General features: G+C 42.2%; 3 protein-coding genes across 5 annotated transcripts; 1 reads left to right on the plus strand and 2 right to left on the minus strand.

The window, feature by feature from the left end:
* Nucleotides 1–44,243: 44,243 nt before the first annotated feature.
* FNDC3B (fibronectin type III domain containing 3B) lies at nucleotides 44,244–231,384 on the plus strand. 3 transcript variants are annotated; one of them, XM_083868442.1, is made up of 26 exons: nucleotides 44,244–44,357; nucleotides 81,934–82,072; nucleotides 89,757–89,832; nucleotides 137,203–137,279; nucleotides 144,647–144,890; nucleotides 145,824–146,108; nucleotides 164,957–165,015; nucleotides 171,037–171,194; nucleotides 173,460–173,519; nucleotides 176,326–176,464; nucleotides 176,788–176,841; nucleotides 184,507–184,631; nucleotides 186,828–187,002; nucleotides 187,632–187,718; nucleotides 189,354–189,492; nucleotides 190,021–190,092; nucleotides 190,596–190,714; nucleotides 191,693–191,798; nucleotides 192,777–192,949; nucleotides 194,975–195,088; nucleotides 197,292–197,441; nucleotides 201,158–201,438; nucleotides 208,000–208,212; nucleotides 217,715–217,881; nucleotides 220,617–220,744; nucleotides 227,835–231,384. In XM_083868442.1, exons 2-26 carry the CDS (start codon nucleotides 81,962–81,964, stop codon nucleotides 228,144–228,146), a joined length of 3,624 nt encoding a protein of 1,207 aa, XP_083724568.1. In that variant the 5' UTR covers nucleotides 44,244–44,357; nucleotides 81,934–81,961; the 3' UTR covers nucleotides 228,147–231,384. The 3 variants fall into 3 exon arrangements, with proteins under 3 accessions (XP_083724568.1, XP_083724569.1, XP_083724570.1); XM_083868443.1 differs by lacking the exon at nucleotides 44,244–44,357 and adding an exon at nucleotides 56,251–56,353; XM_083868444.1 differs by lacking the exon at nucleotides 44,244–44,357 and adding an exon at nucleotides 78,275–78,298.
* An 8,044-nt stretch (nucleotides 231,385–239,428) lies between these two features.
* GHSR (growth hormone secretagogue receptor) lies at nucleotides 239,429–245,799 on the minus strand (the record flags this gene model as incomplete). The annotated part of the gene is made up of 2 exons (XM_083869086.1): nucleotides 239,429–241,861; nucleotides 245,046–245,799. 2 exons carry the CDS (start codon nucleotides 245,797–245,799, stop codon nucleotides 241,557–241,559), a joined length of 1,059 nt encoding a protein of 352 aa, XP_083725212.1. The 3' UTR covers nucleotides 239,429–241,556.
* A 4,423-nt stretch (nucleotides 245,800–250,222) lies between these two features.
* Nucleotides 250,223–259,713, minus strand: TNFSF10 (TNF superfamily member 10; the record flags this gene model as incomplete). Its single annotated transcript, XM_083868908.1, has 5 exons — nucleotides 250,223–253,022; nucleotides 253,719–253,835; nucleotides 254,520–254,562; nucleotides 255,916–256,068; nucleotides 259,591–259,713. The coding sequence occupies 5 exons, from the start codon at nucleotides 259,711–259,713 to the stop codon at nucleotides 252,574–252,576; spliced, it is 885 nt and encodes a 294-aa protein (XP_083725034.1). The 3' UTR covers nucleotides 250,223–252,573.
* Between the last annotated feature and the right edge of the window lie 3,384 nt (nucleotides 259,714–263,097).

The following is a 263,097-nucleotide window of genomic DNA, read 5'->3' on the forward strand; positions in this document are numbered from 1 at the left end:
GTCGATGGGCTGTCACATGCAGGAGGCAGGAAGGGAGCAGCAGAGTCAACCTGGATGGTGCATTCAAAAAGAAAACTGCTTTTCTTGTTTGTATTGTGGGTGACATGTGCTGTGCAGGGCTCATTGAGGGTGCACGTTAAATGTCCCACCAGCACAGTCAGTCTCCCACTTCCTACCACATCTTCTGTTTTATAACAAGGATGTTTTTTGTATTCAACCATGCAATTTAAATTTTAAAGGCCACCCATTGTCCTTAAACACTATATGACAAACTGTATACCTGTTCCAACTTATTCTTCTGGTATTCCTAGTAAAATATGGTTTCAATGACTTTGTCTTCCCTGTTAAAAAAAAAAAAAAATCTCCATTTTTCTTCAATAAGTTCATGACATTCGAGCTACTAATTTTCCTTACCATCACATCCTTTTTTTGGACACAGAATAAAGGAGATTAAATATATTTTTTGAAAGAGGGTTTATCCAAGCTGGAAATGAAGAAATACAAAAATACTCTTTAAAGAGGTTTTTTAATTTTTTTCTTTTAAATAAATAATCAGTCAGCAGGTCATAAAAGTGATAAAATGCCTTTGTCTCCGTTTCAGTGGGAAGCCAGTTTTGCCTTTAACATCCTGAGCATCATGGGAGCCTCAGTGCAATTTGCTCCTGCTGTTACTTCCCTGCTCCTTGGCCCATCCTGCTACTGCTCCCTGGTTGGGATCAACCACCTGGGTCCTGCTCCCTTTTCCCTGCACTGGCTTCCCAAACCTCTGCAAACACCCATCATATTATGAGTGGTACCCCCTCACCCTGCAAACTCTGGAGTTTGTAGGGTGTTCTGTGGAGCTTTGGGTTTTGTGAGGAGTTCTGTGAAGCTGCTCCAATTTGCACATTTAAAGATAAGACCCAGTCACACTTGGGAAGGTGGGTTTCCAGGACAGCAGCATGGCTGGGCAAGGACAGGTCTTGGATGCACTCACACTGGGATCAGAAGAACCCCTGAAGCCATGTGGTTCATTCCATTAGATCATTTTATGAACCTTTAATTTGGCCCTTCAGACCCATTACACCTTTTGCCTGCACAGCCTGGGCCTCTGAATTTAAAGGCTTGGCAAAACCTCATGGAAATTATGCAGTTTGCTATTGACATTACAGAAAGCAGAATGTGAAGGGTTTGTCTTTTTGCTCTTCCTTGTGACTGTCAACATTGCTCTGCCAGCAACACCCAGAGCAATCAAAAGCTGCACAGACCTAGATCTGAGATAAACACAGGAACACAGACATCAACAGCAGGAGAGGTGTAAAAACTAACCACCATTCAGCATGTGGTATCTCTGCTCCAGGCAGAGCCTTAGGCAGGAGCACCCTGACAGTGCAGGAGGAAAAAAGGATGAGGCATGGCATTGATTTCCAGCCCTGTCATTCCTCCAGCACCTTGCAGGACTTGCTGTTGGATCACATAAACACAAGTTTTGCTGTGCTGAGGGAAATCTCACCTCCTGTGCCTGCCACCCCTTGGAGGTTTTCCTTCCCTTTAACCTTGGTTTGGAGCCAGTCTGGAAAACCCCCAAAATAACGGTGTTTCCATGACAACAGCCCAGCAGTGGACTCCTCTGGGACACTGAAGAATCAAACCACTGCCAATGCTTTCTCCTGCTCCAGCATCACAGCCTATGGTGCCACAGCCACATCCTCTCCCTCCTCTGGTGCTGCAGTGGGCTGCAAAGTGCTTTGGGCAGAGCTCTGCCTGCTGTGGCACCCCTGTCACAGTGATGATGTGACAAGTCACCCTGCACAAGGGCTGCAGAGGCAGGAATTGCACCACAGAGCCAGCTCATCGGGGAGAAAGGCCAGAAGGGTCTGCAGCCTAAAGGACTGGACAGTTGTTGTATTTTATAATCCCCTAAGCTTATTAATCAGATTCATCATTTTCATGCCCTCCTTGGTGTTTTACAGGGGTTATGAAGGGATCCTTGTTACTCAGTCCCTGCCTTCCTCACAACACACAGCATTTCTCCTGCCTACATTGAGCAAAGCTCTGGAACTGCTGGACCTGATGGTCCTGTCCCAGCAGAGCACCCTGGGACCTCCCCAAGACCCAGAGCATCCCCATCTGCCCCTCCTTGAGCAGGGCAGGGGACCAGCCCTCTGCAGAATCAGCCCTCTGCTTACCCAAATGTTTTCTTCCAGAGACTGATCCAGCTGAGTGCCCCATTGATCCACCACTCCTGAGGCAGTTCCAAACCCTCATCCCTTCCCTGCAGCACTCTGTCTGCCCTCACACCAAGATTTATGAGGCCAATCCATGGATGTGGCTGCGAGAGGAGACCAAAAGCTTTTGCTGCAATGCCACAAGCAGCACAAAACCAGCAAAGTGCTCTTTGCATACCTGATCCTCACTGGAGGGACTGGAGCAGGACCCTTGCCCGGACAGCAGGCTCTGGAGTGGGACCCAAGGAGGCAGAGTGGATGTGTGCCAGCCTGACAATGGGGTTTCATTTAACAAGCACAGATTTAAGTGTGGAAATCAAATGTGAAACAGTCGTGGCCAGCATTGTCTGCATTCTTGGAGGGGCACTGAAGGAGCAGAAGGAAAGGAACCGAGACACTGGCCCAGACATGCTCCAGCTGTCTGTGACTACCTCTGCCCTCCTCCACTGAATGTAACTATTCAGCTTGTTTTCATTTCATTATTAGATGTTTTTTTTGCAACCTGGGAAAAGAATAGAAAAATAGAGGAGTGGGGGAAAAAACATCCTTCAAATGCTTTTGGGTTTATTTTTAAGAACTAGACCATTTCTTTCCTATCAGAGATAAGTACAGACTTTTAAAAGTGCACAGGGCCTGGGGTATTATTAGTTAAGCATTTGTTTCTCAAATAAGATCCTTTATCTCAGAGGCAGCAGCACTTGTGTTGCTGTGGTTATTCATGTAAGTCTCACTCATTTAGTACTGAGCAACGTGCAATTAAATAGCCATATAAACACCCCCAGGCTGAGCAACAGCTGCCTACAGGTAACGTCCAGCTTCATGCACTTACTTGCCAAATGTTTCAGCTCTGGCCCTGAAAATCCTCATCTGCATGTGGGAGCAGGGCAGGCCCTTTCCTGTGGGCATAGCTCAAATCAAGATTTTAATGAGCTGGTTTAAAGCCTGATGCTGCAGATCCCTGTAACACAAGTGCTGCTCATCTCACCACCTTCCCTTCCCTGCCTTCCTCACAAAAAGACAGGTTATCCATCTTCAAGGTTCAAAATCCCACACAAGATCTGATGATAATTTGTTTTCCCTTTTTTTTTTTTTTTTTTTTTCCATCAGTTTTGCTCATGGGGGACATGCCAGCAGACACTGCCCACGCCCCAGCTGGGGACACTCCACCCTCTGAAACCATCAAACAGCCACCAAGAGAAGGGCCAGAGTTATAAATTTTCCCATCGAGGGTAGTGGGAATTCTCAGCTGTGCTGGACTTCTCTGGAAGGATCTTTGCTCTGTTTTGATGCTGACACATTTCAGCACAGCAGTGATGTTCCAAGGGAGAAGTAGGATTCAGAGTGTTTCTTGCCATTTATCTTTCTCCTCAGGACATCCACTAACCCAGGAGCTCCCTCCATTTCAGTTTCTACACTTTACACACTCCTGCAGTATTCCCAGCAGGATAAGGTCAGATTTGCTTCAGAGTGAGATATTGTCTCTCCATACATTGTTTTGCAACATCCAAAGCAGGTCTGTAATTTTAAACCAGGATATTTTAAGCTCCAACAAGGTATTTTGAAATACACATGCAATAACTTCCCACTACACACTCATCATTCCTTCCTAATGAATGGCACTGCTCTAAGGATCTGCATGGAGAAGCTTTAACCTAATTTTTGCCTTATTCCATCTAGTTTTTCATCACAGGAAGAGTTTTATATTTTGTTAATGAAAATTAATTCTCATACTAGAAACAAATTTCCACTCATTAAGGGTAAAAGATGATTTCAAGCAAGGAGTTTCACTTAATCCAGAGACTGTAAACATCTGCTCAACACCAAGCCCAGAGGCAACTTAATTTACCTTAATGTGTGTGCTTATCTCTAAGCAGGTGCTTAAGTGGTTTGTTGGCAAGAGCTGGAGTGCTTGTGCCCTTCCAGGTGACCCTATTTAATAATTATCAGTATTAAAATGCTCAATAACTATATAAACACAAGGAAAAAAACCACCCAGCATGGAATCAGCTCTATGCAGAGCTTTTCCAAACATGATTTCTGCATTAGTCAGGAGGGTCAAACTGTTCCATGCTCAAAGGCTGACCCCAAAAGCCACAGGAATCAGTGGAAGGGTGTTGACCAGTTACACCAGTTTGGGGATGGGATCCCCTGTGAGCAGAAACACCTTTCTGTTTTGGCACTGTGACTAACAAGGACAACAAAGGCTCTGCGCTGACATTAAGAAAATTTGTTCTATGAATTGACATCCTGTCAACCTCCAGCTCCCTCAGAGGAAGCTGTTAATTTAATGGTTGCGTCAGGAAGATACGGCAGTGAAGGAAACCTCACAGCCTGATGTCAGTATTGACACCTGCACAGGGCAGCACTGACTGCAGGGAGCTCTGGACAGAGCAGAAATTGAAATATCCTGCTCTTGACAAGGAGAACATTCTCAAATCTAAGTGATTGTAGCTGATACAGACCCTAGACACAATGAGTGTCCTCCACAGCAAGGCCTCTCCAGACCCTACAGGTTCTTCCAGTTGAATTCAATGCAAAAATTAATGCATTAATCCACTCTCACCCCTTGGAGGTAAGATGCTGCACAAAGAGTCTTATCTCACCCTGATGCTAAGGGTTCTCAGCAGAAAAGTTTATTTTGCTATTTGATATCAATGCAGTTAAATTTGACTATAGGTGGTGTTGGTTTTACTGAGTATCGCACTTATATCATGCAGATATGCAAAGGTAAAAGTGGAAGGTAAGGGTAAGACACTTAAATACACCTAAGTGGTAAAACACCTAAAATGAGATGCTTGGCTTAAAAATAAAGGTATAAAAGCCCTGACTCCAGAAAACACTTCAGCACAGACCTACAGCAGACAGGGGTGATGCTGCTGAGTTCAGCCTGACATGAGTGCTGTAACTAATACGGCAATAATCAGGATTCATTGCAAGTTGGATGGGATCTAAAATGCAACTCTGCGGTAAAACTGTGGGTTTCATCTGGGAATGCCAATACATCACCTGAAGCAATGAAGTTACAGTCTTTTCATTGCCTGCTCAGACACAGGTTTGTATTTACACACCAGAAAACACCTTAATTTACAGCAGCAAGGTAGAAAGACCTTGATTGTTGCATTACTTTCAGGAAGAAAACCTTTATCTCTGGGTGTAAGGCTGGAACTCGCACTCAAGTCCCAGCTCACTGCCTCACACTTTGATGCTTCTACAGATTGGAGCACCACCTTCCAGGCATGAGGTCACAGACTTGTGTCCCTGACTCCTGCAGCTCCAAACATCATTCCTGACCGTGGGTTCCTCCCAGCTCTGACTCACTTTGTGTGAAACAGCCCATCACCTTCATCCATCCTGTCTCCCACACAAACCTCACTGTCCTTTCCCCAAATCTGCACTCTCTGACTCTTCAAGCTGTGGCTCAGGGTCAGCATCACCCTGGAATCCTTTATCCCACTGCTTACATTTTCCATCCACCAGCTCCTAATGAGAAATGCAAAGGAAAGTTCCTTGCAGCTTCAGCCAACCTCACCTCCCAAGGTCTTTTTGCCCAGAGGGACAATAACTACAGCTCAAGCCAAGATACTATCTCGTCCAGACAAGGGAAGTCTGGAAGCCCTGATAGCTAATGACCTACGTAAGCCTGTGTTACAATTTCACTCTCCATAATTCAGTTTCTAAACCCCGTGGAAATGCTGTGTGGTGTTTATGGAAACATTAACGTTGCTTAGATTTTGGAAACAGCGATGCTGCTCTCAGTGGTCTTGGTTAACCACAGTCTTGAGCTGTCAGAATCACTGGATAAATCTTAGATGTGTTGAGAGACATTTCTGCCAAAACAGAAAGGTAGAATTTGTGAGGCATTTCAGGAAACAAAAAAAATAATCCCTGAGTGTGAGTCCTCCTCTAGCAGCAGCCAGTGCAGGTGTCCATCTGCACACAGAGCAGATGGCAGAGCTAAAGCCCAAACCTGTAATCATTAGGCAAAATTACAGCAGGTGATGGTGTGCACAGCTGAGTCCAGGGCTTTATGGCAGGTAATCAGCACACTCCTGCCCCATCACCTCTGCAGTCCCTGGGCTTTTGAGTCAGCAGTTCTGCTCCTGGGGGCAGCAAGCTCACAGAAGCCATTTTCTCTGCAATTGTTATAATTTCCATCTCAGTTCAGCATGCTTCCTTATTGAGCTGTCATTGCCCACAAATGGATTTTCTGGGTAATTAATACCACCAGGGCTCTAATGAAGATGCCACATAAGACTCTGCTTCAGCAGTTCCAGGTGACATGACCAGTCTGCCATCCTTTTCCTGCTCTTCAAGAACATGATGCCTCCTTAGTAGGACAAATCAGAATCTAAATAGTGCTACAGCACTAAGACACAGGCAATTTTGCTTTTTTAAAAAAAACCTTCAGCACTAACTGTGTAATTCTAGACAATAAAATCCTGTTTATCACATCAGGAGGAAATCATTGCAGCAGCTTTCTACAGGATGCTCTGGTGCCTGTGGGTGGTGTTTTCATGAACACCTCACCAACCATGGTCACCTGTGCTGGTAGCAGGACAGTAAAAATGAAGTGCTGGAACATCCTGCTCTGGTCAGAGCAAGAGAAATGGAAGAGGCTTCTAAAATAGCCCAGCCACTGAGTGAATGTAAAAGGCAGAGCAGGAAGGGTGACAAGTGTGAGGGTTTGTGCAGGGAAGGGCTGGAACAAGTTGCCATGGCACGTGTCCAGTGCAGGAGACTGACCTGATACTACTTGCTCCTCACACAGAGAGGTTTGATTCTGATAATACAGCATGTAAACAAACAAAGCCAAATAATCCTTACACAGGAAAAGCACTGGGAAAGCTGTCATCAGCAAACAAGATTTACTGAAGTCTTGGATATATTGGACATATTTTCAAGTGTGTGAAGTGCAGTTGTGTTTCCTTGTGTGCAGGGAGGTTATAGGAGCTCACATTCCCCACCTCTGGCTATGGCTGTGCTGGGGGATGTGTGGGTGTCTCACCACCAGCCCCCACCTGGCTGCTGATGCTTCCATCCAGCCTCAAGCTTTTACACCTGACTCACCTCAGAAAACATCACAGCAGACATTAATCCTACTGTGCAGGTACTAATAAGGAGACAAAACACCACTGAAGCCCCTGTCAACCTTTTCCTCCTTGGGACACCTGATTTATTACTGACAAAGTGCTTCCTGCTTTGTGTTAACATCCGATTCGACTGCAAATGCCCATCAGAGCTTGGGAGCAGTTCATCTCCTCATCTCCTACCTTCGGGGCAGAGTAGGTTAAAGTCAAACCACATGAAAGGAAACAGCGTGTGGCTGATTTTACAGCTCTTAAAAAAAAAAAAAAAAAAAAAAAAAAAAAAAAAAAAAAAAAAAAAAAAAAAAAAAAAAAAGGCCTTTTTGTAATTTTGGATGGAATTTTTTTTATAACTGCCTCTGATAATTAATTGGAAACCAATCGAAGAACAAATAAGTGTGGGTGCCACAAACTGTACATGGGAGAAGGGCTGCAGGAGAAATGCAAGAAAAAGTTTTGCTGGCAAAGATCAAAGAAAAGTAAAGGCATTAGTTATGGCCATATTTTCTTAAAAAAAGAAGCTCTGTCTTTGAAGGCAAGAGCTGATGAATAAGAATCCATAAGATGAGCCAATTCTTATAAAGTTCCTTTGAAACAAGGTACATGTACACACTCAGACAATTATTTCAAAACACTGGCATTATTATATATATATGTTTTAAAAACTATTATAGTAACTTCTCTGTTGTGAAACCTCTGAGGAGAAGGACACACGCCTACTCCACAAACAATCTGATGGCAAAGCTGGCTTAACAAATTTTATTTCCTGAAAGTTGCTAGTTAGGAGATTCAGCTCAACCCTACTGAAGTCTTCTACTTGCCTTCACTGAGCTGATGACTGGCCCATTAATGGAAGCTCAGACCCATCAGAAGACCAACCTAAGTGATGCCTGGCTAATAAGTGTCTGCTTCCCAGGGCGAATTCCCACTCACACCAGTAACACCAAGCTGCTGGACTCTCCATAGGCAGCAGAAGTCATTTACCTTATAGAAAGCCCAAAGCCCCCAGTGCTGAGCCAGCCCACAAGGACAGAAGGATGTTGTCCTGGTTTCAGCCATGGCAGAGTTATTTTCTTCTCAGTAGCTGAGACTCACACAGACTCTTGGTCTGATTCAGAAACTGCATTTTTGGTGCCTGAGCCTTTCCCTCTGTTCTCAGCCCAGCACTTGTCTCTAAGGGTGTCATGGTGTACCTGAGTCACTTGAACCTCTCAGAGTCACCCACTAAGGTTGTGTTGGTCCAAGTCAACTATTCCTACCACTTTCACCTTGCCTGTCTATCCCCTGGGCAAGGTGATTCAGCTCACTAAATCATCCAAACTATTCAGCCCTGTGCTTTTGGAGGGCTCCTGCCCTGCCCATGCTCTGAGCCACAGGGCAGAGCTGTGTGACACAGGCACAGCCAGTGGGCTGCCTCCAAAACAAGCACAGCTTGGCTGGGACTTAGAATATAAAAACCTAGACAAATAATACAGACCTCAAGCACATTTTCCTACCTTTGGGGGATTAAAATTCCTCCCTGTGTGTTGAGTCCTCTGTGGACATGGGAGATCCTCATAAAAAAATGAATGCTCAATTATGAAGGAACTCCTGTCTCTTCCTCCCTCACCTTTATGCTTCTCTTGGGAAGATCATACACCTTCTCTTGCCTTTCCTAAAAATACTTCAGAGAAAAGCCCTTCCTAATTTAAAAATCAGCCTCTCAACCCTTTCATACAAAGGTCAAAAAAGAGCATAAGGCAAGCCTGGCACCCTTAGCTAAACCTCAGGCAGCTTCCAACAGTTTGGTTACTCCACCCAGAGAAATCCCCAAAGTTTAGTGATGTTTTGGTTACCCTGTGCTAGGTGCAGACACTTCTCTTCTCTTTACACTTCTAGGGAGGGCACAGAAAACAGAAAAACACGTCCCAGAACCCAAAAGGAGTTTGAACTTGACATGCCTGCACACACCCCTGTTACTGAGCACTGCCAAGTGAGGCTTCCCAGATTATCACAGGAGGCTCATACTAGGAAACCTACCCCAAAATTGCTTTTATTAGGAATCATCATCCTTCCAAAGTGGAAGTTTGCACTTGGTGGGAATGTGCTAAGTCTCACACATATTGTTGTTATTGTGTGGCTTTCCCTTCCTCTCACAGCTGCTAAGCCTTACATTCAGGTAATAAATATTGTGGAATGACTGCAGTCAGCTACAGCAGGGTATTAGAAAAGCCTCAGATAAACCTCCAGTGTCAGACATTTGTACTCACTGAAGGCCATTGAGAAAGACAGGCTTGGAAAAAGTGAGCAGGAAAGATGAATATGCTGGATTTTATTAGTCTACACATACCAGGAAAGCACCAAAACACTGATTTCATGAGACTGTCTAAAAACAGACATGCAGGAATAGCTCTGTGCTGAAGGATTCCCACAGATAGCTAGACAAATACCTTATAAAAATACCAGCAATAAAACACAAGTGAAATGTCTGTGTTGATACACAGAGCACACATCATTAAGTAACAGTGGTATGAGGTTAGTGGTAAAGTGATTCTCTTGTTTAAATCTAACCTGGAAGATGTCTTTCCAATTTTAAAAAGCCTGAAGGACTCCTGGGGAGACTCAGATACCAGCAGCTCACTAGAAATGTCACCACTAATTCTTTGCTGTGCTCGAGGCTCTGACAATATTGTTAAAGGATCAAAGATGACATTCATCCAGGTCACTTCTGTGGTTAACTCATGGGTTTAGCAGTCAATATTCAGATTTCAATTTCTGATGAATTTGAAAGCTTTTGATTTTGAGGTAATATTTATGTTAGGGCTGGGAACAACTAAAACATGAATTATAACCTCAAAGTCCATTCCCATTCTGCCTTTCCATGCCAGTGCTGTCGAGGTTACAGCTACACATGGACTTAAGAGAAAACTCAAAAGGAGAGTGCTTTCTTCATCTCACCTCTAGAAACTTCAAAGAGCAGAGGTGACTTTGTGTTGTACAGTGATTAACCACCAAACCTTCCCTGGGTGATTCAGCAGGGTGACAGATGGGTGACAGGGCAGCTGCCTCAGCTCTGGGGACACCAGGAGCATCTTTTCTGCAGCTGAGCAGCAGCACAGTCCCCACATCAGAGGGGAAGAGCTCATCTGGGGTGCCCACAAAACCACATCAGGCTGTGCCTCACACCTCACACCAAGGTGACTGTGCTGGAGGCTCCCACTTTGGCTCCCAAACATTCAATTCCACTTTTCCTAAATGCGCTGAAGTTTAAGAAATTAATGGAACCAGTAGTGCTGAAAGAAGTTCAGCTTCCCAGCTGAATAGTGACAGATACATAAATTCCTGTGATAATTAAAAAAGTGAATCTCAGAACACAGCAAGCACCAGGAGCTTCCATTAATGTGCTGAGATTCTCTCTTCTTCATTCCCCATTTGCACAGATTGGAGCCAAAGGACTGAGGGACAGCATCCTCCAGACTCCTGGAAATTGGCCTGGTGTTCACAAGACCAGAGACTTATCCCATCTCATAGTAATATTACAACAGTGGAATGTTCACAAGCCTGCAGAGACACAGTTACTCTGAATTTCACATCCTCTGCAGGGCTGTTGTATCCCACCTGGTGGGTTTGCTAAAGCCCTGGCAGCCCTGCCACATGCTGCTCTCTGCAGAGCTCCTGAGGTGAAAATTCCTATTTGGCTGTTGGATCAACCACTGGCTACCAATATTTGGAAACACATCATGCTGCCACAAGCCCAACATTGCCCACAGCATGGATTGAGGGGGATCCCTGCTCCCAGCTGGAGCAAAGAGCTCTCAAGCTGAGGGGTCTGGCTGGTGGGATCATCTATGGCACAGCAAAGCCCCACAGCAGCACTTGCTTGCACAGTAGTCTCTGAGCACAGCTAAAATGTGAGCTGTGTTTTGCTGGGGATTACTGTGTTGTTACTGCTTCCCCTGATAGCATCAACTCCAAAGCATGGATATGGCCATGGGGAATGCTTAAAGAATCCAGATGCAGTCCTCAGCCTTAATGTGTTTTCCTTTCCTCAAAACACTTGTACACTTTGTCTGCAGTGACAGCCACGACTCAGATACCTCAGCAGGAAAGAGGAAGAGGCATTTATTTGGTGCATGCTTGCAACTGAACCCCAAAACCACGAGTAGAACAATTGGCCCTCACCACACCTTTTATTGGGAATTATTTTAATATACTGATGGTACTCAGCAGCCTCTTGGCATCAAGGAGGCAACTTTTCTCAATATTTAAGGAATATTAAGCAGAACAATATACATATTGCCCTGCTGAAGAGCTTTACAGAACACCATGATAAAGTTTGCTACAAGAGGTAATTCTCAGTTAGTTCTGACAATCTTACATCTCTCCTTTAAAATCCAAAATGATCTTCCACATGGACACAGGGGTGTCATAGGAAAAACAAACAGACTAGGAGGCATTTATATGAAAAGCGCTTAAATAATCTAATATCTGTAGCTAATTTAAGAACTCCTAGGGAAAGAGAAGGTAGAGATGAGGAATCTTAATGAGGCCAGGCCAAAAATCAACACATGAGCAGCAATCAAATGCTTGCTGACTGCTGTCTGTTCATTATACGTGATGAGTTTGACAGTTTTCTCAAGAGGAGAGACCATTACAAAAATAGTAAAGACATTCCACTAAAAAACCCACTGAGCCACTATTAAAGACTTAGTCAACAGCAAAAGCCTCATAAAGCATTGTTAGTCACTGCTGAAGTATTGCTAAGCAACCCTTTATCCTCCTTCGGACTGGATTAGTTTCATCACGGCAGCAACCAACAGCCTCCATCCTCACTCACAGCTCCCAGTCTGAAGTGCCATGCAATTTTCTTTGAAACTCAAGTGAGAGTTGCCACTCCAGCTCCTGTTGAAGAGTGAGGGGGTTGCACATCAGCAGGGGAGCCTGTCTGCAGCTCCAGGGGCTTCAGGAGCCAGGCTGCAGCACACCAGTTAATTCATTTTAAGAAACGAACAATATTTATTCACTCTCACACTTTAATTCTTTGCTGATTGCAGTAGCAGCTGATATCCTTCTCAGCACTGATTTCAAAAAGGCCAGCCTTTACCAAAGCCAGACCAGCTGCCATGAGGATTTCCACTGAAACTCTATTTAACTGTAGTTAGAAACTGAAACCAGGAAAATCCCAGGCACAGACCTTGCTAGATTATTGCTCCCAGGTAACAGCTTTCTGCCAGACATTGCCTCTATCTTCATCCTATTTTCCACACCATTTGTATTATCTCAGCAGCACCTCTAAGAAGTCCCTTCCATGGATATTAGTAATAATTCACTTATCAGAGCAAATTCATCTGGGTATTAACTCACCTAGTCCAGCCTCTCAGCAGTTTCCAAAGGAAGATGAGAATGATAAATAAGGGACGTCACCTGCCTCAGCATGATCTGAAACTCAACACAATGATGGGTCAGCTAGACACAGAACCAATAAAAGAGACTTCAGAAAAGCCAAGGAGCCCAAGAAAAACAAATCAGATGGACCTCATCTAATGCTGCCACCCCTGTAGTCCCAGGTGTTGGAAAAACAGCATCTAGCAACCATCCACTTTCCCAGACTATACCCAGGAAGAGGTAGAAGTTCCCAGACACCTCCTCATCCTTTCTGTCTCCCATTCCCCTCTCAGAGTGGCATAAATACACCCACAATAGTTCTCCTCAGCCTGCATGGGGCTTTAGCACAGCTACAGCCACTTTTTTAGCCTGACAGATGTGGTTTGTCACCAGCCAGACCCACAGCTAAGAGTCACTCAGAGATTTGTGCTTCAGTGGGGAAGATGAGGACTTTCCCATGAACTAGAATTATTTGTTCACTCCAGAATTTAAAGTCCATGTCTACAAAAGCATTGTTTCCTAACAGTAAATTTTATAACATCAAAAAAACCCCACATAGATGGTTAGAAATGTCACTTGTCATTGAAAGCAGGGTGACAGTCAGAGAAATGTGTTCAGAGACCCTGCCTGTGCCAGAACGACCCTCCCAGAGCAGGGATGAAGAGCCACCTAACCCAGATTTCATTATCTACAATTTTTGGTTCACAATTAGCTCAAAAAAAGTTATGCCCTTTCACAGAACTACTTACAACAACAGCATCCAAACTGCAGCACAACTCAGACACAGGAAAGTGGCCTGGGATGAGCTTAAATAGGGCCCAAGGCCAAGTGGGGCTGAGGTCCCAGGTGAGGCTGCTCAGAACATGAGTTCTCATGAAGTCCTGACAAATAAACCTGATGATGATGATGATTTTAAACACCATGCATGAAGCCAAACTAATTTATTCCTGTGTGAGACCAAAGGCAGACAACAGCCACATATCAGGCCCTCTCCCAAAATGATCCCATGATAAAGTCCCATGGCTCTGCTGTACCACTGGGCTTTGGTGGCAACTCCCTCCCAGATTACTGGGGATTATCAGCCACTCTGCTGATGGAAGTGCTCAGCTGGCAACAGACAATAGGAGTGTGGTCAAATTTAGTGATTCTTTAACAAGTTCCCAAATTTTCCAGGTTAATGTCATCCTAGAAAAAGCACATCACTCCTTTTAAAACCTGAGACTGTTTCAGTTGGTTTGATTTCCTCACATACCAGTTCCCCTGGGGCACAGCTCAGAGGAAAAGAAATGCCTGGCTTTAGGCAGTCAGATTTTAATAAGTGCACAATAAATTTATTTCTCCTAAAACCCAGCATGTATAGACAGTGTAGCCCACCCTTCCTTCCACATCTTCCCAGTCTGGGGCTGAGCTTTCCTCCTTATCTTCAGCCAGCAGCTCTGACATTCTCCAGATACGCTCATGAGGTCAGACAGAGACTTTTTGCCTCAGTACCCTCCTTATCCACGATGTTTGCACGTAAAGGAGGCTGGGGACATCTTCCCATACTTGAACCAAAGGAGAGTTTTATCTCTGTGGGAGCCCCAAAGACACAATACAAGTGTTTGCCTTGTGCTGCTCTGCTCCTTTACAAGGCCCTCATGGCTTTCAAGGGAATAGATTGCAGGGCTGTGCCAAAACTGGCAGCTTCCTGCAGAATTTGCAGGAGAGAGCTTGAAACAGGTTGAAGGTGAAGAAGACACCCAGGGAACCAAGAGCTGCAGTGAAGTGGAATGCTAAAACACAGGACTGGGAAAAAACTGTGTGCTAAAGAGATGGTTTTCAAACAACACTGATTGCTAATTAAACTGCTCCTACTCTTTGTCTTTTCTTTTTTACAAACTTGCTTCTCTCTGGTATAGAGACAATAAAGAACAAAGCAAAAAGCCGATGTGCCAAATTGTGATCTCAGTGAAACTGGTGGAAAAGCACATAAAACATTCCCTTAGGGGACTGGGAATTGTGGGGTTCGGAAAAGAGCCCTGGTCACACAAATGGAGTTTCATTATTTGGTATGTGAGTTCATTATAAGTGGGTTCAATTATATTTCATCAGTGAGGAGAAAATGGCCTTTTCATCCAATGTATCGAGTTGAGTTGAATGCTGAGCACATCTGACGCAGTTTTTGGGAAAAAAACCAAAACAAAACAAGAACAGTAGCCATGTGAAAAAAAAAAAAAAAACAAACAAAATGACTAAGGCATCTCGGCGCCTCGGCGAGCCCTGTTTCTCACGGAGCCATGGGATAAAGAAGTGAATGAAGTACAGTAGCTTAACATGCACCACATGAGTGTGTGCGGTGCCACATTCGCTGATTTACTAACTCGTTTTGTTTGAGGGGGCACTTGAAAGGCTTTGACATTTACAGCTCTGTAGGCAAATGTGAAAGGAAAGAATGGATGCTGTATCTCCGAGCTCCCAGCTGCTGGTAAATGTCTGCTCACAGCACCAGCAAATCCACACAAAATCAGGAGCGCTCTGCGCCCCTCGAGATTCCCAAGTTCGTCTGTGAACGCTGTTAGAGCAAATATGGCAACAGTCAGCGGGGTTAAAAATGTAAATGGGCCTCTCTGCAAGATGTGAAGTCTCTCAATGGAAAGTTGTGATGGTTTTCCCAAGTTTTCTATTGGAGCGCTGGGCAGGCTGGATGCACAGAGCATCCCAGTGCCTGCTATGGATCAGTTACTGAGCGCGCACCAGCCATGCTGAGATACCGAAGTCAAAGGGATTTAGGATGCTTTCCTGGGTTTTAATTGCAAGAATGGCTTTGTTTCTATGTGAGTCACTCACTATACAAATGTTTATCCTGCCCTGTGCCTCCTGCTTCACACGGGGCCTCGCTGTTTTCAGGGAGGTAACACACACAGAGCACCAGGGCCAGCGGAGCCTTGGGAAGTTCCAAACGCTGCGCTCAGCCTTGTCGCTTCTCACGGATGTCGCTTTGCAATTTTATTTGTCAAGCCTGAAAGCTTTTTTGCCTTTCTGAATCATTGAGTGGGACCCCTTTGATAGCGTGGGTGTTTTGAAGCTCTTCAGTTCAGCCTTGGCAGCCTTGGCTGGGATTCATGGGTTTAGCATCGTTTTCTTACTCTGCCATGCGATGCAGCCCCTGTTTCCCTGCCACTCACTGACAGGCAGAGCTGTGACAGCATCAAGTTGTCTGTACATCCAGTTATCCTCTGCCAGTTCCTCCTGCCTATTTGGCAACATCCTGCCTATTTCATCAGGATTTTTCACCCATCTGAGGAGTAAAGACTGAGGGAAGTCAGGGAAGCAAGGGAAGGAGCAGGGTGGAGCAGGAGGGGAAATGAGATGGGGAAGAGGAAAAAGCAGAGATAACAATGGAGTAGGGAAGCAGTGGAAAGACCCAAGGGGAGAAGGCAATGATTAGCACCAGCAGGGAGGGACAGAGAGATGATGACATCTGCTTTCACGATAGGGATGAGGTGTGGTGCTCTTTCTGGTAATGTGGAGACTGTGTGTGAAATACTCCTTAAAGATTTCACGTGGGGTCTTGTTCAGCTGGAAACCTGCATGGGGAGTACTTTCCTGCCTTTCTTTTCTGTGGAGATTTGAGCACAGAGAAGAGAGTAGAAAGCTGCTTGAATGAACCCATAATTGGAAAGCACTACTGGCCCTGTAGTTTGGGCAGAGTCTGTCTTAAATCCACTCACAGGGACAAGGAATGGAAGGCAGCCCTATCTTCTGCCCAGCTAATTTGGAGACTTAATCTGAAAGCTGGTTTAAAGACACTTTCAGAGGTCACTAATAGTATCCATTCTTCCAGTTACACTTTGTCCTCTCCATCATCTCAGAAGCTCCTGTGGAAGACAAACCCCTAATGAAAGTATAGGTCAATTTGCACTTCTGTTCCTCCAGGAAAGGCTCAGTGAAAACCACTCAACTACAAAACTCATTCAGCTTCCCATGGACAAGGCATTATTAAGATTCATTACTTTCTACAGAGTCACAATCACTACAAAATCAGTGTCAGAGGGATGCCACAGGGCATATAGGCATGTGTCTATTGTCCTTGGATTTTTTCCCCTGATTTTTCTTTCTCAACCTCACAATTTGGTCTCTGGTCCCTGCCCTTCCTATGTGCAGTGGCCCTGCAGAAGAAAAGTCATCTTAATTGTTAACTTTTGGGGAGGAGGCATCAAGGGGGAATTAATTCTCTCCCTCAACACTGCTGAAAAAATCCCCCATTTCTCACCCTATTGCAGATGAATAGGCTCTAGCAGTGGTAGGTGCAGTATGGTCAGTTGTAACAAGGAAAAATGTTACAGATTTCATTTCTATTTCTATTTAGATAGTAATTTTTAAAAAATGAAGACAAATTCCCCAGAACTGTTTGCTGAACCACAACTCACACTTAGCTTGGATGATGATTAAAATATTCACTTTACCTCTCTCCTTAGAGGCTCACATCTCACTCCCAAAATATTTTTAATTAAGGAACAATGCTGTCACCGTGTCCTTTTGCAGATTGACATGACACAGTGGAAGGAAGGCTGCTTTTCCCTTGCAGACAAATGGCTAATGCTGAGGATGCCTTTTGAAGCACACAGCTGACCACTGCCACCCACTATGCACAGATCAGTTTTGATTCCCCCCATGCAAAGATCAATCCTTAGGCTTTATGTTTCCTGGAAATCTGTGTGACGTCTTTAGATTGCAGAGAAGGTCACCACTGCATTTCTTGCCTCAGATGATGAGTTTCTAGGCTTGATCCATGTTGACTTCTATTAAAAGGGAATATAAAATAGAATTGTAACTGGCCTGATAGGAAGAAAAAAAAATAAATTAAGTAAAACAAATCATTCTTTTCTTCTGCTCCGACGCTGGCAATAAACATCACTGTAGCTGTGAAATGCAAATGAGTCAGGGCTTTCACTCCCTGACAGCAGACATCACATCACCAGAGAGATGGCCTTGAGATCCCTGCCAGTCGCAGGCACAAGGCATCCCTATGGCAACTAAAGCAGAGTAACACTGGGAAAAGGCTTGTTTAATATGCTCCAGCAGCTGAAAATCAGAGAAAAGTCAGCACCACAGGAGCAGCCTGCCTTCTGCAGATCACATCAAGGGCTTTGTCCCCCACTGGCAAGGAGGGCTGCTGCTACCAGGTGACGACTCAGCTGAGCTGTGGGGATACACCTCTGGATGTCCCGTGGTCTTGGACCTTGATTATTCTGCCCCAAAATCTGATTACACCACTCAGTGACCTGAATCTGGCCCAGACATACAAATTTCCTTCCCATGGAAAGGAAAATACGGAGAAAAGCCTGGAATTTGGGCACTGAGCTGACAACACACCCAGGCTGAGGAGCTGTCTGAATGTTTTGAAACACTTATTCCTCCTTCCAGGCATAAAACTGCTCCCAACACGTCCTTTTACAGTCTGCTTTCCACCCCATTGATACAGGCCTTTGCAGAACAATGATCAAAAGCTGAAATGCTTCAGAATCTCAAAATTTATTCCTGAGCTGGAAAAGAGCATATATGGGGTCAAGCAGAGCAGCCAAAATCTGTCCTGGATCTCATGTTGGCAGAGGTTGCTGTCAAGAGAACTGGAAGAGTGGTCCCACCGTGTGATGCCACCACTCTTCAGAGAATAAAGGTTTGATTTTTTTCTTCATGCTCCCACAGCCAGTAATTTCCCTATGGGTTGCTTTTCCCATACCTCTATTTGAATATTGAACAACAGGTACCTATAAGGAGCCATCGTTTTTTCAACATCCTCTCTTGATTTTCCCATTGTTCATTACCAATGATTGTAAGAAACGTGAACTTCTTGAAAGGTAGAAGTAAGATAGCAAAGCTGGTGTGTAAGAAGGAAAAATGATGGACAAGAATTAATTAAACTCCCATAGGAAAACTGATATTTGCTCTTGATATTCTAAATGGCGGCTTCAATAAGGCAGGGGCTTAAATTTGCCATTGTGTTTCAGTGTTTATAGTTACATAAATTATACAGTTAAACAGTTATATTATTATTAAATAATTATAATACGTATCACACCATAATGAATATAGCTTTAATTAATATGCTTTATTATAATATAAAACAACATAGTAAACATTAGCAGGGAATTAGCTGTATAGAAGACAAATTCAATTAGGAGAAAAAGCTCCTAAAGAAGAAAAAGAAGGAAGAAAAGAGAGGGGAAACAAAAAAGAAAAAAAGAAGAAAAAAAAAGAAAAAAAAAGAAGAAAAAAGAAGAAGAAAAGAAAAAGAAAAAATTCCTTCCAGCTGAAGTATTTGTAGCAGTTTAAAATAAAGCAGTGAGATGTGATCACCAGGGCAGTCCTGGAGCCTCCTCCCTGCCCCCAGCTCAGCTCCACTCTCTGCAAGCAGCAAGAAATCCCACAGAAATTGTGACTGGCCAATGACAAGAGTGGTGGAGAGGGAAGGAGTGAGTTAGGTAAGGAGTCCAGACACATTCCAAAAGGAAGTGGAGAACCAGTGTAAGGAATCTGCAGTGAATCACCAGCCAGAGCCACCTTGGAAAATGAGTTTATCTGATAGCTGCAAGACCTGGGGAAGGACTGGATCACCAGAGGACATCTGCACAGTGTTTTCATCAGCCTCATTGTGCCAACATTAACATCAGCCAACAGGAACTGAGCTCAGTGCACTGAATAAATTTGCCAGTATTAACCTGTTAAAACTCTGGTTGCTCAGTGGAGCCAAGTCCTCCCTCAGCACACCTGGAGCAGCATATGGCACCAGCCACCAGATTAATCCTCCTAATCCATACACTGTGGCAACTGCTGGGGAGATACAGAGTTTTCCACTCTTTCTCATTCACCCCTTGGCAGTAATGGTTTTCTGTCCTTGCTGCCTCATGGAAAGCCTTCCTGAAATTATTCCAGGGACTCTTGTGACTTCATTTCCTCTCAGACTGGAGGTTACCAGTGGCAATGGTGGCGCAGCATCCAAGGCTGAGTGTCCCCAGAGGTGACAGTGGCTCTGCAGCCTGTGGGCTCCAGGTCAGCTCACCAACACAGGGCACTAGCAGATGAAACTCCAGAGATTTTTCCCAGCACTGAGTCCAGTGAGCTCTTATTTCTCCTGGGAGAGACGTGCACCTCTCTTTTTCATGTGCATCCTTTGCCATGGTCTGCCAATACTCCTCTCGTTTCAGTGAGCAGAGCAGATGTGCTCACAGGGAACAGAGAATGGAATTAGCCTTCCCTGGGAGTGTGGTTTTTCCTTTTTATCTCTAATTGTTTGTTTGTAATAAAGATAAAAGAGGTCTTTCTTACCAATGGCAGACGACAGAGCTCTGCTGTAGAGGGAAGAAGAAAATGGAGCTTCTCTGGAGTAATTATTCATGCCATGTGCCATGTATACCTGTTAAAGTTCAGTTCTGTGAGCCACACACCACTCAGAGCTTTGGTCTGAGGACCAAGTGAATCAAATTTGCTGTCTGAGACTGACTTTGTTGTCAGGGACACTAAGCAGAGAAGGAAAATGACAAGGAGGAGAAGTAAATATTTAATCTGACTTCACTGTCCTTCCCAGAGAAACAGCCTTCTCCTCTGTGGCCAGGACTGGCACAGGCGACTTCCTCCCTCAGTCTTGGTTTTCTTGGCAAAAGCTGTTTATTCGATTGCGTCATTTTTCTCCCAACAGGCCCAATCCCTGACTTGTTTCAAAAGTATTTGGCAATCTCTTCCTCATCACCCTTTTGGTTGCCTCTGTGCTCTGTGGCTGCTCGTGGGGTGATGCATTTCTGCTGGGGGACATTTGCAGACACATTACTGTAAGGAACAGGGAGCCACATGATTTCCTGAGGTGAAACTCCCTGCTAATCTCTGTGTCTGTGTTGCCACTTATTTTTCTTTGCCTTTCATGTGATGTCCAAGCTGTCCCAAATTACATCACCGTCACCCTGATATAAATTCCAGTTATTCCTGCTCCAGACAGCCCTGCTGCTCATATCTCAGGGCTGGGGCTGTGGAGTTTCTAATAGTCCTGCCCCAGATTTGAGTACTTGATTCAAGCCCGTGGTCTCCTAAAAATCAAGGGTTATCTCTGAAGATAATTTTGTCAAACAGGAAGAATACAGAAGCAGCAGCATCTGCAGGTGACAAATTTCACAGTTTATTTAATCTCTTTAAATAAGGCTTCAAGATCTTTTGATTTTCCTTGCAAAAAAGTTCCTGTAAAGGACATCTTTTATTCCTAATTTGACTAGGGCTGTGGTGAAACAAGGGTGGTGCTGTGGGAGACTGAGATCATGTAACAATGGGCAAAAGCAAAGATTTTTTTACATTGTGTGGTGTTCAGCAAAATGCAGAGGAAGTCAAGTGATGGATGAACCATGTGAACAGTGCTGCTGAGCTGATGAGCAATCCTGGAGCTGCCTTCCAGAGCAGCTAACCTAGAAAAAGACTTTAAATTGGATGAAAGATTCCATTCCCAGCAGAAAATAAGAGGTTCCTTTCTCAGGGCTTGATTCATTGAATGTATCTATATTTAAATGATAAATCAAGAAGACAGTATCTTATATTTATGTATACCATATATTAGATGTGTAATTTATAAAAATCTAAATATGGGGAAAATTGGTAAAAACAATGACATTTTATTTTTTGATGTTTACAGTTTACCAAGCTGATAAAACTCAGTATCCAGTGCTCTGCCACTTTGCCCCAGATCTCTGCCCATTTGACCCCCTTAGTCCCCACAAAACCCTACATTAATCCCCATGAAACTCCTTTGCTCAGCCATAAACCTGAGGAGCCCCTGAGGCTCATTCCAAGACCCAGATTAAATCACACACATATCAGAAGTCACCTCCTTGATGAATTATCTAGCTGAGACATTCATGCAATTAAGACAAATTCTATTAGTAAAGCCAGAAAAGGGTCAATTTTGAAGGGCCAGAATGGAGATGTCCTTGGTTTATGTTGTTTGATCACAGTATGGCTGCAGAGATTTGAATGTCTATGAAACTGCTAAATATTAAAGAAAACACTGAGCTGGTGGCTGAAAGTGGTGGAGGAAAAATGGAATAGAAGTGATACTTTTTTTTTTTTTTTTTTTTTTTTTATCACAAGTGTGTAAAACTATTGCCAGAAAACATATTGACAGTATTGACTAAACTGAAGAATACTGAATTACTGGTGGACAGAAAGAGTAAAATTGGATGTGATGTAAGGTACAACATGGTGTGTATGGAAATTATTTTCATAGTCTAATTTTTAATGTGCAGACAGTTTGGCCCAGAATTAGGAAAGTAAGTTGAGATGTTCTAGAATTAAGAAAGTAAGTTGAGATGTTCTAGATGATATTTAAGGTCCCTTCCAACCCAAACTGTTCTATGACACTATGTTTGAGTCTGCCAGAGTGAGCTGGTAGTAATGTGATGAGGGATGAAAACTGCCTTGGTTAAAAATATAAGCTGCATTTCACTGTATTATTCCAGGAGCCAAGGCAGGCTGGGGAAAAAGCTGCAATGATCAAGTGCAAGCTAACAAGAAGCTGTTGAATGGGAGCTGATCCATGGCCATGCTCATTTATAAATATAATTTCATGGTTTTTATTTTCTGTAGAGGTACAATGATTTTTCTATGGGAAGAACACATCAGCCTGGAACCAAGAGCCCAGAGAACAGCAAACACTGAGGTGACAGCACTGACTGTTCCAAATACAAACTACATTTTCTCTTTGATTGCAGATCAAATTGCAAGTAGTAGCTCAGGTCATTTCTCTTTATGTCTGGATGAGTCTTCCATCTCTGGCCAGCTCTTGGCCTTGCCATTTCCATGAAGAGTTGCTAAGGCAAGACTGTCTCCTGCAGCACATTTTGGGCTTGCTGTCACTGCTGCCCCTGCAGTGTGTCACTTGCAGTCCATTGCTCCCATTTTTCCCTTCCTCATTCTGAGAGTCTTTTTCTAGCGGAGATGAAGTGCTGGATTTGATAAGCCAAATCCATTTTCTTACAGACACCAATGTCATGACTGTTATCCACTTCTGCTGAGTTTTATGGAAACCCAGGCATTTCTTTAAATGCTCAGTCCTCAGACCTTTCAATGCACTTTGTTTATCCCAGTTAATAACAAAACAAAAGTCTCAACCCCTCATCTGCCATTTTGGCAATGGCACTTTTATTTAAGGAAAAAAAACCAAAAAAAATACTTGTTTTCTTAATTGTATACAATTAAGATTTTTGGGGATTTGGACATGAATTTAAGCCAATGAACTTTCCTTTTTTTTTTTTTTTTTTTCAAGCAGAACTTGCAACACTTACCCTCTATGATTCTTCTGAATAGAAATATCATACAGGTAATATTCAAAATAATGATGTTACCAAAAAAGCATGAAGCGAGTGTAGATTTTTGTTAATGCTCTTAATTAGAGCCATAAAATTTCAGAGTAGAAAATTTCCATTTGAATGACTCATGTTATTAAGTACAGGACTGTATGTTCCCATGGCTCAGCAACCTTAGTAAATATATCATTAGTGGTCCACAGAGATAGAATGGATAGTTTGGTGCTGGTGTTCTTATTTTCAGCAGCTTAATTCTCCAACAATACAACTGCCATTATTTTCCCATAAGTGTTGTTGTTGTCCCTGCCAGACAAATGTTTTGTGATCAGAGATGCAAGGGGAAGGGATTCACATGATTGTCCATGATTCCAGAAAGACTGGCTTTCCACAGTCTGTTAAAATCCAAGCCACATCATGGAAGGCTGAAAACAATTCATACAACACGTGTAAACCTTTAGCATCCAGTGTCCTGTAGCAAGGAGTTCTGTACATGGTGTGAAAATATCTTATTTGACTTACACCTCATATCTGGTCCCTCTGTGTCACCCCCATTGCTTCTTAAAGTGATATAATATGAACAATTGGGTTTTATTTTCCTCCTGTGTGTCACTTTACACTGTAAACCTCGACTGTACTCCTTAGTCATCTCTCTTGGGGGCTTAAGAGTCATAGTTTACTTAATTATTATTAATTATTATTATAATATTTACATCAGAAAAGGATGCAGGCACAAGCATATGTGCACACACTCTTCTGCTTATTAGTATTGCAATTAATTGGGAGTTGAAGGATGCCTGAGAACTTGTCCCTCTGTGGCTGTTGTAATTTGGTATCCAAAAGCATGTGTTCATTGCTGTGGGTTTAAACTCCTGCAAACTCTCTTATGCACAGCAGACTGAGAAAAATGCACAGCATCACTTATTTACATCTGCCTTGGCAGCCCTGAGAGCAGCATTTGGGGAAGCACCAGCTTCTCCCCACTCAGTAGGGGCTGCTCCCCTGTGGGATGTGTGTTCCCTCCTGCTGTTACTATGTAAGTGAAAATTTGGAGGAGGAATAATGCAAAGTTTTTAAACATTAGTAATTAATGTGTAAAATGTAGAGTCGTTATTTTTGTTAGGAGTTGGTTTCTGGGCTCTATAGAGTCTTCTCTACGTGAGGAACACACTGAAATCAAATTTAAAAGGGGTATAGACTGAATGTGGCAAATCAAGCTCAAGTACAGCTGCTCCATTATGTTTCCATATATATATATATAAGTTTTTAATATATATATATATATTTGGTTTTGGCGAATGCAACACAGACCAGACTTTGAAGTTGGATACTGAATTGGTTGGAAAAATACTGTACTTGGAACTGCTGTATGCTCAGCTCTAAAGGATTAATGAAGACAGTGCAATCTGCCCCAGCTGTTCCATGTGAGCACACACACCTTGGGAAGGAGGTGATGGGCAGTGGGTCAGCATCAGCCCTGTGCTCCTGGTGGGGACAAGCACCACTGCTCTTTTCCTGCTGGCACAGGACTAGGAAAAGCAGTGCAGAGCTCTGTCAGCCTGTGTGCCATAGTAAATATCCACTAATTCCCATTCCAATGGAAAAATAAAGCCTTCCTGACTTAGGAAAGAACTTGTTGGCAGCTGTAAATTTGGTTTCATGACTGAGCTGTGTCACAGCAGCTCAACAGATCTTGCAGCCTGAGGCTGATCAAAGGCCCCTTTTCCCCAGTTACCTTATAACTGTGTAAGTTAAAATAACTGCTTCCTATTCCTGTCAAGGATGACCCAAGGCTCCTAAAACGAGTGGGACCTCTTGCTCTGCTCCACTCCAGTGACTGCTGCTGCCAAGCTCAGACTGTTAGTCTGTCTTCTCTAATGAGACACTTCAGGGGAAGGAGAAGAACACAAAGCAGCTGCTGGCATGAAATAACTTTGCAATAGCTGCTTCCTGACCCCGGTGAGCATAGCTGGGTCCGGCAGAAAATTTTGTAGACCTGGAAGAACTACTGCTTCTGCATCATCTGACATCCATCCATCTTTTAGCAAAAGTAAAATTCTCTGTGTTGTGCCCCACTACAGCTACTGGCAGTACCTGGAGGTCAGAGCCGTGGTACAAGGCTGAAGGTGAACTCTTGTTTCATGGTATTTAATAGTGCTAATAATGAGGAAAAAACAATACTATAAACAAACCAGCATCCATGGCAACACAGCCATTCACTCTTGAACTTTTCAAAACAGGAATAATTAATTTAACCTTTTTCTTTGTGGTTTTGTTTTTTGCTTTTTGGGTGGTTTTTTGGGTGTTTTTTTTGATTTTTTTTTATATTATAAAAGCTTACACAAGCAGATGTGGGTGTGTTCTGGCAATTAGTAATCAGCTGAGTCAGAGTTCTTCAAGGAAGCTTGTAATGGATCTACCTCTTTTACATTTAAGTTCTTGTATCCAGAGTGCAATCTGAATTGCTCAGCACAGCAGCTTTGGCTTTAGGTGGCAAACAGTTCCATGCAATTGTTTCGAAGGAAATGCTTTTCCTATTGCCTTTGACAGTTAAAGATGAGGCAGTGGAGTGTTCATTTGCTGGAGTATCTGAGTGTGGAAGTCATTCAAGTCTGATCTGGTGACACTTTTCCCCAGGGAAGATGTTTCCTGTCTGTTGATATGGTCCCTACAACTCGACCTGCTCAATGCATTTGTCCTGATTAACAAATGAGCACAAAGATTAACCAGCTCATGCTGGGAGTAGGAAGTGAATATCTACGGATGGGTCATAGACTAATTCCCAAAACTGGATCCCTCTATCAAAGTTCTTAGGTGGGCTCCTTGGCTGCAAACCAGACAGAAACATGAAAGGGAAGGTTTTGTTGCAAATGCTTCACTTCTGTGGCATTTTATCAGGAAAATAAGGGTAAAAGGCTCTTCAAATGAGGGTTTTATTCCAGGAGACCTGTATTTGGGGCTCATGATGTGGATTCACACTTCCAAATGCACTAATAACCACAATAACTCATAGTGCTAGCAAAGCTAATGACAATACTGCAGGTATCTGAGACTAATTTTAGGAATCCACGTTATTGTTTTGGGGGTAAAAGATCTGCATCCCTGCTGAGGGTTATGGAAATACACAGATTAAATCTGGGCTCAAGATTTGAATCTTGCTCTGCACTTCACTGACCTGAATAAGGTAAAAGACAATGTGATCAAGTTCATCACTTGGTTCAAAGAGCTTGCACAGTTCCTTACAGCCTTTATCATCCAGGCCTCCTTATCTTGCTCCATCTGCTCCATTCCAGTGATATTTTTAGCATGCATTCACTGTACAGTTTTTCCAGCCTGGCTGCCTGACCCTTTGGTTTCCTCACAATGCAACTGCAATGGAAGTGGTGCATGAGCAAAGGTTGCCACTGAAGTGGGATTTTTTCCAGCTCCCAGAATAACTCCCAAATTTGACCAATCCTCTCACCTTGGAGCTGTTTTTAACGAGTCAAGCTGGGAGGTTTTTTTTTCTGTAAGGTTCTGTTAACCTAGAAATGGCTTCAGCTCTGCTTTGAAGTTAACACTTCATTAAGATTAATTGGGGAAGTTCACACCTCTGCTGGGAGTTTGTCTCGCAGACTGTGAGACAGGAGCGGGCTGATTTACACGCCGATGCCTGGCTTTGTAGCTGTAAAAGGGAGGGCAGTCACTGGCTCCAAGAACAGTGCAAGAACTGAAAAATGACCCTGCTTCCACAGCTGGGCTCCTCCTGCTCCTGAACTTACCACAGGGAATGGATGCTGAGCACAGCTGCCTTGAACTTGCAGTTCACTTTCAGGTGCCAACCTCAGGACACAAATGGCAGGGGATTTATGATTAAACCTTACATTACTGCTGGTGGATAAACACCACCACAAAGAGGTAAATTTTTCCATTTGTCTAGTGCTGCCTGGTATGAGCTGGGGATTATTCACCACAAGGAGGAGAAGGGAAATGGGGCTGGCTCCTGCTGACACATGGGCTGAGTCCAGTGCTCTGTGTCCATGCAGAGGTCTCCAGGAGGATGTGGGGGTAGGAGAGCTCTGTGAATCTGTCTCTTCCCTTTGTGTCAGGCCACATGATGGGAAGAAAGAACCCTGCAACATGTCAGATCCATCAGAACCAGGAAAGCTGATGTCCTTTTAGCATTTTGGATTTGCCTGGATTAGGTTTAGAGGTGGAGTCAATGATTTTAGAATCATTTAGGCTGGAAAAGACCTTTATGAGTCTGAGTCTGGTGAGCTGCCAGCCCCAGCAAGAAGGTGGCACAGGTTCTTTTGTTTTCTTAGCTCTGTCTTCTTTCTCCTTGTGAAGATTCTCTTGGATAATCATCACAATATAAATCATCAATGGTTGTTCCAGGTCACATGGTGACTTCTTGATGATTTCTAGGAGACAATTGAAGTTGGGCTGATCCCAAGCAAAATAGCCTCAAACAAATGGATGCTTCATCTATATGTTATCTCATGTGCAGGGAGTTCACACAATCCGAGGATATGCTGTTGAGTTGGAAGGGACACACAGGGATCATCAAGTCCAGCTCCTGGCCCTGCACATCACCATCCCAGAGAGTCACACCATGTGCTCAAGATCATTGTCCAAACTCTTCTTGGACAGCTGTGACCAGTAATGTCTTAAATCCACCAGTGTATCCATCAGATCCCTCTGGTAGAACAGCACAGTGTTAATGATGTTGGGGAAAGCTGTGTGATGGAACTTTTTCCCTGGCCAGAGTGTGGACAAACAGTACATCAAAAGCCATGGCAATGTTACTTATGGCATAGTAAATAAGTCAGACCTTGCAGTCTGTCAAGGCCCATATTCAGGATAGTTTGTGCCCTTAATCAGTTTTCATTCTGAAGATCAGATGAGCTGCAGTGTCCTGAAGTGGTTGGGGTGAGTTCTCTCTTTACCTTCCGCAGTTCCGACTCCCCAGAGGATCCGCTCAGTGTTTTGAAGGGGCTGTGATGAGCTGTGATGTGACAAAATAAACAATGGAGTGTGGTGTTTGCACAACAGCTCTCGTACATACTGCTTTGTGCAAGATAATCCTGCGGCCTGAAGCCTGGAGAAACCTCCCTTGTAGCTCAGTCAACTTCTTTGATACAGCTTTTATCTTACCCTTTACTGTGTTTATTGCTGGCAGAAAACAAGAGTAAATGTATAGATAAACTTCGGGGTCTTATCATCTTGGCTAGAAGGGTAATCCTGGCTCCATTCATGTAAACAGCTAAATTCTTTCTGATTTCATTTGTACCAGGGTTTCATCTCTTTGAGTACTTTTTCTCTCCCTGTATTTGCAGTCCTTGAAGCAATCACAGACTGCTGTCTACCACCTGCATTCCACCAGGCACAGGGATTGCAGCTGAAGGCTCAGCACAAGGGGAAAAACCCTCCTTGGAAACTTTCAGATCTTTAGACATTTCTGGGACAGGGAGCAAGGTGGGAATTCATGGACCAGGGGCTGAAAACCCATCAGGTACTGGAGGGAACAGCTGGGGGAAAGGGGCAAGGCTGGCTGCAAACTCCCCCTCTGATGCAGCTGCTGAAATAGGCACCATTCCCTGCATTGCTACCAGAGCACAAAGGCTAAAATCTAATATTAGAGAGACTGTGATGAGCATTACCTCTTGAGGTTTTAGTGTTTTAATGTTGTTTCTGTGCTACCAGTACCTGGAATCTTCAGAAAAATAAAATAGAATTTAATGATAACAACCAGAGAGTCACTGCCCTACTTCTATATATAGAAGCCCTCTGCTGTAATATCATGATCTCAAATCTGATAAGGGTGCTTTCAGTTCCATGAAATTATTTTTGCTGCCTATGGCTCATACAGGTGGAAAAACAACACGTACATTCATAATTTATTTTCGGAAATAAGCATTCTGCTTTACTGGACAAATAGAGGTGAAGGTTCACCTGTATTGGCTGTCCTAGAACTTCAGATCTCCTGTTTGTTATAGGATAGATCTGACATTTACAGCACAAACCACCCTAGCATTGATCTAAACAACCAACCATGATCCAATCCAATGGAATCTGGGCTAATACAAGTCACTATAAATTTGCCATAGGAGTCCAGAAGCACTGGAGACCACATAGTTTTATCTATGTCTCCATCACTTGGAAATTGAAATGCAGCTTATTTTAGAAACAAGTTGCTGCTGCAGGACATTGGTTAAGATAAACAAAAAGTAATGTCCTATGTGAAATATAATTGGAAATGGAGGTTCAGCTGCCCAAGTTTGAGTTCATGAGAGACATCCGGCTCTTGAATAACTTCAGTCATAACTGCTTGAAGGTGAACCTGTGGGATTCACTAGTCCAGACTGGGCTAATCTAATGGAAAGGTCTTTCCTGACCTGGAGGAGAAGACTTTGTGATTTAGGAAGAAGTGTCCTGTGCTACACATTCTATCAGAAAGTTGCCCAAACATAATACCCCTGGTAGCAATAATAGGAGAACATCTTGGGTTTAGGCTGTGGTGAAGAGTCTCTAGGGTTACTTACAGGTGTTCCTCTCAGGGCAACAAAAGATGCATTTCTCCTTAACTTACTTGAAAAGTCTCTTTCTGTGCCTTCTGACCAGTGGGCAGCAACATGTTCCACTCCAAAAAAATATTTCCATTTATGAGGCTGCAGCAGAACTCAGAAATACCGCAGACAGTTGTTTAACTGCTCTTGAAGATCAGACAGGAGGGAAAAGTATTCCCTAACTGACATGATAGGTTGTCCCAACAGAGTCTTTATTCTAAAATAGTTTCATATTTCCAAATGTAAAAATCTAAAACAGTGGTGAAGGAGGCTAGGGTTTCTTTTTTGGCTCAGCCAACTAACCTGGAAAGGTATATCTGTGCAGTCAGTCAGGAAAGTAGTGAAATTCCTGGTTGTAGCTCTTGGAAATCATTGCAGAGGCAAAGCCAGGTTATTTTAATAGAGGTTGTGTTATCATCAGAAACAGTCTGGAAAGAGCACGTTAAGATGTGGCTTTGATTTATTCTAGGACCCAGGGTTCAAGTTCAAATCCAAACCAGGATTAAAAAAGACTAGAGTATTCAGCAGGAGATTTTGGCTTCAAATGATAGAAACAGTGAGGGATCTTGCTGGCTTTGGTGATAGGTCAGGTTTTTAAATTACCTTGATTTTTGCACACCTCCTCTTACAGATAATTGAAACCATATTGTGTTACATACATGCAACATGAATTTCCATTGGTAACATGTCTTTATCTTGAGAAATTACTTCTTTTTTCTCCTGTAACTGAGACAAAGAAGCTCCTTTTCTCTATCCCTGTCATCTTCCAGCTCCTGTTGAACAATCTGGGCCTAATTTGAATTCCAGTGATGAGGAATAACCTGATATTTTGCTTACCTTCGTGAATGAAAGGTTAATTCTGTACATCCAAGATTTATACTGCATGCTAGTTTAAGGGCATTTTACCACACAGCTGGTAAGGGATTTTCACAAATACAAGAGAGGACTGTATGTTATTTAACTTTTTCTTTCAACTCTCTTTTTTTTTCATTAAGTTCCCAGCTGACTGCATACTCTTGAATGCAGCAATCTGTTTAATCTAGTTTTAGCCTTCCTTTTCCTGTTTTGCTGTTTACTTTTCTTCCCATGCCAGTAGCGATTGAGGCAACACTGTGGGTCCATTATTTGTTTCAGGCATCTTGGAATATGTGTGTTGGCTTTGCTCTGTGTGTGCATGCATGAGAGAAAGGGAATAAACATACATGTGGCCAATTAGTTAGTACACTTAAATTAATGAAGAGCAATCTATGAATCTCATTTTTCTGAGGATTTGGAAATGCTGGGAATGTTTGCCATGTAGCTTTCAAAAACTTCAAAAGCAGCTATAAGGTCACAGTCTAATACTCCCTTCTGTATACTCATGTCTTTTCTAAAAATATTTCCCAACTTAATCTTCAGTGTGTGGAACAGGAGGGCAGAGGGGGAATGGCAGTGTTTACGACCAAAGTGCAAAGATGAGGAAGAAAATTAAATCCACAGAAAAAGAGAATCTTTTGATCTCTGCTTCATTTTCCTCATTACCAACTTAACAGTACCAGCAGTTATGTTTTAACTAAACACTGAGTTTATGGACCCATGTCTCTGTCTACAGATAAGGGAAGGTCAAGAGGAACTAAGCCAATGCTGTCTTTGCTTTTGCACATTTTCCTTGAATTGGGACACCCAAACAAGTCAGTGGGAGTCCAAACACCACCAATGATCTGGGTGTGTTGCTTCTTGTAGTGGGTAAAATACAATCAAAGACGTCTACACTGGATAGACACAATCCTGAGAAGAAAGAGTCTCAGTAATATCACAGGTGAAGAGGCCTCAAGGGTCCATGAAACTTGAAAGAAAATACCACAGTAAACTGAACAGCAGCAAAATTAACCCAGCTACAAGAGTTTGGAAGGAAGTGTTAAAAACCCAGGCTTTATGTCCCAGTCTCCTCCCCGTCCGTCCCCCCCTGCTTTTTCTTTTTTTTTCTCTTTGGTTCTTGTATTGAAAGAAACCCTCAGGGGTCAGAAAAGCTCCAAATGAGAGGAGAGCGAGGTGTATGGAGGATGTCTGTGTTCTATAGGAAATCTCTATCAAACCACCCTCTGGAACAGTGAGAAGAACTCCTGTTTCCAGCAATGTTTCTGCCTCTCATTTCATGAAATAAAACCAAAGGAGACACTCAGTTTCACCCCATCTCTTTACCTTCAAGGCTAACCTTTCTGACTCCTGCCCACCAAAGGAGTTCCTTGTCAGATTGATAAACACGTCCATTGTTTGAGAACTCTACAAATGATCACATCCTCTTCATCATTGTCGCTGTCCTGGCTTCACTCCTGCTTTGTCTGTACCTGTAGAGATGGTAAACTGAGCTTGCACAGAGTGTCTGACAGCCACAAAGGATGCCTTGAATTGTCCCTCCAAAACACTGACCTGTTACAATTCATCCTCCAGCTGGGATGACTGATGTCCTCAGAAAACCCATGTGCACCAGGAAGGAGTTTAGGTGTGCAATGAAGAAGTCAAAGAAAATCCATGAGTCCCAAAGAAGAAAATATGTTCTAGTCAGCAACTAGAACCAGCACCATCTGAGGAAAATAAAAACCTTTTTCTTTCTATGCTTTCTTCCAAGGTACAGAAAAATTATGTAGCCAGATTCTACCCTCCTAAAACTACTGAAACACATAAACAAGTAACTTGGTATTGGACATTAAGGAAAACTTACATCAGGGCAATTCCCAGATGAAACAGCTCCAACAGGTGTGTGCATTGGAGAAATAAGGTATGTCCCTTATTACTGCTATCATTTATAACTTTAGGTCTGAGTACACAGCTGATTCTGAAGTAGTTCCAAAAACAAAAGACAAGAAAAGAATAATGGTTCCTGAGAAGGCAGTATGCTGGCTCTGACTGCTGCTGGCTGCAAACATGAATCTGGAGTTTAAACACAGACAGGTCATTTCAAACTGTCCTGCAGCAAAGTAACATTTCACCCCAGGGAAGTCTCCCTTCCAAACACTTTCACTGTTCCACACAGCCTTCCTTTCAATGTTGTTGTCTGTTCTCAGTTGGTTTTTTCATCTTCACTCTTTCTGAAGATTTTGGGGTATTCAGAGAAGCTGCTGTATTCATTTTTTCAGATGTTTTGAGTTCTAAAAGTCTTAACCTGCAGAGGATTTATCCTGATAAGGCATTTAACTCCAGCTTTAAAGAAAGAGAACTGTACACAAAGTGGAGAGTGCTTGGTTGTTTCTTAAACACCAACATGAGGAATTCTGAATGGAGATCTGTTCAGGTGTTCTGGACATTTGCATGTCAGCATGCAGAAAAAGCAAGCAAATGCAAATGAATGTTCCTGAAACAGCAGTGGAAAGAAAATATTTTTTTACATACCCTAAAAAGACCTTGTTGTAAGGATCATGATAGCAAGAGCCCAATAGCAAGACACGGCAGTGCTAAACAGAACAGGAGATGAGAACTGGCTGGCTGACAGCAATGGTAACTGGGTCCCTTCTCTTCTACACCACCATAGACTTCACTGAGACCCTTAGCTCAGCGTTTTATTAAACATCCAGAAGCACTTAAGCCCTAGAAAACTCCTGTAAGGTGTACTTAGGGCTGCATAGCTCTGAATGCAGGAAGCCTTCCTGAAGGCCACAGAGTGTGGTTTGTGCACACATGGATGTGAGTGCACAAATGTGCTCATCAGGGAAGCAAAAAGGAGAACTGAGGCAGCAGACACATGACTCAGGGTGTGTGGGGATTGGTAATATAACCCTGGTTATTGCAGCAAGTTTGGATCTTCATTCTGCAGCACCTGGGCTTCCTCCCAACAGAAAATGCTGCAGGCTACATTTATGCTTAGCAGTTAATTATCCATGGGAGCAGGTAAGGGATTAGTGACCAGGTAGAGTTTCACACCTGTCAATGAGGTGAACACTGTAGCTGCTCAAATGTATTTGGCAAGAGAGGAAATAGTACAGCTTTTCCTATGCTAAACCATAAGTCCCTTCCACATGAACTGAAGGGGAATTGTCTCCTCTTGGTGGAATTTGGTATGTGATGTGCCTGGACAGAGATATGGTTCAAAGTCATGTTGGTGCATGTGCCTGGTAGTAATGCTGGCTTAACAAATATCTGTCCTCCTCTTACATCCATGCCTACCTCTGTACTGCAGCCCACACCCCTGCCTTTGGTGCTGCTGGAAACCAGCCATGGAGATACCTGGTTTGAACAGCAAAAAAAAAAACCCCAAACCTTTTTAGGAATGCTGGCTCACAGCCAAATCAATATCTTGACCTGCTTGGCAGCACTGATGCAAACTCCAGGAAGGCCAGCAGGATCCAGAGGGCAGAGCACAGAGGTACCAGCCAGTAGCCAGGGGCAGCAATAGCTCAAGCCTAAATTCCTACCAAAAGGTTTGCATCATGACCCTGGAGCTGGAGCCACAGTTTGGGGAGCAAAGCTAAAGCCTAATCCAGTCTCTGTTCTGAACAATGCAGTGATACCACAGGTTTAACCCAGCTTTTGCCTTTGCCTTTGAATTAAGCAGAATGAATTTAGGTTTGCATCTTACATCCAAAGAAATCTTATTGAGCAGCTTGTTTCTGCCAAGATAATCAGGATCACTTTGCTTCATCCCAGATTTCAAACCCCATTTGTTTACTCTTCCCTGACATGTCAAGGTTTTCCCACAAGCTGTGTGTTCTGGGCATCATATGGTCTCTTATTTTTAGCTGTAGGTGATTGCAACACAGAGCCTTCAAAGAAATCCCACTGACACTGTCTGTTGGTATTCAAAAGTTATCAGGTGTTAATAAGCTTATACAAAAGTTTACTGATATAATTTTTTTTCTGCTCTCACTTGCTCAGCTTTCATTCTCATAACCTGTGTTACAAATGAAAAGACACCTGCTCACTGGATTGACCTATCACAAAACCAAAGAAAAAGTTCTTGTTTTCCCCTTCTTTAGCAATCTTTTCGCTATTGAAAATGTAGCACTTGTATCAGCTCACTCTGTGTTTTCTCCATTCCCTGATTAACACATCTAAGTTTAAGTGTTGGTTGCATAATTTACAGATTGCAAGAATTTACTCTTTTTAGATTCAGTAAATGATGTTTAAAGTACTCATGTTTCATTTTTTTTTATTACTAAGATGGAGTCACAGTCAATTGCTGAATGGAAGTGAGCAGTTTCCAGGATCAAGTTCAAGCTTGTAAAAGGAGATGAGTTACTAAAAAATTCTCTGAACTCGAATCTTTCCCTAACAAGAATAGAATCACAGCACTCTTTCTCTCTTTCCATATGTAGTATTATACAAGAAATGCAAAGTAAGATATGGGCATCTCTTGAGCATTTGTTGAAATTAGCATTCTGGTCATCACTGGATGTTCTTTGTGCCAGACAGAACTATGCTTTTTCCAAATAACTCCATCTTGGCCCCTGATAGTGCATGTGCTTACTTGATTATTCTGAATACTTCAGAGTACTTTTATAACTCTCTCATAATGAACTGCCAAGTCTGTTTTGAATATGTTAATCTCAGGATTAAGTTAAATATAAATACATGCCCCTAGCACTCTGGGGGATTGATGCATTTTCAGTTTAATCTCTGAGGATTTTAGTACCATTCAGAAGAAATCTTCAATATCAATTCAGCATTGCTTCCAAGTAGGTGCACACTTTCATGAGGAATTTATATGAATCCCATTAGAGATATGCTGGGATCCCTATTTTATAGTTACAGAAGAACCAAAACCAAAGGATGAAGGGAGTGGTGTGACAACAGAATACATTTATTTTTTGGACAGGACAGGATTAAAAAGTGCTGCCATATGAGATCAAGTATTTACGTGGTCTAAACTCTCTGACAGTTCCAGTTTATTTTAAAAATGCTGCTGGATTAACTCTGAACAGCCAAGCTTTATGCCAGATCAGACCCTGTGCCTCACTTCCACTCCAGCTATACGTTGAATCCCAGGGCAGATGTGGAGTGAGCACAAAGCTGTCGTGGTGGCACAAACTGCACCATGAACTCTGACCAGCTCAACAGACACTTCTGATCCAGGATAAATGTACTGAGAACAAATTTGGAACTACACAGATCCAGGTTTTTTGCTCATGTAACCATGGCCTTACAACTTGGACTGAGAAGAGTTGTGGTCTGGCCAGGGAGACCACGGCTCCTGGGGCATCTGTCCCTTTCCCATCCTCATCCCAGCAAGCAGAGCTGAGACAGACCAGGGAAGTCACAAAAATCATGGACAGACTGCAAGACCCTGAGGATATTTGTGAATTTGGGACAGTGAAATAGTGTTGTGAGTAAAAATGGACCCAGTGAACAGCAAGTGGATTGCTGAAGGCATTCCAAGAGTCTGAAACCCAGGTGTTGTGGTGCTGCCTGGCTGCATCAAGGACCAGAGCTTGGCTGGGGCTGACAGCTCCAGAATGGGGGTCAGGGATGGGAGGGGGACTGCTGTGCCCTGATCCAAATCTAGACTGGCTGTGGGCATTGGGAATCAGCCTTGCAAATCTTACAGAGAGTTTAACTCAGAAACAGAACTGCATGCTCTGTGGTGAGGAGTTGGTGAATCCTGATTTTGGGACTCCATTTTTAAAGCTGAAATAGTGTAGGGGGAGACGAATAAGAAACATCTGAAATATGTGCATGAGAACTTTGCCAATTCTTCTAAAATGTCCATTATATTTATCTTTATTGTATATGGCATAAGATTTTTATTATAACTGGCATTTTTATGGCACCTTTCCTCAATAACCTTTCTCTTTCAGAAATCACAAAGCATATTTACAAATGCCCATCAATTAAGCCTCACATAGTAATTGTATGAGTAATGGAAATAATTCTATTTGCTTTCCCATCCCTTCTAGATTTGTTTAAATCACATGAATCTTCAAGAATTAAGAAAAACAGCAGCAGAAACCTATGAAGAACCCTCTGTTTAGGTTTTTTTAATCTTGTTTTTTGTTTTTCCTTGTTTTAACCGGCTACAATCATTCCTCCATTTCTGTATCAGCTCTGTGGTCAGCGTTCAAGTGAGATTTAAGGGCGTGTTTGACGTCTCAGCCATGGAATGACTCGGGACTGATGCAGACACCACTTCACATCACTGTGTATCACAGCTGTGACCTGCTGGGGTGCACACAGGAAGGCAGGAGCTGACACAGCACACTGCTTATATTGCCTTCATTGTTGCAGTTGCTCCTCCCTTAATAAAAAAATAATTCCAGATTTCGTTTATTTTTTAGGGCATGTTGCTAGATCTTAAAAATGTTATAAAAAAAAAAAGGTGAAAAGTGTGTAGAATTTAGGTGTGATAGTGTATGTGACAAGGCATGATAGAGAGGGTAAGCCTGGCTATTTATTGTAGATAAAAAAGTAATAGAATTGTAAAATATGCATTATTTTTTAAATCATTCTAGCCTGAGGCAAGGTTAGCTGAAGAGGTTTTTCCAAGGCCGTAACAAAAACATTTATATTCCAGACTCAATAATGTATCTATTTCATGATGATAAACAATCTCAGGCATCACCTTTGAAGTCTGGAAAAGTTAGTAGCTTGGTAAATAATTTTCAAAACGTGACTGCTTTTCAAAGTAACACTTGATGTATTTCCATGCAGTTTTGGGGAAGCTGCATTGGGGAAAGCTGATGTATTTCTATGCAGCTCTTGGAAAAGTCATTGATGGAAAGGAATCTGATGTGAAACTCTTAAATCATTCAGTGCTTTTTTTTTTTTTTTTTTTCAGATAATACACTTGAGGTTGGTGATAGGAGCCTTACACCTGGTAGAAAGATCCTCAGTTTATTGAAGATATATGGAGCTTTTGAGGAATCTGTCTCACTTCCATGATGTTTTGGAAGAGGACTTGTACATGGGCATGACTGAGCATCTCCATTCAAAATCACTGAGCCTTCTGCTTCCACACTGTCAGTCAGGGACTTGGAGATGCTCCTTGATGGCTAGACAGGAAAAAAAGGCATTTTTAGGTTTATTTTTACTCCTTTTATGACTAAAAACACACTTAGCAAAAATCTGAAAGGAGGAGGAAACCACAAATGCATACAACGTGGCCAAGGCTCTCTTGGATAAGAAGAGTTGGGAGAAAGGCTGGGCTGGCTCTTCCCTCTCCTCTCACTGGGATTTATGCTCATCCCATGATCTAGGGGCTGGAACTGCCAGCACCAGAGGGGCTTATGGCTTTTGTTGTTTTAAAGTTATTTGTGTATTCACATTATGAAATTGCTATGGGTTTTTTTATCTCTGAAGAGCCAGACTTCTGAGCCACCGGCGTAGCTTCCTAATCACAGGCGTGGAAACTCCTGGACTTTAACTAGAAGTGTTATCTGAGTAGTTTTCTTTCAAGTTACTTTGGGGAAAAATCAGTAATCGTGATTGTTTAAAAAGCTTATATTGAATGCTTTGCTATTGCAGAGCAAACCTGCTGAGTCACTGGTAACAGTTTAATTCCAAAGTTGGCAACATTTCTCATGGATTGCCTTGTACACAAAAATCTCCATACTGCATATGTGTGTAGTTAGTATATAAGGCTGTTGGATTTAAAAGACACATTGTTGTGTCTGGAATATAAATGCTCTGTTATGGCCTTGCAAAAACCTCTTCAGCTCTGAAAAGAAGAAAAATCCTTCAAGTTGTACCTTGAGTGATTTAAAATGAAGATGAATTTTTGACAAAACACCATTTATAGCATACAGTATGAAAATTCCCAGTGTGTGGCAAAATGCTTTCATGATACCACTACAGAAATCAAAATAAAGAGCAGAAACTACTTAGGAATTCACTAGAAACCTTGGTGGGAGCTAGGAATAAAGACCCCATGTCTAGTGCTTCCACTCAACAAGAAAAATAAATGTTTACTTATTAAAGCGTTTATTTCTAAATTGTCAGGTGTGGCTGCCCTTTACAGGAAAGTGAGTGCATGACTGGCAAGAGAAAAAAAAAAATTAGCTGGAAAAATAAATACTGTGAAGAGGAAGGAGATACAGCACAGAGGAAAACTACTGTGATAGAAAAGGGCAGTGGATCAGCAGAAGTTTGCTGGTATGTGCAGAAATGACAACATCTGATTTATTCTTTTTTTACAGGGAGAAGAAGCTATTAAGCATATTTCAAGTCATTCCTGCTTGTATTTTCTCCCCCTCTTCTTTCTTTGTAGTTGTGGGTTTTGTTGTTGGTTTGGTTTTTGTTGTTTTTTTTCAATGACAAGAAGATAAACTGCTGGTTGTAAAGAGTGCTGCAGGGGAAACACTGGGGGTATAACCACCTAATTATGAATTTCCTGAATGTGCAACATGACCAGGAGCAACTGGACAGGATTAGTGCTGTATGTTTCATCTCCAGCTGTTTCATGAATGCCAATCTCCAAACTTGTCCAAGAAGAACATTTTTTTTTCCATGGCCCTACTTTTGGCTTTAACAATGCGAGCAATACTGCTTTGTTTTCTTTAGAGCCTGAACTGAAACAAGAGCTTTCAACAAAACAAACCCCAAGCAAACCTAATGAGCCAAAAAGCTGCACAGTGTTAAGGAGATTTAGCTGAAATATTTGTAAAATATCAAAAGGAATATCCTTCTCGTTGGCAAAACTGGAACTAACACTGCAGAGATGCATGATTACAAGGCAATAAATGAGAGTATTTTCTTCTGGTGCAGTGGTCAGAAGTTATTGTTTTGAATAAGCACCACTGGTTTGTAATCTTCACGGCGAGCTTCTCGGATTGGTGAAGTGCCAACGAGCTCTTTGGAAGCTCTTAGCAGACAGGAACTTATTTAAACTTATAAAACCAACGTAGACGAAAAAATGTAAAAAATGCCCTGTGTAAGGCCTCAGCTTGCAAAGAGACAAATTGTGAAGACAATGGTGCTTCTCATGGAAGAGAGGGCAGCAGGAACCCTTTTTTTTCCCATGATGCCTTTGTAAAGATTAAGAAACAGCTAACAGAATAAAATCCCTGACTAACAATAACTGCTGGGGTGTCAGAAATCATGTCTTGTGTACAGTAGTGGCATGGGTGTTTAGAGCCTCTTCTAGCTGGTGGTGAAACTCTCTGGTCCTTTGTGAATTCTACTAGAGTTTGACTGTACATATTTGTTACTTAGTAGTATTTATTGCTTGGTAAAATCTCTGTGATATTCAAAGACCAAATTAGACTTGTCCATTAAATGTAATAAAATGATGTCCAATAAGTAATTGGTTTTATCACATTGATATGCAATACAATGTTACCATGCACTGCACTGACAGAAGAGGCAGAGAAATTTTATTCCAGAATCACACAGAGGTTACTCCTTTGATCTTATCCCAACAATAAGATTTTTGGGGCTTAATTGCTTCACATGTTATTGAACATGAGAAATCCTGAAGTGTGTTATCCTAAAAAGGGAAAAATCTGCTAATTAATATGATGAGTACAAACTTGGTCAGTTCATGAATGCAAACCTGTGAATATATGCTGAGTGAATAACTGGCATTCATTTCCTCTAAATAGAGAGGTACAGACAGAAATCCTGGTCCGTGCTAATGTTTACATGCCCTACTTATTTAGAAAGACTGTCCTGCAGAATTTTGGATTCCCTGCAGTAAAAGCGACCATTATAAATTACATACACTTACCCAGATTTTCTTGCATGTGTCAGACTCCACAGGCACTATCTTGAAAATAAAGCATTGTAAGGATTCAAGGAAATTATCGTGTTTTAATCTGTACAATCTAATTTGCCTTTAGCTTTTTTTGGTTTGGTTTTTTTTTTTTTTTTTTTTTTTTTTTTTTTTTTTTGGGTCACATAAAAGAGTGAGCAAAAACTACCATGACCAGATTGTACTGTATGATTTTGAGTACTCAATTGTTTAAGTTGCACTAACTTTATCGGTTTGTGAGGCATTTTATAACAAGAAAAGTACAGATTATATTTATCTTTATTCTGTGGAAGGTGTAAGCAATGTTATCACAAGGAGGGGAAGGGAGGAGAGGTGAGACATCATTTTTTTTTCTGGATATTTTTGTGAGTAGATCATCCACATTTGCTTTGAGCATCCTGCCCATCCCACCTCTCAAGTGGCAGGGTGAGGTCCAAGTAAGGGATGTTTCAGGGCCATGCTCTCAGCCTGAGGGATCACCAAAGGCAATTTTGCTGAGTACTTCTGTCTTTCTTCGTTCAAGTTGCTACTGGCAAAAAAATTAAAAAAGTGCGAACCTGGAGCTCTTGCTATGGATGAATATAAACTGTTAGGACACTGAGTCCCGAGTCCTCACCCCACAACTGCTCAGAGGTGTGATAATGCACATGGAGAGTAAAATCCTACAGCCAGAGTCCATCCAGTGTTTGAGTGGAAACATCCACCCTCTATGCTGGTGCTATGCAGGGTTAAAACTGACTGAGGGCGGTATATCCCAGGTAAAAACCAACACAGTGTTCAGCAAATAAATCAATCAAAGCATGCTCTGTATGCTGTCAAACAGCACCAATGCCAAGATCTCTGCCTGCCTGCCTTTCAGAATACAGAAGATGCAGCTTGTGGGAATAGCAACAGTTTAACCCGAATCCCATCAGAAATGTGAGGGGAAGTACCCTGAGAGAATAAAGACTGTCTTCACAGCTTTGGCAATGATGTCTGACCTCCAAGGCCACATCCTGATTGTGCAGAGACATGGGCCCCTCTTTGGGTTTTGCCACCGAATAGGAGGGGATGGCTGATGGAGATGATGGCAGAATACAGGATTTAGAACTGGTTTGGATCCAGCCTCAGTCAACAGTGCCAAAATCGTTACTGTGTGATGGCTAAACAATTCCAGCTTGAAAGGAGTTGGGGGTTCTGTCTGGTCCTGCTGCATCTGCGGCTTCAGAGTGACTGTCATGGAGACAGGGATCCAACAGAAAGACCAAAGAAGGATAGAGCACAGCCCCTTCATCCTGTTCCTCTGCAGCAGCACACGTGGGAAGGGAGATGGAAGAGACGCGCTATCGTGTTTCTGACGCCACTCGCTTCCTGAATAAACAGAAAGATCTCACTGTGATAAAAGATAAATATGCATGTTATTAAAAATAAAAAAGGCCCAGACTCATCAAAACAGAAAAATTAGTTCATAGCTTTGGTCTGTATTTATTTGGATGATAGTTTTGGTCAGTCATTTTCTCCAGTGTGACTTGTCCGTCGCTGCTGTGTCATCACTTAACCTAATCCTTTTCCTTTTTCAGTGGCAAGAGATGTTTCCTCTCAGTCTGATTAATGTTCTTCCTAGATGAGCTGGCTCAGGGACTAAGCTGTTGGAGAAATAATTTTATCTGTTATTTATGTAGGAACTCCCTGATGGAAAGCAATCCTTGCTTCACACTCCCCTGCCCTGTCCCTTGGTTCCTGAGCCATGCCCAGGCTCCATTCAATCAGTTTATTGCTGTTAACCATCTGCTCTTCCAGTTCATCAGGGCTGTAGGGATGAATAAAAGGAACTCCAAGGAGAAGGCAGTGTTTGCTCTAGGTCCAGGCTGACCTTGCTCTAGTTTTTGTGAGCCTGTCCTTCTGCAGTGTCAGGTGAGACTGGAAATGTCCCTATGCCTGGGGCCCCTGTTCTGACTTCCCGGATGAGGACCGGACTTTTGGCCCATCAGATAGAAAAGCTACAAATCAGACATGGTTTGAAAAAAGAAATGGTTCCATTTCGTCTTCTTTCTTTCTCTTAATTTTGCTTTCTCCAGGTTTGAGTTTATTTACTCTTCGATTTTATCTTTTTTCATCATTTTCCAACTCGTGTCAGTGATCTTTCCCTATTAAACCAATGCCTTCACTGTCCCTTCTCTCTTTTTTTTTTTTTTTTCTTTTTTTTTTTCCACAAAACAGTCTATGAGACCAAGTAAAGTCTTTACAACCCTAGTGAATAATTAATCTCATCTGGTCTGTAACTCTATCCAGGACCATCAAAAAGTTTGCATGTTTTGGGTCAATAATAAAACAAAACATTTTTCTCCTTTTAGATTTTGTGCATTACAAAAGTTTTTGCAATTAGCAATGAACAATACTTACTGCTGGCTGACCATTCCACACTGAAAACTCTTTCCCATGGGAAAATTGCCTATTTGTTGTTTTTGTAGGAATTATCTATTTCAGATAACTTTATTTTCATTTTTCTGGGTTTTGGTCATGTACAAAAAAGCCCCAAAACCCAGCCTATTTGGGCACGATGCTTTTACTCAGCTTTGATGCCAAACTGATTTTTCTTTAGTGTGTGTTTCAGCAAGAAGCAGAACATCAAGGAGTCCTATGGGAAAAATGGTTTTGTTGATATTTTAATGGAAGCTGAAGAAAATACACCTGGGCTGCCTCAGACTCCAGAGGGTTTTCCAGTTTTTGAAAGGAAACCTTGCTCTGGTGGATAGAATGGATCAATCATTGATAAAAACTGTTGGGAAAAGTAACACTGAGGAATACAGTGATGGAGAGAAGGCAGAGCACAGGACGTGTGGGCGATGAGCTCCTGCAGAGGAAGGTTGGCTTCCCCAAGGACCAAGGCTAAATCAAAAGACCCTTCATAGCACGGCTGCAATCTGTGGTGGGGGTAAGGCCAAGTCCTATTTTAAGCTTTTCCTGTAACCAGATTAAAGCTGCAGTCATGATTCCCCCATGGCTTGGATGCAGTGCTGAGAGGTGAATGACCACCACGGCCCCTCCCTGGGGCTCTCTTCCAGAGCCAGGGGATAAACTTCTCTTCTTTAGGGCTGCACTGTTTAATAAGTCAGAACATTTCTTTAGCCCTGAAAAACATTGTCTGGAGCTTTTCCTCCTCACTCCCAACTCATGGAAATGCAGGAATGACCCCACTGATGGGAGCAGGGGCTTTGCCTTTGCAGTAACCCACAGAGGATGCCAAGGGGAGGACACGGATGGGGACATGCACTGACCTCAGCCTGGAAGTGCTTGGGCAAAGGGCTGCCCTGTCAGAAATGGCATTTTGGTGGCAACTTTCCAACATCCATCACAACCACACACCCCTGTGTGGACAGGGGGAGACACAGTGTGTGATGTGTGCTCCAGGGCTGATATCTGGAAATAAGTGAAGGGTCTACAAAATATATCTTATGAGGAACAGCAGTGGGAGGGTTTGTTCAGCCTGGAGAAGGAGGATGATCAGGTGAGACCTCATCCCTCTCCACAAGTCCCTGAAGGGAGGTTTTATCCAGCTGAGGGGATGCTCTTTTCTCCCACACCTGCAGCGAGAGAACTAGAGCGAAACAGCCTTAAATTGAGACAGGGGAGCTTCAGACAAGAGATTAGAAACAAATATTTTACTTATAGGGTCAAATATTTTACTTATAGGGTGGTCTGGCATTGGAAACGGCCGGCCGTGGAGTCACCGCCCCTGGAGCTGTTAAAGAGGCGCCCGGACCTTGCACTGGGCAATGCGGTTCAGGGGTTGGTTATATCGGTGCTGCCGGGTGGGCGATGGGACTGGACCATCCCGAACCTCGTTGATTCCCTATTTCTATTATCTGGCGGTTTTAAGTAACCCTGAGGGGACCGCGGGCGGGGCGAGGCGAGGCGAGGCGGAGGGGCCGGGCCGGGCCGGGCCGGGCGCCATCCCCGCCCCTCACGGAGGCCCCGCCCGGCGCGGGGGGCGGGACGGCAGCGGGGCTGGCCCGCGTCCCACGCCCGCCTCGGCCGCCCTTTTTCGGCGGGAGCCGCTACTCCAGAGTGCGCGGTAGCGTGGGCCGGCCGGGGCCCCCATGTGGTGCCGACATCACTGACATGGCGGAATCCCCGCCGAGCCCTCCCGGCACTCGCTCCAGCTAACCGGGACTGGCAGCCCCGCACCGCCCTCCCCGCAGGTAAGGACAGGGCGGCGCTGCGGGGGAAGCGGCTGCCGGGCGGGGGGAGCCCCGCGGCTCCGCTGCGCTCCGGGCACCAGCCGCGTCCCCCTCCCCGCCCGCCCCGCGGCGCCTCTGCCGGTCCCGGCTCTTTTGTTCGGCGGCGGGACGCGGCCGCACTCGGTGGAAAGTTTTTCTCCCCCTTCGCTGTGGTCCGGGCGGGGAGCGGCCGCGCTCGGGGGCTGGCGGCGGGACGGGAGCTCCGGCAGCACCGCCCGGCTGTCCCTGTCACTGCCACCGCCCTCCCCGCCCGCTGCGGCTCCCGGGGGAGAAGTGCGGGAGCGGCCGGTGCTGGCGGGGCCCGCGGGGTGTGCGGGGTGTCCCCCCGAGCCGCGCCCCGCTCTGCAGCCCTGCAGCCCCGGGACTGCGGGCAGGTGGAGAACCCGGGGCTCCTCCGCCTCCAGAACCTCGGGATCCAGAGGGTATGTTGGAGAAAAAGCTGGAGAAAGGCGCGACCGTGTCTTCTCTCGGCCCCGTTTTCTCCCCGCCCGGCTCCTGGCAGAGGCGGCTTGGGGAAGGAAAGCCCTGGAAACTTTTTATTTTTTGCTTGCCAGACACCTTTTTAAAATGGCATGCGACCAGCAGACGGAATGAAAAAAAAATGAACAACTCTTTTTAAAAGCTTAACCTCTCTTAGGTTAAGACCACAGCTGCATCCCCCCCTTGCCCGGTTCTCAGAAATGTTCTATTTAAATAAGGTTTTGGCGGAGGTAGTGCGGCTTGGAGTTAAATGTAACGAGCCATTTATCCCATCTATATTTGTAGAAGAGAAGGCGCGGGGCAAGCCTGCCTCTTCTCTCTCTCCATATTAGTAATTTTGTATTTCATTTGCATTTCTTTGTGTCCTTTGAGTGTATAAAAGTGCTGGCCTTAAAGGGGTAGTTACCCCATCACGGGAGGGGGGAACTGAGATACGGAGAGATTGGAGAGCCTTATTGGCTTTTTTTTTTTTTTTTTTTTTTTTAATTTTGGAATTTTTTTTATTTGTTATTTGCACTCCTCGCTGGATGTGTGAGAACAGGATTCAGGTATCCCCAGCTGCCTGTGCCCTAACCACAGCTGCTGCATCCCTTAACCGCTTACCCTGCAGAACACAGGGCTCAGCCCGGTACGTTCCTGAAAGGTGCCAAACCAGTCTAACTCGAGTTTAACAATGTGCTAGCTAATGGCATTTCAAACTTCCACAGAATTTTTTTTTTAAGCGCAGAACACTATTTCTCAACTTTTCCTTTTTTTTTTTTTTTTTTTTTTTTTTTTTTTTTTTTTTTTTTTGCAGTAGGGCTTGCTTAAAAAAAAAAGGTTGAGAGTGCCAGGCCTGGCAGTGCCTCGGTGCCTGTGCTGGGTCTGCGCTTTGTTCTGATGGGGAGCGGCTGGTCTGGACACGGATGACACAATGTGTGCTTGGCTGGAAGTCCAGATAAAGGCATGGCTTCCATAAACCTCAGGAATGGGCCAAGGGCTGCCTGCTGAGTGGGAGCATCTCTCTCCTCTCGCCCTGTTCCCCGCTGGTCTGGCCCACCTACGGCCCCTGTGTCTGTCTCAGCAGTCAGAGAATACACTGCCGGTGCTACCAGTAAGAAAATGATTCTTGGCCGTATTCCCGGGGTCATTTCGGGTCTCGCACAGAAGCGGTCTGTTAGTGCTTTTTCTCTTAATCTTCAGCGCTTCTGTGGTTCCCTCTCGTTAGTTTCAGAGCAGTTGTGATTTGTGGTTGTGTTGGGACCCTGCTGTGGCAGAAACGTCTGCTGCCCCAGAAGTGTCGTGTATTGTTCTTCCCAGTTCTGTGTCTTTTAGCTACTTTGTGCTTGTAATGTAGCTCAGAGATGAGTCTGTGTGGAAGGTGATATATTTTAATTTTTTTTCCTTTTTTTTTTTTTTTTTAAATTTTGTGCATTTGGGACCCATCTGGTTTGGGTTTAAGGTCACTGCTGGGACAGCAATGAGAGGGTTTTTTCATGCTGTTAGCCTATAGTTGGCCAAAGGATAAGAAATGAAGGTAGTTAGCAGCCAAAATAAGCTGATATTCTGCTATGGCCAAGAAGCTCAGAGCTGTAACTCCATACTGCAAGTATTTTATCTTTAGTCTCAGAAAAGTTTGTAACTTCCAATCTGAAATGTGTTTATCCTGGCAGGGTGGTTTTTTTTCCTGTGTGTAGTATTTAGGGAACTGAAAGACATTTTCTCCATCATACCTCTTTCTTAGCAGAGAATTAGGTTTTTTTTCTCCTCACTTTATAGTTTCCTCTATGTCCTCTGAGAAAGAGAAGCAGTTAAGGGCAGTCAAACTTCTGCAGTTCATAAATCTGTGCAAGAAAATATATACAGGCCACGCAGCAAACTTCTGCATGTGTGTGGTTGTATTCATGAACTTTCTAATAAGTATAACTGACTTTTTCCCTCAAAAATGTAGGTTGTCAGAACCGACATTTACAGTATGAATAAATGTTTGTAGTGTGAGGATAAATGCCTGCTAAATACGTGTAATTAAATAAAAGGCCCAGAGCCTAAACACACCTGAATCAAACAAATTACTCTCCACAGTGCCATTCATTGCAGCCTGCCACTTCTCTCCAAAGAAAAGACACGAGTGAAGATGGAGTGGCCTCTTTGGAACACCTGGAGGGGCAGTTTGGGACACACTTGGAGAGCATCCTGTCACTCCACCAAGGATGTGGCTGTTGGGTTTAAAATCTGGAAATAGCGTCCCCAGTGTGCTGAAATTGTTTTGAGCAACATGCCACAAGTTATTGGAATCCCATTTGTTTGCTGTAGCCTTTAGTGTGCAGCAAATAAAATAAATAGCAGGAGAAGCCAGCAGAGCCCTGTGTAAATCTCAGCTGTGCAAAAACACTGGTGAGGCAAAGAGTTTGTCAAGCGTTGCCCAGAGGATTTGTGCCTCAGTGATTGTCTCTGTGCCACCGAGTGGTGGAGGATCCTTTGGAAGCAGCAGTATCAAAACTCGTGTTGTTTACGGCCAAGGTTTAGTGTCCCTGTGTGATCTGTCCCTGGAGATGGGAGGTATGTGGGAAGAGGGAAGTTCTTCAAACAAGGCAGTGGAAATAGGAGCCGCTGGGTACACAGCCATCTACAGGCAGGAATGCTGGTGTGTCAGCGAGCAGATAACTCCAAACAGCTTCCAGTGGGGACGTGGTGCTTGGCGTTTTTATCAGTTTATTCTAAGCACCTCTTTGCAAAATTTAAGTTGGAAGCTTGCTCGCCGTTGGATTCCAGACAGCCGGGGGGAAAAAAAAAGCGCACAAACTAATTAAATGTGATTTATTGTGGAATTTGCAACAGTGTTGGAGAGATGAGTTGCCTTTCAGAAATGCTGCTCTGGATGTTAAATCTGTGCTTTGCTCTAGATGAAAAATGACGGTGCTGTTGAGCAAGTACACAAGAAAAACGTTGTCTGTGTTAAAGTGTGTTCTTGAGCAGGAATATTCCCTGGAGGTCCCAGATAGTGCAGCTATGAGCAAATCTTTGTGGTGCTTTTAATTGGGAAAAGGATGGGTTTCCTTGAGCTTAGAGGTTAAAATGTAAGGCTTCTCCAGTGACATGCTTTCTGCGTTTCATCTGAGGAATCCTTTGTTTACAAGTAAATTGTGGTGTTTGTTAGCAGATAACAGTCAAAAAGCCAACAGCATAAAAAACATTCTCTATTTGTTTTTCTAGTGGTGACAGTTTATAATGGTGATATACTGAAAATTGCCATGTGGATGCTCTGCTTAGTAAACTGCAGCTATGTATAGTGTTAGTTTTGTAATGTGAAGCAACAAACAATTCCTAAGTAATTAAATGCATATTTTATAATTTGAGAGGACGAAACTGCAGCTAATACTGATATGTGGCATTTGCTTGTTCTGGCATCTGCTCTTCATTCTAGGAGGTACTCGGTGCAATGACAAGATGGATTCAGGAGAGGAGTTTCTGCTGTTGTGTGTTGGTTTATCTTGTTATTTGTTAGCTTTAGAATAACTGAAAGCAAACACTTGAATTCTCTGGAGATGAAGCTGATTTTTCTGTGCTGAGTTAGTGTATGACAATTCTGTGGCAGCAATGCAAATACCTTAAAACATCCTGGTCTCTTATCATTGCCTCATATATAATTATGGACACTTCTATTATTAGATCCTTGCAAAGGACTCTAATAATAGAACGTGTGTATACATGTATTTAAACATCTACTTCACACTTCCAGGAATGTTTCATATGGAATGCTTTGAAAGGAGAGAAAGAAATTCCTTTCAAGAGGTTAATAAAAACTTCAATAAACAACAATTTTAGATGACTCTTGCCACCCTCAGAGATGCTTGGGATGTTGTGGACAGATTTGCCCATGCTTATAATCTAAACTAGCAAAATCAATCTGCTCTGCTTAGTTTGTAGGTTCTCTGGGTCTCTGTGCAGCTGTGTCAATTTTACATGGTTGTTCTGTTTTCCACTCATCCACTAATAAAATGCCAATGTTTATAACCTAAATCCCAGTGTTATCTTTTGCCCCAAATATTTCTGCACAATTCTTTAGTCAAGCCTAAAACTGTAGTGAAGTAAGATGGAGTGATTATTTTGGACCTCGGTAGCAGAAAACAGCGTGGGAGTAGAAAGTTGTCCTGATTTGTTTCAGGATGACCTTACCATTTTCCTTTAGTGTATGGTTAGTTAGCTGAAAGAATTCATTCCACTTTATAACTTGCCTTTGTTGTAGAAGTGTGTCCCTATTCAATGACAATTCATGTAACATAAGTGACTTATTCTTGTGAACACTTGAACAGATCTGGGTATGTTACTTAGTATTACACATTGCTCTGCTCCTTATTTATTGATGTGGAATAATGCAGCAGAGGAAAAAAAAGATGAAAGCATTTGTGGATAATGAGCACTGGGTAGGTTTCCTTCTGGTCAGCCTGTGTTTTTTGTGGACTCATGTGATGTCAACTCACAGAAAGGAAAAAAATTGCCTTCAGTGTCTTGTTACTAGCAAATATATGGCAACCAGAAGCATCACTTCGTTAGAATGAATTAACAGAGCAGAAGAGACCCCGTGAGAACTGCAGAGCTTGTGGAATTTTTTGGGGTCTATAATGCCCCAATAGTGGGAGGTTTTTTTGTCTGTTAGTACTGATAGAAATGGTGAGTTTGAAAAGTAAAGGCACAGCTTTGGCTTGACTGACTCCATGAAGAGTGTTGCTTTATTGGTATTTTGTCTTTCATATGATGTTAAAGTATCAGGAATAATGGCTTAGGTTGAAGTGGAAAAAAAATCTTCCTTTTGTGACAGGATAAGGCAAATTGGAATATACCATGTACATGACTCTTCTAGATGTGTTTGAAGTGGATGCAAGTTTGGGACTTCATTGTATATGTGCTTGTGTGTGTTCTTCTGCTCTTGTAGCAGAGCAGATGGCAATTGGTGTTTGGCTTTGAGGGGTGTGTTTGGTGGGCTTGAACAATTATGTTTGTCTTGTTTTTACCAGTTCTTACTTCACTTTGCTTAGAACATGCAAATATCCTATTCTTTTGTGCTGCTCTAAAGCTCTGAGGAAATGATTTTATAGTCTTGTTAGGAGATATATTTTTATTTAACTGTATTAAAAATTGAAAAAGAGTTAAAAATAAGCTATAGATTTTCCCCAGAACATTTTAGTGTTCCTCTATTACACAGTCCTGTGTTGAACTGTGGCTACCTTGGAAGGCATGACTTTTAAGGTGAGGAATTTGTTCCTATTTGGTTGCATTATCTGAAGGATGGTTTCTTGAGGGCTGATTTCCACTGAGTCATCCCCTGAGCAGGGCAGAGGGACATTCAACTGCTATCACATCTTCTGCTTTGGCAGGTTAACTAGGAAATTTGTTTTCAAAGCCTGCCTTGGGGAGCAGAGAGCAACAAGTCTTTATTTTTGAATGCTGGAAAGTGTTAGAAGCTGTGGCAGCTCAGAGAAAAACAAATGAAAGAAAACAACTGTTTCTCACTCTGGATTTTTATGGAATTGGCTTCTGCTTTAGCAAGTTTTTTTTTTTTTTTTTTTTTTTTTAATTAATTTTTTTTTATTCCAAGGTCTGCTTTTCTCAATGTCTTACTTCCCTGTCCTTTCTTTAACACACTTATTCATTAGCCACCCATGTTTTCTGATACTACAGTTGTTACCCCATGTCTTTAGAGGGGCAACACGTTGTGACGTGGGAGTGGACCTTGACAGAGGACAGCAGGCAGCAGCTTGGTGAAACATGGAAAGCTCTTTATTATCTGACTCCAAAGGCTTATATACATTTTGTACAGAGGGCCAAGATTGGCCCAAGGAGGTTACAACCTCCTGACTCCATTGGTCAATATGACCATCAGTCAAGTTCTCTCTCAGAGAACAAGAATGCAAAACATAGATATAATTTCTAAGAATATATTATTGTTTACATGAAGCAGCGTGAGAAGGTGCTGCAAAGACTCAAACACTTTGAAACCAAGAAATTCAGGGACGACATACAGTAGGGTTTTCCTTTGAGTTATCTCTCTATATGATTTATATTTTGTTGGTTGCACAGTTTTTAAAGGTGATCCTCAACCAGGCAGGGAGCTTCTTCTGCCCTTGTGTCCAGGCTGGGGGCTTGGGGTGCAGCATTTGGTCACAGGAGCTGTGTCCCTTCTGAGTAACCCATCTGACAATCCATGTGTCTGGGGAGCCGAGCAGCCAGAGACACAATACTTAATACAAAATACAGTGTTTGCTCTTAGCTGGCTTTTCTTGAATGCTTCAGATGTGGGTGAGGGAGGGGCAGCAGATCTGTGTGTGTGGAACGCTGCATTCCCTTCTGTCCTCTTCCCTTTGGCTTCATGCTTTTGTTCACATGCTGGTGTGGCCTTTGCATGACTAAAAGTGCTGGTGTGTGGATGTGAGGCTGCTGGGGGGAGAAACGTGTCCTTCCACATGTGCAGTGTGGTGTGGCCAGCACTGCAGCCCAGGTGTCTTGGCCCCAAGGTGGGTACAGATGACCCAAGAAGGCTGTGGTCCTCATGTGCTCCTGAGGAATTGGAGTGGCCTGATCTGAGAGGACCACAGATGATGCTTTTTGGATCATGAGTTGAGGCGTTGTTGATGGTACGGGTCCAGCTAGCTATACAAGGAGGGAAAATCCATCCTCAAAAGCTGAGGAATGGGTCAGAAGTTTCCTAGCTTGGTTGGCAAGGGTTTTTTTTATAAGGAAGGAGATGACAGATTGGTGGTGAGGTGGCTTCATGTTTTGGCTGTTGTGTGCAAGTGGTGGCAGCGTTGGAAGGAGTTAAACTGTGCATGGTCTGTGGAGAACTAAGGCTTGGAGAGTAACCCAGAAGCAGGACAAGCTGCAGAGGGATGGTGGTGTTATGGAAAACAGAAAGGGATGGCAAAAACTAAATCTAAATTCTGTATAAATCATAGTTAAGTGGTGCTTCACTATGTCTGTGTTGATGTCTGAACGTGCACATATGTTGTCTCCTCTTAAATGAGTGACCTTATGTGGCTTGGAGGAGCAGAGAAAAATGTCACAGTGTCACAAATAATCCCTCATAGAAATTGTGGAGTGAAACAACACTTAAGATTCTGGATCAGTTCAAAATGACTTGATAGCCAAAAGACTGACCCCCTGCTCTCTTTGTGCACTGTGACCCTGCAGGCTGTCAGCTCTGCTCTGAAGTGTTCAACCTCCTTTTGTACTTGTGAGAAATGTATGTTGGATGTTCTGAGGATAAAGGGTTAATTTTTGGCATTTCAGGGTATAAGTTCATATATTCATAAGTCAGTTTGTTTGACAGTCAATTTCTCACTGTTCTCTAATCAGAAGTTTGTTATTTAGGCTGCTGTAGGTCCTTTACTGGTCTCTGATAATACTCATAAAACACCCAGAATAAGCAGAAGTGAAACCTGGTTTTCTGAAATTTCTGTGTTTTGCTTGCACTCAAGCAGGTAGGTAGTTCATTCCCACCCTGTCTCCTCATGTAACTTTCTACTTGTATGGTGTCCTTTTTGGTTTATTTCTCATAAACTAAGTTACATTTCAGACCAGCAGGACTTCAAAACAACAACATAAGTCAACAAACAGAAACCTTATAGGGCCAAACCAAAAAGACTTTGTATTTCCCATAGTGGTTAACTTAGATGTTGGTGAGGTAATATTGTCATGTTCAGAAGTACGAAATATCCTATGGATTTCACCAAAGACCCAGAAAATGCCTTGTTGAATGACTGTTGTAGAGTACTGGGCAGCACTCAGCTGTTCCTACCATACCCAGAAGTGAAAATGCCATAAATAGGAAACAGCATAAGGTTCATGGAGAATTTTAGTACTAGATCATAGGCACCAGTTTTGCTTCATGAAGGTCCAGGGTCACACTCTTACTTGGTATTGAACATGCAGGTTACATTATTCTTAGCTCACCATAACCAATGCACAAGAAATCTTATGGCCAAAGATGAATTCTGAGATTTTTTCCACAAAGCAAAAGTTCTGCAGAGTTTGACATTAAAGTGGAGAATAGTGACTGAAAGGATGAATTTAGCTTAGATATTAGGAAGAAATTTTTTACTGTGAGGGTGGTGAGACTGGGACAGGTTGCCCAGAGGAGCTGTGGCTGCCCCATCCCTGGAAGTGTCCAAGGCCAATTGAACAGGGTTTAGAGCAACCTGGGATAGTGGAAGGTGTCCCTACCCATGACAGGGAGGTTGGAATGAGATGATCTTTAAGGCCCCTTCCAACCCAAAGCATTTCATGAGTCTATGATCCGAGCCTTGTTTCTTGTGTGTCAGCTGGTGGTGAAATTAACTTGCTTCATTCTGCTCTGCACATGTTTATTTTTTCAACTCCATATGCTGCTGTAACAGATCTTTATTATTGCTTGTTAAGTTCAGCGGTGCTTTTAGTGACTGCACAAAACATAAACATCCTCTGTGACTTCGTTAGACGTACAGTGCAAACTTTTTGTTGACTTGAAGGCTGTTCCTCGGGTCAGTGAGCACTGCAAGCAGCAGTCAGGGCACTCTACGCCCACGACTGCGAGGATATGAGGAACAGAAAGGAATTGTCTTGTTACCTAATTTAAGTGTCTTCTCTCTACAAGCTCTCGTGTGTGTGGTGTTTTATCTTTACCCTTTCCCCTCTCGGTTAACAGGGCTGGATGTGCTTGTCCAGCTGTTCCAGCTGCCTTGTTCAGTGGGCAGGAAATGGTGATGTGGTGGAAATTAGGCAATTCTGCCGAGTGCAACCAAAAGGATCTCTGATCTCTTCCACAGCAGCTACTTCTGGCTTCTGGATAAACTGTAAGAGTCGAGTCATTCAGATACTTCTATAACCACAATCTGTGTAAGGAACAAGGTGGCTACACTTGAATTTTTATGTGCCTCTGAATAGGTTGCTTCAGTGGATGTGTGAGAGCTGCTATGTTACTGTAAAGGCAATATTTGTGGATCTAAAACTCTGAAGTTAGACATCAACGGTTTTACTTCCTTTTGGTATTTTGCGATCGTGCAGTCAAACAGGATGATATTATGCTCTAAAATGTGAAAAATTTTCAGTTTCTCAGACCTTCCACGCTTTTCCAGTCCTGCCCTTCCTAGCACATCTGAGTCCTCTCTTGTCTGTCTTAATGAATCCTTATTTCTCTATTCCCTTTTTTCTTTGTTAGATTTTTCTGGATACAGTGTATTGATTTCAGTGTATCCTCAGTTGTTGGGTTAGTGCAAGGGGGAGGAAGGCGAGTGAAATGTGAGATTTGGGACAGAGAAAATACAGATCTGTAATACATGGAAAACAGTATTGACTGGATTAGTTTGCAAGTAGACAGAGTGTATTATTATTATTGGCCCTGCTATAATTTAAGGTTCCGTGACGTTCTCTCACAATGAAACACAAGCAATACAATAATACACTCTTGCGTGGTGGAGTTCACTTGGACAGTGATAAGAGCACCTTTGAGCACATTTGCTGCAGGCTGGTCAGCAGCAGTGACGTGGTGCTGGAGCTGTGGGCAGTGCTGGGTGGGGGCGAGGTGCTGCTCGCTGGCTCCGCGTGAGCGACGTGGCAGCGGGAGATCTGTCCTTTCACTTCGAGAGGGAAAAGCAAAGCCTTGGCCTGCTGCCTGGACTAACCTCACATGGCAGGCGCAGGATTTCTCTTCCAGTTAGAAAGTATATGGGGATGGCAGATTGGATCTGTCAGCTCTCCTCCTCTTCTGTCATCAGAAGAGTTATTTTCCATTCATTATGGATATGTAAATTTTTTTTTAAGTGTCCTGGCTCTGTTGGAGCAAGTGAGGTGTAACTGTGGTGTGCTCAGGACTGGATCCCTAGGCAGCACAGAGTCTGCAAAAATGAAAGCTAAAGCTTAAGGGCATCATTTCCCTGAAGGGTTCCTCCAGTATGGCTGGCTGGGCAGGAGGTTTCTGTTTGTGCAGAGGTGCAGTGAGGTCCTGCCTGTGCTCACTGCCAGGACTGTTCCTCCTCCTGCTCCTATTGCCTGGCAAGTGCAGGACAATTTGATGGAGCTGTATGCTAAGTGTAGGTGATTCAAATGAAGAAAACTTTTCCTTAAAAATTTTGAAGAAGATTTGACTGATTCTTCAGTGAGTATTTTATGTTGTCTACATACTGTGTAAAGTATCACTGATTTAGTATTTTTGCATATCCCTGCTTTTCTCAGAAAATGTTTTGCAATATTCAACTTGTTCATTTATGAAAGGATTTGGCAGATGGGAAGGGGAAGCAACAACTCTTCTCTCATCGTACGCAAAATACACAGTTGGAAGGAAGAAACAGATAAATACCATTTTTATCTATTCTAGTATATTAGACAAAGGTTTTCTTTGTTTTTCTGCCAACATCAGCTCTTCCTGACCTTTGTGATCAATATTAGCACTGAAGTTTCTTCAAGCAGATATGGAGACTTTGTTGTGCAACTGCTCAGCCAGAGTGTGAATGTGGTGTGATAGCTGTTCATATACAGCCATGAAGAAAGGTACCCACCCAAAGGGGGAATCTTATTTTGCTTTTAATAGAGATGGGAAGGGAGATTAACACTATTTTGCAAGTCCTCCTGGGATTTGTTTTGGAAAGTGTATGCATTCTGATCACCTATGTTAGTGAAAGATGGGTAAATTTGAAGTGGTAGAGTTACAGGCAAGGGTTACAGGCATGACTGGAAGTGTGGAAAGCTTTTCTCGTAAGATGAGATGGAGAAATAGCTAACAGGAAAGAGGCTCCAATGAACTTTACTATCTCTAAATCCATCAGAGAGGTAAACACTGAAGGCATACAGGACTGTTTAAGTCAAAAGCCAGTGCTGGCAGACGAATGTGCGGATGCGAGATGTCAATAAATAAAAACTTCTTTATAATTTGATCAAGCAGCTTAGTCCAAACCCAGCCCAGCTATCTAAACAGGAGCCAACTTATGGCATGCAGAAAGACTTAAGCACTTTTAATGTACGGGGCTTAATGCAAGGTTGTTAAAGAATATGTGGATGTGAGACTCCCATACATATATGAATATATGATACTCCCATATATATGAATATATATAGATACTCCCATATATATGAATAAGGAGCGTACAAGTGGCAGATGGATTTCAAGAAAGTGGGAGAACAGAGAAGCTGGGATATAGTCTGATGAAAGTACTGTGGGCATTCATTGCAGCTGCAAAATTCATAAATCTAATCATTATTTTTAATGAACTGGCATTCAGCTTCAACTTTTTTTCAAGTCTGCTTGCACCTGAAGTTCTGCATGTGCAGGGCTGTACAGTACTGGTGGTGCAACTTCAGTATGGCTGCAATCCTGGTGGAATTTCACTTTCATGTCCTGTTACTTTTATTGGTAGGTCCTGATGTAACAGTTCCAGGAAAAGGAGATGGGCAGCTTTCAAAGAGCTTTGAACATCAAGTCAAACAATAAAGGTGCTTTCCAAAAGTGGTGGATCACTTATCAAAGTGGAGAGGTTTGTATCCAAAACTTTAGCAATGATAATCTCTAGGAAAGAGTATGTTAATTCTTCAGATAATCGCAGGCTTCAAAGCAAAATCAGAATGCAAGATAAACTTTTGTTTACACTTTGTCTTAGGAGGGGAGAAAAAAAGTAACGAGGTCAGGCTTATACAAATGCGAATTTAAATATTTAAAAATCAAAATGCCTGAATTTGCTGTTAGAAGATGGAAGCTATACTGAAATACAAGGTAAAAGTTTTTTAAAAAAGTGAAATCAGTGAACAAATGTGCAATGCCAGAGTAGAAATACTATCAGTGATAAGGAAAGGAAAATTTAAATTTGGTCATTTGCATCCTTCAGAAGTGCCTGTAAACCCAGCAAATTGCTAGTTCTGCCTGCACTAGGATTCTGGAAAAGGAAAAAAATCAGCATGTAGAGAAGGTATTATCCAGCTAATTGTTTGGTAGCTACACTGAAGTTGCTTTGATACTGACTGACCTGTGGTGTTCCCCTTTCCCAGCAGAAGTGTTTTTGTGTCAGGCAGAAATTAATGTTTCTTTGGAGAGAGGAGGATGCATTGAGTCCTGCAGACTTTAATCTGAGCCTTTTCCTCTGCAACAGGAGTCACAGGGACTTGTTGACAAAGCTGTTTTCTGTGACACAACTGAGATTTTGGTTTGGGGCGGATTAATTCTTGTTTTAGAGAGTCAGGTTTTACTTAAATGTGTTATCAACACTCTCACTTAGATTTGTGATGTGCTTTTTCCCGAGCTCCTTGGGGGGTCAAAGTTGTTTTAATTGTCTTTATGCTAATACAGAAGAACAGGGAGCTTGTTTCCATCCATCAGCACTGGAAACTGAAACAAAAGCCAAGCAAACTTGCAGATGGTTGCAGATCCTGGATCCCAGCCACTGCCCCATGCCTCTGTCATTTGCTGCTTACAGAACACTGTGTTGGGCGTGTGAGTGTGGACTTTGCCTTCCCTGTGCAGGGCTGGGAGGGTGGACTTTGCCTTTGTCAGCAGCAGGAGGAGGAGGAAGGTGAAGCCCTGAACGTTCCCCGTGGGGTCCCCAGCCTTTGGCCAGGGCTCCTTGCCAGCGACGTAAGGATTGGCTTGGGAGTTCTCCAGGGTTATAAAACACCCAGCTGTTGAACTTTTAAAAAAGTTGTGTGACTGGGCAGCTGGGAACTCGGATGGGCTGGAGGATGAGCTGTGTTTGACGGAGGAACAATGGTTTCACAAGCGCACACACGTACTCCCCTCACCCCCCCTTCTGGGGCCATGGGTGTGCACTATCTGGAATCCTGGTGCTAATTAAAAATCACAATAAGCCAGTGCACTTAAAGCTGGGGTTTGTTGGTTTGGATTTTTTTTTTTCTTTTTTTTTGGATTTAAAGCGGCTCTGACTGGGAAGTTAATGAAACCACTGGGAACAGCATTGTGGCCACTTGCTCAGTCGTGGCTGAGTTGGTGCAAAGTATGTTGGAGTGGATTTTTTCTTGTTCCAATGGGATTTCAGCCTGCTATAGCAAGGGGAAAGTTAACATGGGCAACAAGAGCTAACTCAGCTTCCAGGGGTAAAAGTGCTGGTGGGTGTCCAGGAGCTGACTGGAAGAGGCTGGCTAGGAATGGGGCAGAGGGAGCATCTCTGAGCAGGTTGGCAGAGCCAGGAGCACAGCAGAAGTGATCAGTGGGGCTTTATTTAAAGCTGGCTGGGTAGTATGGTTTAGTTTCAGTCTCACCCACAAACTGCTAAGCATTTCCTGATTTAGGAAAGTCAATATGAAAAAACTTGCAGTGTAAAGCTGTAGTTTTTAATGTGGACAGTCAAACAGATCCCGTGAAGTGATAATTAGTGTTACTGGCCAGGGCAGGCTGTCAATTTTAGTAGGAAATCATTAAATAAACACTGGTGAATAACCAGTATGCTGATTCTTCTTCCCTTGGAAGAGACCAGAGCACTAACAGAAGTGATGTGTTTCATTATCCCCATTTTGCAGCTGAGAAAACAAGACACAGAGGCAAAAATACTGGAGATACTTTGGGGCTTGTTTCAGTTGAGGCTGAACTAGAAATCTTATTAGTGGCCCATACATGTGTGGGGCTTTCCCTCCCCAGCACAGCTCTTGACAAGTGCCTATATGCAGTTCCTACCTCTGAAAGCCTCTCCTGGAGGAGGTTTTATTGCAAGAGGGCAATAACTACTTGCCTTCTGCCCAGGATATTGTATTGTGTCTGTAGGGAGCCTTTGTGCAAGGTTTGACTTGCTGTGGGTAGGGGGGCAAGAACGGTTCCCTTACAAATGCCAGCTAGATCTTGGCAAACTAATAAAATTGTCAGTAGGCAGTACAGCACACGCCTGATTTAGTAATGTTATAGTTCTTATTTAGAAAGGATAAAGCTATCCTGGGTTACTTGTAATTTATATTTCTGGTGAGCATGTGAAGTCGTATTTCCAAAAGAGGAGGAAATACTGCTTACTTCCCCTGGATGATTCCATCTACTTCAGTAGCTAATCTTTGGATTTTCATATCCAATGTTGTGCCCAGCTCTGGTTTGCCTGGCTTCTGCCTCTGCTCACTTATTCTTACTGTTCTTTAATGTCCATCCTTGTTGGCCCTGGGCCCATATAAAAATAGCAGCCTTTTGAGAGGGCTGCTGTGCCACGTGTTGGGCAGTGGGGCACGTCTGCACCCGCTGGCTGATTCACACACTGTGTTATCAGCTCACAGATTAATCTGTGGTCAGTTGGCTGGCCAGCTCTTAATACACTGTGGAGATATTTCCTTTTGATTGTGCAGTGTGAACTCTTTCTATCAGTGTTGCGTGGCACCAAGTCAGACTCTGGCTAAGGAACACACATGAGCTAACACAGCTATCTCTCCAACCAAAGGTGTAATCTCAGCTGAGAACGCACTTGGATTTGTTTGACAGGACCTGCTTTATACAGAACTGCAATGCTGATTATGTTCCAGTCTTTGCATTCCTTATCAATGGAATCCTTCATTGACTTTTGATTGTTTTATCTGGAAGCTGTGTCTTACTAATGGGATCTAATTGCACTGGGCAACCTGCTTACCTCTCAGCTGCTGGGTTAACACAGTCTCTCTCTGCTCCATCCCTCTGCATCAGTGTGTCCTGCTGTTTGCGGTAGGTTGGGCATTTCTTTAAAGGCTAGAATCAATACTTAATTGAAAGATTTTGGGGCTGGATAAGTCAACAAGTACATTTTGTGGCTCTTCCAAATACCAAAAGGAAGAATTTGTTAAATTTTTTTCCCCCTGCATAATTGACCCTATTTTCACTTCTGTTTTGCAGTGGGGTTATGCCACCGTTAGAGTTCAATCCTCCTTAGTTTGTTTTAGAATGCAGCTCATTTTCTGTTTTCTTGCAAGTCATGGTTATTTTTCTTTGTCTGACTTGTCCTGACTTTAGCCTTGGTTTCGCTTACCAAATTTCTGTACTGCTTTCACTGTCTATTCTTAGTGTCCCTCTTTTACCCCTTTTTAGGCTGCATTACATTTTTATTGTCTTTTTACCACGGTATCAGGATAAGATTTTAATTCAAGTTTCCCTTTTTCTCAAACAAGGAAATCATAATTTTTTCGAGTCGTCTTTTCTGGAAAAAAAGAGTTTATAATTGTAGATAAATTTTTTCAAGTCAATTTTCCTCCTCAGTTCTCATCAGTTTTGGGAAGTTAGCATTTGTTGTTCTAAAGCTAAACTGCATGTATGGATTCCAATTAATCTCCCTCTAATAACATTTGATTGCTGTGGCGACTCAGAAGTTCTCATGGGATGATTCTGACTGTCTCTGTGAAGGTGAAACTTGCAGCTGTTGGGTATTGAGTGCACAAAAGTCACAAGGACAATAAAGCACTGAGGTTTTTTCACACATCTTATATAGGTTGAGTGTGTATGGTGCAGGAAGTTTTGTTTGCTCTTGAGCTATGTTTGAATTCCCTTTGTGGTGTAAATCAAATAATTCTCTAAGTACGTTGTTGTCAGTGGGGGAAGGAAATGGTTTCACAAGTGTTTGCTGTACAGAACTTGGCGGAGTGGTTCAAGTAGTTAAACATAATGATATTAAAAAAGGAGCTGCTGAGATCCGACTCCATGTGCATATCAGTAGATAAAATACTACTAATGGACATCAGAGTGTGAGTTCATGGCCTGATGACACAGCCTTGAGTTGGTGCTGCTACTGAAAGGTCAGTCCTGCCTCCCGCTCCCTTTATTCTTGTTTTGGCTCAGTGAGTCAAACTCCCTGGGCTGCTCTGGAAGTCAACCTTGAATATCTGTCTCTCCTTGCTGCTGGCTGAGGGCCATCCTGGCACAGGCACTGAGGGTCCAGTCGGGATCCTGCTGTACCTGTGAGGGGCACATTGTGTCCTGGGGCACGTTCTGTGCCTGCTGCCCCAGTGTGCTCCCCAGCAGGCAGGGATGCTCCTGCTGGGGTGGACTGCAGAGAGGAGCCATCCTTGTTAAATGGACAAAAAGTGTATTGTGCTTTGCCTTTAGTCTTTTAGTCCTTGTGCTGTTTGAAATCAGTGTCAGTGGTGGTTCTCCCTGAGCACCACCTCCCACACTAAAGGAGAAGGGTTAAGAGGAGGTAAGTGCAGAAGTGCTACAGGTGCAGTCTCTTGGTCTCCTCAGTGCTCTGCTGTGTGTGTGGGGGGCAGCTTTCTCTGAATTGTGTAGTACTCCTTAGCAGGTGATGTGCCAGTTAAAAGAACCAGCTCAACTACCTGGTTTTCATTTAAATTACATGTTCTCCTTCACTGTCCATTTTAGCTACCTGTCCCCATAACTAATTTTCCCTTTTTTGAAGCTGTCTGCTCTTGTTTCCCATGTTTGAAGATGCGGGCTTGCACATTCCCTGTATAAAAGGGCATCAAGAAAGATCTTCCCTTTCTCCTCTCAACAGCTCGAGGCAGAGATCTGTCTTTCTTTATGTTTACTCACTGCAAAGCAGGTTGCACTGGGTAGCAGCCACCCAGCCTGGCTGTAGCAGCAAGAGCACATGGAGCCAGGCTGTGTAAAAAGGCTCTGCCATGGGCAGGGGTCCATCTTGGCTTCTCCCATGGACAGGGCAGCCCTGGCAGCCCCCATGACCTGCTTTGTTTGAATTCTGCCTTAACTCTGTGTGGCAAAGATATCTCTTAATTACTCACTGCTAAAACTTGGAGTTTAATAGCTACTTAGAGGCAGAACTTGGATGGGAAGAAAGGGTTTATAGACAAAAGTTGGTCATTGCTTGTTAATTAAAGTCTGTCTTTTCTCAGGGATAATTAGTGCAGCACTGGCAAGAGAGAAACAAAAGTTCAGACAGAACACAGCTGAGCTGTAATCTGCTTATGTTAGAGCCTGAAATAGCAAAGGGTGTGTTTGACTTGAAGTGCTTGTCCACAGATCTTTTACTCCTGTCCTTATGGGGGAAGGGATAGCAAGCTTTGAACTGCAGGCACAACTCTAACGCTGGAATACCAAGGTATGAATGGATAACAGAAAGGTAATAGGTACCTTAGAGGCAGAGGTGTGTGTTGGATTCCAGGTGGTGGAAAGAACTACTAGATTATTAACATCTCCTTTAATATGCTGGTTGGAAATCTCAGCTACTGGGACGCATCCAGAAAAAAAGAAAAAAAAAAAAAAAAAGCGTGCTGAGATACAGAGCAACAATTAATGAGATCTGTTTGGTTTTTCCACCCGAGAATGTAGCCCTGGGGTCATGTTTCCCTCTGTGTGTGTGTGTGGAGGTCTGCCCTTACAGCAGTGGGCTCAGCTGGGTTCAGCTGAGGTACCCACGGTCACCTACACCGGGGCTGCTGTGCCCTCACTGTTCCTCACTCCTGTCCTGGGAGACGCTCTGGCAGGAGCCTTTGTCTGCCCAGGGCTGGCTGAAGGATTTCAGTGTAGGCATGAGAGAGAGCTGGGATGCCAGACTGCAGATGGGAAGGTCTGTGTAATGCAGAAGGAATTCCAAGCATCTTTTTGGTTAATTCTGTTTTTTAGAGGACTGTTAATGTGGCTTGATGGGAACTTGCGTGTTGAGTGCAGCTTAAGGCTCCTTGAGTATTTCTAAAAATGGTTTTCTGAAGTTTTCCTTAAAATGTCTTTAAATTGACAATTATTGTACTTAAGACAACTCAAAAAAAACCCCAGTCTTTTTACCTTTATTATTTTCACGAAACTATTGATAATACTTTGGCAAATACTCTGACATTTAATCTGTTTTACACCTAATGAGAAAGAGCCCCAAGTCCATCTGATTCAATTAAGTTCAGGCATTCCTACTCAAGGACTGAATTTTACTGAACTTAGTATACTGTACTGAAAATACTTTGTTTTTTTAACAAGTGCTTTGATTTTGTAAGGGAATACTTATTTCCATTGTATTTTCAAATGCTACAACACTTCTCTGCAGAAAATGCTGGTGCTATTTCCAGGACACCTGGAAGGATTTGGGATAGTAGGTGTTACTGAAGTAGTGATGGTGACATATAATTAAAAAGAAAACTACTAAAGCCAGCTTGCCAGAAACTTCAGAAATGTTCATTGTATTTGGCGCTTAGTGTCTATGAAACTGAATTTGGAAAAATATCTGAAGGCACTTTATATCCTCTGAAATGTTCCATTACCTTTTTTTTGTTTTTCTCACCTTCCTACAGATGCTTGTTTTCTGTAGTGGTTGTTCAGGTTAGAACAAAAATGGGAATTTGACAAGCATGTAGGTGGCCTTCTCTGTGATACATATCAGCAGAGCTTCATTGTTTTCAAGACACTTATCCCTAAAACACTTAAATTTTTAAGCTGTTAAAAATGTCAGTGATCTGATCAGCTTCGGTGGCTGATGGCTCGTGGTCAGATTGTACATTCATGACTGAGAATGTCATTGTTGGAGTGTGAGTGGCAAAGAAATGCAGTAATTGGCACGAAGGTTTTTGAAAGAAATTGTCCCCTGATGAATTATTACCTGTCCAATTTCTCAAGAGGCTTAATGACTTTGCAGATTGAGAAATACTGCTGAGAATAAGTGCTGAGTATACAGGAAAATAAACAATTTCTATGGATACTGGAGAAAACCTCAAAAAACCTCATTTTTTTGATATTATGTCTTCAAATGAATTGTGTTGCATAAAATTATCTTGAAGGAGGCTTTGAATCTTGTGAATTTGGTTCAAGTTTATTTGACTTCAATGGACTAAAAAGATTTCAGTGAAACTCACTGGAAAGACTTTAACCATTTTGTTACTTTCTTAACTTTTTCTCTTCAGTTTTATTCAGCAGTGGTGTTTAGTTGGATTGTTTAGATTAAATTAGCAAGTGGTATGTTTTTTTTTTATAGGTCTGTAGTGTTGTGCAGTTGAACTGTAGATATATATAATTAGACACTTCATTTTGCTTCCATTCTACATCTTTTAGCTAATTAGTTATTTGGGTTGCTTTATTTTGCATTACCTTGTTTTCATTTGATTAAGAACACTTCTCTAAGGGTACAGAATTAAGAACATACTAATTGCACAACAATTTTGGCACGTGTAGATTGCCTCAGTGTCACCTAAGGACAGAGATTTCTCTGCTTACATTGTTGGCTCCATTCTCTTCATGCCCCGTGGGCAGATGTGTCAGAGCAGACACTGTGCTCTCCAAAATCTCTTCCTCGCTCTTGCAGTCTAGTCAGAGCTTGTTGGCAGTGTCTAATGTACCTACTCGCCCTTGGAAATGTCTTGATTTCAGCTTTTAAATGTTCAGACCCACTAGTTTGGTGAAGTTTGATGGGTTTGGAGGGTTGGTGATGGGATAGAAAGGTGACCTCAGAGCAGAGACCCCAAAGGTATTGTGAATCCAACACTGTGAGTTATGCTTGGAGAAACCAGCAAGTTTCAGCTGGGAACTGTCATGAGGTGGATGGGTAGCTGTGATGTTCTCTGCTGCCTGGGAGTAAATTTTGATTGTGGGCATTGCTGGGAGTATAAAATATTTGAGAACAATATTTCTAGGAGCAAGTTTCCCCCAGGCACTGAGTGTTCTGGAATAAACATGACTTTATTATAAAAGTGCCTGCTCTGCTCTGTGAGCAGATCAAGACATCCTTTTTTTTTGCATTTTACTTTGAACATCAGTTATTGATGTGAGGCACCGAGTAGACTCTAACCTGTGCCAGCTAACAAGGGGAAGCCAATAGAAATGAGAAATACTACAATAAACTTTTGTTGCTGCAGTGCTGACTGAAGCCTGAGTGTGTCCAAGCATGTGGTGTTCAGACAAGATACATATTTCTCTCTGTGGAACTGCTTTTCAAAGGGAATACTTGCTCTTACAAAAACTGTGGCCATAGTACAGTAAATATCTTTAGGTGTGCTCTGCCATGAGAAGAGGTGCCGGTGATATCTCTTCTGAAAGTCATGATATCTCTCTTCTACCCCACGCAGCTGTTTAAAACTTTAAGTGTATGTTTTTATTTGGTCTCAGTTAATCAAACCCCCTTGAATATACTTAAACCTGTGTCAAGGTTCATGTCCAGGTACTTAGTGGGCAGCGTTGCTGGATGTTGTGATGGTCTTTGGGCGTGGAGTTGGATGTTGCCCAAAGACAAAGTTAGGAGAGTCAGTACCTCCATGTCCATGTGCTGACACAAGGGCCAGTGCACAGGGACCTTCCCTTGGAATGGGTCTCCTACCATGAACTTGTCAGATGTTGCAAGTGTAATTAATTGGAATGAGAATATCCTTTGGCTAAGGCTGTCTTACAACACTCCAAGAAGCACCATCATTTTTTGGCATACTAAAAATGGGAGCTGGTTTTATTTTGAGGTCTCCTGCAGGAGCATTAGCTCCTTGTTGTCTCCAGTAAAACCACAGTGATCTGGTGTTCCTGTAAAGAAAAGATACTTAAATAGAGATTAGTGAAGATGTAAAGGGTAAGCATTTTTATTACGGAGGTTAGATTTGGATGCCTGTTAAAAGAATAAGCGGCACTTAAAAATCTTTAGAGAAATTTATTTTAAAAAGGTCCAAATGTCACGGCTGTGGTTTTGTGCTGTCAGAATTAGTGCTTTTATTTCTTGAAATGCTTTCTTTATTTCTCTGTGGAAGAGATGCCCTCCTTCCAGAGGTGGCAGCCTTGGCTCTACCTCAACAGCTTCTTTGCATTTAGCTTTGGATGTTGCCTGTTCTCCTCATAGGAGGAGACAGAAAGCTACTGAAGTGTCAGAGCGCCTTAAAGGGATTGAATTCTGGTTTTAATGGGCAAGATTTGTCTGCCTTTGGTTAAGAAACCTAAGCTACTGACTACTGCAAAAAAGTTAGATGTGAATTGTCAATCTTGATACTGTTCCATGGCACTTGAAGCTTGTCAAGCAGGAAAGAGTTCCTCAGCAGGTGATGGTGTGACTATCCCCAGTATCCCCAGTTGTGTAATTTAGGTGACTTCATTCAAAGTTTGAGATTTCTGTACTGTTGCTGTTGCCTGCAGAAGTCCAATTAACAATGTGTTTATGGGGACCCCAGTTTAGGGGTGGGACAGGCCCAAGGGCTGCTTGAAAAGCTGTCAGGCTTTCTTTTACAACAACCTGTCCATTATGATAACTTCTGGCCCATTTCAGGGGGTGAACTGGCTCAGTAAGAGGACAGCTGGTGGAGCTCCCCAGCATGAACTGGCTCTGTGCTGCTCCTCCCTGCTCCCCTAGTGCCTGTGCTGCTGGCAGCTGCCTGCCACCACTGGGATCTGGCTCTGGAAGTGGGACAGGATGTTTGCTTTTGTGGAGTGCAGTTGTTGAGGAAATTAAACGAAGGGATCTCTGAAAGGGCAAGGCACCTACATCAGATTAGGCCATTAAGATGAGGGTTGTGGGCATACTTTAAAGCACCTTATCAGGAGGCCTTGGGGAGGATGTGCTCCTGATAGCCAGCGGAGCTCAGAACGTCTCCTTGGACCATGGAGGTGGCTGGGGCTGAGTACACAGAAAAGGGAAATTGAAGAAACCTGAAGGAGCTGGTTTATCCAAAGCTGCAGGGCTGGAATCCTGGGGGGATGTGCAGGGGGAGGCCCTTCCTGGCCACCCCAAGGCATTGCACAGGCTCTCGCATGCCGGCAGCTGGGCCGTGCAGTGATAGATAGGGAGGAATGCGCAACATTTTAAGTGCCATAAAGCTGGATATCCTTTGCTCAGGATGTTTCCTGTCCTCAGGAATTTTTCAACAATATTATTGGGAGAAAAATCCACAAAATGGAAGTGGGGGAGGGAAACTTGTGCATTGCAGAAGATGAGCTAATTTTCCCATCTTAAGTGAAGAGAGAAGCTTTGGAAGACAGAAAAATACACACCCCTTATGTAGCAGTAAACCACCAGCATGCCCAGTTGCACATTGAATGTTTAGTAATTTGTATTTATTGCTGTCAACAATGTACAGGAATTAACCACTAGTTTCTTATAAAAATGAGACTTTGGAACACTGTTGTTTAAAATGCTATTTAATCCCAAAGAGGGCTGAGCCTTGGGACAGGGATAGCCAGAGCAAATCTCTCCTGACTGACTTCCACCAGGCTCTGTTGCATGTTTTGCCTTTGCATTCATTAATGAATAAAAGCCTAAATCATAAAGCGGGATTTAATTGGTGATTTGTGATCTGGTTAATCCCACAGTGAAAGTAAAGTGTGCTTAGCACTGCTGCCACTGCTCCTCCATTGACGGCGGGGCCGCCGCCGCCAGGGCAGCAGAGAAGTGCTTGTAGCTTCCTGCTAGGAAAATACCTTTGTGAGGCTGTTTGTATATGCTTCCTTCTGTAAACTTCAGATAGAATTCATAGATCCCATGAATGTGGCTGCGTGTTCTGGGGTAGCTGTTGTGAACAAAGACCTTCAGCTATTAAATACAATGAGAATTTATTGTTTACCGTCTATTTTCCTGTTTGTGTGTGTGTTTCTAGCAACAAGTATTTTCATAAAGGATTCATTTTCCTGTAAGTTTCTCAAACTTAGCAACATGTACTTGGCAATTCAGTAAAACCTGTGGGAGAAAGGCAATGTAATGAAGACGTGAGGCTTTAGTGAAGTACCCTGTTCCTATCTTCCCTGTGCTAATAAAAAGTGAAAAGAATTTGGTAGGTGTGTGGCATTCTTAAGGTTTATAGCTAGAATTTGTTTTTTCGAAACATGAAGATTATGCTGTGTGTTAAATTCAACCCATTTTCCTTGCACCCCCAACACCCAAGAGAAGGTTCAGTGAAAAGGACACTTGAAACTCACCATGCTGAGATTGCGCTTTTTGAGGCCGGAGTAACGTGTTATAACAGAAATCCAAGTTGATGAGAACATTTTAGTCGTGATGCAAAAATGATCTGGAATCTCTGGTATGCGCCAGTGGCAGGAGCTGTGCTCCCCGGAACGTGTGTGAGGCTCTGGCATGGGGTGTGCTGGGAGTCAGGGCTTAAGGACACTCTGTCAGCCCTCACAGGGTTTGGTGGCAGGTCAAATCCAGGAAAAAAAGAGAGAGGGAGAATTTGAGATTTTTCTCTTGACCATTTTAGTAGTTCTTTGAACTTGCTTATTTCTGAGCGGTGCTTAAAGCATTCCAAGGGTTTTAGGATAAATGAAGGTATTTATACCCGTTATGTAGATGAATGTGTGTATATATATATGTGTGTGTGTATATATACATGCCTTGTGACTTGTGAGATGATAGCAAAACTCTGTGATTAGATATGGGAAGAGTAGGACCCTGAATGAAGCCCACAGGAGATAAAATTGCCAAGGGAAGCTACAATTTATTGTACTGATATAGAGTGGCCTGACACTGTTGTACTGAACAGAATCCACCTTGTTTTTGGTTTTGGGACACTGGTATGTGTTGAGATACTGCAGTTTGGAACCAGCAGTGACTCCTATGCATCTGTTCTGCATGTTCATATCTTCTTGCCACTGATTAGGTTTCTTGAATTAATGTTTTAAAAAATCTTTGTGACCTCTACCTTGTGTTTGACTGATTTTAACATAATGTGCTATACTGATTTTAACATAAGCGCCTAAAATAAAGACTTTATCCTTTGTCTGGCATAGCTGTTTGTATTTGGGATGGCGAGCTCACTTGCTGTAGTTCTACATTTCAGTTTGCCAGTGACTGAGTAACTTGATGACAAATGTAGATCCCTGTTACAGTATCAGTTACAGGTCTGACAGCTGGTGTATAATGTTTTACTGCACTACATTTCTTTTCCTATACTGATTCTTCCTAGAGGGAATGGTGACTTCTGAGAGTGAATTGCCCTTCTGTTAGCTGGTTGGAAAATCCTAAGTGTCTGTGATGTTAGATAGTTCCACATTTCTGCATTTTTTAAAATCAGCTTTCTGTTACTCTTCAGGAATTCTTAATCCTTTTAAAGCCTCGATGGTGCTTCAGTATTAATGCTGTAAGCACAATGCAGTCAGGGATTGTACAACTGCTTTTTGTTTATTATTAGCCCAAGTACTGTATCTACAGGTGGGAGGTTCAACCCATACTGTTTGTCATAAGTAGTAAATTACTAGTAACAGAATGACTTTCCTTAATTTGATCAATTCAAGAAGTGTTCAAAAAAAGTCTTAAAGAGTAATGTACCATGACATGTTCTTAATAATAAACGTGTTGTAATCTGCTCAATTTAGGTGAATATGGATAGCTCATCTGTTAGTTCAGACCAAGTACTCTTTTGAGATTTCTGTACCACTAATGTATATCCATCAGAAGGGGGAAAATCAGAGCAGCTCTTCAGCTTCAGATATAAAGACAAAAGTTGTAACAAGTTGAGGTTCTGATGGAAATAGTGGTGAATCTTGTTCTGTACTTCCTTGAACAGAGAGGATGCTGAGGGTAAAGCAGCTGGTAGTTATGCTGAATTTCAAATTACTAACTTGTGAGTATTTAAAACTGTGGTGGACAGTGATGACTTTCTGCAGAGCTGTAGCACTGACATAGATGTGTTGTGCTCCAACAAGCTGTGTGAGCTCTAAGGTATCTCTGGCACCTGTGGGATGGTGAGGGGCAATCTGTGATTTAGATTATTCATAGCAGGGCTTGGTGAGGCCACACCTGGGAACACAGAGCAAGATTAGAGAAAAACCTTATGGTTGAAGTTTTATCTGGGGTAATGGAAAAAAACCAGTCCAAATTCATTAAGGATGAGGGAATTTCCTCAGTGAGCACCAGGAGGAGGATGAGGTGCTGAACAGGTGTTTGGTATTGTGGGGATTCTCTGCAGCATGCACCACTGCTCATGTTCTCATCAGCAGGTTAAACCTCCCCTGAACACCCTTGCTGTTTTTTTTGTACCAACCTGGAGTTATGATTAGGAACTAGAGAGACAAAAATGGGAGGAGGAATATGTTCACATGAGAGAGAGTGGGAGTGTGGGTTGTTTTCTACATGGGTCTATTACTTTTGGGAGTCTTTATAAGAATTGTTGCATGGACATGTCATCTTCCTCCCCTGCCCCAGGAGTAATATGCCATGGTGTAGGTGGATAATAATATCAGTTTAACTTATTTTTTAGACCAGATATTAACATGTCAAATGATGACAAAGTGTCCTCCCCTTAGAAACTGGGGAATAAATGCAATCTGCTGGAATCTCTGGGACCTGTGAAGGCTTTAGCTGGGAGAACAGCTGGTGTTAAAGGGTAGGTGTTTGTCATTGATTAACTGTGTACTGTATTGTTAAGGTGGGTATCTGTGTGGGCTCTATGCTGCCAAAATGTGACCAAACTGGGTCAGAATGTAAATAGTAAAGAATTGAGATTGTGCTGTACTTTTGGTGATAACACCTGGGTGTTCCAGCTTATTCACACAAACTGAGTGTGCCTCGATAGAGCTCCCCTGAGAGTAAAATCTGGTCAGGCCATGTGTCACTTATATCGTTCAGGTAAAATTGAGCACAACTAAATTTGTCGGGGAAGCTTTTTTCTTGCTCAAGTCCAGTGCTAATGCAGTCAGAACCCTGCAGGCAGACTCCTGCATTTGCTGATATTCTGATGTTTCTGCCTCCACTGTCAAAGAATTGCTGCTGTCAAGCCACATTGAATTTTTGAAATTTATTTATATACATATATACTATATTTGTATATTTGACCTCGACTCAGTGGAATGTTCTTTGCTTCCTCAGGATTTCTGTGAATTTTTCTTGCAGTAGGCAAAGTGAGATGCATGTCCAGGAAAAGCTGAAGGCTGTCAGGGCATGTGGTGGTTAAATGGTTTATATTTATGAAAGATACTGTAGAAAAAAAAAAACTCCAGAGAATTAGCCTTTCTTGTAGTTTGTCTTTTTATCACTTGGCTTTTTTCCACTTGAGTTATGAGATGGGTTTTCTTATATTTGAAGTACTTGTACATTTGGTTCTCACCTGTTTATTGAAATTCTATGTGTGAATTGTATATTTGTACTTTTTCCCCAACCCCCCCAGAACTCCTTACTGTTAAGGTAATTTTCCCCACTTCCATATAACAAGCCCATTTCTTGAAATTCAGATTTACATATTTTAGAATGCAAGGCTAATTTTTTCTGTGCCTCTCTGAAATACTTTAAGTTTTGAATTCTAGCTAGAATTATTAAAAAAAAAAAAAAAAAATCGGAGAAAATGGTAGGGTTTTCTTAAAAATTTCTTTCCAGAAAGCTGTGGATAGCTGTTGCTTGCTAAAGATTGTTACAGTCAAAAAGATTTTGTCTAACAAAACTCAAAGATAAGCTCTGCTTTCTTAATGCTGAGTTTATTGCTGCTGATCTGCTCTGGGCTTGTACACTGGATCTCTCCCATGTTGTTAAGTGGCAAACAGGATGTTTGTGCCAGCCTGGGAAACAGATGAAGGTGGAATGGTGTGATCTATCTGTGGGACTGGGGATGCTGTTACAGAGGCAGGGAAAGGGAAGGATGAACTCTGGTATCTCACAGAGCAGTAATAAAAGTGTATCTTAGTAAGTCAGAAACTTTTTTTGCCTCATGACAAAGCCCCACTGATGCTTAGTAAGACCAACTTCTACAGAGAACAACTTGGAACAGGCAGCCCAGGGACATGGTGGAGTCACCAGCCCTGCAGGAATTGAAAAGGTGTGTAAATGTGGCATGTAAGGACATGGTTTAGTGGGAGAAATGGCACTGCTGGGTTAACAGTAGAATCCAGTGGTCTTAATGGTCTGTTCCAGCCTGAATAATTCTAATTCTTCCTTTCTGTGTGTTCCTTATCTGTATTTGAATATATTCTAGACTCCTCTACCTCTGAAGTTTGGTAAGTGGTTATAGAAATTAATTTCTCTAGGTGTAACAAGGGAAAATGAAACTTCAGGTACATGTTACATGAAGCTTGAAAGTTGGTTTGTTTTATGCTGCTTGCCTGTTTAAGTTTTTTTTGCTTGACTGGAATATTGTCATCTAAAGGATGTGGAAAGTTCACTTGAGCTTCAAGGGTTTAATGAGCTTCATTGGAGCTGTGTGTGCTTGTATCAATAGGGAAATATAAAGGAGTATGACTGTCCCCTTTTTAATTAAATACAAACTTTGCAGTAAAAAAAATATAATTTCAGTTTGCAGGAATGTACTTTCCTTTATTTAGCTCATCCTGGTTCTTATTATTGGCTTGTATGTATTTCCACATCTTTCTTTGGAGGCCCTTAGTAACACCGCTCACACCTGAAAGCTGTAGTATCAAAGTCAATAGGTGAAATATTAGGTAACTTTAATTAACAAAAACTTGTAACCTATTAATGAGTAACTCTTGTAACTGGTAGGATTGGGATTGCTGTCTTTGACTTCACCCAGGGTGGGAAGAGCATCTGCCCTGCTGGCACCATGCCTTGAGCCTGCCTTTCAACCAACACTTCTGGGTTTGGTGTAGTTTTAAGTGCTGTTGGTTTCTCAATTCATAAAACAAGCTGTTTGGTACTTAATTGTATTTATTGTTATCACAGACTAATACAATTTATTGAGAATAATTTTCATCTTGCCATTGCCTGAATGGTTTGGCAGTATGAGGATGAGCTTAGAAGGGTGGGGATTCAGAATTAAATTGGGTACAGACTACCTGAGTGCTGGGTGACCTCACCAGATTGTCTTTGCTGTATAAACAGAACTTTGTTTCACCTTCAGGCTGTGTTACAAACTGAGCCCCACTTCAGACAGGCAGCAAACCCCAAAGGTTTTCTCTTTTAAACCATTTAATTGATAATCTGAGCTTTCTAGCTATAGCAGGTGGGACATTCAGCACAGCATTTTCTGTTTAGGTAGAGACACTTTGTCTTCCCACCTTAAAGGAAACAAACCCCCCCTAGTACAGTGCGTTTAAAGATTTGGGGTTTTTTAAAATTCATTGATGCTTTATTATCATTGGAGATAAAAATCAGATACCTGGAGTAGGAGAGGCTCTTTTCTTGTAAGGTCCTGGATGCCAAAATTACTCATTCAAAAATGGAACAACGTCTTGACTTTGTGGTTTCTTTTCTGCTGGTGAGCTTCAGATCTTTGTTTATTGTAAATTCCTGTCTATCTCCAATTAGGAGAAGCCTACCTAGATAGCATACTGTCTTCATTTTCATGAAGCAGTTCAGAAAAGTAAAGAAATTCTGAAAAATGTACTCAATGCTCTGTGAAAGTAAGGGATGGTATAAGACAACTTTAACTTTTTCTCCTGATGCTGAAAAGTCATGGACTGATGGGGTTTGGGTGCTGGGTTTTGGGTTGGTTTTCTTGTTCACTGATGTGGTTTAAACACTTGGATTTTGTGAGCAGGATGATAATAACGGGCTCAACTTTCCTCCTGCATGAGAAACCTCCCCGGCAGCCCTCCAGAGGTGCTCCCTTGCGGTGGCTGCCCCATGTGAATGCCTGGTCTTGAATCCCAGGGTGGAATGGGAGATCTCAGTGGAGTGCTTTCCCACAATAACACAATGAGCCACTTTGTCAGCACGGCAGCGTCAGCCCGGAGTCAGGTTAGCGGGGAATGGCGACAGCAGCTGAGTTTGTGTTGCACAAAGGTGTGCTGAGACCTTGTTGGAAATGGGATTTGGTATGCAGGCTTTTCAAGAGCTGCAGATTGATATGATAGATAGCCTTTTTATTTTTTTTTTCCCTCTGCTTCGTAGTTTAATTAGGGGTAAAAAAAAAATAAATAATCCCCACCCCATTGATTCCAGTAGATTCCCCATTGCACGGGAGCTCCAGGAGAGATAACCAAGGTCTTTGTGGTATTATTGTAGAGAGATTATTATTTGAGAGAGCAGAGTTGAAGGGGAGGGTATTTATCGACAAATGCTGTGCTTATCAAGCTGTAACCATGATTAATACTTTGGCTATTAAATGGAGGAAGAAAGCAAATAGATGAAGCATACCTGCATACCTGTGCCTTATCTGACTTTCACCTTTGTGCAAGGAAGTCTCTTTGCATAGAGGTTCTGCCCGTGTCCCTGGGCACGTTCTTGGGCTTGCAGCCCTCATCTGAGGGAGTTCAGTACTTATGAAAGTATTGAATGTGTAAAGATGTACTCTAGTGCAAATGTTTGCAGGACCAGGGCCCAATTTGTAGACAAGGGTAGGTCTGGACTGAAGGGAATTGTTCCTCCTCACACAAATTGCTTCAAGCAAATAACAGGTTATTCCAATTGTGGTTAAACTTACTGAATATCCTGCTAGCCCATGTGACTTTTACTTGCAGATTACTTTTGTCAGAGGCAATGCAGAGTGCAGAGAAACTGAAAAGGGTGATCATTTAGTTAGAAAGTGTGCAGTCTTGTCTGTGTTGTGTAGAATGGCACTTAGGGGACCAATCTGTGCTCTAGGTGGAGGAAGGGCTGTTGGGTTACTGTCATCCTCCTCTCCTTGCCCTGGTGATGGGGGACCACAGCTGGAAGAGCTCTGTGCTTTCCTGCTGACCTGTGGAGAGGCAGATGTCATCAGAGAATCACAGAGTGGTTTGGATTGGAAGGAATCTTAAAGCTTCTCATTCCACCCCCTGCTATGGGCAGGGACACCTTCCACTATCCCAGGCTGCTCCAAGCTTCATCCAGCCTGACCTTGAACACTTCCAGGGATCCAGGAGTAGCCACAGCTTCTCTGGGCAACCTGTGCCAGGGCCTGAGCACCCTCACAGGGAAGAATTTCTTCCTAATTACATAATCTAAGTCTACTCCTGCTTTGTTCCCATCCTGTTTCAAGTGACTTTTTGTCTTCTGGAAAAGCACAGAGATGCTGAGTGCAGTTGGGATGGGAGTGTGTTGAACAGCTGGCAATTAAACAGCACTCAGAACTCTCTTAACTCAAATGTCTCTGAGGATGGACAAGCAGCAACAAATGAGTTTGAAGTGTTAATTGCTGCTTGTATTTTTGGAAGTGCATAAAATAATTTCCCTTGAAAAGAGAAAAAAGTTTGAAGTAGATGTTATTTTAAAGCCAAGTTGTGCCAAAAACAACAACACTAAAAATTATGGGGGGAAAAAAGCAATTGGCCACTCTTGTGCAAGAAGAATTAAACTCAGCCTATGGCTGCTTCGAAGAATTACTGTGAAATTGTGTGAGAATTGTGGGCTTGAAAACTTCTCTATTTTTGCAGCTCCATCCCTCGAGAGTCCCTTCATCCATTTCGGAGGAAGGTGAGGAAAGAAAGGTGTGAGAACAAAGAAGGAAAGGAATATAAATAGCAAAAATGACTAACTTAATTTTCAGATTTGAAGAAAAAGCACAGAAAAACCCACATAGTGAGGGTGGGTTGTATACAGGTTGTCTCTGCAGCTTGCTCTTCTGCCAGCAGTGCAGGCTGTAGCCGTGGTGCGTTTGAGTGTTTTGGAATTGATTTTTGAGCAGCAGATGAATTTGCTGTTCTAATACTATTTGCGGAAGCGAGAATGCTGTGGAACCATTGGCTTAACTTGTCTGCCTGTGGCTTTCTGCTCAGCCATAGCTAATACAAGCCTAATAAAAATTTTGAAGGTCTGTTTCACCCCGGTGTATTTTATTCTCTTAAATCTAGTTCCACTAGGTTTGCACATGAATGTGATGGCCTTCAGGCATTGCACACCCTAGGCGTGGGTGGTGTTGGGAGGGGAGGGCAAGCTCACTTTTCCTACATCAGTTTTCACAAGATTTCCCCCTGGAAAACCAAAGGGAAAAACCCCTTGTGGGGTGAAGGTTTTTATTGGTAAAAGACTCCTTTGTGTGCCAGGTAACTTTATTCCAATATTTCATGAGAGCTATTACCTGCTGAGTAGTTGTACTTGCCTTGTGAAATAAGACACTCCAGCATGATGCAGTTTGACCTGATACCCCATTCCTGATGCTCATTTCTGGTACATGTTTGAAGTTATTTGGTTATTCCATTTCTTCCCAAGGTTAAGCTAGCAACCAATTTTCAGTAGTCTTTCTGTTCCTGAATGACAAACATTTCCTATGAGGGGTGTGCAGCTGGTTACAGCACAAATTTGTTGTTCTTTAAGATAATGGAGTTTCAAGCCTGGAAAATTTGAGGTCAAATTTTGGGTCTAAATAAATGCAAACTACTGAAAATCTTCATATCATTACCCTCTGGATTGCTGCCTTGGGAATCTAACACCACTGTGGGGGAAAAACAATGTTAACTTTCCTTGATCCTGCGTAGAATTGAATACTGCTGATAATTCCATCTTCAGAGATGGAATGTACCCCGCACATTGAAATGTGTTGTTGTTTAAAATAAACTAGAGGGGAATAAACCCACTGATTAATTACAGTGGTTAAGTTTTGAGAGGATGTTTATGCTTTTCAGCTTGCTGGAGATAGGATCCAGCTACTGTGGCCTTGTGTCTGTGAAAATGACACAGAGAGCAAGCAGCAGGCATTTCACTACCTCTTCATAAAATGCCAGTGGATTGTGTGTATGTATTCCCTCTAATCTGTTTTCTTTTGTCATAAGAGATGTTTAGAATTGCTTGTATTTCTTCAAAATCGTTATGAAGAAGCCCGTCCGTTTGGATGCTTCCAAATTAATCTACCGTGTTTGTAATTAAACAGAGAAAGAATGTGTTCAGGTTTCAGTGGCGCTTCAGACGGATGTGATTTAACTAAACTAATGAAGGCACATCAGACAAGACAAATTCCAGACTGTTTGTGCCTTGACCAACCATCTGTGCACATACCTCCAGGTACTGCTCATGTCTCAAGAGGCTTTTCTACATGAACAATTATTACCACTCCTCTTTGGAGTGGCAAGCCATGGCAGGAGTCTCTTGATAGCAGCTATATTTACCACTCTGCTTTTCGGTGAAAATATAATTGTATTATGTATGTTTTAATTAATCCCAAATTTCAACGTGTATTATACAAAATACAGTAGGGAAACGAGGGCAGTGTGAGAGTTCCCTCATCTCTTGCACATAAATTCCAGCATCAGGAGGAATGTGCAGAAGGAGCACTCCTCATTCAGAGCCTTCCCAGTGGGTAATAGACCCATTTTAAACTCTTCATGTCTGAGAATGTGTGTGTACAAATAAGACTGTGTGTACATATTCACCTTGTGTATACTAGCAATTTTTTTCCCAGTTGTTTTTCCTTATTCAAAAGATTATTCAAAACTACTCTGGAAAACCACCCATTTCTTCAACTATATAATAACCAGCAGTAACATGATTTGACATGCCAGACTTTGATAGGGTTCTTCAATTGCACATATAACATCCTGAAAAATAACAAATAATTACAGGACTATTTCTCTTTATGGAAGAAGAATAAGATATGCTGCAGGTAATGGCTTTTGTGAATACTCATTTTTTTTTTTTTAATTCTCATTGTATTTTACCATATATCTTTTCCAAAGTAAGTTTTGGTCTAGAAATACTTGAGTCTTCCCTATTTTCAGGGCCAGTGTTTCTAAAGACGTTTGACCTCTCAGTGTGCCAGATGGAACTCCCTGTGACATGAACCTATGATTCCATATGTATTTTTTAACCATGGCAAAGCTCTTTTAAGCAATTCCTCCTTCCTCTTGTACTGATTGTAACAACACAAGTGTTTGAGGGTTGGTGCAGTGGATGGGGAAACCCTCCTGTGTTCACATTAGATGTCCAGGTGATACTGGAGGTTTTGGGCTGGCCATGCTGTTAGGATGTGTTTTGGAGGATGCAGATCAGATATCAAAAATCCTTTCCTTTCTGGGTCAGAGAACTGCCGATTTCTTAACATCCTCACTGCAGAACCTGGTCTGGCTGGGAGGAGAAGCAGTTGCCTTGTGACTGGTGGTCAGCAGGGCACTTATCAACAGACTCTGGCTTTTGATAACACCAGAACTGGCTTTGCCCATGGCTGTAAAGTGCTAAGGAAGCTCCTGCTGGGTTGGATTATTTCTCTGGCCAGTGCAACAGGCTCTGTGCAAGAGGAGCTGACCCAGCCTGTACAGCATGGAAAAAGAGGGGTTCCTGTGGTACATGTATTAATGTAATGTTAGACTATGTAACCCTGTGTGTGTACCATCTGTGTGTGAACTTTGTCATAGGGAAGTGATACGGGGTGTATTTTTAGGCTGGAAAGAGAAAGTTCTTCCATTTTAAGTTTATACTGTGTGTGTTTCAAGGTTCTTTTTATCAAGGCGAGGTAACTTCTTATTCTTTCTGCAGTGCATTCTCTTCTATTCAGGCAGAATACCCTTAAATATGCACTGCAGGAGTAGAATGTGCGTTTAGCACTGAATTTTAGTTGTATATTAAATAAACCCGGGTACGTGGCTCTACTTGGTCTTGAAAACTCTCTGTCCTTGTTGTAGTACAACTTCTGTAATTCCAGATGATTGTGATAAAAAAGCAGAACACTTTGTTCAGGAGCTTTTAATGGTCTGCTGCAAGGAAATAAAAATCAAGTCTTTGGAAAGAGCAGTCACAGGACTCAATATTCACAACTCCTCTTGCTTCTGCCAGGTTCTCTGCATTTGTCTGCCATAGCTGGAAGAGGTTCTTTGGCTTTGTAAAAGACAGAAGGTAGGAAGAAAATCACAGAAAGAAAAATGTCCTTGGCTTCCAGCCCTATAAATAGCATGAGTGAAACCTTCTAGGAAAAGTAGAATTGGGTATCTTGATGTGGTTCACTCTGCTTTTGGAATTTCAGGAAAACTGACGTAACCTGTTGGGTCATGTTATTTGACCATACATGGACATTGGGTTTTAGATAGTTACTCTTTATTCTTCTGTGTGTTTTAATTTTCTCTCCAGTGCCATGTGCAACTAATTTATGTATTACTAATTCACATATTGAATTAATTTAAGGAAATGGAGTCATCTCAGGGATCAGTAGAAGGCTGCAGTGCTGAATTGAAAATCAAGTTTGCAACAGTAATGTGCGGACATCAAAAGATTTGGAAGTTTTGTTTGGGGACAGAGACATCAAACTTGGATGGTTGTTTCTTCCTTGATCTACAGCAAAGTGGAAAGCTGTGATTTCCATATTCCTGGAGGAAACTAGACAGGGAGATGCAGCCTCTCACTCCATGTTGGCGTTGTTGTGACCTGTCCCAGCCAAACCTAGGGAATGTAGACGCACAGGAAATATCTTCTTAAAATTTAAATATAGTCAGCTTTCTAGACAAAACCCCAAATTTGAGTTAGTACCTGAAAAAAAGGCTGTGGGTTAGTATTTGGCAGTTCATATTTTAGCTAAGGAAGAATTCTCATATCCTGGAATGTGACCTGGCTCTTTGAGTCGTGTCTGGTGTTCTCTTCCATGATGTTCCCAATTTGCAGGAAAAAGGAACTGTTTATGTTCAGCCCTCACTTTCTTTGTATTAATCAGCTTTGCATCCCCTGAGGGAGGAGGAACACTAGGCTTTAGGAGGGGTGTGAAAGCACGTCTAATAAATCTATTTTAAGTAGGATGGGTGAACAAATAAGCTCGAAAAGTGTGTGAGACCTGTTTCCAAAGGGTTTGGCTTTGCAGTGAAGTCTGCCAGTCTCATGGTGGATATTTTAACTCTGCCTGGAGTACATCTTTGTGAAATACTGCCAAAAATTCCTGCCAGTGGCTGTGCCTTGTAGCCAGTACTGCTGCTGGTATCATCTCTGATCGGGTCATACCAGATCTGACAAATAGAGGAAGCCCTTTTTATTTATGTTTTCTTATTTTTTTTGTCTTTCTCCTTTCAAGTGAGTCTAGTGTAGACACGGCTGTAGTGACAAACCATTAATAAAGCAAAAGGAATGTAGCTGCAACACTTTAAATAATGACACGTAGCAAATAAATGTCAACATATCCGTTGTTGTGCCTGGAATGGAAATATTACTAGGAAAATATGTCACTTTAAGCTATAGCATGAGGGTTTTTTTCCTCAAAATACTATTAGAGTGATGCTTAAACTGTTAAAGCTTGACTTTCAGATTCACACTAAATGAATGTGTCATTTGTTTGGAGATTGGGGTTTTGTTTTGTATGGGTTTAAAATTAGTTTCTATGAATGTTTTGTTCTTTATAAATAAGCTTTAAATGTGAATATATACATTTGCATACACACAGACCATAGATACATAAATAACTGCATGTATAGCCAGAGTACTTGGAGGTACAACTGGCTGTTGACTAAATCACTGTGTTTCCATTGAAACTGTTCATTCATGTGTTCTCTGGTGTTCATTATTGGGCTCTTTCAGTCCATTTCTTAATCCCAAGCAGTGAGGAAATGGTTCAAAACTTCACGTATTCTCTTCTTCCTTTTTAAACAAACAGAACCTCCAGAAAGTGAAGTCTCACTGCCCCACTCCTCCTCCTCCTCCACCCCCAAATCCCAACACCTTTGAATATTGTTGTTGGGCTTGGATCTTTCTTGAAGGGAAACCCTGAAACTGTGAATTTATGAGAAGCAAAAGCTTTAGGATGTACCATCCTAACATCAACTGTATCTCAGGCTTCTTGAGAGCTTCTCTTCAATAATTGAGTCTTGAATAAAAAGAGGGATTTAATTTAAAGGCGGATGAAAATAGATTGCCTCTGTTTATATCTTGGTGAAGTGATGATTAGAAAAGAGGTGTTTTCTCACAGATGAGAACAGTGGAAAGAGCTGTGAGAGTTGTGCTAGATTTGGTACTGAGTTAAATTAAAATGCTGGTGGCTGGAGTTCACATTGCCAGGTTTGCATATCTTCTCAAAAACAAATGTACTTTCAGTTTACTGGTTCTGCTTAGATGTGAAGGAGTCTGTTTGATGACAGTGAAAAGATAGATGTGATTCAGTCTGTGTGGGCACTGCTATCACTTCTAAATCACACAAGTGCTCCTCCTCAGGAGCTGGAGGAGCGGCTCTTGGTCAGGCTGATGTTTCTGATCAGGAGGCTGTGCAGGTGATGAGATTGCAATGAGCTCTGGACAAGGCTGATGAAAATGAAGACAGTGTATTTCAACGAAATGCATAATTTAGTTGTTGAACTAAAAAAACAACAAAAAAAATTGAAGTCTAGCAGCATTTGGGGCTGAGGGGATTTAAGATTTGCAGCATCCATGGAACGGGATCCTCTGACCCTGGTGGGGCTTAGTCCTTAATCCCCACTGGAGCAGCTGAATTAAACGTCTGCTTTACGGCTCTCTAGTTGTGTCCCATGCTCTTTGCCAAAAATTCCCTTTTCTGTACTCTGGTGTACTCTGATCATCTTGTGCTCACTGATCACCTATGCTGCCACCTAAGTCACAGCATGTTTTTTTTCTAACTTGAATTTGAGATGTATATGAAAATATTCAGGATGACTTTGGGATTCTCTAGCATGAGGGGTACTAAGGAGATTGTTCACCACTGGGCACGTGAGGTTGTTTTGCTTAGCAGTTGTTGTGCAGAAGTCTAGATAAGATGTGATGAGATCATCTGTTTTATTCCCTAGAGCTGGTTTACTGCCTCATAAACCAGCACAATGATACCCTTAACACTGAATTAAGACTTGTTTTTACAAGGCAGCTCCTCATGGTTTTACTGATGCTCATGTATCTCATCAGTTCGCTGTGAAAGGGGGGAGGGTGTCCTGGAAGTGATGTGTGATTTTTCACAAGTCCTTACATGATGTCATCATTTTCTGTTGCCCTTCCTAGGACGGGGTGTTCAGAACATTGAGGATGTGCTGTCCTTTCTGCTCCAGCAGAAGCCTTAATCCTTTTGGGTCGTGATTAAATGGAAATCAGGTGTCTGATCTTTGTTTTGTAGTGGCAGTTCACACTGTTTACAGGGCCCTAGAAAGAAAATAAAGGTGTTTGGCTTTGAAGTGTGGCTATTGAGTGAAACTGCTGTAACATCTTGACCATGCAGGTGATGTAGTTCCAAGAGCTGTGGCAGCAAGCAGGATGGTGATTTAAGAGCAAAACTCTTAAGTGTCTCAGAACCTGAATATTTCAGCAGTGAGGGCTGAGGTTTATAATTGTGGGAAACAGTGGAAATCTGGCTAGCTGGTTTTTGGAATTCTTGCATGGAAACTTGACTTTCCACGCTCTCGATCTAACAGTTAAAACTTTGTTCAGAGCCTTGAGCTCCCGTACGCCTCCTGTTACAAAAACAGGGCTCCTGCTTAGGCTCCTGAATTGGCAGAACAACCTTCTGAAGGTACAGCAGGGTTTTTTGCAGGGTCCTTAACTGATGTCTTCTCTTGCAGGAAGTCTGTTGAGGAAAATTCTCCATGAATGTACGTCACAATGATGATGACCGACCAAATCCCGCTGGAGCTGCCGCCGTTGCTGAACGGGGAGGTGGCCATGATGCCTCACATCGTGAATGGCGATGGATCACAGCAGGTCAGAAATGGGCTGCCTCAAATAAACTGTTTCTGGGTCAACAAGATGTTTTCAAGATGTGGAAAACAATTTTCCGTAGTGCTAGGGAGTGCAGAGTATTTCCTGGGATTACGCCTGCCTTTACACTGAAAAGACATTAAAAACAATGATTAAAGTAAATTAAATTGAATGTATTTGTTTGCACGTGTGTTCATTGAAGTAAAAATAGTGGAATTGAAACAATGGGTATAAATGCTGCACGTTTGAGGGCTTTACAGAAAGTTAGTCTTATGATTTGCTTGGGCTCACCCTTGTCCAGCCATCTTAGTAGCATTTGTGGTGAGATTTTAAGGTTTTAAAAATGCTGAGATGAGAAAAAAATGGAAGTAAGGAAAGAAATGGAGAATAGCAGTGATGTCTGCTATTATTTGCTTACGTCACTATACCTTTCCCAGTAGGCCTGTGTACTTACCCTGTGCTTTATTACAAGAAGCAGATGTGAATTTTGAGTCGGTTTTTGAACAGAGGCAAGATCGAAGTTGCTTTTATTTTTTTTTTGGGGGGAGATACTCTCCAATAACCTTAATCAGAAGTTGGTGGAATGATCATAAGACCACAGTGATGCCTTCATGTCATAATACACTCTGGAGGTTCAAGCTGGTGGGTGGTGAGTTCCCAGAAATGTCATCTGGGGTCAAGGTGTCTCTTTGGAGAACGTCTACCCTGGCAGTATTTTTGTTTTGCTCAATTTGGTTCTCTCCTCACATGAGAAATTTCAGCAAAGTATTGTAATGAGGGTAGAAGTAAGCTGTCCTTGAATCAGTATAAAAGGTCATTCTGTTACTTCTCGTTCCCTGGATCATTTGTTCCTCCTTCCAAGATGTGTTTTGAGTTAGACAAACCTAAAGAGGAAGAATAATTTCTGCTTTCCTGGTGAGGTTCTAAGTCTTTTTGGTTATCTGAAATCTCATTATGACGTAGATTTTCACTATTGGGATTAGTTGTTTGGCTTTTTAAAGTAATTTTTGCGAAGTGTGCTTTGACATGAAAAAATAGAAAAAAATGCTTTTAGTGGCTATATTTACTAAGTCCAATATTAGTACACTTAGATGAAGGAACAGTCTTATTCATACTGGAAAGGATAATTGTTCTTGAAGTGCACACTTTCTTCTTTGCTGGAAACCACTTACCAGGTCACGCTGTCCTGTCAGTGGGTCCTTCTGTATTACAGAAAGAATAAGTGAATGTTCTGAATTGCCCTCCTTTGAGATGGTGCTCTAAGCCCAATATTTCAATTTCCCCATCTTTGATGATTCAGCAGCCTGGCTTGGCAGATGCCTCTGTTGCCTTTAAAGTAGTTTCTCAGCTAATGTTTTGCATTAAAAAGATTTGCAGGTGCACTGGAAGCACATTGCTTCTTGCTTTTGCTGTTTTATGCAAGCACAGCTCAGTAGAACAGTTCTGGGCCAGGTCCCCCTTCTGTGTGTTTGCTGGATGATGCTTTTAGGTGTCATCTCATTATCTCTTGAAGTACCTGTAGCTGAAATACCAGTTTTCCATGGGACTTTTCTGGCCTCTAGTCTGGATTGTACCCTTATCTGTTGCAAAGCTTAACTACCTCTGTGCTTTATTGTTTTCATCCTATTCCTGAAGCTTTAGGTGATGTCTTTGTTTTTATAAGTACAGTTGTAAAAACGGAATGAAATCGGAATAAATGCTTTGTTTGATCTTTGCAAATGAACTATGGTAATTGCTCTTAACATGGTTTGTTGTCATGTGGAAACAAATGTTAAGTGTTTGTTGAAAGAGATTTATTTTAGTTACTTGTAAGGTGGGAAGAGCCTTCAGGATAGATTCGCATAGGAATGACTTCCTTAAGAAAGGTGGTTTATATGACTCCATAAATAGGTTCTAGCTTTAGGAGGACACACATTTATTTACAGGGTGTAATTACAGTCTCCATTAGAAGCTGGTGGTGAGAAAGCATCCTAGCAGAGCTGGTGGAGGATGAGGTGTGTGGAGTTTTCCAGGCTGCAGTGCCTCGAGCTTTGGGGCTGACAGAATGGAGGTTCTGATGGGCTGCTCTGGGCACTCTGGCTGTTGCTCACCCTTATGTGTTACTGGATTTGTGAAGCCTTAGCTGTGCCAGCAGCAGAGAGCTGCATTAGGAGCTGTGCCTGGAAATGCTGAGCTCCAGGGAAAAGCCCTTCCTCAAGAGACCCGTTCTTATACACGTAGAATAAAGCAGACTGGAGCTGGTGAAGCGCCTTGGCCTTGCCAGCAGCCAGCTGGAGAGTGATGCAAAAGGCAAATTTGCCAGTGAACAGGCCTGCAGTCTAAGGCAATTGCATGGGAACATTCACTTGCTTTATCTTCCTGAGAGTAAGGGCTGCACAAGGCAGGACAAGGAATGTCTCTGCCTGCTTGACAGTAATCCCTCTCCTCTGGACTACCCAAAATGGCATTTCTAGCACTTGACTTGTTTTTTTTTTTAGTTTCCCACACTTTATTTCCACTACTGCTGACTGTGTTTAATGCTTTCATGTTGCTTCCAGAGCTGTTTCTGCTTCTAATCCACTTGTAACTCCTTAGGGGGTTCAGGGAGCAATAATTAACCTTTTGGTCTGAGAATTTCAGTGGTTTCCTATAGGTACTCCACTGCAAGCTCTAAAAAGCTTGGAGTATAAAGTGGAGGGGCAATCTAGCTGTGCTACAGCACATCTGTACAGAATGTTGGGCTAATTAGTCAGGGAAGTTTTATTTCAGCTTGGTTCACTCATTGCACCTGCAGAGGTGCAGCAGGTTTTCTGCTTGCCTGCTCTTTGGAAAGCTGTGTTTACCCAGTCCTGTGGTTTCAGCACTTGGCTTAAGCTTAGGCACTGCACATAGTGCTGTGTGTGCTTGTTCTAGTCTTTTAGGGTCACAGGCTTTAAATGAGGGAGACAAGAGTACAGCTGAATGAGGAACAAGATTTGGTACTTCCCTGTAGCATAACAAGTCTGCTGTGCACCTTGCAAACAACTGAAAGCACTTCAGCTGGGTTTTATATTGAGCCACAGCATCTGAGCCGAGTGAATGAACTTTCTGCCAAAATTTAGTTATTATTTTTTTATGCTTTCTCAATTTATTAATTTATTTTATTTTTACTGCTTCTTTGACATGTGTGTTTTAAGGTTTGATAAATTAAGAGGTTCAGGATCTGCCACTTGTGGGTTTTGCCCTACAGAGCACTTGTGGTAAACTGACTGAATTGCTTCATGCCTCTATTAATACCTCCATTTTTTGTCCAGTCAAAAAAAAAAAAAAAAAAAAAAAAAAAAAAAAGTTTAAGCCAAGACACTATTTTGGAAGTATTTATTTTTAAAAAGTCAGTTTTATTGTTTAAGATGTTGCATATTCCCTGATTTTTCTTACTGAAGAGATGCTGAAAGTGTTCAGCCTGCCTGCTCTGTGTGACTGAGGGATGTGTTCCTGAGAAGAGTATTGCACACAGAATGGTGCAAGTTCCCTGGTCATTCCTATGGGATGCACCTGGAAATTCATTGGGATCTGTGGTACAATCTTTTAAAGTAGATAACAGAATGGATACAAGTGATTGTTTTGTTGTTTATTTTCTTTTCCCAAAAGATGGAATGCATTTCGTAAGTCATGTGCCATAGAAATTGTAAATGCAGTAAATTTTAATGGTTTAAAGCATTTGTGAGGAACCTGTGGCTGGAACTCGGGTGTTGCCTATGATGTTGTGCTCCCCAGCTGTATGAAGCATGATATATCTCATGGAAGGGAAAATTCACCACACTGGAAAATGTTTAATGTGGAGTTTTAATAGGCCTGAGCCCTGCAAGTGGCTCTTTGACCTTAGTGAGAAATATGTTCTCATAAGGGGGAAATACTTCAGGTGAGCTCTGGGACTGAATTGCACCACATGGGTTCAGGTGAATGTCATCCTACTCACTGCTCTGAGAGGCCACAGAGCAGGTGGGGAATGATGGCCTGTCTTGAATGGGAATTTCCTTCTGTGGACTAAAACTCTTGCATAAATAAACCAGTAGAGTACAAAAGTGATAAAAGTGTATGCCCTTGGTCCTTAGCAGGTGGCATTTCTGCCTTTGTATGAAAGTGTTTCCCCATAGTATATATCATTTTATATAATTGAGTGGTTTGGATTGGAAGGGACATTAAAGCCCATCTCTTTCCACCCCCTGCCATGGGCAGGGACACCTTCCACCAGACCAGGCTGCTCCAAGCCCTGTCCAACCTGGCCTTGGACATTCCCAGGGATCCAGCAGCATCCACAGCTTCTCTGGGCCACCTCTGCCAGGGCCTCACAGTAAAGAAAATTTTCCTAATATCCAATCCAAAACTTCCCAGAGTCACATTATTTATTTCTGAACCTGACCTTATGCCTGCATTAAATTTGTGGGCACTTCGTTAGTCTCTTCCCCTGGCCATGAGACTTGGACAGTGGGAGCAAGGGAGGCACGAGTGACACGTGCTTGGCTCGTCATGAAAACTTATTCTGGATATACTCTCTGGGATTATAAATATTTATAGTAGCTATGCAACTTAGTAACATTCATCACTCAACAAACATGACTTTCAGTAAAACAGAATGACATTCTTAAATGCAAAGTAAATGCAAAAAGAGCATTATGGAGATAACAAGCTTTCTCTGAGGATGCAGCAGGTATGGCTGGGCTTCAGCACTGAGTGGATTAAACTGCTAAATTAAACATCCAAGTACTTTTCAGGGAAAAGTTGTGTTGGTGTTGTGCTGCTGCTGCTCCTAGCTGTCACATGCTCCAGCTTTTTGGATGGGAGGAGGCCAAGGACTGAAAGTGGTCTGGGGTGATCTCGGACATGAGACCACACCCTTGAGATGCTGCCAGCCAGCACTGAGGGCTCCAAGTGACCCTTCAAGTTCTTCTCCCCTGTTGCCATCTCATAACTGTGTGTACTTGTTATGATGAATATTGGAAGAGGCATAGCACAACTAAAGATCGTCTGGATTTGTTTTCATTAAAATAGAGACGTTATCTTAACACTTTTTTATTGCTTTCCTCAGATTTTTTAATTAAAAGCTTTAGAAATGAGGCGTTCTCATGAAGATCCCTTGTGTGAAAGGAAAGAGGGAAGCTGCATTCCAGGCTGCAGAATATGGTTTTGTTGTTTATGGGGACGTGGGGAAAATAAATCATGGAATTAGCTTTAGATACTTAGTGTGTATGTAAACAAAAGAAGTTGCAGTGTGCCTTGACGTTATTTGTCCCAGGCAACTGGGACAAGTCAGGGGTGTTGGCTGGAAGGTGCCCCATATATAACACTCAGTGTGTGCTTGCTTTAATGGTTTGGCCTCAGCTCTGCATGTCTTTGAGTGCCTTTGCAGTTGTGAGCTCTGGGGAGTTGTGTGCAGCATGGAGGGACTGGATTGTGGGATGGATTATTGGGAACACCCCAGTTACTCCAGTTTTGGGGAGGGAGGGGCTGGGGCTGGGTTGCAGCCTCTGGAAGGCTCCTACCTGAGGAGTCTGGTTGCTGCTCCTGGGTCTGAGGCTGCTTTGGTTTCATGTCCTCCCTTTGTGCCCAGCCCTTGCTCCACTGTTGACCCACATCAGTCACACCTTGGCTATTCCTGTTTGCTCTTGATATTGCTGTCTTCCCCCAGCAACAGCCTGTAAATGTTTTTGTCTGCACCAAAGGTGGCTGATTGGAGCATCTGTCAATAAGGAGTTATTTCCATATGTGTAACATTTTAATAGAAGCTATTGTAGATAAGTCCCAGGCTGTGCCCACAGGCTCATGATGGGGGGACAAAGCTGTGTGGCTGCTGCTCTACAGGAAACAAATCTGTTGCTGGAGCAGTTTGTCTTTAAACCCTATGTGGTTGGGCAAGGATGATGCTGCTTCATTTTGACCATCACAAGCAACAGCTGTGATTGGGGATATCACCTTTTCTTAATGCAGAACCCCAGGGAATTATTTTTAAGAGACAACTGCAGGTGTGCTAATGTGGATACTTGTGCTGATGATGGATTCCTGGGACAGGAATTTGTAAATCTTCCAACTCTGGGGTCATCAGTCTTAGTTAGGGTCTCTATTTGGAGGAGCTGGACCAAGTTTTTCCAAAGCTGTAAAGGTGTGCAAGGGCTTCTGATTTAAGTTAATCAAATTTGTTAGTAAATAACCAACTTTAGGGCTGTTGGTTTAGACACGTAATGCAAATTAGCTGATGAAATATTTCTATAATTCTTGGCCTCTGTGTTCTGGTTTCTTGTTTGTTTTGGATTTTTTTTTATTAAGCTGGATGACACTGCATTGCTCTGCGCTTCTTTTGACCTGCTGCCCATGTCCCGTGGTGGATAATTCACGCCTATTCATAGCAGAAGAGCACTTAAATGCTGTCACTTAAATGTTGATTGTTCGGAGATTAGGGATGGAATGGCTTTGTGCCTTTTATCTTTTCTGAACCATTTATTGTGCTCTGTATGCTGGATCAGGTCCACCCTGATCAGTGCTCCCTGAGAAGTGATTGTTGCAGACAACATAATGGCTTTCATATGTCATTTTCTGATTTTCCAGCTTGTGCTTTAAAAATGTTGGTGGAATAATGGGTTTCTGTAGGATTACTGTAATTCAAAAGGTCATCTAGGTAATAATTATCTTATGCATTTGGCTTAAGGAATTCAGAAACACAACATGAATTCAGATTGTCTCCTTCCAGATTGAATGATTAAATTCTGCATGCAGATGTCCCAGAATATAAAGACCAGACCTAAATGTAAAGAGAGCTTTCACAAAAAAAGATGTAGATTAATCTTGGTGCAAATTGAAAATTTAATTTATATCTTGATTGAACTTCTGACAAAGCAGTTAGCAGGAGTGTGTTTAAAGTATTTTAGTGAAAGTTTCACGAGCAGCAAGGTGGGATAAATGGTCTCTAGTTCCCAGTGAAACTGTCCATTTAAGAAAGGATTCTAAATCAGAGGTTTTAAACCCATTGTTTCAGACACCTGAAAATTAATAAAGATGATACAACATACCATGAACTGGGACATTTTGGTGCTTCCTGGTCCGTGTGTGATCCCATCATCTGCAGGATTCAGCAATGGGAGTCTGGGTGATCGTTTTATTATTTTTAAAAATATTACATTTGTTAATAAATAGTTTATTACTGATTCTGTGTTCAGCTCTTGAACTCTGTGTACCTACAGGTTTTGCATAACTGAGATCTGTTATGTGCAAGACTGAAATAGAAATTTTTGAAAACATAACGGATCAACTCCCCACAGCAAAAAACTTTTTGTCCTGTGAACTTGAAACCCCGTTATGGGTTGGTGCTGCATGTTGGAGTTTATGTACTCTCTGTTCTCATGTGCCATTGGTCTGAAGATTTATGTCCTTAGCTACCAGCATTTGGCCAAGTTAAACACACCCTCAAGGTTTTGGTGTGGAACTCAAAGCCATAATTCTCACCTGTGTGCAATTCAGTTACATCTTTATTTCAGCTCTTAAAATGTAGATGAGTTGGTGGGTTTCAGATCTCTGCCTGCTCCTGGAGCCTGGGACCCACAGGTGTAATATGCCAGTCTGTTCCCTCCCTGCCTCCCCTCCTCTTCCAGAAAAGGGATAGCACAGTTGCCGTTTTGGGAAAATTTAAATTTTTGGAGATGGCAATGAAACAAATGTTTATTTTTTCTCTCTGCAGGTCTTTTTGGTTCAAGTGAATCCAGGTGAAACCTTTACAATAAGGGCTGAGGATGGAACCCTCCAGTGCATCCAAGGTAAGAAGATACACAAACACCTGGATGAGCATTGCTGTGCTGTGTGGGATACCTGTTCTGTCCTCTCTCCAAAAACCTGATGTGCAGCTCTGAAAATGCACTGAGGCACTGGGGAGTGAGAACTTGCAGACGTGGCTGCTCTCTGTATTCTAGGAGTTCAATATCTCAGAATGAGTCATGCATTTCTTGGAAGTCCAGGAGGATTTCTCTCTTCTGTTATTTATCAGTCCCATCTTGCAGCCTCTTTGCATCTTTTCTTTGACACCCCCTCCATTTAAACAGTGGAGGAGTGGGTGGTTCTTGCTCAAAGTTCCATCCCCATGGAAATGATGAATTAATAGTTGGTTGAGATAGACATTACAGAAGCTTCCCCTGAACACCATCCAGGGTTATTTGGTCTTGATGAGCAATAATAACAGCAATTTAAAGCTGCTTGTTGAGATTTATAGCCAACGTGCTGTGTGGTAAGAAATTGGTCCATGTGGCAATTAACAGAGGAATAAAGCTGGCTACTCCTTTTATTTGAAAAGAATGCTTTATTCTGGCTGAGTACATGAAAGATTTCCATTACAAATATAATTATGACCCTATTTATTTATAATTTTGTTCATGCTCAAAGTGGTGTTCAGACAGTGTATTTAAATGAATGCAACTTGAAACCTCTTGGTTCTGTGTTCCCAGTAATTTAACGTGTTTGTGCCAATGGGACTTGTTTGGTACTCATCAGCAGGCTTTCATAAAATTGATTTAGAATTTCTAGCATAAGATTGTCTCCTTTTATTTGGTATAGCTGCAGCATTGACTGCCAAGGCTCATGTTTATTTGTATACACCCTTTCAGTTTGGCCTGAAAATTCTTGATATTCTTTTCAAGCTAAAGCTTCTGATCCTATTTTATTGTAAAATATTTTTATTGCTGAATTAAGTACACGTTTCAAACACAGGAAAACACCTGACTGTGTTGCTGTGTTGATGTTGTGGTGTTGTGGTTTTTTTTTTTTTTTTCCTTTTGGTAAAGCTGCTCTTACCATGCAGTTGTGGAACTTAGTGATCTATTGCAGAAGATCTGTTGTAATCAGCCTGCAAATATACTAAGATTTGGATTCATGACAGTTCTGGTTTTGCGCTCTGAGGTGATTATAGAAGAGAGGTTTATTTTGTGTGCAGTGTTTTTGGAAATTACATACCCCCTTGCTCCACCAATCTTAGTGTCTTTTTTTTTTTCCTCCCGTGATAGAGTTTTTGATATGTTTAAAGGTTATAGAGTGTTTGGGATGTTTAAAGGTGAATGTATTCCCTATACATAGGGCAGCACTCAGACAATAATGATGCATTTTCCAATGCTCCCACATGGCACTATGATTAGCAGGGTAAGGAATAATTTTAGCACTGTGTTAAGGCAGCATGAAAGTCTCTGTCTGGGCAGTGCCTCTCGGCTGGTAGCTCCCTGTGGAACAGATGATACTTGCTTTTTCCTTACTGCCACGTACTCAGGGCTATGACATAAGATGTGCTGCTGAATATTCAGAGTGGGAAGGACTGCTTTATTAGAAATTGGGTGATTCTCCTGAGTTCAGGGAGTGGACGCTGTTAATAAAAACTTGAGATGTCAGGCTTGGTAACACTAAATTCTTCAGGATATACGAAAGCTCTTCCCTTTGGCATGTGACCGTTCTGCAGGGACAGCTAACTTTGCTTATGTGGAATAATTTATTTATTTTATTTTACTTTTTTTGCCTATGACTTTTTGAGCAGTATGAAATCTTCAGGTTGTGCTCCTTGAGTCAGTTCTGGAAGTCCTGTTATCCCCACTCTGTGTCTAGAACCCTGTTTGGCTCCACAGCTGTGGTGTGTCTGGTGATGATGTGCTTTAGAGAACAGAGGCAAAAACAACAGAGAAGAAAATGACTTAGTGAATCCTCATTTGTCTTATCAAGGTTGGAAGAAAGACACTTGCTTCAGTAAAACCTCTGTTGTGGAATATCCTCTGTTTTAAACACGCTGAAGTATAATTGGCCACTAATTGAGTGGCTAATTTTTAAGTTTTGAGCCAGAAAGAAGAGATGCACATTTGAATGTTTCTGATGTTTTGGAGTGGTGGAGAAGTCTCAAATAGAAAAGCTTTTTTCTAGTTTCTTGGGGTTGCAGCAGTAAGGTAATAATTGAAAAATTTAATATAAATAATAACCCCTAAATAATGAAAAAGGAATAAATACGTATTTCTAACTGAGGATGCAAGGTGCTCTCTTCATTCCTGTTTTTTTTGGGTTTTTTTATGTATAGTTGAAGATAGCTTGTTTAAAACAATGATTTATAAGCTCTGTAGATCATGATGTGGGCCTGGATTAGGCAGCCTTTGGAAATGATGGTGGCTGGGAGAAGTTCAGTTGGTCAGTGGGCATGGAGAGTGTCTGGCTTCCCTGAGGAGAGAGAGATTTAAAGAGAAAATAAATACCCCCCCCCCCCCCCCCCCAATAAATCTGATCTTCTGGAGAAATCTAGCCCTTGAGTGCACAGTCCATGTGGTGAGTTGTTTAGGGAAGCATCTAAATAGTTCCAGGTGCTCTCAGCAGGAATTGTGTTGTTGTCTGACTTCCTCAGGATTTGCCTTCTCCATCCCATGTGATAGAGGAGATGCTGTGGTTATGTGACTTTTGTAGCCTTTTTAACAACAGCCAAATAAAGGAATAAAGGAAAGGGATGTTGGGGATTAATTGAGATTAATTTTTTAATAGTTGCTGGAAGCTGAATGAAGTTGGAAGCCTGTGACCTGAGGCTGCCTGTGTGGATGGGAGGCACATGGTGCTGCCCAGCTGGGCTCTTAAACACCCCAGGGCTTGCTGAGTGTTGGGGCTGGCCACCTGGCCTGTGGTATGAAGTGGAAACATAAAGCACATCCTTTATTCATGTGTGATTATATGGCCAGTCTTTGTTCCTTTTAATCCATGTGGGTGTTAATGACAAATTATTGGTGTGCTTCCTTTGGGGTTTCCCTGCTCACCAAACCCAGAATGAGCTTGGGGCTCTGACTGCAAAGCTGCCCCTCTGACTGATTTAGGGTCTTCATTCAGTGTCTTGGGAAGGTGGAACATGTGGATGTGCTCTATCATCAGTATTTTAGGAGCTGCTCTTTTATATAAAGTTTGACAGATATTAAATGCTTCATAAATTATAAATGTGTCAATACTTTAAATGCTTCATTTCCTTTTCACATATTCCCATTTTATTTGTCAAAAACTCAGGACTTGACTCTAGCTCTGCAAGAAAAGGACAAGGGCAGGGCATATCCTCTGCCATTTCTTTACTCAGCTATTAACTATGGACCTTGTATTTCCTTTGTATGAAAGATTGCTTCTAGCTAGTGCTTTGTGGTAACCACAGTAAATGAAATATGGAGTAGAGTGAGAGCCTGGATCTGGTAACTACAGAATGGAATTTAAACAGACCCCTGAATTAAAAAAAAAATCTGCTTTCTAAATTTCAGAATAAATAGATGTCATGTAAAACTCACATTTTCAGGAAACTCACGTTCCCTAGTGGCTGATTAAAGATGAGGGGTTTTTTTAACCAACATCTTAAGATCTTTGGTAGAAACTTTTTGATGCTTCATGAGAGTTTTGTCATTCACACTTTTGCATAGTTTGGGGCAGTGAAGCTGTACTTGAGAGTCTGTTCAGAGCTTTTCCCTCCTGGAAGGCAGTAATGCCAAGCTGTCACACCCGCTGTGGTAGGAACAACATGGACAGAATGATTATTCTGGTGCCACTTGACCTTACTTGTCACCCACATGTTGAAAATATGTGTGTACAGAGAATGCAGGCTGCATAAAGCTTTTTTCTATCCATTGATCAGAATTGCCCAATTATTGCTAAATGTTCTTTTTATTGCCATCCATGTAAATGGTTCTCAAGCTGGATCTCATTTTCTGCCACAAACCAAACTGAATTTTCTGCATGCATGTAAAGCTGCAAAAAGCCTGTAATAAGGTAGAAGGGCAGGCAGCAGAAAAGGAGCTGATGGAATAAAAATTGGAATTCCTGGTAATTTCTGCCTAATCCATGCTGCTGAAAATACTTTCTTGAAAGTCACTTCTACAAGTGACAGCACAAGGTTTGGAATAGTGAAGAAGAAAATTTGCCTGAAAATAAAACAAATATGCTAAAGGATAAAAAATTATGCTTTAATCTGGCCTGGAACAGGGGGAATTCACCTTTGCATATGGTGAGCAAGGCTCTGCATCAAACTGGTTTTGTGATTTATTCAAGGACAAGGTGCAGTGGCATAGAGGGTTTGTAGTTATGTTGGAGCATAAATCTGTGTTGCAGACAAGGACCTAAATTTCTTTTGGGTGGTTACATTTTGAAATGAAAACAGGATAAAAACATAGACAGTTTACTAATACTGATACTTGTTTTAAGTGATGTTTTCAAGCGTTTTGCCATTGAGGCTGAACTTGAAGTCTTTGCTTCTTCTTATCCTGTAAAACAAAGAATGCAAGAATTAAATTTCAGTGCTGCTTTTTCTGTGGCTCTAAGAGCGAGTAACTCAAGAAAAAGACCAGAAGTATGCAAAAAATTTAGCAGTGGTTTCTCAAATGAAAGATTTCCTGGAATTATTATTCCCCTAATTTGGTGGATGGGTGTGGTTTGGTGTGGTAGTGCAAAGGCATGGATAATATTAAAGGCTTAACAGCTGTATATTTGTATAGGAAGAGTGTGTGTGTCAGTGAAATAAGGCAGTCAGTACAAGTTAAACAAAGTGTGTATATTTTTTTCCTCCATGGTATGAGGTTGGAAATGAGGAAGTGAGTCAGTTTCTTGCAGGGGAGGAAAGAGTTGGAAATAGATGGGACACAGTGTGAGCAAATGAGTGGTACCTGTGGAGTGTTACTGGGTGGGGACAAAGGCACCAGGATGAGAGTGGTGATGGGCGCATACAAGGGAACAGATGGATCACAGAATCCCAGAATGGTTTGGGTTGGAAGGGGCCTTAAAGATGAGCTCATTCCAACCCCTCTGCCTTGGGCAGGGACACCTTCCACTATCCCAGGTTCTTCCAAGCCCTGCCCAGCCTTGCCTTGGACACTTCCAGAGATGGAGCAGCCACAGCTTCTCTGAACAACCTGATTTAGTGTATTCACACCTTCACAGTAAAGAATTTCTTCTTCTTACCTAATGGAAACATGCCTTCTTTTTGAGTAGAGCCTTGACCTGTAACTCCATAACCTTGTCCAAATTCCAGTTCTTTTTGAGCCCCTTTAGGCACTGCCAGGGGTTCTGAGGTCTCCTCAGGGCCTTCTCCAGGCTGATGAGCTCCATTCTCAGCCTGTCTCCCTAGAAGCCTTATGATCATCTTCCTGACCTCCTCTGGGCTCTATCCAACAGTTCCACCTACTTTTCCTGTTGAGGATCTCAGAGTTGGGTGCAGTACTCTAGGTGAGGTGTCAGGAGAGCAGAGTGGAGGGGGAGAATCACCTCCCTTGACCTGCTGATCCCAATTCTTTTGGATGTTGCATCAGAGGTTGGGGAGGAAAGAAGCCTAAGGAGACAGAACAGAAAGATCCAGGCTCAGGTAGCTGGCTGTGTTTCTAGTGCTGTGAGTTCACCTGGTGCCTCAGGAGCTGGGAGCACCTGCTCCATCTCTCTGCAGGTGCAGAGACACATGTTGGGTTGTTCATCAGTGGACCTGGTGTGGTTTCACTCTGAGATGAAAGAACAGCACCTGAAATGTTGCTTTGGAGAGGCTTGCAGAAGGCTGAAGATACACTTTAATAAAAAGCAACTGGTGGAAGGTTCTTTGGGCCTCCAGGGCAGGCACTGCCTCTGTGCTGGTGAGATCCAAAGGCTGGAGTCCCTTTGGTTCAGTATCTGCTTCTGTCCAAAGAAACACTTGAATTAACAGAATCTGGCCCTTGGTTACATTTAAGAAAAAAAGTTTGTGACTGTATTCAAAGTGTGCTGCAAAGCACTGCATTGATCAGAACATTAAATTTGTCCAAGCAGGAAGAAACATTGTCCTTTCTCACCTGTATCTGCTGGTGGTTGGGAGCTGCACACTGCTGGGGAAGGCTCTGGGGACACATCTGGTGGGTGCATGGCAGCAGGACAGGATGGACGTGCTTGACTGTGTCAGGGAAGGGAGGGATGAAATTCAGGGTGAGCTCTGATTTTGTTTCTCCTTGTTTCTGCAAAGTGTTTCAGCTCTTTCCACCTACGTGCTCGTGGGCAGGCTGGTTACACGGCATGGAAAACTCTCTGTAGGAAATGCAGTTTCACTTCAGACTGTTTTGGTCATTAGGGCTTGGAGTAGAACAGTCTGTGTGGTGGTGTTTTACAGCACAGCTCTTGGTATTAAATAGCTTTTGTTTACGCTTTGCTTATTCAGTTTTGGCTCGGTTTCTTTCTGTTTACCAGCAAGGGCCCTTTTCACCCTATTAAGTTCTAAAACAAAACTCTTACTCTTCATTTACATCACCTTACTTTGACTTCTGGTACTTGGTGTCTAGATTTAGTGTTTGATGGAAAAGCCAGGCCTGGAATACCCATTGGTCTCCTGTAGCACAAATAAGTTTTTGATGTATTAAAGTTCTTTCTATTAATGGACAAGTGAGGAAATATCTGCATAAGTATCCTCCAGAACAAAGCTGTGGTTGAGAATAACTGGGAAGAATCCCATGTCAGTGTCTGACCAGCCTTTGTTGTACTGACCAAAATATCTTTATATATATATATATATATATATAAAGTCAATATCATCCTTTAGAGGCATTGTCACCATCTCCTGGGTTTGGTCACTTCAGTGTTTCAGCAAACTCAGCTCAGGCATGTCCCCAGGCCTGGGATCAGCTGTGCCTTTCCTGTTGGGATGTTATCTGTGGTACACTCCGTAGCTATAAACCACCAGTTGTTAATCATATCATAACAGACACTGTTATTTTATTTTCACATTGTTGCCCAGCTAGAAAATACCAGAATTTGCAGAGCAACCTTTCATCCTCTGTGTTATTCCTGATGTTTTTGGTGCCTCTCTGTATGGCAGAAATAGGCTCTTTGCCCTTTTTGTGTTTGGTCACCTTAGAAAACTGTGATCCTGGTGATGTGTATCCTTTATTCCTTTCATGTGCAACAAACAGCTTTCAGGCTTTCATATCCTTGTGAACCTTGTGTTGAAATCTAAGAGAGAGCAAAGAGCTGTTAACCTGGAGTAGGTTTTCCCCATGTTATTGTCAGTGAGATCACACCACCATTCCCTGTTCATCTCATGGTTTTATTCTTTTAGCACACCACAATTGAGTATAGGAAGCCATGTAAGAAGCCAAGAGTAAACAATGGGATGCTTTGTTTACTGTGTGAATAATATTAGCTTCTCCATTTTAAATCCGATAATGCTAAGAATAATTATGGAAATTTATTTTGCATGTGTGTGATTAAATCTCGAACCAGATGCACCTGCACTTGTAGCTTTGCTGGGTGGAATATCTGGTTCTTTACAGTTGGTAGCTGTTATTTGTTATAGCTCCCCTGACACAAGACAAAAGGAAAAAGAATCTTGGCATGTAATTAAATTTTAATTTGGCTTAATCTTTCCAAATCCTAAATTGTGACTGTTTTGTAGTACACACTGAGAAGAAAAGGAGAGCGATACAGGTAAGGCTGGAAATATTTTGGAAATTCTATGAAATATGGAAACCAAGGATTTCTTGAGAGCCTTGCTGATGGCCTGTGAACTCTGGAGGAATGGCCAGAGCCTCTCCTGACCCTGCAGCCTGGTCCCTGGGGAAGGTACTGCCCTGGCCAGGCTGGGATGGGACTTGGCAGCCAGTGCTGTGTCCTGCTGACGTGGCCTCGGGGCACAGGAGCCTTGCTGGAGGAGCAGGGCAGGGGCTGAGCCCATCAGCAGACTGAGAAATAAATTAATGGTTTGGACATATGTAAAAACCAATCATCCTGCTTCCCAGCAGAACAGCACCCAGATGAGCAGAGAAGCAGTTCTTGAAGGTTGTCCTTTGCTAAAATGGAGATATTTTTGTATATGTTGTGGAATGCCCACGAATCTGCTGCTGGGAAATGTGTTGATCTCTAGAATTAGGACAGCAGACTTTAAAAGACAAATGTTAGAACATACGGTCTGGGCTATAATTTCAGACTTTTTTTCGGGTTTGTAAATATGCAGGACTCGTATTTGGGGTTTGTGTCTGTCCTTATTGTGCTTGTGTGAGTATATATATTTGTCTGACAGAATCAGGAATTGTGGTACATCCAAGGGCCCTTGGGAAGGCTGTCTTGTACCAGCATACTCTCAATTTTTAAGTGTCTCAGTACCTCTGGATCTCTACCCAAAACACAGGGAAGCTCTGTGAGTGTGTGGGTCTCTGCAGGAATGCCGGAGTTGTGTCAGCCCTGCTCAAATTCAGCTAATCCTTCTGGTGTGGACCCAGTGCATTCCAGTCAAAGGTGGCAGGATTTTCAAGTCCAAGATCCACATTCTTTACTCAGGCTACAGACATTGCAAACCCATTAGTCAGTGCTTTTAGTCTTTTTACAGTGTATTAGTGCAGCTATAGTTCTGAATTAGTAAGGCAGTTGTAGTCAATTTTCTTAATCTGCAGTAATTATATTTGTTGGCCAGAAGAATCATGAAATGATTCCATTATCCTTATTAAATTCCTTTACTCCTCATCACAGGCAAATATTAGTTTCCCATGCTTGTTATTCTTTAATGTCTGTGATTCTGGCTCATGTTTGTTGTTCATGTAGGAGATGTGGATTAGGGGTGGGGATGAAGCACATCGTAACTTAGAATCTTAGCAGGGCTTTTATTATTATGCTTCTCATTTTTAATTTTGAAACAAATCTCTACTTGGATATGTGATAATAATGAATTGACTTTAAATGGTGAAGAATGTAAATTGGGTTGTTGGTTTTGCTAACGCTGAAATTGTACTTATTCCCACCATAGAAAAAATAATTGTGTAGTGGTTGTTGAAAGCTGTATTAAGTCAGCTGTTGATTCTGCTGTTATCAGGTTTCTGGGTAGTTTTCACTTTGACAGTCCAACCCCTTCTATATTTAGATACAATTTGTGTGATCATATCTTTAAGAGTCTTGTTTGTTCCTTCTGTTTTCTTGTGGTCACTGCCGTAGGGTGGATTCTGTGCCTGTGACATCAACAGCTCATTTGGTGTGTTGTGAATATTTTCATTATTAGAGGTTTGAAGAATAGATAATATTAACAGAAATAAATTGCTGAGTCAGCTCTGTAATGAAAGCATCACTGGCTTCAAAACAAAAAGGAAAAAGCCCACTCAACCACATTAACCAGTGTGAAATTGCGTAACTGTGGACAACCTCAAAGTGTGTAGACTGCCTTCCAGTTGTATCAGTAATAGTTGTTTAACAGTAAATCTAGAATCTGACTTAATATTCCAAATTATTTAGGACAAATATCCTAGAAACAAATAAACCTACACTGTGATTTACTCATTTAAACACCACAAGACTTAATTTTGATTTTCCCTTTCCCTGTGGGTCAGATAGCTACAAATACTACTTAAAAATCAAACTACTCCTGGAGCGGGAGTTTTGTTGGGGTTTTTTTTTTTTTTTCAATGTTTAACAAAAGACAAAGTTCTGTCATAATTTGTGCAATTTAGTTTTTTATTAGTGTACCCCATGTGTTATAATGTAAAGCTGCAGGGTTCTACACATGCTTTGTTTATAAGCTGGGCTTGATTACTGCTTATGACTTTCTGCCTTCTTGATTATATTATGAACTACAGTTTTAATGGTGTGTTTTGGTTTGTTTGTTTTTTTTTTTTTCCTTGCTCCTGTGTTTTTTTAAGTTTATTCCTCTTATTTCTGTTGGAATGAGATAGGGGAACATTTGAATGTAGATGGGTTGTCACAAGCAGTGCCTTCCTCTCCAGCTTGCTGTTAATTTTCTGTCAATATGCCCCATATAGGAGATCTCAAAAAATATTTGGTAGCACAGAACCACATTAACTCCATGTGTATGGGAAGGATGGTAAATTTCTCATCAGCAAGGTTTATTTTTGCTTCTGGCAAGTGAAAGGCTCGTGACCCTGCAGGTATGGAAGAAGGAACCTATGCAGAAACCTTGGTGTAAGGCTTTGTCACCAAAGTATGTTCTAATTGTTATGTTATGGGAAGGCTTTGGTATTGCCCGCACTGACAAACAAGAGTTGCAATTTTTTTTTTTTTTTTCCTCAAAATACTTGGGTTTTTTTGTTTTGTTTTGGGGTTTTTTTTGACCATACAGCTTTCAAGCAGAGTTTTATAAGCGACCATTTGGCTTGTAACTATCTATATACTATTTATCCAAGCTTCACCTTTTAAGCGGTGTGTACGTATTAAGCGAGGCCTATACTGTGTTATTTATAAAAATCCAGCCTACAATTCCTAGAAACTCATGGAGTTTTGGTTACCCTGCCTGCTGCTGCTGCCGAGGGTGAGGCTCTTCAAATGCCGTCTCGACGAGGTCGCTCCAGATGACCTCGGCGTAACGTGATAAAAGACTATTTTTGTCTCAGCAGACGATATTATCTCACCATAACATTTTTGAACATTTCTGGCTGGATTGTTCTGAATGTTGGAGCTGTGCCTGGAGAGGGGACTGAAACACAATGCCTGCCATTCTCAATTGTGTGAGCACTTGGGTTTGATGATGGGGCTGTGGTGAGCAGGGTGGGAGTGGGGCATTAATTAAGCCCCTCCAGTTCCAGTTCCCAGCACCTGTAGCCTTGAGATTTACACTAGCTCAAAATGTTTGTTTTCTAAACCAGGTATTTGTATATGTCTGTATATGTGTATATATATGTAGATATATGTATATATCTTTTATATGTATATATACTTTTATATATATACTGTCTGTATATATATACTTTATATATATACTGTGTATAGATACACCTTTATATAAAAGTTGTACTGTATACAACTGTAAAAATATACATACATATATATATATATATATTTGTATTTATAGATGGTCATTTATCACCTTAAGATGGTTACTCAGCTCTCCAAAGCCCTTCTAGCCATGGCTCTCCTTTGAGTGGAAGTTTTCTCCAATCCTTGGTGCAAGCATCATGGAAATGACAAGCAAGTGCCATTGGGTGATCTGCCCACAGGATTTTCACTGAGGCTTCATTAAGGTTGCTTAAGTTAGAAGTAATTTGCCTCCCTCGAGGGGAAAATTCTGATATTTGGAATGTTTATCAGTCATCTGCAAAACGAAATGAACATAATTGGTGGCTAATTGTTTGCAAGAACTGTGAAATACAATTACGAAGAGTTAAGCTGAAACCAATTGTGTTTATGAAATCTAGCATAAGAAGCGCTGTATTAATCCTGCCTCAATACCAGGAAACGCAATTAGTGTAATTAAGACTATCATATTGTAATTTTCTTGGCGACTTGGTGCCTTGGCAGCCGCTTTGCCCTGCCAGGGCTGGAGCGCGGAGCGCGTTCCTGTTGGCGGCTCCTCCTGCCAGGGGAGCTCTGGAATTACTTTGTTTACCCTCTGTTTGTGGTGGGATGATGCTGCTGCTGGCTGGAAAAAATGCTCCAAAAACTCCTGCGTTTGGGTGGCCGGGCTGTAGGCATGGTGTCGTTTCTGTGCTGGCTGCAGCTGCATCCCCGCCTGTGAGCAGAAGGTTTGGGATCCTCACTGGAGCTCCTCCAGCTGGGATTTCACCCTTGGGCTGTGTGTTCTGCCAGTCCTGCCCTGACAAGCTCTGCCTCCATCCTGTGCCACCCTGGGGGTCCTGAGCCCTGTGTAGGAGGGGACAGTGCAGGAGTAAGAGGCTGCAATTAGGGCAGAGTAAACAGAGAGATGAGAACTGCAATTAATGCTCTCATTAGCGTTGCGTGCTATATCACGACAAGCACATAAATAAATAGCTTTGTCTGTCTGTATTGAAATAAACTTGGGCATGTTTAACTTGGTGTTAGGAGCAGCAATCATAGATATCTCCGTGCTGGTAACAATGTGGAGTCTTAAGGCAGTTTGAATATACACGGCTGATGGATTTGTTGTAGAATGTGCCCAGGTCAGGAAAAATTGAGTATGGTAACATAGTTGTTATTGTTGCAGTTTGTCTGTCACTGCTGTGAATGCACATAATTAAGGGGTAATCAGCATAATGCCTACTTTGAGCTCTTCTTAATGGTTTAATTGCTTCTCTGAGTTAAATAAACACTTTATGCTTATTTTACAAATTTTTCCCTGGGGAGCCTGTCACGTGGAAGCATACGTGCATATATTTATTTTTTTAAACATAAAGAATAATTGGTTATTTAATTAAGCTTCTACTGAAGTTCTCTTTTGGGATATTCTGTGTTCTTACGAGCTGCTCTGATAACTAATGTGTCAGAATAGGCTGGGTAAGAGAGGTAATGAGTTTGTCAGTGGGAAAGTGAACGTGCGTGTTGATGTAATTATTCCAGAGTCATCTCCGTGCCCATCCTTTGTGGACACAAGTGCCTGTGTACATTGTTCTGCACTTTGTGAAATGCTTTAACAGTTTCAAGGGGCTGTGATGGCTGCAGAGGGTGGCTGAGGACTGTCCTCAGGTAAAGTGAAGTACAAACTGGTTTGAAGCCTGAGCTAATGCAGATTTGAGGTCTCCCTAGAGATTCCTCTTCTCTAGGCTACACAAGAAACTGTCTAATTTTATTGATCCTTTTTTCATATTAATTTTCATTCTGTTCATTTGTCTTTTTGAATTCACTTTATTTCACTGCATGCCACGTATCCCATATCCATTGGAACTGCCTGAAGTCTGCAGAAAATTTTACCTGCCTCTTCCTTCTACAGTGTAAAAGTCTTTATGTCTTTTTAAAAGATCACCTATCCCAGAACACTTACAAGGGACATTCAGTGAGTTTTCTTATTAGCTGCATTTCTAGCTCCTGTCTGCTCAGCCAGGGTACAGCTCACTTGAAGTATTATTGGAATTTGCTCCTTACAAAAGGCCAGAGCAGTGTGCAGCCTGGCTAGCAGGCTCCTCGGTGAGCTGGTGACCCTGTTCAACAGTGACATTATTTAGCACAGGAATTGAATGTTTTCCTGGTAAGTTTTTCAGCCAAGGAGTCTTGGTTTACAAAATACAGGTACAGTGCAATTACTAAAGGTCATCTTCCTTTCCTTCATACAGGGGAATTTAATACATTTCCTTGAAATGGTTTGAACTGCTGGACTAATTAATACGCTAAGTTAAGACCTTGTTCAAACAATGCTGTTGTAACTGTCTTCTCACTTCCCTGGTAGTGCAGGGCTAGGCTGTGGTCCCTGCTCCATGATGGTGTTATAAAAACCACACAACACAGCCCTACCTCACTCTATTTTGAAGCCCGTTGTGTTGATAAACACCAGGGTAAATCTCTCTAACGAGGCTGTGAATGTTTGTGTGTGGGTGGTGGTGCTGTGCACATCAGGGGTGTTTTTGTTTATGACCAGAAGGGTGTGAGGACAAACTTCATACCCTGCTGGGTCTTGGAGCAGTGGGTGGCTTTGGATGGGCATGTGAGCAATGACAGAACTTTTAGTTGAGTTTTTCTCCTGTTCACTCCAACAGCTTCTCTGCAAGTGAGGCTTAACTCTGCAGAAAGGTGGAGGTGTGTTCAAAGGCCTCTCAATTTATTGATGCCTTGTTTTTACTTGAACTATGGCCTTTTATGTGTTCAAATAACAGGAGGTTATGTTTTCCTCAGGATGTATCTAAGACTGAAACTGTGTTGTTGACAAGCAGAGCAAATTGAATGAATTTCAGTTTTAAGGCCAATGCAGATACCTGAGCATCAAATTTGGGTGCTCTGCTTTGAAGTACATTATATGCACAAAAGAAATAGAAGTCTGCAAGCTGATAAATGGTATTTATCAACTTCTGCTTATTCAGTTACTTCCATTCTATATGTAGCCAGAAAAAATTATGCACAAGGTGGGATTAAGTGAATTAGGTAGTTAGTAGAGCCAACTGCTATGTCAGAAGTAGAACTGTAGCTATTCTCTAAGCCCAGACTGTATAGTTGTGATATTACTTCAATACTACTATCTTTCCTCTGCTTGCAACTTCTTAAACCCCTTGTTTGATCATTTTAGGAGCTGTATGGCAAGGACCATTTTGAATATCCAATTTGGAGCATTATTTTTCTTGCTTTATTCTTATTGTGTCGATAGATGTGCCAGGTAAGCATAGTGTTTAGTCTTATCTGCCTGGGTTTAGTGAGTTGCTGAAAGCAGTTTGTGCAAATGTCTGGGCAATTTTATATTGAACTTTTTATAATTAAAAACGTAATGAGACTCATTAGAGCAGCAGTGATTCTGTTCCAAGTACAAATGCAGTTAGAGGCTGAAAAATTGCCTTTCAAACCAGATAGCCCTTAAAAGCTGGCAGCATGCAGCGCTGCTGATAAGGAACATGGGGCTCTTTCTAAGCCCTGCACGCTTCCACATGGGTTTTGCTGGTGTTTTCAACAGTTTGGAGCTGTCTCTGCAGATTTCCCACCCCCCTCAGTAAAAAGTGACTCTTGTACATGTGTGTGGTGGAGCTGACTGACATTTTGACTCCCTCTGCAGACAGCTGATGCTTCCCCCCTGTGAGACATGCCTGGGAAATGTGGTCAGAAGAGTTGTGTGCTCAGTGGGGTGAGAGCACTGCTTGCCTTCCAGGGGACCAGACACCCTCCAAATTCCTCAACAGCCAGTGGAACAAATTTTCCCCCTTCAGGAGTTGTTTCAGAGCACAGAAGTGAACTGCATGCTCTGATTAATTGTCTTTTTGAGGAGTATTTTTGAGTAAAAGAGGGGAACTACATGCTGCAAATCTGAGTGTTGGCCAAAGTAACATCCTCCAAACATGAGGGGCTGTAGAGAATCATGCTCAAAATTTTAGTTGTATTTTTCTGGACAGAGATAAAGTGAAAATAGTATCTTATTCCCAAGTGTCATTTTATTTGGCATCCACCAGTGCTGTTTCATTGTGCACAAGGAACTCTTTTTTGCCCCTTTCTGATTTCTTTCTCGTGTACTTTACCTGTGAATTACTACATCTTCCAGTATGTGTAACCTACATTCAAACCTTTATTTTAATTGTGTCTCAGAAGCTGGATAATGGTTCTTCAGCCTTGCTGTGGATGTGCTGCTACTTGTAGAGCTTTGAAGTGCTTCTCTTCCTTGTGATTTTTGTGTATTAGTAGAAGACAGTTTGTACTGGTAAAAACAGCAGTTGTTTTTGACTTTGAAAAACTTGTGGTTTGATACAAGTGACCTGATCTGATGGAGAGCTGCTGCTGAAAGACATGACCTCATGGATGTCCTCTCCACCCTTTGCATCATTTCCCACTGTTTCCTTTGCCTGGTGCTGGCATTTGCCTGACCCATTAGCCTGGTCAGGAAGGAAAAACTGATCTTCTGCCATTTAGTCTCAGCTCCCACAGTTCAGGAGCAAAAAAGAAGAGGGGGAGGTCAGGAGGAGGAAGAAATGAGAGTGATACTTCCACTTTAGTGGCATTAGCTCACAAACCTATTTATCCAGTCACTAATTATGTACCCTGGTAGGAAAATGATGAACTAATGTGAGTTAGGAACATGAGCTGCATATTACAAGGGTTTGAATACAAGAAAGCACTTGTTAAATTATTTTGTTCAGTTTACAGATGATTTTAAGTGCCTGCTTTGCACTGCTTGTCGGATGTGTGTGCCACAGGCTTTGGGGTGACTGTGAGGCATCATCACATGGGCACCCCAGAAGAGAGTCTGGGACCCTCTTTTCTGTAAGAACCATTTTATTGTTTCTTCTGCATATTCTTTTGCTGTGGGGCTTTTGAAACCCAGCCCATAAAGAAACCATCTATTATACTTGTGTCACCTCAGGCTTCTCTCTGCTGTGAACTAGAACTGATCATCTGCTGAACTGCCCAGAAAGAAATGGAAAATGAAGATGCCTGAGGGGCACTTGAGCTGAGGACGTGCTGGGCAGTCAGATGTCACTTCAGTCCTGTGGAGATCTACTGGCAGGACTGTGCCTTTTCTTTGAGTTATCTGGGAACCATTTAATTTATTTTCAAGGAAAATTGCAGACACTTGTTGGCGATCAGTAAATTGTGAAGGGTGCACAAAGGGATTATCCTTGGAGTCCTTGCTCCTTCCCGGCTCTTTCACTAAAGGATGCTGTGTGGAGAGCAAATCTCCCCCTGATTTCAGAGTAATATAAATTCTTCAGTTCAGAAACAGCAGCCTCTCTTTCTGTTGTTTGTCTCATTCTTCTGTCCAAATACCAGGGGAATCACAGCATCTTTTTGACTTTAGAGAGCTTTTGGCACATCTTATTTTAAATCAGATGAGGAATGCCAGTTTGTCCTGCTCTAGATCTTCCTGCCTTGCTTGCAACTTGATCTGCATGTTTTGTACTTTGCTGTGTCAGTGCATCTCTTTTACAGGAAACACTTGTGGCTTCTATACCTGCAGCATTTTCCACACTACAAGTCAGCTTTGCCACCTTGGCAGCTGTAACTGAGAGTGCGCAGCTTGGGCTAAAGCCTTGAGGTGGATGCTGTGATAAGCATCCTGCAGCTTCACAGGCTGAGCACAGCTGAGCGTCTGGTCACCAGAAAAATGCCTTTTTCTTGGTCTGTGCATGAGGCAGAGAAGAAACAAAAAAGAACTAAATTTGTGCTTAAATATAAACACATGTACTGTTTGTGCAGGTACTGGGTTTTACCCAAGAGCTTTATCAAAGTGCAAATTTGGGATTTTCCAGTTTGGGAAACCCAAGTGGGAATTTCTTCCACTGGATGTTTCTATTTGCCCTTAAATGAGAGCATCTCACAAATGCACATCCAAATAGGTTTGCATATCTGGGAATTAATTATTCTTTCCACCTTGCTGTTTCCCTTCTTCTTTTTGAAATTTTTGCTGTGGCCTGAAAACTGAAAGTCTTGTTGGCCTCCAAGTGTCTTCTTGAAACCGGGGTGGGGTTTTTTGTGTTTTTTTCTCAGTGTCAAATATCCCCATCAGCTTCATTTCATCAGTGCACATGCTTTCCTATCCTGTTAACCATTGTGCTGTATCTGCTGGAAGCGGAGGGTTTTGTTACCTGTAGACAAAGAGAGGCTCCTTCGAGGTGTCTGCCAGCAGCAGGACCCAGCTCCCCACCTGGCCTTGCACACAAAGGGCCACTGTCCTCAGGGTTTGTCTGTAGCTGCACAAAGTCTGAAAGCTGAGCTCTGGGGGGAAAACTGACAAAAATTCCACGTTAGCATTGCAAGCTGGCGGTTTCAAAGGTGCTGCACCTGTAGCCTGGTTTAAGGCATTATTGTAATAGTTACTGTCTCAGTAGACTTAAGGCTTAGTATTTTGTATTTGAAATGACTTTGTAAGAGGGAATGTATTTGGTCTAACATCAGCCTCAGATGTGACAGGAGGGGGTGGTAAGCAGAAACTGTAACCTCAAGCACTGTTCCTTTGACTTTCAGTTAGTCTGTGAGCAGTGATAATTGTTTACTTCTTTCCATTCAGGGATTTATCAAGGGGAGGAGGATGATCATATTTTCCTTCACTTAAGCCTTAAGTTGAAGCCTGGGGTGGTGATAACTTCTTAGGCTGTCGTGTGTTTATGCTAAAACCTTGGTCAGCACTACCCTTGCTCTCAGCCAAGGCTGAAGAGACACTTGGCACATCTCTGTGTTACCAGTGGGCAGTTGCCCTAATGCCAGAATACATTGTGATTTCCAGTGAAAAATTCATACATGGCAGGGAGAAATGATTTATTTTGACATTCCTTGAAGCACAAACAGCTGCGCTCAACCTTTTTATTTATTTTTTTTTTTTTTTTTTTAATTTTAAAAGCACAGTGGCATCTCCCTGGATAATCAGAATTACAGCTGAGCGTGAACAGCGGGGCATAGTTCTGCACCGAGTCACTTAGCGAAGTGTTGCAACACAGATTATCCGATGTGAAACAGCTGTATTCATTACTAATAGAGCAATTTGACAAAACACCAACATGGCTTTTTCCCACAATAACAGATGTGTGGAGCAGGCTGCCACCCCCTCCCCAGATTGCCAGCATCTGTGCGTCATGTCATGCTCCGAGGTGTGGCGTGGCCGCGGCGCCTGCCAGAGTGGATGCGTTTGTTTCATCCGTATGATGAAATAGTTATGTTGTGACTAATCGGGATCCATCGGCTGGAAAATTTTAACGGCTTGGAAGAAAAAAAAAATCTTTCTGCCTTGTTATTGCTTATTACTTAATAATAGTGTTGTGTGGATGCGAGTGTGTTGTAGCTTCCCAACGCGCGCCAAGCACATCTGAACTTCCTCCTTTTATTTCTTGCTGTCGGCTGCTAAACAGGCACTAAAGGATTTGTGGTCCATTATACACCTCTCAGGTTCTCCCTGAGAACAGTGGAGCTGTTGCTTAGCTTGCAGATGGGAAAATACATGTTACAGCCAAATAACTGGAGGTTGTAGACAGTGAGGGTCCATTTCCCTTCCTTCTCCGCCTACATAAGTCAATTTATTTATTCCATGTTTCAGTTCTCAGTAGAAGCACCTGTGATTACAATAAGTTGTTTACAATTGAACTACTATATTGTAGGGACCACCTAAACATACTAAATAGAATCAGAAAGCTTTTACTGCCTTTGGGAGGTCATTGGCTTCTGGAGTAAGAGGAAGGGAGGAGGGAAAGCAGCAGGGACTGTGTGGGGAGCTGAGGAAGACACGTGGCTTCAGACAGTTCAGAACTAGAGCTTTGATTTATTTCTGTTATTTGTTAAAAATATCAAACAGTCCTCCTTGTTGAAATGCAAGATATTGAATAGCAGAATGTCATCAGAGTTGATTTTTTTAGAATTTAGGATACTTTTCTCTGCTCATCAAAGCACAGAGATGACAATTCTATTTCCCATGTCCCTGCAGTAATGTTTTTTGGTTTTTTTCATCTGACTGACTTTCTGAGAGTTGGTCAATTTCTCACATTTTTGAGTCCAGGAGAGATTTCTCAGATATTCAGTTTCCATGTCTTAGAAGCAAATAATTTCAAACTCTTGTTTTTGTATTAGCCTACCAATACAATACAATACAGTAAGTATTTCACTGGAAAGAAATGAAGAGAACAGAAGGTGAGAAATCCGAAGAATATGAGAAATCCCATGGAAGCTGAAAATGAAATAACCGTAAGACAGTTTTCTTCAGGTACACTTGTTAGTCTGAGTGTGATCAAAGATTTTCAGTGTTTCATGTAACTCCAGACAAGTCCCTGGAGGTGGATCCAACACCTTGGTTCCCTCCAAAACAGGAAGAGCATCCCAAAGAGTGTGTTGGACAGTGGAAGACAAGGACAAAGGTGTTGATGGGCACCTCAGCATCTGAAGATTTGGTGGGATGGATCTGGATCAAGGCCTTTAGAAGGAATTGGTTTGTGTGAAGCGGGTGGGGATGCTCAGTCCTTGCTCTTTTGGCACAAACTGGGGAGCACAGCCAGGAAGAGGTGTAGTCACTGCTCTAGACACAGGCACTTCATTTTCCAGAGAGGTCTGGATGTGCTTGTCATACTCCATCAATTAAACCCAATACAGTTAAGGTGTAAAGCAAGTTCCTTTCACATGCTGATAATTTTGGTAGCGTGTGGTTTTACAAAAAAAAGTCCCTTCTTAGTTACTTGTAAAAAAAAATAAAATCTTGAGAGTGCAAAGAGCTTTCCAACATGAACTTTTTGGGCAGCCCAGCTCTTGCTGAAACACACATTTTGTGTACAAAGGCAGCAGTTTTAGGCAATCTCAGCACATGGGGACGGTGCTGGTGGGATGCTGGGGAATGCCAGGAGTAAATGCTCCTGTGGCTCTGGGAGATGGGCAGGACAATACCCAGGCAGAGCCCCCAGCAGATCAAACACGGTCCCTGCTTTCATCACAGCAGCCCAGATCACTATCCTTAGCCAGACATGCTCTTGGCACAGGAATGCAAAAAACCCTTGTCACAAGGGAGGCTGAAAGAAACTGTCTTTCAGCATGGTCATTTTTCCTTCACCTTGAGCTTTTTCAGCAGATGTTAATAAAGCTGTAATAAAGCAAATATTTGTTAATAAAAAAAATCCTTAACTTGATACTTGGAAGCAAAATTATGTGAAAATATTTTTCTGGTTATTCCTGCTTACAGGTTTTATAATGCAAATTATTTTTTAGCGTTCAGGTTGCCAGGATTGCTTGCCACATTCCTTCAGTAATGTGGCAAAAATGTGTCCTTCAAACTTGTTAACCAACCCTAGGCTTCACAAAGACCACTGAGGAGACAAAAATATGTTGTTTTGAAACAGAACAATATCAAACAATCCATTCATTTTAAAGTTAGCCAGAGAAAGTAGGGAATGCCTGCAGGTGGTCTTTCATGTTTTGGTCTAGAGACCTGTTTTCAAAAAGGAATATGAGTCAGCTGGACCAGCCATCATGGCAAATCCGTACTCCAGGTCCACTGACATGCTGAGATTAACCCATTTCTGTTAGAGCTCCCTCCTTCACAGCGTTGTCTGCATTTTGAATGTATACAAAGTTTTAATGGGAGGGTATGTGCAGCTGGAAAGCAACATCTGTGATGCTCTAGTGTTTTCTTCTGATGTCCAGCTGATGCAAACAAATGCATGGCTATGGTTGTCTTACTGTTGACTTATTATCCACAGGAGTCCTCGGGAGCTGAAGGCTTTATTTTTCTTCAAAAGTGTAGCTGTTTCTTGCATATGCTTTTTTAAACTTTGTTTAGGGTTTTGTCTACTGCCCGTGTTTTGTTTCAGCCTTCTAATAAGATTATTTAAATTTGACATCCTAACTGTTCTAGGACGATGTTCTTAGAATAAACCCTAAAAAGTTTAACATATACAGATGTGAACCAGAAAATCTATATTTTCCTTTATTATTCTGCCAAATGTTATGTGTGTTTCCTTTTAAAGTATAAGAATTCAAACAGTAACAGTTGCTTGACTTGGAGCGTAAGCTGGTAATGAGATTGTTAATGACACAATGATATGAAAAGTAAGGAAGTTAGACTGCAGCAATTAACTCCTTTTATTACTTGTCTGGTGTTTTCTTGTTTTAAGGACATGGGGTTCCTTAAATAAACCTCTGAAACTACTTTCTGCTTTCAAAGTGAGGTTGATTTCTACAAACTTCTTCTCATCACGTTGAGTCTGTAAGCTGCTAATGGATCATGATCTGTATCTCTGATTGGTTCAAAATACAAAGTAGAAGATTGAAATGCACACTTATAGATTCATGCAAATATTAAAAATCAAGGCCTGTGGTTTGCATTGAAGGAAAAATTCATCTGTTAAGTCCAACATCAGAATACCAGACATTCACTTAACATTTGTGGGTTTATTTACACCTTTGATTTTCTTTTTCCTTCAGCAGCTTGTTATAACCTTAGAAAAATGAATTTTTTTATAACCATGTGCCAACAAATACTTTGTTAGAGACTGGCCTAAATCATTAGACCAAAGGAGGAGAAAATGAACTTGTTGGCAGAGCTCCTCAGTTTGTCTTGTTGGTTCAAGATTTCTTGTGTTTTGTGAGGGAAAGCTGAATGAAGAGGATGTATCAACACTTGTAATGTTCTACATGCGGTATGTGGGGGTGGATGAGCCTGCCACAAGGTTGGTTACATACTATATGTAGTATAAAAGTATAAAAAATCTTTTAATTGTACTGAACCAGTCTGTGTAACAGCCTTGTAAGAGATCGTGGGCTGAGAGCTCCGTTTCTCTTTAATGGTGCAATAAATGGATGTTGTGTTAAGGTCCTGGAATGGTTTTGGGTTGGAAGGGACCTTAAGGATCATCTCCTTCCACCCCCTGCCATGGGCAGGGACCCCTTCCACCAGACCAGGGTGCTCCAAGCCCTGTCCAACCTGGCCATGGACACTTCCAGGGATCCAGGGGCATCCACAGCTTCTCTGGGCTGTTGCAGTGCCTCACCACCCAGTAAAGGTACTGTGTAATGTATAAGCCAAGAGAGAGATATTTTTCTATTGTACAATTTTATTTATTTACCTTAACAGATTATGTATTATGCTAATAGTGATTTCAGTGTCATAGACCCTACTCACTGCATCTAAAAAACATGACTTGTTTGCTTAGACTGGTGTCAAATTATTTTGATACCTGTGGGTGTTCACCTTCCTGGTGAAAGGAGAAGAGTGAATTTTTGTATCCTTTACTTGTGAAAGTACACATTAGTTGTGTATGAAACAATTCTGTCTTCAGCAATCGGTTCACTTAAATGAGAAGTTGATTCATGTGCAAGCTCTTTGATAATCAGTAATAATATTCATCCTTCTATAAAAATTTAGAAATAGTACTAAACATGTTAAGGCTTCTTCTCAATTTCCTTTGTGTGTTAATGTTGTTAATTTTCAGTTTTCAAATCTGCTTCCAGCCTCAGGCTGGTGGTTGAGTTTTGTGACAGCGCTGTGTAGAATTGTGTTCTCACTTTCCAATTTCTTTGGGTGAGTAGTGCAAATTAAGTATATCAGTTCATCTGTGTGGGGAGATTGTTTATAAAATTCTTAGAAATGTTTTATGTCTGCTTAGGGTGACTCCAAAAATAGCACATCCTGCCTGTGTGCCAGTGGACCCACTTGCCTGTCTGTGCCCTGGCAGTGTAGGAGATGCTGCAGACTGCTTGAAATTGGTCTTGTAGCTCCTCTTTTGTGAACTTATGAAATCAAACATAAAACTGTGCCTTAGCTGCACCTGTTTCACTGGGTGTGTTATCTGGGATGACATATTGCAAAGGTATCTTAGCAGGCGGGTTCACATTACCTGAAATCTGAGCTGATTATTAGATACTGCAAGACAAGCCAGGTTAAAGTATAATTTTAGCTGCTGCTGTAATAGTGAGTGACCCAGAAAGACTTTCTAAAATCTCAACCTATTGATGCTTTTGCATGTTGTCTTTGTAATCCTGTGTGTAGCATTGTCTGTTTAGCTTTCATTTCTCGTCATGGTTTTGATTTTGGGTCAGTGCTTTTAATTTTTTTCAATCTGCACCTAGTATGGAATATATAGCTTGCCATGAAAATAATGTCGTGTTAATTACAACAAGAGAGCTTGAATACCTATTGAACTCAGGTTTCTGAGACTTCAGGTTTTTCTCTTCCACTAAACACCTCTCCTTGTAAGTAATAATGTGCAAAATATAATGTATTGTGCCTTAGAACAGCTTGACTATCTGGATTATTTTGGTAAACCTCACTTGCAGACAGTTCATACCAAATCCAAACTGGGACCAGTCTATTTCCATTGCTCTCCAGTTAGACATCACACTCACTGCTGCTTCAGTTGAGAATGCAGAGCACAGTGAGCTGTACTGGTTGTGGTGAGAGAATTGATCAGTTTCTGCTTCTCCACGAGACTATGCCCACATGTCCCCAGAGCAGCCCCTCTTTTAATTTCTGTATTATAATTTTCTCTGTATCTCACAGATCTGTTGAAAATATTTTAGATACAGAAGTTGTCTTGCCTGATATGATATTTGGGCGCTGATGTCAAGGTGAAGGCTTGTGTGCAACATGGGCAAGAGGTGATGGGGCTCTTGGTCCCTCCTGGCACAGAGGGGGCTTCAAATGTTTCACTTCCCAAGGGTACAATCAAATAACTTTAGAAAAAGGGTGCTGGTACCACCTTCTTCCTGCCTGGGAGCAGTTCTGTAGTGACTGAGCCAACTTTATTCAAGACTACAGGTGAAATTGGTACAGCTGGTGGCTGATCAGAGAGAATGCTCTGCCCTATCAAGAAAGTCAATGGCACAAAAATTGTTCCTGGTTTCCATTTCCAGTCAGGTCATTGGTCACAGTGGAAACCACGACACGTGGAGTCTTTTCCCCCAGTTAATAGCAATTGTGAGAATTAGTGCACAGTCAAGCTTTTATTAATAGGGCAGACCTTTCCACTTAGTGTGCTCTGTTATTTTGCTGTGCACTGGAATCTGTTGATTTCAAAACCTTTCAGACCATCCTTATTTCACAATGTTTTATCTACATGGCCTCATATCAATATTCTTGCAGTTACTTTTGCCCTGATGCTGAAATGATAGTGCTCAAGCATCCAAGGAATTCTAAACATGGAGTGGGGACAGTTCCTAGGCAAAGCGCTCTTGCCATGGTTTTCTGTAAAAGCAAAAATTCCTTAGATATTTACATAATTGTCATAATAATTTGCATAAAATCTCTTCTGAATTCTGAAATTAGCTTTTAAAATAAATGCAGAAATACCCTTTTATTTACCAAAGAGATGAGGTGTTTGGTAACCAATCTGCAATTATAAAAGGGCACTGAAGTGAGGCTGCTGAATATTTAATTTGCTTAATGTACAACTGCCACTGTTAATAGCTTTGACACAACTAAAAGCTTTGCTCATTCAAAAGGCAACAATTAATAAACAAGATTAATTTTAAAATTAATTATTTATTTACCAGAGGAAAAGCCTTTTGTTCTTTTAAAAAAAATAGGTAGACAATTCTACTTAGTTGGGTATATGCAGGAGTAAGTGGGCGTCTTCAAAAGGTGTTTGCATACTTATTTCCATTTTTATTAAGTAAAAGTGATTTAATAGAAACAGAATTTAGGGGGGAATAATTTAGTTTTAAATTATTTTCCTATATGAAAACACATTTATGCATTCTTTGGTTCCACTTGCAGGAAGAGTACGGCTGAGGATGAGAGAACTGGAAATTCAGCTAGGGTGGTTGTTTTGGGGTTTGTTTTGTTTGTTTGGAGTTTTTTGGGGTTTTTTTTATGGTGGGGGGATGTTTTTTATTGTTAAAAAAAAGCATCATCACTTAAGTACTTTTTGTGGCCAGCTCCTTGGGTGATTTTATTGTTTGTTTGCATTTCTCCTCCTCTAAAGATGCCTTTCCCAGGGGGCTTTGGCAGGATGGAGGCATCCCACAAAGATGCCATAAAACAGCACCTGGGGGATTTTTGGCCCCGGTGTTTTGCCCTTTGCAGGCAGCTTTATCACAGGGATGACTCTGACATCCAGCAGCTTCTGGGGTTTGCCTGTCATGCTTTTACCAGGTGGCTTTGAAATCTTCCTGCTGCTGCATGTGCAGGATTTTTGCAAATCACTCGCTCTGTCCCGTGTCTCAGGAAGAAGAGGAAACCTAACAGAAGAGTTTTGTAATATAAAATTGAATATTTTTGACACACATTAAATATTCTTGCTGAGCACAGTAACTGTCCTTTATGGGGCTCTCCCAGTTGGAATAGAGATGGACATGGATATCACAGGTTAGTGTTAACCCAGGATAGACAACTGTTGGTAACTTCAGACAATTTATGATTAAAAGATACAGCATTACCTTTTAAAATAGCACTCTGATGGAACTTCTGCTTAACAAAACCAAAAATCATTTTCATATGCCTTAGTCAGAGACACAAACCAGGAGAATCTTGAACTTGGAGAAACTGCTGATCAAAGACTCATTTCCAAATCCGTTAGAGCTGCGCTTGTCTCGTGACACTTGAGAAGGGGGTTGGTTTGTTGGAGTGACTGGAAGTCTGAATGCCTGGTTTATTTAGTAACCACTGACCCAGCAAACATTCCCAGTGGTCAGATGAGGCAGATGCCTCTTCTGATTCAGCCTGTGTGTGCAGGGGGAACTTCGTACCACTGGGATGGGAACGTTTTCTTTGGGGTAGGAGATGCCTCAGTGCAGTCAGAACACTTGGCAGGTCTGGAGGATTTTAAATACTGCCATGACTTAGAGCACCTCTTCTCCCTGAAGTTAAGAGTCCTCACAGAATTATGATGGAAGTAAATTTTCAAAAGTTTAAGTTAAGGGTTATTTTATGCATTAGTTCCACTGCTTGTGTTGGAAACACTTCCAAGCATTAAGAAACTTGGGTATAGAAAAATGCATTTTTATATAGAGAAGTAATTGAACAAATGTTACTGGGGTCAGTCTCAAGGTGGCTGGTTTTTCACATATTTATTGCCTTTAAAACTCTTTTAAACCCTCTTGGTCTTCTTAGTCTGATCTCTACCCCATCCTGTGAAATCTCGTATTATAGTATATAACATTTATGTGCAACATTCATGTTGTAGTACAGACTTTTTTGATTGATCCAGTTGTGGAGTGAAGTATTTCTGGGGAATGAGAAATATTTGTGTGATGGTGATGGAGAAAATCCTCTTTCTTTAGTGGTTGTAGAAGAGAATCTTAGCAAAGCCCACTCCTCCCCAGCCCTGCAGGGTGGTTTCTCCAGCTGTTTCCTGAGCTGTGAGTGCTCCAGTGATGCTCAGGCAGAAGAGGATGGATGGACAGGGCTCCTGGATGGAGGTTTTCAGCCTGTGCCACAGGGGTTCCACTTCCTGGTGGTGTTCTCCTGCCACCTGCAAACTGTTCCTGGCTATCAGCTGTTATTTGTTAAGAGCTTTTTTTATCATTTCAACCCTACTTGTTGCTCAAATTGGTACATGGCAAAACATGGCCTGTAAGATTAGTTTAGATAATTTTATAATACAAATTCCTTCAACATCTATAGAGTTGTGCCTGATTTACTGCACTGTGGTCAGTCCCCAGATGGTAGAGCATGGTTCCCTAAAGCTCTGAAATTATCTGATTATAATGATTTTAATGCTGATCATGAGTAGCAGTGGTACAAAGTATCCAGCTATGCTTTTGAGAGCTTAAAAAGATCTTTTTTAATAGGCTTTCTTACCAGCAGTCTTAAAATCAAATAAAGCAAAAACAATTTCACTGTTCAAAAATGAATGCAGGCTGGGTAATTTTTTTATCCAGTGGACTTCATTAAATAACTGTGTGCTGTTTGATCATATCAAGAGTGACCTGCCAGGTTTAGGAGCTCTTGCTAATAGCAGGAGTATTAAGAAGCAATGTTTCCAAGGGAAAAGTTGCTTTGTCCACACTGTTTACCCTACATCAGAGGAAGACTGAGAAAGTAGCAGGATTAAAGTTACAAAAATGAAATGTCTCAAAGATTCTTAGACTTTCCTTGGTACTCTGGTGCATTCCTGTCGTTTTGTATAAATAATTCACACAGTATTAGTAAGTGTTGAAACAAATTGTGGCAGAAGAAATTTCCAGGTGTTTTCTACCTGATATTCCTCACATTATTTTCATGCCCAGTGGGTTCATAAGAAACTGGCTGCCATGGAGTAATTAACAGACCGTAACTCACTTAACAGACATGAGTAGCAACCTTGTATTGTGTAAACTTTCCTCATTATTATGGGACATTTCATGCTGTTTGCCTGTCTTTGTTTTTTAATTCTTGTATTTTTAAGAAGCCTTTGTAGGCAGCACTCTTGAGGCTTATGTGCAGCATTAACATTTTTTCCTGCAGAATTAAATAATAGATTTATTTAGGTTAGATGGATCTCCAAAGCCAAACAGAGCAGGTGCTCAGGGACTTTTCCAGCTGAGTCTTGAACATCTCCAAGGATGGGGATTCCACAGCCTCTTTGGGCAACCTATCATTGATCACACTCATGGTGAGTGAATTTAAAAAAAAAACACCAGAAAAAAGTCTTCATTATATGTGATTGCAATTTCATGTGCTTGAGTGTCTCTTGCCTCTCATCACAGTGCTGTGCACTTTGGAAAAGAGTCTGACTCCATCTACTCCATATCCTCGGTAGTAATGGGTTTTCCTTTAGTTACAAAAGCTATTTTCTCCATCTGGACAAAAGCAGAATTGGTAGTTAAACCCCGGGCTGTATTTCCTTGAAGACCTTTCTGAAGTTATACATCACAAATTCCCAGCTTGATGTTTTGAAGGTGGGGGTTGGAATGTGGGTGGATTTCCATTCCAGTTACAGCTGATCTGCTTCTGTCCATAAATATTCAACAATTCCATTCAATAATATTTTTAAAACGCTTTCCACTTTTGCAGGATTGTGCATTTTGTGTTCTCAAACTTATAATTTGGCAAGTCAGGTTCAGACACCTACCCAGAATTGTCTGCAAGGCTGCAGGTTAAATTAAGGTGTAATGAGCTGGCAGAAGCTCCTGCTGTGTTCTGCTGGGGCATCTGCCCAGTGCCAGTTGCATTTGGTAACTAGTGGGTTCTCTGTGTTGTTCTGCCCCATAGAGACTGGGATTCTGTGTTGTTAAAACTGGAAGGTGAATTGGAGGAAGGTTTCCAAAAGTTCACCAAAAGATTATGTGCTTTTCAGGAGTGTGCTGTTCTTTTGACCAAACGAAGTTTGTTTATGGTTTACACTGCAAAGATGGGGTGGAATTCAGCCCCATGTGCCACCTGACAACACTGGAATGATAAAATTAATAAATAAAAACTTGAATGGATGCTTCAGTGTCCCTGTGCATAGGAAGCATGTGGACTTCCCCATTTAGTGCAGTATTTCTACCACTCTGTATTTTTAAGCTACACACAGTACATGTAATTCCATACTTGTGAGATACTTGTGTGCCTTTGTGGGTCGGTCAGGTTTCTAAAGTCTGAGAATTACATGTGTTCAGGATCTTGCTGGATCAAACTAATTGTATGTATTTATATAAGTGATTGACAGGCTCACTTAGCGTGCTAAAAATAATGAGGCTCCCTCAATTTATTCAGCAGGAAACTTGATATTCCTTTTCAAAAGAAGGGCAATGCTGTTGTTTAAAAAAGAAATGTGATGGCATGTTATTACTTGTGGATATGTTGTTGTAAGTCTGAGTCGTGAGGCTTGCAACAGCTCTCAGCAGATCACGTACCTCCTCGTGCCTGAATAAAGGATAGATGTGCTTTGCCTTGGGTTTTGCCTTGGAATTCCCCCAAGCAGATTTCATCTCGTAATTTCAAACAATTTGTGGTGTCTTCTTTGAATATTGTATTCCATTGTTCATCGTTAAACCGTTCCTGCCAGGCTCTCAAACCCTGAGCCTGTTTCATCTCAGTGGCAGATTGTCACCTCTGTGTGCCCGGGCCACACATCCTTTGGTGGCTGTGCTCCTATGATAAAGGAGATGGTTTCCTTCCCTACCCTCTCTCTTCTTTGGGGGAACATTGTATATTTTGGGTTTCTGAGCAGTTTTTGAGATGGGGAAGAAGATAATTGATTTTAGTGCACATGGTTTCTAGTCTTCAAAAATGAAAACCAGGCAGAGTTGAACCCTGTACTGAAATAAGGCTTCAGGTCTAATAACCATGGCCAAAAAATGATCACTTGGTGCTCAGACCTGTCTTCTTTCATGTGCAGCTTATTTCCTAGCTAAAGTGCAGTAGCATCTAAATGCAGAGGATGGGTAATTTAGGTGTTTGCATGTGTGTCTAAATGCCTGGATTTGCCCTGGAGTAAATTCTCAGTGTTCAGGTGTGTTAATCGAGGCTCAGTGCCTGGCCTAATTTAACATTTGAGGAAGAGGGGAGTAAAATGGGCTGGAAAAATGTAACAGGAAGAGAGGAACTGGGTAACCTTGCCTCTGAGGCAGGCTATTCATGTGGAATAATCTGGATTTTTATTTTTTTTCCCCCACCTTTCCCCTATTTCTGTGTAGTAGCCTGATGATAAAGGGCTTTTCCCAGAGTTATTTTCTGTTTGAGTTTAATGTCAGTGTGGAGATTAAAGATGTTTGTTTTCCATTGGCTTAGTAAGTCTAAATCCAGCCTTTGAAGTCAGGTCATTTGAGATTCTTTAGATGAAAAATCAACTCTTTATTTGGTAATCTACCCAACACCCTCAGATTTCAAGCTTAAATAAAATGCTGCCTTTGCTGCAAATGATGTCAGTATTGCCTGAGGTTTGTTTAAGCAGAAAGCTGAAGTCAGCTTGAACAAAACTTGGCAAAAGTGGGATGTTTTATTCATGTGGATGATTTGAATAATGTCCCAGAGTTTCCATGGTATAATTTTGTTGCACTTAGTGTTTAAAGAGACCCCCATCCCCTTCATTTAGGGAAAGCCCTTTGGTTGGGATTCATGTTTAGGCTTATGGTGAGTGGTGTATTATTGCTGTGTAAATACAGACTTTTTCCATATGTACAAGCTCTCCTAACATTTATGGATCTCTGCTGAGGGCTGCAGGGCAGTACCTGAGAGACGTGGTGCTGCCAGCAGGGCAGCCTTGGGAGCTGGGAGGCAAATGAAAGAAATATCCCATGAGTTTCAGGGTTCCCACTTGCCCTTTTCCTCCTGCTCTGCACAATGCCTTTTGAAGCTTTGGAGAAGGAATTTACCCCTCTTCAATGAACCCGTGTCAAGGAGCTCATGGAAAGTTTATTCTCAAACTGGGATGTATCAGAGTAGAAAACTGTTCCTGCTTTCACTCCCCTCCTAAAATCCCAACAATAGGCAAACCAAAAAACCCACCTCTAGCCCAGTTACTGACTGAAATGGGGTCAAGCATCAGATTGAGAAGAGGACATGGGATTGTGCTGATGCAAGGACTGTGGCCCTTTGTAGCATCAGGGTGTTCAAGCAGGGCTTTTCTCATGGATTTTTGTAGTTTTGAGGTTTTTTTCTCAGAATCTGCCACTCCATGAATCTGTTTGAAGCAGGACATTTGATTAAGGATGTAGAAGTTGCGGGTCTCTCCGTTAGGGCTGAGTTAATGAATTCCACAAGTTCAAAATAGCAATAGTTAAGATGGAGCACACGTCGGGCAGAGAAAAGCTAATTACTTCCATTGATTGCTTGGAGGCCTGGTGCCGTGTGTCAGAGTCTGTATTGCAGAGACTTCTCAGCTTCCTGCAGCAGGAGCTGATGGTATAACCACAGATGAGGATGAAGCCCTGGCCCGTTCCTGCAGGGATGCAGAGTGGAGGGAGTGCAGACATGGACCAGCAATTCCCCTGCCACAGTGGGTGCCAGGAGGCTGCCGGGGTGTGTGGGCATCTCTGTGCCCACCTGAGAGGCAGATGTGCTCAGGAGAGGCAGAATCTCTCCCCGCATTTCTAGGGAAGGCTCCCACTGCTGGCTGCTGATACTGCTGGATAAAAGCTGCAGTTTGCTGTTCCTTGGCCCAAGGGTGTGTTTTGGTTTTAATACCCACTGCTAACTTGCAGCCTGTTTGTCACTTGGCGATTGTGATTAATTGCTTTAGAAACACTCAAAAAGCCACAGCATTAGGAACCAGATAAGCATCCAAAGTCAGATTTGTAATATTGTCCAGAAGTTAAAGCTCCTACAGACACCAGCAGAATTATATTTAAGAGCATTTCCTCCCCGTCTCGCAGCTTCAGAATATTTTTTTGGATCCCAACCTAACACTGAGCGGAGGGAGACAGCTTTTTTTTTTTTTAATTTTTTTTTTTCCTTGTGAAGCCCGTTGAATTGTGAGCGGGGCACAAAGGGGTGTTTGTTCTGGAGTCTGGAGCTGATGGGCTGCGAGAGCCCCGACAAGGGCCCGCAGTGCTCCCCGCGCCGCGTCCCAGGAATGCTGGTGTTTGCCGAGGGGATGGCTGGGCTCACTGTCCAAACAGATCTCTGCTTGCCAACTGGGAACATATTGCAGTCTCTGTGAGGCACTCCATCACGGCTTGAATAGCTCCTCTTGTGCTCTGAATGCGAGAGAGAGAGAGAGAGAAATATTCCTTTCAGCCTTCTGCAATGTCAAAAAAAACCTTTAGTGACTGTATGAGAGCGCTGCCTTAATGCAGGGGTTCAGAAAGGGAAGGAAGTTAAGAAGAAGGGATGGCACTTTCACCATTTGTTGCTGTATTTATAGATTTAAACTTTTCTTCACATTAAAATGTTGCTGTATCTGCTGTTTCTTGGGGGGGAAAAAAAAAGTAAATGCACATTTTTAACATACCACTCTGTTTATTTTGAAAAAAATGTTTGCTGTCACTAGCGAGTTCATCCCAGCTCTTTTCTAGGAGACTAATATAGAGCTTGTAAAATAATTCTTTTCATCTTCTAAGCCTTCAGCTGTAGTTTGTAAACATACTTGTGTTTTGGAAAATTACCATAGTAAGGCCTGATTCCACAACAGCATGTGCATTAATTGATCCATTACCTGTGCAAGCTTATGAAGTCAAAGGATTTTTTACAAGCTTTAATTCTGTGCTTGGGATATTTGGTTGTAGATAACTTGGTATGGTTTTGGTGAATTGATCTGACAATTTTAATACATAGTGAAGTAACTTGAGGCTCTTTGCAGCCTAAGCAAAATTTCACCCTTGCTCCCATCCCTCCCCCAAGCAGCATTCTCCCATTCCTGAACTATATTTGTATCTAACTTAAATAAACATGGATTATAATTCCTTTAAGTGCAGTGCTCATCTATTTTTGTTTTCAGAATGCTTCACAAGCAATTTTGCAATTCCAAAGTAGGGGAGCTTTTTACATAGAAGGAAAGACTGTTGTGAAGACTGGAAATAAAAAAAATGCGCTTTAAAACCAAGTGAAAAATCCTGAGTTTTGCTCAGGACTTGACAGTGTGCACAGATTATCTGAGAAATAACAGGAATGTGTTTGTTCCGGGACTTTTGTGTGCAGGAGAGGGAGGAAGGACTTCACTGCTGTCACTGTTTCTATAGTGACAGCTCATTCTCCAGGCAGTATTGGCATAAACTATAGTCAATCATTTATAGAGAGAAAACGTAAAGAAAAAAAAAATTAACCACCTAAGAGTGTTTGAAAGCTCTTCATGGTATATTATGAATTGTATGTGGAAGTTATTCACCCTCTGAGGTTTGTGTAGTTTGCTGTACTATGAGATACTGATAAAATATCCGGATGTGGTGCACATTTTTATGAAATACCTGTAAATGGCTCTGGCTAATGGATTCAGTATGGTGTACTGCCTTGTAAAATATCTGTGAGTGCATGATGGTCAGAAATTTATCTTAAAGCAGGCAAAGTTAAATCGCAACAGCAATTTTTACCAGATGTTCCCTTATCTTTTATCGTATATGGCTCGATAGTCAGAAGCCAAATTCTAAAGCAGAGCAACCTATAAGGAAGTGTTTAGTTATGGCCACATCCCACCAGGATCTCATTTGGACCTGGCCTTTGTAGGAGGAATGGGCTAAGCTTGAAACCTGAGCATGGTAGTGCAGGAATCATCCCCAGAGACGTTGCACCACCAGCAAACTCAGGATCAGCCTGGTGGCTCCAGCTGTGGCTGCCTTGCCTGGCTGTGGCTCCAGCTGTAAAGATGGTACCACATACTGTGCCCAGCTGTGAGGTTCTCTGTCTGACATACAAAAGCATAATGTATTTTTATCAGAAGATTTGAATCTAGGGCAGTTGGCCACAGGTTTGCTCTAGTAGGTGCAGGAGGATGCTGAAAGCTTGTCAGGTCTTTTTGAATTCCTGGTGGAAAGTGGGGGAGATTCCAGGGCAGCTACTGAATGTCACTTGAAAAGCCTGCCCAGTTCTCATCAGAGTGGCACTGGAGTTTTCCATGAAATATAGTTTAATTTTGGCAAATTTGTGTTTTCTGTAGGAAAAGCTTGGTTGGGGAATGATTTCAGCTTGCTTGAAAGTTGCTGCATACTGATTTGGCATAGTGGTATATCCTTGGGTTTGGATGAATATTGGAAAAGTCAATGTTTTGCTGTGCATCCATTCACTGTAAACATTTTTGTAAGTGGATCATTGTGGGGCATTTTGCATTCTCTGGGATTTCAGTTAGGAATGGGATAGATGGAAATTATCTATGTCCACAAATGTATGGGTTAAAATGTCACTGTTCTTAATTTTTTCAGACTTATTACATGTATGACAGCATAAATGCTTTCTATAAATTTGACTGTAATTTTCAGAATTAGTTCATGTATGACAACTTTAACTGTGCAGAGACATCTAGAAATTAGAGAAAGAAAGGAGGGGAATATCTAAAACAGGTGGTGAGGAACAGTATTTCTATTGCACTGACACAGCAAAGTTTTTAGAAAAGATATTTTCCCTAATGCAAACGATATTGATTTAATGTAACTCAGATGCAGGGCAAAATGTGAAGTGACAAACCACATTTTTCAGAGAATTTTTTGTTGTTTTCTTTGTGGCTCTGAGTTGTTATATGACTTATTGAATCTTAGGTATTGAGGGAGAGTGATTTAGTAGTTAGAGAGCTGAGCATCACTACAATTTATTTATTTCCCTAATTCTTTCTCTTGCTGTCTGATAGTTTCTCTTTGCTGTGCTCTCCTATAAAGGGAGTATTAGAGCTTACAAGGTGATGTGTGATGGGGTTTAGAGGTGCTTTAACGCTGTTTTGTGCAAGGAGTGATTTTTGATGCTCAGCCTTCTCTTGGCAAGTAAATGAGACTGTGATTCTGTTGTGCCAGGCTGTTCTGCCAGCTCCTGTCTGGGGTTCAGCAGAAAATATTTAATGTCTTATGTTAAATTCTCTGGTGGACAGTGTAGTTGCCTACAAACCAAAGGCTCATTTGCCTTCCAAGGCTGGGGTAACCTGGACAGAAAATGCAGTGTCAGGAGTGTGATAGAGAGATTGTGCACAGAAAGAAGCAGAAAGAAAGAGATGAGAAGCTCATGGCCAAAACTTGCTTTGGAAAAAAATCACCCTATTAGGTCTTTAGGGATGCTGCAAATAAAGACAAGAAGCTTGTTGGAGAAATACATGTCCATGGCATGAAGTAGTTTTTTCTGCATGCATCATCTGTCTTGGCCAGCACCCCATTTCTAGGTCTGAAATAGACTTAAGCGGACTTAAAAATTTGATAGAAGTTGAGTAAAACTGCTGAGTTTAACATCATGAAATGAACCTGTTCAGCACTCCCAGCAAATAAAGCAGTGGGTGCATTAGGTGTGTTTCTCCAAAATGCTTTTTTTCTGATATTTTCCAACTCAGTTGATGGCCATCATTTTGATCTTAAAATCAGAAAGGCTTGTGGTAAACAAGGCAGTCTTTAACCAGAAAGGTTGGTGAGTTTTGATTTTTGAACTTCCAAAGAAATATAGTGAGTTTTTTTTATATTTTCCAGTGATACTAATTTCTCTAGATTATTTTCTTCTTAGCCAAACCTTATGATGGATGCAGATTTCAGTAACTTCTTGATGGGCAACTGCATGAGCAAATACAGGGGAAAACAGTTGAGTCACGAGCCTGAGCCCCATGAGAATAGATCAGAAGCCAGCATGATGCAGTGTTACAGAAACAGGGCTTTCTTCGAGCCATGGAGACTCTGAGTCACCAGGACAAATTGTTTTTGTTATTTTATTTTTTTAAATTGTGTGCTGGGAGGGCTAATGCACAAACTCCTGTGACCCAGTGAGTTGTTTTGCTCCCTGTTAGATACTTTTGGATGTGCAGCAGCTCTGACTCCAGGTATTCCTGTGCCTTCATCAGTGCTGCCTGGTCACTGAAATGGTTTAGAAGCAAATAAATGCTGTTCACTGCTTGAGTGGAAGTGAGGAGGAAGAAAAAGAAGAGCACACCTGTGGAATCTTCCTCTTTTGAGAATGAAGCACTTTGGTTGTGGGTAGAATGCTCAAGTTGCACAGTTACACCTGTATGAAGTTTTGGGGACTTAGAAACACCATTCAAACTCAAGAGGTTTTGAACAGAATTTATGGTTTCTGCCTACATCAAAGGTGGATGGTTGTTTAGGTGCAGAAATGCAAAGAAGAAGGATTTTCTTTCTTTTCATTGCTTAAAAATAAATTAAATGAAACAAGGTGGGTGAGATTTGTATTTTAATCAGTCAGTTTATCTCAACTCTGGAAGTGTTCTAGGCCAGGCTGGACGAGACTTGGAGCAATCTGGTCTAGTGGAAGCTGGGGCAGGGGGTGGGACTGAATGAGCTTTAAAGGTGCCATCCATCCCAAACCATTCTGTGATTCTAAGATGAAACTAAGACTGCTATCCTCCCCATTTCTGTCAGGGCACACGCAGTCCCTCCACTTCTTTGTAGGTGCAAGCCACGTTTTAGAATTTTACCTTTTGAAAATTGCAGGATTTTTTTGTTTTAAATAACACACTACCCATGTTTTCTTAGCTGCCACTTCCCCTCCCTTCCCATTGGACTCTCCTCTTCCTTTACTAACTGAGATGTTAGATCCCAACAATAGAGCTGAAGCAGAAAATCAAATAATTCAGAGGACAGTTTTTCAACCTGAGGTTGTTAAGAGGAAATCAAGAGCATTCCTGGAATAGTTGTGAAGTGGCTAAATCCCTTCTCCCCCAGCCCCCCTGCTCCTTTCTGCAAATTCCAGGCCCTGCGGGTGGAGTTGTCATGGCGGGACTCCTGTGCTGGGTGGGTAAATCCCTCTGCGAACCTCCTCAGCCTGGGAAGGGCCCCAAAAATGGGATTATTCCAACACAACTGTGCCCATGGAGCCTCCTGAGCACAGGCAGCCCCCAGCGAGGCGCGACTCTCCTTCCTCTGCCGGGACAGAGACGCCGAAGACTTGGGAATGATGAAAGAAAAACCTTTCACTCCTGTGTTTGAAAACTTTTTAATAAGCTCTGAAGAGTGATGGCCAGTTGAAATGCTCACTCCCTGGAGGAAAGGGGGCTTTTAATCTCCGTCAAGCTGCACGATGAATGTTTTGGGTAGTAAATTAGTTTCGCAGTTGTTATAGCCGACAAGAAAGTCCCTTTAATGCACCTGAGAACTCAGGGTGTTTCAAATTTGCTGTGAAGAAACTATCCTAGAACTTTTCTGGCTAGAAGTGTTATTTGAATAATTGGAATAATTTAGTTAATTACATGATATTTGCCTCTCATTGGCAGTTAATTTATTTAGAAAGGGCAGAATCTTGCTCTCCCACTACATCCCGCTCTGTGCTAGGATTTTTTTATCTGGGAACATGGGAAATAAGAATTTATGACTTATTTTTTGAAGGATGCAATGCTGTCAGTAGCCCAGAGGCATGTTTTAAACACAAGTCAACCAGCATGCTCCGTGCAAAAGCTCAGCTTAGAAATATGAGAGATGAAGTGAAAACGAGGGGAGGGTGACGGGGCCCTTCAAGTGCAACCTGGTGACTCACAGCCTTCCTCCTCACCTTGAATGTTTATAAATGAGAGCAGGATGTGAAAAAGTGAGTTAGTGCCTTTCTGGGACAGCCACTGTGCAGCTGAGGAAGAGTCTGCTGGAGTTGAAGCCGTGAGGAGGAACCAGAACCAGCATAACCAGCTTCCCGTGCCTGGCTGGGGTTCAGGTGGCTCTCAGGTGGGGTTTGAGCACCTTCCTTTAGGCCTGGCATGACTGCAAAATGTTCAGAGAGCAGCAGCCAGGAGAATTGGAGCTCTGTGAACACAAGCTGCGAGAAAAGCTTGGAAAATGGGTTTTGTTTGGGCTATGGAAGGGCAGGTTTGAAGGTGATGGGGCGGGGAGGGATTTCAGGAAATGCTGTTGGAATGGAAATAGCAGAATGCTCCTCTGTTATGAGGGGAGAGGGAAGAAGCAAAAGTGTTAATGGGATAAAGTGCAAGTTCATTTCAGTGCAAAGGCAGGTAGGCAATGGAAGGCACAGGTGGGGATTTCATGGAGCTTCAGTCACTGGAGATGCTGAAGAAGCAGCATCAGTCAGGAGAGGCTCAGGTAGAGCTGGTGCTCCAGCAGCTCCCTGATTCAGGGAAATACTTGACTGCTGCACTCTGATCCAGGAGAAAAATGCTCTGGTTGAGACTTCTTCACTTAAAATGCAGCTTTTAGCTTTTTATTTCTTAATGGAAATGAAATTGTGAAACCCCTGTGAAGGAAGGAGATGGCTCTGCCTCTGGTGAGTTGAGCTGGGAAAGCCCTGGGCTCACCAACAGCATCTCCAAGCCCTGTGCTGAATGTCATACTTTACATTTCAGCTTGCATTTTTTCCTGTGTTAGTTCTGGTGTAAGTGCAGTACTGTAATAAAACTCCCAACAGAAGGACAGAGTATATTAATATATAGAGAAATTTGGTTTGAATACTTACCGAATATATATATATATATGCATGAATGAAAAATAGGTATATCTTATGTGTATATGAAATGTGCTTTTACTCCACCACATCCTCATAAAATAGCCCAAAATGTACCTGAGAACCACCAGTGTTGATGACTCTCATTCCCTCACCACCCTCGCACAATCAAGAGTTCTTGTTTGTGACAGGTGGATAGTAATTGCTGTGTTTTTGATGAGCACATTCAAACAGAGACTTTGAGATGATTCACTGAAGTTCAAGATCCAAACATGTCACAAATAAAACTCGTCAGCCCTGTGATGGTGACGGGTGGCACTGTGGCAGTGCTGGCTGGGGAGGGAGGGCTGGAGGGTTGGTTTAGATCTGTTTTCACTGCCTGGCTGATATTTCTCCCTGTGGGTGGACAGGTGAAGAATAGCCATCACCTAATTGCTGCCTTGTTTGGGGCAGGTGGGAGAGAATGTTCTGTGTAACTTCATTGTTGGCCAGGTTTGGGTCTGTTGCTGATTGTACAGTCCTTCTGGTGTTGCCATGGGAATGAAATAATTACGTTGTGAATAATTGGAGCATTTTCTTCTACTGTTGCAGGAAAGTGGTGTTGTATAATTATTGCTGGCTTTGGTGGAGATTGTGCTCAGAGCTGAATGTTCAGTATTTGTATAAACCTGTTGCAGAGAATGAAACTTTCTGGAAGTGAATGTCCTTTTATAAATATGGCTGAAAGCTGGCACATGCACACATGCACTTCCCAAAAAGCATTTCTATCACTAGAATATGTAGAAGAGCTTTTTCAAAATTTAAAAGGGAAAACCAACATTTTTAGTGACGTTCTCATGGTTTGTTGTCTGTTTTTCAGGCAAATAATGTCATATTGTATGCAAATAGAAATGCTGTTGATAACTGCTGCAGAAGTAAAAAAAACTCCCATTTCAGAACATCTGTTTCCCTTGAGACTAAACTCTGGTTAAAAGTTAGTCCACTGGTTATATAGGTGGTGTGGTGAGAAGCTGATCTGGAGGATCCTAATCCTCCTTTAGCTGTTCATAGCTTTACCAGTGTAAAAACTTAATAAATTCAATTTTTTAATGCAAAAGTGAAGCCTGGTGCTGACAGAGATCAGCCATCATTTGTGAGGCTTGGCAGTAGCTACGTGATGGGTTTTCCCCATTCCTGAATTCAGCTTTGTGGTCTCCTTTTCTCTCTTGCAGTCTCATGCAGGGGCTGGGCTGCAGTTTTCTGTACAAAGTCTCTTCTCTCTCACATTTCTTGGTAGTGCTGCTCTCTCTGTTCATCCACGAACATTCTGACATATTTCTGTCATAAAGCAAAGGGTTATGCAAAGGAAAAAGAAGATAGCAGATATGAGGAAGACTTACTTTTTTCCCCCCAAATACAGTATTTTTTTCTGCAATACCCTACAATTTTTTTTGCAGTCTGAAGTTTTAGTCAGGCTTAAGTATTGCTTTATGACCTAAATCCTATTCTGGGTTTGCGTCCAGTTGCGTTCCCACAAACTTCCTGTGTGACCCTGCATCAGGCATTTCATTCCTTTGTCCCACAGTTTCACTTGTGAAGCGAGGGGAATAACAACCCTGCTCCAGCCAGATGTTCTGGGGATGGATTCGTGAGTCCTTGTGGGGTAACGTGGTGCTGGGTCACAGAAACGCTTTTGTGCTCCTGCCTCAGATGGCAGGATGTCATCTTGGGCTAATATTCCTCACGAAACGAATGTCTCTCCAGTTTCAGGTTATTGTGTTGTGGCTTGTGTGCTAATGGATTAATTTCAGATGTTTTCAAGTAGTTGGTTGTTCTCTTTGTTTCCAAAGTAGTCCTAATTTATTTAACAGTATTTGCCATTCAAGTCAACTGATTTTAGACAGATGTTTGTCTCTTGTGTTTCAGTCTAGACATTTATGATTTACAATCTGTAGCACATCTGGTGAATTGCCATGGGAATATGCTTATTTTCAATGCTTGAAGTATTGCAACATACTCTTTGCAAGTGTTTTTGCAGTAGCGGCTGGTGAGCCAACCATCAGAAAGAGTTTATTTTAGCAAAAGACTCCAACTTGTTTGTTCAGATTAGGACAGGAAAATACTCCATTTCTGTTCAAAGCAACAAAATCAAAATATGTTCTATTCCAAAATTTTGCCTGTAAATTGAAACTCTAGAGTGATAGATGTATTAGTCTAGTTTAAAAAAGGAACAAAACCCACCTGGGAATGTTGAAAGAATCCCTCTTGTCCAGCTCCATTCTCTGTGGCTGAACAAGGTTTACTTGCCTGACCTTTTGGAAAAGACTTTGGTGAACTTTAGATTGTCCAAGTTTCTCATGATGTGTAAATTTAAATATCTTCACTGCAGAGTGTGGTCACTGGTGTTTTGTCACTGGTGTAGGGTAGCCGTTTGCTCTGGGACAGGGTCCCTGTCCCCAGGTGCTTTCTCCTTCCCTTCCAGCCCCTCAGCAGGAGGAGCAGCTGTGGATTCACCAGGAGAGGATGTGCCAGGCTGCTAAACAGCCTGTTGATCTTGTCTGGACTCTTCTCTACTTGTTAAATTAGTGAAGTGTGGTGAACCCCAAAACCAAGGTGCAGGATGGCAGGTGAGGAGCGGGACAGCTCTTCCTGCTCTCGGGATGAGTATCTCCAAATTCAAACCACTTCATGTTTGAAACAGCAAATGTTTGATGATTGAAAAGTTATTAATTCATAGTTCTGTGATGGACAAAAGTGAGTATTTAACCTGACTTCCTCTCAGAATTCAGCTGAAATAGTGCTGCTGTGTGACTGCTGTGGTAGCTTTGGACAGGGGATGTTTGGGGCAACTGATGGCTTTTAGTTAATTTCCTGTTTTTACAGGTTACTGCATTATTTCTAGAACACGCCCCAGACCAGAATGCAACATCTGGGAGACACACACTGCAAAACCAGCACGCTGCTGAGTAGGAATCTGGTGGTTCTGACATGAAAAGTGCAGGGGTGCTGTTGTTTAACTGCAGGTTGGACACGCTCAGCCTCCCGCTGTGTGCAGCAGGTCGAGCAGCAAACGCCGGTAACGCAAACGCCTTTCAAGAGGCTCCAGTGTAAACAGCAAAGGTGCCGTCGTGTAAATAAGCCAGAAACTGCTCCAGGAGCTGTCTGCTGGATGCGTTTGGCACGGGTTTCTGAGCAGTTTGATTGGATGTTTGGTTGAGTGAGTTTGTCTGCACATGTTGAAAGCATCAGTCAAACCCAGACTGGAGCGTGGCTGGTCCTGTCGGGTCTGTGGCTGCAGAGTCCAGGGGCTGAACGTGTCATTCGAGCGTTTGGGGTTTGCAGTTTGGGTTTAATAACAATTGTGCGCTGAAACTCCAAGACACCAGAGTGTTTTTTATAACTTGCATCGGTTTGGCATCTTACTTTTAATTATATTTACAGCAAATCGACTTGACAGTCTGTGAGAGTGAGTAAAGAACTGTTGTATTTGTGGTCCTGGGATTTAGAAAAGACATGAAGTGGTCACAGAAGTCACAAGGAGTTTAAGAAGTGTGTGCTACCTACATCAAAAGTGCTGCAGTCTCCACTGAAGCAAACCCTGTGTTTGCATGTTCAAAGGTGACTGTGCTCAGTGGTTAAGCCATGCACCTGCAGGATTTCTCAGGCTGATTTTTTTTTTTTCCTTTTAGCTGTTCCATTTGCATTTAAATAGTCATTTATTGCGGGATCCTAAGATAATTTGAAATTCATGGAGCCATTTCTGTTAGACTTGGGAGTTTTGGTAATGTTTTTGTACTCTTCAGAGGTGAAGGAATCACTTCATACTACTAAAGTGTGATCTGAATAGAAATAAGCAGTTGAGGTGCCAGAATGTGAATGGGCATGTGGCAGGCATCCTTTTATTCACATCTTGGTGTGCAGATGAGATAGTCTCAAAAATATTGACAAATCTGTAGGGATAAGCAGGGTAAAACTCTGCCTGCTGCCTATTTCAGGCATGAGCTGGTGCTGTGGGGATGGCCAAGTGCTGGACATGTTTCTTAGCATTTATCAAAGCACAGGTAACATTATTTTAGCACCTTTCACTACCCTGCCATTGGCAGGTTGAATGCAGCATGAGTGGGACTTTTTTTTGCCATTTCAGACTTCTCCAAAGGTATTTTTTTAAGCTGTCAAGCCTTCAAGCATTTCATATTGTTAAAGCTACTCCTTTTCTCTCTAACGTGAAGCTGCTTTAATCTACAAATTCACACTGATGTAAGGACAAAGTATTTAGATCTTGATCAGCAGATTTAAGACTCTATGTCCTGGGAACTTGAATGGACACCTGGCAGTTGACTCTGCCTTGTACTGGATGTGAACAGAGTTAAGTTAGTGGCTGAATTAGCACTTGTCTAGGAGGGAGTGCAGTTCAAAACTGGGGTGATACTGGCATGTGAAAGCTCTGTACATCCTGATTTAAAGGTTTTTATGAAATGCTGTGATAGGCTCATGTTTGCTTGTGCTAACAAAGAGTTCTAGTCGGTGGCCAAAAGGCTGGGAAGAATGCTCACCACAGCTCTGCTGTGGAGGAAAGAAGATGAATGGAAGGATCCAGGTTTTTTTTTTTTCTTGTCATCACCTTGTTTAGTCCATAAGCTGCTTTGAGAATAACCAAGTGGAGGGAGAAGACACGTGTGCCTGACAGGGAGCCTGTTTGTGCTTGTTTCATTGAGGAAATTGTTCCGGAACAGCTGCTCATCCATGTGAAAATGCAAACCCTTGGGTCCCAGCCAAGGTCAGCAAGCCCTGGGTCATTTGTTTTAGCAAAGCAGACCAATTTGCCCTTTAATTATCTCTCCTTTTCATTCTGTCACACCTCTTGCTCCATAGATTTACTTCCTGAGAACGCCACATGTGCAAGATGTGATACCAATTTTGTAGTGGATCAGGGAGAGGCAGAATAATTTTTCATGGGTTAATTTTAACTGTTAAGCTTTGTAAAACTTAATGCATTTACCTCTCTGGATTTAATTTTTCACTTAGCTAGTTCAGTAGGTTCTTGTTATTAAAATGTACAGGATTTTTAACTTTCAAACTCAAATTGCAAAATCACTAAATTTCATATTGTTTCTCTACTAGTGCAGGTATTGTGGTGTGAAATGGTAAATTGGTACGTGTTTGCTGGAAACAGGGCTGGGAAATTCCTGAACTTCAGGAAATTTCCAGTAATTGCTCTCAGAATGGGAACTTAGTAATGAAGCCCTGGTAGACTTTGGTCACTGCAAAACAGTCACTAGAAACTCTGTGTAGAACATATGCCCATGTGCTGGAGCTGGATGTGAAAAATACTCTACAGGGGACATAATAAAGAAAAGCAATGCTCTCTAAGCACTCATGAAAATGGTACAGTAAAATGACTTCTTTGCCCTGTAACATTATGTGGAAAGGAGGGAAATAGGAAAGAAGTGTTGCTGTAGCTGGAGGAACTGAAATGCCAGATTCTGGCTTCTATAATTTAAGGAAAGAAAACTGATTAAAGTGATCTTTAATCACTTTAATGCATACATTAAAGGTCACTAGGGAACAAGAAAAAAAGCATACTTATTCCAAAACTGGTTCTGTAGAAGAATTTTGAAAGTGTCATGGGTTGCAACTCGGGCTATAATTAGCCTTGAAAATCTTAAGACAGAAGTTTCTCAAGTACATTGTGACATTATTCCAGAAGGAATAAAGTGACCAGAACTGTCAATCTCTGCTTGACAGAAACATCCTCTTGGCAGAGAAAGTGGGAGACAGAAGTGGAAGGGAGCCCTGTTTTGATGTGCAATAAAATCACTCAATAAAACATGGCACAAGAAGGAATAGAATGGTTGTTGTAATTTTTGTGGTTTTTTTAGAGGCAATAGATTTGCAAAGCCTTGTTGGTTATCTGAAATGGTTAAAATAATCAGCTTTAATGCCATCAGAGGGGTGACAGAGCAGCACAAGGGAATAGGTGTTTGGGAAGAGGAGGAAAGGCTCAGACTGGGGTGTCAAGGTGTTAATTAGTTCTGCCACTATATGAGACTGAGTTGCTTCTTTTACTTATTCAAAGTTTTACTCTGTTAAATATTAATGTATTAGAAATAGGAAAACTGTGCTCTGCCAGCTGGGTACAAGTGGGGTCTGTCCCCTGCCTGGGGAGATGGACATTGGTGCCTCCAGCCTGGTGGCTCCAGCTTTTCTCTTCTTTCAGAGGAGGGGGAATAATTTCCTTGCACCTGCGTTTTGGACAGGGCAGCCCTCCAGGAGCCAGAGGAGCTGTGCTGTATTCCTGGGAAAGGAGCTCGGGGTGGAATTTGGCCACTGGCTTTGTCAGCAGAGGTGGCCAAGCGCTGCTGGCTCAGTTTCATTAGGAACTCAGCAGACAATCTGCATTTGTTAACAGGTTTGAAAAGTGCTCCAGTGAGCTCACTTCAGCGTGCAGCATCTCTGATAGAATGGATGGACGTTTTCTCACTTAAAGTAAACTTCATGCTGAACCACCGGCTTCAATTAAAACTTGCAAAGTTGTAGTTCCCAAGAGTGTGCATTACTTACATCCACCCTGTGAATACAAGCAGCTGAGGAACATCCTCCTCTGAAGTTCTGCGTTTTAACAGGTCAAAACTATTTGAAACAACCAAAAATACTCCAAAAAGCCCAACCCCACAACCAAACAAACAAAACTCAAGCCAAACAAAAGGTATAGTTTTGTTTTAGTCTTAATTAGGAAATATGATTAGACAACAAGAAGAATGTTTAATAATTCCTGGAATCATTGAGCTGTGGAGGTGGGGGTCTTTATTTTACTACCTCTTGAAGTTGTTTTGATACTGTTGATGAGAGGAATGCAATAATGTGTGCTAAAGTCATTTGGCTAACCCTGAAATCAAAGCAGTGGAAACAAAATCTAGCTGCAAATCACCAGGCTGTCAGTCTTTTCAAACCTGTTATCCAAATGACTTTAACAGTTTGTGGGTCATATGCAAGGTTAAGACTCATCTTGCACGGCGCACGTTTTGATGATAAAACACAATATTACTTTTTTTTTTATTGGAGTGGAAGTGTTATAGTCAACAGTATCAGTGTAGGAGTTTGATTTCTTCCTGCAAGTAGATCACTACTCCATATGAGTAGTTGGCACAAGGTTTGGAAGGACAGATATGAGGCATGTTGTGCTGCTTATTTGTTGTATACATCTGCTCTCTATGTAGAAACTCCAAAATTGTTCCATTTTTAAGTTTATTTCCGAGTCAGAGTAGCTATTTTTGAGAATGACTGGCCAGTAGAACTATAAGAAGTTTTAGTGAGGGGTTGAAGCAGGTTATGCATAAAGCTTCATTCTACTGAGCAACATTTCTGGGAAGTATTTAAATTATTGTCTATTTAGATGGTGAACTCAGGATTCTTTTATTTGTATCAACAGTTTCTCTTACAGTTTTTTGAGTTTGAGATGTCACTGATAAGGAATGTGTCACATAGCTGTTAACTATTCGTTTTACATATTTTCAAGTGTGTTCTGTCCTGAAAAACTGAACAGCTCTTGATAACCCAGTGTGGATTAAATCCCAAAAAAAGCATCATTACAGTGTTCACAATATCAGCCTTTACCTTTTATGTACTGTCCATCTTACTGTGGAGCAAAAGTTAGCAGTGTGTACAGACTAAAATGGATTCAGAGAGAAATAAAAAACTCAAAAGAAGTTTGCAAAGATTTTTTTTTTCATTGGGAAAACACATTTATTCAAACAATATTTCTGTTTTGAACCAATTGTCACTTCATATTTTTGATGGATTTAAATAAAGCCATTTACATGGCAGCTCCTTCCCAATAATCACTTGCTGCTGAGGCTGAATTTTTTTCCATTGACACTAAAATTGTTGGCTGTCTGTGGAGACAAATGCTGTTGTGAGGGCCATAGGGTAAGAGAGAAAACCATATGAGCTGAATAATAAGTAATAATGTTTTTTTCCTCTTACTGGGCCTGTAGTGTAGGTAAAGTTCCCCACATAGTTAAGTGTAGGAAAGTATGAAGTCCAGCAAAACCTGATCCAAAATATTTAAATTTAAGCTTTGGAATTCCCATTTGCCTTATACACTTGATGGTTTACCATATTTCACATCTAGATCAAATCTAGAGTAGTAAAAGCTGTTAGACTGTAAATAACTGGATAGAGAAAACAAACCAAGATAAGAGGGGATAAAAATAACTTGAATGGATTCCTGTGTGTAACTTGGATTTTGGGAGGTGAGAAGTTCTGCTGATAGTACCAAAAGCAGCAGGAGTATAAAAATGCAGATGGATAGGGAATGACTGCTAATTTAATGTGGACTGGTTTTGCTGATATCAGATAACAGACTGTGACTCAGTTTGTTGTGTGAGATTTCATTAGATTAGTCTAAATTTTAGGAGCAGTCACTCCTACAGGCCATTGCATCCCATCTGTGCCTGAAGTGCTTCATATGTTTTAGTGTTCAGCTTCCTTCCCTAGAATGTGATATGGTTTGGAGATGTTGGATGGCTTCTCAATCAGAGAAAGTAATGGAGTTACCTTTTGTGTTGTCAGTCAAAGCTGAAAATTCAGTTTGCAGTGACAAAAAGCAGAGTCCTGCTGAGCTCCTCTCAAGAGTTTGACCATGGGGGCAAATGGACTAATTAACAGTCTAGTGTCAGATTTTAATATGTAATAAGGAAGGAATGAAATTAATTTTTCTTTTCCAAGCAGTAAACTCTGATTGCAAACATCTGTCTGATGTTTGGGGGGTTGGTTTTACTGACTGCTCCATGTGATGTTCCTGAAGTTAATGGGTGAATCAATGAGCAGTTGAGAGAACTATTTCCATTTTATCTAGACACTTTCTTTTAGCTGTGAGGCTCCATTTCCAGAAGCACAGTGGTTATGGCACTTGCTTTGTTGTACTTGTACTCAGTGCCTCAAAATGGAACTTGCATGTTCAGGGCTGGATTTCAGAGTGGAAACCATAAGCTTCTTGCTTGTATAACCACATTCCAAGGTTAGTCTGAATAGCTGAGATAATGAATTTGGTCTTTGTGCATTCTTAAATAGATAGATAGTTTTTCACATATGTGACTTTTTTTTTTTCCCGCTACAATTGGACGCTTTCCTTGGGAGCTGCCTAATTCCAGGCTGCACAGTTTCTGCTTTGTTCCCTGCTCCTGTGCCTTCGACAAGAATAACTTAACCAGAGTTCAATATAGGAATTGTGGGCTGCTAAAGGACATATTGTGTTACTCCTTAATGCTGTATAAGTTGATCAGTGGGTAATATAAAGTCTATGTTCTAGCTGGTTTATGATGAAAATATTATTTCAGCAGAATATATGGTAAAGTCATTGAACAATGATCTTATTCTCAGAATGATGGCACAAGGCATTTTCCATATACCAGAAATTAGTGGAGCTGCTCATTTTGTTATTGCAGGCTTCAAAAATAAAGCTATTTTTAACCTTTTCTAAGCAATTACGGTATTTTTTTAAAAAACTGATATCTTATTTCTCTTTTTTTATTAGGACCAGCAGAGGTTCCCATGATGTCACCCAATGGATCCATTCCCCCTATTCATGTGCCTCCTGGTTATATCTCACAGGTATGCTTCTTGAAGAATTAAAACTTCTATGATTAAAATAATAACAACTTTAAAATGCAAAAGCAAAAGCATTGATCCACAAAGAGGAGTCTACTTGGTTGAAGTTTAATTTAGGAGTTTTAATGAAAATGGTAATACACTTTTTCATGCTTGTGCTCTTTGCTGATAGTACACCCACATTTGCACAAGTGACCAGGGATGTGCACCTTCACACCCTGGTGCTTGTGGTAGATTTGCGATTTGAGCACCAGCAAAAGCTCTGCACACAGACTGAGCCTATAAATGCAGCTTGTATTGTTTGTGGGAGGGGGAGAATCCTGCATGCTGGGTAATGCTTCAAGTTCTTGTGTGACAGTCAGAAGGGGTAGGAGATCATGGAAGTGAGAGAAGGAGCCACTCTAGCTATAAAATATGCTGTTGATCCTCAGTATCTTCGCAGCAGGAATCCTGGAGCATACCAAGAGCTGGGGGTTTTGGTGTGTTTACAAGAATAAATGTGATTTAACTATCTATTTATGAAAAAATGGAAAAGGTTTCGCAAAGCTGTTGGGTTTTGGAACTCTTGAACAGCTACTGCTCTTCTGTGTAAATAACCCCAGATTACCAGTCTGTTCCTTCCATCTTCTGCAAAGCTTTGACTCTTTCTGAGGTAAGGGAATAAAAAAAACCAAACCAAAAGATTGATATAAGGCATAACAGCTGTGAACAATACAGTAAATCCAATAATTTCACCGTTTTCATTGAGACCTGGACCAAAAGCTTCCTTAAAAGTACACAAAGTATTTCAGATATCCTTGATGAATAGCATAAGAACTTTTGATAGATATAGTTTGGCATCTTGTTAAGCAGAAAATAGATGATGTCCTGGAGCCTCTTCCCCTCCCCAGGAAACATGTGAGCTTGTGTAATTCTGAAAAATTGTGGATGGCGTCATACTTAAATCCCACAAAATACTGCAATCACTCTGTGGTATTTTGACTTCTGAACAGAGTGAAAACACACTTCAAGTAAGGGGGAATTTGTTAGCCAGCCTAGGAGAGAGAGGGCAGGATGTCAGGGTGGTCCTCCTGCTCCTCAGTCCTCCCAAGGGGAGTGGTTGGAGTCTTGAGCATTTGCTGCTTAATGCTCCTCATGGTTTTACCTAATTTAATAAACTAGCCCATATCATGCAGAGGTTTATCTAAAGATTTATTCTTCCTTTGAAATAATTTTAACACCTTTTTAATATTAAAATGTTTATACTTCTCCACCTCTGTGCTGAGATAAATGGTTGGGTATAATTGGAATGCTTTCCAAACCAGAGGGATGAAAGCCTTCCAGCTCTATCTCTGTCTGAGCCCAGTTCTTCTGCAAAGCTTTTTGTGGGGCACCGTAATAATTCCACTTAAGGAGCCTTTAAGTAGTTTCTTAACCAGAAAAAATCCAACCAAAAACCCTCTTCTGAAGCAGTTTTTCCAGGGAGCTGGAAATACGTTGTAAAGTTTTAGGGGGAAACTCTGTATTCGGCACTTTTCTGCAGTGGAATGTGTGTTCTGTTCTGTGGTGAGTGAGCCTCTTGCCTTTCAGACTGCTTCACATTAAATAGTACTTGGAAGTCTGTAGTAATGAAATTAGCTCTTTGTTGTAATAAACGTCTCTGCCTTATTTGCTCTTGCTTTTGTCTATTGCTTGATAGTTAAACTAGGTCTTTTATGATAAACAATTAGAACACAGCTTAAATTTAACACGTCAAGGGAAAGGCCATAAAGCAGATTAAAGCACTCTGGGTTATGAATCAAAATATATTTGATTTTTTGTTTGATTTGTCCCCAAAGTGTGTATCTAAGAGTCAGGCAGAAGGCAATACCCCTGCAGAGAAGCAACAGTGCCTATTAAAAAAAGGGGCATGAAATCTTATTTCCATTTTGTTGTGCCAAGCCTGTGTGAGCTGCGTTAGTCCTGAATATTACATGAGTTATCGAATGATTGCAACCCTGGATTAACGTGGTGCTTCATCACCTCTTTGGAAAAATTGGCAGGAGGGTGTGAGCCTTGCAAGGTCAGCTCCTCTGGAAGCAGCACAAACACAGACTCTTTCTAGACTTCAAGGACCATGTTAATAATTGTGACTAGAAGCTGGTTTTGTTGATGTTAAGGAGATGTTCCCAATGATGAGGCTTAGCCAGGGCAGGAAATGGTCCAGGAAAATAATAGAAAACAAATACACACCACCAGTTCAAATCTTTCATGCTATGGTTTTGCTCTCAAAAGACCAGCTCTTCAAAGAACCAGTGTTTTCCATTATCTTTTCAGCAGACAAACCTCTGTGCACCTCTGGCAGATACGAGCTATCAGATCAGGGTTCATGTCCCTGCAATTCTTTGTGGGCTAAGGGTTAGTTAAATATAAATGAGAGAAGTTCCTTGCTGTGCTCTTGGTGGACAATATCTCTGCTGTAAAAGTTGCTTATGGAAGGTGACATGGCAGAGAAATCTGCATTGAATGTGTGTGATGTCAATTCTTTTGGCTTCAACTGTTAAGTGAGATGAAGGATTTGGAGGCTAAGGTGTTAAATTTGGGGACATCCTCATGGGTTGTTATTCCTGCTTTTCATTATACGTCTGGGAGGAGAGAAGGAGGGGATGAATCAGGGTTGTAATCAGGAGAACTAGAAAAATGAAAATGTCAAAAAGCAGGATCATTAACTTGTTTGTTTAGTGCTACTGGCTGAGGACTGCTCTCTGAAATAAATCTAGAGCAATTCCACTTGAATTTGAGAAGTTGTCTGTAGTTGGACATAGACATTTGTCATGAAACTCCACTTTTGATTTTATTTACAGATTTGTTAACATAAGCTCTCTGCCACAGATATTTTAAGATTAAAGGACAAATTTACTTGTTGGACCATGAGGTGCCCATGTGTTGAAAAGCCTCCTTTTGCCATGGGATTTCTTTGGTCTGAAGTGTTCAATTTGAGCCATGGTCCTGCAATTCAATATTCCTGCACCAAGCACATGGCATTTGACAGAACTAAAGCAAAACTTCTGGAAAAAGAAATGTCTTTAAATAAAATTTAAAATGGTAGAAAATTTCTCCCATCCTTGAAAAATCAGGATTTTGGTCCTGGGTACATCCTGTCCCCTAAGAGAGGTGTTCTTCTCCAAAAGCATGTTTGGCTAGCATTAGGTTTCAGTGACAATTTCCTTGTTTTTGAGTGGCTTACTGCTCACAGAGCTGCTCTGGGTTGTTTTGTAGACTGCAGTCCATCAAGGCATCCTTAAACAGGATGATCCTCATTAAAGCTTTGAACACAAGGAAGGTTGTGCAGATCTCATATGGAACAAGCCATGGAGTGCTGATCCTTTTGAGTTCATGGGCACTGGTCCTGAAGAACTGTATTCTAGATTTAAAGTACCCCAACATGCTTGCCAGCATTCTAGATATTTATCTGTCTATTTTCCACATCGAAGGTTTAGATTTAATTTGGTGTTTGATTTAATACTGATGGATTCTAAAGATAGTGATGTAAACTTGCCACGACTGGTGTGAACTTGGATTGGCATCTTTAAGAAATTAAATGAATAAATAAAATGTTGACATCCAAGTGCCTCGTGGATGAGCTCATTCTGTACTGGTTTTGGGTACAGATTGATTTATGAATGAAGTTTCAAATTAGTTTATGAAATTCGTGAAGTATTGATTGTGGTCCACCCAGTGGCCATGCTCCAGATGTCCTTGCTGAATCTAACACATTAAATTTAAGTGAAATAAGGTTGTTTGAGGGTTTTGTTTGAAAGTAAGTGGAAATTACTTGCGTATTACTATACAAACTCATACAGTAAAGGTGTTACACAGAATGAGGATGGTTGTTTGTTTAACTGGATCTCACAAAATACAGGTACAATTTACCTGTGCACAATTAATGTGCCTTTTTCCGTAGAGTGTAATAATAAATTTCAGTGGAGAAAAATGAGACAACATGGAGCAGTGTGATGTAGTTTGAATACATGAATTATCTCCAGTTACTACAGTGATATCTGCACTGGAAAACAAATAACATTTAAAATGGCATTTCCAAAATGTGGCAACCAATGGGGGAGGCAGTTTTATTGTGTATGAGTAATGTTAACCCAGACTGCCCTGAAAGATCATTACCTACCTCACATAGCAATTAAACTCCCTAAAATATGGGAAAAAACCCACACAGAACTATGCTATAATGGTATTGTTATTGAGGTGGCATGCCAGTTATACCAGCAAGCACAAAAAATACCAGCAAAAGACAATTTACCTACTAACTGTTTGAAAAAAACCCCCATAAAATAATGAAAGTTTATCTCTAGGTGCCAATATACCAGAGATACTTGTTTTCTCTAAATATAAAGTGCTAAAATTAGTAATAGGAATTACTTTTCATATTCCAGTTGCATCTAGAGACCTCAACAGGGATTAGGATTTTGTTGATTCTTGGCACTGAAGTACAGACTGTTTAGCAGTGTTTCCAGATGATTTTATGATGTTTGTGACAAATGGTTTTAAGCAGATACAAAAAATTGCAGATTTCTCCTTAAAATAGCCAAGTTGAACCTCTCTGCTGAGTTATGTTTTTTTCATTAATCGATCAAAACTGATTTTATCTATCTTGGATGAACTGAGTGTTGTCTCCTAGAATGGCAGTACTACAACCTGCTCACTGCAGGTTTTACAGATCAAGGGGTATCTCCAGTCTTTGTAGTTACCTAATGCATAAGAACACATAAATCAGATTACCAGCTTTAGTTTGTTAAGGACAGAATAGTGTGTTTAAAGATTGCATGCACAGCTTCAGAATTGTACATATATCAATAATTCCTAGTTTAGACAGAAAATGCCCTGTAGGATTGAGAAATAAAGTGGGTTTTGTAAGGTCCCCTGTGTTTTTGTGTTCATTTGTAATGTATGCACATGGAATAACAAGAATGCTGTCAGCATTCATAGCCTGGGAGGAAACAAATAGAAGATATTAGTGTCTTGGCTTTTCAACTAAAGTAATTTGGAAGGCTGGCTCATACTTTGAGTTGGACTAGTTGGTGTTTGTAGGTTCCTCCCCAGCTGAAATATGCTATTCTATCTCCTCATCTCTGGCTTCTTTCAGTCCTGTTGATATTTTATAGCTTCATCTAGCAGGGTAATTTCATCAGAAAGGTCTTTGACAGGGCTCTGAGCCTTCCTCCCTGCTTTATAGATGATAGTTCAGGAAGCTGAATCCTAATAATTTTAAATATGGTTTACATTATGAGCTGCTCAGTGCACAAGATCTCTGTCTAAATCTGTTCCTTAATATATTCATCTTTCACCAGAGCACAGAAGGCACATGTATCTGGTCTAGATGAAGAGATAAGAGCTTAGAGTTGGCTTTGAGGCTTGGACTAGTTAAAGCCACAATGAAAACCTCTCGCATCAGGATGTAGGAACTTGCTCTCTCAGTTAAATTGCAGTATAATCCGAGTCTGAGAGTTAAATCCAGCATTTCTGTGCACAGTCCTAGATAAGTAGTTCTGTTTTTCAAATATGTGCTAAACGGAAAAGGATTTCACTCTTTTCCAGGTTTCAGAGTGCAGGTTTGAGACCTGGCAGCAGGATAAGAGATGCTGTGGAGCAGAACCAGTAGCAGAGATGGGAAACCTGAAAATGCAGCAGTTGAAAGGATGTGATAGTCTAAATCTCTGAGGTTCAGCTGTCTTTTGAGGACTCTGTAAAGTCTTTGAAATTTAAAGCTGGCAGCTGACAAATTGCTAGTGGAAGTCGTAAATTTTGAGGGTAGAATCAAGCATGTTAAGCCAAGCAATTACTATTTTGGTTACTCAGCAAGTAACACATTTTTAATGTGAAATTTTACGAGTGAATGAATTAACTTTCTATAGAAAATTGTCTTCTGTAGAGGCCAGCCAAGCCACAGAAACTGTGTGTCCGTGGTCACATCCCACAGCCAACAGGTGGAAATGCACAAACCCGAGGGCACACATGGCCTGGGGGAGGAATTGGGTCAGCTCCTCCCAGGTGAATTTTCCCCTGTGATCCCTTGCTCAGCTGATGCCTGAGGCAGGAGCTGGTATTTGCTGGAGCAGCTCTGCTCAGGGCTGGCTGTGGGCATTGCCCCTGGGCAGGGCTGGTCCTGTGCAGCACAAACAGCCACCTGCCTGTGCCATTCCACTGCTGCAGGGTACAGATTTTCTGTTTTAAAGACAGTGGTCTGTGATGAGAGCCACTGGAGTGTGGGCAATCCACACCAGAGTCTCTTTTGCTGCTGGGGGGTGGATAACTCCAGCTGATGGTGTGATAATCAGCTGAGAGTGGCAGCAGTCTTGCAGCAGGTGCCTTTTTGGTGCACGTTCACTTATCTCATACAACATATTCATGACAGATACTGCTCCATCTGTGTGCCATCAGTCAGTTTAGAGAAAATGGAGTTTTTAACAACCTGTTTGTTGTATGGAATTAAATTATGCTTCCTTCATGCATTTCTACCTTGTGCATGCCAGCATACAGAGGCAAAGGGATAGTAATCCTTCTTACATGGTTGTATTTTTTAATTTAAGGAATGACAGAAGTTTTTTGAATGAGCTTCAAGAAAAGCTTGGTTACTAAGTCTGGATTGAAATTTGGCTGGTTGACTGTTCTCCAGTAATACAACTCTGGAAAAATTATAACCTGAAAAACGTTTTTCAGCCTAAGCACATTTCCACCTTCCTACATCTGTTTTTACATGCTTTGACTATGGCGTTAGGGGCCAAGTTATGCATATCCCAGAGCATATTTGTGTGGCTGTATAGACAGCTCTGTAACAGAAACAAACCCTCTGCCCTATGATTTGTCCTGAGCAGCTACCTGTTATGAATAGAGCAGCTCCTGTGCAAATGTAGGCCAGCACAGCAGGTTCCTGCAGAGTACGTCTATGTGCACACACACAGCCTCTCCACAATTGCAGTGCCAGCTGCTTTCCAGAGTGTTGATAACTCTGTTCTCAGGGCACTGTCACAATCGGTGCTAGAAATTTTATGGGCAGAATGTAAGGTCAGTCCCAATGAGTAGGCTTATTTTGGTGCTTTGTGTTCCCTTCTCAGTTGTTTTCCTCCCTAAATGCAGGTTTATTCATTCTGTCCCTTAACCCACATAGTTAGCTCTAGCAGCAGTACAGCTCCCAGTGATTAGTGTGGATATCTGAGTCTCCAGGAAAAGCCACATCACCACCACGGTCATTTCTGCTGATATTAATTTTAGCATTGTGTTTATTCATGAAGCTAAACCCAAGGACCAGCTGTTTCCCAGTGGGAGGACAAGCTGTAAACAGGGCTGTTCTAGAGGTGTGCCTGGTTCAGATGTTCCCTAACGTTCTCCTTTCTCTGCAGGTGATAGAAGACAACACGGGCGTCCGGAGGGTGGTAGTGACGCCGCAGTCCCCGGAGTGTTTCCCTCCCAGCTACCCCTCAGCCATCTCGCCAACCCATCACCTGCCCCCCTACCTGACACACCATCCCCACTTCATCCACAACTCCCACACAGCGTTTTACCCTCCTGTTACTGGACCTGGGGACATGCCACCACAGTTTTTCCCACAGCATCATCTTCCCCCAACAATATATGGAGAACAAGGTGAGCTGGGAGGAAGGGACTGGGATTGGCCTTTCACAGCTGTGTTCACCAAGGTTTCAGCTGGGGGAACCAAGAGTAGGAAAGGAGAACTTGAGTGGCTTTGTTACATGGGTGGAGCCTCCTCTAATATCCTTAGTTGGGGGCTGTAGCTATCTGGAGTATCCATTTTTATTTTGCCAACAAAGAAAAAGCTGTTTTAGGCGTGATATTTTCAAGGTTTGTGTGAACACACACAAAAAGGACGATTGAATTATAGAAAAAAATCAAGAAATACTGTGATCCCTGCACCTGACCTGCCTTAGGTTAAGAAAGACTCATCCTTGGAGGGGGAAGTGGGGATTGTATTTAATGAAGTGTATCTGCAGAGTGTATATAATATTTATGATAATTCTCAAACTTTTTTTTAGATAGTTTTAATTCCCAAAGCTTCTACTTCATGTTGCATTTCTCTCCTTAGGCAGCACAACTGACACAATTGTAAAGTCTATTTATACTGGGAAATTAAATTGCATGTAATCAGGGTTGGCAGCTTGAAACCAGCACATCTCAGCTTGTTCTGTCCAGTCCGGCCCTGAGGAACAAAATGCTAAATTGCTCTGAACTTATGAAGGCTTTTACCAAAAGATCAGTTCTGTCTGCATTTTTGCTTGAAATCCGTGTCCCTGAAACACAAAGGCTGAAAAGGAAAGGAAAAACATCACCCTAATAGCAGTGTTTTACACACTCATCCAAAGTAAAATTCTGTCATCAAAGGAGCGTAGTTCATACAAAATAATTTCAAAAAGGGTTTTCTTTAAAATATCTCCAGGAATAGCTGGAGTAATTTCATTTGGAGATGGCCAGGAATTTGGTTTTCTGGGGGAAAAAAAAACCCCAAAACCCTCAGTGATTTTTGTTGTTGCAACTTAACACAGGCGAACCATTCCCTTTCAGAAATCATACCACTATATGGCATGTCCAGCTACATCACCAGGGAAGACCAGTACAGCAAACCACAGCACAAAAAACTCAAAGACAGGCAGATTGACCGGCAGAACCGCCTGAACAGCCCTCCCTCCTCCATCTACAAGAGCCACATAGGCAGCTGTGCCACGGTGTACAACGGTTATGCCAAGAGCCACAACGGGGCCAGCAGTGGCGGCGGGGGAGCCCCGGCCCTGAAGAAACCGGAGCGCAGAGCAAGGAGCAGCCCAAAGTCAAATGAACAAGACCCACATGGTAAAAAAAAAAAAAAAAAAAAGAAGGCTTTATTTATTTTTAATTCCTTTTTATTGCACCTTTCCGGCTTGTGACCTCCTCTGTATGGATCCAGTGGCTGTGCCAAGAAACACTCCCACCCACGCGTTAATACGGTGTGAACTTAAGTATGAACGCTGGGGTTTGCTAGGCTGTATTTGTTTTGTAAGGTGAGCCCAGTGCCTCCCCATCTTTCATGACTGCTCCCTTGGTAGATGCAGCATCAGTTCTCTTTTTATCTTGTTGGAAGCAGAAATGCGTTTTGCGGGCGAGGTCTTGGTTTTATGTTGCTTTTTGGAGAGATGTCTTGGCACTTCACAAAAATCTTCATGGGCAATTAAGCTATAACCAAAACCTGACTACTAGGAGCCACTATTTTGCATATCCTAGGTTAACCTGGTAAAGTTATTAGAAAGTTTAGAGGTGATGACTGGAAAACCAAGGGGATTTTTAATGTGAAAATTCAGTGAAAGTAAGATCAGTTGAAAACAAAGCTGAGATGAAATTTCATAGAGTTAGCCATTGGAAATGGTGGTCAAATAAGTCTGGCTACTTTTGAAATAATTTTCTTCAGCATTTTCAGGGACTTGCCATTTAAAAATTGAAAACTTTAGATGAACAACCCAATGCTTTACTGTGATCAAATCTCACTGATCACAAGGCATTCTGCACACAGCCGCTTCTACCTAAATTTAGTTTAGTAACCTGCTATAACCCCTTGTACCTACCTGGCTTTCTCCTCTCTGCTTGTCTCTTCGCTGACTGCTACAGCAGCAGCTGCCTGAAAGAACTTGGATGTAGTAACCAAAGCAGCATGTCCAGGATATTCATAATGTAGCACACTCTGAAATATCTTGAGTTAATTTATGTATAAACCCAAGGTTTTTCCATTATCTATCTATAGTGTGTATTTATATGGCTCTGTACTTCTAGAGATGTGAGATGTAACTGAAATAGTTATGAAAATTAACTGTATCAATAGCCAAAGAGGGAGGAAAAATGCTGCTGGCATAGTAAAGAATGGGGATTTGCAGACGTGCTTCAGGGTCTTTAGAATTAGCAAGGAGCTGTATTTGGGAATGCTGTAATCCAAGAAAATGAGTCACTGCATTAGACTTTCTAGTTATTTCTTGCCAATCAGCTTATGTGGATTCAGGATTCTTATTTATGTTTAGGTGTTTATTTGAGGTGGAATACATGAGGTGTTTGAAGCACGTGTGTGAAAGACCTGGAAAAACATTATCGTCTTACAACATCAGTTCAGTGGGTACTGAGTCAGCCTGGCAGATCACTTCTGAAATAATCTAGAAATAATTTAAAAGCATCTTGTCTAAGTGTTTCCTGCCACCCTTGTGTTTGTCTAATTCATTGCCTTGGACTGTTCTGCTGTGCAGCAGCCGAAGAGCACGAGCGCTTTTAAAATGCCAAGAAAATCAGTGGAGTCAAGGCTACAGCACGTCCAGTCCTGTCAGCCAGAGAGTGCCTCCAAACTGGGAACAGCAAGGGATGGAGTCCTCTCCCAGCTGTGGAGAAGTCCCTAACAGGACTTATGTTCAAATAAGGATCCTTTGTCCCCACCCTCCTGCCTTTTAAAATTAGGTTCTGCAATTTGCACACAGAAGTGGCATCAAGTGCTCTGCAGCAAGTCCATGGCCAAAGCAGGAACAGGAGAATTTTTTTCATATTTTAAAAGAAAAAAACCACAACATACTGTGGGCTCAAATGTGAGATTTTTGACATCAGTGTATTATAGTCATATATGTAAATTTACATGCAATTTTCTGAAGAAAGGTCACTGAGGTTTCTTAAAGGTTCTCATCGAGCAGCTCCCTAAAATAAGTTCTCACTTGATATTTCCAAGCTTCTAATCATACCTGTAGCTTTATATTTACCTTTCCTGTTTCTTCTTTAATTATTTGGGGGTTTATTGATGAATACCTGAGTAATAATACATACAGGTAATTAGGGTGAGAGCTAACAGCAGTCTGGGCACAATTCCTAATTTGATTTATGCTGCTAAGATGACAGATTTTAGAATAGCCAGATAAAAAGAATGTGTCAGAAGCAACAAGTAGCAAAGGGGTTTAAACTTACAGGTTTTGTGGATGTGTATCTGTTCAAGCCTGCTAATAATTAAAAATTTGATAGTGTTGTGTGGCTGCTTCCAAAATTGCAGAATAGCCTGGAAAACCTATTTTTAGATATATAAATATATAAAAATGTGTATATATACATATAAAACGTGTGGAGAGGTCTTTATTTAGAAAACCACTTAACCAAAGAACTCTTTAGGAGAGAAGTAGGAAGGTATTGAATTTACAGTAAAACTTGGAGTAAAGTGAAGGAGAGCTGGAGCTGAGGGCTTTGTTTGTGTGGATTCTTTAATTGGGATTGTGATGTGCTTCACAGCCTATCATTTCCTAGCTGGCCGTGGGGTGTGTGTGCTCCTGCAGTGGAACTGGCTTCTTTTGGGTGTTTGGATGGTGGAGCAGTCCCAGGATCCAGCTGCTGGCGAGGGAAGGGGCTTTAGGAGCCCCGGACACAGCTGGAGCAGGCACTTGCACAGCCTCAGCTCTGATTGCTGCAGAGAACAGCCCGTGTCAGTACACAGTGCTACAGCCTGACAGTGATTGCTGTCCTCGGGGATTGGGCTGGCTCAGGCAAAGTTTGGGAGCTGCCTCAGTGCTGGGAGTGTGGGTGGGAGCTCGCCAGGGGCACCTCTCCCAGCAGTCCCAGCTGCTCCTGAGCTGATGCTCAGAGAAGCAATTGGAGTGTCTGCTTTAATCAGCAGAGAAAGATGATCCACACAGGGACACATTGTGGCAGGGAAGATGGTAGTTTCTGTTCTTGGATCTGCTGCCCCTGTGCTTACGGTGATGCTTGTCCTGCTCCTTGTTTCTTGTTAGTGATTTCTTTGAGGGGTGTGTTGCTCCTTCCTTAGCACACCCACTCTGCTGAGGCTGAGGTTGTTGCAGTGCTGCAGGAACAATAAGGGGACTGGAACATGTTCCCTGTCAGCACAGACTGTGAGAGGATTGAGCCTGGAGAAGGGAGGAGACCTTAGAGCCCCTAGAGAGGTTATAAGAGAGCTGGAGAGGGGCTTTGACAAGGGCATGGGGTGACAGGACAGGGCAAATGGCTTTAAACTGAAAGAGGACAGATTTAGATGGGATATTGGGAGGAAATTCTTCCCTGTGAGGGTGGGGAGGCCCCTGGCACAGGTATTCCAGAGAAGCTGTGGCTGCCTCATCCCTGGGAATGTCCAAAGCCAGGTCGGATGGGGCTGGAGCAGTCTGGGATAGTGGAAAGGTGTCCCTGTCCATGGGAGGGGGTGGAATGAGAGGATCTTTAAGGTCCAACTCAAACCATTCTGGGATCATATGAATAATACTGTAGAAAATGTCCAGCATACAACACAAGGAAACTCAACCCTTTTCCCTGAAAAATCACAGTATGTGTGATATCTAACCTAAAAATTGAGTTTTCCATCCAAATCTGTTCTCATTTCACGTATTATGCCCATGAAATTTGAGTGAGTGCTCAAGGAAAATTCTGCCATGTATCAATAACTTCCAGCTTCCTAACAACATTAAAAGAAGGAAAAGTTCCCCAAAAATCTGCTTTATCAGTGGTAGAAGAAATGGTGTTATAGATCATCAGTTCTGAATGTGATCAGTACTGAAATTAAGTAAATTACTCTGGAGTCCTTTTTGTTCAGTCACATCTCCAGTTATGGGTCCAGCCTGTGCACCTCTCTGCTCTGTACAGCATGATGGTACATTAAAAATAAGTTGATGCTTCTGTAATGCACCCTTATCCCAGAGTGGTTCTATAACATAGCAACATCCCCTCTTTACTAGGAAATTTCTGCTTTCAGATTGGGGATATAAATGCAGTTCTGACCTTTTCCATTGACTGCATCATGCTGTGTTGGGTGGTGCACTTGTAAATAAAGATTTCTAGTTATGTTGGAAATAGGCTGTTTTAAGGCAAAAAAAAAGGAAGCTGATTTTTTATAATTGCCTGGAATTTAGCAGTTCTGCTTGTTTCTGGTAGGATGATGGATGGTGTCTTAGACCAGTAGAAGGCTTGGAGGTATGATACTAGGATTCTGATTTAAAATCCATATTGGAGCTTTTTCCACAGAGCTGCTTTAAAAACTGAATGGGAGAGGAGGGAGCAGGGTTGGGGTTTTTGTGGGTTGGGTTTTTTTTGTAAAGGAGCCTTGCCATGTAAAAGGAGCTGTAAGAGGAAATCCTGTCCCATTCATGCTGTCCTTTATGAATTTCAGTCTGACTCACTTCCTTCTCATGCACTCAGTGGCTCCCTTCTTGGTCATCTGGTAGTTCAAGAAGTTCTGTGTGTGGCTGCAAGTTCTGTGGGAAAATAAGCAGTTTTCAGCATTCTGACAATGCTTTTGCCTATTTCCTTATAAAACATCTCTTTTTTTTTCTTTTTTGTCTCTTCAAATGCGATAAAACATTTTCTTTTTTTCTTCTTCTTTTATTTTAATCCTTACTGAAGCTCGAAGAGCTTAAGACAGCCAAAACTAAAACGCTTCAAATGGGCCAAAGTGGGAAGTGGGCACTGGATTGTTGTGTGCATCCTGTGCAGGAGCTGTGGGAGCTAGGAGACAGAACAAACAGAGCCAGCCTGGGCAGGGAGGTGGCTCCAGGCTGGTCGTGTGCGCCTTTGTGAAAACATTCCTAAAGAAGTTTCTGTCCTCACTGGAGAAGATCTGGCTTCAGATCAGGAGCCTTTCTAGCCCAGGAGTGTGGTGATGATGATGCTGAGGAGCAGCCTGCAGGCCTGAACACATCCCTCCAACAGCATCCAGACCTGCCAGGCAGCAGAGAGGGCAGAGTCCTTTGGGTGCCCACTCACTGACCTTTGTCTGTGAGCTCATCTAACTCAGTGTTGAAAAGCACATTTGCTTTCCCAGTGAGGAGCACTGACTTTGGTGGGCACTTCACTGCTCCGAGCAGCTGCTTTCTTACACATGGCATTGATGTGCTTTACACGTGGAGAAGGGAGGAAGGAACATTAGAAACAATTAATAGTTCAAAGAGTTGTTGTAGACTGTTGAGAGATCGTAAACTTCCATTGTCATATGTGTACAAGCCTCAGAGGTGTTGCCTTCATATTGTGGAGGATTTGTAAATCTGATTTTGTGCACTGAAGCAGCCTCCAGCTGCTCTGAAAGGTGAAAAACCATGGCACCAAATTCTGCTGAATTTGAAGTTTCTCAGGAGATGTGGGTAGCTCTGTGTGCTCATTTCTTTGAGGACAATGGATTGGGAATACACAGAAAGTGGACTTGGCAAGAGCAGTTCCTGACAATGGTGGTTTTAATTTGAAAACATTTTAAAATAAGTAGTTAATTTGGCAAAGCAGAAGTTCTGAGGTGAAGCGGTACCCTCAGGTATCCCTGAGTGGGGTGGGATGTGCTCTGCAAGAACATCACAAATGTTCATCACAAAAGTGATGCAGAGTGGGTGACGTATGATAAACCAGAGCTGAGGCGTTCTTGGTACAGCCCCATCCTGTTCTCTCTGGATCTTCTGTGTAACATTTAAACACACTTAGGAAAATGTGGGGTTTTTTTCTATTTTTGTTTAACTGTATCAAGTTGTTGTTTTAATCCAGAGCCTGTGAATTAAAGGGAAATTGTAGGAGCTGTGATTCAGTGCAGACAGGAACCAGGCGAAGTTCCTCTTCTTAGTCATTCTAGATCCTGTCAATTCTTTTCTATTTTGGTCTTGAGTCCATTTTGCTTATTGAGTCATACATTTATCTGCGCCTGTATATCCTATAGATTTAAAAGCTTAGAAGAGTAGGTTCATGACTTTTGGTCCATGTAAGCAAAGAGAAGTGAGAAACACTGGCAATACATGTAAATTTTTATGTTCTTTTAGCCAGGAACTGATGATTTGGTACATGCTAATAAACATTTGCTATACCAGTGTAGAAATGTTCTGCATACAAAATTGGTCATAAATGTTTTATATGCTGCCATACAAAATATCCCTCTGTTAAGTGCAGCTTCTCTGGTGTCCCTAAATGTATTTGCTTCTATAAAACAAGGAGTTTCAATAAGATTGTCTCCTGAAAACAACCTGTCAAAACTGACACAGTGATTTTATTAATAACATTGAAAAAAACACATGGAAGAGTAAAATACATCTGTCAGGTTAAGTGAATTTTAGTATTACACCAAATAATGCAACATGAAACATAATATTTAGTGAAACCTGAGACGTGTTGAATCTTGAGAGCACAGATCAGCATCATACATGAAATCTAAATGCTGTTACTGTTCCTGCTGCATTTTTTAATAGTTTTAGCCATTAATACTACTTGTCTGAATTCTTCAGACTTACATCTCATTAGAAATAGACTTTGTGTGCTCTGTGCTATTTTCCTGTAAGTTTTAAGGCATGAGAGGAAATAGGATGCATTAATTAGGGCACAGTCTGAACTTGAGAAGCCAGTGTTCATTTGCAACACCCAGAATTTCCAGTGTGATATTCTCGTGCCTTGACCTTATCTCCCACATCATGACTGAGCTTGTGTTTTTGTTTGTTTCTATTTCGAAATTCGCCTGCTTCTTCAACCGTTTTTAGCTCTGGTATTTTCTCTAAAATAATAGGCTGTGAATTGCTCATTCAGGCAGTAAACAAAGTGGTTATGAGTGTCAGGTACACCTTTGTGTACCAGCTTGAGCTCCATTAGCTGGGCCACACAGATTCCCACCAAATAATATTTTTTGCCTAATAGTCACGTAAAGTAACCACTTAAGTGAGCTTTATATAGACTGATGGCTGTATTAGAAACATATTGCAGGGTTCAGGTAGGGTACATTCCCAAGTTCGTGTCAGTCTGTGTGCCTGCAAGAGTTTATCCAGATCAGGCTTAATCTGTGACTTTTCCTCAGCAAGAAGAATGGCTAAAATGTTTATCCAGCATCACTGAAATACACTGTGGAGGGAGGGAAACAAATGTTTCCTCTGCTGTCTTGAAGCTTAACTTATATCATGGGGCCTTTGATGGAGAAAGGTAAAAACTAAATATCGCAAATGGTTCTGGACAGCAGGTCCATGTCCAGTGCACTCCCTGCCCCTGCTATAGCTTTACCCAGTTCCACGCCCAGCAGTGTTTTGCTTTGAGCTGCCCGTGGGTACTTCCTTCTCAGGCATCTTTGACCAACTCTTTCCCAGAAGTTGCCTGTGTGCAGATAATTTCCAGGGATTTGTAAGCCTGTGAAATCTTGTCTCCGTGTGACCTGTCACAAGCAGGGATGTAGTCTCCTGCTCTATCCATGCTGCAGGAACAGACCCAAAGTTTATGAGAAGCCTGAGTGCCATGGCAGTCCCACCTTCTTTCACACCACACTGCTTTGTTGGCACGGAGTTCTATAAGCTGGGAAGGGCTGACACAGGGAGAGAGGAGATACTCTCTATTTTTATGCACTTATCTTGAAAGACTAAAGAACCAGCTTCATAACTTCAGCACCAGAAGTTGTAGATAAGAGATTCTCTTCCTGAGCTAAGTGGGAGCATCTCCTAATTTAATTGCACAATAGTCTCCCATCTTCAATGTCAGCTGTTTTTAAAGGCAAATGGAAATGCCTCAGAATTGGTTTTGTTCAGACATTTTGTACCTGAAAATGCAAAGAGAACACAGGGCAGTGTGGATACAAATGATTCAGTGTGGTTATGAGGTGATCTAAGAACTGAATGGTGGTCTGGGCATCCGTGGCTCTGAGCCATCCCTGGGGCAGAAAGGGTCACCACAGTTCTGGTTATGTTTTTCAGCCTCATCACAGCAGCTGTGCCAAAATAAATCTCATTAGAAGCTCCCTAATCTTCCTCACTACAGGAAAACGTGGCTCAAAGTCCACCGAGGAACATGTAGGGGGGATATCTAGTGGGGGGATATCAGAGGGGGAACTATGGCTCCAGGGCTCGGGTTTGACCTTATTAGGGCTTATAAACCCTTTTGACAGTGGTGGTGTTGTACCCCAAAGCTGTTTTTCCCAATCCTGATCAGTTTCTGTAGGCTTTCATATTTTTATTCCTGTCTGCTTTATCCCTCCCATGCCTCATTTTGCCAGCAGGATCTCCTTGGCAGGGCAGGCTGGATAAGCTGTCTGCTCCATCATTTATCAGGAAGTCAGTGCTAAATGACGTAAGGCACAACCTCTTCCCCCAGAGGATCTTCATATTATCTCAAGAATTTGCAGCTTCTGCTGCAACTGACAGTCAAGTCCAGAAGACTGAAATCTGAACCTTTTTCCTGGGAGTTTACATAATTTATGGATACCCACCCAACAGGAAAAAAAAAAAATAATTGTACAAAGTACGTTTTCATCCTGCTTAAATGCTCACTGATTAAATGCCTGTGACGAGGGGAAGAGTTACACCAAGATCTCAGAACTTCAGAGCAAGATAAGCAGTGTATTCTCACCAGTTAGGAGGAGATAACATGGACCACCAACTAAGGAAGGGAACTGTGTTTGCCTTATTTGGCAATATCTGGGACATTGAGCCAAAAGGGAGAGGATATTTATAGGGAAGAGGTAGAACATTTCCTCCCTCCAGACTATAAAAAATAAAACGGGTTTAAGTCTAATGATTTAATGAGCAACACTTATTTGTATAGCCAGATGTCCTGAACAATGTCTGTCTGTATTTCCAGCTGGATTTGCAAAGGTGGTGAAATGAAATTTCATGTCCCTCCTGAAGTTAATGGGATTTGTTTACTAAACTCACTTAGGCTGTGCTTCAAATCCCATCGGTTACTCTTCCTTTTCTGAGGAAGGGTGGAATTTGATTTCTAAAGTTTTTATGACCTTCAGTATATTTGTTTTTAAGGGCAAGAGGAATCTTAATGCAGGGTGATGCTTTGAGTGTTGCAGTTAACAGAAAGGATAAACACTGTTCTAAAATGAAGCAGCCATTTCAGTTTTCTCCAAGGTTCATTATAAAAGATTTTGTCCTGAAGCTTGGGTTTGTTTTTTGTGTTGGGGTTTTTTTTTTCTTTGTTTTTTTTTCCCCCTCTAAGGAGCTGTGCTTAGAAGCAGCTGCTTTGATTTACTGCGATTCGTGTGACTTGTGCCTGAATTTCATCTCAGCAATAAAATCCAGAATGAGCTGAAATTCCTGTAGCTTTGTTGAATCCTTCCCAGCAAGCAGTAATCAGGTGGATATTTCTGTGAAATATTTAAAATATTTGGAAGGGTTCTTAGTGGTGAAACTGGTTGGGCCAATATTCAAGATCACATTTTGCCCTTGTCCCTTATAGGACTGCTAATTGCCCATGCATTTCTTTCTGCTCACTAGTAGGAAGTTGGTACAGACATTATAAATGAGGTTTTTTAAACATTCTTGAGCTCATTCTTCCCATCTCAGGCATGAGAGGGCACAGAGAAGATTACATCAGCCTTTTTGACTTCTGCATTTTAGAAATTTAGCCTCCAGTCTTTATTAAATGTTCTGTTTAATATCCTTCTAGCTTATATAGTCATAGTTCATCCTTCAGACATGACTGCAAAACAATTTAGGCTGGGATTGCTTGAGTCAGTTGATTGTCATCTGTCATGAGGAAGATAATTTATTTCTGTTCTGCTGTCAATCTGTAGGTGTTTGGGTTGATTTAAAGAAGGGAGGGGAAGCTCTTCACCTTCCCCCATTCTCTGAGCTGTGGTGCCTGGGCTGAGTGGAAAGAGAAAAATGTTATTTGGTTTCTGGGATTACTGTGATCTCCTCCACCACTCATTGCAATTTCATTGTATCGTACTTTTCATCTGGAAAAATAGGTCAGTAATTTGCATTGGTAACAGAAGAGCTTAGGTTGGGGTTCATGCAAAGAAAGTTGTAACTGCAGCCCCTCACTAGGTTGCCATTGAAAAACCCCAGTGCAAAGCCCAAACTTTTTTTCCTGTGGAATCCAACATCTTTTAAAGACGTGCAAATAGTGTAAGTAGCGCACAAAAATAAAATTTATGTTTTAATGTAAATAGTTGGACAAAAATCAAAAACAATGAAAAGATGACACATTTTCTACTTTTATCCTGTTTTAGGGTAAGTTTTCCCTGCTTACTTTTTCATAGAGGATGAATATCTTACTTTGCTCTGACTCTGTTCTTGAGACTGAAATAGTAGTTATTGCTAAAACCCAGCATTGTAAAGCACTTTGCATTGCCCACCATGAAATCTAAAGAAGGCATTTCTTATTTGATTCCAGCAAGGCTGAGGAGTTGTGACTGAGTGCAAAATTTGGCCTGCAGTTATTTTCTTTAATTTTTTTTTTTAGTTCATGATGGGTTCTTCTGTGCCTCTGCACTGGGGAAGTGCTCTGCTGCCTTCCTATTGTTGTAGCAAACTCGGTGGCTTTATGAGGTTCACTGCCAAGGAAGTTGTTAATTTTGGCTGAGGTGCTCTGTTTAATCCCCAGCAAGTTTGGAACTCCTATGGAGTCTGTTTTGGCTGTGCTATGTGATTGTTTTTCTGTGCAAATATGCAGTTCTGCAGGTTATTTTGCTAGTTTTGTATTTGATCAGGAAAATGCTCTTATTGTGTAATAGGCAGATTAGCAAAGGGTTTTATGGCTAGAGTTGCCTGTGGTCATATTTTCTGAACATCAAGAAGAAGTAAGTTTTATTTTGTTCAATACTGGTGCCATTGTCCTCCTACACAGGGCATGGTATTTCAGAGAAAAATATTTCCTCATTGGCATGGGGCAGCAGACACAGGATTTTAAAGGCCAGACTGGTACACTGGAGATTTGTCCCTCTGTGTTCATTAGGAACTGTGCTTTCCACCTCAGTTCTTGGAGAGTGCAGGGCTCCCCTCTGCCCCAGCAGGACTTGGTGTGGCTGTCCCAGCAGGGACACTCAAAGAGTGCCAGAGACAGAGCCACACCTGTGGTGGGATGCAGTGGAGCTGTCAGTGACCCAGATGGGAAGACTAATCCTTGGTGCTGTCAAACTTGTGCTTTTTGTCAGTGCAAGGAGGAGCTGTGAGCCTCCTCTCATGTGTGTTCATGATGCTCAGGCTCCTGCTTTGCCTGGCTGTGACAATCAGGTACCAGGACTGAAAGGAACCTCTTCTTTTGAAGAGGAAATCTCTCTGTAAATGACAGATGGTGTCATTTCACGGCTGGTGTCTGATATCCTTTTGAGCCATTTTCACATTTGAAGAAGCATGGGTATCTCAGCCATGCTGCTGACCATCCCCTGCTCCTGCTTTGAGCTGGGGAAGCCTGTGGAGTTTTTATGGCCATGTCACCTGGGGCACCCTGGAATGCTGGTGACTGTAAGGTGAAGCTCTGCAGAAGTTACATCCCCTCCTGAATAACCACTGAGTTCCTCAGCCTGGAGAATGACCCTTGACATGGCAAAGGCTGGACAGGCAGTCACAGGGAATGAGGAGAAATGACAGGGAGAAAGCATGAAGCAGCAGGGAAATAAATGGAAGGAATTAAGTGTAAGGAAATTCCAAGCATCCCAACTGTTTCACGAAATTCCAAGGAGTGTGAAGAGAGCATCACTGTTCCTAGGAAAAGGTGTTTGTTGGCAAAGTTTGTAGTGAGAACAAAATGTCAGCCTTCTACCTGGAAAGTGTGAGTCAGGAGCTCCAGGAAGGTTTTAGGAGGCACTTTCAGTCTCCTTGAGCAAAAGACACCTTGACCAAAAGACAAACCAAGACCACTTGGTTTATCTGCAAAACTTTTATTGTCTTTCCAACCCCACATAGCGTGTGAGCTGCTGTAACAGAATAGCAAAAGGGAAGCTGCTGAAAATAAAAAGAAAAAATATTTTGACTCAGAATAAACTAAAGCAGTTCGAAATGATGAAAAGAGAGCGCTCCAAGAGGAGGTCCTGTGTGTAAGTGGTTTGTTGTTCCAGCAGATTCAGCTTGGGCTTCCTCTGTTTCTGTGGGTTATGTCATTGTTTGATTTGGTGTTCCTTCAAACCCAGCCAGCTGCAGCCATCCACAGTGCACTGCCTCTGTTATCTGCTTTGGGACGTGTACAAAGCGCTCGCTCAGGATGTCAGATGTGTGTGATGGAGATGGGGGGTTGCTGTATTTTATTAAGAAAGCCCTTTTCTGCCTTCTAATGGACCAACTGCGTGTTCACAGTAGGAATTCGCTCAGATCTCCAGCCAGTAAAGTAGGAGTTGTTTTTGCTGTCTTCCAGCAGTAGCAGCGAAGAAGCAGAGAAAAACAAACCCAACATGTCACTTACCCTCCATTTGTCCCTTGCATCCAGCCTTTTATTTCCCTTGCTGGTTGTTACTGATCTTATTTTCCTTCCTTCCATCCCAGTGAAAGACATCGATCCAAACAATAATGGGGAGCAGGGAGGATTGGACACCCTTACATTTATTTTTAAAACACTTTTTAGCTCAGGTACATTCATTATGTACATCTGAATGCTTCCACATATGATCCTGATCCATGTGATAGCAAGTGCCTTCATTTAAAGAAGGATGAGCTGGGAATTTGCACTCCAGATATTTTGGAGTGTCCTGTCCCATGGACAATAGAATACTCAAGCAGTCAAGGTGAAACAAGCAGGTCAATAGGTGTGGACTGTGGGCAGGACATATCTGAGGTGTGGGATTAAATTCATGCCTAAATCACTGTGGTGTTGAGGCAAAGCATTTCAGTTATTGTTTGCTTTATGGTCTCAGTGAATCAGGATGACTAGAGTTTTGGGTTTTCTGATTTTAGATCTGAAAATGTGCCTTTCTGGATTTTATACAGGGATTTTGTTCTATTTTCCTTCAGTTATTCAGGGAGTAAGTTGGGTGGAATTTTTGTTTGCTTTGTTGTTTTTTTTTTTTTTTCCTATCTATATATGGCTTGGTCCTGAAGGATAAATAATGAAGGATAAGCTCCTAGACATTAATTGAGGTATGTTAGCAGGAGAAATCAGATAGCAACACTGGGAAGGCACTTAGAAATTGAAAAATTGTGATACACTCATGCACAGCAATTTTTAAAGAATCAGAACATGTTTTAGCAATTGCATCCAAAGTTGGATAACATCAATCTTTCTACCTTTGTCAGGGGAGCCATAGTTGTGTTTTATCATTGATGGTTTTTATTAGCTTTCATGTAATGAACAGAAATCTGAAATATTTAACATTTAGAAATCTACTCCAGGCCTAATTAATAATATTCCTTGGATTGCATTGGTGTGATTGACTGTTTTGAATATGAATTTTTTATTTTTTCATAACTTTTTTATTCTGAGGGCTCCTTGTTCTGCCCAGCGTGGAAGTGGTGCTGGGAAGAGTTTTTTAAAGCCCTGTGTGTTCAGTGTGTGTTCAGTGGATTTGCCCTTGCCAGTGTCACAGCTGTCAGGCAGCAGCAGCCTGGCGGTTTATCCCTGACCCTGCCCTGTCCTGGGCTGCCTCCCTGACAGACTGGAGAGCTGCATCAAACTGGATTAGGCAGGAATTTGTCCTAGGTCTAATTTTATTCAATATTTTCATTAAGGGCTTGAAGGATGGAATAAGGATTGAGGCTTATTAAATTATAGTCCATATCAGGCTCTGATAGGGTTGAGAGTGCTTGATGGGTCAGGGAAGGAGGACAAGACAGGAGGAGAGCTCTGTAATGGCCTTCAGAGAAGAAGTTTGATCAAGGCAAGGGCCACGTACTGCACTGCAGCTAATTGTTCTCAAACCTGCTGGTTTTTAAATTACATGCTAGTTCAGGGAGGAATAAGAGATTACAAACCCTAAGAGTCAAGTTATTCTGTAGACAAAGAGAAGAGGAGACTTCTAAGCAAGCTTTGTAAATGTGTCCTTAGTTTTGGTGCTGCCAGGACCTCAGCTGGCCCATGGTGGTCAGGGCTGTGCCACATCTTCAGAAGGATGGAGACCAATTTAAAAATGTGGCAGAGGACAGCAGCAGGTGGATTCTCTTAAAGACAGGTATGGAGAAATGAGCTTGTTTTGTTAAAGGAAGAAATTCCTGCAAGTATGTGAAAGATGGCTACAAAGACAGGGGTGATGAACTCGCCTGGGGCAAATGTACAGGAAAGAAGGAATAAGTTTCAGATGCAGCAGGGAGAGTTGAGATCATCTTCCCTGTGATGAGGAGTTAGAGGCTGTGCTGTTTGAGAAGTTTGGAGATTACCGTGATCACGGGGCAGGAGGTCATTTATTTAATTGTCATTTATTTTGAAGAAACGGGCTAGGGAGCCGTCTCAGAGAAATGGTTTGGGGATAGATGTTCATGTTTCAGTGTAGGAGGATGGACTCGGTGGCTGTGTCACATCCCCTCTGGTCCTGTGACTCAGCTGCTGCGTGACATCTGCAGCTTTAGGTTTGTTCTTATACAAGGAGCTTATTAACTTACATTTCTGCAATGCCCTGAAAGTCTGTATGTGTTCTTCTTGGTGCCTTAAGCTTTGACATCGGCAGGCAGCTCACAAAGGAGCTGGGCTGTGTTTTGAGGAGTTCATTTTCTCGGGGGCTGTAGGTTGTGCTGTACGTGACTGATGAAAGATCTTTCCCAGCACTAAAGGCGGTCACAGCCCCGATAAATCTGGAACAAATTCTGAGAAAGCATGTCATGTTATGACTGGCATATCTGTGAGCATGGAGCTCTGCTTGAGAATTAGAGACTCAGGGTTTGCAAAGTGCTAGTGCTGATGTCATCCCCTTGGAATGGAAAGGCTGTTGAAACAGTAAATACTTTCTGTGGCCAGCAGCTAAGTCTTGAGCTGGACCTTTTCCTCTCTTCGAAGGAAAGAATGCAGAACAAACCTAAAATGTGTATTTGCAATGGGAAAATCTTAATTAGTTTAGAGCTTTTAGCTATTTGAAACCATTTACATACACAGCTGCTGTTCATGCAAACATGTAAACTATTGATGGAAACTTCAAACTTACCTTGAGCTGACATTTTTTTCCGTTTTTTTTTAAAGCTGTGCTTGGTGTTTAAAAGTATGGTTGGAAAGGTCTGAAAATGATATTTGTGCTGTACGTGCAGAAAGGAACATAGACACAGGCTAACAGAAGCATAGAATAAAAGGCTTTAGTTCAGCAAGACTTGACACTGAAACCCTGTTAGCACCAAACAGCTGCTGAGAAAGTGTTCAGTTTTTAGGGCCATTTTACTCCTGATTGTATCTATAGAGTTTTGTTTATGATTCAAAACTCTGAAAAAAGAGAGGACTCAATGTGGTCCAGGTCTTTCAGCTGGCTTTTCTGCAGTAAAAGCTTAGTCTGATACATTGGATCCAAAGAACCCTCAGCCTGGGAATTAGAACCTAATGCTGTAGCTTGGGAGTGCTGTAATATCTCTCACACAGTGAGATTAGCAGGGTAACTCAGATTTTTGTACTGTCCCTCAGAGGACCCCACTGAGCATTCACAAGGAATTCGTCCCCACCCCCAGCTTCCTCCTAGGAGGAAGAGTTTTGCCATGACAGATGTGGGGAACAGATGTTGAGAGGAAAAGTTAAAATGGGACAATGACCTGAAGTGTTAGTTGGGCTCTTCCTTGACGTGTCTGAGCTTCTGTTCCCGATGGCCAGGGAGGAAAGCAGCTCCTGCTGCCAGCCCCAGTGTTTGGGGGCTTTGACATACAGAGATTTTCTGTCTTCCTGTCACATACTCAACCCTCAGTCAGCTGAGGGAGAGGAAGAGACAAAGATTGAAATGCAAATCAACTATCTGTTATTCAGGAACAATTAGTCCCAGGTGAGTGAAACATGCTCAGCCACCCACCACCCTTCCTGAGCAGTTCTAGGTGGGTTTTTTGAACCTGAATTGCCTGTTTTACATCAAGACTTGCCCGTTTTTTGCTGCTGTTCTTGCCCACTTTTCCACCACTGCATCTGTGATGTCCAGCAGATGCTCCCTGTCCCTAAATGCTCCAGTGAGCTAATCTAGAGTATAGTCCTTGGTGGCTGCTGAGTAACAACAGAGAGACAGGAGGAAAGACCTTCCAGTAGCTCTGTGTTATCAGATAGAGCTTATCAGATGGTTTCTCTATGTCTTCTGTTTCAGAAGGCTTTCTCCTCTTTGTTGGCTTGGAATGAAGATGTTGAGCTTGATACTCAGATTGCAGGTCAGAGAAACTTCCCTGCTGAGGGAGGGATTTGGGACAGGACTCGTTCTCCTTAGCTTAGTCTAGTTCAGGAGACTGTGAATAATCATGTTTATTACAGAAAGGAAGTCAGCCATCCATAGAAGCCTGAGATTTTTTTTTTTATGGCTCTTGAAATGGGAAACTAAGTATTTGAAATACTGTAAATACTGTAGTTCTTGATAACCACTGCTGAGGTCCCCTTTCAACCTGTGGTGTGTTCTCTGATGCTGTTACAGACACTGCTTGTGGATATTTATTGCTTTCTGCCTTTAGTATCTGCTTTATTTTCACAGGGCATTATTTATTATATGTATCCCATTCCCTCTCTCCCTCTCCCCAAAGTCTTTGAAGAAGACTTGTCTTCTTCCACCTTCAGCTTATCTGTATGAACACTTCGTGACATAAATGTCCATACTGACCACATAAATGTCCATATTGACCTCATAAATGGCCACATGTCTGTAATAACCCAAAGCTTCTGTATCTGGTACCCAGAGCCTTCTGTGTGAACAAGATACATAGTTGGGACACTAATGTAAAAAAATTCCCTGAGTAGGACACTTCATTGAGAAGTTTGATTGAAGTAACTAAATTATTTATTTGCTGGGCATAGCCACCTCCCTTAAGTCTTGGAGTCAGTTCCTGTGCCTGGAGCAGTTTGAACCCTCAGCCTTGACCTGCAGAGGGTGGGAGGACTCAGTTACTGTACAAAGCAATCACCTTTCATGGGAGAGGGAAATGAGATTTCTTTGGGCTTCAGGGTTTGTTTTCCTCTCCTGCTCAGTGTGACAGAGCATCCTTGCTAGAAAGCAGAGAGAGGGAAGAAAATTCAGTCCACATGTTTGGGATTTAAGGTTGAGAGTGATTCACTCTCAGCTTCTGGGGGTTGTAATTAGGGGTGACATAATAACCATAAACTTTCGATAAAATAGTAGCAGCTTTTTTGTTACACTCAGAGCTGCAGAAGCTGCTTCTGATTAGCATCCCTTCGAGATAAGCCTGCAGGATCTCCACAGTGTGCAGATCTGGCTCCAGGCTTTTGTGGCACAGTTCAGCTTCTTTACTGATGCAGAAAGGAACCCTGCAGTCTGAAACCCCCCCAAATTTTGACATTTTCACTTGGATCATCATCTCACCGTTCTCCTTAGCCATTTTAGTCCATGTGTGTAATTTTGAAATGAGTATTATCATATTCTGGCTCAATCCTGCTGGTTTATGCTCTTTAAAATACACTGTGAGGGTTATCTGCTATGGAAAAAACCCCCAATCTTGCTACCCTCAACTTCTTCTGAAATATTACTGCTCTTTTCTTTTCCAAGTGGCTGAGACTGAAAGAAATCCAGGAATGTGTGCAGCAGGAGATCTGTCATTCCCAGTCCACACCAAGGTGCATTCTTTTAGGCAGAGATGGGCATTTACACTGGAATTCTGCCATCAGTATTCAGCCAATTCTATTTTTTGGCAGTCGAGCACATGGAATTTTTAAAAAGAAGATCTACTTTTTTAAAGCAGGTCACAGACAAAAATAAAGACACATTCTTGGGCTACGAGAACTAGGTCAGGTTTTGGGGGAATCATTAGTGAAAGCTGTTGATCTGATCCCACCTGCTTATTAATGTTTTTTGCTCCCTATGCCAAGTACATCTGGCTCACTGTGCTTTAGGTGAGATATGTTCTTCTGCTTTGGTGAGCAAACTCTTTGCATTAACATTTTAAAGAAGAAAAATCCAAAAAACAGGAAAATATGTTCCTAGTTTTCCATTAGAGAATACTGTAGTGGAAAGTGAGGCCTCTCTGTGCTGTGGTCCAAAAAGAATAAAGCTGCTTTGTGTCACCTCATTACTCTAAGCTGATGTTTTACCTCAAGATTGTTTGGGGGGGGGGTGGGATGAGGGAAAGGCTGATTCCACTGCTCAGAGGATGGCCTCTGCAGCACCTTCTGCACAGTTATCCCTCTAATTTAGGGGGGAGCATTTCACAGCCTGTTGGTGCCTCTGTGTAGCCCCTGCAGGAGCTGCTGTACCAGGCACAAGGCTCAGGCAGGGAGGATGGATTGCTGCTGGTCAGACTTTGGGATTTGCCTGGCATCACTTCATTGCCTCCACAGTTGGAAGGTGGCTGTAAAAGAGCTTGGGGCATTACTCAGTTTAAGGGCAGATGGCAGCAGGGGGGGTGGGTGCTGGGGCTCAGGGCAGGCACCTTGTGTGGCTCCCCTGGGTTTTCTCTGCATGGGACAAGGACACTTGTCCTCTCCAGAGCCCTGGTGGGCAGGGGGACAGCCCAGTCTGCAGCTACTGAAGCAAAGGTGGCTCTGGTGAACAAACCAGGGTCAGGTTCAGCAGGAACTGAGAAACTCCTGGGCTTCTGTCACAGCTGAGTTCTGGAAACTGGGTGGTTTTACTCTCTGTATGCAGCTCACAGTTAATAGCATTGGTTGTGGAGGACACCTCTACAAATAGTCTCACCTTTCTGGATATCCGCAATTATTGGAAGTTTCGTTCCCTCCTTTTTCTCTTTTAATGTTTTGTGATATTAATCCATGTAACTGCATGCCTTAAATTCACAAAGCAGCTGATGCTCATATGCAGGTAATGTCTGTCTGTCTGTCTCCTTCCTCTATTTGGAAATTATGACAGAATTGTTGATGTAACTGAATTTTTTGTTTAATTTTGGTAATTTATTTCTCTTCATCTTCCCACATTCTCTATTTTACAGAATTTGATTCAGAAGCAAAAAGGGTTCAAGACATTCTTTCTGGAATGGAGAAACCACAGGTATGTGATCCCAAATGGCCACACAAATGTACAATAGCAAATGTGAAAAGTGGATTGTGTAACAACATACTGGTGATTTCACAGGGGAGCACCTCTGATTTTTTCCCTTAGTAGATTGTTGCCACTGACTCATTTTACTGGGATATAAATCTGGAGAATCTTTTGTGCTCATGGGTATTTGAGGGCTCTGCCCACTCCAGGAATTGCACCAGTTGTCTGTTTGCAGAGGACAATTCCCAGTATTCATACTGTACTGGGGAACTCAATGCACTGGGGTGACTTGCATAGCTCTTACTCCCTCTCCTCTGGGTTTAATTTTGTCATGAGCAATTTATGCCTTTAATCATGATTAAATTAAGCTAATTCTATTATTCAATGGCAAATTACTATAGTCTGTTTGTCTGAGCCATAAAAGCCCGTAAATTATGATGGAATTGAATCACTCTGTAAGTAACCCTAATGCTGAGTGTGACTGCAGTCAGGTGAGGTTATTAATAAATCTGGTTGTAAGCCCTTTTCTAGTTTGGTGTGTCAAATGAGAGCCAGAAGAGCACTGTGGGTCTGTATGAATAGTCCAAGCCAGCACTGGAAGAAGCAGTCATGGGGCAGAGGGAGACAGAAATCCCAAAGTACAGCCTATCTCCTTTACTCTCCAGACTTTTCTCTGTCCAGCTGGAGAGATAGGGCACAAATAAGCAAATAAATAAAAAACAATGGTGGAAAGCTCATGGGAAGACTTGGTGCAGCTGTTAGAGGCTGATACAGAGATATTCTGCAGTGGGAGCCTTGGCTGCAGAAGTGGCAGAGCTCAGGGAGGGCCAGACATGAGCACAGACTGAGTTTTATTTTTTGGACTCTGTTCCGATGGGTGCTTTTGTTCTGAATAAATACAAAAGGTGTTTGGTCTTAAATTGCTCCATCAGTAGGTGCTGGTGTCCTGGCATGGGCAGGAGCTGGTTCAAAGCCAGGCCTGCAGAGATGATAAACATCAGCCTGAGCTCCTGTTCACAAGAGAGAAGTCACTTCACTGTGTGTGGAAACAAGTGACAATACTGAGCTGAAGACTTAAAAGAAGTATTTAAGTGGGCTCAGAAGAGAAGAAAGTGCACTTAGCACAGAATTAGGCTCGTTTGTTGTACAGAGGGAGTCAATATTTTTGTACCAGGGACCACCTGAATGTTACTGATTTGGTCAATAGCCACAGCCAGGTGCTTTTACAAAGATCCAGAGAGCTGACAAGAAAAATGTGTTGTTTCCTACTTTTATCTTTCAAGGTAAGAAGAGAAGCTGTTAGAGCAATTTGCAGGATTCTGAGATTTGTACAATTAAATTTATGGTAACCAGTGCCTTTAAAGTGGAAAGAAGCAAAAAAACCCCCAAAAATAAGACAAAAATAGTCTTCCTTTAATCATACCAAAAATAGGATATTTTATTTTTTTAATCTAACCCATGGCAAATGCTGGTTCAATAATAATGACATTTACTGAGGTGATGTTGGGGATTATCTATTATTCTCTCTCTGCAACTTTGACATTTGTGAGTAATTAAACTCACAGGACTCTCACAAATCATTAATTGCTGTGAATGATTCTGTGTGTGTGTAGTCAGTATTACATCTGATAGAAATATATCATATTATGCATAAATAATCATCTTGGGTCATGTTTCTTGGCAAACTTTACACATATACAAGTTAAAAATAAAACAATGTATAGGAAAACAACAGTGAAGGAAGAAATTATGCAAATCAAAAGAGCAGAGTGGCGAGTCAGTGACAAGTGGGTGATGCTGTATCTGCAGCACAAGGATTTGGTTTGTCCAAGTGGGCAGCTTCTTCCATCCCAAGGGATTGGCTTTGTGAGCAGCTCCTGCAGGACAGCTATCACTGGGAGGTGTCTGGATCACACAGGTACCTCTCTGAGTACAAAATACACACACTTTAAAAATTATTACTTCATGAAAGGTCTGTTTTCAATAATAGATACTGTTACCTGTTTGAGAGATGTGCAGCTGAGCTGTAAATTTAATCAGAGCTTTGTCCCTTTAACAACCAGAATTTTACGAGGCACCTTTTTGCTTTTAACCCCCCATGGTTTTGTGTCAACTGAAATAAGTTTTTAATTCACATTATCACAGACAAAGTAAGCATTCTCTGAAACAAATACCTCGGTGAGGGGAGGGAAACCTCACTCTGGGTATCTGAAATGGCTGCATCCCACAGCCAAGGGGCTTGGGGGGGGACATCACCCCCCGTGGGGAATCACCAGGGCTCTGTCAAACCACAGCTCAAACATCAGCCTGGCTTTCCAAAAGGCAGCCTGCTCCCGCTGACTCGCTCTGCAGCGAAACTCATATTTAATCACTGGGGTTTTTTTTGCCTAAAATTGCAGGATTAGAGACATAATTTAAAAGCAGAATCTCAACCCAGTAATAACTGTGAATTCATTTGACCCCCAAGCCTTTCAAACTGTGCCCTCGAGGGAGTAAATGAATGTTGCTTGCAGTGTAGTTCTCACACATACAATGAGCCCCTGAACCACACGATGCCTGTGAATGCTAACCCGGAATCTGGAAGATAATGAAAGTTGTACAGAAACATTTTTCATTACCTGAAAGACGGGAAGGGCCGATACTCATCAGTCTTGTACCCTTATTGAAGTGGTGCAGGAGTTGGATTCTTTCCCAGGGGCTTTTATGGAATAATTATTTACACCACTGAGTTTTGATAGAGCAGAAAGGAGGCATTTACTGTGTAAACTGAGAAGTTTTCAGAAACTAATTAACTGTGCTTTTCACCAGACCTACAGAACTCCTTGTGGGAGAATCTTTTGTTAGGTCTCAGCTAAAAGGCCAAGCCAGCCCTCTTCAAAGCAAGCACAGGGATTTTGGGGACAGATGAAGCAGGCTGGGAGAACTCGGAAGCAGCATAAAGATTTACCTGCCCAGCCTGGGAAGAGATGCTCTGGCTGCTTATATTTTGTCAGATGGAATTAGTGCACTGTTAATGAACAATAGGCTGGCTTTTACTGATGGTGAAGTGTTTTTCTGTCTGCAAGTTCACAAGGGGCATTAAGCCCACCATTGTGGTGGTAGCTGGGCTGTTCTCACAGCATGGAGAGGACTGGTCCAGGTCTGTACCTTTGGAAAGGTGTTTGTGTAAATTAGAAAAGTTGGAGGTAAAGATACTGAACTGTTTTACAAGTGCCTGCTTCTTATTTTCACCATATCATAACCCCATTTATTTAACTTAGCTTTTTTCACAGCAAAGCTAGTGTTTCCTGCTCCAGGTAGGAGTTCCTGGGCATACTAAGTGGTGGCTTTGGCCATGAAAGGAGATATTGGCAGGTAACTGTGATAGAGTATCAGCCTGTTGGTCAGGGAGCAGCAGATAGGGTTATCTCCAGCCACACAAATAAATCCATTCCCAGCTGACGTGCTCAGCCCAGGGAGGGAGTAGATTTGCCTTTTCTGACTTATCTCGCAGACAGTGACCCCTCACTTGCTTTCCTACACTTGCTGTGTGTGCTCAGTGCAGCTAAAGCTGGTATTCAACAATTTCTGGTGTTTATTTTTAAACCTCCAGCAGCAGTTGCTGTGTACCCACGAGCTCCAAGGCAGCCACTCTGGGTGCTCCTTCCTCTGAAATTCATGTGTAGCTGGAGCAGCTTAGCAACTGCCTCTGGACTTTCATCCTCTGCTTGCTGGCTTCAGAGTTTCTAGCAGTTAGCCCACAAGATACTTTCTCTTATTTTGAGAAAACCAAGACCTAACTTTTTGCAGATTGCTGCAGTTCATGGAGGGCCAGAGTTTTGCCGTATGTGGAATATATACGTGTGTCCTCGGGAGTAGTCATAGAGAAAAACATTTCAATAGAACATTGGCAGGATATCATGCCTCCAGCTCCAAGTCTGTCTGAATTTATGAAAAACAATTATGCAAGCATATTTCCATAATAAAAGGAACTGCATGTTGATGGGCTGAGCTGGCATAGTAGTAATGCCTGTTAAAAAAAACCCCTAAAATCTATTTGGATCTAGTTAATCAGATTTTTGATCAAAATATTATTTTAAATGCAGATTTTTAGCTCTTTAAGTATCTTTGCTACCATTTCATTTGCATGCATGTGTGTGTATATCTCAAAGAAATTAACTTACTTGTTTACTTGACTCATTCAAGATTCTTATAAGGTATCTTACCCAGTATCAGAGTTAACTGCTCCAAGATTTTAAAATCAACATTGATTTCATAGCATCAGAAAAATACGATAAGAAAACGCTGTGAAAGCAAGAATTTTAAAATAAAATAATTTGCTTGTCCATGTTTTTTACAAAGAAAACTTGATGCTACTTAATCCTTCTTACCTTAAAACTTACTTTTCACATTAGGTTGAACAAGTTTTCTTTTTTTTTTTTTTTTTGGCAAGGCTTAAATGTGCTGCTATAAATTAAAATCTCTAACTTTTGAGATCATGGTGTTTATGATGAGACATTTCATGGTGTCACCTGCTTGTCAGCCTGTTAAAAATGGATTTATGACTTGCTCAGAAAGAATCTGGTTGATATCTGGGTATCAGACACAATAGTTGCAGTGCTCATCAGCTGGAAGCAATGTGTTTCCATGTGAGAAGGTAAATACTCTCCATTATATAAAGATATCTGGTATCCAGAAACTGGATTTGTAAACAAACAGTCCCTAAAAGCTGGTTGCTAATGCTTCATTCCCAAGTAATTTGTGGGTAAGGGGTTTCACATATCTCAACAAAAGTTAGAAAATGTGTAACTGAGCACCTGCAGTATTCATGTTACACCTTCTGAAATAACAACATCTTGCTCTTTGTGTTGCAAAAATCTGTCAAAATTATACATGCAGTGAAATTTGTTGCTTATGAAAAATAAAGAAAATAAACCCTCAGAATTTGATTCCTCCATATGGAGGCTAACTAAAGAATATTCTTTATATATTCACTACAGTTAAGAAGGAAAAACACCATTATTTTCATGATGGAAAGTGGAGAGTTGGTGGCAGAGCATTTGAGACTTAGAAGCTTCCCTGGAATACATCAGCAAGCTTGTGTGAAAATGTGCTGCCTTTCCCAGATAACCAGTGCAGCTACTGCTTTTTATTTAGTTTTCTTTGAGACAGTGGCAGGGGGGATTTTTTATTCTTCTTTCTTAGCCTCATAAGAGTAGGCTCCTCTCTGGGAAGTTGCTATGTGCAGCTGATGTGCCAGTGGCTCTGCTGGTGAGCAAGGTGATGCTGGTTCTGTAAGCTGTGTGAACCTGCCTCTCCAGAAGGATACAGTGGCACTGGTGGGGTGATAAAATTGGTTTCGTGCAGGAATTTGAGGTACTTTTTCCATGTTTTATTAGAAGAGTCCTCACCCCTCTGCCACAGAGTTCTTGCGCTCAGTGGTGACTGCAGATCACACACAGTCCTTCTATCAAGGCAGAAAGTAATTGATTTGCAGTGTAGTTTTTAATTGACAAGTTGGACTTCCATTATGATTTTCCCTTGTGCTTTTGAGCCAGCATAACTTTTCAGGTTGAATTGGGTTTTTCTACCTATTTGCTGTTGAGTAATTGTGGTTTCAAGTGGCAAGAAAGAACAGGATGGCTGAAAAAGCCATCAGAGTTTCATTGAAAAGGCTCCCCAGCAAAAGCTTTAGGATAATAATGGTGTATAAAACAAACTATAGGTTAAAGTCTTTGTTCCACTTAGTTCCAGCTCCCTTCTGGGAATGGCTACCAGGTACCTCCAGAGGCATCCTTTGCTGGATGCTCAGACAGTGATGAGCCAGTTCACTGGGAACCTCTCTCTATATTCCTCATCTGTTAGAGATCACTTTTTGCCACGAATCTTTGTTTGTGTTGTTGATAATTTCTGACCCTTTACTGTTCAACTCTAGCTCCGAAATTTCCATTTTGCAGGAAACTGATCGCGAAGGTGCAAGCAAGAAAAGCAAATGCTTACAGAATAGTGGTTTTTCCTTGGATTTCAGATTAACTGATGTTTCTTTTACAGGTTACAAATATTCAAGCAAGAACGGTTTTGCTTTCTTGGTCACCTCCCACTGGCCTTCTCAATGCAGATAGACACAACAATGGTTTGCCTTACACCTGTACCTACGAGGTTGCCTTATCAGATAAAGGGAGGGATGGAAAATACAAGATCATTTACAGGTAAAAACCATCAGTTTTAGACTTTTTTGTTTCATTAGGAGTAAATTCTCTGAGCTGTTCAGGGTGTATCCTGGCTTGGCCATCAGTCACAGAGGTAAGGCACATTGGAGCATCCTGTTTTTTCTGGTTTTATTAGGAGTAAATTCTCTGAGCTTTTCAGGGTGTATGCTGGCATGGCCATCAGTCACAGACTAAAGGGCCATTTGACCATCCTGTTTCCTCACCAGAGGAGCTTGCAGGGAGCTGGTGGAGTGCATGCCACAAGGTCCCTAATTGTCACCCTGTCCCACCCCCCTGGCACGTGGCAGATCCTGCCTGCAATGCCGTCACTCCCATTGCCAGTGAAAAGGTTACTTTTTCTTTTATGCTAAATGTCAAAACCTTTCGTGTACACCATTGCAGGCAGGAGAGCTGCCTTCCTAATGGGCTAGCTTTGTGTGGACTTGCAGAATTTAGAACAGTAAAATCTTGTTATTTTCAGCTAACAAGAAAAATGCGAGGGCTCTGCTGCTTTGTAGTGTCTTAGATGAGCAGAGGAGGGAGTACAGCAGTCAGTAGGTTACAGAGGCTCCCCAGAAAAACCCAAATACTTGGCTCTCAGAGGCTTCAGTAAAAGTTCTGAGGGATTTCTCTGTGTCTCCTTGCAGTGATCCTCTGAGCTCACTCTGTGATCAAGTACATATGGTGTTATGCCTTTCTCTTTCCCCCGCTAATGACGTCTAGGAAAGAGAATTTGGAGATGTGACCTTGGCTATTGTGAAATAGCTAATCCTTCCCAAATCTCATTAAATAAAGTCCAGGTGATAGAGCATTTAAGGAATTACCTCTTGACACCCAGTCATCTCCTTTCTTAAGATGTTCTGTGAATTAGGGTATTCCTCTTGGTATGCTGGAGGCAGGTCTTGGATAACACAAAAAGGGTGAATTAACCAGGGAAAGGCTGCCTGATTTTACTCTTTTTTTTCTGGCATTTGCAGCAGCTGTTTGTGAGCCAGTGTGAGCATCTCCCTAGTCAAGTGTGTGCTGCTGAGCTTTTAAAGTGGGGAGGACACTTTCTAGTACTTCTTGTGCTTGATGGCTGCACATTTTCCCCTGGTTATGAAATGTTGTGCATCTGTTTTAAAGCTGCTGATGGTGATGTGTCTCCTGCTGCTGGCCAGAGTGCAGCCTTTAGCTTGATGTGGTATGTTCCATCAGGAGCAGCAGTAATTGTTATTACTACAGGCAAAAGAGACTCTGCAATATGTTGAATGCATTGTCTTTGGGAGGAGGTGCACTCATTTCAGAGGTGGAAAACTGAATTTGCAGAGCATTGTATTGTATGAAATAAAAAATAGAAGCCTTTCTGGTGGATTTCTGGCAACTCAGCAGGCATGTGCTTTCTGGTGGATTTTGTTCTATTGATTTTGAGCCATCTCCCTGTATTTGTCCAGCTAGCTATGAAATATTTCTTTATGCTAAATTGTGAGCTTTCTTGTTTCCCATATTTTATTAAAATCATGAATAAGCCAAGCTCTTACATGAGATGGCTATTACTTATTAAGCACTGACCCGTACCTTAATCTTCACAGATTTGGCAACACATGACTGAGCCCAGTGTTCATTTACCAGCAAACAAGCCAGAAGGAAAAAGAATAGCCCTAACTATGTTGGCTGCTTTTGAAATTAATAGATTGTGTGCTGGTTTTTTTTCTTAAAATGTCTAAAACACTTTGCGTTAAGTTGTCTTGGTATTGAAAGAGAGCTGAGTCCAGCTGTTTGGGTGTTAATTAAATGTCTCCTTGCTGTGGTCCTCACAGGGAGCATGGTGCTGGAGGAGAAAGCAATAAGTGAAACAGTTGTATAAGAAACTCTGCTTCTTCCTCTGAAGTTCAATGGGTCACTTTATACAAAGTATTTTGAATAGGGAATATGCAGAAACTGCAACAATAATGTTTGGGTTTCGCTCTTTTCAGCTCTGGGAGAGTTGAAAACCACAATGAGCTTTATACAAATATCAGCAGAATGTAAGACACAATAAACCCATATATTTAGTTTACTGAATAAATTGGTGTGATAAATTCTGTACATATGGAGCTTTATGAAGTTTTCCAGAAAAGTGAAGTGTGTTGACAAATTGTTGGTGCGTGGTTTGCTACTGTCTCTCTTCGGAGGGATTATTTTTCTTCTTTCAAGTTGTATCACTAGAAAATCATTAGCTGTGCTAAGTGTGACGCTGCTTTTCGTAATTTATTGATTGGTTGGGTTTGAATTTCTTTCCTACAGTGGAGAAGAATTAGAATATCACCTGAAGGACCTTAGGCCAGCAACAGATTATCACGTCAGGTGAGTTACCATGATTTGAATGCCACTTAAATATAAATTCTTCAATTCTGTGAGAATACATGGGAAAGATTTTAAAGTAAATATACAGTGTAGTTCAAGAATTTCATGGTAACCTCTGTAGGTGTATTTTCCAGTGGTTTCTAAATATTTTATCATAGATTTTATCTTGGACTATGAGAGTGCTTTTTGAACGATATCATGTTGTTGTCATTGCTGTAGTAAGAGACAAAAAGAATTTTGGTATTTCTGTATGGAAAACAGGCCTGGAAGTGCTTGTGTATGAAAGGAGGATATCTGAGTCATTTAAAAATTTGATTCAAGCAATGGGTGTTTCTTAGTTCCTGTAACATGAACACTGAAAGTGCTCCACGCTTTTTTTTCTTAAGTAGGCCATGCTTTGGGAAGTAAATCTGCTGAATACGGATCCATCTGACCATAGTCAGATGGATTTATTCCAATTATTTATTTATTCAGCATTTATTCCAAGAAAAAATGGACTTACACTGAACTGTGTTGGTGTTTTCATAACATATTTCTCTTTGATTCTGAAAGTGTGTTTTGCACGTTTATTAACACATTCTAGTTTTGCTCTCTGATGATTTTAACACTGTGTTACCTGCTCATGTTGTTTTTTTTTAAGACTTTATTTATGAACAAAGGCTTTGAGTTTACATCCTGTTCACTTATACTCTATGTCCTTTAAAAAAAAACATCCTTTCACTCCTGTCAATTGTTCCCTTCTGTTTTTCCAGACAAGGGCTAGGTTTGGCACACTGTTTCACATCAAGGTTGCTCCTGTTTGTAAAACTTTGAAGAACAAACACCTTGCTGCTGACCTCTAAAAAAAGAAAAAAAAAAATCCAGCACCAAAATGTGTCCATCTAGTTCTGATACTATAGATTCTTTATTTTTAAGGATTGTTTCTAGTGGAGTCCTAAAGTGAACTTTTCAAGTAGGAGTCCAAGACTAGAAGGAACTTTTCACAAATGAGGAAAAGATGCAGCTCCTGAGTGGGGCAAGAGTCTTGGCCTTAGCAGCAAAGGGATGGTAACAAGGAGAAGGTTGTAAAGCACTGTTGAGCTTCCTTCTGGGCATTGAACATCTCTTTTGAAGCCAACTTCAAACATCAGAGAGGTCACCATGCACAGCTGGGCTGAGGTCTCGGTCAGTTTTAGGGATGTTGTGGGTATTTGCCCCAGGTCCTGGCTTATTTCTTCCTCCCTGCCTACAGTTCCCTCCACCTCCTTGCAGGTTTGCCAAAATACAGGTCATTTGTGAAAAGTTAACAATAGCTTCTGTTTAAAAAGGAGTGACTAAATACCAAAGTCAGACTTTAAAAGCAGCAGCACCGTTTGTAGTGGAGCGAGCTGACACTGAAACAGCACCTGTTTGCTTTCCACTATCGTTTTTTGGTTGGTTTTGTTTTTTTTTTTCCTTCACTGAAACTGCATTATGTATTAATGACTGTGAAGAAATAAATCTGCTGAGTAAAGAAATTTATGGGGCCAGCAGTTACTGGGCAGATCGCCTTGGGTCTCCTTGACCTTGGCAGCATCTCTCAGGGCTTTGTCTCTACTGGAAAAGGTGCTTGTGCTCATTGCTGCCCTGCTGGGCCCTGGGACAACCTGGAACAACCTGGTTTGCTCTCAACTACCACCTGCTTCCCCTCAGGTGTATTGTTTTGGTGCCCTCAGAGCTGGCTGTGCTCAGTGTTTCAGTGGCTTGCAGAAGATGCCCCTTGAGCTCGTTTTCACAAGGTTTTATTTCCCTTGTGGTGTGTGTTGGATGCCAGGGCCAAGCTCATTTCCAGCACACACATGTGCCACTTGCCAGATGCAGACTCCATTAATTAATTGCATTTCTTGTTGTTCCTGCCTGCTTAACAGGTGATGTGTAAAGCACCATCAGAGCAGTTCTTGTCTGCCTCCCCGAGAAGGTTTGATTCTACGTAGGTGGCCATTGTACATAAATTACTCTTATCTACTGAAAACAAATTTAGAAATTGCCCTTTCTTTAGCTCTGCATTCAAGCACACAATAGCTGCAGCCAGCTCAGAGGTCATTGTCTGGTCATGGCCTGAACTTTTTTTTTGAGTAGAAGACTTCCAATTTGCACTTTTCTTTTGCTGCATGGAAAATGTGAAGGGAAAAAAATAACATCATTACTTTTTCAGAGAAAAGCACCTCATGAGGAAGTGCTCAACTGTATCTTATTTGCTTTTCAATATTATTTGGTATTGCATGTTCTATGCTGACATGTAGAGGATTTGCCTGAGATCAAATTTGCTTTGAAGATTTTCTGTTTATCACAGCAATGTTGCTGACCTGTGTTAGTTCTAGTCCATGGAGGTCCACTAAATGTGGATGCCTGAGTTATGTAGGAGAAAATTGTACCCATGGAAGGAGATACCCAGCAGATACCTGCACTCAACATGGTACATGGGGATCAAGTGTAAACCAGGCATTAAAGTTGATACCTTTTTTCCTGTTGTATTTCAAGGAGGATTTTACTACAGTGTGTGGAAGCCTGGCAGTAGGCAAGGAAATACTGGTGGAAAGGAAGGATAATGAAGATAACTCAATAGTCTGTGGGAATATTTGCACAAAACACTGTTCCTCTTCTGCTGTAATTTTTTTTTTTTTTGCATTCTTGTGTAAGTGAAGTAAAGTAAGGATGGGCACTGGTCTGTGACAAGCCTGTCATTAGAGGATGGTATCGTGGGTGCTTTGGTAGTCAAATACTGTGGCCAAGGCAGTGCCACTGGGACTGTCAGCACATTTATAACCCATTTGAATACTGTTTCCAGGGTATATGCAATGTACAACTCAGTAAAGGGATCCTGCTCAGAGCCAGTAAGCTTCACCACTCACAGCTCAGCACCAGAGTGTCCCTTCCCACCCAAACCCTCGCACAGGACCAAAAGCTCCTTAACCTTACAGTGGAAGGTAGGTAACACTTGGGTCGGGCAAAAGCAGGGAAAAAGTACTGACCGTGAGCATAAATGTTGGAAATAATGCAAAGCTGAGACAGTCATTTTTCAGTAAGGGACTTGAACTTGCTGTACTCTGACAAATCCCTTCCTGTGCACCAACCTGACTTTTAAAATGTATGTGTTTCATTATGTCCAGCTTCTTTCCGGCATCGTTAAGAGGTTGCCAAGCCATGTGCAAAGCTTTGGTTTCACTTGAAACTCTAGTCATTTGCCTGGGGGAGGTGAAGCTGTTTTCTCTTATTTCCCAAATCACCTTTTGTTTATTTTTGTTCGTAGGCACCCATTGATAATGGTTCAAAAATCACCAGCTACCTTCTGGAGTGGGATGAGGTAAGTAGTAACTAGTTGAAATAAATACACAAATAAATGGCACTCAGATTTTACAAGGATTTGCTGAGTAAAGAAAAGTAATTAAATACAGGAGAAAGTAGAAATGGGAAAATGAAATCCTGATGGCATTAGGTAAAGAGTTGGAAAGGTGAAAGAGGCAGCGAGGGAAAAACTTTCCATTCAGTGTATTTTATATGGAGACAGTGTTCTGTTTTTGTACCCCTGAAATCTTTTCTCACTCATTTGGTGTACTTTATTTGCTAATTCACGTCACTTACTATTTAATTACTTGTGATGTATCTTAGAGTTCTGTTCGTGATCTCTTTCTTCCGCTGCTGAGTGCAGAATAAACACTTGTTCCTGCCTTAGAGGAGAAGAGCCATGATCTTGCAGATCTGTCTGCAGAGAATGTACTCAGGGTCAAAATACGTGTCCTTTGTATAGTGGCAATTAGCCCCCTTCCAGACACAAAAGGAAAGACGTTTTCTCCTAAATATCTTCCATGGTTAGTGAGCTCTGGGCTGTTGGGAGAGTGCCCTGACAGATGATGGGGCAGGATTTGTTGGAGGTGTGTTGTTGTGAGTCCTCCCTCTGTCCCCTAATTTCTGTCCCCTTTCCTTTGTGCAAGCCATATTACTGCAGAAAGCATGAGTCAGGGAGTGTTATCTCTGAAGGAAAAGAATAAATATTGGGTGACAGAAAGGGCTTGGACAACATGTAAATAAAAGTCATGAGTCGGGAAATGAAGAGTGTGAAAGGGTGTTTGGTTGTAAAGTCTGAGAAACATCTTTTGAGGTCTTTTGTAGCCTAAAAATACTTTAAAGAGAGTATTCTGTTATGAATAGTTTTCCACCATGGCATTAGTAACACATTCCCTGCTTTTTCTGCTACATGTTGGGTGTTTGGAACTGCTCAAACTGTGCAAACATTTATTCTATGCAGTGTCACAGCCGGAGGGGTCTGCATGATGGGAAACCCTCAGAACCTGAACTAAAGTTGAACAATAACTTCAGAATGACTTGCTGTCCCTCTGCACATAATGGAAAGCCAAAGGTCACTGAAGAAGGAAAAAAGGGGAGTTTGAAGTCTGGGAAAGGAGATAAAGATGAGATTTCTCCAAAAGGATGGGCCAGGATGATCCTGTTAGACCCATGACACCTTGATTGTGCACTTATGATTTCTTCCAAAGCTTTCAGTAACCTGGAGCTGAAGGAACAGAGCAGCCCAGAGCAGTGGAAACATGGATGATTCCAGCCTGCAAGGGAAAGGGAAGCTACAGAAGGTCTTGTCAGAACAAGGACCATCAGCAGATAATTATTACAGTGCAAATACTGTAATATTAATTTTGACTACATGGAGCATAGGTGTAATTTTAGAGATATACAGGGCAATTCTAAAATCCTTCTGTCCTTCAAACTCTTTAATAAGTGTTTTGTCTTCAGAAAGAATGGTTATGACAGCCATTTTTCACAGAACAAAAGCAGTTTGGTTTAGGGTAGTTCACCTACCAATGGGAAAAAATTAAGGTATCCAGATTCCCTTATTCTACCTGTTTTAATTACCTTGTTTTCTCAGTAACAGCCCTGAAATCTGAGATTATAATGGATAGCTGGCCAGCACAGATGAAAGAATAATGGCCCTGCACAAATTAATTTGGTACATCTCCAATGGTTTGACAGGACTCTTGGCTGAAATGTAGCTGTCAGGTTCTGAGACAGTTAATACCACAGGTGTAGCTTCTCTAAGATTTTTTTTCCTCTGATAAGAGACAGAAATGCAACTTTAAGCCACTGAAATTAAAGCCTGCTATTAAAGCTTGTGAAGGGGACAGTCTGAAGATACAGGCTGGCTGTGCCTGGGTTTGCAGGAGCCTCATCCCATGCAGTGTTGGGCTGGCAGGCTGCTGCACTCACTTTTCCCTGTCCCATGGCAGGTTATGCCTCTGACGTGAAGTGCATTTAGCTCCTGGAATTATGGCACCCAGGTACAAAAGAGAATTCACTGGCAGTGCCCCGTAGCCTCGCTCTTGGTTGTGTAAACTCCACGTAAGCAAAAGCACTGCCTTCCCCACAAGGCCACACTGTGTCCTGGTGAAATCAAGGAATACATACATCAAGGCACAGGAGAAGGCTTGCCAGACAGCACTGAACATGCTGCCAGATCTCAGCTAGAGCAGCATTCATTAGCTGTGAGGCACAGGATAAAATACAAACACGGGAAAATTAGCGATCAGAAGGAAATTAAATCGTGGCTACAAAGCAGAGAGGGCTTTGCAAGAGCAGAGAGCAAGAAATCTGTCAGATGATAAAGGTGGAAAAACACCCTAAAGTGGCAGCCTGCCTAGGAAATTGAGTCCCTTCCTAGGAAAGAATGGTGTGGAAAGCCCTCACCACACTCACAGCAGACAGGTCCTGGAAGGCTCTTGTGCAAAGGCTGCAGATCAGATTCTGGAAACAAAGCTGGCATCAGGCATGGGAGGTGTGGAGAGGGGTGGAGGCATCCAGGCAAACTCTTCCAGTTGTGTCCCAGTCACACCAGTGTGTTCTCCCAGCCCAAGCAGAGTTACCTTTCCAAGGGAGGGGCTCCTGCAGCCCCTTTGTGCTCCCAGCTGGGGGGTCATGGGTGTCTGTCTGTCTCTGGGACAGCTCAGATCTCAGAGTGAGCCAGATGCTCAGCAGTATCTCAACTGGTTCCTCCTGTTTTTAGGGGGCAGAGGCACAATTTGTAGCATCCAAAGTGCCCCCAGGAGTGTAGGTGGCATCACTTGCACGTGCAGAAAGCGAATTGTGGCTGGAAAGTGGCAGCAGAAGTGCCCAGGATTAGGTGAGGTGGGAAATTCTAGAAGGTTATACTGCTTAATATGTTGCTGTGGCAGCCCTACCCAGCTGCTGCCTCAGTTTAGTTCTGAGCTTTGGGGCTTTTCCTGACCTGCAGACTAAAAGATTGTCAGTACATTTTCAGTATCTATTTCCATTACTATTTCAGTACTGAAAGATTGTCAGTACTGTTCCAGTTATCCTACGTTTTTCTATCTTAGTTTGGATTAAATGGTTCGTAATGTAACTGGTGCTACATGTTTAGTTAGAAAACACAAATGCTTTCCCTTTACTGACCCAAGTCTTTGAATTAGAATTGTAATACCTTGCTAGCAAACTGTTATCTCTTAAAATGCCCGAAGAGCTATGAAAGATACTTAATTCTTTAATAGGAGAGTAAAAGATCAGTTCACCAAATTGTCACTCAGCTCTGCTGGATGCACCTTAGGAAAATTTCAAGTTACTGTAAAGAAGAAAGGATCAGGCCCTGTCTCAAGTATTCTGGATTTCACTGGGATTGGAACATGCTTGCACCACAGATGCATTAGTTGTCTGGCAATAAAATCAGTTAAAATTAGTAATTAATGAAAACTTCATCCTCTGGCTCTTTTGCTCTGAACTTTGAACTTACAAACCTGAACTAATCAATTGATGACTTGGTGCCAGGATTGATTGTTCAGGGTAAGCAAAAAGCTAATAGGGGAAAAAATAGCATTAAAAATATACCAAACAGAAAACATTACTGTAAAGGAGGTGATGCTTTCCCTGATGCCAGCACTCATCAAAATCAGTAAACTGTAACTGCACTGAAAAATGCTGCTGGCACTGCTGTAAGAACCAGCCCTTTGTTATTAATTAGATGTGAAATGCTTGTTGTGTGATTAAGTGGTAGTAAATAAATGTTTCTCTTGTGTATATGGATAGCAAGAGTATCCTATTCATTCTGGATGGGAAAGGGCAGGAATGTTCCTGAGCCAGAGACAAGGACATCCCTCTCATGCAGTGTGTGTCCCTGTTCTGTGTAGAACTCAAAGCAGCTTTAATTTTTACCCAGTAAACAGCTCATTTTCATTTACTCAAGAGAGAGACTGATACAATACCACACTATTTAATGATTTGATGATGGATAGTTAATGATGAAGTTTACATAGAGATAAATGGGAATAATTTTGTTCTACCACAAAGTTTCAAACTCCTCGAGGTAGCAGAGATGTGCTTGTTTATTCCAGCTGATAATCTGAGCCAGGCATCATCTCAGTGTTGATCCAGCAGAGTTGGATACAGAGAGCTCCATGTTTGTGTTTGTTCACTTACCTGGGCTCTGAGTTTGTTCTCTGGCTGTGCCACTCCTTTGAGACATGCAACAGGAGAGCCTTGGCTAAAATTGGGGTTTGTGTGTAATTTAGGGATGTTTTGTAGGTCCTTTGCTGCCTTCTAAGTGTTTGTGTATAGAGGAGATTCAGTTACTTGCATAACTGGCACAGTGAATGCTTTGCAGAGATCTGAGGGTGTGTTACACTAATTGTTGACAGTTTGCTCCACAGCTCTGTGTCAGATTGAATTTCAGTCTGTTCCTTTTTATTGCCAACATGGCCCAAACACAGAAGCCAATGCTGGTGTGGCCACAGCAGATGTCAGTCCTGCATCCTGGTCACAGATGTGGAGCTGAGCTTTGCTTCATTCCTTGTGCAGGACTGTGCTCCATTCCTGTATCGCCGTACCCTTCCTCCTTTTGTGTTTATTTACTGGGTCTGCTGCAAGGAAACCCAGTCTACAAAACCCATTTCAAACCTCAGATCCTTTCTTCAATAAATACAGTCTCCAAAGACAATCAAGCACCCTGTGTTAAGTGAGTGTGCAGCTTGAAATATTGCTGAAATAGCAGGCAGAGCTCTTAATTGTGTTTAAACAGTGTGTTGGAGCATTGTGCAATTCAGAATGGCTTTGTGGAGCTGAATTGTCTTGTTTCCTCAGATAGGCACTGATGGTCCATCACAGGGTGGGCTGTCCTGGAGAAGAAAAGGGAACCCAGGCCTGGAGAAGACAGAAGACTTCTCCAGGCTGGGGGGAAGTCCCACAGCGCTGTCCCTCTGAAATCTGGGGATTACAAATCCTTGCAGAAATGATACAGTGTATTTTAAGCAACTTACGAAACATTATTTGAAGGATTAAAAACTTGGATGCCGAGTGTACAAAGAATGGGAGAAGGATTCTGGGAAAGCTGTAAGACTCTTGGGTGGCAGCCAGTACCAGCCTGCCAGTTGTTCCTGTCTATAATTATGCCAGCATTAGTGCTTTCATAAATCTTGGGAGAGAAGGAGCGGAGAGGCTATTTCCAGGCTATTAATGCCAGGATAATTAGAAATATCGGCCAGCCTCTCCAATTAGTGCCAATAGAATCCAAAATACCAGCCAGTCTGAGTAATCTGAATACCAGTTGGTCTCTGAGTGAGTCTGGGGAATGTACAATACCAGTTCTAGAAGAGAAATATATACAATATCAGGGTTTGTACTATTATAAAGTTAAGGATACCTTAAATGTTTGGCAATCTTGGCAAAGTTTTGACCAACCAGGCTGACAAAAGAGAGTTTGCTTGGCCTATTGCTCTCAGCTCAGGCATTGTGCTATAGGTGAGATTTTCCATGATTTCCCTTTTTAGCCAGCATCATTTTATTGGCCACATGCTTAGCAATTGGTCACTTTGTTCTCTTGGAAAAAAAAGCATAGGAAAATGATTTTTTTAAGGCATTTTTAAACAGAAATCCAAAATAAATTCAATGTTTTCAATTATTTATAAGCAGTGAAGTCATTAAAGAGTGGAGGAAAAATTAATTTAAGGCAACTCAACCTGTAAAAGAGAGTTTGCGTAGGGGAAAAAATCTATTTTTAGTAGTGCTGCACTGATGAATGGATATTTTACTGAAACATAAGGTTTCTAATTAGGTTTTGTATAGTCTGCATTTTAAATACATTATTGCTGAGCTGAGAAGTATGCTCACCTGTTAATTTTGTCCTAAAGAAATTCTATTATAGAACTCTCCAACCAGGAATTCTATCATAGCCCTCTATGGCTAGGGTTTTTAGATCTGAAAAGATTTTCCTCATTTACAAATTGTTTTTGCTTTGAGTTTCATGATTCTTTTCCAATTCCACTGATTAATTTTCTTGAGCTGAGCAGTAATGCCACATCTGAAGCAGGTGGGTGAAGTTGGAGGAGATGGTGTGTAAAGGAGTTCTAGAACATGAACAAGTGTAGACTCCCACTGTAAATAAAACTTCTGGCTGTTTGCCTGTGTGCTCAATGTCCCTTCAGTGCCTCCACATTGTTGTGCTGTGCTGGAGGTCTGTGTGGTTGTTTCTGAGTTGATAAACACATTCTTAGAGATTCACTACAAACCTTTCAGGGAGTTTTTCCTTCTGTGTCACAGTCTGAGGGAGAAGCAGCGGAAATTGGCAGGGGCTGGAGAACAGGCCAGTGAAAAATGCATGTCCCACTCAGGCATTTTTGAGATCTTTAGTGGTGAAGTTCTGAGCATGGAGGAGAATGGTGTGTGAGAGGGCAGAGTGAGCCCAAGGAGGCACAGCAGGTGAGGCTGTTGGCCTCGGAGGGGGATGCCCCTGTAGATAGTAAAATAAAAATTAAAAATTGTATAAACACTTGCCAAAACTGGTAAATGGATCAGCAGAGCTTTTCAGTCAGAAGAAGTTGCAGAGATGGGCATAAATAACTCTGTCTTCTGCACATTCTAGAGCCCATGGATGTGCTTTGTCAAGCTTCAATTCTGGTGTGCTTAATGTAACTGTCCAATAACTTTGTAAATGAGTGTTGCAATTAAAACTCCTTTCAACTGCTTCAGTTCTGGTAGTTATTACTTACGAGGAGCTGAGCAGTCCATGCCCTTTCTCCTGAAAGTTTTCCATATGTGGCATAGAATGAGTCCAGATACTCCCTGTTACTTTAAGGTCTCTGCCCTGCAAACAGCTGGGCTTTATTTCTGCCCCAGGATGTACCAAGCTGGGATGGATTGATAAGGGTTTGGTTTTGTTTTAAATGGGGTGGGGGAGAGAACTTGTGAGTGTGCTTGTGCTGAGGTACAGAGCAATACCTGAGGCAGTATTTGGGAGCTGGAGAAGTGTCTCTGCCCCTCTGGGCTGCTGGCTGGTGTTGTCTTTGCCAGGATGGATCATTGCTCCAGGTCACAGTGATGTGAAGCTCCCATAAACCATCCTCCTGGCAAGCAACTCCCTTAACGAAGTTACAAACCCTCTTCACTCATCACATGCCCTGTGCTCCGGGCACTGGGGTGGGTGCAGAACCCGGCACCTGGAATATTCTGCTAGGATGAGGAAATTTTGCCCCGGGGAGCACAGGGAAGGTCACACCCAGCTTGTCCCGCTGGCTCTGGCTGTGCTGGTCCGTGGGGAGCGAGAGCCCTCTTGTGGGATAGGGAATTCCTGAAACAATCTCAGCCAGGGATGCACGGTGCTTGCAGAGAAGTGTTGGCTGCCCGTGCTCCTGTGACCAAGTAGATTCAGAGATTCATTTCACTCGAAATTTTCCCACCTTTTTGTTTGTGATTGGGATAAATTTCCTGGGATAAAGCTCCTTCAAGCTGGAGCTGTAGACACATCTCACAACTACAAGAAGGAAGAGAAGGAGAGGATGTGACAGCAGGCAGACTGTGCTGATCTGTGTGATTTTCAGGGCACAGCAGTGCTGTCAGTGCTCGCCCAGCTTCCTTTATGAAAACACAGAATTCCGATACCATTTAACAGCTCCTTTTAAAATGAGCCTGGCATGGTTTTGTTTCATAGCGATCCGATGACAGATTCCTCCTCTCTTTCTAGGGAAAGAGGAACAGTGGTTTCAGAGAATGTTACTTTGGGAGCCAGAAGCATTGCAAGCTGACCAAGCTGTGCCCGGCTTTGGGTTACACCTTCCGGCTGGCGGCCCAGAACGACATCGGTACTAGGTGAGTTCCTCAGGAAAACACACTTTCTACAGAAAAAGTGGTACTTGAAAAGTTCACCTATCAATGCCAGAATAAAGAGGAATTTCTGGGGGATTTTTGTTTCTTTTCTCTTCATGGTTTTGAGGTAAATATCTGACATTTGCTCTGTTATTAATGCTTCAAGGTAAGTGACGCTTTCCTTGGTGATATCCTTCACCTCCCCAGGGAATTGCTGTGTATCTTCAGCATGATGAGATCAGCCTCAGCAGATAGGCTCCTTTTGAGGTGTTAAATGGTGTCTTGTGGTCTGTTCCTAATACAAAAAGAATACATCTGTTATGTAAAATTCCCACTAGGGACCTCTGTGAACCAAGAAAAACAAGCAAGGGGAAGTTGAGTTACAGATTTTGAAAGGAATCTTGATATATTTATTTTTCTGGTTTAAAGCAAAGCCCTTCTGTCTCTTTTCAGCAGTACAGTCCCTTCCTTCTTCAGCACTGGCAGGGCTGGCTGATGGAGTGGGAAAGAAGGGAGAGACAGGCAGGACTGAGAAAGGACAGGCACTGAAAGATGAAGTTTAACTTCTGCTTTTCCTTGCACATGAACTGATGCACCCACATGAAGATGGGTGAGAAATCAGACTGAGTTCAATGCTCTGGGAGCTGCTGGGGAGCACTGGGATGAAATGTTCTGCAGCTGAGGGGTAGAGTGTGCCCAGAGAGACATTGTGCTGTGTGCTTCTGTGCTCAGGCAAGCAGAGCAGGCCAGGAAAGGTTTAGCTGTGAAGAAGCCAAACATTCAGTGCCCTTGTGTACTCCTTTATTGTCCTGCTTAGCTAAACAGGATCTAATCATTATTACAAGGACACAAAAGAAACACCAGTGGTATATAACAATGTGTTTTCTGGAGGGAGACTCCTGCATTGTTCTCTCTTCTGAAACACAAGACTCTCAGTAATTTATAGCTTTAGAAAACTTCTTTATTCATGTTCCTGTGTTTTCCCTGACATGGAATGAGACCACTCATGTGTGCACAGAGTCCCTTTTCCCAACTTCTCCCAAGATTAATTCCCTTCTCATTGAAATAATACTCAATGTGGAGAGAGAGGGGGGCTGAGCTGGAGCTGCTGAGTGTAACTGGAAGGGAACTGGGTTTGTGCAGAGTTCCCAGTTCTGGCATCTCTTTTCTTTGCCAGATTGCAGATTTTTAAAATACCTTAGTGCATGTTTCAACACTCCTCCCCCTTCCCCCCCACCAACTTTTTTTTTTTTTTGTTCTTTCTCCCTTTTTTCTCTCCCCTCAGGGTATTGAGGAAGGAGTGAGCTAAAAACTATTTATGGTCAGCTGCTCTGTGCTAATCTGTGAGATAAGCACCAGCAACATGTGCTTTACTTTTATAGACAGCACTCAAAATGAAGGCATGATAATGTCATCTAACACTTCATGTCACGAGATGGCTTTGGTTTGTTGTAATGCTTGTGGACTCACCATGTGTGATGATTTTTGTCTTGATAGGGTTTTAGTTATAGGTGGTTTATTTAAATACAAGTGTATTGCAACAAATAGGTTATTTTTGAGAAAGATGATTTGGAATAAGGAGATCTGGCTTTTTCTCTGTGTTAAGTTCATGGTGTGAGTTGAAGGCACAAAGTTGTTTTGTACTTTGGAAACAGATCTGAAAATTGGAAAAATGTCACCTTCCATTGAGAGCTTGATCAGAGTTTATAGAATTTGTAATCTGCACATCTCAGGTTCAACATCCAAAAGTTGAACACTTGAGGCTTTATATCTTATACTTTAGTTCCCCTTTGCTAAATGAGATTTTCCTCCACAGTTAATACCAAGTTAGTATTTTTAGGCATTCAAATATTTTTTCCAGTGCTATTGTGGTGAGATCTGTAAAAATGACTGTGAGGACACGTTATCCTGCATTTTTTTTCTATTCTTAGTTTTGGCATTTCCTAACTCTGTGTTCATCTTTTCCACCTGAGAAATTTGAACTTTGTCCAGATCTTTGGAAAATGTGAAATACTTCTTTAAGTACATTGAGGTTTAGGTTTCCTTTAGCTTTGTGTTTTTGTGGTGCGGTTTTTTGTGTGGTTTTTGTTTGTTTATATTGGGTTTTTTGATTTTGTTTGCTTTGTTTATTTGGGGGGTGTTTGGAGGTTTGCTTATTTGTTTTTAATATTCCTCTCTCTCTGCTCTGTCTCTGAGCAGTGGGTACAGCCAGGAGGTGGTTTGCTACACTGCAGGCAATATTCCTCAGACCCCTTCTGCACCACGGCTCATTCGGGCTGGTGTGACGTGGATCTCATTGCAGTGGAATAAAGTAGAGGGATGCACACCAGAGGAAGTGATTTCCTACACCCTGGAAATTCAGGAAGAAGATAATGTAAGTGCTGTGTGGCTATAAAGTGCAGGGCTTAAACTGAGTTTAGATTTATTAATTGGAGATCACTGGGAAGAAGCATGGAGTGCTGCTTTGGAGGGCCTTCCAGGAGTACTGGGTACTTGGCAGGATGGAGCTGTGTGATTTGCTCTGCTGCACAGCAGAATTAGGAATCCTTAGCTAAAATCTCTGCTGTCATCTATGATTACTAACAAAGGCACACAGGATTCTGAGAGATACAGGGCAGCTTGTCCTCAGCTGGGTCAGTCTGCCATGTCCTCCTGGCTGCTCCTCGGTGGGTTTGTGTTCTGTCATCTGTCACTTCCAGTTCTGTAGCAGGTTCAACTGCCACAATTGGTTTTGTGTTTATTTTGCAGCAAAATTACATTATTTAGGCAGCTGCAACATGTTTCTTCTAAAGAAAAGGTATTATGGCCTTGCAATTTAAAAGTAGTAATAATAATCAATGTTAATATATATATTATATATTTTGGTTTTTTTGTTTTTATTTTTAAAAAGCACTCAGCTATAAAGCCCCTTTGTTATAATGTCTTGTAGGTACAGGCTAACACAAGGAACACTTTCTCAGACTCCTCAGTTATGGGAATTTGTTTGGTTTTGTATTTTTTTAGGATAGCGTGTTTCACCCAAAGTACACTGGAGAGGAGCAAGCCTGTACTGTGAAGAATCTCAGAAGAAGCACACAGTATAAATTCAGGGTAAAGTCTTTTTCCTCTTATTTTGTAGTGTTTTCTGTTTTGGGTTTTTTCCAGGCACTACAAGGGATCCTTTAGTGCTCCCTCCAAAACTGAGTCATCAAATACAATTTTGCTTTATACTGTGACTTAATATATTAAACTGTTAGTTGTATTTCTGCTTTTATCACACAGGAGATACTGTTGCTCAGACTTTGGGGAACAATCACAGTTCTCAGTACCATGTGGGAGGATGTTATAAAAGTGTATCTCAGGGTGTTGTGGTGGCCATATTCAGCTGCACTGCTCCCAAAAACCTGGTCCCTGGTGACAAATCCCATCTCACTTGCAGAGAATGCAGCCAACACTGTCAGGTGCCCAGCCAGCACAGAGGCCTATGTTCCCCTGGCAGCCACAGACTGAAGCTTTTCTCTCTCACATGTCAATGTGGCTGGTTCTGGAGCTGGTTTTTAGCAGGTCTTGATGCTCATAAATGCAGAGCCCCTGAGAGATACTCTGGAGGCTTCCTGCAAACACCAAGTTCAGTCATTTTCCTCTCTGATGACAGCACAGTGCTGGGTGCTGCTGTTGAGGAGAAGGCAGTGGGGTTTAACCAGGATCAACTGTGGTGCCATTGTCCATCCATCTCTGACTGTTCCCTGCAATGTCTCCACAAGATGTGCCACCCCGAGTGTGATGTCCCTCTGGAGATGGCCAGAAGCTGTGTGAGAGGCCAACACCTGGCTTCTCTAGGTCTTGCTGTATTCAGGAGCAACAAAAAGAAAAAATCATAGAGTCATAGAATGGTTTGAGTTGGAAAATCACCTGATTCCAACCCTCCTGCTGCAGACAGGGACACCTTCCACTACCCCAGGGTGCTCCAAGCCCTGTCCAGCCTGGCCTTGAACACTTCTGTCCATGGAGCATTCACACCTTTTCTGAGCAGCCTGTGCCAGGGCCTCACCACCCTCACAGGGAACACTCTTTTCCTGCCCTCTGGGACAGAAAACCTTGTGAAGCTGCCTGAACTACCCAAAGAATTGGGAAGTTTTTGAGTTGTCACTCTGAAATGATGCCTTTTAGCTTAGTGTTGTAAAGGCTGCTGTGGCTGCTCAGAGAAGAGAGCCCTTAGTGCTTCTTTGCAGCCCTGCTTTCAAATTAAACATGGATTTTATAAAACTGCATTGATATCAGAACAAATTTGTAGCCTGTTGTCACTGGCTATAGGCACAACTTTGATCTGACTTGTAATTTTGTGATTACTGATACTCTGAATTACTTTGTTGTAAATAGCAGTTAGAAATACCTCCAAAACAAAAACAGCAAAGTTATTGTTACAGTTCTCTTATTTTTCTTTTATGAGAAAAATACTGCAAATTGGCACAGTTATTTTAAGAACTTTTTCTTCAAATGGGAAACCAGCACTGCTTTTTTCTTAAACATGTCATGATCTATTGCTGATGGAGGGAGGGGAAGAAATCACTGTTATTTGTAAAGAAACATCATGACAATTTAATATCTGTTATTACTACCCCACGCAGGGTAGTATGGGATGTGACATACTTTCTATTTGTTCAATTAATGAAGGAGGGCTGATGCAGAACTGCCAGAAAAGCAGTTGCAGTGAACAAGGGCAAACTTGTCGTGGTTTTGTTTCAGCTGTTTGCTTCCAACGTGGAAGGGAAGAGTTCTCCCAGCGAAGTGTTGGTCTGCACAACCAGCCCAGACAGGCCAGGACCTCCAACCAGACCTGTGATCAAGGGGCCAATAACATCTCATGGCTTCAGTGTGAAGTGGGGTAAGCCAGCTCAGATTGCTGTAGCAGAGCTTTTTAGGGTCGTAAGAAATTTAAATAAAGTGGTGTAAATATGTGCGAGAACTTAGATTTTTCATGTTACTTCTCAGTCCAAAGTTGAATGTGTTTGGGGAACTTGACAGCTTAATTTTTTAATATTCTAAAAGGTGTGTACAGGCTCTTGTGTGTTCAGAAGGAAAAAGTTTTTGGTTTTGATTAACTCGCACTCAAGCTCATCTTCAGGTTTTTCACTCTCCATTTCATGTCCAATTCCAGCTGCTTCCTTTATTAATGGGGCAAACCTCCACACAGCTTCTCTTGCAGTGCTTTTTCCATAGATTTTGTTTGGATCATTATTATCCAGCAGCCTTATTCTGATTCAGGCTGAAAACAAATGTCTGTCACCCACTTTTGCTGCACATTACCTGGTGTAGTTAATGTGGAGAAGTTTCTGGAGAAGGAGCTGGATCAGAAACAGGTTTGGTAATTGTTTTGTTATCTTTCACTCCTATTCTTTCTTATTTTTTTCAGATCCTCCACAGGATAATGGTGGTTCAGAAATCCTAAAGTATCTGCTGGAGATTTCTCAAGGAAGTCCAGAAGGTAAACTTGACACAAGTTATCTCAATTTCAAAGCACTGTGGCTACTAGGTGGAAGTCCTGACTCTTAAGTTTATTATTGTTATTATCATTAATGCCCTAATAATGTGATTGGAACAGAGTTAGGTACTTTGCAGGATTCCTGGGTGAGCTGGGGTTGGATTTTGGGAAGGTGTTGTAGTTGGGTTTTTAGGTATCCTCTTTTTACTAATAATGACAGAATTTTAGGTTGTGTGTCTAAATCCAGAAATATTTTTATTTGTGTGCATATACTTGCACATTTATACACTATATATAATACTCATATTTATTTATATTTGTAAGTATATATATTTTCATATATGTCTCTGTGTTATGTCTTCAAGTGGGAAATAGCATTCACAGCAATACGAATGATTCTCCCGAAATACATTACTTGTGGAACATTTGAAGATTTTCCTTTCTCTTAGACACTCCTAAATGTGTTGCTTTGCACTTCTTTAAACTTGGATGTATCTTATTTTTAGCAAATCAGTGGGAAGTGGCCTACAGTGGCTCAGCTACAGAATACACCTGTACTCACTTGAAACCAGGCACTTTGTATAAACTCCGGGCGTGCTGTATCAGCACTGGTGGACACAGTCAGGTGGGTATTACCTAACAGTAAGGACTATTGGGTTTATGTTTTTTAGAAATTTATCTGCTAATTTTGGTAAAATACTTCTGCTTTCAAAAGAAAGGGAATGTTTTCCCTGTAGTACAGTAAAACTACACTGATTGCAGTTAATCTCATGCTGCAAGTTGCTGAATTTTGGATTTCTGTGTGTACATAATTTTCTTTTCAGCAAGCTGCAATTTAGTGAGATTTGATTTCCTAAAAAACAATCTATAGTTGTTTATATTTACATTAGAAAAGACCATCATATTTATCTGATGTGACCACTTGCTTGAAAAAGGTCACAGACTTTATGTGCTTGACCCTGTATTGACTGGAGATGCAGAAAGAGATAGTTTGTTGTAACAATTATCTTTCACATGGCTGAATCCTTTAAGTTCCTTTTTTCAGACCCTGATTCCTGTAATTCCCCTCTTTGATTTAAATTCATTTCAGTACCTATACACTTATTCCTCATGCTTTGATACGTTGTTTTCTCATTTAAGATTGAGTACTTTAGGCCTTGACATTATTTTAAAACCAAGGAAGATTAAAACAGAGAGCCCAGTATTGAGAATGCTAATGAAGGAACTCTATTAATTGTGTTTGTACTGACATGCTTGATAGCATCTCCTCTCCTTTACTGTTTATATAAATTTCCATAAAATGGTAGGTGTAGAAGACAATTTTTTTGTGCTGCTCTTTCCCTGTGGCTCACTTTGAAGGTGGTGGTTGTGCCAGAGGGGTCATAACTGTGCTGTGATCATGTCAGAGGGGTAACTGTGCTGTGATCATGTCAGAGGGGTAAAACTGGGCTGTGCTCCTTCAGAGGGGTGACTGAGTTGTGATCATGTCAGAGGGGTAACTGAGTTGTGATCATGTCACAGCGGTGACTGAGTTGTGATCATGTCACAGGGGTGACTGAGCTGTGCTCATGCAAAGGGGTAACTGAGCTGTGTTCTCCCCCAGTGCTCCGAGAGTTTACCTGTCCGCACGCTGAGCGTGGCGCCGGGGCCCTGCCGCCCGCCCCGGCTCCTGGGCAAGCCGAGGCACAGGGAGGTTCAGCTGCAGTGGGGTAAGCCAGTGCAGCATCCTGCTGTTCCAAAAGCTTTGGTTCTGCTCCTTAGCTGCTGACCTTGAGCCTTTGTTTCTCCTGCTTGTGTCCTGTTCACTGGGAAATGCACAGCAAAGTCCAGTGGAGTCTGAGCTAGTCAGAAGTGCAATTTCTCATCAGGTGTGGTTGCTCAGTGTTGGATTTCTGAGCTCTGCTGTCCTTTAGCTCTTACACTCTGCTCCCATTTTATTTTTTTTAGCCCTGTCCCTCTCAGGGCTATTAAGCAGCAGCTTCATTAGAATATCTATCTTTTTATTTCAAAAACACAGCGTGATTCAAAATCTTTTTTTCATTCCTTTGCAGTATTGGCTTGGCAGAAGCATTTTGGTATTTCCAATGTATAACTTCTTTCAAAAACTTGAGTTGGAACACATTGAGGGGTTTGGGTGGCATTTAAATCCTGATCCACAGTATATCACACATAATCTATTGGACTCCTGTTGCTTTGCAAAGATGTTGGATGACAATCATGGCACTAAATTGCCACTTGCCAGTCTCCAACAGAGTGTTTTCTTTACAGTGATAATCTTGCATCATACAGGTATTTTTGTGGCATCATTTGTTAAGCCAAATTCTGGATAAGTAAAATTTCTAACTGTCAGATATATTTCAACTCAAGTATAAAAAATTCACCCAAATGCTTCCTTGGAAACATTTTGCTGGCTGCTGTTTTTCTGATCCCCAGGCAGTTTGATTCTGTGGTACTGGCTTGTAACGTAACATGCAGGTACTCATGTCAAATATGTATGTATTTGATGTATATCAAATACATCATTTTCATGGGCAAAAACAAAGGTGCCCACAAAAATAGAGAGATATCTTTATGTGTGTATTTATACACAGAAACAGAAATATACATTTCTGTGGTGTATGAAGTAAAAAACAGCTCTTCCTGGCACACGCCCTAAAGTTATCAACAAACTACTTGATTTCTTTCAGATGTCCCTCAGTCAGAAAGCGGCTGCCCTGTCTCTGAGTACAGTGTGGAGATGACAGCCCCTGAAGAAGTGGTTTCTGAGGTGTACCACGGGCCTGAGCTGGAGTGCACCGTGGGCAGCCTCCTCCCCGGGGCCACGTACAGGTTCCGCGTGCGGGCGCTGAACGACGGCGGGGTACGTGTGCTGTCCTGGCCCCTCTGGGCTGGCTGCTCTCAATGCTGCTCATCAGCAGGGTCAGGCAAAAGAAAAACCAAGTGATAAATACTTGAAAGTAACTTGGGAAGATGAGCTGCAGTTTTAGACCCGGGTCTCTTTTAAAAGGAGATTTCGGGTGTTGATACGATTTCACTGGCCGGAATCAGCTGCTCCCAAGTGTGCAAAATCCCTGCTAAGAGTCATAGCTGCTGGCAGGGAGGATTCTCTTCATCCTCATTCTGCTGCATTTCCTTCTTTTTGTTTTAAATCTGAAGTGTGTAAAAAATGAGAACTGCAGTTTCACCCAGGTGGTATGTTTGAAGGAAATTCACATTCCTATTTTTTGTTTTAATTTAAAACGTGTACTTTATAGATTCAATGAGATTTTTTTTTTTATTAAATGATTTCCTTGGAAGAAATGTCTTCCCAATTACATCAGAAATTCTGTCTGATGTGCATGGAGATCTGCAGAAAGATCTTTTTCATTGAGGTTTGGGTTGATTATGCTTGCCTTTGTGTCATTCCACTGGTGTTATATAAAGTCCCAACTAAGCTACATGCATTGATGTGTTTCTCCCCAGGAAATCTTGATGACGAACATAACACAAAAGTTTAAAGTTATTCTCTTACAGGGAGAAATTCTGTTAAAATTTAGCTTGGATATAAGAGAAATCTGCAGGAGTGTTAAACTTTTTGTATCTAAAATACCCACTGTTTTGTTTATGTGAAAAATTAATTAAATGCACATGGAAAGACTAGGTTTGCTTGCTGGAGTGAAAGCTACTGCCTGCGTGGTAGCTTTGAATATATGATGCCTTGCCTTTTTTTTTTTAGCAGGACAATTGCAAAGCATGTCTGGTTTCACTCTTTGTTAAATGAGAGGGGCTGGTTCTGGTTTGGCTGGGTTTTTCTACCAGGTGCAAAATAGGGGAGGATGTCCTTTACCAGATTCTTCCTCAAAAATCGCAAAAGTCAATAAATGACTTTTTTTTGACATGTGTATACTTTGTAAGACAAAGCAATCAGTGTTGGCCTTTCTTTAATAGCAGATACTGACATATCTGCTGAGAAATTTTCTGGGGTTCATTTCTGTGTCGTTTTGCCTTTTTGTAATGGCTCTTTTTTGTCGTGCTCACTAACACTGCATTACAAAATAAGTAAATATCAGTGTTTTTCCTCTAATTTCTTCCAAGTGAAGCTGCTTTGTTCTGGAGAACGATTTCTAATTAACTCGAGGATGTACTGAGCAAACTTCACTCTTCCACTCAGGAGGCCTCAGAAAGGCTGTTTCAGTGCTATCTCCTGTCCTCGCACTGCTAGCTGAAGCTGAGTTCCCAGACTGTTGAAAATTGGCTTTTTCTTTTGCTAATCTGCATTTAAATTATTCTCCTACCACGGGCTCAGAAGTTGCCTGAGCTGAGCTGCCCGTGGAGCGGAGCGTCCACAGCGTGTCCCTGCACGTTGTGCCAGGCTGGGGCTCCAGCACATCCTGTCCTTTTACAAGGAACTTGGGGCAGGTGTTTTGTGTAAAAGAAGCTGGAAATGGAGTCCAATGTGTGTTTTGTTTTTCTGTGCTCCTCTTTGTATCCACGAGAAGCCCCGTTATGATACATGAACACAGTGTGCTAAGGTAAGGCAGAGGGACACAAACTGTTCCTCAGTTACTGTGTGCTCATTCTCACTTTTGGGCAAATTGGAGGTGGTTTCTGCTTTCATCAGCCCTTGCTGCCACACAGGAGGATGCACAAAAGGATGTACACACACTCTACTTGTTACTGAGCTCACCTCACACTTCAGCTCTGAGTCATTTGTGTGGTCTCATCCTGAGCTCTGTTTTGGTGCCAGGTGGTGGAAGCCCAGTCTGTCTTTGAGGAAGTTTAATGTGCTGAGAAAGGTCATGTGCTGTTCTTGGGAAGCCCTTGGGGGCTTTGAGATGGGTGTACGCCTGTATAATAATAATAGTAATAGTAATAATAATAATAATGCTGCCTTGTTCCCCTCTAGTACGGGCCATATTCAGAGGCGACAGAGGTGACCACAGCAGCAGGACCACCAGGCCAGTGCAGAGCCCCTTCCCTGTCCTTCCTGTCTGACACACGAGTCCTGGTCAGCTGGGAGGTAAGTCAAGTGTCCTGCTTGCTTGATTCTGCCTCGCTTACCCAAAGCAGTACACTCAGCACAGAACTCAAAAATAAGCTTGAGCAGTTTACTGATCTGGAGATATCTTTTTTATACAAGGAAACCTTATGTAGAAACTATTCTGTTGGAGAAAGTCATCTCCTCTACATTTGTCTGAAGAATTACACAAAGTTGGTCACAAATCTTCTAGACCAGGCCTCAGGCATCAGATGATAGAAGTGCTCTCTGCAAGCTTTTAGAACATCAGCATGTTCTCAGTTGGAATTACAGAAACAAATATTTGATTTTGGCTGAAACTGGAGTCTCTGATATTAAATGAATTCTCCATAAATGCTTACAATATAGGGCCTTTTCCCCCTCAAAAATTGTTTGCCTCTTCCCCAAATATTTACTTTTCTTTTAGTTTGTGTGCATTCCACCTCTGTTCTCCAGCATCTTCAGCATTGGGCTCAAGATAAATGTTAGCTGAAGTGCTTTGGGGATGATTGGTGCCATTAAAGAAAAAATGTTGTGTAATTAAGGCAGAAAAGAAAGGATGTTACCATAAATAATATTGTGATGTTGGAGGTTCAGTGGGGCTGTAGTTCTGCCACAGACTTTCAGTGAAAATCCAGCAGCCATTCCATTCCTGCTTCTCTTGGGCTCCTCCCCAAAACAATGCTCCTTTTCAGAAAGAAGTCACTGACATTCACAAGGTGCTCCAATAAATTGTGCTAACAACATATCTAGATACAAACATAATCTGCGTTTAATTTTATAACAAACAGGTGTATTTGATGCAATTTTGAGCTATTAATATTTTTTGCAACTACAAATTGCATTGAGCTTTCAAATGTTATCTTTTAATGGTCAGGGATTTGCTCTCCCCAGCCATGAAGCTGGTAGGTTCTCTACTTATTTGAAGGATATATTTGTTTATTCTAGCTAAAAATGAAGCTGTGGTTTGCAATGGTTGTGTTTTCTTAGAGTGTCACCTTTTGGCTGATACGAATAAGAAGGAAAAACAGTGAAGCACAGAGAGCACACTGTGATGCCTATTATGATGCCTTTTTTTTTTTTACACATTGTTCGGAAATCTGATTTAGGAGCTCTGAATGTTCCTACTCAAACAGCTGGAAGCTCTGAGGCAGAGCCCTGTGCCTGTGCAGGGTGGTTGCTGTGATGTGCAGCAAAGCTCTGGATCCTTGCACTGGAAATTACATCTTGCCTGTCAAAATCACAAAGTCCTCATGGGCCACACATGTGCAGGCAGAGCAGTGCTTCCCTGAGCTGCTTCAGGCCACACAGTACAGCTCTAGGTATTTCTGTTAAGAACACTAAATATTTTGGTTTGGGAACTCTGCTGTTTTGTCTCCAGCACATTCAGGCACTGAATTTGTGTTCCCCTAAATAAAGGGGTTGCTGGGGATATGTACAGGGGACAAATTTAGGTTAGATGTTGTGAAGATGATCTGTCTTGTGAAGGTGGTGAGACCCTAAAACAGTTTGTCCAGAGAAGCTGTGGCTGCCCCATCCATGGAAATGTTCAAGGCCAGGTTGGATGGGGCTTGGAGCAACCTGGTCTGGCACCATGGCAGGGGGTGGAATGAGGTGATCTTGAAGGTCCCTTTCACCCCAAACCATTTGATGATTCTGCGATCTCATGGGAATCTCACTATGGATGTGCCAGGATCCACACTCCAGGTCCCATTCTGGGACTGATGAGTGACTCCATGGAGAACCTCAGGCCAGCTCCTCCCTTGCTGAGGTGGTTCTTTTCTCAGCACATGAGTGACTGCTTCAGGCTCCAAGGCCAGGGCTTCCAGAGCTGTGTTTTGATCTCTCATTTGGGCTGCACTAGATTGATGCTTTTTTTATGTTCTCCATGGTTGAGCTTCTGCCAAGCCAGTGGAGAGACAATTTATTCCTGAGTGTCCTGATGGAAAGCAAAGTAGCTGCGTACACTCACTCATTTCTCTGAATTTCAATCAGGTAATTTTTGTGCAGAATTGTCCTGTTTCAGTAACCTCTTAGGGAACATTAACTCAGTACATTTCCATTTGCAGCAGTAATGGTGTATTAATTTAAAAATAAGGGTGGTTATTGGGGCTTCTTTTCCATGTGCTTTATTCCTTCCCCAGTGAAACACAGCGACCCGAAGTGCTCATTTCTGAATTGAACCACGTAAATATTTGTGTTTCAGAGTCCTGAATGTTCTGGTACTGACATCTCTGAATACAGATTAGAGTGGGGAGAAGAGGAGGAATCTCTACAGCTTGCATATAGTGGCACAGAAACCTGCTTTGAAATCGGCGACTTGTCGGCAGCAGCGCATTACTGCTGCAGGCTACAGGTATGGCAGGGCTGTGTGCATTGTCCTCTGAGATCCAGACAGAGTTCCCTTCCACTGCTGTTCTTATTTTTTATCATTAGTCCTCTCTGAAGTTCTGTGCTCTGTAAGGCAGGAGGAATGCACATTTATTTTCAGCAATACAGACTGATGTGCTGCTTAAAAATTGCTCTTGTGTTTTATCACTTTCAGTGACTAACACTTGTAACAGCTGCCTTGCCCTCTGACACCAAAGCAAAGTGGTAATGGTTTAGAAAATTTAAAAGAAAGAAAAAAATCATTTTCTTTGTGGTAAGGAGAGGTAAATCTCTAGGTATAATAGTATCTACCTCCTGACTGGACATTGAAGTTTTCCCTGGCTTAAATAATGAATTCCAGCATCTGCTTAATTTATCAAGTAAGGCAAAGCAGCTGAGTAAATTCCTGCGTGTACAGGGGATGGTACCTGCCAGAAAGTGAGTTCCCATCTTCGCCATTTTGTCTCTCAGATTTGTGAGATTGAGTCTCTAAATGATTTCTTTTTTACATATATTTTTTTCTTTTTTACATGTATTTTTTACATATAGAGTCTCTACATGATTTCTTTCGCTTTGATCTCTTTATCCCTTATTATTTTCAGTAAAAAGCAGCAGTTAAAATACATTTTGTATATCTGTATGGAAGTAAAAAACCCAGAACTTTGCATCCTTTATATCTACTGATAAATAAATGGAAGGTAAAGCAACTGGGAGTGAAGTAAAAATATTTTACCTAAGATACTCTTCTTCCACAAGATGTATTTGTATGTGAAGACAGAACACCACCACTAATCCAACCCAAATACCCACCCAGCTGGTAACATGTGGACCACCCAGGGTAATTTCTTTGATCAAGGACAACAAGCTTCTGTCGAGTGTTTCCTTCTTATAGTTTTTCTTTAAACAGGATATTGAACTTTTTTTCATTTTTTGGGGGGAAGAAGGTTTGGAGGAGCTGGCCAGCAGCCCAAGAGCTCAGGCCCCACAGCTCCAAGTGCTCTCAAATGTATTTTGTGTCTTGGCCAGAGCTGGTCTGTACCTTGCTCTGGCACTGTGGGGGAAGGAGAAGGAGGGAATGTGTGAGTGGCTGGGAGGTGTGAGCCAGAAAGTGCCTCTTGTTTTCTGCAAGAGGGAGAGCATTCAGCATCTGCTGGGCAGGGAGGAGACTCTGAGACCACTGCTGTGGGGAGCCCAGGGAAAATTTGGTGTTAAAAATGGAAACAGCCAGCTGTATGGCATCTTTGATTTCCAGTGGGTGCTTATTTCAAACTACCTGCCACAAAAATGTTGCATAAATCCACTCAGTTTTTGATGCAGCCAGTATAATTTAATCCATAGGCAGAAGTTACAGGAAAGGCACAACAGCAAGACGATATTTTATTGAAGTCCATCAGTGACTCAGGTATTACTTTATAGAGAGCTTCATCCTCTGGATCTGATCCTCTTTATTATGTGGAGAAGAATTTTCTTACAAGGTACATGTAATCTTCAAACACACAAAAATCTCCCCACAAAGTAGATGTAACAGACAAAGGAAGGAAGTTAAATAGTGTCTGAAATTTTAGTTTATTTTCTCTGTTACCAACTTTAACAGAAAAATTACCTTTTTAAAAATAAAGATCCCCCAACCACATTTATTCAGCCTTCTAATAAACACACAGTATTGCTATCTCAATCTAATGTAACTCAATAAAAAAGAGAATTGAGGAATCAGGCATATCTAACTGCAGAGCAGACAATTGCCTTTACCATTGCTTTACCTTTTTTTTTTTTTTTTTTCCTGTAATGAATATTCCTGAAAACAATAGTGGCTTCTGCAAAGGGAAATATTGTGTCATTTGGGGGTGGCAGGGGAAAGCAGCTAGGCAGCAAAACCCCATCAGTTATGGTGATGAGATTGTCCAATAAAGCAGTTAAAAAACACCACTGACAATAAATTGCTTGGAGCAAGATACAAATGGCCAAACGCTGGTTTAGAGGCAAGACAAATCATCATTGGCAGAGCACAAACCAGGGCTCCCTTCTAACAGCTCCAGGAGCTCTCCACTAAATAGAAGATTTCCCTGGAGCAGGATTTGTTTTGAAGGGCTTTTTAAAGGCTGACAAATGTAACTTTATTATCTCTTTCTTCAATTGAACAAAACGTCTCCTGGAAAAACAGAACATGGCTTTGTGTTTGTATTATGCAGAGCAGAAATAAGTTATGCACTGCAGTTAAGCATAGATTAGAAATCAAACAATTGTTTGATGTGTCCTGTCATTGCCATCGGAGTCCTGCTGGCAACATTGTAAGCCTGGATTTTTTTAATTAATTGTAACCTACTGGGAGCCTCTGGGCTACCTTTTCCAAATGTAAAGGAAATGTGGGGGGTGCTGGGCAGCTTCAAAGCTGTTTCTGGAGGTCTGTGCCTTCTGGACTCCTGTAGTTTCTCCTGTACTATGTTCTGTTAGCTCTCCCTGTACCTTGTCTGCAGGCAGGATGCTGGGCTGTGTCAGGAGGAGCCCAGACAGCACATCCAGGGAAGGTGGGTATTGCCCATTACATTCCTGACAACCTGGAATGCTTCATCCAGTGTTGCTCCAGGCTGAAATAGGGATGTTCAGATGAGATATAAAGGGAAAAAATATCACTGTGCAGGCAATTAAAGATCTAACAGTGGTCCAGAGGAGGTGTGCAATGGACATACATGGATTTTTTCAAGATCCAACTGGAAAAAAAGCCTGAGCAACCTGGTCTGCATTGTCTGACTCTGGCTGGAGGAGCAAGTTGGACAAGATGAGTCCCACAGTCCCTTCCAGCCTGCGTGGTTCTGTGATTGAGTTTATAATAATCCTGAGGAGGTAACATCAGTCATTCCCTAGGCAATTCCAGTGCAATGGGTACAGCTTTTGCCACTGGCTGAGCATCAGCTGATAAAACCCCAGGCCTGTACAACTGTGCAATGTTTGGGTTTGCAAAGACAACAGCCTCTAATTAATGAGGAGAAAAGGGGCCAGATTTTGAAACTTGGTTTCCACTGGGATTCAGGATCTGTGACTTAGGATGAGAAGCTTTATAAATTATTGCTCTCCTCTCTTGTGGGAGATACTGAGCTGTGTGGTTGGGTTGTGGTTTGATAGTGAATTATGACTTTTCCAACTTCAATAATTCTGTGATTCTGGGGAGATGTTGAGTCATAAGCTTAACGCCATGCTGAGGTCCTATATTCTTATATCAGAAGCTTTTTGACATGAAATTAATGGTCCATTTTCCAAATTAGGAAATTTTAACAAGCCAAATATCCCTTATCTCTAGGGATATTTTGCTTGCATAAAGCATCTGTTGGGCCCTGTAGTATACTGAGGACTTGGTACTGGGTGGCTCAGTAATTTTGGGTGGCCGGTTTGTTGATGTCACCTGTCACTGTGAGATTTTCCCTTACTAACCAAAGCTTGCCACTGATAAAAAAGTTATTAAATATCTATCAGGTAAAAGAGAAATAATCTCCAGTTTTTTTGAGACATTCCTGAGTGACAAAAGAAGATACTAATTCCCTAGGATAGCAGGGCTGTGAGTCACGCTTTAGAGAGACAGCCAGCAGTGCACATCCCCTGAAGAATTCATGCAGCTCTTCCAGGCTCCACTTCCAGTTCATCATTATGAATTTGATACACATCTGAAGGGGAGAACATTGGTAAACATTTTTTTATTTTCACCCCTAGGCCATTAACCAGGCTGGAGCTGGGCCCTACAGTGAGCTGGTGACCTGCAGAATCCCCGCGTCCGTGCCTGATGCCGTCTCCACCCTGTGCGTGCTGGAGGATGAGCACGTGGGTGCCTGCCAGCCCTCACCCTCTGTGTGCCTTGTACTGAGCTGGGAAGAGCCCAGCAATAACGGGGCTGAGATCACAGCCTACAACATCGACCTGGGAGATGTCAGCATCCCCGTGGGGAACGTGACCAGTCACGTCATTGAGGGTTTGCTGCCCGAGACCTCGTACCGGTGAGTTGGGGATGGGGCATAGGGATCACACAGCTCAGCTTCACACAGGAAATGCTTATGGGCATGGAGAGAGGCTTAAAAGGCAAACCAACAACCCAAACAAGCAGCCAAGGAGCACAGGAATCTGTAGTCATTCCTTGATGGAATGGGTTGTGGTGGTTTGTGTTCAAATATTGTTTTCTCCTGCCTTTTTTTCCTCTTTTCTGCTCTCCTTGCATTATCTCTGACCTCTCCTCCTTTTTGAGTTGCTTTGCTAAGGTAAAGTTTCACTGGTAATAATAAACTTATAAATAAATTTTTAAAATAAAAAATAATTCAAGTCACAATGTTACATCTCATGTTTTTTCAGCTACTTAGAAGTCCTGTTCCAAGGGATTAAGTTATTAAGTTATTGATCCCTGAGCAGGGTTAGCAATTTTCACACAATGAACTTTCATTTGTACAGCTGCAGCTATTTTTTGTCTCTGATATATGGAGATGAATGAAAAAATGATCTGAATTTAAAACAAATTTATATTGCTTCAGAGTCTAAATTGCTAAGTGGCATTGCCAAAATTTTATTAGTTTAATGTTCAGGCTTATATGTTTTCTCCCTAATTGCCAATTAAGAAAGAAAAATGGTTCCATGCAGGCAATGAACAGCAATACAACAGAGTATGTGACAAAAGAAATTCTATTTTAAGTACTGTTCTAATAAAGACTGAAATTTGATCACAGAGTTGTAAAATTAGATATGTCACAGACTTGCTGTAACATTTTTCTTTTCTTTTTACTTTGTATTCAAGGTCACAATCCTACAGGTCTTGTAAATAATAAGTTAATAATTCGAATTTTATCCTGTACCCAAGAAAGGAGAACTTGTTGTAGCTATGATACAAATACATGCACCAGAAGTTATTTAAAGTGAGGAGCACACATTGCTTGCTCACAGATCATTCATATAAAGTTGAAGAGTTTGTCTGTGGATTGGTCACCCAGCTGTGGAAATGCATCAACTTTGGGCAATCTCATATTCCTTGGTTTTTCTTCAAATGTTTGTTCAACCAAGACCCAGAAAAGCTGAAAAGGGAACTTTGAGCAACTCACTCAAGAGAGAAAGTGCCATTTAAATTCTTCACCAAAGTCTTACTTCAGTCTCTTTCTTAGCTGGCTCTTGATTGTCTACAGCTTCTTTAAGGGAAATGTTTTCTTCAAAGCTTGGAAATGGAGATTGGAATGATGTCGGGTTTTTTTGCATTCTTATTTAATTATTTTGTAAAAAGCACCATATTAAATCACATAGTTTTAGTAAAGGATTCATCCTGTCTCTGGTCCAAATGAAACAGCCAAAGCCACGAGCATTAACTGTTCTAAATATTGTTGTAAGACTAAATTCTTACCAAAACAGCCCCACTTGTAGAGCACAGACCAGTGGATGGCTGATCAGAAGTAATAATGTAGGAAAGCTCTTTTGCTGAATAAAATCAGAGAAAGAAACGCCAAATCTTACATCTCATTTGTGTAAGGGAAGACAAGTGACTGCAGTTGGGTTGCAAATGCACCTCGTCTATAGTTTGAAGTATTATTTTACTAATCAGAAATAGATTTGTCAAAGTGTTTTGATTGTTAATTTTTTCACTGATATTTCTTTTTCAAGCATATCTTGACACCTGTCTTTGATCAGGGAATGTCTGCCTTGATTAACAAATCCTTGAGGAACAGGATTATCAGGCTGTGTGCCAAATGTTGGTGCATTTTCTGCCCTCCCTGGCTGAATCAGAAGAATGTTTGAAAACATCACTGATCTCATTCTCTACATTTCTCCACTGATGAGTCTTCTTTTCCTGTCAGTTTTGTTTAACACAACTTACTCTTCTCCCTCTCAAGTGTTTATTCCCTGCTGTGTTTAAAAACAGTGAACATATTTTTCCTAGACTAAACAAGCCAAGTACTACTGGGTTTGAAGCTCTGAACTCCCTTGCCAAAGTTTCAGCAGAATTTGAAGTAAATCAGCAAAAGGTTTATGTGTTTCAGTTGAGTTGGAATTCCACTGTCTATGTTTTTGGTTGTTGGAAACCAGAATTGAAAGCAAATCTTGGTTATTGTGAATCCAGTGAGTCCAAAGTTGGAAATTGAAATGGTTTTGGATAGGGGGTGATTGTGAAAGCCTGTCCATGTGGGTCCACCCTGCTGGAGCTGCTGGCTTGGGTCTGGCATTGCTTTGCTTCCAGCTTCTCTGTGGGAATGGCCATAACAGGATCAGCCCAAGAACACACACAAACTCCAGGCTCTCTGCAGAGATGGGCTCCAAGCTGACAAGTTGGATGCTCTGTGTCTTAGCAGCAAAGCCAACCAACCATGAGAAGGATTTACATCCCAAAATGCAAACTGGAGGATGCCTCTGTCACCCTATAAGTGGCCATGGTAGGGCTGAGCCAAGAGGATTGCAGCTCAGGCACAGCCCAGCTCTGCTGCTGCAGAAAGCAGATGCCTCCCCAAGCACTGTGTAAACATCCTGGCTGGTGAGCAGCTGCAGGAGTTATGTCTGAGTTCTGCAGTCTCTGCTTTATTGACATAGCCATGAAGCTCTGGAAACTCAGATTATAGGGTAGTATACTTGGCCTGGTTTTCTGTGAACTGATGTAACTGGGAGTGAGTTAATAAATATTCTACAATAAATAAGTATTCAACAGTCAGAGAAACACCAATTTTCTATTACTCTCTGTTCCCAAGCTTCACTTAACACATTCCATAGATAATTGTGTTCTGCTGTTGAGATAATTCACTGCAAAAAAACTTCGATTTTTTGAGAATGCTTCTCTTCCTCTGAAGTTACACAGTGTACAGAAATATATATAGTAGCATTATGAAATTTTAATAGCAACACTTAATTTGGTTTAGGAATAAAAATTCTATAAATATTTTACATTTTTAAATCAAGTAAAAGATCATCCAAGATGGAGAGAAAAATTCATATGGATGCTCAAATTAGCAACATTTAAGCAGGCTATAAAACAGTTTTACACTCTGAAATATATTTTAAGTCTTCTTCCAGGAGTCTTGAGTGGGGATTTGTGGGGCAGCGTGTGTTTGCTGTTCATCATGTCCAGGCTGCTGCTGATGGTGGAGGATGCTGCTTCCCCTCCCCTTTGGAAGTCCATGGCATTTTAACTCCCACAGGTTTCCACAAGCACATGGATTGCAACTGGTGGCATTCCTCTTATGGGAACGAGGGAATCAAAGTCTTCTCATGTCAGACTCTAAAATTAATTCAAAAGTTGATTTTCCAGTCTGTTGGAATACTATACAAAGGATTTTGTGACCAATCTGAAAATAGCATCCTGTTTACTGTGTTTATTTCCCTGGGTCAAGAATCTTTTAAGAGAGAATGGTCTGTTAAAGATCATTTTGTGGTTTCTAAATTTGCCTAGTCTGATTTATGCTTTTTCTTTCTAAATGTTTAAAAATTGAAGTGGGAAAATGTGAGAATGAATACAAATATTATTGGTCCAGGGTCTGCAGAATTAGGCACTATTCTTAAATTGAGTCTTTACAGTTTCAAAAAACTTGTTGTAAAATTGTGATTGTCAGATTGTTAAACCATCTTTCTTTCCAAGAGGATGTTTGGGGCATTTTCACTTAGAAACCATTAGTGGAAAAGTTGAAAGGAATTCAGGAAGTGCTTTTACTGCAAGTATTTCTACTTGTCTGTACTATACTTCTGCATGAAAATAAAGAGCTGATTTTTCCCAGCACCAGTTCTGTAAACAGTAATTGGTTTCCACTTAATTGTGGATGTTTTCTTGCCCACCCTGGCTGTGCCACCCAGCTGGAAAAGCTCAATGTCACAGGCTGGGGCAGGGACACTAAACAGCGCCTGAGCTGGAGCAGAGATAGTGCAGTACAAGGTGCTCTCCTGTCACCCTCCTTCTCCACATGGTCCTTTCTCCCTTTTCTGTTTCCCTTCTTCCTTCTCCCCTTCCCTTTGGGCTTCCCAAGGCCTGGTACCCACTGAGCAGGCACTGCTGGTGTTCAGAGGGAGGTGACACCTGGGTTTGGGTTGCACTGCCACGTGCACAGGAAATGCAGAATTAGTTGTTTTTGTGTGTCTGATGAAGCTCAGGCCCTGGGAATGATAGTGGCAATTTACAGAGCTTTATGGTGGTGCAATCAGCACAAAAGAGTGGCCACATCAGCCGTGTTGGAGTCGGATAAATCAATTCCTGCTTTCCCAGTGCCATCGTTCATTTGTAAAGATGCCTGTCTCTATTTTGAGGCTCAAGAGTTTCCATCAGTCTTACTGGGCTCCAGAGTCAGAAGGGGAGTGTGTGTGTATGCACATATTTGTGTGTGTCAGAAGGGGGGAGCAAGAACTCTGTGCTGCAACAGAGGAGAGCAAGAGAAAAAATGAGTGAAGAGACACATTTTTACCTTGTGCAAATACCTGGCAAAAGCAAGACAAGGAAGCACAGGTTTCTGTGCATGTTATATATCTAAAAAGTGTGATGTTGGAGAGAGTTTAATTTCACTCCTTGTTTTCAGGTGTGGTAGCTGCCAGTTGGAAACCTGCTGAAGTTACAGTGCTCCAGGAGAGGAGAGGCTTTGTTGTTACTGGGACTTTAAATAATACCAAACAAAACAAAAGGAGATGTACTCTAGAGCATGCTGCTGTAATCTACTAAAGCAATAGTAGTATTTTGTAATATAGCTGTTACTGTGTATGTGCACATGCTAATGTATAGCTTGCTAAAATCCAGGCAGGCTTTGCTTTTTTATTGGAAATACCATTAAATATTGGTGTAATGATTCTTCAATCTAAAGCAAACCAGTAACATAATATGGAGTAAGATGAATGCTTATATTCATTACATTTCTTCAGATCCTAGAAAAGCCTTTTGCTCTTTCTATCTGAAAGGCTGGCAAGCAGCAGTTGAAGAGGAGGCTCCCACTAGATCTTTGTGCCATCCACCCTTAGGGAGGAAGAGGAGTGTTATAAGGTGGTCAGGATGCATTTCCTGAAGCCACAAGGAAGGTTAAAGGGAAAATGCAACCCCACACCCAGCAATAAATTGCCCCTTTTAACGGCTGGGTCAATAAGCAAAGTTTTAAGCACACATTTGCATGTGACTGTGTACACACTGCATTCTCAGTGTGCAGTGGCTTTAGCTGACTAATCAGTGATCAAACTTCATTATTTTGCAATATGTTTATTAACAATGTAGCCTTTATGTTTTTGAAAAGCAGAAAATACAGTTCTGGGGTTTTTTTCCAATAGGGAATACTCTCTGGAGAGCTTTTTTCCCTATCCCTTTAACACATTCTTTTCCTGATGGTAGAGCTGAAAATCTGCTCTTCAAGGCAAAGAAACTTTTCATATGTTGTTTGTGTGAACTTGCATCATTTTATGTTCTTCAGTCAAAATAAGTAGCTTTGCCAAGCAAATCCAGTTCTTATAAAGAACTGAGAAAATACAAGGCTGCTGTGCACAGGATTTCCAAAGTAAATGGCATCTCTCCAGCTAAACTAGGCTGAACTATCATAAACTTAATTAGTTTTCTCCATCCTGATTTTACATATTTATTCTTTGATTTAACAAACTTTTGAAACCTTTCAGGCTCATCTGTACCAATATTTCTATTTACACAGCCCTCAAAACTATTTGGAAATGCAAATTTCCCACTTTTGTATGGTGCTGTTGATGTTACCATAGTCAGAGACTCTGCTACTCCTCACTCACCTCAGTGTTAAACTAAGGTGCAGAGAGGTAAGAGAAAATTAACAAAGTAGAAAGCAGGAGTCATTATCTTAAGAAAGAAATAGAATTTAGAAGACTGGCTCGATCCTAAGAACACTGCTAAATTCAAGCTGCTGTGACCAGGCAGGTGGTCTGCTTTTCTTCTTGCTGGCCTCAAATGGCTTTTGTGCATCTTGTGAGAGTGACTTGGGTCCAGCATTTATTTGATCTAATGAGTAGTTCACTAGCAGTTAACATTTCTGCAGTTTGTGGCAGAGTGTAGGAGGTTTGTGGATTTAACCTTCTCTGTTAGTTCCTCTCAGCAGAATTTCCTGTGCTTAAATAGTGCACTTTGTGAGACACTGAGAGAACCCTGCTCTGGGTCTTCAGGGTGTTTGTCAGCATGGGAATGGATTTCATGGCAGTGCTGTCCCTGCATGATTTCACCTCAATTAGTCCATGATCTCTTTTAGACAACCAGAACACACTTGTTCTTTTTTTATTTACTGATGGTTGGGCACTTTACATTTCCCAGACTGTGTTTGTCCTGTGCTGATGTCCCTTGTCCCTGTGGCTGGAGGGGCTGTCACTGGGTCCTGAGACCCAAACCTTCCTCTCTGCCTTGCTGCATTCCTGACACCTTCACTGCAGCTCTTACAGTCTCAGCAGGATGATCCTTGTTGTGTTAATAGTTTTACCACAAAAAGCCCTGGGAGCTGGGCTGGGGCACTGTGGCAGGGATGGAGCAGTCAGCCCCAAAGGCTCTCTTGTCCCTTGGGATGTGTTTATATCAAGAACCTTGTGAAAACGCTTCATTTAACATTTCATCTTTTTGCTGTTCATTTTAGGATCAGGATCCAGGCTGTCAATGAAATTGGAGCTGGACCTTTTAGCCACTTTATTAAAGCAAAAACCAGGCCATTACCACCCTTACCTCCACGGCTGGAGTGTGCTGCAGCCGGGCCTCAGAGCCTGAAGCTGAAATGGGGAGACAGCAGCTCCAAGCTTCACTCTGCTGATGACATGGTCTATATCTTGCAGATAGAGGACAGAAATAAAAGGTAAGAGAGATGAGTTTTTTTCCTTGTGCTAATGAAAAAGAATTCTGGTTCATCATAATGCAGTTGTAAGCAAAAGAAAAATTCTATTTTCCTGACTGCTTTGTGCCTATCAATATGTACAAAATACTGTTTTAAGAGGCATTCTGTGCCTGTAGTCTGAGAAAGTTATGCAGCAAAGCTGTAAGTGATACAGAGTCATGGAATCATTAAGGTTGGGAAAAACCTGTAAATCACTGAGTCCAACCATAAACCAACCACTGCCAGGTCTAACAGAAATCAATCCTGTACTGGTGAAATTTCAGCAAAACTCTCTCCTCTCTGCCAGTAAATTTAAAATCAAGTTTCATGGCCACAGTTCCTTTTACCTTTTGGAATATAGGAAACAAAGATACTGCACCCAGCTTGCCGTGTGTATTGATAAAGCCAAGGCTTACAAATCAGAGGTCTAGGTAAGGTAAAACTGAGCAGAACAATGTTTTTTGGGCAACATGGTGATCTTGATTTTATAGCTGTAATTTTTTACAGCATTGGAAAATATGAGCTTGGCATCAGCTTGGCAGCTCCACAATAACTTCAAAGTAAGGTGTTCAAGAAACAAAAAAATCTGTGTTTAAATTAAACAGTCAGTGCTAAGCAAAAACTATCTTCCCATATGAACTTTGTATGGGAAGATTTGCTGATGTAGCTCCAAAGTTTTGATGAGATACATTCAATTAAAAAAGGGAAGGAAAGAAAGACAATATGCAAGTAGTGCCTAACAGTCTGAGCTCTTCAATGAATAAATATCATAGATGGTTCATAATTTACTAAGAAACACTCTCAACTACTTCAATTAGCTAAAATAAGTGACTTATCTAGTATATAATCCTTAGAGACCTTCAGCACAGATCATAATTTGCTGTAAATTAGCACAATTCCTTTAATTTAAATAGAGCTATGCTGAGTTTATGCCAGATAAAGATCTGGCCCAAAAGCTCTAATTTTAAGTAATAAACCCACCATGAATAATGCCTTAATGCCTCCCAGCATCTCAACTGTACTGATGCAGAGAGGGTACACGTTCCCCTGTATTAATCCTGAGAGGTGTCCAATGAATTTAAATCCCCATTTGAAAGTCTGACTGGTAAAAACAGTTCCCTCAGAGTGCAGTGATGCTTGGCAGGAGCCCATCACCTGCAGCACCCTGGGATTCAGTCAGCTCTAAAGACACATCCAGCAGGCTGCTTTGCTTTGCTTTCATGTAGCACTGCAGGTAGGATGGGGAGGAACTGTAAATTGTTTTTACCCTGTCTTTATATTGGGGGAAATATTAAGTTTCCTTGTGAGAATAAAATGCTGCCTCGCAGCAGCCAAGGAAGGGTTTTTTCTCCTTTGCTTTGGCACAGAGCTCTAGCATGATCCTTTGCACAAGCTTTTTCCACTGCAAATGGTCTTTTAGCAGCTTTTAATTGGGAGCCATTTGAACTTGATACTCTGCTGGAGCTTCTTAGCTGTGAGTTTGACTTAGAGTCCACAGGAGCTCCCGGAGATGCAAAGAAACTGCTCCTTTCATTGTGCTGCTTCCTCCTGCTTGAACTGAGCCATCCCATGAAATGCCTCCCTTTGGTGGTTGGGTTTGGAGCAATTAGCCCAGATAATTCCTGAAATGAACCAGAGCTGGGGCTGAAGTGGGATGGATGCATTGTTGTGTTTGAGAGCAGCTGGAGCTGGCAGGTCGTGGCAGTAAGATCTGTTTATTTGTTCCCTGTCTGGCAGTGTCTTTTTGCTTTCCATTGTGTGCATTGATCACAGTGAGAGATGCCCCTGCAAGGCACAGCTCTGTATATGCAGCAAAAGCTCCCTGATGAGCAGGAAGGGACAGCTCACGCAGGAGCAGCAGGTGGTTAACAGGGATAGGAATCCTCTTTGAGATCATTCCCATTGAATAAACCTTCTTGGGACTGAGGAGTTGCTCACCACTGTGTGTGCTTGTGGAAAATACTGGAATACAGCTCTTGGAGCATCACTTCAGTTGCACAGTAAACTGTGCACGTGTGAAGGAGCAATTACGTAGAGTATTTTAGCTGGGAGGGACCTGCAGTCATGCAGGGTGAGTGCCTGACCAGTTCAGTGCTGGCCAAGTTAGTGTTGTTAAGGGCATTGTCCAAATGCCTCTGAATCACTGACAGGCCTGGGACTGACCACCCCTCTAGGAAGCCAATCTCTGGTGAAAAAAGACAGAGAATAAATTATCTAGAAGGATGTCTTGGAGTATTTTGTTTGAAAGAGTTGTAGGAAGGTGCCATGGTGTCCCCTCTGTTGGGTGAAGAGATAATAAATGATTCAGGGAAAGAGGTTGTGGTTTAAAACATGGATAACTGAAAAGTGACCTCTGTCCTATCCCTGGTCTTTCAGAGAACATTGTTATTGTATTCCCTGAGACATCTGAAATTACTGAGAACACCTTTATACTGAAACCCCTCAATTCAGTATTACAATTGTCGCTTCTTTGGTTTAAAGTAGAAATTACCTTTAAAATGTTGTTGAAGCATTTTCGCAGGCAGAAATATAAAGATGGGTGAGTTCTTTTCGGAAAAGGAAATAATCAGTAAATCCCATCCTGACCCAATAGCTATAATGGCCTTTTGGTAAAGACTCAGCTCTGGTTTTATGTAATGACAGTCAGTCAGTGCTCTCCAGTGTGTCCTGGTCATTAAGGATTGTTTTCAACTTTTCCTCTCTGTAATGAGGTGTAACAGGCCAGTTGTTGGAGACCAAATGTTTCATTGATTTCAAGACCTGTGAAGCAAAATACTTGGAAATCTTCTGGCACTGATTAGTGTAAGGGCTTGAGGAGGTGTGCACATCAGAGATGTTCCTGCGTTAGCTCCCATTAGCTCTTCGGGGTGTGACATTTAGGCAGATGAAATTAGCATCACTTGTCCTTTCAATTATGGGTAGCACTGAGTGGAAATGAAGAAAAATCTGTTTCTGGAAAGCTCAGTACATAGAAACGTTAGTTGAGAGTAAGTGACCTTTATGTAAGAAGGCCTATGAAATTCCTTTCTTTTTTAAATAAACTATCAGTTGTGACTTCATTTTCTAATCATGGTAATGTCAAGAAATTTATGTTAATCAAATTGCACTACTTTCCAGAATACTGTGGATTTTATCCTCTGTGGAAGAAATGAACCTCATTAATCGGGTTTATTTTTTTCCTGCTGTACTGGTAATTAATCTTTGGTTGTTCCCACTACTAATTACACCTCTTAGTGTCTTAAAATGCTCACAATATCCAGTCTGAAAGGGAGAATTAGCAAGTAAATTAGCAGTGGGTCATTTATCAGTTGCTTGTGGTTATTTTGGATGACTGTATGTTGCAGTTGAGGTAAATTATGTGATTTTTATGTGTGTACAGAATCACAATCAATATATGCACATGTAATTACATTTTAAGAAGGAATCATTGGTAAGGTTGAACTAAGAAAGACCCTAAACATATTCTTTAAAAATAAAATGTAAGGATCATTGACAATTGTCCCACACTTCTGTTGCCTTCAGCTGGTGGTAGCAGGGAGTGGTTGAACATGAGCCTCAACATGGGGTGTTTGTTCTGCTTTAACTTGAAGGTGGAATAGAAACACAGAGGGATGAGTTGCTGAATGAGCTGCCCTTGCCTGATGACTTTAGCATAATCATTCCCTGGCTACTGCAAGTTTCAAGCAGTCTAATTAAAAAATTGTTTACACTCCTGATTTGATCAAGATAATTTACACCCATTTTAACAGCAATTACTGTTATGTATCAGTCCTACTGGCTTGTGAAATTCTATTAAAATACAAAATCAGATAAGTTAACGTATCCTTGCAAAAAACCTGCAGGAAAAAATCATTTTCATATTGGGTAAAACAGTGATAAAAGGAAATTAAGCATGAGCACCAAGACAGATGGCATACTACAATTTCCACTGCAAGCCTGGCTAGATAGCAAGTTAATGTTCAGGAAAGTTTTCAAGCCAACTTTTGATCATATTGCTGCTTTGTGTAGGTGAGTATTGCTATTAATATTAGTGATATTTATATTAGCAGCATTCTGATCAGATAGCTGGGGCTTTGCAAATGAAAAAGAAGAGGGAGAACTGTTCCCAGGTGTGAGAGAGTTAACTTGTTCATGTATTTCATCTTTCTTCCTGGAAGCAGGAGTAAACCAACATTCACAGTAGGTGTGAGTTAACTCTATGTGTGTCATTATTTGACACAAAGTGAGGCTTGACAAAACCACATTAAATGTGTGAGATGAGGTGTTTCAGCTGTTAGGAAGCTGACAAGACAAAAGAGTAAGATGCTACTCTGTAAGTGTATTCAAAAAATCCCTGCTTTGGTATGAAATAAAATTTTCTCCTTTATTTTGATCTGTGCACATCTGCAGGTGCTTCAGACTTCATGGGTAACCGAATATTCCACACAGCAGATTATAAATAAGAGCAGCATCTTGACCCAAGATTGTCACTGTAATAAAAATTATTTTCTGCACATCTGTAACAACTTTATGAGAAAAATAATGCCTTGATGGGAGTAATGACTCTAATATTTAATCTCTGAAGTATAATGGAGGCCCAGCTTAGTGCAGCAGGATCACATTGGCCAGTTTTCCAAGGGCACATTTTTAGATCCCAGCCTCACTTTGCTGACATTGTTGGAGCAGAGGCTGAGCTTGGCTCCCTTCTCCTGCTCTGCCCAGGTTCCTGGGGCTGTTACAGCAGCAGCCTGGACACAATGTGCTCAGTGAGCATCATTGGAAGGGCCATAAACACTGTTTGGTTGCTGCCACACTGGGAAAGTGGCTCTAATGCTGCACAGGGAAGATAAACACGTGTAGGGCTGTAAGAATATTGGCTTGCTGCTCTGAACTGTGTTTGTTCTCTTTTGGTTTTAGCTTTAAGTTCACTCTTATTTATATCTACTGTTAGTTATTGACAGGGTGTTGTAGCTGCCTCATCATCTATTTTTTCCTGACTGTATAATTTCAAGAAGCCATTGGATGTTCTCCCCAATTTCTCCCACATCTTCCATTAAAATGCTGTTAATTCCCATTTAAGCTCAGTATTACCCTCCCTGCCTGTTCCTTGCCCTCCAGATATGGCTACACAAAGCACTTTGCTGCTCTGTCTTCCATTCCTTCTGAATGTGCCCAGATGCTCTTTCCAAAAAAAGCTATTTTTCTTGCTCTGGAGGAGCTTCTGTAGGCTGAAATATTTCAACTCTCAATAATTCCAGACATCTGACAAGTGGCTTTCCCTTGTAAATACGAGTTACAAACTCAAATTCAGCAGCAGATAAAAGATAATCTAGTAGAAACAGGCTAAAAATCGATTTTTGGCAGCAGGTATCCTTTGTCTTGCCTGCAGATGTGCTGGATAATTCAGGGGAGAAAACCAGACTCTTCCCATCTGACTGTTACTTCTCTTCCTGCCTTTTTCTGTTCTTTGCTTAGTTTTGCTTTTCGAAGTAGAAGGAAAGAAATATTTCCTTCACTGGGCCCTGTTGTTACTACTATTATTATTCATAAAAATAAAAATAATATTGGCAGTGGTGAGCATATATTATAATACAGGTAATACATGTAATATGTATTATAGATAAAACTTTCCAAAAGGAATCTTCCAGAAAACAGATCTTCAGGTCAGAGGGGCCTGTGCATCCCACCTGTTTGGTCCACACCTTATTTTAGGACTGGAAGCCAGAGCTGGGAGAGGTGGTGGGAGCACAAAACTCCTTTGGAGAACTCTTGTTTTATGTTTACTTTCCCTCAGCACCTGCCTGCAAAAGGAGATCCCAAAGAATGGCTTGGAAAAGTGCCCCAAAGCTGATAAGATTGGGTCACCCTGGTACTGGTTATAGGTAAAGTGATGGATGTGGGGATGAGAGATGCTGCAGATGTGAAACTTCTTTGAGTAGAATGTTTTAAAAATACAGCAGAAATGAAAAAACTTGTGTGTTGACTTCACTCCTCTGTCTCTGAATTAGATGAATTTGTTTTGAAGCTTTGCTTTCCTTGTTGCCACCCACAGTACAGAGAGCTGCTGGTGGAGAGAGAAAATCTCATAAATCAGTGAGTGGTTGATAAGGTTCTGCAACCAAATTAGAGGAGCAGTCTAAGAAAGTAGGTGAGGGCAATAAATGTGTAGATAACGAGATGTAGCATTAATAATATTAAAAGAGCTGTTGGTTTGTGAAATTCTTGTACTTCAGTTCCTAATTAGGCAGTTGCCTTTGTGTGCTGAAGTGAAGCCTCAGGCCACCAGGTCAGACCGGTGCTGTATTAATGATTGCTCTCCAGCCAAAATCCTGACATCTGACCACCTATTTTGAGAGGCAGCAACAGAATCATTCAGGTGGCTCTTTCAGCCTTTGTGCCTCCCCCCAAGATTTCCATCTTACTTAGGGCTGTACAGTAGAATTTCTTTCAAATTAAATTCCTGTAAGAACCAACAGGTTACCAAAACATAAACAAAAACCTGAGAGTTTGAAAGGGAACTTGCTGCTCAAAATGTGCTGGGAATTAATGAGCAGAGGTAGAGCAAGTACATTCATATTCTTCTGCTCCACTGGAAGTAACTGAAGTGGAGGAAACAAAATAGCTGCAGCATGCAAAATACTTCCAAGGAGATCTTCACTGGGAATAAAAGGGTATTGATGAAAAACTAACAGCAGTGGTGTCTCCCTAACAATTGCTCTAGGACATGATGTTCTCTCTCCTCTGCTGAGTGCAGGTAAATGAATAATCCGTGACTGCTGTGAGAATGTCTGGGAAGGGAGAATTGGGATCACTCCATGAGATGAGGGAGAAGTAACTCCATCCCTGGAGAAAGTTGCTTTCTTTTTGGTATCTACTGTTAATTTAATAGAGAGGAGAGGCAGCACTGCAGCATGGGAAAACTAGAATAAATCAGGTTTAATTGTGGATGGTGCAAACTTTTTTAAAAAAAGAGATACAGCTGTATTAAGAATGCCAGTAACCACAGAGGCTGAATGTTTTCAAAGGCAGGGTGCCAGTTGAGGTATGTAGCCTATTGTCTTTTGATTTCAACTGGGCAAACCTCTGAGATTTGAAAATGTCTTGTTTTGAAGAGGGTGAGAGGGCAATAGAGGACAGGGAAGGTTTCCATACACAAATTAAGTCAACTTTTCAATGCATAAGATATTAAGTCCTTGCAAACAAGCTCAGAGCTGACTTGTTCTTGAGGCAGTGTGTGGAATGAGGCCTGGATGAAGCACAGTGAGCAATAACAGGCTTGCCAAGAAGGCAAAGGTACATAGAGCTTATGTCAAATGTGCTTTTTAAACTAGATTTAGATTTTAAAAATGAAAATGCAACAATACAAACATGTTACTTTAATTAAGGTAATTTTTTAACACGTGCCTATTTCACAGCAGCAATGTGCAGCTGCACTGATTGACTCAACTTTAAGTTCATTGTGGCCCTCCAGCAGAAAGCCCAGGAGAGTGAAAAGACTGCTCCATATCTATAGCCACCTACATCAATTAACTACAATATTTTTTAAAATAACAGAAATAATCCTGGAGCATTATGAAATGCCTGCTTTACACATGAGGAATATACTACCTTACCAAAAAATCACAAGTATTTTGAAGTTAGTCTTTCACCTTCATTACATGCCTGACATCATGATCTGCATCTTGAAACACAATTACAAAGCATTAGTGTCACAATAAAGCCCAACAGCAACTGAATTTGATTGAAAGGCCATCAGCCTTTCTTCTTTCAAAATTGGGAGCCCTCTTTCTTCAAAGGTGGTCAAATCTCAGAAGTTTTAAGTGTGTTTCCATTACAGTCCTGTGGTACAAGCTTCTCTGTAACAGTTCTTGCTTTCCTTACAGATGTTTTTTGAGACAGAGAAGTAGAAAGGAGTGGAGATGGGAAGAGGATGGGAGTATTGGGATTAACTGAACTGGGAGTATTAGTCCAGTTCCCACATGACAGAAGGAGCTCAAATGTTTTCCAGATCACTTCCTCAGTGTTGGGAAGTGTTAGTGACCTTAGTCATATCCAAAAGGTGAAAATGTCATTTGAGTCATTGGTATTTGCCATATGAATGCCTGGAAATGTACCTCAAGCCCACCTGGAGTTGGGAAGATACATTTATCCTCCCTTGCTCACCTAACTCTGCAAATGATTGCGAAGAGGTCATTAGTCTAAAATAGGCATTGGATCTTTTTTGCTCTCTGTTGCCCTTGGATCAGGGTCAGAGACAAATCTCTGTGAGTACTGCAGTGGTTTCTGAGCCAGCTGCCTGATTGAGCTGCAAGAAGTGCAGAGGGAGAGAGCATCTTGTCTCTTGAGTCTTAATGTTGTCCTGAGTGTGTGTTCTTTGCTCATCACATGGTAAATCTCAAGAAATTTTATCCCATGATCACAAGTTTGTGTCAGTCTTTTGAAATGTGCTGTGGCTGCTTACATGAGCCTCAGAAATGTGAGATAGCAGGGAGTTCTTAAACTGGGTAAACATAAGGTTAAGAAAACAATTCTTCTTTTGGAAGTTGGCTCTAAACTCTCCTCTTAAAAAATTGTGGGCACAGATCTTTAGTTTCCTATCAAGGTGTGGGTCTCACTAAAACTCAGTGGGGGTAGCAAGTCCCATTAGTCCTCAGAGTACATTTCCAGTAATTTGAATTACCTGAATATTTCCTTTTATTACAGATGATTCTTGATCTCTGTTTGTACTTACGTGGATTGCAATCATAACGTAATACAAATTGATTTTTCTCTCTGAGAGCTAATGACAGACCCAGTTTCTTTGAAATGCTCAAATTGGTTGTACTCTGTATTTTATGCAAAGGCAAAGCATAAAGCTAGCACCTAGATAGGGAGGTCAGAGAAAAATATCTCTTGGCTTCCTGTTGATTTAAAACCTTCTGAAATGGTTAAGACACTTGAATAAGGGTACTAAATAATCAAAAAATAGTACATGATCCTACGCAGCAAATTTTCTGTTCTCCAAGGCCAGTTGCGTGCAAGGTGTTGTTCCCTGGTGGAGGCCAAGTGGATGATGCAGTCTGGGTGCTTCCTCTTTATTTGCTTTCATCCCCACTGTGCTCCGCTCCTGGGGTCAGAGGCTTAGCCAGAAATTGCTGACTGACATACAGCTGTTAGTGAAAAGCATTTATCTGAGCAGAGGGATAGAAGATAAAAAGTCAGATTCTCTTTAGCAGCTGTATACTTGTTTTTTTAAGTGACATTGATTTTGTTCAGTATTACATTGTTGGACAAGTTTGCAAGGTAATAGTAGTTTCAAAAGGGCCAATAAACTTCTGCTGTCCCTGACCTCCTCCTCATCATCATCAGTTATTAATGTGACATGTTTAAATGTGTGTTTAACAGCCCTGCAGGGCAAGTGGTGCCAGTTTTCTTTAGATGGATACTTTGAGCTGCTGAGTGCAATAGCCAAAAATGTCAGTGGCACTCTGGTGTAACTGCATACTGTCATTTTTTATTGTTACAGGTTTATCCCAATTTATAGGGGACCAAGTCACACGTACAAGATTCAGAGGCTGACGGAATCCACCTGTTACTCCTTCAGAATACAGGCAGTCAATGATGCTGGGGAGGGACCTTTCTCAGAAATCTGTACCTTCTGCACAACTAAGTCAGTCCCACCTGCAATCAAAGGTATGTAACAGGTTTTTTTACATGTAAATATTTATGTGATTGGTAAGTATGAGGGGAGGTTATAAGGGTTACCATAAATAAGTAATAACAAATGTGAAGAACCAGTTTGTGCTGACTGTAGGTTTCTCTTGAGTTGTGAAGTTACTTAATGGTGGGGAGCTAAATTACCATCCAAAACAATCACACAAGCAACATAAAGGTTATGTCACCCACTGTTGTAATAAAAAGCTGTTAAAATACTGCTGCTATCAGTGTTTACCATGGGGTTGCTCTGGATTACCACAAAGGATCTAACAGCTGCTGTATGTGTGTGTGTATACCTACCATCTTAAGCTTTAATTAAGTTGAATGTTTTTTGTTGTGACTGTGATGTCCAGTGTAGACCTTCAGAGTTTATTTTTCCTTTAATGTATAAAATTAATTATGATATTTCACATACAGAGCATTAGACTTAGAACTCAGCATGTATTCCACTAGGAGAACTAAAGGCCTAATTAAATGAAGTTTTATAATGAAATGTCTGTGTGTAAATTTTGTCCTAAGTAATTATATTCCTGAAGAGAAGGAAGGAAGGAAGGAGCAAAAGTAAAAACCATGGTGAAAGATGTTTCATTATAAAACTTCATGTAATTAAGCCTTTTGTTGTAGGCTTAATTAGTCCTTCTTTGGCCTCTTACAAAGGTGGTGGGTTTGCTCTATGGGCTGTCAGATCAGCTGAGCTGAAATCAAATGCACCTTTTTCCCTGGGTGGTAAAGTCTTCCCTGTCAAGCCCTGTGATTTTCTGAGAGATACAACTGTCAGTTTATCAGAGAGGTTTTGTTTGCTTCTCTGTATTTAAAATCTGGCTTTGGTGATTTTGATACCTTTTGTGAGGCTTAGAGAAGGAAGAGCACTGGTAGAGTCCCTTTCTGTGCTAAATCTGCTGCTTTGAGCCACTCAAGGGAGAAAAACACTCTCCAGCTAAAAATACCTGTGGAATTGAGGGTAAGGACACTTAGCCAGGGGTGAGTTATCCTGGTTCACATCTTTACACAGAGGTGAGATGTGCTGCCCAGCCAAGGGAAGGGAACTGGCGTGGGATGACCCAGGATGCCCACATGCACTGTAGTCATACTTGCATTTTGTTGGCTAAAAATCCATTTTATTCAGTCCACCTCACCTACGTTTTTTGTTTTGAACTCCCAGTGTGCCTGCTGAGTCCCTGTGAAATGTGACTCATCCCCTGGGCTGAGTATCAATGGTGCAAATACCAGGTCATGTGTGGGCTGGGACCTCGGGTACCTGACAGAGCACTGCCTGTGACAGAGAAAAGGGCATGACAAAACTGTGCTAATGAACACTGCTGAGGGGAAGTGATGCCATGGGGGAGGAGTGGTGATGCAGAATGATGGTGTTGATTCCCTTCTGTGCTAGAAGAAATACAGAGGAATTTACGTGATCAGCTTAGTTTGGGTTTTTATCTATCAGAAGAAAGTGTTTGTTCCTCCTATAAGGTTTCCTAATTACTCTTTTAGTGATGCCAACCCTAGAATAGCTTTGTTGTTAATGGCAGTGTTTTGTAAGTGTCAGACAAAAATCTTAACATGTATTGAAGTGAGGGATGGAAGGAGGAGGCAAAATAATTGAGATTGTTGTTGTCAGCTAAGATGAAGGCGTCTATTAACAGTCTCTCAACACTAGCAGATGTGCAGAGAGAAGTAAATGGATATTGATTACATTTGGGCCTTCATGATTCATGTGTTCCTCTTGGGAAGTAACAAATCAGTCTAAAATTCGTGTAATGTATGCAGCAGCATTTATTTCTCTGGTAGACCCTCCTGTTGTCTGTGTTTGTAGAGTTGGGGATCCAGATTGCCTTTAACAAGCTCATGTCCGTGCACGTGCACACGTTAACTCAGACAAGTGTACACCACTCTTGTTTCTCCCAGTTTGATTCTTCTTTTTTGGTATTGTGCTTGCTGCCTCTGCCTGATCAAGAGGTTGGAGAAAGCTGGAGTATTTTTCATGCCTTCCAGTGGCAGATGCTTTGTTGTACATAAAAATGGGCTGCCCCTGTCTCTGCTCTGCTAGGCTCACCTGTGAGCTTGCCGTGGGTCAGGGCACAGCATCCCTTGTCTTTCAGCTGGTGAGAGAGCCTCTGCCAAGGACAGCAGCCTTGCAACACCTGACAAATTGAATTTCTCTGCAGTTCTTGTGAGAGCAATAGTTTAGGTCTGGCTGGAAATAGCAGGTCTGATCAAGTGGGTGTCAGGCTTAGAGTTATATTCAAGTCTAAGTTTTGAAAATTATGCTTGTCCTTTTGCTTCCCGGGCTGGACTTCATCTCTAATACAAAAGATTCTTTAGCTTCTCTTCTCACATTCCTTCTCCTATTTTTCCTGAATGAAATGTTTTATATTATTCCTCTCTCTCAATGGCATGTAGCATGGGAGGGATGCACAGGCATCTCCACTGGCACAGGTGTTTGCTCAGAGCTTCACAGAATTGCTGCTTTTATGAATGCCTGTGTCATTTGTGCATTGGCTTCTGCTTTGAAAAGATCAGTGCACAGCACTGCAATTAAGTTTTGAAAGTTTTCTCTAAATCCACTCCTCCCTTTGTAGCAGCTCACAGAGCTGACAGGTAAGAGATGCCCTACCCTTTTAAAAATGTTCTGGTATGTGTTACAGTGCTCATGAAATAAGATTTCAGTGCAATATTTATATTAAACATTAACACATTTCCTTTTGTTGTAGCCCCTCGAGTGACACAGCTGGGAGGAAACTCCTGTGAAGTTACCTGGGAAATGGTCCCACCCATGAAGGGAGATCCTGTAGGTTATGTTCTGCAGGTACTGGTTGGAAGAGAATCTGAATACAAGCAGGTAGGGAAATGGTCTGGATTTAATATTGTTAAATTGATGGCATAATGGAAATGGTTTTGAAAATCCACTGTTCTGCTGCTTCTTTCTCCTGTATTGAATTACACCCTATGGTGATGTGTCAGCTGCACTTTGGTAAAGGCTGAGTCAAAATTAAGGGCTGTAATGGGCTGTTTTCTTCCCTAAGGGAGAATATGGAACATCGTTATTTTATTGGAGTGATTTGTGTTCTTTCTGTGGTTAATCACTATTTTTAACTGTACTAACCTTTAAAAACTTACAGTTCTGTCCACCCATGCTTGCTTCTGAGCTGGCTGCTCTTAACCATTATCTGGAGATGAGATGAAGTCAAAAAGATGAATCTTTCTAAGCCAATTCCAAGACTGTCCATCAAGGTTTTCAGTCAAGTACACTTTAAGTGGTTTGTTCATCTGTCTCATCCCTGTCTGAGGTTTTAATGCACGTGTAACTGCTGTGTTTCCTTTCTGACACTGGGGAAGCAAAGGCAGTGAAGTACAGCTGATCCTTCTTTCCTTGTCTGTCTGGATTAAACATCACAAGTGGACACTTCCCCAGAGCACCTGAAACAGAACAGCTCATTCACAGTTAGATCTTTTATTTCATCTATCACACCTCTGGCTGTGTGAGTTGCAGTGCACTTCATCTGTGTGCTCTCTTTTTCCTGTGCTTTCTTTCATTTTCATGCAGATTCCTAATAAATCCAAATTAGGGAAATGAGATATGCTATGCTAATTAAACTCTTACGCTGTGCTAATTAAACTCTTAAAAATACGTATAAGGTCTTGCTTTCTTTGAAACTGTGTCCTTGTTCCTCTTCAGGCTGTTTTTGAATGCTACTGTGAACTAATAAATTATCAAAAATAACAAGAAAAATGCAAGACAGTTCATGGGGGTGATAAAGATTCAGAAACCTAATGATTGTTTTTGTCAGGAAACATTTTTGATGCTGGTGTAGGTAATGAAACTCCAGTGTACTGTGTTGGCCTCATAATGTCAGTGGCAAGTGGATAAGTGGAACCATTTTGCTGTTGCCTGATGCACAGAGTAGCTTTGGCGTGTTACCTTCAGTAAACAGCCCCAGTGTTTAAAATGTTCTTGGGGAGAACAGGGCACAGCTTCATGTTCCTGGGACATAAGTGATGGCTTAATCTGCACAGTCCAGAATTTGTGGTGTGAAAAAAAACAAACACCAGTGAAGGAAATAAAAAATACTTTCAGGGTCTTCTTATATTGAAGATCTTAATTTCTCACAAGGCACGAGCCTGGTGAGCGGTTTCAGTGTGAGTTGTCACCAGTAACTCCCTGCAAGAAGTTCCTGGCTGGGATGCTCCAAGTGACACTGGGACTTGTGTAGTTGTGCTGGCTGATAACCAGCCGTGGGAAAGAGAGAGATTTCCACTGTTTCACCTTCACAGAAATCACCTTTGCCCATCAGGATGTTTTTTTCTCCATCAGGAATGTGGGTGGTGTCTCAGCACTGGGGCAGGTCCCTGTCCATGAGCTGCAGTGGCTGCGTGCTCTGAGCTCCTGTAATGTGCACAGAAGATAAAATACAGAAACACCTTTCAGTGATTTTTCTGGCTAATACATTTTCACCTCTGCTTTGACATGCCTGTGATCACCTGCTGCTATTTAACTGAAAAGCACTGTCACCAATATGTTCATTAATGTTATTGATATGTTAATTACCTTTGAAGTGCAAGTTCTAAACTTATTTTAAAATATATTTTGTTCCCTGCAAGTGACATATGTATTTTGCATATGTGTCTAAAGGGGTGTATTATACTAGAAACATTTTGCAAATTGTTTTGAAGGGTGGCACAAATGAAATACACTCTAGATTTTCAGGCTATTCATGGAATGCAATATCAGCCAATGATATGCTTTTGGGTAAAGCTGTCCTTTCTCTCTAGATTGTCACACCTGAACTGTCTCCCTCCCCTGCACCCCAGTGTCTGCACCCCTCCACAGCCTAAAAGCTGCCGATTTGTCACCACTTGATCTAGCAGAGGTGATACCAAAGTACTCAAAAGCCCTTTTTTTCAGACTGGGACTACAGCCATCCCTGCTCTCCTCTGGGAGAATATGTGTAAATATTTCTCTGCTGAGAATTGTCTGAAGAACTGGACTGGCTAAACAGATAACATTTTAGCTCCCTGGAAACTGTATTTTAAAAAATGCTAACTACTCCTTTCCTTGTTTCTCACACAGTGTGTTCCTTTTTGTGTACTTGTGTGCTTTATCTTTACAGATATTTTTAAAAAAGCAATGGCATGGGAGAGTTGTTTTTAGGAAATCAAGTCTTCCTTGTTTATGAATCAGGATGTAAGCCACAGGAGATTGCAGGAATCAATGGCCTGGATTTGTTTTTCTTGCACTTCTATCTAGCATAGCTTAGTCAGTCAGACTTTAGCTCCAAAGTGTATTAAATTGTCTCTGTGTTGGCACAGCTTTAATGTGGATTTAGGGGAGTGGGCTGGGCTGTGCAGTACCTGCAGGAGCTGCAGTTTGGGATAACAGCTGCAGTGCCCAGCCTAAGGTTTGGTTTCCCATTTGAGCAGCTCTGGGGATGGAATCACCCAGGAACAAGGTCCTCCCAAGAACTGACCATGGGAAGTCAGAACTGAACTTTTTAAAGCTTCTTTATCCTTAAATTGTTTGTCACTGAAGCAAAATGATCTACCTTTGAAATTTCTGAGAATTTGGAGGCAGCAGTGTTTCATCAGCTTCTGCTACATCTCTTCTGGGGGAAAAAAAACTGTCTCCAAATGCTTTCCAAAAGAAGAACAATGGGTGGGATACCCTGGGTGTGTGAAAATCCCCCAGTGGTTCTCAGGTCTGCACTGGGAGGTGGGTGCCTGGGAGAGCTCAGTTGACTTTACCAAGCTCTCACTTTAATCATTGTTTTTTATTTGAATTAGATTGTGTAGACACACAATATCTGAAATGCTTTAGTGAACTGATAATTTCAGTAAAGCTCTACTCAGCCAAAAATTGGGTTTCCTTCTCTGTTTTCACTAAGTCAAAGGCACTTGTGCTGGTTGTGTGCCAGAATATGACAGAATGACACAGTACCTGTTGGCATTTAGTGCCACTTGCATTGAGTATTTCTTCTGCCTCCTGGTGCCAATTTTGTGTCATGAGCTGGAGCAAATAATTTCCTTTGGTTGGGGTTTTTTGGTGCAAACAACTTCAAGGCAGGTTCTCTGAGGAACTGTTGTTTCTCTGTTCAGGAGGACAAGGGTGTCACACAACTCTGAGGGGTTTTTGAATATCTCAGCAGTGGAGTGAGTGAAGCTGATGAAATTATAATCCAGTTTCTTAAAAAGAAATCTCTCAGGTGACTTAGAAGAAATAAAGTTTTTAAAGTGGCCACATTTTTGACATAGATTGAAACCCACCCCTGGCAGTGTCCAAGGCCAGGTTGAATAGGGCTTGGAGCAGCCTGCTCTGGTGGAAGATGTCCCTGCCCATGGCAGGGGATTGGAACTGGGTGATCTTTAAGGTCCTTTACAACCAAAACTATTCTATGATTCTGTCTTTTTATCAGCATACAAAATAGGTTTTTATTAATTACTGAAGACATTGGCCATTGCATCAGGGTGCAAGAACCAGGTGAGGTTACCTTGCACTTTTCCAGTGTGTTGCTTACAGGGCAATTATGGTTGTCTTTGTTATTGTTTGGAAAGGAGGGAGAGAGGGTTGGAATTATTTAATGAGAACAGTGAAATTGAGAAATCCTTGCCTGCAGGAATTCTCTGTCTCTCCAGCTCCATCAGTGGGATCAAATACCAAGAGAGGCTTCAGCAGCAGTTTATTACTTGTGATGATATTTTCATTGAGGGAGCCAGGCAAAAAGCTCATCGCATTTTTATTATATTCTCAAGTGTCCAAACCAAAAAGCTGGTTTTAGGAACCGAAAGTGATAAATTGGATAGGCACTTCACTTTGGCTTGTTGGCCACCAAAGCATAATGTGCTATATATAAAATACTATTGCTGCTTCACAGAGCTTTATTTGATTTCATATTTGTTCAGCAGATTTAAAGACCCTATTCATAGTTGCCAAGGGTTTTTTTTTTCTGTTGTATGTGTAAAGTCCTCTCAACAGAGTGTAACAGGTAAACAATCTTTTTCCCATATTTGTTCTGTGTTTGTGCTGGGGGCATCCTCCCACAGCTCTGAGGTGCTGCTGCAGCCCCTGGCAGAGATTACAATTGTCAGGAGTGGGTGACAATTTAATAATTGTTTACCAGTTACTGATAGGTAAATCCACTGCTGGTAAATACTCCTCAAACCACTGAAAGCAGGGCAATTTCCATAACTGTCTTAGTGCTACTGCAGGGAATGTTTTGTCTTTATCATTGGTGAATAGTAATTCTCATAATCTATTTACTTTCAGTAATTTTTCAAACTTCCCTTACAGATTAACACTCTTCTCTCACTTGGCTGTCTGGCCTTTTTCTGAGAAGCGCTGTTGAATAGCTGGATTGAGTGAACTTGGCCATCTATACTTGTTAGACTGTAATGAAGATATAGGTCTTTGATTTAGCCAAACTTGGCCTCCAGTTACACTGGTATTCACCACCCTGACAGAACAAAACAAGTGAAAAACTCAGGATTTTTTCAATTTTTTTTTACTGGACAGGATTTTTTTCAGTGCAAAGACAAGCTGTATATGTGCTATCCCTAGTATCTCTTAAATGTAATTTATGAAGTTTAGAGGGCAATTTTTAAAATTAAATGTCAATATTTGGATTTTTTTAATCTTGGTTCAGAAGTGGTCATATTGGCTACAAAGGTTTATTTGTGGCAAAGGCATGTAGAGCTTTTCTGGTTGTATGTTTTGAAATTAAATGATTAATTACAGCAGCATCAGAAAGCAAAATCTTGCTGACAGTTGTTTTGTGGGGCCTTTGAGTTGCACTGAGAATCTAAAGAAATGGAAGTTAGGTGGAAAAATCCTGCCCCGGTCCTGTGGGACACAGTTGCCCACAGCAGGTGGGTATTAGAAATGGAATTGCTGTAGGAGAACAGAGTGGCAGAGGTGTCTTGGGATGAGGGATGCTTTGCCAACTGAGGTTTCAACCCTCACATCCCTTCTGTGGGCTGCTACAGCACTTTCAGTTTTGTTTCCCCTGCAGTTCCTGTAACCCAGTGACTCATCCTCACTGGCATTGGGAAGACAAACAAAGACAAGAGGAAAGGCAGCAGTGCATGGCTGTGGCCAGTCACAGCAGTTTATGGGATGAATTTGTTGTATTGCTCTCACTTGACCTAGAGGGAGCTTTCTGCAAATTCCTGCAAAGCTTGAGCAAGGCAACATTTATTTAAACGTTGTTTCTTGATCTGTGCCTCGGGTCCAAGAAACATGAGCCAGTTAGAGGACTTGCGGTTAGTCTGGAAACCCAGACTCACCATCACTCAGACTGCATTGGGAAAAGCTGTGAAAGCTGAAAAGGAAAGGAGAAGACAAATGAAACAAGCACCTTAATCTTTCTGTCACAGACCTTCTCAAAAGATCAGCAACCTGTTTAACCAAGGGATGAGTCTCAGGGGCAGGCAGGGCAGGAAAGCTGAGCTCTTTAAGTGGTCTTTAGCTGAGCAGGTTGCTTCTCTTCCCTCCTCATTTTTTACTCCAGAGTAACACACAGGAAATCCTCTATGGGCTTGGGACTAGTTTCCTACTTGCTCCCCTTTTCTAAGATGAGTTTTTGCCTCTGTGAGGGCAGAGATGCTCTCAGCCTTCTGCTCCCACAGCAAAGAGAAGGGAAATGGTAAATGAGCAGAGGAAGAAGCATCTGAAGTTCAGGATGTTTTTTCCCCAGCATACACAGCCACTCTGTGACACTTCTTTCATTTCATAAAATACTAGTCTCAACAACCATCCATTATTTAAATTATTTGTTTTCAGAGTTTGTAAATGTTTCCAGTTTTTTTTTTTTCCATTTAAGTCACGAAATTGTCTCAGATACTCAGTTTTTTCTCTCCTTTCTGATACTGTGACTCGTGCTCTGAGGCATGTGGTACCTACATTTGATTAATGTAAATATGTGATGGGTTTGGATTAGTAAACAACCAAATCTAATGCAGTCAAGAGGAAATTTTCATACCTTAATAATATTTTATTATTCCCACAGTTCTTAAAGTGCAATTCCTGGCAAGATTGCTGTTTTTGAGAGAAATGTGAGGGGAAAATACATTAAAATGACGTTTGTAAGCAATTGTGCAATTACACATTGAATGATTTCCAATAACTTTGTTTGAAGGTTTTCTTCCTTTTGGGGCCAGACAGGGTGATTATGTCTTAGACATGTTTTAGGCATACAGTCACAGTTTCAGAGTGCAAAAATACATTTGTGGCATTTATCATGCCCACAAAAGGTTAGTGTGTGTTATCATTGCTGCACTGAGTGACTTGTTGTCTGTCCCTGTGTGCACTGTGTTGAGACTTGTTGAGTGCCTCTGTTGTTCCGAAACCTGCATTGACTCAGTGAGTTCCTTCCTTTGAGAAGCATTTCCTTAGAGATTTGAGTTGATGCCTGGAGTAGCTACTTGGAACAGAGGCTGGACAGAATTAGAGAATAAAGCAGATATTTATTAAAGGCCTTCAATAGATGCATCTTGGGCAGTGCAAACGCCCTGTGGAGGCCACACCCAAGATGGAGTCATGGGTTTTTCAGACAGATATAAATTAGGTCTCTTTGCATATCAGAGTTTATTTGTCCAATTATAGGTTCAGGTCATAAAGTCATATTCCCCTAGTTTGCTTCTTCCCAGTTCATTTTTATTTACACTTTTTGGGGCCTGAGGCTGCTAATGCTGACCTTGGTTCTCGGGCCTGGAAGGATTGTTTTGTCTGACCAAACTAACACTTTATATGGAGTTCAGAGTTACACACTAATGCAATACAGGATCTGAAAAGTGTAAAAGCTACAAACCTAAGGCATCAGACTGACCTTTCCATGGTGAAATCCTCGCGAGCGCACTCGAACCGTAGCGCCATTCGCCGCCGCGAAATCAGGGATTGAACCACCTTGTGTCTGACCACCCCCTTGCTTTATTTTTTCAAGGTGTACAAGGGAGAAGAAACCACATTCCACATCTCAGGCCTCCAGGTGAACACGGACTATCGTTTCCGCGTGTGCGCCTGCCGCCGGTGCCTGGACACGTCGCAGGAGCTGAGCGGCCCCTTCAGCCCCTCGGTGGCTTTCGCGCTGCCGCGCGGGGCCCCGGAGCTGCCGGGGGAGCCGGGCGGCCCCGACGGCCACAAGGGCAAGGCCATGGTGCCCACGGACGAGCAGTTTGCTGCCCTCATCGTGCTGGGCTTCGCCAGCCTCTCCATCATCTTCGCCTGTATATTACAGTACTTCTTTATGAAGTAGATCCATCCCCAACCGGAGCGTAAAAACAACCCGCAGGTTTGACTCTAATGCTACGCATTATAATCCACACATTTATTCAGATATTCCTCCTCCTTTCCTCCCTTTTGGTTTTTTTTTTTAAATCCTTCGTTCTACCGTGCATTTTTTATATACTGCTCTTGTTTGGTTTTTTTTACAGTTCTAGCTTGAAGAAAGATAAATCAGTGTTTTGATGCACCTTTTTGAAATTCAGAACTAGGAAGTGGTCAAACTGGAGAAACAAGCAAACCAGATACCAAAAGCAAGATTTTTTGTCGTTGTTGTTGTTGTTTTTCCTTCACGATTTCAAAATTGTCACCAATTTGCCTTTTCAAGGTTGTTTTGGGTTTTTTTTCACTGAAGTTCATGCAGTCTCTTATTTTATCTTACTATTTAGGAAAATTTAATCATGAGTCACTTTTTTTTGTCTCTTCTTTTTCCTTCTAAACATTAGTCACAAGTGTGTTTAGTGGTAAGACTAGAATACAATGTTAGTCAAGTACCAGTTTTTCCTTGAACAGTATTAGCAATGTTGCCTACGAATTTTATTCACTACATTTGCCCCAATTTTTCAAGATAAAACCTAAGTCATTATTTTAACTGTTTAGTGCATTTAAATTGGAACAGCATCCTGCAGTTGAAAAACCTTTTTAGTTGCCTATTTTTACAGTTACAAACACTATAAACTGCCTTTATAAGAAATCAAATAACCAAACTGCATACAAATTATGAAGCATTATAGATTTTTTTTTTACCATTTTGATTCCTAGCAGTAATTTTAAGTAAGAGGGCATTGTGCAATAGTTAGTTATTCCCATGTTCAGCTATTTAAAAGCTGCTTTAACTTGTCTGTTTGTCACTGTATATAACTATTCCTAATCTAATACTAGATATTATTCTATTACGTTCAGCCTGATTTATATGATTCAAGCTGGTGACAGCTTACTGCCTCTACTGAATTAGGTGAGATTTATACTCAATGGAAGCAAACTTTACTGTCAGTTGATTTTTTTTATTATTAATATTATTGTTATTTTTTTTTGGAGGGGTGTCTATTTTATGGAACTTTCTTGGAGGTATCAGAAATCACATCTGTTCGTTTTAAATACCTTTAAAAGGGTGTCTATGCTGTTCTCACCACGGGGCTGATTGAAATAACTTGGTACCTGGCAAAACTGAGATGAGAGTCCTGCAGAGGAATGGTCCCTGCTCTGGTGGCAGTGTCCCCCTCCTGCCTGCCCCTTCCAGACACATTTTAATCCATCGAGACACTAGATTTTTAACTCTTGAGTCATGGGGTTATTTATATTAAGTCAACATTGTGCGAGTACCTCAGGGACATAAATGAGCTGGAGGTGCAAATAGATTCCAAAAGGGTGCAACAGACACAGTGTATTTCCCTGCCTCTTGTTTTTGTATATTTTTGCTACTTGATTTTGCTTTTGTCCTAGCTTTTTTGTGCTCTGTCTCCATCGTCTAAGATTCAGTGTCCTGTACTAGCATAATATTCCCTTAACCAAAGTAATGGGGAAAAAAACAACATTATTTTTGTTTTTAGGTTTATTTATACTATATACTGCATACAGTACTTTAAATACCAATTACAGTGCAATCTTTTTATTTATTGTAAAAAAAATAAAAAATAAAAAGTGTACTTATGTACTAATCTAAACCCCCTCTCCACCCTCCCCATAGCATGTTACATTTTTGTCTGTTTTATACTGTTGTACTTTAGGTCAACTTTTTACCTGGCAGCATTCCTAGTATTATTAATCTTCTTGCATTTTCTTGTGTTTTTGAAGATGGGAGCATCTAGTACATTAAATGCCAAAAAAACCCATTATCAGTGATTCAAACGTTTACATGTATCCAAAAACAAAATCATCTCTGGAAAGAAAGTGCTAAGATCAATGAATTATTCTGTGTGCCTCTCTAGATGTAGCAAATATTAGAAATGTTCTGTATTTTGTTATTGACTATAATTAGTTCGATTTAGCCTTGCAAACTAATGGCATTGAGCTAAATATATATATTTTTTTGTTTTCTGCCAAAGTCATGGCTTGTCAAATTTATTTACATCTTATTTAAATTTATTTGTGATATGAAACTCTGTGACCTTGCATCTGTATTTTGTGAGCAAAGAGTATACAGCTGTTTTCATTGGAGGGGAGAAGAGTGTATTTTTTAAAACGATGAAAAGACCGCTAGTTTGGAAAAACCCAGAAATTTGAATAGATTCCCTTTTTTTATTTTTGGTATATTGTTTGAGCAGTGCTGCTATGAAATCCGAGCTTGACACCTTTTTTTTAAGAAAAAACCGACAAAACTGCTTTAATAAAGAAAGGAAAAAAAAAAACCCAATGTGCCCTAGATTAGCAATTTTGAAAGTTTGAAATACGAGTGCTACTAAAAGCAGTGAGCAGAAGTGGAGGGGAGAGCAGTCAGTCACACTGAAATCATCTTCTGTCACTGCTGATTGTTGGGTCCCTGGTAAACCACACTGACCAGAGCCCCCAGCCCAAGGCTGGGCTTTTGGGAGATTGTGCTGGAGCAGCTGGGACAGGCGCAGGGAATTCGACATTTTCAGTCTGTGCCTCCTGCCACAGTGATCTGGTTGTCATTCGTGTGTCGGTGACAAAGGATGTCACACCCTCCTGCTCTGAGGGACCTTGTCCCTGACCCACCACTGCTGATGCCTTGGCCCTTCCCAAACCTCGTGCCCCTGGTCCAGGTGGAAGGTGTTGGATCCAACCCCAGGGCACTCTGCTCTCACAGAAATCACCACCACCACCAACAAAGGTAGAATGAAACACTAAGTATTTAATGCCCTTAAGGAAGGAGAGAGATGTTTTTATATTGTTCTGCCTTTTTCTTTATGAACTTGAAGTGTTTTCTAATCCTGTTTGTTGGCTCCAGTAGCTCAGTATTCAGTGTCACGATTGAGAAGTGCCCTAATTGAATGTGTATGAACCTTATCCTTGCACAGTTCTTTAAATTGAAAAAGAAAAAGAAAATGTTTTTACCTCACTATGGGAACATACATTCCAAGCTTTTCAACTTTAAAAAAAAAAATAATCAGAAGTTTTCTTGTATTGTAAATTTTAGACTATTTCATATGCATTATATTAAAACTGCCATATCAATTTTAATGTATAGATTTTGCAAATACTACACTATGTATGTAAGACTTAACTGTATCTGTAGTGTATATGTAATATATTTATGCCCAATAAATGTTTTAATTCTTTCTGTTTTAATTCTTTATTTTAATTGAACACACCTCTTTTGGGTCCATGTGTTCAGTGCTGTTGTGCATCCTGGAGCAAGGGTGGGAGCCCTGAATTTACCTCAAGATGTTTCTGGTTTGTAATTGGAGTGATTTTTGTGGTTTTGTGAAGAGTAAGTTTGTAGTGATAATCTGACGGTCAGGTGTGTTCTAATCACTTCTTTTAAATAGCTTGCAAGAAAAATTAAGGATTTATATTTATAGAAACATACCTAGGTTTGTTCTCTCTTAGAAATTAAACACTTGAAACACTAGAGCTTTTAACTTACTAATTATGTGCAATGAATTCAATTCCTTGTCATGATGAATTAATCTAGTATGCATACATGTTTCTTGTCAAACACATTCAGGCTAATTTTCTAATGCTTTTCTTCCAGTCACTGCATAAATACAACAATTGATTTGTTTGCTTTTTTAATTACTTTTTACTAATTACAGGCAGTTTACAACATGAGTGGGGTTTTCACAGGAGAATACAGTAACTTTTTTCACTTGGTTGCTCAGCTTTTTTATTTAAGCTCTGCTTGCCAAGACAATCTCTTTAACAAAATCTTTTAAATACGTCTATAAAATAGTAAATCATCACTTTGGCATCTGAGGAGATCTTTTATTTTCAGTGATCCCTGGTTTATTGCCAGGGGTGTCTGCAGAGATGCTGGAGGACAATGAGAGCCCATGAGAGTGAAGAAGGATTTAAACATTTGCTGTTGGAGTTCTGAATGTTACCTTGTGCTGTTATCACCCACAGGTTTTTGCAGAGGTGCTGGGTGCCTTTCCCACACCCAGACTGTGCAGAGCTGGGTAAAGTAGCACTGTGAATTTATCACAGATTTTGTTTCATGAGTAAACACAGAGTGAGTTCTAACCATGCTGGGGTGATGCTGTATTTACCAGCAGCTCTTTGCTTGCTGCCAAGAAAAGTGCCAGCTTTAAAAAGTTCTGGAAGAGAGAGCAGAGACTTTTTTGGGGTGTTTGTGTGGCCTTAGCAGCAGCCTTTGGGGTGGTGCAGCAGTGGGCTGTGGCCCTGGCACGTGTCACAGTGTGAGCAGTGCCAGTTGTGCCCCAGCAGCGCGTGGTCCCCGCGCTGGCGCTGCCGTTTCTATGGCAGCGGTGATTCTCTCCTCTCGGTAATCACAGAGCTGCTCAAAACCCAGCGCCTGGAATTTGTTTTGCTCCTCACTTCAGTCTCTCCTGCCAGCTCAGAGCACGTTTGGTGTGGTTCAGGAGAGCTGAGCCCTGTTGGAAGGGAGGTTTCTCTCTGAGGAACCAGGGGCTCAGGGCCACGTGTGGCACGAGCTGAGCCTTGCGCTCCCGGGACGAGTTGGGAAGCAAAGGATCTGGGGTGACATCAGTCTGTGTTGTTCACCTCCTGTGGAGCTTTTCCACGGGCTCACCTGTGTCTTTGAGTTTTAAGAGATGCTCAAATTCAGCAAAAAAGCTGAAGGGGATGGGTCATAGCACCAGTGTTGTGCCAGAGGATCAAGGCTCTCCTGCCTGTCCATGTTGAAGTATGGCTGAGGTATTTAAAATCTCCCTGAAAATTAAATACTTGGGCTGGAAGCAGATGATCATTAAAGCCCCTTCCAACCCAAACTATTCTATGAATATGTGGCCTGTGGACATGGAGTGATCCTTCTCCTGCATCAACAGGATGGTTCTGTTACACCTGTTGCAACCAAAGGTGTTAGAAACAAGAAGAAATTGGTGTGGTAATATGAAGTATAAATTATATTTCCTCTGCAAATCCTTTTCTAGAATTATTGCAGAGTTCATGATATATTGTCATTTATTGAAGTGGTATAGAATTATATTCTCTGTCCTTAACCTGGCCTGGAGTAAAGATGCAAATGTTATCTTTATTTTCCTCAGAGTGAGAACCATGAGTAAGTAGAGATGAATATGGACATTTTGTTTCACTGTTTTTATGGCTGAGCAGAAAAGTCAGCTGAGACCCCTGAAAGGCCAATTTTATTTGTACTACATTCTGAACAATTACATCTATTTTTGCTCTTGACAATTGCTCTTACAATGCTCATATTCTTGGCTCAGTGAAATAAAAAGAAATTTCACAAGATGCTTTCAAACACCGTGGATTAGCCTGAGATCTGCTGTTATCCAAGTGAATGTGCTGTTATTAGTTTGAGTAGTTACATTTACTGCACTAATTGGTGGCATAGATGGTCTTCCATGCAATCAAAGCTATTTTTAGGTCTCCTGACACAGTTAATAAATAACTGCTTGGGTCAGTGTGCTCAGAGGGTCATTTCTTGGTAATTTTATTAGCTCATCTCTCTCACTTTCTGTCATATGAAACCTATTACTCTCTACAAATAAAATGGAGCAAACAGTAGGGATGCAGAAGCCTTGTGAGGATTAACTTGTGAAAAGAGTTGAGAAATTCACCCTAATCCAATGCAAATATTGTCTTTTTTAATTTATAGTTCAAATGCTCTTTCTTCCCATAAAAGGCTCACAAGATCTGTGGTGTCCTGGGCTCAGGGACTGTGCAGCACTGGAGATGTTGTTGCTCCCTGGCTGCACTCCTGCCCAGCCTGGCTGCAGCTCATCAGGGTTTGCTGAAAAGATCAGGTCTTTGCCCTCAGCAGGGCCAGATATTCCCTGGGCTGCTGCTGTGTAGAGTTTGTATTGTTGGATGTAGCTCTGGATCATGGTGCTGAAGCTGATGCTGCTCCTGCTCTGCCTTCTCTGCAGTGTGGGGGTTCAGAGTTCCTTGTGCTCTTTATGGCTTTGTCCTGTGTCTTGTTTAAAGTGTCAGATGATTGACTTCAGTGTCCTGAAACCAAGAGCATCCCAGCTATACAAAGCTCTGGTTATTCTCTGAATGAGTCCCAGTGATGGTCCAGCCCCTTCCCCTGGCTCACATCAGCCTGTCTGACAGGAAGGGACAGATCCAGCTCTGGGCACAGCCTGTGGCAGTGGCACTGCTCTGCTGCATGGCAGAGTCCAGATTCCACTGCAATGTGGGGAATCAGGCACCAGCCCACAGCAAAGACTGAAAGGAAGCAGGTAAATCTAAACCTCTCATGGGTTTGGACACCACAGCTGGTCTGAGGTGACTTCCCTGTGAGGGTGGTGTAGCCCTGGCACAGGTTGCCCAGGGAAGTTGTGGGTGCCCCATCCCTGGAAGTGCTCATGGCCAGGTTGAGTTGGGTTCTGAGCAACCTGGGGTAGTGGAAAGTGTCCCTGTCCATGGCAGGGTGTTGGGACTAGATGGTCTTTAAAGTCTCTTCCAATCCAAACTATTCCATGATTTTACAAACCAGCATTAGGCCAGAGATCCTGAGGCATCCCAGGCATGAGCCCCACACGAACACTCCTCTCCTGCAGCCAGTGTACCAGCCAAGGCACACAGAAACCCTTGTGCTGGGTGCCCACTTCCCTCCCTTCTCACAAACCAACAGTAGTTCAGTGGGTTCAAACCCCCACATTCACTCAAAATTAACTCAGGTAATTTCACCTCTCACAGCCCCATGCTGGTGTCCCCAGCGTAGCACAGCAAATTTTAGAAAAGATCAATCTCATTGTCACTCCTTGATAAAAATACCAAGGTGCTGTTAACTGGGCAGGATGTGTGCCTGTGTGTGACCGTGAATCTTGGCTTCTTTCTGGGAGAATTTGGAGTATGCATTGTTGCTGTCTCCTCTCGGACTGCCGTGTTAAAGCTGTTTAAATCCCTGCACCTCAGAGCTCATGGTGCTGTGTCTCATTGCAGAGCAGGCTCGTGGTGTCAGATTCCCTGCCTGCCCACCTTAATGAGCCGTGATTTGCAGCACCAGGTCATTAGTGGAAGGAGGCTGTGCAGGGAAGAGCAACGTGGATAGAGGCTTGGAAATAACCATGCCTTTTCTTTCTCACAGATAGTGCTGCAATCATGTGAAAATCAATCAGAACATGACAAAAAAGCAAAGGATCTTTTGATCCTGGAGCATCAAAATTGGGGGCAAGTGCTGAGAGAACATCTCCTGAGCCCTCAGAGCAGCCTCTGAAGGGGAGAGTGGGGTACTTTACTTCTGAGAGCAATTTTGCCTTATGGACTCACACACGTCACAAAACCATTATTTTGCTGCCAGTGAAAGAATCAGAGCAGGTGTGGAAAGCCATAAAACGCCTTTATTTGGAGAAACACAAAGTGGTTTATCTCCAAGGACAGTGGGAGGAGCACCCTGTAGCTCTCAGAAGGGTCTATTTGTACACAGAAATGAGAGCTGAGATTGGCAGCTGGGCATTGGGTGGTTTGGATGCTGATTTAGGAGCCAACCCTTCCCCTCCTCCTGGGGGCTGCTCCCATCCCTTTGGGTGGTTTGTTGGGATGCTGCATCACACCTGTGGGGCTCTGCTCACATTGGGAGGGTGTCAGGGATGGGAGCCAGGTGACACTGCACATCAGAGTGCACCATGGGTTTGGAGGTGTTTGCCCTCCAAAACTGTGCTGCAGAGAAACCTCCTCTCACTGAGGTCAGTGTGTTTGCAGGTCTCAGAGAAACGAGCACTCAGCATCACCAGGTCAGCTCCAAGATGAACCCCAGGTGCTTTTTGTTCAGATCCAGGTAATTGGGTTAATGAGAGGCTCTGAATTTCGGTCTTAGGGGAAAAGTCCATCCACAACTGAGATCGGGAAGGGCCACAATACACAAGTGCTGGACTTGGAAAGGAATGGAGACCTCTCTGCTGGAAAAAGCACTGAGGAAGCCTGTTAAAGACCCACAAAGTGTGTTAGTTACACAGGATACTGCTAATGTGCTGTATTGTGTGCTGGAATGACTACTGGACTAAGGCTTGACAGTGAGTGACTGCAGAAACCTGTTAGCCTGCATTAATACATGATGGATTAAATTTTCCTCTTATCCACTCTACTTGCATATAATCACAATTTAGAGATAAGAGGCAAAATCTGATCTAACATGTGCTTTTTGCTTTTTTTCCTAAACAGCAGCAGGCAGGGTTGTGGTTTCATGATCTGCTGGCACAGCTGGACCCCATCATCTAACAACTGCTTTGGGCAAAAGTTTGGCCAGGGACATGGGACATGAAGCCAAACCCCTATGGGTTTTACCTGTCTCTCACCAGAACTCATGTTTCAGAGGGAAAAGCCATTGGCAAGCACGTCTGTGTGAGGGAATTGTTTTGCTCCTGTGAAGTTTTCTGCAGAGCTGGGAAGGATTCCAGGTGGTCCATGAGGTGGGGATGGGGTGGAGAGGGCTGAAGGAGGGTCTGTGTCACTGCCCTCAGGGAATGATGGACTTGCCCAAACGAGCTGGGATTTCTCATTAACACCACAGGAGCTCTCCAGGTGCTGCTGGCATCACGCTGGGCAGGTGTGTCTCCATCTGTCAGCCTGTGCCAGACAGCAAATGGTGTCAGAGAGTGCAAACTGCCCCGGGACATCTAGCTCCTGCAACTGCATCTGCTGGCTCATCCTGAGGATTTTCTGGGAAACTCCCAGGGCCTGGTGCAAGGATTCCTGTGCAGAGACAAACCCCAGTGCAGGTGTAGGTTCACCATGGACAGCAGGAATGCAGAGCCAGGGCTGTGCAAACAGAGTACACGGTGTCTCTGCAGTGTCAACTAGAGGTTGCTTGTTTCTCAAATGAAATTTTTTGTGAGCTACAGTGCTGAGCACTCTGGCCACACAGCTCAGGAACAGAAGACTGATACTGGCAGCTGGTAGATCCAGCCCAAACTCAGGAATGACATCCAGAGGGTGCAAGCAGATCCACACCCCATCACTCTGAGGCAGAACGGTTTGGGTAAGGGGTTAAAGTGCCAAGGGCTTGGGTTTCATTTTTGTAAAATAGGGCTGGTGCCTCCTCCTATTGGGAGTTGTGAGGGTAAAATGTGGTTTTGGTGCTTTCACCTGAGGGTGAGGAAGGCAGTTCAGGATGTGGGGATGCAGCAGCATCCCTAGGAGATGAGCTAGATTTTTTTTTTTTCCAATTTTGAATTTACTTCTCGAGATATAATCTACTCTTTGAGGCCACCTCTTGGAGGGATTTTTGCAAAAGATATACAAGCTCTGTGGAAGTCCATCCAGAAACATCCACTGGGCTCAGAGCAGCAGCACCCTAAAACCATGACAGAGGGGAGGGGTTCTCCTGGGTGTTTGAGTATCTAAAACCTGCTAATTTCGATAGGGCTTATGCAAATGTCATTTGATATAAAGTTACATAACTGCTGAATATCTATCAATTCAAATTTTGACAGGAACTGCTGATTTTCCAGTATATTTTATTTTTGGCAAGAAATACAATAGGACGTGATTTTCTGCCTGTGCATGCCTCCATCAAAGGTATTTTTGTAAAATGAATGAAGCTTTCTGGTGAAGTCCTTTTGACCTATTTCATCACCAATTTAACTCATTGCCAAGAAAGAAAATGCAGCCAAATTGTTCTTGTTTATTTGTGAAGCTTTGATACAAAATGTAGAGGTAGAAAAGCTTTTAAAACTGAGACTGTGTAATGAATGAACTTTCAGTCATTTTCTCTATGGGCTGCTCACATTGAAGTCAGTAAGAACACAGCAAAATTTTGACTCTTAAAGTCTCTGCACATTTTTTTTCAGCAAGAATTGGCAAGGTTTGTTCCCACAGGGAAGAGTTTCCAGAAATGGAAAGGTTCAACAGCCTGAAAAAACTCTTTCCTGCAGAGATGCCCTGTCTGCCATGCCAGTGAACAGCCAGTGCCTGCAAGGACTCTTGTCTTCTCCCCATGAAAAATGGATCTCAAAAACCATGTCCAGACCCAAAACTGGATGGGAGGCACAGCTGTGCCATTTCATGCAGGGAAGGCTTTGGGGAAAAGCTGCCAAGAACAAGAGGTGCTGCAGAAATGCCCAGGGAGGCAGAGGAGAAAGGCTTTGTCTGTGCTGGGAAACGTTTGCCAGGACAGTCCAGGCTGAGAAGGCAAAGTGGCTCCGGTGGCTGAGGCAGGTGGTGACACTGTGCCAGAATCCATGTGCCAGCCTCACTGTGCCAGCACAGGTTGTTTGCCAGTGCCCTCTGCACCTGCAGCAGCCACTCTGCCCCTGTTTATCCTGCCAGAGATAAGGCAGAAGGAGCCTTGTTGGCACCTGAGACAGATTGATGATGCCTGCCTTGAACTGATTTCACCATTGTTATGCTCTTCAGATCTTGCTCACGCTTCCCCCCCCCCCCCCCAGTGAAGTTACTTCTTACAACTTGGGCAGGTTGGATGGGGCCCTGAGCAATCTGATCTAGTGGGTGGCATCCTGCCCATGGCACAGGGTTGGGACTAGAGGATTTTTAAGGTCCCTTTTATGTTCTGTGATTCTCTGAATAGCAGATTCTCTTGCTTGCTCAAGACAAGCAACACTGGATTCATCCATCAGTGCGAGGGGGGACATGTGTATCTACAAAAGTTCGTTTTATGATGCAAAAGTGAGGGTTATCCAGGTTTTGAGGTGTTTGTTGTTTGTTTTGGGGTTTTTTTCCCTGCTTTCCATATAAAAGCAGTTCATTATGTACCAGTTTGAAGCAGCAGTTCCTATTCACCATCTGCACTCTGCACATGCTGGTGTGGCCCCCCTGGCTTTAGAGGATCCAAATAGAAAAGTTTTGGGACTGAGGGCAGCAACACTAATGGCTGGTGTAGTGACAGCTACAGTGTGTTTCATGTTTGACTTTCCTGCTAGATATGAAGTATTTTCTTGCTTGTGCTAGAGTCCTATGAAGGTGGCTAATTTTCCTTAATAATAATAATTTGTGTATTTTGCTAGATTTATCCAAGGACTTGTAGAAATGAGTCCATTTCTTCAGTTAGAAGGAAGGAAGAAGTCCTGTCCTACCTCCCAAAGGATCAGCCAGTCCCTTTCTTTCTGACTTTCGTAACCCAGATCAAGTGTTCTAAATTTCATTCTATACTCAAAGCTGTGGACATTTTACGGTGCTGGTAGATCTAAAATTTACATTTTCTCCTGATGGAATGTTTAGGCTAAATGGAATTATTAGTATGTTTGTAGTTTGTATGCACAAATGTATCTACACAGGGCTTTAATGTTGCAGTTACTCTGCTATTTTAAACAAGATAGCCTAATCAAGTTAGTTATACAGATCTGGGGAACAAAATTAAAATGCAAATACAAAAAATAATGAAAAGTAAATTAAAAATCTAGTTGTGTGAATCGCACTGGACCCTCCCCCACCACAGAGCCACAGGGTTATAAAGGGTCTCATCACTTTTATTTCTTTTTTCTGTTCACATTTAACAGCACAGACACAGCTGAGGTTTGAAACACCGATGTGAGGCCGGGTGTGTGTGATCGGTTGGTTTGTACAGACAGGTTGTCACTGAGCTCACACCTGCACCCTCTTGCCGTGGTTCCCAAATGTCTTGTTTCCCTGAGTTGCATGAATTCTGCCACCAGACCTGCTTGCCAGTGAGAGAGTGAGAGAACAGCGTGGACAGCGAGGTGAAGGGCAGGAGCTGATCCTGCAGTGCCTCGGTGTGGGTGTTTGCACATAAATCCTGCACTCCTGGAGTGGGGAGAGAACAGGCTCAGGTGCCACCAAGGAGCAGCAACCAGCCCCTGGCTCCAGGAAAGGTGACAGAAAAGACACTGAATATACAGAAGAGGCCAATTTCTCTTGTGAGTTCAACCTGAGCAGCTGGAGGTGTGACAGGGAGAAAGTGGCCCATCAGTGTGAGCAGGGGGTTGAAGGCAGGAGAGTTCTGCTAACACACAATTCACTAGGGAGAATTAAAATTCATCAGGGAGAAAGGGATGTGCACCAGCTGGGGATGAACACTAGAACCAAGTGAACAGAAAGCTGCTAGCACACACACATGCTCCAAAGCTCTCTCAGCTTTGTAGGGTACAAAACCCACGTGTTGGAGAGACAATATAAGCCACATTCATTAGCACAGAGAATGGAACGTTTTCTGGTTTGCCTTGAAATGACTCACTTGAGGTATAAAAATCTAATTTAAGGAGTTTATGAATCAAGTATGAGAATGTGTCTGCCTGTGTCCTTTAATGCAGATTTTTCTATTACTTTCTCAGGTCACAGCAGTTAAAAAATGCAAAATGTTCTCAATTCAACACTGCAGCAAACAAGCACAACTGCACACAGGGGCTCTACAGGGGAGGTGGCACTGGGAACAGACTTTAAACAGAAACATGGGGGATTTACAGGCAGGATACCTGTCCTCAGCAAGCTTTGGGGTGCAGTTAGGGACAGGTAGCCACAGATATTACAGTTATTGAAACAATTAAAAGCTTCCAAGTTCAAACACATCAAGTCATTCACAGTCAAACTGAGCTGAACAAGTACAGATGATTTAGCTAGTAAAAAAAAAAAAAAAAAAGAGAGACTTTGGTGAGTGATTGCATTCCACATTTTTATAGCATCACTGCAGGCCTGAAGTCAGCATTGTCCTTGTCCCACTGATATATATTTTAAAAAAATATTTCAGTACAGTCACGTTCTAAGCCACTTCTGTGAAGGCATTTTTTTTGTTTCCTTTCTACTTGGATGTGAGATGAAGGTTATTTATTTTTTAGCACGTTTAAAAATTATCCATTTTATATCTCTTTTTTTCTTTTTTTAAGAAATCATTTTCCTCACTCAGAGAAAAACGTGACCTTACTTAAAAATTGCTATTATGAAAAGTGTATCAAATTTCCTGTTTTACTACTCCAAAAAGGCAATTCAGTATCCTCTCTCTAGGGTCTGGTTTAGATGCTAGCAAAATTCTTAGCAAAACTAAAGCTAACTCTGGAAAAACTCAGCTGGAATTGCGCGCCTCTGAAGTTGTACAAACTCTGGAGTGAAGTTGGCCACATCTGCCTGGCCGGGACGGCACAGCCTGTGTTAAAAAATCAAACGGGCAAAAGCAGCACTAAAATAACACCTGGAAAAATTCTGACCACGTGTGTCTCTCTCCTCTCAGAGTCACAAACTTTGGGTTTTCCCCCTCAGTTCTTTCACTGCCCCAATCAGCCCACACGGGCGATGACCAAAGCGCCACTTCCAGCTTCCAGCATTGGGATTCCCATTCCTTTTGCCCTCTTCCCCTCCCGTTTATGGCTTTCTGGGAGCCTCAGTGGGTGATGCTGGGGGGCCCCTGGTGTCATGTGAGGACACTGGGCTCTGTCCAGCCACGGGAGCTGCCCTGCTTGCTGCTGGAGAGGCTCTTCCTGGGCGGCGCTCGGAACCCGAACAGGCGGCAGGCGGCCACGCGATACTTCCTCGACATGATGTTGTAGAGGATGGGGTTGATGGCTGCACTAAGGTAGAAGAGGACAAAGGACACCAGGTTGCAGTACTGGCTGATCACTGCTATCTCCAGGGACCCCGCTTCGAAGGATTTGGAGAATAAGTAACGTCCTACGTGAAAAGGCAGCCAGCAGAGTATGAAGGCGAATACCACCGCAACTGAAATAAAAACGGCACAAGAAAGAGTGTTAAGTGTGAGTATCAACATACAGGTGGTTAACATTCTGTTTTGCAGCTCTGCTTCTTTAATAAATTAATCACAGGGTGTGAAAATGCCTCCCCTAAGCTTTCAGTTGTGTCTCAATGCATTCTCTGAGAGTATAAATTGATGATACTTAATACACTTGGATCATATCTAAACAGGCTGCCTGAAGAGTGCCAAGCTAATCTGATGTAGCAAACTTCTGACCTATAAAACTTATGTTTGCATAAACAGAGCGTTAAAGAATCCAAATGGTGACAAAAAAAAAAAAGTGTAACCATCTATCATCTGCAGTGTTTAACAGAAGCAAATTATGTGTGATAGACTCAACACTGTGGTTTGTAATGAAGAATGTAATCACTGGGAAGCAAAATTATTTAAGACAAAAAGAAAAATTGTTAAAGGCAAAGGCTCCAAAATAAAACCCAGAATGAGGACTTGTAGAGCACATATGCCAAGATAAGAACAGGAGAGTAGTGCACCCCTCCAGTTTGTCCATTTTTTTGGCACATGAGTTACTCCCAAGAAGAGTAAAACTAAATGTGTAGTGTATGACTGCATAATTATAATTGTACAGTATATCTGTAATATTGTATTACTACAATATTGTTGCATTTGCATGTAAATATCATGTCTGTACAATAATGGGAATATGTGTATCTCTGAACATTAGCCCATTGGGATTCTCATCTGAAAGAAAGGGAAACTGTTTCTGTTCACTTCCTGTGTGCCTTTGACCTTTATTATTTTACATATTGCTCTGACTGTATCTATTAATATACTACAGAGAAAAAAACCAGAAAACTTGAGCAAGGGTTTCTGACATTCTTAAGCAATTTTTACAGTTAACCTGTTCATAGAATCACAGAATTGTTTGGGATGGAAAGGAACTTAAAGAAAATCTTTTTCCAAGCCCCCTGCTATGAGCAGAGACATCTTACACAAGACCAGGTTGTTCAAACACAGACCAACCTGGTCCTGGTGGGCAGGTTGTGTTAGCAATCCTCATCTCCTCCTGTCATGTCACAGAAGATAATAAAATTCAAATTACTGAGAGGAATGGTTAGAGGTATCTTTCCCCAGAAATTCTGCACCAGCACTCCCAAGTTTAAAAGGATGCTTATGTAGGAAGTTGTGATGGAGTGGAAAGCACCAGAGCTTGAGATTCAGAACAGCTTTTCCAGCTCTGTATCTTCTTGAGCCAACCACTTTGTTTTCCCTCACTATCTCCACTACAAAATTCAGATGATTCCCTAGCTCACATGGGGGATTTGAATCCATGTAGTGAATATTATCATGATGGTCATTATGAATGAACAGGGTTTAAAGCACAGTCTTTTATGACTAGAATTTTAAGCACATATTTGTATTTAAAACACGTATTGCATTTTAAGGCATGCAATATCCCTGGTCAGGCTTTTGACAGTTTGATCTCCATGCATGGATAATCCCATGGATTTCAATAGGAATGGGGTGTGATAGCCTTTGCAAGTCAGGCTATACATTTAGGTGTTTAATTTCAGACCCTGAAGCATAACCTGCCTTTACAGTTAAAAGAAACTGCTGATGCTAATCCCGTTTACCTGATGTTCCATGACTTGATAAAGCCTCAGAGAACACCTTCTAAATTTTAAGCAGAGCATTAACAACAGTGAGAGTTGACTGTATTGAGCATCTGCTGCCACTGAGCCCTCACCAACTTCTTTCCATCAGGCATCAGGCTGTTATCACCTAGGGAATATTGGCTCTCTGTCAGAGGAGAGTCTTGACACTGCCTGGCTGTTCTCAGGCCTTGTAAAAGGAAAAAAAAAAAAAGTGCCTGAAATATTGCAATGTTTGTGGCAACACTTCAGAGCAGAAATAAGCATTTTTTAATTTCAAAATTCTTTACGGTTAAGTATATAGAAATATAAACATGGTAGTAATGTACGTAATTTACTTGCAGTCAGTGGAAGTTCATAATCCTGAACCTCTAGAAATGTAAACAATTAATTACTTCCAAGGTCAAGCTTACCAGACTGAAGTAATTCTATTGATCATAAAACATAGCTGAGAGGGCACAAAGAATGCTGCGGGTTTTATTATTTTTCCTGCTGTTGCATAGTAATAAATTAGGACACGAACACAAAGATCAGATCGGCTCCTATTTGATAATTAAGGTACTCAGGACTCACTGCCACCTCTTGTCTGCCTCATTAGCCCAACACTTCAACCTGCTGAAAGGAGCCTGTGAAAGCTTCTTCCTGCAGAGCATCTTGTCCCTCACAAAGTCCAGGGGATGACTTGCACTGCAGAGGACTTTTGGCTTGGATAAAAGCATGCAGCAGCAGGATTCTGCAGCTTTCAGACACTGAACTGCAGGACAACCATTTGGGTTTGTGTATCAAACTGCCACTACATGCACTGACTTAGTACATTAAAACTTGTGTTTCCATGTGCCAACCACGAGTGTTGCTTAAAGCACCCAGCAGTGTCACTATACAAAGTTAGGAATGACAGTGTCTGTTGTCCTGATCCTGTTTTCTTACAGTCTGTGAGATTTTACAGCATCACAGACCTCAAAGGAGACTCAGTACTCCTGGTTCAGCATATCTTTGGGTTTTGCTAATATGAAAATGCAGATTAATTTTCATAAACTTACACAGCCATGGTAGGAAATAACCCCAGTTTGCTAAAACCTTGATACTCTTCCTATGAATCTAAAGTGCACATCATGCCCTGCCTGCCTGGCTGTAGTCTGCAGCTCAACTTCATGGCTTGAGAAGGGTTTAGTTTTGTTTAAAAATCAAGTAAACTGTTCTCTGTAAATAACATTGGTATCCACAACCAAAGACCAAAAATGCCTAAAAATCTCCAGGGCACAAGCTAATTATAACTGTAGTATTTGTCCTTGTCAGGGGTTCTTATTAATGTTTGTTTAACTGTTTGGGAGTCCCCAGCTCGAACGAATTAGAAATAAATCTAAGGGAGGAGGAGAGTTATTCTACAGATATACAAAAGGCTGAAGCTCAGGGTGAAACATTTTCTTTCCTTTGGAAGGAGCTATAGTAAACTATCAGAGAGCTCCCCATCTTTCTCTCTCTCACACACACACAAGCACACACATCCCTTTGGAATAAAACAGAGCAAGAAGACTCGTACCTAACATTTTCACAGTTTGCTTGTTGTTCTTATCCCTGATGGCCGTGTTTGGACCGATGTTCTTCCTCTTCCTCCTCCAGAGCTTCCTCCCGATGAGGCTGTAGAGCACGGTCAGGCAGAAGACGGGCAGGAAGAAGAAGATGCTGGAGGTCCAGACCATGATGGTGAGCAGCCCCGAGCGGATGGCGTACTCCGTGGCCCGGCACTCGTTGGTGCTCAGGGGGTTGGTGCCGTTCTCGTGCTCGACCCCCACCAGGATGAAGATGGGGCCGGCGCTGATGAAGGAGATGGCCCAGAGGAAGAGGATGACCAGCTTGACCTTGCCCTTGGTGATGATGACTTTAGCTCGCAGGGGGAAGCAGATGGCCACGTAGCGCTCCACGCTGAGCGCCGTGATGTTGAGGATGGTGGAGTAGGTGCAGCTCTCGCTGATGAACTGGAAGAGCTTGCACAGGAGGTCCCCGAAGTTCCAGGGCCGGTACTGCCACAGGCGGAAGAGGTCCAGGGGCATGCAGAGGAAGATGAGCAGGTCGGAGAAGGCCATGCTGGACAGGTAGAAGTTGGTGGTGGTCCTCATGTCCCGGAACCGCGACACCACCAGCATGGTCATGAGGTTGCCGATGATCCCGATGACGAAGAGCAGGACGCAGGCGACGGTGATGCCGGTGAGCACGGGCACGGGGAACAGGTGCAGCGGGGGCTCGGCGCCCGTCCGGTTCTCCGCGCCGCGGCCGCCCGCGCTCCCCTCCCGCATCCTGGCGCCGCGGGCTGCGCATCCCCGCCCGGCGCGGAGCGGCGCGGCCCCGCTCGGTCCCCGCTGCGCGCCCGGGCAGGTGCGGGGCCGGGGGCGGGCAGGGACGGGCAGGGACGGGCGGCCCCGCTCCGCCTCTCCGCGCTCCCCCCGGCCCGGGGCGGGCGGGCGCTGCCGCGCGTCACAGGAGACGTGGGCACCGGGCTGCCACCCCCGCGGGCCGCTCACACACCCGGCTCCAAACTTTCTTCCCGAGCCCCGGTACAGCACCGCTCAGCCCGTGCCCGGTCCGGCCCCGGTCCCTGCCCCGCCGTCCGCCCGCTCGGGCAGGTGCGGTGTCTCTGCTCGGTGCTCCCGGAGCCCCGGTGCTGTCCCCGGGTGCGGTGTCGGTGTTCCCTCAGCCCCGGTGCCGTCCCCAGGTGCGGTTATCGCTGCTCCCGGAGCTCTGGTGCTGTCCCCGGTACCGTGCCGCCTGTCCGTGCTCCCGGTGCTGTCCCCAAGTGCGGTCTTGGTGCTCCCGGAGCCCTGATGCTGTCCCCAGCTGCAGATGTCGGTGTTCCCGCAGCCCCGGCGCTGTCCCCGGGTGCCGTTCCGCTGTCCGCGCCCCCGGGGCAGGGCTCTTTCCCCGGTGCCGTCCCCGGGTGCGGGTGTCGGTGTTCTCTCAGCCGCAGTGCTGTCTCCGGGTGCGGTGCCGGTGTCCGTGCCAGGGGCAGGGCTCTGTCCGCGCTCTTTCCCCGCTCTGTCCCCGCTCTGTCCCCGCGCTGTCCCCGCTCTGTCCCGCACACTTGCCCCCCGGCGCTCAGCGCACTCGGCCGGTCCCGCAGCCCCGGGTGCGGTCGCTCCCTCCTCGCTCCGTATCTTTGCTCTGCCCTTGGATCTTGGCAGGAGCCCGGCCAGGCTCCAGTTGGGTGAAGCCGCAGCAGTCAGCCGCTTCTACATGATTTACCTGCAATTAAATTTCGATTGGGCGTGTTACTGCTGTCCTCTGCTCTGCCCTTTGCGGGCACAGACACAGCCCTGCTTCCCCAGCTGAGGACTCCTGTTGTACCAAGGGATAACGTTGTACACAAGAAATAAGCTGTGAGCAGAACAAGGTGAGATCAGAGGCAGTAAAGAAACTTCCCACACATCTCTATAGGGTGTATCTCTCCACCTTTCCAGCTTGTTCACACAAATTGTGCTGCAGCACAAATTATTTTTCACTCCTGTCTATCTAGAGGGGCTGGATCTCTTGTGTCCCATCTCTCAGGGGGTAACCAGTGCTCTGAATCCATGTTGGCATCTGCCTTAACCACAGAATCATGGAACGGTTTGGGTAGGAAGGGATCCTAAAGCTCATCCCATTCCTGCTCCCTGCCATGGGAGCCCTTCCACCAGCCCAGGCTGCTCCAAGCTCCATCAGTTCAGCAGGTTTGTATGTTGCATAGTAATAAATTAGGATATGAACACAAAGATCAGATGGGCTCTTTTTCCTATTTTTCTTTTCTCTTTCTCTGTTTCCCTGGGTGCACTCCATTCCCATTTCACTGGAATTTCACTGGCATTCCCATTTCATGGCTGCAGGGCTTTGCTGGAGGGTAGATAGAGCACAAGTGTGGTGTGCCCCAATGCTGAGTTACCCTGTGCCTCTGAATGTGCCTGTCTGCAATTTGTGCCTTCTGTAATCATGCAAACATTAGCCTCAGTGCCTTGTCCATATCCTAATTTGGGTGATATATTTTTGCAGTTTCACTGCAATCAGTATTCTCATTCCTGCTCATGAACTGTGAGACAGTTTTGCAGCAAGTTACTCAACAGTTGTTAAATTTTATGAGGGATGGCTGCACATTATTGCAGTTGAAAAGGAGGAAAAGCCTAATGTACTTCTCACTTTGTCTGCCCAGCTGCCTCTAGAGTTGTGTTATATGTTTCCAAATAAAAATCATGGGCTTTAGACCACTAAGATACAGTTATTTCATATTAGAATTGTGTCCCCAATCAAATTTAACATGACATTGCTTTATATTATGGAGGAGATGGCAACTGCCTCTGTGGTTAGTCTGCCAAATACTTTGCATTATATTAAGGAATTATCTCACTCCTTTTTAAAATTTCTTTTCCCTGATCCATTCTCAGACCAGTGGTGTTAGCTGCAGGATATTGACATTTTCCAGAGAAAATGGCTCAAAGCTATAAAGGTGACTTTCTATGTAGAGGAACCTTCATGAAATTCTTTCAGTTTTTGCTGAACTGTGTCTTATCAAAAATGGCCATTTCTTTTACCAGGGAGAGAAAATTATTATTTTTTTTTCCCAGAAAAATAATTTATTATTTTCTAGAATAAAACTGAATTGTGGTGTGTATACCCAAATCAAGTACCCACCAGTGAGTGAGCACCAGATCTGTACACTCCAGACAACCTGAGCTTGCAATGCAATGATTTAACCCTGAATTCCTTGGGAGTTTGATGTGTTGTTTGATGCCAGTTGGATCAGAACTGGCAGTTGTACTTCAAATCCAGCAATATTGATCTCTTTCTTAAAAGGGTATCATGAGTCAAGGGCTCCTCTGGCTGCTTTTCCTGCACAGGGCTGGGTCAGGGCCAGAAAAAAATATGTCAGTTGAGAGAGAAGAAAAGCAGCTTTAGTTTTCTTTTTGATTTCTTTGGCAATTGCAGGCCAAATTTGGAGGGAATATAAAGATTTGTCATCCCACAAACACTGCATGGATTCCTGCTTTGGCTTTGCCATGTGCTAAAGGACAGCGGTGCAGATAGTGGTGATAGAAGAGGTAAAACTGTGAGAGAAGATGGTTTTAGGCTCCCTAAAGTTATCTACCAGCCCTCAACTGCAAGAACATTAGGTTCATGTTGCCAACAAGACAAGAGTGAAGTCATTGGTTTTACTGCAAGGAGAGAAAGGGGCTGAAGTTAAATACTTTTTATTCTATTTATCCACTAGCTGGATGTATGAGCAAACCAGATATTAAAAAGATAATTTAGAAAACACATTATACCTTTCATGGAACTCCTAAATTGTTCCTGTTACTCTTCAGTAGCTTCAAAACTGTGCTGAGCACTGGAGATGAGGTAGAAGAGTTTCTATTTGTGGAGTTTTGAGATCTCTCTCCTATGTTCCATCCTTTCAATTTTCTTCTCATCCAGCAAAGTTCTAATTCTTGTTTATATCAGTGTTTGTTGTCATGGAAATATCTGAAGGCTTTGAATCTACAATCATTATGTGTTTATTGTGAAGAGAAGAAACTGGAAAACAGACTTCAAGGTAGAGATTCATTTTATAATGATGCACCTCCAGAACTCAGAGAAAAGCAAATTCAGTTTTTCTATTATATCCAGGGACAGAAGGTGTTTTGACTGCTGTTATAAATGTGTTTTACAGCAGGAAGTAGCACCTGGTGTATACTTTCAAAGGTTATGGTTTAGCAACTCTCCTCACTGAGGAGTGCTGATGGAATAGCAATAATCCAGCTTAATAATGTAAAGCACAGGATGAGCTCAAATTACTTTATCGTTGTTTATATGGCAGTAATATCTGCCAGCAGACTTCAAAGCACTGCTAGTTTATTAATCAGCAAAGCTGTGCTCTGCAGTCACTCATTCAGAGGTTTAGACTCAGCTTTTGCCTGTGCTGGAGCTCACTGTGTCACTGGGTCACACCTGGGCACCACGTCCCTCTTCCTCAGACTCACTCCCCGAATTCAGAGAGAACATGATCATCCCTTGGTGTAGTGGTTCCACCCCTGCCAAGGCAGGGACACCTTCCCCTGTCCCAACTGCCCATCCAGCCTGACCTTGGGCACTTCCAGGGATCCAGGGGCAGCCACAGCTTCCCTGGGGACCCTGCACCAGGGTCCCCCCATCCTCATAGGGAACAACAACTCCTTTCCAATATTCCATCTAACCCTGCCCTCTGAGTGCATTCTCCTTGGCCCTGTCATTCTGTGCCCTTGTGAAAAGTCCCTTTCCAGCTCTCTTGGAGCCTCTTTAGGTCCTGGAAGATGCTGTAAGGTCTCCCAGAGCCTTTTTGTCTCCAGGCTGAACAAACTTCTTCTACTGTAGTTTGGTAATGGGTAAAGATCAGATGTTTTGCTACTAAATAAGAATTCCCAGTGCTTAAATAATTGCTTAAGGCTTGAAACATGAGAAGTACCTCAAGGGAAATGCTCAAAATTTTGTCCTCTGGTCACAAGATCATTTCCAGGGATTTCTTCAGCCTACTTCTTCCAGATGCTGTTCAGCAACTGGGATCTGGAAGCCAGAGATATGGAATTACACAATTACAAACATTGCTCAATGGTTTGCACTGTAACCATTTCTGGCATTTAGTGGATTATATCTGATACCAATCAGTATCAGGGAAATGATTTAAGACAGGGCTGTTATGGAAGCCATAGGATGACACCAATAATCACTGTGAGACTAAATAACTATTTAGTAAAAACATTTTATATAAAAGGCGTGTAGAAAATTTACAATATTCACATGTTAACACAACCTATAAAAATTTGCTACATATTTCATTCAGCATAAAGTGAGATGAGAAGTGTGAGTCAGGATACAGCACAAACAGAACTTGCTGTATTTTTTCACTCTTCTTCCAAGGTGTCCTGCCTGATATCCCTTGATAATCTTCCCCCAAGATAAGATGTGGCAAACATGCCTTCAGATCACTCAGAAAATTACTCTTTGGTGTGATTCCTGTTGCAATATGCTGTGCATGCAGAGACCAAACCTGATAGCAGGGGTCAGTCCTGTGCTGAAATCACCAAGCCCAGTCCACCTGCAGAGAGAACCTACAAAAGTTATTTCTCCAAGGTAAAAGATATACAGGAATGGATATACGGGAATGGCTCTGGTCTCCAGCCTTTCTGGCAGGGAGAAAATTTCTGAATTAAATACTGAAATCAGAAAGAAAACTGTAGAAATGTTTTTTGTTCTCTGTCAAAACAAATGATTTGAGAAGGAGGCAAACCAAAGTGTTCCAGTAAATGGTGAAGAATTTCCCGTATTTGATTGCCACTGCAAACAGTGTGTGTGACACTGTTAAACAGCAGGCAGAGGTTAAAACTCACTGTTTTCAGCTTACACTGGTGTACTTCTTTGCCCTAACCTGCCAAAAGAAAGGGTATTCCTGCAATTCTTCTCTTGCTGCTCCAACACAGGTATTTAAGTGAGGCAAAGCACCTGCTTGTCTGCATGGCCAGATAAACAGAGGGGCTGGTGGCTGTTAATCCCCTGTTGTTGGCTGGGCAGGGAGATGAGCCAGGCCTGTTTACTGCTGAGGCCCCTGTGCAGGGGCTGCTGTGATTTAATTACCAGGACATGCAGGTGAATGGGAGGGTTCCCACGGCAACCCCAGTGCATTCAAAAAATACACAGCCAGACTTTATCCTGCCATCACTCTGTTGATGTAAAGCAACATTTGCAGAACTGTCTTCCTTTCCCTCCAATAGTTTTTTTTTTTTCACCTTTCCCACTGCTTCCTCCAAATCTGGGCAAAATGCACTCATGGTGCAATTTGCTATTCCTGCACTGACAATGCTACAGATGTGCTGATTTACACTACCTGACTTTTGCTGTGCAGTGAGCCCATACAGTCTAAACTTTCAAATCCTTTTAATACAAAATAGTCATTTCATTGAGTTAAAAAATATAATTCATTTTTTTAAAAAATGTATTTTACAATAAAAAAAAAATTGTGAAAATTTTCTGCCCATTCCTAAAAATAAAATCAAATAATTACAGAATTACCTAAATAAGCAGCATTTTAAGTACACATAATTGTGCCTGTTTTCCTTAAAATATTAGTCATTGGGGTGTGTTATTCTACATTACATCCTACCAAACACAGACCAGTACAAATAAACATGGAAGAATCTTGTCATGCCTAACTTGCTGCAAATTTTCTCACAGAATTCAGTATTTACAGGGATTTTTTTTTCCTGGATCCAGTTCTTGTTGTCAACAAATGTAACAGCAACTGCATTACTGAACTTATTGGGAGCCTGGTGAGATGTCTGCAGCACAGCAATTAAGTAAATAGGCACTGTTACAAAATGTTGATCAAAACACAGATTAATTTCAAAAGCTCTTCAGTGCCATTCCAGCAGCTGTTCTTATGTACAATATCCCGCACAAGACAAATGTGTTTACTCAAGACACCATCCTGCAGAATGCTTAAGCACATACTTAATTTCAAGCATGTGGATACCCTGATGTAGTCAGCCTGCTCGTGTGCTTAAAATTAATTAGGTGCTTAAGTGCTTTGTTAGATGAGATGAGGGTGTGCAGCTTCTGCAGAACTCCTGTTCAAAAAACTTCTGGAGAAATTCTATGGACACTTGGGCACAGTATGTACAAAGGCTCCTTACAGGAGCTGACACATTCAAGACAGGGTCCCAATGGAGACCACACATAAAATTTGATATCCAGCCTCAGCCTTGAGTAACCAGACCTGGAGCATCCACCATCCCTCGTGCCACAGCTGAGGCAGCCTGGAGCATCTCTGCTGCTGGTGGGTGCTCACCTGCCCCAAAGGTATCACCTGAGGGCTGTGAATCCCTCACACATTCCCAGCCTGGCTGCCTGTGCCTGCACAGAGCATTGCCACCCACAGCCAGCTGCTGCTGCTGCTGTTCTTCCTGGCTGCAGGCACAGAACTGGTGAGTGAGCTGAGAAAGGGCAGTCTGCAGCTTTTGCTTGCTATCTCCTATTTTATAGGAATTTAAGCTGTCCCTGACTAGAAAAACTGGGCCGTTGGGGACTGTGATTTTCATCTTCTAACCGATCATAAAGGCTCCAAAAAAACTTGCTTCTTTGTCCGTGTCAACAATGTCACTGTTGCTGACAGAGACAAAAATCCTGTCCTCTCTCTTCAGCTGAAACACACCACCTTGATAGATGGAATAAAGTCCATACTCCGCCTTTTTGGACCAGCAGCTTGTCCTTGCACTTTTCATCAGCAAAATGGGCTCGGGGTAATTAGTCAGTTTGTAAACATACTGGACCAACTGTTTGGGGTTTCTGATTTGTCCCAGCAAATCTGAGTCCTCGTTCTCGTTCTCACGGAAGCGGAAATAGATTTGTGAGTAGATGTAATAAAAGCCTGTCTGGGGTATCACCAACTCGCCATTTCTCAGCTCCACGTTGTAAAGGAAGGAGTGGCCTTTTCTTGATGACTCCCAGTTGTTTAGTTTGTGTCCAATTCCTCTTCTGGGCAAAGTATTTACTTGGGGAAAAAAAAAAAAAAAAAAGAGAGAGAGAGATTAACTTAAAAACCAGGCAGTGAAGCCAAGTGTCTGCTAGCTGAGGAGCCTGATTTTTAATAACAAAGTAAGGAAACCTGCTCTTCCCAGCAGTTCATTAGGTCCATTCTCACAACAATTTGATGGTCCATAAGTAAGCTTTAAGTGGGAATTAACATGAACTGCCTTTATTTTTATTATTTGTGCTCCCAAATAAGCGGAAAAAAATTATGTTTTTACTTGGCAACAAAGTTAAAATATCCATTAGTGTCTGATACCCTCTGAAGCTGCAGAAACCCAAGCAAGCCCTTCATTAACATGGTCTGAATGTCAAGTCTCTCCTGTCTGTCTCACATTTTTAATAGGTCTGTCACCATAGCAGCTGGGACTCGCACAACCGACAGAAGGAAATGAAAGAAAAGAGGAAAACTTAACATTAGGAAAGACATTTGAATTTCTTTTTGCCCCCTAGTGAAGGTTCCAAAAGAAGAGTTAGGGAGGTACCCAAAAGAAATGGGCTTTCCCTCTGTTTGGTGAGAATTAGCAGAAAAAAATTGATGTCTGGGACAAGAGGATTTCTTTCCTACTATTCAAAAGTGTTTGTGAGCACAAGGCTAGCAATGGGAGAGCAAATAATTTAATTCTGTCGTATTTAAGTGCTGTCAAAGGTCTGTCCTTACTGCGTGAGGACAGGGAGCTCCTCCTGCTGCTGCTGCCCGTCAGGTGCGCCGCGATCCTGCGGCTGGGAGCGCGCGGCTGCTGCCCCTCCGCGTGCGGCAGCGTCAGAGTCCTCTCCACTGAAAGGGAAAAGATGCCCCATATTAGGACCAAGGACTTCAGATACCACTTCTGTTCCTTCTGACTCGATTTTAACAGATAAGTATGTCACTTTTTTAATTGACTGAATCATAGGCTGATGGCTAGTTATTGTTGGCTAATAAGGTTCAAATTCTGCTTTCACTCTTGCTCATGAAATGTCTTTAAGTGTCTTGTAATTCTCCTTTTTCTCCTCCTCTGTCTTCAAGTTATCCACAGACAAAACAACCCATAGTATTCAATTTTATGGTTAATATTCCTAATCTCCCTGTGAATTTCCACTGGGACGGTTGTAATGCTTTCCCCCAGCATCTTTAGTGTGAGCTTCAGCAGAGCCATTCCTTAACTGACCTCTGCAGCTCTGTGCTGCATATTCCAGGAGCTGAGATACTGGGAGGGCTTTTTAAACATCCCCCATAACACATGGGACAGAGATCTAGAGGCTGAGTCCTCTGCATCCACCTTGGTTACCTTGCTCTAACCACTTGATAGTAATTCTGGCTCCTGAAAATTTACCTTCTAGTAATAAGTAATAACTTTTCTATAACTTCAAGCCAGTACAAGATCTCAGTCAGTTTTCTGCACTTTTAAAAAAATCAAGTCATTACATATCAAGTGCCACTAGCAGCTCTTTGTAACCACAGATAATAAAATTATTACAATACCGTTGATTGCAGATATGTTTTCCTCGTAGCTTTTTGACATCATCTGTCAACAAACACAATGAAAGTGAATTAGCTTGTCAGCTGGGACTGACAGGTGCACAAAAAGACACACCTTTTTTTACTCACAAATAAAGGAGAGTCTGGATTTGGTCAACAAGCAAATAAGGGGAAAAAAGCACCTATTATTTTGTTGTAATAAAGAATTTCTATGTTTACATCTTTTAGGTAATGAAAGACATGGGGAAACATTTTCAAGAGCTCAGGCATAAGCCTATTGAAAAATCCGAATCTCCAGGTTTTTTTCAAATAAGAGAAGCACCAGCTTTCATTTGCAGAATACTTGGCAGTGTGAACCACAGAGTCTTAGATCTGAGAAATTAAATTAAATTTATTTTTATACCTCTACCTATCTAAGCTCTTAATCTAGCATATTTTACTTTGTGCATTCCCCTTCTTCATAACTCTTTGCTGACTGCTGAAGCAAACCAGTTTGGTATGGACAGTGGTGCAGCAGTAGCAAGTGTGGTGATGATTTACCTGGTGAGTAATAGTAGTATTATCATAATTGTGACTTATTTCTGGCACCCAGGTGACCTTTTTCTAAGCAATCAGGGAGCTAGTAGGTGTATTAGTTGTGTAAACATCCACCAACTAAAACAATGCTTTCTCTGTGCAGAAGTTCAGAGACTTCACTGGCAGAGCTTCCACCAAAAGTGCTGAGATCTCTGAACACAAATAGAGAATCTGTTTTAAATGCAAGATCTGTTTTTGCCAGGAAATTTCAGCCAGAAGAGAATTTCTATGGATGAGCTTGTTTATGTGCTGGAGATGGGATTTTGAAAGCCATTCCAGAAGATTTTAGCCTCTGTGACTTTTGAGCCAGATTGACTCTGTTCTCTGTTGCAAAAATTCTGTGTGTTGTGTGTAAGTCACGCAGGAGGTGCTCTTTGGGAAGGTGCTGTGAGCTCACTTGCTCTTTCCTCCACCACTGCATCACACAGCTCATGAGTGGACCACTCCTTAGGCACTTTTGTACCTCTCCTTGTGTCACATTTAATCTCACTTTCCCTCCCCAGTCTCCCTGTATTTCCGAAGAGGGAGACAGCTCTGATAGCACCATGATCTGCATGGTCAGGTAGAAGCCCTTTACCCTGAGGTAATTCAGACAAGCCAACCCATCACTGGAATTTGCTTAGCAAAAGCTGATAAGTTTCTGCTTTATTATTTCCTGACTGCAGTGAAATCACTTTTATGGGTTGTTTTTTATTTTTGCTCCACTGCAAGCACTCTGCAGCTGGAGCTGCAGCCTGACAATTGCTTTGCAATAAAACACTCTGAGCCTCCTTTACTCTGCCATTAGGATTCCTTTAGCTGTAACATCACTGTTCCCAAATACCTTTTTAATTAACTTTCCCAGGTGCCACTTTACTTGCCAGCAGGGATCAGCCTCTCTGTCCTGGCTGTCGAGGAGCTCCAGGTCGTGGATGGAATTTCCGATCTCCTCCCCCGTGAGACAAGCGATGCCGCTCTTGGAGTACGAGTCCTGGAGCTGCAGCACAGGGAAAAGACAGGACTTCTCATCCATGTGTTTGCAGCTGTGCTATGTCACCACATTCATCAAATGCTAAGAAACACACTTTCTTTTCTCTAAAGCCAGTATGGTGCAAGTATATGAACAATGAAAGAATATAATTCATCCTCATCTGAGATATTTAAATATGAGGGCATACCTCACATGCAAAAATATCATTGCATTAACTCCATGGGCATAAATCTGGTACCCAATATTCATCTTAATAGGTTTTGTGAAAATTCAACATCTGAATCCCTGATGTTGCAAATTTAGGTTCTCTAGTTCTGCATTAGAAGCATTTCTTTTGCACAAGATTGTTTTTTAAACAGATTATTGAAGATGAAATCAAATACTAGAACTTAAAAGTATTTTCTATGCTGTCTTTTCAGCCAATTATATTTATAATCCAGACCTTTGCTGTTATTTATATCTGTCCCATATCCTCCCCATATCCAGTCTGAGGTCTCTCCTAACAGCATTTGTCCTAATAGTCCAGACAACTGAAACAACATTTGAGTCCAAATAAAATTATAATGCTAGATGTTTTTGACGTGAAAATATCAAGTATCTATCTCTATCCTCTAGTCACGGAGAAAACATTTTTCTGCTAAGATTGAAGAGATTGGCAAAACTCCTCCTGGCTCCAAGGGAATCTGACTGGGAGAGTTTTCCTAGTGGAAAGCTCTCTCCCAGCTCCCTGCAGATGTGACTCCAGCTGGCGCTGTTGGTCAGTGTGGGAGCACAGAACCTGAGAGCAGCCCTTGTTTGCTTTGAACTGGGCTCCTGCTGCATCTGCTACACACTGGGCAGGCTTGTGGAGCCAGCAAAGCACTAGGGGAACTTGGAGGAAACAGCAAGAGACATGCAAAGCATTCAGATGGAATCCTGGTAGTAGCCTTTAAATTTCACTTTTTTTGTTGTGTTAAAGAAGCTTGGTTAGGTTTGCTAAACAGATGCTTTTTTTTTTTTTCTACAAGTACCAGTTTTTAGCTGTCCTTGAGACTGGAGTATTGAAAGCAACAAATGGATTTCCTCCTTTAGACTCCAAGTTTTTCCTGTTACAAGACAAAGAAATTTCCTGCTACAGGGGAAGGAGATTTCACCTCCTTCAAGTCCCACCTTCAGTTTGCAGCAGCAGATTCCACTGAGCTTCAGCTAGTGCTTGAAGTGGTGTATTTTGTCGGCAGCAGAAGGAAAAGGGGCCCCCACTACGAGTGTTGGTGAGAGTTTCTGTGTCTTTGCCAAGGAGCACAGTGGTATTTTGAAATCAGATTTCAAGAGCTCACAGTGATTAATATTATGTGCTCACTGAGGTAAAACTACAGGCTCTGACCGATTTAATTATACAATGAGCTTCTATAAAAAAAGTAGTTTGACGAGTTTAAGAAAAAAAAAGCCAAACACAGGCAACTTGTGTGGTTAGTTTATTCTCTTGCAGACCTGTCACAGCTCAGCTCCCAGCTTTGCCCTCCCATCTGGGAGCAAACAGATGTGCTTCTGCCTCCACCTTTTCCCCAAAACAGCTTTACTCTCCTGGCACTGAACCTTGCTTTGTGTGCAGTTTGAAGTCCTCAGGGAATGCAACTTTGCAGCAGCACATTATGGAACTGAGGGACTGGAATTTCTCTTGTAAGATTTACTCCAATCAGGTTTACCTGCAGCACTGAACCCTTTGAGGACACAACTCCTGCAGGAATCTTATCTTGTAGAGCCTCTTTCCTATGCTAGGAGTGGTTACTGGACTGTTTTTGAAACAGAAGGAAGCCTGAGGTTGTTTTCCTTGCAGCCCTGTATCCTGAAGCATAAAAACTTTATTGTCTCAGTACTTCCTCTTAGAGTAAAACAGTTAAAGAATGTCATACTCCTAGTCCTAATCAGGTTACTACAGCTGTAGTGGACAAGCCCCACTAGTTACCAGCATGTTTTTTGTAAAGACAGAAACACCTGCAGTCTGTGCAGCCACAGTGAGTTAGTGAAGGTGTAGAAATGCAGGTATTGTGAACAAACAAATAGAAGAAAAATGTGCAGGCAAAATAAACAGTTAATCTACAAAGAATATTCCACATGCACATGTGGGTGTGGGGTAGCAGGCTATGTCTAGACGAGGTTTTTCCTGTTTATTGTGCAGCAAATGGCACATGCAGGAATATGTGGTTAAGGTACCCCCTCCAGAGCCAGCAAGCTTTGTTTGCAGCCCAGCACAACTTCTGTTTGGACAACTTCACAACAAAAGCAGGCTTGTTGTTGTTCAGAAACTGTGAGTTGTATTTTGGGCAAGTCCCTGGGATGTGGTTGTGTCCCAGGTGGACATGTTTGAATAGAAGGAAGGAAAAGATAAGTGTGGTTACTAATTACTTAAATTGGCACGTTTGTTAGCAAAGAACTCTGAACTGTGTGCATTGAGGAAATGAAGATCCCTTTATATATATTTTCTTCATAAGAAATCATATAACCTGGTTTCATAAAGTCAGCACATTTCTGTGAGTCCCCCACTGGACAGCCACAGCTGTAAATTCAGCAGAAAAATCTGGTTTATACATTTTGAGAGTATAAGCATTGGCTCCTGTTGCAGAACCCTGCACACCCTTTGTCTCACAGAGAACTCTGACATCTCAGAAGACTCCACTATTAAATCTAATGTGAATAAACGCACATATAGCATAATATGCATATCTACATTATTATTAAAAACGTAATTATTTATGCATTACTGAGTGCACATATACAATAGTAATTTACACTTGTGCAATACTTTCTGCAGTTGCAGAGGCACAGAACACTTACCTGCAGGCAGGTTTACCTGTGTGCCAGGAGTAGCAACAGCCAGGCACAACTTAGAGCAGGACAGTCAATTTGGGGTGAGATACCCATGGAAACCCTGAGTAACAAAGGTCCTGCAAAAGCAGGGCCACACACACAGGACTATCAACTAAACTTTCTCGGGGTGTAAATGATCTTTTGCAAAGAGAGGGAAGAGTTAAGCAGCAGCTGGCAGGGCTCAAGGGTGGCTGCAAGGAGCCCAAAGCATCTAGACTATACAATGCGTATTTTACAACTTATTCTGCGGAATTCAGCGGTGTCTGGTGCAGTTCCTTTAGGGTTAGTCACAGCCTTGAAACCATGTCCTAGAGGCACATCTATGAGGTATCTGAGCTTTTCTCAGCGGTGCTGCCCTGTGCAGCTGACAGCGCCTGTTCCCCCCGCACCGCAGAAGTGATGAGGCGGCGGACTCGGGCTCTAATGGGAAACACATTCCCTGCCAAAGCGCACGGCTCTGTTCTCTGGGCTCTGATACTGTATCTGGGCTCTGACACTGTATCCGCGCTCCTTCCCCCGCGCTGCAGACAAAGGGCAGCGGAGTCTTTGTGCGCTCAGCCCGGCCCGGCCCGGGGATGCCGCTCCATCCCTCGCCCCCGCCCGCCCGAGCCGGCCCGGCCCGTCCCGAGGGACAGAGCGGGGACAGCGGGGTCCCCTCCCGCCGCCGAGCCCCGCACAGACCTGTCGGAGCTCGCTGGTGAAGTAGAGGAAGGTGACGGCCACGCACACACTCTGCAGGAGCACGGCGGCCACCAGCACGGCCCCGCAGGTCTGCGCGGGGCTGGGGCCGCCCGCCGGCAGCATCCTGGGGCTGGCTGGGCCGGCCTGGGGGCTCCGGGGGCTCCGGGGGCTCAGGGCCGCCGTCCCGCAGCGAATGATGCGCCCCCGGGGCCGCCGCGCTCAGCCCGGCCCGGCCCGGCCCGCCGGGGGATGGAGCGGGCGGGGCGGGGCACAGGGACACTCCCTCGGCCGGGCCCTCCCTCCTCTCCCTTCTGGCCCTTCCCTCCTTGCTTTTCGTCTGTTTTCTCTTTGCTTTCCCGCCTTGCCCTCCCGGGCTTTTCTCCCCGGCTGCCGCCGCTTTCTCCGCCTCTCCCGAGTGCGGGGTCCCCGCTGAGGTGTGCGGGCACTGCTCAGCGCTGCTGAGAGAACTGTCTGAGAGTTTGGCACAAGAGAACAGGGGAAGGTGGTTTTGTGAAGACATCAAGGCTCTGGTTGCGTGCACAGAGAGGCACGGAGTTTCCTCAATTCGAGCTGTGTGATCAGGAATATAATCACACCACACGTGTGATGTGAAACTTAGAATGGCACATTGGTTTGGGTTGGAAGGGACCCCTAAGTTCAGCTCATTCATGGGCAAGGACACCTTCCACTGTCCCAGGTCCAGCCTGGCCTTGGTCACTTCCAGGGATGGAGCATCCAGAGCTGCTCTGGGCAACCTGTACTGGTTTTTCATCACCCTAAGCGTAAAAATATTTTCATTCTAAATAACTTCTTTCATATACCTAATCTGAATTGAGGTTTAAAACCATTGCCCTTTGTTCTGTCAAAACAGGCCCTGGTAAAATGTCTGTCCCCTTATTTTTTATAAGCCCCCTTCAAGTACTCGAAGGCTGCACTGAGTCTTCTTTAGCTGAACAAACCCAATTTTCTCAGCCTTTCTTCACAGGAGAGGGGCTCCAGCCCTCTGAGCATCATCTGGATTCACTCCAATAGGTCCATGTGCATCCTGAGCTGTGCCATCCATGTCCTTTCCTCTGCAACTTCTCCTGTAGAGCTGGTACACCACAGAAAGGAGCTTGTGAGCCAATAACCAGTGCCAGGAGCTCCTTCCCAGTGCTACCAGTACTTCTGCACCCTGGTCATGACATGATTATTGCCACAGTACATGGACATCATGTACATTTTGAGCTTTCTTTATCTGATGACACTTTGGGGTTTGGTTGTTGGCACTTCTGAGACTCCTTGCAAGCTTTTCTCCAAACTGTTCCACCCAGACAGAAGTTCTGCAAAGGCATGTCCATGCTTTAAGGTGTGTCCATTAACTTTCCTTGGGGTTCTGACACCTTCACCTCACACAGTCTGGGTTATTAACAAATCCATAATTATCTGCTGGTGCTCTTAAATCAGCAGAGGTAGCTGACTGTGCAGCCATGGAAAACTGGGATTTCAAATCTAAGTGCAGATATTTGAGTCAGGTCACTTCCATGCTGTTGGCTGCAGGAGGGGATGGCATTTTGGCTCCTGCTCAGCCTGAATGCCAGGATGCAGGTGGGAGTTCTCAGTATAATTACAGGGGAAAATTAAAATCAAGATCTCTTAATCTCCCCTGACTATTGAGGTCATCTTCAGAAGGCGTAACTACATTGTATTCAACCATTTAGAGGAAAATTAATGTTTTTTTCTTCCATCATAATGTAGCAAAATAATAATCCCCCAATCCCTGTTCAACGTGGCAGCAGACAGTTTATGTCTGGCTCTTTGAGGCATTCAATCTGTGTGCCAAAACAGTTCAGATCTGTGAGTCCCACACAAATTCCAGATGGAGAAGATTAACATCTTCTCAAAACTGAGCTCATGGTCCCCTCCTATGACTTCTCAGGAAAGTCAGTGTGACACTTTGGACTCCTTCTGCTTTGTTTATCACAGTTAATAAATTCCTAAGGACAAAATTTCTTCCGAGAGTAATTTTTCAACAGAAGAATCAGTTAAAAAGTGGCAAGCTAACTTGGATGAAGACTCCTGCCTGCTGAAGGGAGTTTTTGTGGCTATTCATTCTAGTTGTTTAGGGAGGTCCTGGTTCATTTAAAGGAGTTTCCTTTCAAAAAGAATAGAAACAAAAGTGAAAGAGCCGGGGCACTACAGAGCACTCTTGTTCACAATCAGGAGCTGGTTTGGATTCTGTGTTTTTCCAGCCCTTTCCTGGCTTTCTCCTCACCCTACAGCTTTTAACAGAATTATTCTGTAGGTTAACACACCAATTGAGGAAAGGGTTTTTTAAGACCCATATACTCATTTTGTTGCCCTCTACCAGGCAGGGTCTGTGTCCCCCTGACCCATAATTTTAAATCCTCTATGGGTATTTCTAATATAATGCTTGTTTAATTAGTGTCAGCCTTGGAAGGCAAAATTAATGAAAAGAGCAATAGGAAAAGCACACTCAAATCCATCTCTTCAAAAATTATGAGTTCATGTCTTTCTGAAGATTTAAGATCTGAAAATTTCATTGCACAATGATAAACAGTTTATGAGTTTCCACACTGACACAGGATATTCCAAAAGCGAAACTCCAACCATTTCCAGCATTGAATGCACTTGAAAATCTTCACTCTTTTCAATGCTCACTTTTCTGGAATTAATTTTTGTCTCTAATAACCATAAATTTATACTGAAAATAATTTGTTTTAAATGTTTCAAGAGTTGAAAATGAGTGTTTTGATGAAATTTTGCCACAGTAAAGCTGGGGCATTGACACCAGTGGGAAGGAATGGTGTTAGCATGGTTTTAAACAGAACCAAGTCATGTGTGTTTGTGTAGTGCTAGACCAGGGCATCTCCCCAGCAAAACCTCTGATACTTCCTGGCTCCTTCATCCTATTAAAGCTTACTCAGTGAGCCATTTAATTAGAGATAAACCTTAATCTGTCCTGTGGACTTAGGATGTGTCACTGGGCATGTCAAGGAAACACCTGGCAGGGGACCTGCCACGCTTGTCCCCCAGCAGTGTGGCCAGTGGGAATGTAAAATGGCTCAGAAAATGTGTGAAAATGAAGAGTGACTTGAAAAAGTCCTTCAGTTCCCATTCCTCAGTGATTGCAGTGATGGGGGTGATGAAGATTTTTCGGAGAGGATGTTTTCCAAGGCAGGCAAAGCAGAGCTTTCTGGTACATAACAGTTCTTGACTTTGATTTCTCTGCTGAGCAGCAAAGGGGGTCGTGTTTTTCATCCCAGCATGTAATTACAGTGCTGTAGCTGCAGAGGGGGAATGGAACTGTTCCTCCTTTCCCCAGCAGACACCTGAATGCTGCTCTTGGTTTGGCCTTTGCTACTCCAGCTATGAACTCCCGCAGTGAAGCCACTGACTGTTTGGCTCTGAGAGCACAGTGGGAAATTCCTGTCTCCTGTCCTTCCTGAAGGGAAAGGGAAGTCCCTGCCCACCTCTGCAGCCTCCCAGTTCATCTCTGGGGCAGTG

Source organism: Zosterops lateralis, assembly GCF_965231275.1.
Source record: "Zosterops lateralis genome assembly, chromosome: 10".
NCBI classification, from domain to species: domain Eukaryota; kingdom Metazoa; phylum Chordata; class Aves; order Passeriformes; family Zosteropidae; genus Zosterops; species Zosterops lateralis.

Coding starts and splice junctions, on each gene's coding strand:
- FNDC3B (XM_083868442.1), top strand. CDS start 81,962: ATGTACGTCACAATGATGATGACCGACCAAATCCCGCTGGAGCTGCCG. Junction 137,280..144,646: donor CTCCTGGTTATATCTCACAG/GTATGCTTCTTG, acceptor CTTTCTCTGCAG/GTGATAGAAGACAACACGGG. Junction 217,882..220,616: donor AGTCCCACCTGCAATCAAAG/GTATGTAACAGG, acceptor CTTTTGTTGTAG/CCCCTCGAGTGACACAGCTG.